Source organism: Elgaria multicarinata, chromosome 2 (genome assembly GCF_023053635.1).
Source record: "Elgaria multicarinata webbii isolate HBS135686 ecotype San Diego chromosome 2, rElgMul1.1.pri, whole genome shotgun sequence".
NCBI classification, from domain to species: Eukaryota; Metazoa; Chordata; class Lepidosauria; order Squamata; family Anguidae; genus Elgaria; species Elgaria multicarinata.
Window position 1 is genome coordinate 157,795,645 of NC_086172.1, and position 268,176 is coordinate 158,063,820.

The 268,176-nt window shown below is 42.6% G+C and overlaps 5 protein-coding genes across 10 annotated transcripts; 3 read left to right on the top strand and 2 right to left on the bottom strand.

The window, feature by feature from the left end:
- Window positions 1-10,909: 10,909 nt before the first annotated feature.
- On the top strand, window positions 10,910-39,527 carry CHGA (chromogranin A). Of its 2 annotated transcripts, XM_063117980.1 has the most exons (9): window positions 10,910-11,272; window positions 12,423-12,469; window positions 24,510-24,603; window positions 25,111-25,179; window positions 26,102-26,200; window positions 27,796-28,344; window positions 29,268-29,719; window positions 35,148-35,258; window positions 38,879-39,527. In XM_063117980.1, exons 1-9 carry the CDS (start codon window positions 11,224-11,226, stop codon window positions 38,960-38,962), a joined length of 1,554 nt encoding a protein of 517 aa, XP_062974050.1. In that variant the 5' UTR covers window positions 10,910-11,223; the 3' UTR covers window positions 38,963-39,527. The 2 variants fall into 2 exon arrangements, with proteins under 2 accessions (XP_062974050.1, XP_062974051.1); XM_063117981.1 differs by lacking the exon at window positions 35,148-35,258 and having other exon boundaries at window positions 10,911-11,272.
- Window positions 39,528-44,782: 5,255 nt separating this feature from the next.
- Window positions 44,783-199,882, bottom strand: ITPK1 (inositol-tetrakisphosphate 1-kinase). 2 transcript variants are annotated; one of them, XM_063117982.1, is made up of 10 exons: window positions 198,941-199,879; window positions 160,061-160,085; window positions 115,805-115,930; window positions 99,298-99,415; window positions 69,878-69,976; window positions 66,917-66,957; window positions 66,475-66,640; window positions 62,144-62,211; window positions 58,586-58,748; window positions 44,783-51,698 (listed from the first exon to the last, which is right to left on the bottom strand). In XM_063117982.1, the coding sequence occupies exons 1-10, from the start codon at window positions 199,033-199,035 to the stop codon at window positions 51,379-51,381; spliced, it is 1,221 nt and encodes a 406-aa protein (XP_062974052.1). In that variant the 5' UTR covers window positions 199,036-199,879; the 3' UTR covers window positions 44,783-51,378. The 2 variants fall into 2 exon arrangements, with proteins under 2 accessions (XP_062974052.1, XP_062974053.1); XM_063117983.1 differs by lacking the exon at window positions 115,805-115,930 and having other exon boundaries at window positions 198,941-199,882.
- A 30,670-nt stretch (window positions 199,883-230,552) lies between these two features.
- On the top strand, window positions 230,553-240,503 carry LYSET (lysosomal enzyme trafficking factor). Of its 2 annotated transcripts, none has more exons than XM_063147639.1 (2): window positions 230,553-230,695; window positions 239,622-240,503. In XM_063147639.1, the coding sequence occupies exon 2, from the start codon at window positions 239,632-239,634 to the stop codon at window positions 240,025-240,027; it is 396 nt and encodes a 131-aa protein (XP_063003709.1). In that variant the 5' UTR covers window positions 230,553-230,695; window positions 239,622-239,631; the 3' UTR covers window positions 240,028-240,503. The 2 variants fall into 2 exon arrangements, with proteins under 2 accessions (XP_063003709.1, XP_063003708.1); XM_063147638.1 differs by having other exon boundaries at window positions 230,566-230,695; window positions 239,616-240,503.
- Window positions 240,504-244,057: 3,554 nt separating this feature from the next.
- Window positions 244,058-246,240, bottom strand: GON7 (GON7 subunit of KEOPS complex). The gene is made up of 2 exons (XM_063147640.1): window positions 245,942-246,240; window positions 244,058-244,372 (listed from the first exon to the last, which is right to left on the bottom strand). The coding sequence occupies exons 1-2, from the start codon at window positions 246,126-246,128 to the stop codon at window positions 244,266-244,268; spliced, it is 294 nt and encodes a 97-aa protein (XP_063003710.1). The 5' UTR covers window positions 246,129-246,240; the 3' UTR covers window positions 244,058-244,265.
- Window positions 246,241-246,488: 248 nt separating this feature from the next.
- On the top strand, window positions 246,489-265,810 carry UBR7 (ubiquitin protein ligase E3 component n-recognin 7). Of its 3 annotated transcripts, none has more exons than XM_063117987.1 (11): window positions 246,489-246,818; window positions 250,482-250,615; window positions 251,689-251,749; window positions 252,644-252,739; window positions 253,865-253,918; window positions 256,910-257,015; window positions 257,623-257,795; window positions 259,423-259,551; window positions 260,253-260,415; window positions 262,555-262,620; window positions 264,361-264,445. In XM_063117987.1, exons 1-11 carry the CDS (start codon window positions 246,597-246,599, stop codon window positions 264,366-264,368), a joined length of 1,212 nt encoding a protein of 403 aa, XP_062974057.1. In that variant the 5' UTR covers window positions 246,489-246,596; the 3' UTR covers window positions 264,369-264,445. The 3 variants fall into 3 exon arrangements, with proteins under 3 accessions (XP_062974057.1, XP_062974054.1, XP_062974056.1); XM_063117984.1 differs by having other exon boundaries at window positions 246,492-246,818; window positions 262,555-262,616; window positions 264,361-265,810; XM_063117986.1 differs by having other exon boundaries at window positions 246,492-246,818; window positions 257,653-257,795; window positions 262,555-262,616; window positions 264,361-265,810.
- Window positions 265,811-268,176: the final 2,366 nt, after the last annotated feature.

Here is a 268,176-nt window from a genome sequence, read left to right on the forward strand (position 1 = left end):
AGTTGTTTTCTTGAAGCATTATTACAGATTGTCCAGTTGAGAGAATTAATAAATCACAGACTTTTGAGCTTTGTCTAACCCTGTGTGTGTGTGTGTGTGTGTGCACAGTTGGGGCGGGGGAGATGACATATTTTGGCTAACTGGGAAACCAGTGCCAGGTCTCTTGATTCCAATGTATGTGCTCATGCTACATCCATAAGCACTTGCAAGCATGTGCTAGAACTTCAAGTCATGCAATGAAATTGCATCAAAGGCTATCAATGGCTACTTGTCCTGATGGCTATATGCTACCTCCAGTATCAGAGGCAGTATGCCAATGTACACCAGTTGCTGGGGAACATGGGCGAGAGGATGCTGTTGCGCTCATGTCCTATTTGTGGGCTTCCCACAAGCAGCTGGTTGGCCCCTGTGTGAACAGAGTGCTGGATCAGATGGACCCTTGGTCTGATCCAGCCTGGCTCTTCTTATGCTGTTACATTCTGGACAATCAAAATGAAGTACCTGTTCACACAGTACATAAGGAATGAGTGGAAATCACTGCTCCAGGATTGGGTGATGGCCACTGGCATAGACAACTTTAAAAGAGGGGTAGACAAATTAATGGAGGATATCAATGGGTGCTTATGAACTATAAGGGCCTTACGAAACTGAGTGAAGCAGTCACCTCAGGCATGAGATGTTGGGAATCAGCAGGAAGGTGTTGGAGGAGAAAGCTGTATGCCCTGAGGCCTTCTCTGTATCTCCTAAGTTAGCCTGCTGCCTTCAGGGGCAGTGGAGAATACTGTCCCATCAACTTGGAAAAAAGGAGGGTAAGGGGGAAATGATAGAGGTGTACAGAATCATGCATGATGTGGATAGGGAGACATTTCTGTCCCTCTCCCATAATGCTAGAACCCAACGGGGTCATCCCATGAAGCTGACTAGTGGGAGATTCAGGACAGATAAAAGGAAGTACTTCTTCATAAATTCGCTATCACAAGATATAGCGATGGCCACTAATTTGGATGGCTTTAAAAGGGGGTTGGATAAGTTCCTGGAGGAGAAGGCTATCCATGGGTACTAGTCCTGATGGCTATGTGCTAACTCCGGTGTCAAAGGCAGTAAGCCTATATACACCAGTTGCTGGGGAACATGGGCGGGCAGGGGCTGTTGCACCCATGTCCTGCTTGTGGTTGACAGCTGGTTGGCCACTGTGTGAACAGAGTGCTGGACTAGATGGACCGTTGGGCTGATTCAGCAGAACTCTTCTTATGTTCTTATATTTTTACCATCAGTGTTGAAGACAGATTCATGTGCCCGTGTAGTTGGCTTCTGTACATGAAATGGTGGAGCACCAGGCAGCAAATGTCTTGTGCCACTCCTGGTTCAGAGGCACTCTGCTGCTGAAGACCAATTGCCAATGGGCAACAGAGGGAGAGAGCTATTGCCTTCATGCCCTGTTTGTAAGCTTCCCAGGGAGACACTGTGCAGGACACCATGCTGGACTAGATGGATCTTTGGTCCGATCCAGTAAGGTTCTTCTTAGTTTCATTCATTCATTTATTTATTTCATTGATATAACACTCAACCAGAGATCCCCTTATGGCAGTTTTCAATATAAAAACCAACCAAACAAAAGAATAATAGCTATAAAAACAACAATTACAATGTCAACGTATTACAATGTGAAAACATTAACAACAACTTTAAAGAGGGGGGGGGCTTTTCTGTTGTGTCCCCACACTTCTGGAATAAGTTGCCATTGGGGGTCCTTCAGGCCCCGCCATTGCAGGCTTTAAGTAAGGCCTTGAAAACCAACTTCTTTACTCTGGCCTACCCTGATTATGTTTTATTGGACTGACTAGATACGTTATGTTTCCATGTTGATGTTGTTTTTTGGGGATGTTTGCCTCTGTTGCTGTTTGTACTGTTTTCATTATTGCATCTTTTTTAAAATATATATATATATATCTGTGAGTTTGATTGTTGGATGCCACCTTGGAAGGACTCCTGCCCTGAAAGGCAGCCAAGAAATATTTTAAATCATAAAATAATTAAAGATTAGATGCCTGATGGAAGAGGCATCCAAATGTATACAGTGAAGGTGCCGGGTAGGTTTCCCTGGGAAGGACATTCTACAGATTGGAAGGGCGCACTATGGTGAAGGCCTTTTCCCTGCTAGCCAGCCATCATACCCTAGGTGGCCATCATACCACCTAGCAGTGGCTTCCAGGAAAAGACCTCTGAAGATGTTCTTAGCAGTCTGGCAGGAACTTATGGGAGAAGGCCCTCCTTCACTTGTCCTAATCTGGAGGGCAATAGGATAGTTTGGATTCCTGGATCCAAGGCTGGAGACAGGGCACTGACCCTGGACTCAGGAGTCCAGACTCCCAATCCCATCCCTATCCCCCTCGCAGCCAGCATGGAGGGAATTGTGCTGGTTGTCTCTCCGAGGTTGCAAAAACAAGCTCTGAAAGGGGGCATTCTGTGGCCAGGGAGGAGAAGGGACCGGAGAGGCCAGGTTACAACTTATTTCCTCCTGCTGTGCAGTGACCCCACCTAGATGGGCGAAAAAGCCCACCTAGCCAAAATGCAGAGTGGGAGGAGCAGAGTGGGAGGAGCTCTGCATAGGATGCCTGTCAACAGGGCTGGGCGGGGGGGGCAGAGGGGCCAGTTGGCATGGGCCTACGATTTTGAGGGGACCTTCTCTGAGTCCCCCTGGGCAAAGTTGCTTGATTTTTCTGTTGTTGATGATGAATTTGCCCAAAGAAAAGCACGTAAAGCAATTCTGAACGTGAAGAAGTGATGTCTTATCTTGAATAAAACTTGAATAAGGGATAGATTCCTTACAGCTATTCCCTCTTCTGGTTCCTACCCCAACCGGATAGTTCCTGGTGGCCATATCAGCTTGCTCTCGGGTCTGGTGGTGCTGCTGCTGAACGCCAGGTCAGTCCAGAATAAAATCTCCCTCATCCATGATTTGATTGTGGATGAGGGGGCTGACCTGGTATGCATCACTGAGACCTGGGTGGGTGAACTGGGTGGGGTTGCTCTCACCCAGCTCTGCCCTCCTGGGTACTCGGTGCAGCACCAGCACAGACTCGAGGGCCGGGGAGGGGGGGTTGCCGTGGTCTATAGGAATACAATCTCCCTCTCTAGGCTTCCTGTTCAGTCGAGTGCTGGTCTGGAGTGTTTGTACTGTGTGTTGGGTACTCGAGACAGATTAGGGATTCTGCTGGTGTACCGTCCACCCCGCTGCCCAACAGTCTCCCTGCCTGAGCTGACGGAGGTTGTCTCGGACCTGGTGTTGAGGACCCCCAGGATGGTGGTTCTGGGGGATCTCAACTTCCATGCCGAGGCTGCTGTATCCGGAGCGGCTCAGGACTTCATGGCTGCCATGACAACCATGGGGCTGTCTCAACATGTCATCGGCCCAACACATGCAAAGGGACACACACTTGATCTGGTTTTCTCGACTGGACAGGAGGATGGTGATCTGGAAGTGGGGGAACTAACATCTACCCCCTTGTCATGGTCGGATCACTTCCTACTGAGGTTTAGACTCTCGGCGGCCTTTCCCCTCTGCAAGGGTGGGGGGCCTATTAAAATGGTCCGCCCCCGGAGGCTAATGGACTCCGATGGATTCCAGAGGGCTCTGGGGGATTTTCCTGCTGATATGGCCGGTGCTCCTGTCGAAGCCCAGGTCGCTCTGTGGAATGCAGAGATGACTCGGGCGGTTGACACGATCGCGCCCAAGCGTCCTCTCCCTCTGAGCAGAGCCCGGTCAGCTCCTTGGTATACATCTGAGCTGAGGGCGATGAAGCAAGAGGGGAGACGGCTAGAACGCAGGTGGAGGAAAACTCGTGCTGGGTCTGATCGAACACGGGCTAGAGCTCACTATCGAGCCTACTCTGTGGCGGTGAGGGTGGCAAAGAGGCAGTTCTTTTCCACCAGCATTGCGTCTTCTCGGTGTCGTCCGGCGGAGCTTTTCCGAGTGGTTCGTGGCCTGTTACACTCTGGGCCAGGGCGTGAGATAGTTGAACCCTCGGTAGCACGCTGTGACGAGTTTGCACGGCACTTTGAAGATAAAGTCGCTCAGATTCGTCATGAATTGGACACCACACTTAATGCAGCACCACTAGTAGAGGCGTTCAGAGCGCCGTCCGGCTCAGTTTTATTGGATGAGTTTCAGTTATTGAGGCCCGAGGATGTGGACAAGGTGCTTGGCCAAGTCCGGTCGACCACCTGTGTGCTTGACCCTTGCCCCTCGTGGCTCATTACATCAAATAAGGAGGGGATCACCGGCTGGGTCCAGGAGGTTGTAAATGCCTCCTTGAGAGAGGGAGTGGTGCCGGCCTCTTTAAAAGAGGCGGTAATTAGACCACTCCTGAAGAAGCCTAATCTGGACCCGGAAGATGTTAACAACTACAGGCCGGTGGCTAATATCCCTTTCCTGGGCAAGGTGCTTGAGCGGGTGGTTGCAGGACAACTCCAGGCACTCTTGAATGAAACGGATTATCTAGATCCATTTCAATCGGGTTTCAGGCCTGGTTTTGGAACAGAAACTGCCTTGGTCGCCCTGTGGGATGACCTCTGTCGGGAGAGAGACAGGGGGAGTGCGACCCTGTTGGTTCTCCTAGACCTCTCAGCGGCCTTCGATACCATCGACCATGGTATCCTTCTGGATAGGTTGTCTGAGCTGGGAGTTGGAGGTACTGCGTTGCAGTGGTTCCGCTCCTACTTGGATGGCCGATTCCAGAAGGTGGTGCTGGGGGATTATTGCTCTGTGCCGTGGCTCCTAAGCCATGGGGTTCCGCAGGGCTCTATTTTATCCCCTATGCTGTTTAACATATACATGAAGCCGCTGGGGGAGGTTATCCGGAGATGTGGACTGAGGTGTCATCAATATGCGGATGACACCCAGCTCTACCTTTCCTTTTCATCAAACCCAGGTGAGGCAGTGACTGTTCTGAACCAGTGCCTGGGCACGGTAATGGACTGGATGAGGGCTAACAAACTGAGACTCAATCCAGACAAGACGGAGGTACTGTTAGCGGGTGGTTCATTTGTCCGGCGAGGTGATGTTTGCCCTGTCCTGGACGGGGTTGCACTCTCCCTAAAGGATCGGGTCCGTAGTTTGGGGGTGCTCTTCGATCCAGAACTGTCACTTGAGGCACAGGTGAACTCAGTGGCAAAGAGCACCTTTTATCAGCTTAGGCTGATATACCAACTGCGCCCTTATCTGGACAGTGATAGCCTAGCTACAGTTATCCATGCTCTGATAACCTCTCGTTTGGATTACTGCAATGCGTTATACGTGGGGCTGCCTTTGAAAACGGTCCGGAAGCTTCAGCTGGTACAAAACAGGGCAGCCCGTTTACTAACAGGGACTGGCTGGCGAGATCACATTACGCCAGTCCTTTTACAACTTCATTGGCTGCCAGTCCAGGTCCGGGCCCGATTCAAAGTGCTGGTATTGACATTTAAAGCCCTAAACGGTTTGGGGCCAGGTTATTTGAAGGAACGCCTCCTCCCATATGTACCTACCCGGACCTTAAGATCATCTACAGGGGCCCTTCTCCGTGAGCCCCTGCCAAAGGAAGTGAGGCAGGTGGCTACTAGGAGGAGGGCTTTCTCCACTGTGGCACCCCGGTTGTGGAATGAGCTCCCCAGAGAGGTCCGCCTGGCGCCTACACTGTACTCCTTTCGTCGCCAGCTGAAGACCTTTTTATTCACTCAGTATTTTAACACTTAATTTTAACTTAAATTTAAATTATACTGTTTTAACTCTGTATTTTAACCTTATATCAATTTTGCTGCGTGGTTTTATCCTGGTTGTGCTTTTTATATTGTATTTTGTATTTGTATTTTTAACTTGTTGGTTGTTTTATGATGATTTTAATTTTTGTGAACCGCCCAGAGAGCTTCGGCTATTGGGCGGTATAAAAATGTAATAAATAAATAAATAAATAAAATAATAAAACTGATTGTGATTACCTTTTTTATAAATCGTTCTAGTTCATATGTATTTAAAACTGATTAAAAATACTTAATGAGCGGTTTGAAATAGGGCTTACATTTCCTATCTGGCCCGGGCCTATTACCAGCTTTGCCCGGCCCTTCCTGTCAGCATCCGAGTTTGGAGGCTGAGAGGCATCCCAATATGGCTGCGCCCTAAAGAACCAACCCTTTGTCTTGGGCCCAGAAACTGACTGGCAACCAGTCCGGCTGTCACAGCCCTGGAGTGATATGTTCAAAATGGCCCGCCCCAGTAAGCAGCTTCACTGCTCTATTTTGCCCCAATTGGAGTTTCCGGACCTTCTTCAGAGGTGGCCCGACGCATAACGCATTGCAATAATCCAGGCAGCAGATGAGCTGCGCATGAATAACTGTAGATCTCTCTGTTCTCAAACTTGTCCCCATGTTTACCGATTTTACATCCCACGAAACTGAACTCAAGGATTTGTTCGGTTGGGCGAACGCCATGGGAATGAGACTAAAGGACTAGTCTAGAAACGACTGGGCAGAAACGAATCCTGCCTGTTGTCTCTCCACCTCAACATTTCTGGCAGAGTGGAAGCGAGACGCCCGGCAATTCGTGCAATTAATTTCAGGCTGCTGTAAATGCAGCCGAGGCAAAGGAAATCAAAGGGATTCAGCATCGCTTTGCTGCTGACCTAAAAATGACAACCAGAGATGAATACCCTTTATCAATGCAGATGGGTGACAGCCTGGTCTTTGAAGCTGTTATGTTTTAGAGAAGATATTATTGTGTTTTGACATTTGAGAGTCACTTTGCTTGCACTGTGAAAGCCGCCCTATTCAGGGGGAAGGGTGAGGCTTGAGAAATATGGGCACATTAACCGTTCCACTTTCTTGAAGCAGCAGTGCCAGAGCTTATGGGAAAGGAGGGGCCATAGGTCATTGGGAGAGCCCCTAACTTGTATGCAGTTAAACTTTGCAGTTAAATTTACGTCTGCAGTTCAAGTCAGCGGAGACTGGTGGCTCCTATATCAGTGGGGTTTCAGTTAGAAACAGTCAGAACACTAAAGCAAGGTTTAAAGCAGAGTTCTGACTGGCTGTGATGAAAACCTGGAGCGGATTCACTGCCCCATGACATTGAAGCCACCAGCCTCCACTGAGTAAGGTATCTCTGATAGCAGAATTGGGGCAGAAGAGACTTTAGAGTAGGTGATCTGGACATAAGATGGACCTACGGTCTGTCTTAACATAAGAAGAGCTCTGCATGTTTCCATAAGTGACTCCCTCAGGTTGGAAACTGTTATGAAACATCATGTGAGATAGATAACCAGGTCTGTAATGAACACAGGCTAGATAAATGCACACCATGCACACATTGCAAAAATCCAAGAAACCTGAGCCTCACCAGCAGGAATCACGGAGGGCAGAGTGAAGCCAGGGAAGACGAAGCCAGCAAAGGGGGGGAGTGTTTGAAGTGTTTAAAAGAAGGCTTGTCTTGCAAGGTACTGCAACGCAAAGGTCTGCTAAGGACAGGAGCGCGAGTGCAAAGTGCTTTCTTTAGAGCAAGGGTAGGTCACCTTTTAGGTCCATGGGCACATCTGGCAATTGGAGAAATTGCCCTGGACACCACCACAAAATGGCCACCATGGGAGGCGTGGCAAAGGACAAGGAACCTGCCCCAAAGGCTGCATACAAGACACAGGTGGGTTATCGGCTCCGACATACTAGGGGGGCATCTATATGTCGTCTTTGCCCTGGGTCGGCTCCGAATCTGCACATTGATGGTTATATGACTCAGGTGCCCAATCAGAGCTACCCCAGGGCAAACAGTCAAAGATCCGCAGCTGAAAAGTCAGGGACTTACCTTGAATTCCCCTGCCCCGCGAGGTCAACGTGGCTCTTCCACCGTCTGTTCACTCCGGCACTGTGCTGGGGGCTTTCCAGGCTGGAAGGTGACCTCCCATTCACTGGAAAGCCCACGCTACCTCCCCCAGTGGGGTTTATTCACCACCACCCTATAGCAACAATACCGCAGGCAGCCTCCAAGCCACTCCTCTGAACCCGCAGTTTTCAGCTCCAACAGAAGCCTATTCCACAGCTGCTGGTAAGAAAATGTGGTGTTGATGTTGTTGTTGTTGTTGTTGTTGTTTTTAAGTGGGAGGGGGAGAGCACTTTGGTGGTGCTAAGGAAAATGTTATGGGGCCCCACGTGTGACTCAGGGCACTGCGTTGCCTACCCCTGCTTTAGAGCAAGGATGTACAGTCTTTTCAGCTCTAAAGGGAGCATCAGCTATCGGCTGGGATGCCAGGGGTCACACGTACACACACACATGTATACTGGTGCACATGTATACACATAAATGTGCACACACACACATACACATTCCCATTAGAGCATCAGCATGTCATGGGTTGGCATGCTTTGGGCTGCAAATCAAATCTCTTTCCATAACTTTGACCTCTTGTAACTAGAACTCACCACCACCACTGAGGTCCGCATTCGTTTGGGGAGTATTCCTGCATTGCTTGCTCACCCCTATGATGAAATCTCCCCTCTGCTATGATCATCTTGGGCTGCTCAGCTGATCCACAGGAAGTTGCTGAGAATGGGGCGAATGGGGCAGTGAAAGAGGCGGGGCTCAAGGAGAGGCTGGCGGGCTGTATGGGGTAGCTTGGGAGGCCACATTTGGCTTGCGGGCCAGTGGTTCCTCACTCCTGTTATACCAAAACCACTTGACTTGGTTAAGCGTGGCTTTCTGGTATGCCTAAGCTCACTGTTTGCTTCTCTAAGTATGCTTGACCTATGCAGCAATCCCTTTAAAACTTCCAATCACTGAAATATTCTGGCCATCCACCACTTGTCTTCTGATGAACTAGTAAGCTGCCCATAGAGAATCGTAGAATTGCCAAAATAATTCCAGAGGCACGAGCTTGACAGATGCCACTTCTGTGCACGTCGTTCCTTTCTCTTCTCTTCAACACCTCCTGATCAGTTCAGGAGATACTTGCCTCTTGCACTGCAAACAGTTGTGTGGCACATGACACATTCCTGGTCTGCGCAAGGCATTTGATTTCTTCCAGAGTTACGCTCTGAAAACAGTGATTCCCATGCGGCGGGCAAGGCAAGGCAAGGCAGCAGCTGATCGAAAGAGTCTCGAGGATGTTCCTGCCAACTGTGGATGATGGTGACACAGCCCAGGGGACTAGATGGGAATGAAATCTGTGCTTGTGAATTAAAAGTAACAGATGGTTCCCCAACAAACCCTCAAGGTGATGTTTGCCCCTGCATAAATAGCTGTGTTATTAATAATAATAATAAGTGGTACAGGTACATGTATACACATACATGTGCACAACAAAAGCCCTTAGGAATCGCATCTTCAAGAGGGAGATCAGAAGTGGAGACACCATGGCAGAAGGGAACGGTAGTGCCATTCCCTACCCACTGCGTCTCTGCTCCAAATTGTGACCCCTCCAAAGCAGCCTCTACTCTAGTGCTCCAAACTCTGTGCTTCGAGGTTGGTTTGTCTTGGGGAAAGCAGCCATCAGGTGAATAATACACAGTATACTAAATTTTGGCAGGACAATGGCGGCCCTTGGAGTGGATTGTGTTGTTCATCCCTTCAAGGGCTGCCTTTTCAGGTTTGAGGGGGAGACCTTTGAGCGGGAGCAAGGTTCGCTGCAAGTTTCAAAGGCCTGTTTGAAGATAGGCTCAAGATGAAATTGCCAGAAAACAGTGTCTTGGATTCCTAAGGGCATTTCTTATGCACAGTTTTTACATTGTTTGATGTCCCCTAATTAACCAGAGATCAGTGGGGGCAGCTAGGTAATTTTAGACTCCGGAATGAATGGCCATGCAGACTACCCTCACCCCTTCTTTAGATCAAGGACAGGCAACCTGATGCCCTCTAGTTGTTTTGCACTACAGCTCCCATCATCCCCAGCCAGCACGGCCAATGATTGAAGATTATGGGAGTTTTTATCCAAAACACCCTGTACCATCAAAAGCAGGCATAGACAAGCAGCTTGTCTATGGGGGCAACTCAGCTGGGCTGCATTTGGTGAGGGGGGGTTCCTGGTCACTCTGCTGCTGAGTGGGGCCCTGGACACCTACCCAGAAGGCCTTCCATGAAGTGCGCACATTTTCAGTGGAGGTTGGTGGCTCTGATTTTGGTGGAGCTTTGAATTCACTCTGGGCTTCAGTCAGAACCAGCTAGAAGACTAAAGGAGTTCTGAATCCTAGCTCCCCAAAATAGTTTCAGTACCTCGAATAGCTCCTTTAGAGCTCTGACTGAAACCTGGAGTGGATTCGCAACCCCCACCGAAGTCGGTGCCACCAGCCTCCACTGCCTCTGCTACAGTACGCCTGAAAAACAGATTTAAGTAGGCCTCCTGCATTTGTGTAGCCCGCCCGCCCCCGCCCCCACAACCCCAGTATAACCTTCCCATCTCTCTTGGCCTTCTGAGCTCAGTGGCTTGACCTGTGGGCTTTCAGTCTGGACCCTGCCCTGCGCCAGAGGTTATCTGCAGGCAGGCAGGATTCTGAGCTCTGCGCGACCCGAGATTGCTGCTGCTGCTGCTGTCCTACAAGGAACGTGCCAGCCTTGATGGAGCAGAGCTGGGGCATCCGCCTGGCGCCAGCTAAGCAGGGCAGCCTTGCAGGAGAGTCAGCTCGCCCCCACCCCCCGGCCTGGCTCTGCGCAGTGGAAGCTGGTGGCTCCGGTGTCAGTGGGGCAGTGACTAGCTCTGGATTTCATTCAGAACACCTCCGATAGATCCTCCAGAGTCCTGACTGAAACCCAGAGCGGATGCACAGCCCCGCCGACATCGGCGCCACAAGCCTCCGCTGGCTCTGCCATGCCCGGCCAAGGAGAGGTTGGCTGTAGCCTTCCTGGGAATGGAGTGGGGGGTGGGGAGCCGGCTTCCTCCTGACGCCGCTTCCGGAGGGGAGGGGGGAGCGAGGGGAGGGGAGGGGAGGGGGAATATATAAATGAGGTGGTTGCTGCAGTGCCCGGTCGGGGACCGTCAGCAAAGGCATTAGTGGATCTAGCGAAGGGCACCGGCTGATTAATCCGCCTCCCGGCTCAGCTCTCGCCCAGGGTCAGCCGCCCGGAGCATCTCTCCAGCCAAGTTCCCTCCGACAGCTGCTCCCTCTAAAGCTCGGCCGGCAGCGATAAAGCCAAGGCGGATCTTCACTTCCCCGCACCCCCTCCGGCCATCCTTCAGCCTGCAGTGTCTCCACCACCACCACCACTCCGGCATCATGATCCACGCTGGATTTGGGGCTCTCCTCCTCCTCCTCGCAGTACAAGGTAAACCTCAGAGCGAGGGAGGGACCGAGCAAGGTGGGGTGCGGGTGGGGGAACTACAGACCTTTTGCTGTCTGTAGTTCCTCTCTGGCATAGGGAACTTGCCCGGGACTGGCTTGTCCGCATCAGCTGCCAATTTCAGCACCAAGGACAGCACCGTGGCGGGTTGGGTTCGCCTGGGGCCATGGCCCCGTCCAGCAAAACTGTTGACCGGAGCTGTGCAGGTCAAAACTGGGCCAGGCGAAGAAAACGAGGGTGTGTGTCTTCTTCTTCTTCTTCTTCTTCTTCTTCTTCTTCTTCTTCTTCTTCTTCTTCTTCTTCTTCTTCTTCTTCTTCTTCTTCTTCTTCTTCTTCTTCTTCTTCTGTTGTTTTCTGGAAGGGGGTGAGATGGGGGATGGGGATATGAACACACTCCTGTGGGTGAAGAGGCTGAAGTAGACTTCATGCCAGAAAGCTTCAGCAGATCTCCAGGGATCCGCAAGGTCATTTGTACCCCTAGCAAACTTCTGAAAGCCCCATCTATCTTTCTGCAAAGCAAGTCCCTTCCGGATAGTTTTTCTTAAATCACAAACACACACACACACACACACACCATAATTCTTTTCTGCAATTTCTTTGTCTTTCTAACCAAATCCCTGTCCCTCTCATCTATCTGCCTATCCACCCATCTGTATTCCCTGTTACCTAGTTTTATGCTCATTTGAAATCAACATATATAGTGCAGTCATGAACAGCGAATCAATCCAGCAACCTGGTTAATCAAACTCCAGATGCTGTGAAAAAGAGCCTGCAACCTATCTTGGAGTGATTGATTGCAGAGCCCCTTCCTTTATGAAATAATGACTCCAGTCTACAAGCTTCCACTTTGGTTGCCTGTTTCAGCAATTGTAGACAGAAATGCAATACCCCACCCCCACCCCCCACCATTTTAAAAGTCCAGAATATGAGCAAATTTATTGTGCTGGATTTCAAACACTGTTTTATGGCTTATAAACCCACCAGTGCATCTTTATGCCAACACCTCCCCCCTAAATGTTATTCATTGGCTGAGTTTTGTATGCTTTGGGCCAGCTAGATGGACTGGAATGGTTCCTGAGCATATGCAGTATATGCATTTAAAGGTAAAAAAACCCTCTCTCTCTCTCTTTTGCAGTAATTTCACTTCCAGTAACGAATCCAACACCTAAAGATGACACCAAGGTGAGTCGCAAAAACAAAATGGTTGAACATAGAAATATTGCTATATGTTACTATTCATTAAACAAATCTATTGGGCCTTGTTCTATCCTAAGACATGCTTTGATATACTAATTAAAGTACTGGGGCATTTCACACATTGCATTTTTTCTTTGGTGTACACTTATATATAAATCAAATGTTTACCTAAAAAGAATGGATGCAACAGACACATATTTGAAAAGACATGGATCATACTAGCGCTCCTAGGAAGTAAGGATTGGTGGCACATCTGCTCCGTATCAAATTCTGGTTTGTTGCTGTGCAGTGTGTGAAGTGACCCTTTGGAGAAATGTTTTACCTGCACTAGTTTCTGCACCTCTCTCCATCTTCTGTAACCAAAGTAAACAATGAGGACATGTGTGTAATTTCAACAATGTTCAATAGCAGCTGTAGTTGAATACTGGAAAGGTTAGTGAATTAGCCTTCCAATTATATCCTGTATAAGCCCATTGTGGGCTAAACTTAACCCCCTGCTGTTAAGGGGCTTAAATGTTACTGGGAACATACTTGAAAATTGTCACTAAGACTGATATACTGGCTAAAGTGAAGCAAAAACACAACGAAACAACACAAAACAGGCATTATACAAATGTATTGTTATCCCAGTGATTTAAAGGACAGATCATTAGTGTGCATACTGCTCATAGGGTGACAATGAAATATGATTTTAAAGGAGATATTGCAATTTCACATTTGAACTGATGGTTGGATGAAGGCATTGCTACATGCAGACAAACAAAAATGTTGAAGATTCTTCTGAATTCCAACCAGTACTGTATGATAACAGGACTATTGGAAAACAGACATAAGGGGAATTTATTAATACCATCTGTCAATCTATCCCTAAAAATAGAGGTTTCCTTTCCCCCCCCTCTATGTACTTTTCCATTAGACATATCAAAATCTTACCACTTTTATATTTGATTGGGAGCATGTCAAATTAAATAAACAGATCACCTTACTGAGTATCATCAGAAGCTATTCACTTGTACCTTCTGTGGTGCCACCTGCCCTCTGCTTGTGTTCTATTGTGGTCTGGGAAGTATATACTGAATTACAGTATATACTGTTAAAACACAAAGGGGTTGTGAAGCGCTCTAAAGGGATCTCTCCAAGCTGGGAGAGTGGGCATCCAAAGGGCAGATGTGGTTCAATGTAAGCAAATGTAAGGTGATGCACGTTGGGGGGGGGGAACACCCAACTTCAAGTATAACCTGATGAGATCTGAGCTGGTGGTGACTGAACAAGAAAGAGATCTTGGGATTGTGGTGGACAGCTTGATGAAAAAATCAAGCCAGTGTGCGGCCGCTGTAAAGAAGGCAAACTCCATGTTAGGCATTATAAGAAAAGGAATTGAGAATAAAACCGCCAGTATCATACTGCCCTTATACAAATCTATGGTGCAACCACACTTAGAATACTGTGTACAGTTCTGGTCACCACACCTAAAAAAGGGATGGTATAGAGCTGGAAAAAGTGCAGAAAAAGGCAACTAAAATGATTAAGGGGCTGGAGCATCTCCCCTATGAGGGAAGGTTACATCAACTGGGATTGTTTAGCTTGGAGAGAAGGAGGCTAAGGGGAGACATGATAGAGGTGTACAAAATGATGCATGGTATGGAGAATGTGGACAGGGAGACATTTTTCTCCCTCTCTCAAAATACTAGAACCCGGGGTCATCCCATGAAACTGATTGGTGGGAGATCCAGGACAAATAAAAGGGTACTTCTTCACAGAGCATATAGTTAAATTATGGAACTCACTGCCATAGGATGTGGTGATGGCCACCAATCTGGATCGCTTCAAAAGGAGGTTGGATAAATTCCTGGAGGCAAAGGCTATCAATGTCTACTAGCCCTGATGGTTGTGTGCTATCTCCAGTATTCGAGGCAGTAAGCCTGTGAGCACCAGTTGCTGGGGAACACGGGTGGGAGGGTGCTGTTGCACCATGTCCTGCATGTTCACCCCTGGCCAATGGCTGCTTGGCCACTATGTGAACACAGTGCTGGTCTAGATGGACCCTTGGTCTGATCCAGCAGCGCACTTCTTATGTTCTTACGGTGGGAGGGTGAGTAGACATTTTTTGTAGCTTGTGGATGGACTAGATGTCCCTTTCATACCGTTGAAACAGTAACACTTAAGCCCTTTAACAGCAGGGGGTTAAGATATAGTCACCTACATGCACGTATTGCGTGTAAACAACTAGAGGCCCAAGAAGATGTGGCGAATGCACATTCACACCCACATTGATGGGAGCTTCCTTCTCCAGGCACACCTGAGAGTGCAGATGGGGAAAGCATTGGGCATTTCACACCCTGATGGGTATCATAATGTCAACATGTAGCCCAGATGCACTTCCAAATCCCAGCTGCATATGGGGTTCCAGCCCAGTAAATAAATCCATGCGTGAAGGTCTTATTTCCAGGCATAGATCTTCTGTGTTGGGTCATAAGGTTTGTCTATTTTGCACAGCCTTGCAGATAAATCCGAAGCATTGACAAAACCCACCCCCAGCATACTTTGTTCTAGAGGTAGCTAAACACAAGCCCGAATTGGGACACCTTAGGACAGGGATGGGCAGAAGGCAGGTCATCAGATGTTTTGGACATCAACTTGCGGAAGGCCCTACCAGCATGGCCAATGATCAGAAATGTTGGGAGGTGACGTCCAAAACTTCTAGAGAGATACTTTCTCTGCCCCTACCCTTGGCTTAGGACAAACACAGCAGTCATTGTTGCATCTGCTGCCTAGTCTCTGTATGTTAGTGTGTGCATTTGTGTGTGTGTGTGTGCGTGCATACAAGCTGAAAATTTGCAGTCAAATTTCTAATGTTTTCTAATGCTATGTTCAAAATTGCTGCCCTCTTTCAACTTACCTAAATAGACTTCCCCACTAAGTGCTAATAGAATCGGACTTCCAGACCTCCATCTGTGCCCCCTATCTTTCATTGAAATCTGCTACAAAAGACCTCTCCATTTTTTCCCTTAATGGAAAAAAGCTTTTGCCAGCCTAATTATCTATAATCTCTTTAAAAAACACCCTTCTTTCCAGCCCTGGCACTCTAAGAACTGCCGCGCAGTCCGTCTTCTCACCCTCTGCCAGTCTAGAACCTGAAGGGTGGTTTTGTATGGAAATCCCAGCATGCCTGGCAGCAGGTCTGGAGGCTTTGGCAGGTCTTAGGGCATTGGCTGTGATTTCACTCTTGTTTGTGAGAGCCCCCGTGCTGCTGGCTCAAATTACTGTAATTGTGCGGCATTTTCCTGCAGAAGGTATTGCACCCTACAGACTGCCCAGCAGCAGTCATTTGAGAGAAGAACCCTAATAAATGTAACCCACAAATCCCCTCCTTCCACCACAACCATCCACATAAACTTTAATATGCAGTTAGTGGCTGGAAACCAGAGTGCCACATTGTCAAACCCAGTGCAACTTCATGGAACTCAGTAACAGCCCAGACAATAGCTTGAAACAGGGTTGGAGATGTGGCCCTCCGGATGTTGTCAGAGTATGGCTGCCGTCCTCCTTGACCATTCGCCATGCTGGCTGGGGCTCATGGGAGTTGGAATCTAACAACATCCAGAGGACCAGAAGTTCCCCACCTCTGGGCCCAACCTATATGGCTGATTTGATTTGGAGCGAGAGCACGTCAGGGTCGTTCGTGACAGATGATACATACCGTCACCAATCCACAGCAATCTTGCAGCTTCCCTCTGGAAAAGGCACATTTTCAGAAAGTCATTTTAGTGCGCCGTTTTCTTTAAACATGGCTCCTGCATGGTTCAATTGCAGTGTGCACTTGAACCATGCATTACGTCCTGGGAGTGACCTGGCTGTGACTTTCTCAAGTGTTGCGGCCGTCCCTCCCTCCATTCCCTGTTTTTCCCCATTAGCAGTAGGCCACTTTTGGACACAGACTTCCTTTCCCACTTAGCACTATGTTGCAGTAGTGGTGTTTCAACCTTTCACTATATTTAATTATATTTATTTATTTATTTATTTATTTGTTATTGCATTTATATGAAGCTCTCTGGGCAGCTTATCACAGTAGCACTATTTTAACCATTCCATTCACAATATCGAAATAGCCCTCTTTTGACATTCCGTTTATTTAAACTATTCACTATGTCACAGTAGCGCTGTTTGAGAATGGAGGCCTATAGGAAGAGGCGTGGGATACCCAATTGTATTACTTAGTAACTCATTCTCCACCAGTACAAAAGGCTGAGGGGAACAGGCATTTAATAGCTTATCTTTCAGTAGCTTGTTTTTCCCATTCACAACATCCCAGGATTGTTGCTTCAATCATTCACTATATCACAACAGCAGTAGTTCAGTCTGCTGTTCAGGGCTTAACCAGTGGAGGCTGGTGGTTCTGATGTCAGTGGGGCTGTGAATCCAATCTGGGTTTCAGTTGGAACTCTACGGGAGCTATGCAAGGTGCTGAACCCATCCCCCTAAAATAGGTTTGGCACCTTGGATAGATCCTTTAGAGTGCTGACTGAATCCCAGAGTGGATTCACAGCCCCACTGGCATCGGAGCCAACAGCCCCCACTAACTGTTGATGGGCAACTGTTGATGGGCGACAAGTTCTTATGGTTCATTATCGTTAATCCAGAATGGAACAGGACAGCCCTTCGAAAAGAGGATGCCTTCATGAACTGAAGTCATTAAAGGCTGCAACGCTATGCCTGTTTACCTGGGACGAAGTCCCTTTGCGCTTCACAGGACTTCCCCCTGAGTAGACATGCCTAGGATTGTGCCGGTCAGACTCCTAAAGCATTCTGCACGTCCGACGTGCTATAAATGAATTACTTGTAGTACGGCTGTTCATTAAGTGCTCCTGGAGCAGTCCATTCCCTTGTGCAAAGCACTCAGCTGCCATCCCAACTTGGCCCCCTGCCGCAGCATCTCCTGCTGACTTTGACCATCCGGTGCATCTGCTGACAATGCGCAACGGTCGGTGCTGCGAGTTATGGATCCATCCCTACTTCCGTAGCAAAAACCACCAGCACCGAACACATTGATGGTATCATTCACCAATCGTATCATTCACCAATCTGCAGTGCTGGGCACACCGCAAAGTAACATGAGTCAGCTGCTTTGGGTAGCAGATTCCAGAGGCAACGGCTGTTATGCTCGGTCCATCCTTATCCTGCATGCGCCCTTTGAACACAACAAGAAGCGAGGCAGGGAAGGGTGCACGCTCAGCATATCCTGGTTAAAGTGCATCTCTAGTTGATTGCTGCCGGAGACATTTGGAAAGGCTTGATTAGTTGTTTTGAATCTCCAAAGGGCCTCATTCTTTTCTCTCTCTCTCTCTCCCCTTCCTCCTACGTTTGGACTACAGACCTGGCTCTGATGAATGTAAGGGAATTATGCTAATTAGAGGGTTGCTAGAGACAAATTCCCGACTTGATCTCCTTCTGATTGCCTTTGCTGTTTTTTTCTGTGATTGCACAGGGTCCTCCTTGTCTGCCTCCTTTCCCGAAACTAACAAAAGCCTCCTCAGCTCACCCTAACAGCGGTTGGAGGATTAATTATTTTCTAAAAAGAAATCCCCTTGAGTTCAGGCTTGTCCAGAAAGGAGATCTTTCAGCCTGGAACCCTCAGACCCTAACCTCAGTTGTGTGTGCATCAGCTGGCTTTGCTGAATGGTATATGTACAGGTATTCTATTACCTGCTTTCAGAAAGACATGTAAGAATCATGTATGGGATAAAAAGAGAAGGCTATCAATATTTTCTAGCTATGCGAACTATTCAGCCTCCAGAACTGGAGGAAGAATGACTCTGAATACCAGCATTTGGGGAACATGAGCAGGAAGGTCTTCGATGCCCAGGTCCTGCTTGGCAGCTTCCCAGGTGGACCTCTGTGGAAAACTGGGTGCTAGAAAAAGGCCTTTGGTCTAATCCGGCATGGCTCCTCTTCTTATGTTCTAAGGTGCACTGCTCATCCTCAGACGCGTCATTGTATGGCTTTATGGGTATCAAGGTTAAACTCTGACACTCAAAACCAGTTTCTTGGCTGAGCCTCATGACACAAAGGATATACTCAATGGCGGTGGGTGGCTCGCATATCAGCAGGACAGTGAATCCACTCCAGGTTTCAATCAGAACTCTAAAGGAGCTAATTCAAGGTGTAACTTCTGATTGAAACCTGGAGTGGATTTACTGCCCCACTGACATCAGTGCCACCAGCCTCCACTGGATAAACCTGAAGCACATTTTCACTAAATCCCGATACCAGTATAGTATTGATCCTGCATTGAGCATGAACTGGACTATCTTACCTCTAACATATCTTTCAGCTCTTATAATTTTTGTGAACCGCCCAGAGAGCTTCGGCTATTGGGCGGAATAAAAATGTAATCAATCAATCAATCAATCAATCAATCTATGATGTCAGGCTGAGTAAAGAAAACATAGCCACATTTTGGATTAATTCAGTGTTGCTTCTTGTCTTGGCTACTGGATCTAACCATTAATTTATCCAAACACCCTTTACTGTAACCACTGGGCTCAATTCAATGTGGGAGTTCTTACCTATACAGGCCTAACAGGGTTTAAGCACAGTGTATTTGCTCTAAGGTCTGCTCCATATCCCAGAAGCCAATTTCCAATTCCTGTCTGATATTAGGTTGGGTGGCATTTGGTACAGGCCTTTCTTAGTGGTGGCCCTTCACCTGAGAAATAACCTTCCCATTGAGGTCTGCTAGTTGCCAGCTGGGTTTTCATTTAGGCAATAGGACAAAACCTTTATGTTTTCTAATGCTTTTAATAGTTAACACAGCTGGGTTTTTGATACTTTTGGTTTGCTTATGTTTTTAATTATTAATGCTGCTGGGTGTTTTTGTTATTTTAACGTTTTAAATAAGTCCTGTTGTTGTTTGGTTCCACATAACTGTAGAAGCTTAAAGAAATGCAAGTGATATTTTATTATTTATTATCAGATTTATATCCCACCATTTCCCCCCTCTTTCAAGGAACCCAAGGCAACTCACAAGCTCCTCCTCTCCATTTTATCCTCACAACAACCCTGTGAGGTAGGCTAGGCTGAGAGAGGGTGACTGGCCCAAAGACACCCAGTGAGCTTTATGGCTCAGTGGGGACTAGAACCCAGTTCTCCAAATCCCAATCCAGTACTCTAAGCACTACACAACACTGGCAGTTGTATGTGAATAAATAAACTAGTGCTATGAAGACACACCCTTCAAACACCCACTTCTTCAGGCACAGACACGTATTGTTTAACCATACAATATCCTGCCCTTCCCAAACGATGATCAAAAACATGGTTGCCAAGTGTCCTGTTTCAAAGGACAGTCCTCTATTTAAAGGTGTCCTCCGTTTGAAAGACTGTGTTCAGTCCAAATCATAAGAAACCAGAAGGAGGGAGAGAGCAGAGGCTTTGAAGTTGCCCATCAACACTTGGCCATGATGCTCATTGGGTGACTTTGGGCCAATCACTATCTCTCAGCTTAACCTACCTCACAGGGTTGTTGTGGGGATGATATGGAGAGGAGCAGAACCATGTAAGCAATCTTGCATTCCTTGCAAGAGGAAAAATGCAATATATAAATGTAAAAACAACAGTAATAACAATAAATTTGCATCTATGCATATAAATTAGCATATGCCATTTTTCAGCAACCCTGGCTCCTTTTTTTCACAATGTGTAACTGGCCACCCTAGTGTACATGTGTACAAATGCGCCCCCATTTTATAGTATTTTTGTATTCAATATTGTTCCCTGCCTCAATCCCATTTCTTATCCAATGGGTAAGAAATTATGAGGATGAGGATGAGGATGATGGTGATGATGTGCAGTTCTTCTGTGCAGTTCTAAAGCATTATTAGCAATGAAAGTCTTGCCAGTTTCAAAACTGGAAGTCAGTTCTGAAGCCAGTGATGTAGTGCAGGCGCTGAACTTGACAGCCCCCATAGCTATGCCTCCCCCCAGGAGAGTCCAAAAAGGCAGGCAGCTGTGCTGGTCCATAGCAACAAACCAGTTCTAGAAGTTTTCATCTGCACCAGGAGCAGGCCTTGGGAGGTTCAGAACAGACACAAAGAAGGACTTTATCACACATATAGTTAAACTATGGAATTCACTACCACAAGATGTAGTGATGGCCACCAATTTGGATGGCTTAAAAGGGGGTTGGATAAATTCCTCGAGGGGCAGGCTATCAATGGCTACTAGTCCTGATAGTTATGTGCTACCTCCAGTGTCAGAGGAAGTAATCCTATATACACCATTTGCTGGGGAACGTGGGTGGGAGGATGCTGTTGCACCGTTTCCTGCTTTGTTGGTCTCTGATCGACAGCCAGTTGGCCACTGTGTGAACAGAGTGCTGAACTAGATGGACCCTTGGTCTGATCCAGCAGGGCTCTTCTTATGTTCTTATGTGTAGCAGTTTCTCCAAATTGGAATATCTTCCATTGGGCAACTTGTTTGAGTCCTTGGCACCTTGTTTGCTCCTGCTCAGAGGTTATTACACTCTTTAACCTGAAGGATGTGGGTTAATCGTGCTGTCCATGAAATATGCTGCTCATAAAAGCTTATGCTACGAGCCTTTGGCAGCCTATTTGTTGCTTATGTTGTGTGCATGGGGTGGAAGGGTTTAAAACTAAACCACTGATCTTACCAGGTGAACTATTGGGATTATATGAAATGCAGCAGTGCCATAAGAATCAAGAGCACATCAGTTACGGGCATTTTTTTTCCTTTTCTTTTATACTGAGATTGGGAGAAAGGCACACAGCTAAACTTCTCCGAACGACGGAGCGGTTCTTGTTGCTCTTAAAGCTTTTCTTTTTGGGGGGAAAACAAGTCTTTATCAAGAGCAATTACTGCCCAGTGTCCAACCCTCTATTTTTGAGCAAAGTGCTGGAGCCAGGGACTGCTTCTCAAATCAATGTAATTTGGAGGGGGGGAAATGGATTATTTGGATTCGTTCCAATTTGGTTTCAGCCAGCCCACTTTTGGGATGAAAACAGATTTGAGTCATCCTGGTAGAGGACTTATATCAGGAAATGGTTGGGCGAGTGTAACTGTATTCATTCCACTGGATCTCTTAGCGGCCTCATTGGTCATGGTATCCTTCTTTGGTACTGGGCTGGGTAAGGCTTGGGGGGTACAGTATTGCAGTGGCCCCAACACTTCCTGGAGGGATGGTCACAGAAGGTGGTGCTGGGGGACTTCTGTCCCACCACATAGCCTCTGGCATGCTACAGCCAGAGTTGCACAATCTGCTCCACTATGGTAAGATCTATTGTATTTCTATTTAAATTATAGAAACTTTTTCAAAATTTGCATGCATACATATACCTTAACATATGCAAATATCCTTTTTCTCCCCCCATCCCCCGATGGTGGCCAGCCTATCACTTTTTTTTTATGTATAGGTTGTTTTTAAAAGAGAGTGGTTTGTTAACCACCCCAACCCTCGCCAAGTTCAGATGTCGCAACAAGCCACACCAGTAGGAGTAATTATGTAAATCCGGCTGGCACACAACAGGCGCATGCAGGGTGCTTAACAAGCCACCGTGGCTTATTAACTACCCTTTGATTGTGTGAACCAGGTCTCTGAAAAGCTTGAACACTTACCACAACAGCAGCACAATGATTTCTTAACATATCATAGAATAGTAGAGCTGGAAGGGGCCTATAAGGCCATCGAGACCAACCCCCTGCTCAATGCAGGAATCCACCCTAAAGCATCCCTGACAGATGGTTGTCCAGCTGCCTCTTGAAGGCCTCTAGTGTGGGTGAGCCCACAATCTCCCTAAGTAACTGGTTCCATTGTTGTACTGCTCTAACAGTCAGGAAGTTTTTCCTGATGTCCAGCTGAAATCTGGCTTCCTTTAACTTGAGCCCGTTATTCCGTGTCCTGCACTCTGGGAGGATCGAGAAGAGATCCTGGCCCTCCTCTGTGTGACAACCTTTTAAGTATTTGAAGAGTGCTATCATGTCTCCCCTCAATCTTTTTTTCTCCAGGCTAAACATGCCCAGTTCTTTCAGTCTCTCTTCATAGGGCTTTGTTTCCAGAGCCCTGATAATCCTGGTTGCCCTCCTCTGAACATGCTCCAGCTTGTCTGCATCCTTCTTGAAGTGTGGTGCCCAGAACTGGATGCAATACTCTAGATGAGGTGTAACCAGGGCCAAATAGAGAGGAACCAGTACCTCACGTGATTTGGAAGCTATACTTCTATTAATGCAGCCCAAAATAGCATTTGCTCTTTTTGCAGCCACATGACACTGTTGGCTCATATTCAGCTTGTGATCTACAACAATTCCAAGATCCTTCTCATTTGTAGTATTGCTGAGCCAAGTATCCCCCATCTTGTAACTGTTCATTTGGTTTCTTTTTCCTAGATGTAGAATTTGGCATTTATCCCTATTTAATTTCATTCTGTTGGTTTCAACCCAGCACTCCAGCCTATCTAGATCACTTTGAAGTTTGTTTCTGTCTTCCTGGGTATTAGCTATCCCACCCCATTTTGTGTCATCTGCAAGTTTGGTTATCATTCCAAATTCTCTTTAATCTGAAATGTCAATATGGTGAAAGTAATTTTCTACGGGGATGAAAAGGATTTATCACTTACAAATGACAAACATTTGGAGAGGAACATTATTTGGAATATCAGCAACTCATTTTAATTTAAAGAGCAGCTATGATTGTCTAGTTTTGTTTCAGAGTGGTCCTAGTTAGATTTAAATTTTAAATCCCTGCTGTTGATGTGTGTGTTTTTAAAGTAGCGTTTCATTTGTAGAAAGGAACGGCATTTAATAATAACAAAAAGAAAGTCCTCCCCTCCACCTCAACCCATTGTGCTCGTTTCATTGATATGGGAGCCGTGTACATTACTGACTGCTTGATAAATATGATTAATTTGGGAAATGCTGCTCCTCATAGACTTCAAAAGCAGGTTGGAAAAATAGCAGAACTCATTGCAGTGTTATTAATCCTTTATGATTGATAAATTGAGACATGAATGCATAATTTCAGCTTTGGTTTAGAAATCATGATTTTGTGGTTGTTTTTAACAAGAAAAAGCTAAAGCATTTGCGGTTTTTTAGTTTAGACAAACAAAAGATTTTGCTGTGTGTGTGTGTGTGTGTGTGTGTGTGTGTGTGTGTGTATTGGGAGGATGTGATAGAGCTTTGAATCTTTTGCATCCAAGGATGAAGTTCATTTGAAATGTTGTTGTTCCTCTATGATCTTATAAATTATTCCAGCAGTAGCTTAAGTTATCAAGTGTCTCCCAAGCCAAAGAGGTCGGGGTGGGGTGAGTGGGGGTGAGAGAGACCAGTCACATCCACATCACAAATTGTGTACCTATTGCTCTAAGAGCAGTTTTGAGCAACCTGATGCCCTCCAGTTTTAGACTCCAACTTTCATAATCCCTGACCATTGGCCACGTTGGCTGGGGTTGATGGTAGTTGAAGTCCAAAACACTGATCACTTACCTAAGTGATCCATCTGAGACAGTGAAAAAAGCCTGAGAACAGAGAGGGTGTTCATAGAATCATAGAATAACAGAGTTGGAAGGGGCCTACAAGGCCATCTAGTCCAACCCCCTGCTCAATGCAGGAATCCACCCTAAAGCATCCCTGACAGATGGTTGTCCAGCTGCCTCTTGAATGCCTCTAGTGTGGGAGAGCCCACATTGATTAAATGGGTAACCATACAAGTTTCATCTTCTCATTTGCCTGCATAGTGCAGCCATCCCAAAGGGCCAGATTCTACATTCCTGGTGTAATTGTTTGTTAGCATTGGAGTAGGGCTGGGGAGACCCAGGTTCAAATTCCCACTCAGCCATAAAGCTCTCTGGTTTACCCTGGGCCAGTCACTATCTCTCAGCCTAACTACATCACAGGCCCGTTGTGAGGATAAACTGGAGTGAGGTGGGAGGGGAACCATGTGTGTTGATCTGAGTTCCTTGGAAGAAGAGTCAGACATAAAGAAACATGCTATACAAATACATTTGTGTTTTTCCAGGTGATGAAGTGCATTGCTGAGGTGATTTCTGATACCGTATCAAAGCCAAATCCACTCCCAATCAGCCAGGAATGTCTAGAAATTCTCCAAGGAGGTACAGCATCCGTTTTCACCATAATTTTCTATTGGGGGAATTGAGAAAAGATCTTGTTCTAATTCATCAATCTCTGATGTTAAATATTTGTTTTAAAAAAATGGGCTGAAATTTTGGTTTAAATAAATAAATAAATAAATAATCCTCAACCAGCTGATCTGCTAATGGAGCCATAATGTGCAATATTCTCTCAGTATTTTAACACTTAATTTTAACTTACATTTAAATTTTAATGTTTTAACTCTGTATTTTAATCTTATATCAATTTTGCTGCGTGGTTTTATCCTGGTTGTGCTTTTTATACTGTATTTTGTAATTGTGCTTTTAACCTGTTGGTTGTTTTATTGTGGTTTTAACTTTTGTGAACCGCCCAGAGAGCTTCGGCTATTGGGCGGTATAAAAATGTAATAAATAAATAAATAAAAATAAATAAATAAAAAACTTTGCATGCCAACTGTCTTTACCACTGGAAGGCTTCCGTGACAGCTTTTTTTTTTTTTTTTGCAGATGAAAGAATCCGTTCCATCCTTCGCCACCAAAACTTGCTAAAAGAACTTCAAGACATTGCAATCCAAGGTGCAATTCAGCTGTGTGTGTGTGTGTGTGTGTGTCACTCGGAGTGAGAGACAGAAAGACAGACAAATCTTTTTCTTGTTAACAAGCCTTGCAGCTGGCAGGACTCTCTAGAGCAGTGGTTCTCAACCTTCCTAATGCCGCGACCCTTTAATACAGTTCCTCATGTTGTGGTGACCCCCAACCATAAAATTATTTTCGTTCTTCTCTACACGATCCATTGTCATGGGATGGTTTGCTAATGAAATAATACATAACAATAGCTTTAATAATACAAAAGATGATACATGACATAGTTCAGTCAATACAGTTTCCAAAGACCATCGGAAATATGTTTTCCAAGGTCTTAGGCGACCCCTGTGAAAGGGTCATTCGACCCCCAAAGGGGTCCCGACCCACAGGTTGAGAACCGCTGCTCTAGAGCAACCTGCTGGGTGCACCTCTGTTCCTCCCTACTGAAGGCATGGTGGCTTCTAGATGCTGAGCTCTCGCGAGAGCTTGGCTGACTTCTCGTGAGAGTTTGATCAGCCTCTTATAGGAGCCTCTTATAAGGGGCTCAAGACAGGAGTGATCAGGTGGACAAGAGTGAACGAATGGACGGGTGGGGTGGTGAACGGTGGTGGCGGCAGTTGGGGGGCGGCGGCAGCGAGATATGCTGGGCCACACCTGTCTCTCTTCCACTAACTTGCTGCCGCCTCCCACTATCTACTACCTAAGGCAGCTGCCTCCCTTTGCCTAATGGTTGGGCCAGACTCTTAGCATGTCTTTTAATCCTTTAAAAATGCTTTTAAAAACTGTAAAAGGGATTTACTGTGCATTTATTGTTATGAGAATAAAAGGTGCTAAAATTGGCTATATTTTAAAAGGGGAGAGCTGTCAAATGTTTTCCCCCCCCCCTCCTCCCGCCCTTCCATATTTGAAATAGGAGCGAACGAAAGAACAGAACAGCAGAAGAAAAACAGCGGATTTGAAGATGAGCTTTCTGAAGTCCTTGAAAGCCAAAGCAACAAGAACGCAGAAAGAGGTTGGTGTCAGCATAACCCCCACAAAAGCCAGGCAGAGCAACGTAAACGTGGATGTTATTTCAAATGGCCTTGGTGCGCACACCTGCTCCCCACTGGAGGTCATTTTTCTGCTGCGATGTAAACATGTGACCTCTGTGTTGCTTCCCCATTGGTTCACAGTAGCTGAAAGCTTTGACGGCGGAGTCATCGCTAACTAACAGCATTCTAAAAAAGGAAATACTAAAAAGCAAAAACATCTGGAGGGCACCAGGTGGAGGAAGGCTGTTTTAGAGAATACCTACTTACTACAAGCGTGTATCAGTTTCATACCGTTTTAATTCCTATGGCATCCCACAAGAAATCCTGAGACCTATGGTTTTCATGAGGTGCTGAAAATTCTGTTTATCTATCTATCTATCTATCTATCTATCTATCTTTCATCGCAAAGGTGGGCAATGTGTGCCTTCCAACATGGCTTACAACATGACATTTTGGCCTGACAAGAATCCTCCGAGGCAGCATACAACATAAACCCAGTTAAAATATACTGAAGTTAAAAACAGTGACATTATCCATTAGAGCAACAATAAAACTAAGATGGTAACAGTAAAAGATGTATGTGCAGACCAGTTAGGCAAAGGCTTTCTGGAATTAAGAGAATCTTTCCTGACGGAACGCCTCTCACAACCTAAATATACCTGGGCACTACGATCAACCTCTGAGGGAGGCGTGGAGCGTGAAGACAAAAGAGAGGGCCTTCTCTGTGGTGGCCCCCTCTGACTATGAAATGAGCTCCCTGCTCAGGCCCACCTGGTGCCGACACTGTAATCTTTTTGGTGCCAGTTAAGACTGCCCTCTACTCCCAGGCATTTAATGGCATTTAGTGGCATATGATGGGGGCATTTATGCCAGTCATCTAAACAGGTTTACTATTTGTCTGAAACTGTTTTTAGCTGTCTAAATTCTTCTAAATTTCGTATATGTATTTTTCTGCTTTATTTTCTGCTGTGTTTTTATATAGTATTTTATTAGTTTTTGAATTGTTGTAAACTGCCTCCAGAGCTTCAGCCATTGGGTGGTATAGAAATGAAAATAATAATAATAATAATAATAATAATAATAATAATAATAATAATAATAATTCTTATCTCCCCAACAACCCAGATTTCCAGGTTCATGTATCACATAAACAACCCAGGCATGGGACATCCCTGGACAGTTTATTTCAGCCAAAGTGGGTGGATGAATGGAAACCAGCACGCATGTTCCCATTATACTTTTAACAACTCACTGTTGGTTAACTATGGGTTGTTAGATATGTGCGAACCAGTTCAATGTGTTCATGCTTTCCAGATCATCACGTATTAAATTTATGGATGAATGCAAGCTGCCTTGAGATTTGGGGAATGTGGGGTAGAAATGAATAAAAATACATTCTCAGGGGCAGTAGAGGCTGGTGGCTCTGATGTCAGTGGGGCAGCGAACAGTGGGTTATTGAAAATGCAATGGAAGCATGTAACTGTTTTATTTGTTTGGTTTTGGGGTGGGTGTGCTTTTCTAGCATCCCTTTAGACCCCCAGCATTTTCTGCTTACTGTTATTATTTTGACTCTCAGATCTAGAGGGGATTCCCGATGAAGAGCCCACTGCCTCCTTCGCCGAGCTAGAGGCAGAGAAGAATCAGAAGGACAACGAAAGGGATGTTCCCAAAGAGGAGGAGAGAAACGGCCTGGAAGAGAGGGAGCCAAGGGCTCAAGACCTCGACCCCGAAGCCGAGAAGGAAAATGCGGCAGGATTTGAGAGCAACGAGGTCGGCGAGGCCGAAGAATTGCCCTGGGACGACGCTGTCGACAATCACATCCACGCTGACACCCGAGAGGAAGGGGTTCCTGCGCAGAGACACCAGGAGGAGGAAGACGCCGTGGAGTCAGAGGAGTTTGAGGATGAGAAGGAGCACGTTTCCAAACACAGCCAAGAGGAAAGCAACGAGGAGGGAGAAGACAGTGTCAGAGAACAGGCTGAGGAAGAGGAGGAGGAAGAGGAGGAGGAGGAGGAGGGGGTAAAGGATGAGGAAGAAGAGGAGGAAGATGAAGAGAAAGAGAGAAGCACCTCTGAAGAGGAACATCCTACCAGTTCTGAGGGTGTGGAGGATGAAAGGCAAGATGGTAGGTCTATCAGGTTACGCTGAAGAATTTCACTTGCGATACGATTAGCAATCTGCTGTCCAACCTCTAATTCATGGGTCATCAATTTTATTTTAGTGTTCATGTTTCTCAAGGAGCCTTCATTTCTGGTCTGCTAGGGCACCCCCTCTCTCCCCACCAAATGGGGGACACAGCCAATCCTGGCTCCTTGAGGGTCAAACCTGGTTATCACTCAGGGGTTGTCCTTTTTGTGGTTAAGGTAGCCAGTTTAAAGAAAACAGAAAAGGAAAAAATGTCTGCTTAGAAAACAGAAAAGGAAAAATGTGAGCCATATAACGGCATTGAAATCATGTGGGGCCTCAATGGGATCATAAAACCTCATTTTATCAAAAAGTATATGTATTTTTTTTTTAAAAAAATAAATATTTTATTACTATAGTCTTAGACTTTTAAAAAGTTAGTTTCATGTTTTAAACTTCATGTATTTATTGATTGTTTTTAATATGTGCTTATTGTGTTTGAAATGGTTGGAAGACTTATTCAATAAAAAATTGATTGATTGATTGATTAAGTGCAATGTGTTTGCCACAATCACATGTTTCTTAATTAGCTGTACCTTTGAAATAACTTAGGTGCATCCCTAAAAATGTCATTTTTTATGTGGCACTTTAAAAATAGCTCTTGGATAATAATAATAATAATAATAATAATAATAATAATAATAATAATAATTCTTACCTGCCTCTCCCTTTGGATCAAGGCGGATACATGAGGGTAAAGGGAAGGAAGGAAGGACAGACAGCCTGGGTTTGATTTCATAGAATCATAGAATAGTAGAGTTAGAAGAGGCCTATAAGGCCATCGAGTCCAACCCCCTGCTCAATTCAGGAATTTAACCATAAACAAACGATGATCCATGTTCATTTGGTTCCATTTCTTTTCAGGTAACCAAGAAGCAAAGGGCTTTGAACGGGATGAGAAGCCTTCAGAAGCAAAAGAGAAATATCACAGTGTGACGGGAGAAAGACATCACTCTCTAGATGAAACAAGGCAGGATGAAGGTACCTCCCATGCCAGGGATGTTGAGAGTGAAGAAGCGGAAGAGGAACCCTCCAGAGATGTAGAGGATGCCAAGAGATGGAACAAAATGGATGAGCTGGCCAAGCAACTGACTACTACGAAGCGTGTGGAGGAAAACGAAAGCAACGAAGACCCAGATCGGTCCATGAAGCTGGCGCTCAGATCCCACAAGTATGACTTCCACAACCCTGAAGAAGACGCAAGGACGCCACAGAAGCATCATTCAAAGGAGGAGAGCAGCGAAGGCAGCTTTCCACTTGTTCCCATGCCAGGGGAAAAGAAGGACGAAGAAGGAAGTGCTAACAGAAGGACAGAGGTAGGTCTCCCCGCTTTTATAATCCGGTTTTTAATCCGGTAAATTGTTTTTTACAAACGATTTGTCGAGTCCCCGATGATTTGTCGAGTCCCTCTCATTGAGCAAGAGCTTCAACGTCATGCGATGTACTCCTCACTTCCCCAAGCGGCTAAGAAATTCCAGGGGGCAGAAGTGCTACCTGGGTTTGGGTTTCCTTGAGAGGAGACAACACCAGAGATTTACAGCAGTTTTGCAGGGTTTGTTGTCCTGGCTAAGCGTGGGCCTTGTGGGAGGCGGGCGCTTGAAGAGGCTCTGGTTGAAAGAAGCTACAAGCAAGGGCCATGATGGGTTGGCAGTTATGCCCAGGAAACAAGGGCACAGCAAGGCAGAGACTATGAGCTAGGGATGTGCTCCGCTTCTAATCGGACCGGCGAATTAGAAGCGGAGCGGGGGGGCTTCGCCTGCCCTTAAGGCGGAGGCGAAGAGGTTTGGGGGCCCGGCGGAGCGTGGCGAAGAGGATTGAGGTGAAGGCGGATCCTTCGCCTCGATCCGGAGCTCCGCCGGAAAGGTAAGTGGGGTTTACCGGGCCCTGCCGCTGTCGCTGTCGCCCATGTGGCGACAGTGGCAGGGCCCGGTAAACCCCCCCTCCTCTCCCTTACCTGCGTCCATCCGCGGTCTGTCAGCTTCTTCAATTGAGCCCGCGGTTCAACCAGGAAGTCTAGGCTGCACTTGCGGCCCAGACTTCCTGGTTGAACCGCGGGCTCAATTGAAGAAGCCGACGGACCGCGGACGGAGGCAGGTAAGGCCCCCCTCCCCCTCGGCCCGGTAAACCCCCGCCCTCCTCTCCCAGCCTTACCTGGCGCCACTCCCCTCCACTGCGGAGCTCCGATTCGGAGCCGGAGCTCCGCAGCGAAGAGGAGCGGACTATGGGTGGAGCGGCACGGGGCGGAGCAGGGGGTCCATGCACAGCTCTACTATGAGCACCTTGGCCAGGGCTCTGCAGGCACTGCTAGGCTGAGGTACTTCCTCAGGAAAGAAGCTGTTGCCACCGAGGTCAGTGGGGCAGTGAATCTGCTTTGGGTTTCAGTCAGAACTCCAAAAGAGCTCTCCGAGGTGCTTTGCAAGTTATCCAAGGTGCTGGCTGTTGCTCCGGGAAGGGACCGGCAGCAATGGAGGCCTTAAAAAGGCTGGTCCGTTCAGATCTCTCAAAATCATCACTTCTCACAGGGTACTGACAAACTTCTTTAAAGGCCCCATGCATGAGCAGATGCTTCCAGTCATGCAGTGAGATTTCCTCTTGCTTTCCTCTCCCCTGTGTGCCCCCAAATCTCCACCAGAGGGTCGCCCAATTTTCCAGAGCAGATTTGTTGGGGGGAAAGGGGGGAATGAAGTGGGGAGGGGAAATCCGTTCTGCCAGCCGTTTCCGTTGTGCCAGTGAATGACCCAAATTGGATTGAGCCCAATATTATGAAAACACAGGTTACAATATGATCTAATTTGGCTCCCAAATACAGAATGTGTACATTCCCCCACCCATATCCCCCTTGTAAACGAAAAAAAAACCCACACCCATCCAAACCAACCCCTCTCACCAAATATTTAAATAGATTAGAAGGTAGGGGTGTTCAGAGCGGGTCTGCTCCTCCATGAAATTCAGGACAGAGCTCCATTGAACGGATGTCCCACTGCGATTTTTGGGGCAGTTCTATCTCCCCGCACTGTTGGATTACCCAGTGGAAAACCTCTCCATTTTTGGAGAACTGCTCTAGTAGCGTCAATGGGAATTAATGAACAAAAATGCTTATATCTCCGTCATCTTTAAATATAAAGAGATGAAACCTGGCATCCTGTTAGCTCTTAAGTAGGGCTTTAGCCATGGCAAGTTGGATGCAGATCCCTTCATGCCTTGATGTTTAGGATTATTTTTAAACTCCCCCCCCTCCTACCATTCTCCACCCCATACACACACACACACAGAGAGAGAGAGAGAGAGAGAGAGAGAGAGAGAGAGAGAGAGAGAGAGAGAGAGAGAGACATTTCAGATGCACTTCATCATCTCACAAGAGAGCTTGCAGAACTTTCAGAAACTAGAAACCTCCTACAAAAATCAAAGTCCCCTATCTCCATGTGTGGAACAATAACACACACACACACACACACACACACACACACAGACGGGGTGGAAGCAAATAAAAGCAGACAGACACACACAGAGAAAAGAAAACCCAACAAAGAAAGTTGGCTCTGGCCATGTTAGGAGAGGGAGAGGTATTTCTTCTAATTCCCCCCCCCCCCCGCCTAAAATTAGGTGCACCCTTTTCTCTACTGCTGCTGGTCCTTCTGAAGCGCAGAAGAAGAAGTTGGGTGTGGGTGATTTTGAGGCTCCATCCACACCCTGACCTGCAAAACCAAGTGTAGCGCCTGGGATCATTTTTGTTTGGTGGCGGAGCATCGCAAGTATGCTAGAACTTAAGATGCTGCACCCCCTTCAAGCCAGTGGTCAGTCTCAGGCTGGCAGCAGCAACACCGGCCGCGCTGTGGGCAAGGCTCCCCCCACCCATATGGCCCCCAGAAAGGAAAGTGCTAAGGAAAGCTGATGGAATTTTCCCATTCCCGTGACGTCCAGTCGGCCTCAGCCACAATGTGAAAGAGCGGTATGGGCTCTTTCAGTTTATATAATTTGCAATCCCTCCCCCTAAGCAATGTGATTGGAGGGGAGACAGGGAAGAGACTGTGGCTATTGGTTAGCCACAGATGTCAATCTCAAAACTACCCCTCTCTCACCCCTCAGCGTCTTCCTAATATGGAAGTATTCAGTTAGTTGTCCATCATCAACATGAAACGCGCCCTCATGTCACCTAAAAAACCTTTGGATACGGATCTCCTCGGGGCTCTGAACAATCTTCTAACTGCATCGTGGGTTTCCATTGGTTTTTGAACCACCCCTAACCACACTGCAAGTTTGGAGGTCTTTTGGAGATCCATTGGAGGTGGACCTCCAAATCATTGAACCCTCCCCCCCCCGATTTTCGGTGCAGAGTGCACACCTCTATTAGAGAGAGAGAGAGAGAGAGAGAGAGAGAGAGAGAGAGAGAGAGAGAATTTCCTGTCAAACATACTACATCTGTAGATTCATTCTCCAAAATATAATCAGAGAAGGATTTCCAACTGAATGCTGGGTTATTTTGTGTATTCTATGTAATTCTTCATTGACAGAGTCTAAAAGCGATTAACCCATTGATCCACAGTTTTTATAACCGATCAGCAAACCTGGCATACGTTGGAACAGTAATGTTCTAAAATACTGAGCCCAATATACCATTACTGAAGCTGAGTGGGTGTTGTGGGCCTCTCATCCAAGAATACACATTCTTGGATGAGAGGCCCACAATGGGTGCATATTATTTTTATTATTATTTATTACATATTTATACAGCCCAACAGTCTAAGCTCTCTGGGCAGTTTACAACTAAAACCATAAAATCCTGTTTAAAACTTTAAAATTACATAAAACCAGAATAAATTACAGTCCAGGGAAAGCTTGTAAAATATATGTTTTTAGGAGGTGTTTAAAAGTTATTACATTTTCTGCCTCCTGAACCGCAAGAGGGAGGGTTTTCCAGAGGGTGGGGGCCGCTACAAAGAAGGCCCGCCATTGAGGTTCTCCATGGCGACATTCTCTTCGTGTTAGGGTGACAAGCAGGGCCTATAAGCACCCTGAGGTGGTATATAGATATAATTAAAAGAATTCTGAATCTTGGTTGCATCAGAGGAAAACAGAAGCTCCACTACTCGTTTGCTCTATTTAGCAAACCTTGGTTGCCGCTCACAGCAGTTCTCAGACAACCGACCCAACAACCCTACAGACTGTGGAACTTTGCTCCTCATTCTGTTTCCTTAGCAGATGTCTGTAGCAGCCCTTTCGTTATTAATAGGGTAGTATTTGTCAGCAACAAGCAAGCATCACAACCACAAGGGTGCCATCTTTGGAGGATGGGAATCGCCACAGGGTGGAGGATTGCACTGTCCTTGGGTGGCCACGTGCCCTATTTTATAGAGGACAGTCCTCTGTTTGAAGGCATCATCTGTTTGAAGGGCTGTCTGGTCCAAGTCCATTTTAAAGATGAAGAACCATATTAAGAAGGCCGTGCAGGGAGCTTGAAGTTGTCCATCAATCTGGGCAGCAGATTGAGCAGACACACAGGTCCCAACCTTCTTCACTGCGGTGAGATGTATTGTATTTCTATTTAAATTATAGTCATTATTTCTAAAGGGCATATTCTTAACTATATATTAGAATACACAAATGTTATGCAAATCACTGCCCTCTTTTGGGGAGTTCTGTAAGGGCCACTCTAAACTGACCCTCTCCCCGCATCTGCTGCCTGAGGCAGCTGCTTCATTTTGTCAAATGGTAGGGCTGGCTCTGTTCTCCACATTTATTTATTTATTTATTTATTTATTACATTTTTATACCGCCCAATAGCCGAAGCTCTCTGGGCGGTTCACAAAAATTAAAACCATCATAAAACAACCAACAAGTTAAAAATACAAATACAAAATACAATATAAAAAGCACAACCAGGATAAAACCACGCAGCAAAATTGATATAAGGTTAAAATACAGAGTTAAAACAGTATAATTTAAATTTAAGTTAAAATTAAGTTTTAAAATACTGAGTGAATAAAAAGGTCTTCAGCTGGCGACGAAAGGAGTACAGTGTAGGAGCCAGGCGGACCTCTCTGGGGAGCTCATTCCACAACCGGGGTGCCACAGCGGAGAAAGCCCTCCTCCTAGTAGCCACCTGCCTCACTTCCTTTGGAGAAGGGCTCCTGTGGATGATCTTAAGGTCCGGGTAGGTACATATGGGAGGAGGCGTTCCATCAAATAACCTGGCCCCAAACCGTTTATTTTATTTATTTATTTATTTATTTATTTATTACATTTTTATACCGCCCAATAGCCGAAGCTCTCTGGGCGGTTCATTTAGGGCTTTAAATGTCAATACCAGCACTCTGAATCGGGCCCGGACCTGGACTGGCAGCCAATGAAGTTGTAAAAGGACTGGCGTAATGTGATCTCGCCAGCCAGTCCCTGTTAGTAAACGGGCTGCCCTGTTTTGTACCAGCTGAAGCTTCCGGACCGTTTTCAAAGGCAGCCCCACGTATAACGCATTGCAGTAATCCAAACGAGAGGTTATCAGAGCATGGATAACTGTAGCTAGGCTATCACTGTCCAGATAAGGGCGCATCTATTCTAAGATAGGAGAGCCCCGTCTACCTTTGTATCTGGTAAATGTACTCCCTAGTAGCCAACAATGAGAGGCCTAGCTAATTGGCTACAAAACAAAGAGGTTCCCCCCACCTTTTCCCAACTACAGTGAGCCTGCCTTCTTGCTCAAGATTCACCTTGTGCCTTTCTAGCACGCAACGATCACTGTGTTTTCAGGGAATTGCCAAGACACTGACAAGACACCAGGGAGGCAACCAGAAAACCTTGACAACAGTCGCTCAGGTGCCGGTAGCAGAACAAAAACCCTCGCCGTCAGCTCAGCAAAAAGTAAGAGGAAGGCAAAGAGCATGTCTCCCTAGTCCATATTCATTCAGGAGTCCCCAGAGGAAGAAATTTGACAGCGATGGGACTGTTCAAACACACACAGAAACACATACATTGACCTGCCAAGGAGCAGGGCGAATGAATAACAAATCCCTGCTCCCAATCCATCCCGAAACGCCTTACAACCATGAATTCTCTGCTTACAGAGCAAGGCCTTTCCCATTTTGCACTGCTGAGACACCACCGCTCTTTCTTCTTTGCTACTGCTGACCAGGGGAGGCTGATGTCTCCGATGTCCAAGGGGTGGTGAATCTGGTCGAGATTTTAATCAGAACCAATCAGAATTCCAAAGGAGCTCTCCAAGCTGCATCTGTTGGTTTAGTCATGGGTTTAAACAAGTGTGCTAAACCCAGCCATGTTTCTTTTGGAGCGGAAGGAAGGTTGCAGGACCACACTCCAAACTGGGGGCCCAAATCCAACATGGCTCCCAGCAGTGCAGTTAGGTAACGTTACATACTGGACTTAAAATCATAGAATAGTAGAGTTGGAAGGGGCTTATAAGGCCATCGGGTACAACCCTCCGCTCAATGCAGGAATCCACATTACAGCATTCCTGACAGATGGCCATCCAGCTGCCTCTTGAAGGCCTCTAGTGTGGGAGAGCCCACAACCTCCCTAGGTAACTGATTCCATTGTTGTACTGCTCTAACAGTCAGGAAGTTTTTCCTAATGTCCAGCCGGAATCTGACTTCTTGTAACTTGAGCCCATTATTCCATGTCCTGCACTCTGGGAGGATCGAGAAGAGATCCTGGCCCTCCTCTGTGTGACAACCTTTCAAGTATTTGAAGAGTGCTATCATGTCTCCCCTCAGTCTTCTCTTCTTCAGGCTAAACACGCCCAGTTCTTTCAACCTCTCCTCATAGGGCTTTGATTCCAGACCCCTGGAATAGTCTTGCAGAAGAGGAGATTCTTTAGATGGTAATGTTTATTACTTCAAATGGTGGCATAGCCAGCCCTAGTGCATTTGGAGGCTCTTCTGCCTGTTCTATGGAGTTGGAGCCTTGACCTCTGCCCTAGTCTGACCTGGAAAGTTCGACCTATGAGCCTTATGCCTCTTTTCTGCTTAACATCGCCCCCTTCTGGCTACTATTGCAGTTAACTGCATTTTGGGAGGCCAAAAAGCAACCAGGAGAAAGAGGTTTTCTGCAGAGGGTGGCATGCAGTCACTGGGCCACGGGTTGCCTGCCCCTGCTTTAGTTGTTTCTCTTTCTTAAATGACAATATTGCTGGAATCAGAGATATACACTTTTTTGTAATTTAAATGTGAATATGTCAAAAAGCCGGCCTTTAAGTCTTGCTGAGAATCCTGCCTCATCATTCGTATTATTATTTAAGATACTTAAATCCCTCTTTTTAAATTAAGAAGCTTTACAAAGCAGCTTATAAAATCACACCAGGCAATATAAAAACAGTTAAAACATCCCAATAAGCGAATCATAGAATAATAGAGTTGGAAGTGAATGAAATCCAAGAGTCTAGCATAAAACAAAGGCATTCTTTTGCGAAAAAAGCCCCCTGAATTAAAGTCTTCAGAGCCATTGTAAAAATGGCAAATCTCTCTAGGGAGTCCATATCACAACAGTGAGGTCACTGCTGAAAAAGTGCCACCTCTTCCCTTCGCCCTACACCTGCGCCATTTGAAATGGCACTTCTGTGAGACTGTACCCCCTGCCAGAGGTGCAGCTAGGTAACTTTAGACCCTGGACTTCATGACCTTAGCACAGCCTTCCTCAACCTGGGGCGCTCCAGATGTGTTGGACTGCATCTCCCAGAATGCCCCAGCCAGCGGCTGGGGCATTCTGGGAGTTGTAGTCCAACACATCTGGAGCGCCCCAGGTTGAGGAAGGCTGCCCCCTTAGCAGGAGCAGGGGAAGAAAGGGAGGTGCTTATATGGCATACAACTATTTATTTATTTATTTATTTCTATTTCTATACTGTACAATAGCCGAAGCTCTCTGGGTGGTTTCACAAAAATTAAAACTATAGAATACAACTTGAAGTATAAAATATGGATACTTAAAACCACAATATGAAAGTACAACCAGAATAAAACCGTGCAGCCATGCAGAGGTTTTACAGCTTTAAAATTCAGATTTAAAACAGCAGAGTTATTTATTTATTTATTTATTTATTTATTTATTTAATTTATATACCGCCCCATAGCCAAAGCTCTCTGGGCGGTTTACAAAAGTTAAAAACAGTGAACGTGAAAAAGTATACAAAATTTAAAACCATCAAAAATATAAAAACAATAGTATCCATTTTATCCTAGAGTTAAAAGACTAGGATGATGAAATGCTAAAATACTGGGGAAATAAAAAGGTCTTCAAGGGCCCCCGGAAAGAGTACAACATAAATGCCAGGCAAACCTCTCTACGGTTCCACAGCTGAGGTGCCACAGCGGGAAAGGCCCTTTCTTTAACATTTCTTTTCTCCCTCCATGATTTAAGAACGTAAGATGTGCCATGCTGGATCAGACCAAGAGTCCATCTAGTCCAGCATTCTGTTCACACAGTGGCCAACCAGCTGTCAACCAGGAACCCACAAGCAGGACGTGGTGCAATAGCACCCTTCCACCCATGTTCCCCAGCAACCGGTACACACAGGCTTACTGCCTCGAATACTGGAGGTAGCACACATTCCTAATATGTTTGAAAAACAACATTATCTGCTAACCCTGGTTAAAAAAAACCCAAAACAGTTCTGAGCCTGTGCAGTTCTGCAATTTAAACTCACTTCAGTCGTAGCAAGATCATGTCAGCAGGAAGGAAAAGGAGCAGTTGTGGCTCCAACGTCAGTGGGTTGGTGTACCTTGGAGAGCTCCTTCAAAGTTCTGGCTGAAACCCGGAGCAGATTCACCACCCCACTGTTATTAGAACCACCAGCCTCTACTTAAAAGGTGTTTGCTTCTGCTGTGATCACCTGGCACTCTCTGGGTGATTAATAGGGGTGGGGGCTGAGGTAGTGGGGGCCCTGGTCATTAGCCGCAAGATCCAGCCATAGGTTGGATAGGTTGGATAGATTTTCAGGGCTACATATTGCGCCTTGCACTCCTCTGTTCTTAGGCATTAACCTGAGTTGCGGAATGGCAGAAGCGAAATATTTTTCAATACTTAACATCCCTAAATATCGGTGTGCATTAACTCTGGCAAGATTTAATGTCCTGCCATCTGCTCTGTTACAGGGGAGGTTTCAGAAAATCAGTTCTCCGGATCGCTTATGCCCATGTGGAAGCAATGGTATTGAATCAGTTATCCACGTTCTACTCTGTTGCTCTTTTTATAGAGAGATTAGAGAGAAATTGTTGCTTGACAGCAGATTAGAAATTAATGCACTTCTTTGTTGCTTCAGGGCCACAGAGGACAGAGAGACAATTGAGGCTTTGGTAAAATTCTTTTTGAATGCTATGAGAATTAGGTCTCTCCAGAATTGATTCTGCTGCACACTTCTCAAATTTGCACGTAACGTTGCCCTACTCTTTTATATGTGTAAAGACTGGTCTGTGACCGTAATCAACAATCATTGTTGTTGATGATATTGCGCCTTTCCTCTCTTCTTTTAGGACCAAGAGCTGGAAAGCCTGGCAGCCATAGAAGCGGAGCTGGAGAAAGTTGCCCATAAGCTGCATGCCCTGAGAAGGGGCTGATGACTTAACAACCTGTGACGTGAGCAAAAAGCCAGAAGTTTTAATTCACCGTTTTAAACACTGCAATTTAAAAATGTTTTTAAAGGAGGAAGTAATGACGGAGCTGGTGCATTTTGCCTAGGACGCCAGTATCACTAGAAAAACGGCCATCTCTCTCTCTCCCTCTCCCTCTCTCTCTCTGTGGTAATACTGATCTTCATCATCTTCATTAGCTTGTTGTTTGCTTTCATGCTCGCTATACTGGCTATCGATTTTCTCTTTTAACTTTTGGATTACAGAATCACAAGCAGTGTGACTGAACTCATGTCATTTCTGTTGAGAAAAAGGAATCGGTTTGTCCTTTTCTCCCCTTCTTTTCTTTTTGACTCTCTCTCTCTCTCTCTCTCTTTCTCTTTTTTTTTTAAAAAAAGCCACGACTGCTTTCTAGAATGTTTTACTCCTACCATTAGGTTTACCAGATAAAATAACTCGCAATAACTTGTTATTCTTTTGATTAAAAGATGAGTGCTCTGACTGTAATATATTCTATATAAAAATTAAGGACAAAAGTAAACATGCAACTTTGGGCTCCTTTCTTTGCCTCTCTCAGCTGCAATCTGATGAAAATCAAAAGCTTCCTAAGGGAAGGCAGACATCAGGGTTGTGGGATATACTTTGTTCTCCACCAGAACCGTGAGATCCACCAATCCCAAGGTCCACTGCCAGATGCCAAATAGTGGTTTAGGGGGCAAAGTCAATTTCCTAGTGATTTCCCATGTGTCCTACAACTGGATGACCTGCCTCAGGGCCAGTATCAAGGGTAGGCATGGTCAGGCACATGCTGAGGGCCCACACCCCAGCAGGGGCCCATTGACAAGAACCTCCTGGGGTTGCTCCTCCTTTTCGCCATTGGGACCTGCTTGTTCATCTGCCTCCCATTCTGGCCCAGACAGTGGCGGTAGTGAGAAGGTGGAGCTGTTGAGGCCACTGCCTACTTGCTCTCTGCCTGTCAAGCAAGAAAGTGGTGACATTGATGAGAAAGAGGAGGAGCAATAGCTGCTGGTGATGAGGGTGGGGAAAAGGAGGCCCATTAACAGCCGTCAAAAACCTGGAGCTGGCACTGGGGGTGGAGTGGGCGAAAGGAAGGAATGACTGGGTTGTATTTTATCGGCACTGACCTGCATGCACAAATATAAATCTACATCTAAGGGCATGTCTAGACCTAGGGACCAGAGGGGGAGGATCTCGTGATATGGTGATCGTGAGATCCTCCCCCTCAGTTTACACGCGGCGTGCGACGTCTCAGGAGAAAGATGACATCGCGCCCGCCATTTTGGTGTTTTTTTAAAAAGATGAGCGCTCAAGTGCTCCCAAGGAGCTCCGTGCCCAGTTCCTAGCTCCTTGCAGTTACTTGCAAGGGGCTGGGATGAAACCAGGATGATGGCTCACACCTCCCACAGTCTTGGGATCAACCTGAGACCGCGGGAAAAGTCGGGATAAAAGTGGTGCCCGTTATCGCAGGGAAATGTGAACGCACAGGGATGATTCCGGGGCGATCCCTGGGATACAGCACCATGTACATTGATGGTGCTATATAAATAAATAAATAATAATAATATTGCCCTATCTAGCCATGCCCTAAGTTGTTACAGACCAAGGATGGACAGGTTGCATACCTGTAACTGTGGTTCTCTGAGTGATCCTCTGTGAACTCACACATATGGGTTATATGACTGTGCAGAACAGCCATTCGGAACATTCTAGGCCTGGAAAGAGTTTTAGGCGGGAGTCCCACCCACCTCCCCTGTGCACGCTCCGCGAGCGGCTCCCACCTGCCTCTCCATTCCAAGATGGCTGCAGCAGAGGAATAAAGAAGCCAAGGCATCGAAATAGGGAGGAGGGTGGGTTGTGCGAGTTCAAAAAGGACCTCTTGATGAACCGGTTACTGGTAAGCAACCTGCTCCTTTTCAGGGCCTCTGTAACTTACACATATGGGTGACTGAAAAGCAAGAGACTTACCAGAGGAGGGAGACGTCATGCCAAGGCTGAAGAAAGAACGTTTCTGACAAAAGCTGCATCAATGTGAGCTCTGAGGCCAGGTCGCTGCGCTACAGTTGCAGAAGCGAAATACGTCTGGCAATTGGTAGTATGATATCCTGCATTAAATGGAACTGTGAGACAGCGTTTGGAAGAAAGGAGCAATCCGGGCATGGCACGAGTTTGTTCCTATGAAAAGTTAGGAAGGGTTGGTCATCCCTTAGAGCACACAGTTTGCTCGCTGTCTGTGCCAAAGGAATAGCAGTGAGGAAAACCACTTTGGTTGTGAGGAGCCTGAGGTCCATTGTGGCCATGGGCTCAAAGTTGCACTCGCCGTTAACTGAGCCAATGCCACAGAGAGTCTCCAGGCTGGGCCTGGGGGAGGCTGGTGGATAGAGGGGTTGTTGTTTTTGCTGTTATTTTTGTCCTAACCCACCACTGAAATGTTTAATTTGGCTCTCTTGCTGAAAGAGGTTCAGCTAGAGAGCCAAGCATCTTCATGTCAAGAGACCATGTTTACATTGAAAGCTTAAGGGATGACAAAACAACACATTACATCTGTGCTCATGACCACATGTGCAATATTAGCCCAAGGGTTGTCTCACATGTAGCTGCTATCAGAAATTTGTTATAGGCAGCCTTCTGCCTGGCACTCTGATAATCCACGCAAACACAACCCCACCGTATCATTACAAATATGGGAAACCCTCATATACAACTTCCCAATGTTTCTGCCCAAAACCTATTAGGGATTTATGTTTTTCTACTCAGTTTTGGGAGGGTTCAGACAACCCCAACATGTGTGAGGAGCCTGTAGAGGCTAGTCATGCATTTGTGAGATGGGAACATGTACACATGTACAGCTCCTCCATGTGAGGGGGGAGGGATCTGGAGCAAATCAGGAACATCCCTCAATTGGAGGGGCTCCATGTATATACCTCAGTATTCACAAAGGGCCCCTTCTCACACTGGTGGCACATCAATCAGGAGCAGGGTGATAAGGAAACAAGCCAAGCTGGTTCAGATTATGGTTTGGATTACTGCAATGCGTTATACGTGGGGCTGCCTTTGAAAACGGTCCGGAAACTTCAACTGGTGCAAAACAGGGCAGCAAGGTTATTAACAGGGACTGGCCGGCGAGATCACATTACGCCAGTCCTTTTACAACTTCATTGGCTGCCAGTCCAGGTCCGGGCCCGATTCAAAGTGCTGGTATTGACATTTAAAGCCCTAAACGGTTTGGGGCCAGGTTATCTGAAGGAACGCCTCCTCCCATATGTACCTACCTGGACCTTAAGATCATCTACAGGGGCCCTTCTCCGTGAGCCCCTGCCAAAGGAAGTGAGGCAGGTGGCTACTAGGAGGAGGGCTTTCTCCGCTGTGGCACCCCGGTTGTGGAACGAGCTCCCCAGAGAGGTCCGCCTGGCGCCTACACTGTACTGCTTTCGTCGCCAGCTGAAGACCTTTTTATTCTCAGTATTTTAACACTTAATTTTAACTTAAATTTAAATTTTACTGTTTTAACTCTGTATTTTAATCTTATATCAACTTTGCTGTGTGGTTTTATCCTGGTTGCGCTTTTTATATTGTATTTCGTAATTGTGTTTTAACCTGTTGGGTGTTTTACTGTGGTTTTAATTTTTGTGAACCGCCCAGAGAGCTTCGGCTATTGGGCGGTATAAAAATGTAATAAATAAATAAATAATAAATAAATAAATAGATCAAGAGCCCATCTAATCCAGCCAACCAGCTGCCTGTGGACACCCACAAGTAGGACACGAGTGCCACAGTACCCTCTTGCTCATGTTTCCCTAGTCTACATAGGCATTGTGCTTCTCATACTGGAGGGACCGTACAGCTATCAGACCAGGAGCTACTGATGGACTTCTCCATGAATTTGTCTATCCGCCTTTGAAAGCCATCCAAATTGGTGGACAGCACTACAGCCTGTCCTAGTAAATTCCATACTTTATGCACTGTGTAAAGATCTGTGTGATCTGTCCTGAATCTCCCACTTCATCTGATGATCTGGTATTGAGACACACAGAAAAATGTCTCCCTATCCATGTTTTCCACACCATGCTTAATTTCGTTCCACTCTATCATGTTTCCCCTTACTTGCCTTTTTTAACACTAAACTGTTCCAGATACTGTAACCTGTTCTCCAGCAATTGATATACATGAGCATGATCCTGCTTCCCCTCTCAATGGGTGAATATTGTTCATGTTAACATGCCTATTAGTGATTTTGTAGATATCCTGAATATGTAATATGTGGGGGGGGGAGCAGGGTTCACACATAATAGTAATCAATGGTATGGTTATTGAATTCTGAGTTGTCTGGATGTATGAATGCAGCCACACTAACAAACTATTTTGTTAACTATGAACAATCCAGAAAGAGGACCCATGGCTTGTTGGTGAATTGTGAACTCTGGGTTGTTGAAAGCAGGGGTTGTCATTACATGCAAATGCAGAACCGTGGCTTGATTCGCCAGGCTACAGAGATGGCAAAAGGGCAAGAGAGGTAAAATAAAATACATGCTGCTCTACATGCCAGTAAACAGCACCGAAAAGCTTTTGGGATACAAGTAGGGAGTGGGTGAAAGAGAAGGGAAATGAACAACTTAGGGTCTGGGAAAACAAAACATGGTTTGTTTCATCATCTGCCAGACAAACTCTGGGTAAGCCAACAAACCATGGGTTAGCATTATGTGCAAACCAGCCCCTCCCCCCAGTTGTGAACATGCATATGCATAAAAAAGAAAAATATTTATGGACATACATCTGTCCTGCTCTAAGTGATCATTCCATTTCTAGAAGTCAGTATATAGGAAAACGCATCAACCCTAATGGTCACTGTTGAGGCCATCAGAGAGAAAGGAAGCAGCAGCCAGGCACCTCTCCATCATGCCTAGGTCCAGCTCCAACTGAGAGCCCCCTCCATCCTGCTACCAGCTGTCGCTGCTGAGGCCATCAAAGGGAAAGGAAGAAACAGTCAGGCACCTCTCCATCATGCCAGGATCTGTATGAGGCTATTAGAAGGAGAGGTAAAGTTAGGGTGACCATATGAAAAGGAGGACAGGGCTCCTGAATCTTGAACAGTTGCATAGAAAAAGGAATTTCAGCAGGTGTCATTTGTATGCATTTCACACCTGGTGAAATTTCCTCTTCATCACAACAGTTAAAGCTGCAGGAGCTATACTGCAGCTATACTGTGACCAGATTTAAAAGAGGGCAGGGCACCTGCAGCTTTAACTGTTGTGATGAAGAGGAAATTTCACCAGGTTCTCCATATATACAAATGACACCTGCTGAAATTCTCTTTTCAATACAACTGTTAAAGATACAGGAGCCATATGGTCACCCTAGGAAAGGAAGCAGCTGCTGAACTTGCAACTAAGAATCTAGTGCCTGAATTTGCTTCTTCCTTCCCCACCCTCCTCCCTCCCAAATCCCCTTTCCTTTTGTGTCATTTTTTTTTAGATTGTAAGCCTGTGGGCAGGGACTGGCTTAAGAAATATTTTTGTAAACCGCCTTGAGAGCCTTTTTGGCTAAAGGGCGGGATAAAAGTGCTATAGTAAATAAATAAAATAAATAAATAGTCCTTCAAATTAGAAAACCCATTTGATATAGGACCACTCTCTTGAAGTCTAAGCAGCACTGGGATTGCAATGCACGAATGTGAGGAAATGACATAACAATTCTTTCTTTTCTTTTCTTTTCTGACAACCAGCCCTGAGGAATAAACTCTCCCCCAACCCAGCTCTCTCCAATCACGAATGAGAATGCAGGATAAGGAGTTGTAATAAGGCATTTATTTCAATCAGGGGTTTGGAAAAAGAACAGTTTTGTCTCCAAAGCAAACACAGAAACAACAACAGATGATACTTAAGTGCATTTTAACTCTACTGTTAAAAAGAAAAAAAGGAAAACTGTCTGTCACAGGTGTTTGGCAAATAAAGACAAAATGAGATAAACGACTATTGAAAAATCAATGATTTTAGCAAGAGAAGAAAAGCACCATATTATTATTAAGAAGGATGTTGTGTCATGCAGTACAAGTAAAAAGCAGTATTTTTGGTTTTTATATAAGCCCACATTTTTTATTTTACATATATATATATATTTATATATATATATATACACAAAACCATTTAGTTTTTCATCAAAGTAGTTTTATGAACAGGGCCAAAGCAAATCACAACACTCAGGCTTGCTAACACTATATAAAGTGGCAAAGGGTAATGAATGAACATTAATGACCTGATGCAAACTTGGCATAAGCAAGAAAATGGTCCCGTATAGACTGAGCACTGAACTGGGAACAATAAATGCTAAGCATGCCTTAAAAAGAACAAAACCCAAAACACCAAACACAATTCCTGATTCGTCAGGTAAAAGATGTATGATCCTGAACTATGCGTAAAGTCCAGTTTAATGCGATGTTAACTGGCATCTCACTGGGAAGAAGCATATGAGCAATGTATAAACACCAAAGAAGGGGTGGGATCAAAAGAAATAAATATTATTATTATTAATTGGAAAAAATAGATCTCATACTTTTTTCTCTCTTTTTTTTAACAGCACTGACTTTTTTCTTTCCTTTACAAAAGAAATAAAAGACCTTTCTATTATTCTTACAGGCTGCACCCAGTCTGAAATATAGAATTCACAATTTTTTAATACTTACATATTTGCAAACGTTTAAATACTACATGCATCTCATCACACATTGAAATGTTATATTAGGAAGTTACTGTGCAAACAGTGGAAAATAAAAACATAACATGGCCTGGGTTACTTGCAAAAAGGAAGACGTGAGTCCCACCCGCACCTGAATTTCACTAGTTTTACTAATTCGAAATTATAAAATGAGTATTGTAGCATCTTCCATTTTTAAGGACAGTAATTAAATCAAACTGCACATCCAGAACTTATTTTTCAAGTTACCGGAAGGAGTGAGATGTTAGATTATGTTATTTTAGGCCGTCTAAACAGAACAGCAGATCATGAGGAAAATGGATATACCTGATAAAGCAGGTTCTGCTCTAAGGAAACTAATTTCACTACATATTTCTTAGGTCTTAGAGGTGCCACATAATGATGTTGATCTTGTGCATGGACTGTACCTATTCAGACTGAAGGCAAAGTTTTACTTGATTGAATGTTTCACCATATTACAAAACAGAAACAAAAAAACTCCCTGTAATGGGAGATGTATGTTAGGGAATAGGTTTCTTCCTAATATTCTACCTTTCTATCTATAAGGCTTTTCACTGGGATAGGAAAAGAAGGAAAGGTTCTATGTATGTTATGAAAAAGGGGATTGTGTGAGACAGACTTGTACATTTTAAGAAAAGAAGAAAATGTTTGGTAATGAGACTCAAGATGTTTTGAAATAGCAACACTTAGTTTCTACCATGGATTGTGCATTATGTATAAATTCAGCCCTTGGGAGGGGGTGTCCTGATGAAAACAGAGTTTTAAAATTAGAGCTGCAAGGTTTATTCGATTATTTAATAGCTCAACTAAATATTTTGACAAACTCAAAAGGTGGCAATTAAATTGGGTAACAGATTTTTACTTTTTTTAAAAAATGACTATTTTAAAACACACAACAAAAAACAGCAGATTGCAAGCAGCGACTTAAAAGCGGAATTACTTCTCTAAAGAAAGCAGAATGCCTCTTTTAAGGTAAGGCCCAATACATAGACACATGGATCACTGAAAAACAAAGTACACTTTTTTCTTTAGAGCTATTGGGCTTCCCCCAGCCCCTCATTTACGAATCAACTCAGATTTCATTTAAAATCAATCAACTAAAACTCATACAATTAAATCAACATAGTTTTCTTTAACTGAGTAAAAGTGTTAGCTGTATTTGATTAAATTTTTTACATCTATAAACTTGTGAGAACATTTTCAAACCACATAAAAAGCTAACTGAATCCTGTGACAAAGTCACAGTTTTCATTTCATGGGTACAAAGAGACCACAGGGTTGTAGGGAGAGGAAGAGGGTTAGACCCTTCTAATTTTTTTAAGTCCGTGAAAATGATGGTACATTCTTAAACTTACTTCCACATAATTGTTGTTGTTTTATAAAGTAGAGCTCAGTGTCTTGGATAATTTACATAAACAGGCTACAACAACATTAGAACAGATTCTGAGAAAGCGTGAAGAATGTCTGCTCATTTTGTACACCATGGGAAGACTAGAGCTGGGTCAATGCATTACATTCATACTGAAGGTGCTAGGGGGATTATCCTTTCTTTCCTAGGAAAATGAGCTTTCAGGACAGAGGTTGAAGATAACAGTGCTTCCGTCCAGCACTTCTGAATGGGATGTGGATTTATGCCCAATTGTGCTATGAAACGTCTCAGTCCACATGTGCCCATGACATCATACACATATGTCTCTCACCTCTTCCTGAAAGCCCACAATAATGGAGCCACCATGGACCATGCTAACGGTAGAGCTGGACATGTTACAAGTGTATGGAGCAAAGACCTTGCAGGTTGCTTGCCTCACGTCTGACCTTTCGATTTAGCACACTTACATCAGAAGCAGGAAGAGTCCTAAGGCTGCCATTGATTCAGAAGAAGCCTAATTTGTTTTAACTTGTAATAAACAGCACAACACATACTTGGCCAAAGAGCTGAGAAGTTTGCATTAGGGTACTAAAACCCCCAAGCCTTCCCCAAACTTGTGCCCGCCAGATGTTTTGGAAACCGACAGTTTAGTGATGCCAAAGTTATGCATCAGCCCTCAAGTCTTCCTCCACAGTAGCAAAAGTGCTCTAAGGGGCTCAGCCAGTAGACAGTCATCACACCTGACCTTTCCTTTTTTAAACTGAGCTATACCAAAACAAAAAAAAAACAAACCAAAAAATCCTGAAGGATTAGACTGTGTGTGTATTTTTTTCCTCCAGAAAAGAAAAAAGTAGAACCATCTTCACCCTATGTGTGAGGGACTACCATGTACGTTCACACCTGGGAACATGTAATGCATGTAAAGTTCACATAGAATGCTGCCTTTGAAGATTGAAATAAGGAAACATCTTTAGAATCAAGTATGGGATCAAGAGCTTGGGTTCAATCATAGCCCAAATACTAAAAAGTCAATTTTAGACTGATGCAATTTTTTTTCAGGCGTGGGTAGGGGTAGGGGGGAGTTACACTTGCTCATTGCTCTGTAATTCGCAATAGCAAATCCTTGGTCTCCCTGGAACCTGCAAGAATTAGCAGGACTGCAGTTATTATATGTATGATTTTACTCAATATATTCTGATAGGACAGGAAATCACCAAGGTGTTTGTCAGTCAAGCCAATTATAATGCCATCTTGTTACAGAATATTTGCAGGATATGAAAAAGTGACATCGGCGCCATTCTTAAATAAGTATCAGTTATACTCACGGTGGGCAAAAAGCGAGCAACCCACTTCGCTAGAGAATTAAAGTTAGGTTCTAGTTACAGTCAAGATTTGGATTGCATTTTTATAAGACATACTTTGTACTAAGACTTCAGAGAACTTACAAAATATACTTAATCATCTGTAAACACATATAAAATGCACAATTATATTTCAGTAGTTTATTTTGAAGAAATAAAGCAGTGCAAAATAGGCCAACCAAAATTTAGAAGGCAGCCACAAAAAGAAAATCTTACTCATTATTAAAACCAGGAAACAACACAAAGACACTTGCAATTGGATCCAATACTCAGATTCATGTAAACATAGTTTTGAAATGTCTTGTTACTAAACCAGATGGAACATTCTCTTTTTTTCTAGCTTGCTTAGTCCTTAACCCAAATTGAATATCCCCACTTCAATGAAGGATGTAGCCAGTGATGCCACAGTACCACCATATATCCTAGCCAATTTTCTGGCAAGAACTAGACTCATGACTCTTCCTCCTGCTCTCCTGGCATGTTTTGCAGGGTTTCTTGACCCAGGCAAGCAGTAGCTAATGAGGTGGCACAGGGGTGGAAGAACTCAACCTGATGACAATAATGAGTCTTGCCTTACTAAATATAACGGGAGAGGAAGAGGAGGAGGAGAAGGAGATTCAGCTGCTTTCAGAGGTGACACTCTTTGGGGCAATTTGAAGTCCAGACTTGTGTTACACACACACACACACACACACACACACACACACACACACACACACCATCAAGATTAAAAGATTTTTTTTAAAAAAAAGATTTTGCTCGCAATTGTTTTTCTTTAACATCACGAACTGACAAGAGGCTTGCCATATTGCAAAGAGGTTTACAAAATCATGTTTGAACTACTTTTCACTCCCACTGAATGCATGCAAAATATGCATAGAAAAGTCCCTACAATATTGTGATATCTCAGCGACAGTTGGTATGGAGGAGGGTAATTACGTTTGATCACCATGACCCAAATTTGATATAAAAATCCAAAACAAATGGATTTTTGACTGGGTTTTTCATGGCAAGATCTAAAGACAGCCTCCTTCTTCCCTGGTGGTGGTGGCTGTTGTTGAAAAAGCTAATTGTGTTTATTACCAACTGCAGAGTTCTACTGGAGGAATTTAAAAACAAAAGAAAAACCAATAGCAAAATTAGCATCCCCCCCTTCCCCAGTGCTCATAGGCTTTCCTCCAAATGCATCCATACGGGTGGAGCAAACACTCACTGTCTTTGAACTCTCTCTCTTCATTTCTCTTTTCTTTTCCCTACCACAAAATTTCATCAAATGTTTCCATCTTCTCTTTCCCTACTACAGATCCAAAAAGACTTGGCATCAGTGAGGAATAATATGTTAAGGCCAGTTCATTTATTTATTTATCTATTTATTTATTTCATTTTTATACCGCCCAATAGCCGAAGCTCTCCGGGCAGTTTCCAAAAATGGTCCTTTCTACACCTAAGGATTATCCCAGGCAAATGGAGGGATTGTCCCTGCCTGCTCCCGGGATCCCCTGTGTGTCATTTGGATGCACAGGGATGATCCTGGGACGATCCCGGGGGAAAAGGCAGGTGTAGAAACGGCCAATAAGTCATCTTTACGGGTACTGATGAAATTTGAGCATTCATGTTAACTCTACAAAGTAACACGCACACATGATCAACATGGCCCTTCCCCCCTCACCCAAAAAAATGGTGGGGGAAGAAGGTCATGTGTACAACCTGCATCACACCTCTATTGTACGCATTCACACTCCCTCACCATTCACACAGACAGCTCATTCTAATAAATGTGTGAACCAGTCCATACACCCCAAACTCATGTAAATGTTCCATTGCTTTATCGATATCTAAACACAAGAATGAAATTTAAACAGCATTTCCCAAACAGGAGGAAGCCTGCAAATTCACTAAAAAAAACCTTCTCAAAGTCCTGAGCAGTTCAAAGCTGTAAAGGTGATGTTGTGTTGAAAAGAAATAGAGTTAAGGTGCACTTTTGTTTTGATATCAGCTCTTACGGTTAGACAAGACTGTGAAAGAAGTTACGGGTTAATATACATTATTACCCTTGTGAAATTATCCCAGAAAATCAGCCCCAAAGTGTGATGGAGGGAGTAGTGTAAATAATAATAATAATTATAATAATAATAATTGATAAACATTTACTCTTTTGTACAAATTTCTGCCCACAGCTGAGCAAAATGAATTGCGGGGAGTAGTGGTCACAAATACACTTGACCTCCTGCAGTCTCAGGATCAGCTAAGCAGCAGAAAATAGGCTAGATGAAAGGAAACACACACACACCCCCGGCAAAAGACAAGATAAATGGCAGTGCAGCATCAACCTAACTCCAATTAAGAAATTTAACCAGGTAATGGACTCTAATTTTCACAGTGGCAAAAGAGTAGCCAAGTAATACTTTTCTTTTAGGAGAAGGGAATCTGTTTGAAGCTGGCTCTAACATTAGCGCCCACTCAGTCAAAGTAAAGAACGCCAATCCTGGACATGCAGGTTTTGCCTTAGTATAGAACCTTTCAATTGCACAATAAACGGATGTGTGATTTCTACTGTGGGCACTCTTGTTTTACCCTTTGGAGCGGGAAGGGCTGTTGAATTCCAGTGTGCAAATTTTCAACACGTTCCTTGAAATTCTGGTCTTTAACGATTACAAAGAGGAAGAGAGGGAGAGAGGGAAAAAGGGGGAAACACACAAAACCCATCCTCCCACATTGTCTAGTGTTTAAGACACATGCACACAGACACACACACATGTGTAAACTCACTATAGATCTACAATAGGAATCTGATGAAGTGGACCCAGATCACTAATTTTGTTTTCTTTTTCAAAATCACGTTGAACCAATGGAGATTTTACTTTATTTGTTTACCAACCAGCCTGCTCTGATCATGGGGACTACAATGTCGTTGTTGATTTTCTCAGTCCATGGCACTGATTGGGTTATTGAGAGGAAGCTTTTGTTGCCAATGTGGCAACACAGTGTTGCTGAAAGCTAGGAGACACTGCGGAGTTACAGCCTAGTCTCTGGTGCTGAAGCTTCACGGAGCTGTTGGTCTCACTGTCCACAATCCAGGGGTCTTTGGCCACCATGCTCCGGCAGCCCGTGTTCGCACAGCATGTCCGCTCCGCCACCAGGCTGCTGGTCTGCTCCACCAGGTGCTTGTTATGGTTTAGCTGGGACACTTCTGGAGCTTGTCCCTGCAGGACGGTGGCTATGTGGTTCAAGAGGTCTGCGAAGAACTCTGAGACACCCTCATAACCTGAGAAAGTAATGAGGAGGGGGGAGAAAGAGAAAGAGAGAGATCGAGAAATCAGGCATGGCCATCTTCCTATTAGACTAGCGTTTCCATTAAACTCCCTCATCTCTCTTTTCAATACACAGAGGACAACAGCTAAAGAAAGGATCACTCAAGACCAGAGTCAAGGGTAGGCATGGTTGGGCATCTGCCCTGGGCCCACTAAAAAGCGCTCCCTGGAGTTGCTCCTCCCCTTCAGCACTGCAACGTGCTTGCTCACCTTCCTCTTGCTCTGGCCCAGATGATGGTGGCAGAGATAAGGAGGAGCATTACATGTTACTGCCAGCTTGTTCCCTGGTTTCCTGCCTGTCAGTCAGTCAAGCAAACAAGTGAAAGCAATGATGAGAAAGAGGATGAGGAGCCAAAACAGCTGGTGACCATGACAAGGAGAAGTTAGACTCACTGAGGGAGGGGGCCTATTGGGGGTGTCTTGCCCAAGGGCCCTCAAAAACCCTGGAGCTGGCAATGGAATAACTTCCTGTGGGCACACAACTAAGGGAGGTATTAACAGTTAAGCTTTGTGCGAAAACACACCAAGAACATCACTTTCGACACTCACAAATGGTCTTGTTCTCAAAATATCTAATCCACAAACCAGTATTGTTGCAACTGCTCTACAATCCTAAAGCTACTGTGCCTCCGTTCACTCCGCCCCGTCTCACTCAGTGCCAGCCAACTGTGTGACAGGTGGGCAAACGGAGAACCTTGCATGTGTGAATCCTGCTGCTTCACACAAGGTTCCACAGTAGGTCATTGCAAGGGGATATTTAGGATCGCTTTGGCAGAATTGCTCCCTCCCCTCTCCTTGTTCTCTCACCCATCATTCCTACTATCTCTTGACTGGCCCGTCCAGCTGTGGACTGCAAACATGTAAGCCCAATACTTCATACTCAACCATTGATGGAACCCACTTTCAAAAAGTTCAAAAGGTGCCTGCTATGCAAGTCCCTCTGAGAAAAGGAAGGCCTCAGGTACCCTTGCTCCTTCTCTGCTGAGGGTCTGATGCCACCCACATTATCTTGTGCATGATTGGCGTAGAGACTGGCATAGGACTGAGTGAGCCTCAGGGTGAAAGGACACACTTATGTTCACTGCATATGGGATGGCGGGGGCCTGATGGCCAGCAGAAGGCTGATCGTGTTACTTGCTCAGAGATTCTGGAGGTTGAGAAAAAGGCTGAAGAGAAGGCTCTGAGAAGCTAGTAGGAAGAGGAGGAGGAGGAGGTCACAGGGCTGGCCAATTGGTGTTGCCGTTGATCTGAAGGGCAGGAACACCGAGGCTTGTGGGGTGGGCCTGGTGGTGGCCTGGTTCAGACAACACTCTGGGCTTTGTGGTTAGCTTAACCATGGTATAGTGGCTAATGTGTTGGACTGGGAGTCAGGAGATCCGGGTTCTAGTCCCCACTTGGCCATGGAAACCCACTGGGTAACTTTGGGCCAGTCACAGACTCTCAGCCCAACCTACCTCACAGGGTTGTTGTTGTGAGGATAAAATGGAGAGGAGGAGGATTATGTACACTGCTTTAGGTTCCTTGGAGGAAAAAAGGCAGGATATAAATGCAATTTAAAAAAAAAACATATGCAGAATGTCTGCAAATGACACTTCAGTTTCCCTTAACAACAAAAGGGTTAAAAGTGGTTAGTGGACCACCTGATTCCTCCAAGTGAACCACCCTGTATCCCAGCAGCCCTAGTGCTAGGAGCCCTGGCAATTATGGCCATCATTTTAGTGCAGGCACCAATGAAATCAGCAAATACATACTTGCATTGCCCCATTTAGTGAGAGGTTCCTTTGCTTTCTGCATCGCCATGCCTGCTATACCTCTACAGTCATCACAGGGGAGGTGGAAGCCTTCCAGGATGGCTGCATTAGCTGCATCATCAGGCAGAGCTGCCACAGTAATCAGAACCTGAGGGGTGCAATGGCGCTTCAACAAGGTAGGAGAAATGGATGCTTTGTATGGGGAAATTGCAAGCGGAGATTTTAAAAGCTCTCCTGTAAGCACCTTCCGCTAAGACCAAAAATTGCTCCAAAAACTAATGCGAAACATGAAATGGCAGCCATATTAATCAGCAGTCCAGAGCAGCCACAGAGCCTGCTGGCTAGAGCACCCCGCCTAGTTAGGCAACTCTGTACTAGAAGCTCTATGCCTTAACCCCTTAACCATGGCCCCTTAACCACAGACACGTGTCAGACGACACTTTTAGCCATGGTTAGTTCCGCTAACCATGTTGCACACTAACCATGTTAGTTAGCCTAACCACAATGTGGTTAACGCGGGAGATGGTTATTTATTTATTTATTTAAAACATTTGTATCCCGCCCTATATCATTAGGATCTTACGGCGGCAAAGAAAAATGTGTGTCAGACAACACCGTTAACCACAGTTAAGCATCTAGTTAACCATTTTTGGTTAAGCAGCATGGTTTAGTGTGTCGTCTGAACGGGGTCGGTGTCTTTCAACTTCTTCTGCCAGCATAGGCACATTTTTCTAAAGTGAAGTAGTTTGCTAATAAAATAATTCTCTGTGTATAACCAATTATCTTATGATATGACAGGAGAGGGTGGGGAATTAAAAACTAAAACAGTTGAGCTGGAACTACTCCTGAGTGTCTGATCTTGGAAGGAAGGGGATAAAAATACCTTTCCTCTCAAAAGTGCTGCAAAAGAACGCAAACCCACCATATCTCTTGCAATAATTTGAAGGAATGTTCTTTTCCTGAGAAATGATAAATCCTCATGACAGAACAAAATAAACATAGGATAAGGCAGGGAAACCTGGACATTTTTAGGCACTATAGCAAGAAACGTTAATCTAAACACAGGAGACATCCTGAAATTGAATTAAATGTTCTTTGCTTTGGTTAAGCATTTTAATTTGGAGAACTAATTTCTCATTCCTAGTCAAACGCGAGTTTCTGTTTTACTCCCATTCACATTATTCCATTCTCAGTCACCAGCTAAGAGCAGCTTCATACATTATGATTGCTGCAGGAAACACCAGGTTTACACTAGTTTTTTCTGCAGAATCTTGTCACGCATGGACATTACGTAAATGTGCCTGGGAAACCTCACAGGTTCACACTTTCTGGACTTTTTTATATCTAAACATGCGTGAGATCCAAAAGGGGCAGCCATGTTAGTCTGCGGCAGCAAACAAGAAGAGTCTATGGCACCTTAAAGACTAAAGCACCTCTCTTTATATATGCCTGCCCGAGACTTGAGATCTGTTGGAGGAGCCCTTCTCCGCATCCCACCAGCACAACACATTCGCTATGATGGGACAAGGGAGAGGGCTTTCTCTGTTGTGGCACCCCGACTGTGGAATGCCCTCCCCTTGGAGGCCCGACTGGCACCAACGCTGATTTTATTCCGGCGCCAAGTGAAAACATGGCTTTTTAACAAAGCTTTTAATGGTTGAATTCACTAAGCTGGCATGTTCTTTTAACTGTTTTAATAGTTTTACTGCTTTAAATTATATATTGTTTTATATTTACTATTTTATATTATATGCTTTTATCTGTACACCGCCCTGAGATCTTATTGATATAGGGTGGGATATAAATGTTTTAAATAAATAAATAAAATCAGTGGGGAAAAGCAGAAGCTTTGAAACTCTAATGTCCCCAGATATGTCTACATTTGAAACTTTTCCCCACCTCTTTTTAAAAGAGAGGAAACCAATAGCAGTAGCCTTTAATGACGCTCTGTGATGTGCAGAAATACTCCCATCTCCTTTCTTGTGAAGAGGTACATCATTGTCTCATGGGGATTATCATATTGGTCCTGTCCAGGCGGCAAAGCAGCCAGGAATTCCTAATGGCCAACAAAAATATGGCAGAAGCAGCTGTGAAGTCTCAAAGCATAAGAACACAGAGAGCTGCTTTATATGGAGTCAGCCCCTTGGTCCATCAAGCCCAGTATTGTTGGCACTGACTGGCAGTAGCTCTCCAGGGTTTCAGGCAGGATTCTTTCCTAACCGTACCAGGGATTCAACTTGGGACCTGAGCTACAATCGCTGCCACTGACAGCTTAGAGATAAATATCACAGGAAACTATAGCATCTAAGCCTTAGACTTTAAGGAAATGTTGCATATACCTTGCAACTTGTACCTATCTCAAGCATCCTCTTGAAACTACCTTCTTGGCTAAACCTGGATATAGATCAAGAACATACAAAGGCTCTTTCTCCAGTCTTTTACATGGATAGCATGACAGAGGTCCATGGGAAAGGCACCAGAATTTCAGTGGGCACTTTAGTTTTACTTTTTTTAAAAAATCTGAAATCTCTACTGCCTATAGTTTTCATTTAGTATGATTGTTATCATCATGGTTTATTTGTAGAGCACTCTGTGTGGGCCCATTCAGACAATACTGAGGGCTCTGTGGTTAACCATGCTTCTCTGTGGTTAGCACTAACCACAAGCCGTTTGCTCACACACAACACTGTTAAACCTGTCCGGTCTCTGGTTTCCTTAACCACACGCCTGAGTCCTCCAAATGCTCCAACCCATATCCCATCAGCCCTTTCACTTGGCAATTGCACGATTTAGGCTATTTAGGCTGCTCTGTACTGCTAGTTCTATGACTTTGGCCCCTTAACCACAGCTGCATCTCATAAGACACCTTAAGCCAAAGCAGGGTGGATGTGATTTCAATCAATTTGATTTCAATCACGATTTAAATCACTACTCAGAAAGACTCGATTTAATCATGTGACACTCCCCCCCCCCCAAAAGTGCACTCTGTTCATTGAATTTTTTGAAAATTAGCACTTAAGAGGTAAGGGGTTGGTTCTGTGTACATAGATTTGCAAAGGAACTATGGGATTGTGCTCTCTGCAGACACAAATTCACAGTTTTGAGACCTGTAAAAACAAGTAACTGTGATAATATCTTCTAGATAGAAAAAACTGCCCAATAATCTTACAGAAACCTCTGGAAGAGCATGACATTGTGAATGGATTAATGGAATTCATTTTACCCAAAAATTTAAACATTGCATGAATATATAGCCTCATGCTACATAATTAAAAACTAATCTTTATTTCATGATGAATAACCTTTGGATTATAATGTATCTTAAATAGAAAACTATCTTTAGATAGATTTTTCCTCAAAAAGCATTTTATTAATAAAAAATCTGATTTAAATAAAAAAAATCCAATTTAAATTCAAAAAATCAATTTAATTTTTTTTTAAAAAAAACATTGATTCTTATCCACTCTGAGCCAAAGTTAGTGCCATTAACCCTGTTGCAGAACAGGGTTAGTGAACCCGACCACAATGTGGTTGCCAGAGGCACCTGCTTAAGGAAAACGCATGTCAGAAGACACCGTTAACCCTGCTGCTTAACCCAAAACCTTTAACCGGCGCACTTAATGGTGTCATCCGAACGGGGCCTGAAAGTCTTAAGAAGGATGATGGCCGGTTTTGGACTGATGGGAGGTATCTGTCTAAGGACACAATCCTATGCATACAATAAGACCTTGTGGTACCTTAAAGGCTAACAGCGTTTTATTTCTAATGCAAGACCTTTTGGGCGCTAAACCCACTTCGTCAGATGCAAGAATGTACGTGCGTGTTTCTAACCATTCCTGCATCTGACAAAGTGGGTTTAGCCCATGCAAGCTCATGCAATAGTAATAAAACTCTGTTAGTCTTTAAGGTGCCGCAGACTTTTATTGTTTTCGTACCACACGGCTGCCCCCTTTGAATCTCATGCACGTTTAGACATAAATAATGCTCACAGGAATACTGCTAGCCTGGGGTGATTCAGAAAATGCAACTGGGTCTCACAGGAGGCGGTAGCAGGTAGATAACACGAGAGGCAGGCAAAAATGAAGCGAAAGGAACAGACCGCAGAGAGGCTGCTGTAAATTAGATTGCTAATGAGATCAGCCTTGGGGCAGAACACGGCAATGGGAGTGAGGGTGGGTGCTAGGAAGATGAATCTAAATGAACCCCAGCCCCTTTATGCATCAGTTTACAGCCCCATTTGGAAGCACCCACCGTGTGTTCAGGGAACATGTGGTGGGGGAGAGGGTGCCTGCTAGCCTTATCCTAAACATTGTGTCTGCCAGCTCAACCCTATGACCTCCATGTGTTGGTGAAAGGTCCAAATGGGGAGTCTGCGTGCATACAGCTATACGTGCTTCAGTTCCTCCATAGGATGATCTGGTGGATGATCCGGTGGAGAATGTGGATAGGGATACATTTTTCTCCCTCTCGCAAAGTACTAGAACTCAATCAGGTCATCTCATGAAGCTGATTGGGGGGAGATTCAGGGCAAATAAAAGGAGGCGCTTCTTCACACATAGTTAAATGATGGAATTCACTACCACAAGATGTAGTGATGCCTACCAATTTAGATGGCTTTAAAAGGGGGTTGGATAAATTTCTGGAGGAGAAGGCTATCAATGGCTACTAGCCCTGATGGTTGTGTGCTACCTCCAGTATTCAAGGCAGTAAGCCTGTGTGCACCAGTTGCTGGGGAACATGGTGGGAAGGTGCTGTTGAACCATGTCCTGCTTTGTTGGTCCTTGGTTGACAGCTGGTTGGCCTATATGGACCCTTGGTCTGATCCAGCATGGTACTTCTTATGTTCTTATGGGATTAGGGGTTCTGCCTGACTGGGGCCTCTCAAATGCATTGTGGAATTTACTCCTGCAGGTTCCCTGTTCAGATCTTCTGTTGAGCCTTTGGAAGCAGATATAGCGGGTGCAGCCCTCTTGCCCCTTTCCCACATTCCCTGAACTTGCAGAGGGTACTTCTGAGAGGGGCTTAAGATGAATGCTGAATTAGGTGCGCGGTAAATATTGTGTGCCTGCTACAAAGCAGCCTGCTCTTACCTGGGAATGCATTGATGTCGATAACAGCGTGCTGCCCGGTTTGATTGTTGATGATGATGTCAATCCCAAACAGAGAAACTCCCAGGGCCTGCCTCAAAGTCTTCGAGATGGCACGGATGACATCATCATTGGGCCTCTCAAACACGCCTTCTATTTTATCAAGCTACCAAAGAGAGAGAGAAAAAACAGTTTAAGAAATTGGGAAGGCGTTAAGACAATCTTTGTGTTGTTCTGGTCATTGTAGCTAAATTAGAATTCAGTAGTGTTGGAAAAAATGCAAAAAAAAAGGGCAACTAAAGTGATTGAGGGGCTGGAGCGTGGAGCAAATCTGGGGGAAGGTTACAGCATCTGGGACTGTTTAGCTTAGAGAAAAGGCAAGAGAAGAGAGATGTGATAGAGGTGTACAAAATTATGCAACACGAACCTCCCCCAACTTAGGCCAGATCTACACCAAGCAGGATGTAACACTATGAAAGCAGTTTGAGAACGGTATACGGAATGTGTCCTGGGCCCCAGCAGTTGCCAGTGCACTTCAACATCATTATAAAGCTGTAGTGTAGATCCTGTCTTCGTGTCCTCCAGCTGTGACGGATTACAACTCCACCGCGCCCAGCCAGCATAATCATGTTGGCTAGGGGTGATAGGAGTTGTAGTCCAGCACATCTGGAGGCTCTTATTTTGGGAAAGGTTTTATATTCCATGTGAAAGCACATACTCCCCACACCCCACACAAGATCAGAAGCTGAGCCTGTGAGTACAGAATGTTACACTGAATCAAGCCTGGTGTCTATACTCCACCATAGCCACTGTATAAAAGGGGAAACGAATGCTCAGTATTTTAAATGACCTCTAAATGTTAGAATGCAAATAAAAATTGTATTTACAATTTGCAATTGCAGTTGTATTAAAAACAAACCTGTTTACATTATGGTAACAAGATCAATACTAACAGATGTCCTTAATAGAAAGGTTCTCTCTTTGAACAACAACAACAACAACAACAAATATCAACAACAAACATAAAACAGAACAAGCCTATACTGGGTTATGCCTAAAACCTAGGGTATGATCCACCCAAAGAAATAACACTTCAGTTGCATTCATCTTAATGGGAGAGTAAGCACAAGTTTAAATATATCCTGTTACATTTTATCTAAATGAAATTGTTAATGATATCTAAACGTGTCTAGCTTTGACTACATTGTGTACTCCTGTACAGGGGTATTTGCAATTGACCTTGTAAAATATCCTTTGCATTTTACTAACACTGCGAAGGGGAGACATATACAGGTCTTATATTTCCTAAGAAAACGACTGTTCAGTAGATGTTTAGGATTGTGGGATGAACTACACATTTACTCCCTTTTCCCTTTTCTATTATGTGGCCAGTATTCCACATTTAGTATCTGGTACATCAGAGTGACTAATCTGTGCAATGAATAAATTTGTGTTTTTAAATTGTTGGTTGTTTTATTATGCTCTTCATGGTTTTAATTTTTGTGAACCACCCAGAGAGCTTCGGCTACTGGGGGGGTATAGAAATGAAATAAATAAAATAAATAAATAAATAAATAAATAAATAAATAAATAAATAAAATAAATAATACAACAATCAAGCAGATTCTATAGACTAGGAGGAAATGTATGCACACGCACATGCACACACACACACACACACACACACACACACCATGAGGGTGACTGCAGATGGCGTGACATGCTAAACTTCCCAGAGCAGGGGGAGGGGGACACACAACTCAAATTGCTCAGAGTCTCTGTTCCCTTTTTATTAATTCAAGAGGGCTGCATCATTACATTAATTGCACAGAAGCATTTTGTTACATTCTAACACATTACCCATTAACCCCTTTTCCTCTCTGTTCTCTGGAGCAGGCTTTTGCTTCAGCCAGCCAGGCACAGGCCTCTCTGAAATCTCACCCATTATCTATCCCTTCTTTTCTATCTCCAAACCAAAGCAGCATATTCTCATTCTCCACCTCTTCTTTTTCTGTTTCCCAACCAGACGTCTCTCTGCACACACACCTCCTCCTTGGACTTAGCAGAAAACAGCACACAAGGCTTTCAGCAATTCACACACGGCTCTGTCACGTGTGCATGGCTTGTTGCAGCAGGCTGGAAAAAAACCTGGCACCAGCTCCATCAAATCACTCTGAATGGGGTGAGGGGAGGGGGAGAAGAAAATGTGCAGACATACTGCAAACATTCCCCCATCTTTGCCTGTCACTGGTGTTGGGTCTCCTGCATGTTGCCGATCAATGATTATTTGGAATTCCTTGGGAGGGGTGCAAATAGGGAGGGGGCTTCAATTGATTCACACGCCTGATGTTACGCAGGCCGGTCCAAGAGATTGTTAGTTAGAGACTTAATACAATCATGTACTTGGTGGCACAAAGAGGATGCGGCTGGTGTGAGCTAGAGTATTAAGGAGGGGAAGGTTACAACAGCTGGGATTATTTAGCTTGGAAAAAAGGAGGCTACGAGGAGACATGATAGAAGTGTACAAAATTATGCATGGTGTGGAGAATGTGGAGAGGGAAACGTCTCTCTCTCTCTCTCTCTCTCTCTCTCTCTCTCATATTACTAGAACCAGGAATCATCCCATGGAGCTGGCTGGTGTGAGATTCTGTACATATAAAAGGAAATACTTCTTCACACAGTGCATAGTTTTTAACTTTTGTAAACCGCCCAGAGAGCTTCGGCTATGGGGCGGTATATAAATGTAATAAAATAAATAGTTAAAACTATGGAATTCGCTACCATAAGATGTAGTGATGGCCACTAATTTCAATTGCTTTAAAAGGGGGTTGGATAAATTACTGGAGGAGAAGGCTATCAATAACTACTAGTCATGATGGCTTTGTGCCCTCTCCAGTGTCAGAGCAGTATGCCTCTGTACACTAGATGCTGGTGGACCTGGGTGGGAGGGTGCTGTTGCACTTCTGTCTGGCTTGCTGGCTTGCAGGTTTTCCATGGACAGCTGGTTGCCCACTGTGTGAACAGAACGGTGACTAGATGGACCCTTGGTCTGATCCAGCATGGCTCTCCTTCAGCTCTTATACTGTCAATATAGTTATCATCTGTGGTCCAATTTATGAATAAACCCCTCCAATTTTCCAGGGGTGTTATGGGAATGATTGAGATTATGGGAATGATTGAGGTTTCAACACCCTTGCAGGGTAGACCTCAGCTCAATGGTAGAGCACATGCTTTGCATGCAGACAGCCTTGGGTTCAATCCCGGCATTTCCAGTTTAAGAAGAAGAAAAAAGTTCAGTTGATGGGAATGACCTCTGCCTGAGGTCCTGGACAGTGGCTGCCAGTTAGACAACAGTCTGACCTGGTATACGGCAGCTTCATGTCTTCCTATAAAATAAAAGGCACTACAAAACTTTTTCAGAGACTTAGGCTGCACAAACAATAGCAACTCCTACAATAAACCTGGAAAGAAGAGATTCAAACTGAGAGATCCTTATTGAAATTGACATTCACTCAGCAAGCAGTTAACTTGTATTTTATGGAAGAGGCCTGTAATACTTACTGCTGTTAGGATGCAAGAGGATTCTGGCTTTGATACGTTGTGGCTGTTGAAAAATATTGATTCTCTATCTGCAAGTAGAAAAGTTTAAAAAAACGTAAATGTAATAAACAGAATTCTGGAGGTGGGGAAGTATAGGTGACATAAGGGTAACACAGAACGCTCTCTTTTTATATCCAAATACTCATCTTGGGCCCTAAAAGGATTTGAATGGACCAACACTAGGGGGCAGTGCAACACAACAACTCTATGGGCCGTTACAACTTACATAAAAGCCTTGGCTTGTGTATCATCTCTGCACTTACATTAGCCCCAATCCAGCACTCGTAATGCAATATTCCATCCCCTCTCAATGGAAGGAGAAGGGCTGCAAAAGGGAAGAAAAAGCTGGCTGAAAGGCAGGGCGCTGAGGGATAGCTAAGAGCTCTTGCTCCAGAGTAGCGCTGCCTTTAAATTAGTTTAAAAGATGAAAAGAAATTTTGCAGCCATGTAGTAGGGAAAGAGTTGTGTTGAACATCACTAGTGATGTCCCTGGTATGACCAAACAGGTGCCTGAGACAGTCATATAGCCACATTCCACATATGTTACCCTGGGGAAAGAATCGCATTTCCCACGGTGGGAAAATACTGCCGGAAGAATGTGATGCATCTCTATCCCTTCTTTTTAAGAGATGACATCTCAATCCCATAGAATGAGTGGGAAGTTGCTGAGCATCTACTGCGCAAAGTGTCCCTATCAGCGGAATACTATTTTAAGCCATTCTCGAGAAGGCAGGTTCTTCCAGAACATTTGCGAACTACAAGTTCAATCGCAGTTTTTAAAGCTCAGCTAAAAACTTTTCTTTTTTCTAAAGCTTTTAAAACTTGATTTTGATCTGACTTTTATACTGTTAGTTTTATTCTACCCTGTGCCTGTTTGGTGCATTCTCTTCCCCTTCTTATTGTTTTATTATGATTCTATTAGAATGTAAGCCTATGCGGCAGGGTTTTGCTATTTTATTGTTTTACTCTGTACAGCACCATGTACACTGATGGTGCTATATAAATAAATAATAATAACAATCGTAGTTGTAATGTTCCCCAAACAACACCCTGCATTCACAAATCAACTAAACCATGGCTTAGGTGATCAGGAACAGACCACAGTGAGCCTTGGGCTTGTCTGCTCCCCCTTCCCTATGACTGAAAACGTTATCTTTTACTTTAAAATAAACTGTGGTTTGTTTTTAATGCTTTGGTTAGAACAAACCATAGTTCCCTAAGTTCATACGTAACATGGAACTGTGGCTTGTTCTAAGGTGAAAGTTGAAGCTTTTACTCTAGTCCTCTTGCACATGGAGAAGGGGAGGGGAACGCATGAGCCAATGGTGTCTTGTGACTCACTCCCAATTATATAAAACTACAGTTACAACAACAGTCATCAGGCAAAGAATCAATTCCCTCAGAGAGTTTCTTAAATTATTTACAAATATCAAGACGACCAACATAATAGATGGAATTTTGTTTTAAAAGCAGATGTGCCTAGCTTATATGAATCTTTCTATGCTGAGCTGGCAGCACCGTTTATCATGCCGACATGGGTTGGCCATAGCCCAAATATTTGTGGCCACTGGAGAATCTCTCTTACATCTGCATGGTCTGGGCTGTCTGGAAAGTATCTGAGCTCTTTGCGGTTTCAGCTAGTCATGAGCTGGGCTAGGCATCCTGGTGCCCTCCAGACGTTTTGGACTATAGCTATGATAAGCCCCAGCCAACATGGCCAATGGCCAGGAGTTGCAAGGTGTAGTTCAAAACACCTGGAGGCTACTGGTTTGCCTTCCCCTGGATTATTATTATTATTATTATTATTTATTTATATAGCACCATCAATGTACATGGTGCTGTACAGAGTAAAACAGTAAATAGCAAGACCCTGCCACATAGGCTTACATTCTAATAAAATCATAATAAAATCATTAATCTTTGCAGAGGTCCCTCTCTGCTCTCCCCTTGTCCATTTATTTGCCTTCAACTTTATCTGGCACAGCCCTCTTTTCCTTCTAACCTCTTTACACAAGTTTTAAAATCTCTTCACTGGCTGCCAATTAGTTTCCAGGCGAAGTATAAAGCATTGGTTATCACCTTTAAAGCCCTACATGGTTTGGGTCCAGGCTACCTGCGGGATCGCCTTCTCCCGTACAATCCACCCCGCACACTCAGGTCTTCTGGGAAGAATTTCCTTCAGCCAGCCAAAACTAGGGTGACAGGTATTACCCAGATATTCTCTTCTGCTGCTCTCAGACTGTGGAATGGCCTGCTGGAGGAGATTCATCAACTTACAAGTCTTTTAGCATTTAAGAAAGCTATAAAGACTGATCTCTTCTGGCAGGCCTATGCAAGGGAATTTTAGGATGCTTTTAGGATGTTTTAACAATGTATACTATGTTTTTAATCAGTATTTTATGTATTTTTTTTCTTACTGCTGTTCCCCACCTTGATCAAAACGGAGAGACGGGTAAGAATTATTATTATTATTAGTATTATTAGTATTATTATACCCATCACTCTCTCGATCTGAGCTTGACTCTTTTGGTCTCTAAATGACAACTCTTGACTGTTATCCTTTTGAAACATTAATGCAGAGCTGCTGCAGCAAGCAGTTTACCTACGTCTATAACCACTCAATACAAATATAACTAGTTCATTTAGATTAATCAGCTAAAGCTTTAGCTGGAAATACTATGGTGACTATTTTAAGTGCTAAACCCATTTTTATTTTTGTTGTTGTCATGACTTGTATTCTTGATTTGTATTTATTTTGCAAATCTGTGATTTCAGAAAATACTTTTTTTTAATTCCTCCTGCTGTTATCTGCTAAGGCTCTGGCCCATAGTTTAGAAAGTCATAAAACATCCACGCACAGTAAATGCACAGTGTGTTCAGTGGAGATGCAAGATGAAAAAGGGTTGCATCAAGTAATAGGCAGACAGAGGAAGCGCTATGATAGTCTCCAAGAATTTCTTGCTTGAAGGGAAGGAGGGAGGGAAGAAAACGTAAAAGAACCCAATGAAAGTTTTTAGCTAAGTGCCTTTTTTTTTTTGGCTACAACACCATAAATCACAGTTATGAAAAGTAAAGATGAGGATTTGTTAATAGACTGTGTTTAATATAAGAATTCCATTCATGTGCATTTCAGAACAGACGGCATCCCTCTTTGTATGAGGAAGAAATCCAAGCTGCAAGGAACAGATTTTTCCATTTCAATGGGCTATTTAAAACAGTGGTTCTTAAACTGTGGGTCAGGTCCCTTGAAGGGGGAGAGCTTTGCATGACCCTTGGAAGGGGACATGGATGTGCCGGGGTGGGAGAGAAGAAAGGATCCCACAGAAACCACAGCCATTTTCCTCCCAGCAACAGAGGTTTAGTGTTGTAGCCTTTATGGGCGCTGTAGAGGATCATACAAGAGCTTTTGGTGAGAGCAGCAGCTCTTCCACCTGTCCTGGATGGTTGGTTTTAGGAGAAAGGCTTGGAAGGCTTGTTCTATCTCTCTTCTTACGATCGTATGAGATTAGTGCTCCAATTCACAGAGCCATACTGTCAGGATCAAGGCCATTTTCCTTAGTGTTGGGGAGTGGGTTTCAGGGACTGAATTGGACTCAGAACCAGTATAGGAGCCAAGACAGGAAGCAGGGGAGGATATTCTCCAAGACTCCTCAGGAGACAAGGATGAATCTTCCCAGGAGCTTATCAGACAGGATGCTCAGGCTCAGAGATCATCCTTCCCCCACTTCCCTGGGAACTCCCTCTCTGTTGGAGGGGTAGGGTACATCAGAGTTGACAGATCCCAGAATCCGCTGCTGAGTTAAGTGGCCGGAGGTGAAAGGCGGTCCACTAGGGTACCCACTTGTCAGAGGTTTCAACTCAACGACCCTCCCTGAAGGAGGGATTCAGTAAAAGCCTGTTTGCACTGCAGGGTAACCGTCCATTTAGTCAATAGGCAACTGCTTGGCTTTGTTAGGCTAATTAAGCTTAGAGAATAGCTCCTAGTATTCACACTCTCTTCAGGTGTGAAGAGATGTCTATTTACTGAATAAAGCTTTGTAGACTGTATGGCAGACCTCTTTATTGTCTCACATCTCGGTGGGAGGGTTTGGAAATACCTGCCTGCTGAAGAAATGGCTGATGGAGGGTTCAGAATGCAATAACATCTTCAAAGGGTCTCCCTTCCAGCCCCTCCCCACATTCAACAAGTTTGAGAAACACCAATTTTCAGCTGTCTTTCCCCTTCTGGCTAGTTACTGGCAAGATTCTTGCCTATTCCCACTTGCACTGAACGGCTGCTCTCAAAGCATTACCTGAAACGCCTGCTGAGAAGTTCTTTACAGACGGTCTTTTCACTACGGTGTATGACTCTCCAACCACAAAGACTTTGTAAAGAACGGCATTGTGGTTGATGAAGCTCTGAATCACACATGGGGGCTGGATGGCTTTCAGGCCTTCTTGGTTGAATATGATAGCCATCTGAAACATTAAATAAACAAACACACGTACTTGCAATTAAAGGTGAAACACATTACAGGGCAAACATGATTGTTTCATGTACGCTGGTGTTACATTGGTTGTTTCTGTGGCAGTATGCACAACAAGGGTGCGACATAAAAGGAAAGAACCCGTCTTCCTACTTCCTTCAGACCAGTGAAGGGAACTGCAAACATGAGCCGTTTTTTCCTGCTCTGACTCACAAACAAGGCATTTCTGAAAACCAGGCAGTAAACTGAGTCCTATCTAGATACTCACCTCATGAGAGTTGGTCCCGTGGGCCACTCTTGTCTTACAAACTATATGAATTAGAAGAAGAAACAAGTTGTAAGCAAATGGAACAGAGCATACACAAAACATTTCACTGCTGATCTTAATGACCTGTTTCTAATGTAGTTCATTAAACACCTGGTTAATCTCATTAACGTCACTGATCCACTCGGGTGAATGGTGCTCAGTCTGTTCTAGATGGGGGTCACACTCCCGACTAAAACAGGATGGAGAAACCTTTTTTGGCATGAGGGCCAGGTTGCATTTTAGAGAAACCCTCAGGGGTCACTACCCAGCGGTGGATGGGACCACAGGGAAAACTGGGCAGGGCTGAAAAATCTCTCCCCCATCTTCCATTCAATTCCATTGTTGCTCATTTATAGTAGGAGGACATGAACAACATGGACATGGCTAGATGGGGCAATATCCCGGGGATCACTCTGGGATCATCCCACATGATGCACAGGGGACCCTGGGGTGGGGTGTGTGGGCAGGGGCAGGGAGGGATGATCCCTCCCTTGCCCCGGGATATGGCCCTACACTTTAATCCCGGTTTTTCCCACGGGACCCGGGCATGGTGGGTTTTTTAATAAAACTACCTTTTGCGCAGGAGCACTCCTGCGATCATTTTGAAGGAAAAAACCCCAAATGATGGCGCAACGTCCTCTTACTCCCAGGACGCCGCATGTAGACTGAGGAGAAGGATTTCGTGATCAGCATATCGCGAGATCTTCCCCCTCCGAACCCTAGGTGTAGACATGCCCCATGTCTACTTATAAATAAGCCGGGCAAGTTTCTGGATGTCTACTCAGAAGTAAGAAGGACAACTCTCTGCAAAACAAGTTTCAGAAGGAAGGAGGACTGGATCACCCCTTCTGTGCCACAGGGAAAAATTATTATATCTGATCAGCAGCTGATTGGAGATAAGTGCTTTACCCTGCTAAGCAATGAGAAAGGGAGCCTTTTTCAGTGCTAAGCAGGGGGAAGCACTCATCTCCAAGAGATAGGAGCTTTTTCTCCGTGGCCAGAGGAGAAGCTGCCAGGCTGGTGGAGAACTCCTGGCTCTTCATTAGGCCCGGTGCTGAAGGATCCCCATCCCTGCCCTAAAGGATCAGGGTTTTTTATGGGAGTGTTTATTGATTCAGCACTGCTGCGGAAGCTCAAGTTATTATTATTATTATTATTATTTATTTATATAGCACCATCAATGTACATGGTGCTGTACAGATAACACAGTAAATAGCAAGACCCTGCCGCATAGGCTTACAATCTAATAAGTTGTAGTAAACAATAAAGAGGGAAGGAGAATGCAAACAGGCACAGGGAAGTGTAAACAGGCACAGGGTAGGGCAAAACCAACAGTGTAAAGTCAGAACAAACTCAATATTTGAAGGCTATAGGGAAAAGAAAAGTTTTGAGCTGAGTCTTAAAAGCAGTGATTGAGTTGGTAGTTCTCAAGTGTTCTGGAAGGTAGTTGGTAGTTCTCAAGCAAAGCACCTTTTATCAGCTTCGGTTTGTATGCCAGCTGCAACCTTATTTTGAATGGAAATAGCTAGCTTTATATTATCATTTTATTTTAATGTTAGATCTGTTTTGTGAGCCTCCCAGGCAATTTGTGTTATGGGGTGACTACATAAATATAGTAAATAAATTAAACACACCAGGCTGCGACTAGTGGCCAATGTGCCAGAAATCATCATTTCTGCCATTTAGTTCTTGGTGGGTGTAAATCATAGGGTTGTGAGCTTTCCACCATATGCCTGGGAATTAAATCCACACAATTCGTATCAGAGTGACTCTGCAGCAGAAGATAGAAGAACATATAGTGCACCACACTGTGATGCACAGAGAGGGCCAGGGCCAGCATCAAGGGTAGGCATGATAAGGCACCTGCCAAGGGCTCATACCCTAGCAGGGGTCCAGTGGCAAAAGCCCTCTGGAGATGTTTCTCCCTTTCACCATTGTAGCCTGTTTGTTCACCTGCCTCTTGCTAAGTCCTAGACAACAGTGATAACGAGAAGGAGGAGTTGTAAATGCCGCTGCCTATTCTCATTGCCTTTCTGCCTGTCAAGCGAGCAAACAGTAGCAGTGATAAGAAAGAGGAGGAGGAGGAGCAATAGCAGCGAGTGACAAAGGTGGTGAGGAGGGAAGGAATTCATTGAGGGTGTCTTGCTGAAGTGCCCACAAAAAACTCGAGTTGGACCTGCACAGTCCAGATCACTATCCAATCTGATCTTTTAAAGGAGATTAAACAAATTCATGGCATACAGGGTTTACCAGCGGCTATTAGTCATGACAGCTATGTAGAACACACATGTTCAGAGGGAGCATGCCGCTAAATTCCAGTTGCTAAGACGGCTATGGCCTTCATGCCCTGTTTGTGGGCTTCCTAGAGGCATCTGATTGGCCTCTGGACTAGGTGAGCCTTTGGTCTGACCCACCTAGGCTGCTCTTATAATCTAGATACTCCAACTTCTGCTATCATTACAATAAAAGATGTATTTTCGGTGTTGCAACAACATGACATTTTAGTGATACAAAGGGGTTATAACACACACATACACCAAACATTCAGTAAAACCCAGAACTGAAGTGGAGGAACTCAAACATTTTACACAGTGATTTTTGAATTTGTTCTATCGTGCTCTGAATTATTCACAAGTCCAGCATATGAAACCAGCCATATACAACCTGGTGTGCAACCCCTCTTCCTCTGCAATGCAGGGCCCTCACTAACCAACCTTAATTATTTTGAACAATCACAATAAATTGCCACACTACATTATGGATGCTTTTAAAACGAGAGAGAGAGAGAGAGAGAGAGAGAGAGAGAGAGAGAGAGAGAGAAGTACGGGTTTTCAGTCTTCTTTTCTTTTTCTAAAATAGAAGTATTTTAGGGGGAAATTCTCCAAGTTCCTATTAGATGAAATGTGAAGTCTCTTGACATACTGAATGGGAATGCTATTCCATTCTTCTCTATCTGCTGCAAGGTATCTCCTCCACATGCACTTGTCAGCTCCATAAATGGTGGTGAACAGATCCTCTCATCTGAAAGACAAGAAAAGAGAGAGTGGATTCAAGTAGTATGTATGTGTTTTTCAGCTTGGGCAAATATTGGCTTTCTGCATAACCCACATTTCTATTTGACCACACAGTTTCTCTCTCCTTTCCTCTACATCAATGTATATATATAAACCTGCCAATTGAAGAAAGGCTTTCATGCATCAAGTCCACAAAAGGTTATATCATAATAAATGTTTTGGTCTTCAAGGTGCTATAGGATGCTTTTTCATTTTTGCTGCAATGGACTAACAATGGAAGCTACTCTTCTAGTTATTCGATGGTGGACTCCTATTGGCTTTATTTTTGAAAGATGGGTGGTTGTTCTTGAGAGTCACAAAATACACAAAAATGTGAAAAGTAAATGATGGCAGACTCAACGAGCTGAAAGAGATGACCTGCAAGAGGTGAAGTTACTTCTGCAATCTTGCCATTCAAAGCACTTATCTATAAACCAAAATACACATATCAGCATTCCCACATTGCAGGACAAACAGACATGGGACTCACACTCGGGTCTTGCACCAGGTCTTCAGAATTGTAAGAAAGAAAGTGCAATTCTAAGTGGTGAAGACGGCAAAGCAGTACTTCTCGCTATGGGTTCCTGGTACCCTGCCCTCTTATTCATCTCTTAACTCTTCAACTGTCCCTTCTTCTTAACATACCTACATACCCGAATACCATAGCTCCACCAACATATAGAGGAACATCTTAACTACAGAGACACAAATCAACTTCAAATCATGGTTTCTAATCCTGACTTGTTTCTCTAAACCACAGGTAAGATTAACCAGTTTGGGGTTTGAGCATAATACTAAACCAGAGTTAATTGCAAACTGAAGTAGACACTTCCAATCTCTTTGCAGGTACTCCAGAAGAAAGCGGGGGGAGGCGGAGGAGGAAGATGAAGAGGAGGGAGCAAGCAAGCTCATGCACATAATACTGAACCATAGTTTAGAATTACATCCAAACCAGATCACAGTGTTGGCCAACAGAAATTAAAATTGGCCCAGTATGTGAAAAAGGGTGGTAGAGTTAGGTGGAGGTGCAGCTCTTGAGTTTGGAACCTTAGGCCATTCTTTTATTATTATGCACTTTATGAGAGACACACAGACAAGTAACTTGTTAAACCAGAGGCTGACAGACAAATTGATGCTTTGAGGCTGACTTGGATCTAAAAAAATCCCCCTAACATTAAAGTTTCCCAGGCATCAAAGCTTTCTTCACACTGTCATGATAAAACAGGCACCAGTACTTGAAAGTGATGGCACTGCAATATTTACAAGCTTTTGCAAGAAGGAAGTTCCTTAACTTGGATTAATTTGAGGAGGTGTATTTGATTTAACTAAGATACATAAGATGGTATGCTGCCAGACATGTAAATTCAGAGAGATGTCTCGTGGTTTTACCTTGGTTCCCTCCATTGGTCTCTCATGCAATTACAATGGGGGGACGGGACCTGAAAGGGTTGTTATCTATGTATTATTCCATCCCACATTTTCAGCATGCACATTGTGCCACTGCCACTTGACCCAATGGATGCACGAGGTGCTCTTGCCATTCTCCATTGATCTCAAGCACAGGTACAATTCGGGGCAGGGAGACCTTTCCTTTCTATATACTTTAGAAAATGCTATAAAAATTGGGTCAGTAATCAATGTTGTTTGCTTATGCATGTGTGAATGTAGCCCCAGTGTCTGCAGCTCACACAATGCTGTTCCAGTCAGTGTATTCCAGCAACTACATTTTGTTTTGCACAATATTTCTGAAAGCCCCATTCAGTGGTAACAGGACAGTATCCTATTTGCACACAGTGGGTGGGGGTGAAGCAGAAAGAAGGGAGTAGAAAAGCTCCAAAACCTTGAAGCTGAAATGAAATATGACCAGAACCTAGCATAATGACTTAAGAAGAAGAGCAATGTGATCATAGGCACAGGAGGAGGGGGGGGAGAGAGAGAGAGAGAGAGGAGAGAGAGAGGGGAGAGAGAGAGAGAGAAGACCGTTAAGGGAAAGGTATTACAAATTTCCCAACATTTCTACATTTTCAAACTATGGTTAAAACCTAAGAGCATTAGAAGAACCATGCTGAATCAGACCAAAAGCCTATCTAGTCCAGCTTTAGTGGCCAACCAGCAGCTGGTGGGAATCCCACAAGGCGGACATGAGTGCATTGGCCTTCTCCCACTTGTGTTAGCCAACAAATGGTATATAGAGGCATAATGCCTGTGATACTGGAAGTAGCATATAGCCATCATGACTAGTAGCTACTGATAGCTTAAGGGCTGAAGCCTATGCATGTTTAGACAGAAGAAAGTCCTACAAAAGCCCTATGCTGGATGGGGATGCTGAGAGTTGTATGGTTTTTTCTTCTTCTGTCTAAACATACATAGGAAGTATGTACCCTCCATGGATTTTTCTAATCCCCTTTTAACACTACCCAAATTCTTGGCCCTCACTACATCTTATGGTAGTGAATTCCATAGTTTAACTATGTGTTGCGTGAAGTTGTACTTCCTTTTACCTGTCCTGAATCTCCCACTGTTTATCTCAATAGTATTAGAACAATCAGTGGTTGGGGGGAAAGCGGGTGGCCATCTGGGAAACCCTAGAGGGCCAGACAAGGACCCCAGGTGGGCCAGATTTGGCCAGCAGGCCTGAGGTTCCCCACTTCTGCTGTACACAATACAGAGAGACTCATGAACATATGCAGAGCACATTTCCCTTCAAACTGAGTCACACTCCAAAATGAGCCACACAAGCCACAGTCTCTCACACGTCTGAGATGAGAGGGCAATATTTCAGGCAATACAGAGAAGATTCTAGCCAGGCCTAATGCCAGCATTTTAAAAAAGAAAAAAGGGGGGAAAAGAGTTTAGCCACAGACCGTATGATGGTATTCCTCACCCCACTGTGACTCCTTGTCAGATTTAAATGAAATATGCTGCAAATTTTGAGATGCCGTTAGCCAACTTAAAAGCAGAAACAAGCTTGCCTGAATTTACCCGTAACCATCACCTTCCTCTGCAGCTTACTGATGAGAAGAATCCTACTTCCCCTGTCCTTAGGCCCATAGCCAGCCTAAAAGTTCAGGATGCGGTATGCCAAAAAAGCAGTCGGGGTGGGGGGGAGTTCATCTGGTTTGCAGTCCTTTTAAAGACAAAATTGTAAACTTTTTTTTTTAATTATTTGTTTGTAAAATAATTTAGAGGCGGCAGAGAAAATTTAGGGGGGGCAGCCCCTCCACCCCAGCTACAGGCCCGCCTATCTGTGCCCTGTAGATTCAAAGGAAAAGCCACCAGCTTTGGAAAATAAGAGGGGAAGTATAGAAAATGAAGCTTTTGCCAGCAGATTTCAGTGTTCTATATCATCACCCTTGAAACAAACAGAGTGAGACCCAGTTATGTCATACTAATCCAAGGCTTTGAGTAAACAACCATCTATCCAACTCCCGAACGCAACAAGGCTGTATTGAGAAATTTCAGCTGCATGCTAGTACTATGTAAATGCCATTGTTTCTCAGTAAAGCAATGATTTTCCCCAACAGAAGAATAAAGGCAGTCAACACATGAGAATTGGAGGATCAGATTATTCTATTTTCTGGTTTTATTCTTTTCAATTTCCTGGTTTTGTCACAGGTTTTGGTGGCATATATGCACAACAGAAACAACTTTCCCTTGTGATTAGTGTGGCATTGGCTCTGATACAACCTTAGCAGTATGATAATTGTTTGACTTGAAATGGAGACGGGAAGAAAAAAAATGGTTTCCTCTATGATTTTATTATTAAGAAAAAATAATCATGTTTAGCACTACTTTAATAAACAAGTCCTTTGGCAGGCATAAGGTAATTTAGGGCACACATTTATTTATTTATTTATTTATTTGTATTCCGCCCTAAATCATTGGGATCTTAAGGCAGCGTACAGATAAAATCAATTCAAACAGTATAAAACAATAATGTACACAGCTAAAAACATATTAAACTATTTACAAGCTAAAACTAGTAGAAAAATTTAAAGCAATAAAAACTATTAAACTATGTGCAGCTTTACGCACATTTAGCCCTCATTGATAAAAAGCCACATTTTAATTTCGCACCAAAACAAAGCAAAGCCAGTTGGGCGTCCAAGGGGAGACATTCCGCAACTGGGGTGCAACAATGGGGAAAGCCCTCTCCCATGTCCCACCATAATCTATGTCTCACGTTGGTGAGATGCAGAGTAGGGCTCTGCTTAAACGTATGTTTAAATGTATGTTTAAACAGAAATACGTCCTACAACACCCAGCATTCCCCACTCAGCCATGCTGGTTGGGAAATGCTTGGAATTGTAGGATCCCCCCTCCCCGTTGTCTAATTATACATAGGATTGTGCTATTAATCATTTTGCATTTATGACATAAATGCAAAAAAGTCTATATATCCAAGGACTCATAGAGTGCTTAGAGAATCTTTATTAATAGCTACAAGAAAAATAAAATATAGAAGTAATTCCACAAGAAAGGATTGATCAGAATAGTTAGGGAGAGAGAAAAAAAGATCTACCAAGAATAATGAGAAAAGCACTAAAACCTAAGAACATAAGCAGAGCATTTCTGATTTGCGATAAAGGGGAGGGAGTAGGGTTGGTGGGTGAATGGGAAGGAAAGATGACTTCTGAAAAGGAGGCTAAGGGGAGACCTGATAGAGGCATACAAAATTATGCCTCTCTCAAAATTCTAGAACCCGGGGTCATCCCATGAAGCTGAGTGGTGGGAGATTCAGGGCAGATAAAAGGAAGTATTTCTTCACATAGTACATAGTTAAATTATGGAATTCAACTACCATAAGATGTAGTGATGGCCACCAATTTGGATGGCTTTAAAAGGGGGTTTGATAAATTCCTGGAGGAGAAGGCTATCAATGGCTACTACTCATGATGGCTATGTGCTACCTCCAGTATTCGAGACAGGAAGCCTGTGTGCACCAGTTGTTGGGGAACATGGGTGAGAGGGTGCTGTTGCACCATATCCTGCTTTGTTGGTCCCTGGTTGACAGCTGGTTGGCCACTGTGTGAACAGAGTGCTGGACTATTTGGACCCTCAGTCTGATCCAGCATGACACTTCTTATGTTCTTAATTGGTTTTTTAAAAATAAGCCAATGTTATTTTCCAAGCCAATCAGATGTGAGCTGATGGAAAGTCACCCTTTTCAAGCAGCAATCTGTAAATTAGTTATGTGTTAAATAAAGTGCCACCTTTTGGGGTGTCTGTTTTAAACTTACTGCTAGTCAATCTTTACTATGCCCTTTAATTAGGAAAGGAATACATTCTGTTTATATTCAGTCTCTGCAGACATGGTGTTTAATCCTATATAAACCAGGGAACATGGGCAGGAGCATGCTGCTGCACTCATGTCCTACTTTTGGGTTTCCTGTAGACAGTTGCTTGGCCACTGTGTGAACAGTATCCTGGACTAGATAGACCTTTGGTCTGATCCAGTACAGCTTTTCTTACGTTCTTTTGTTCTTACTTGCATGACATTTGGGCTGCAGCCCTATGCATACTTGCAACAGGCTGGTCCAGTTAATTGGCTGCGTTTGGATGTCACGATAAACTCCGTGATGGAGACGAGCCCTGTACTTTCACACTTCCCCCACCTTCCTTTAGCGCAGCTGCAAGGAGGAGTTCGCTTATCATTTTGACTGAACACAACAAACTGAAATTAATCTTAAACATGGTTTGTTGGGGAGGAAAGCTCACTTCAAACCATGGGATATGAAGCTGGCATGTTACAAATAAACATAGTTCAGATTAACCATTATTATTTTTATTTATTTATTTATTTATTTATTTATTTAGCACCAACAATGTACTTGGTGCTGTACAAAATGTACAAGTAAAACAGCGATACCCTGCCTAGAGGCTTACAACCTAAAATCACATTAAAACATATGAAGGGGGAAAGGGGTTCACAAAACAGAAATAAGAGAATAATCATAGTAATAAGAACAGTTCAGGATTTGGATGTAATGCTAAACTGTGGAGAAAACTTCTGATCTCCTTCTTGGAGCTGGATGGAAGGGTGGAGGGGGCAGGTGTGTAAAGCCAAGGCTTGTGTAGGCTTGGTCCCATCATGACATACCATCACTGTGAAATCCAAATGCAGTCATGATGGACTTTCATCTCTCTACTGTGTGCAAACAGAAAAAAGGCACCAAACCTTTCTATAGTGTGTGATTCCTGAGATACTTTAATAATATAAGCTATTCGGGGAAAATCAGTGAAACATAGTAAGTTTATCTGTTCTGAAAGCAATATATGTTAGTGCTATCTTCTGCACAGGAAATGCTGTAGAACATAGCTTATTGTCATCATCTGAAAAGATTAGGGAAGTCAACATGGCAACAAAAATTATCTCTCAGGTTGTGGTGGTAGAGACATTTTTAAATAGCTTCTTCTGGAAGAATGAAAGAAAAACACACAGGTTTTCATTACTTTACAGTGGTTTTAACCAAATGACCTAGCTTAATTCATTTTTACAAGCATAAAGTGATAATTAACCGTCTGAAATTCTTGGAGTTAACTGTAGCTGGGTATTGTTAAACTTACATGTATGAACCATTGGGACTTCATTACTGGCAAAGCAGTTCTTGCATCAAATTAATAAACTGGCCATAGAAAGCTTTAACTGAAATCTTAAGCTGCCAAAATTATTCCCCTGGGAAGGTTCTGAACCTCTAATAAAGATGCACAGAATCATACTGTTTACCTACAGTATCCATTTGTCAAAAGAAATCTAGCATTAAGTAGCTTATTTTTAGATCTGTTTGTAGGCAGTTGGGTGGAGGTGGCAAGTTGCAGCAGAATCTTTTTTTGCTGGATTTTATTTTGTTTCGTTTGATAACTAAAAACAAACAAAACAAAAACCCTCAGAGGTGTTCGCCGTAAGACAGAACAGAAACATTTAGGCCTGTTCTGACTACTAACAATCTGTATGGAAGCGTCCTGAGGGCGTGCAAGGACTGGTGGGCTCATAGTGTCAGAGATTTTGCAATATGAATCTAGCCTAGTGGGTTTACCTGGGATTGAGAGTGTGCTCAGGCCTCAGAGCAATTCCTCAAATGAGAAGAACTGGGAAGAGGGCATAGTTCAGAGGAAGATTACAAGCTATTGTGAGGCTTGGGGGCAGGGGGGGTTGGAGAGAGAGAGGGGGGGCTTGGAGGGAGGGGGTTGGAGAGAGAGAGAGAGAGAGAGAGAGAGAGAGAGAGAGATGCTGTGTGTCTCTGTGTGTGCTCCCACCCCCCAAAAAATCTGGACTACAACAGGATTGGGAGAGAAAAGAAAAGGGGGAGGGAGAGAGAACTGCAATTCCCCAGGTCCTTCCTGGCTAAAGAAGATTCAGCAGCACCTTTTTCCAGAATGCTTGCTGAAACAATTCCTGTCTGCCCTTGCTTATTTCAGGGTGTCCAACCCCCTTTTTCCAAGCGTTCTTTAGGTAAACATGGTACGTGTGCATCTTGTGTCACCATAAAAACAGAGCTGCAACACAATCCTAAGTATGTCTACTCAGAAGTAAGCCCCACTGAGATCAATAGAACTTACTCTGAGGTAATGTACATAGGATTCAGCCTGAAAATGAAGAGAGGGTGAAGAAAAGACAGGAGAAAATGAATTGTAGAAATAGAATAGCAAGGTAACTGTGGGATATTTAACTATATTTAAAGACAATAAGTACAGTGAAATTAGTGCCCCTCTACTTCAGTCCCAGCCAGATTTTCCATAGGAAAACTCTGTACCAGGTGGCAGATAATTATTTTAATTTGTGTAATTTGCCTTTTGAAGAGCCGACGAAGAGACGTCTTTCCTGCCGCCGCCGCCGCCACCCAACTCCCTCCTCGCCGGCTGGGACGGAGAGCTCAGGGGAGGAAGGCGGGGTGGAGAGCTTCTTCCGCTCTCAACCCCGCCTTCTTCAGCCGAGCTCTCCTCGCTGGTCGGCGAGGAGGTCTGTGGGTGGCGGGGGCGGCAGGAAGGACGTCTCTTCGTCAACTCTTCAAAAGGCAAGTTACACGATCGCTTTCACGCCGCACTGGGGTCGCTTAGAAGCGATCTCGGTACGACATGCGGATTCCCCCCTGTATTCATGCTAGTGTGACATGATAAGTTAAAGGCACAATTTTATGCATGTTTAGACAGAAAAACGTCCTTCAACTCCTAGAATCCCCTCTAAATGGGAAGCACCCGCCCCAGGCTTGCCAAAGGGGGGAAGAAAAGAGAGCGAACGTCTGTTTGCAGCCAGCTTGGCGGTGCACACCAATTGGATTTTGAATAAAGTATTCAATTAATTGTTACTGTTTTGAATTTTATTGTTATTATCTTCCTTGGTGGGTCGTTGAAAACCACTATTCTGAATAATGATTTTTATAGTGTAGGGTAGGGGGTTGCTGGGCATGAGTTTGTGGAACCAAGGGGGCGGTGACCTGAAAAAGTTTGGGAACCACTAGTTTAAGGTGTCTTCTGAACAGGCCCTATGAAGTCTCTGGAATATCCAGGCATGGTATAAATGCTCAGAGCTGGTTTTCTTTTCTTGTATGGTGGACAGAACAGGACCCCCCTCTTCACTTCAGGCTCTACATCCTCCATTGGCAACAAATGAATCTATCCAAGGTGCTCAGAGCGGCATGCATAGTTCTCCATGCATCCATGTAATCCTCATAATAACTCTGAAAGAGGTTATGGTGAGAGGGACTGGCTCAAGGTAATTCAGAGAGCTTCACTGCTAAGTGAGGATTTGAACCTGGGCCTCCGTCATCCTGGTCTAACCACTTACACCACACGAGCTCTTATTTTACATTAAGGATACAATCCCATACAGGTCTAGGCAGAAAAATGTCCTACAACTCATGTGACTTCTTTCTGTGTGGGCATAGGATTGTGCTTCAAGGCTAACAAGACAGGGATTGCAGGAATAGTTGGGGGATGATGAATGAATGCAGTAACAATCAAGTAGCTGTGGAGGTACAGGCAAGATGGGTGTCATGTCTAGCTCTGTTTTGGGAGAAGGTGTTTTAGGTAATCAATCAGAATCAGACTCTGAAGTAGAGGAGTCGGCACCAGAGACAGGCTAGCCTGTACCAGAGGGGGAGAAAGCTCTCACGCTTTCTTCTCCAGCTGGGAGTGAACCTTCTCTAGAGCTTATCTCCTCAAGGGCAAATCCTACACACTCAGTGGGAAGCGATCATTCTTCTGGAGGAGAGAGCGCCCCGACATGCTGACTGATGCTAGGGTGTGCTGCAGGCTAAAACACACGGAGTGAAAGGAAGGCGTGAGAAAGTGGCCCAGCTCGCGTTGGGCCAAAACCCACCTCCGAACCAGCCTCTCTGAAGTAACGGGTTTTGGGAAAAGGCTTTCTGTTCTCCTTGATAGGACAATTGTCTTGCTTAGTTTGCATAGTTTTACCTAGGGGGAAGTTTCCAAGAGGTTAGACTCTCTTCAGGTGGGAAGAGATGTTTATTGCTCAATAAAAGCTTTGTAGATTACTTAGCAGGCCTCGTCATTTGTCTCCCATCAAAAGCAGGAGTTTCCTGAGAAACACGACAATGAGGCTAATACAATTTAGGAATGGTTGTGCTAAGAAATAGGCCTGTGGGGTGGGAGCATGGCCTGCCACTCATAAGAACATAAGAAGTGTCCTGATGCTGGATCAGACCAAGGGTCCATCTAGTCCAGCACTCTGTTCACACAGTGGCCAACCAGCCATCGGCCAGGGATGAACAAGCAGGACACTCTAGACAGGAAGAGGGGATTCCAAGCACAGTTGTTATTTATATTGTGAAAACTGCTATGTGAGTTAATTAAAAAAAAAACTAGGCAAATGGTTCATTACTAAAAACAAAAACAAAAACATGGCATAGCATCAATAACGACAATAAGTATTTTCTTGGCAGGTCAGTCATATTCTGCAGCTAGCGTGGATGTTAATATCAATTTAAAAACCAAAACAAAAAATCAAAAGTTGCACAGCAATACCTCCATCAGTTCAGTAGGTAACTTCTACCTGGGACAGACTGGAACGATTTGAGCTACACTCAAGCTAACATTAATTCCCTTAAGCCAATTCCTTTTCGGACTGGCTGGTGACAATTACAACTGTGCTCATTGGGGGAGAGAGCAGTTTTTATATCTGTTTTGCACACACATCTTGCCTTTGGAGACCAGCATTTCCCATCACAGCAGCACAGTGGGAAAAGGTCAGGCTGGAAGAGCATCAGTTTGAATCCCGCCGAAGGGAAACAAGCAAGCCCTTTCATGAGAGGATGTTAACAAGAAGGCCCTTTCAGCTGGCACCTCGGTCTGACAATGGAGTCAAGGGACTGCACAATACCTGTTACAAGCTGAGAGGTTTCCTTTGAAGGCACACAACATGCAAAGCCCTAGCATTATTCACAGCAGCAAGAGACAAAGGCTGTTGCTACCACCACCAGTATGGCGTAATCAGCAGTGCCAGTTTGTGCTCGAAAACTTTCACAGGAGACAAATAAAGGAGAGCTTTTCGAGTAACTGTAATCCTTGGTCTGTTAGGAGGAGTGTATCAAGTAAGGGTCTTGTGCATCACTAAATTCCTGATCCTGTTTTAAGTGGCAATGCCAGGGATTGAAGTTGCGGCCTTCTCCATACAAAGCAGGATTTTTGATGGTTTTAAATTTTGTATACTTTTTAACGTTCACTGTTTTTAGCTTTTGTAAACTGCCCAGAGAGCTTCGGCTATGGGGCGGCATATAAATTTAATAAATAAATAAATAAATAAATAAAATAAAGATGGTGTGGGGTAGTGACTACAGTGTTGGACTGGGAGTTGGGAGATCTGGGTTCTAGTCCCCACTCGGCCAAGGAAGCTCACTGGGAGACTTTGGGCCAGTCACAGACTCTCAGCCCAACCTACCTCACAGGGTTGTTGTGAGGATAAAATGAGAGGAAAAAAGGTGGGATATAAATGTAATAATAAATAATAAACATAAAAATTAAGTAAATAGATAACATTTTGGTCTCACAAATGAATATATTTAAAGTGTGCTACACATATACATCCTGGGAAGCCTTGGCACCAAATCTTTAGGGGCCTTTGGACACTTAATGCATAAATGAATGTTTTAAGCACCTGTGCTATCACCAGCAATTGCCCAATTATACCAACCGCTGGCAGCAGCCGTGAGTGTATGAATTTGCAGTCTTTGATGTAAAAGATAGGCATGGAGAAAAGTAATAGGGACTAACTTTATACCATAAAAGCCAGTCCATTGCATGGTTATGAGGAGCCCTATGTATGGAATTTTAGTTTGATACATTTAGAAGCCACCTAAGGGCTTAAACAAAAACTCACTGTGTAGTAACAGTTAACATGGAATTTGCTTCATGACAGTTTAATTCATCTGGATTTATGCTGGCCTAGCAAGCGACTCTGAACTGCAATATAAGGTAAATCAAAGAGAGAGAGAGAGAGCTGACATTCTGGCTGCTTTTCAGAGAAGGAACACAGCTAAATTCAACAATCTAGACACTTCTCACCAAGGCCCAGCATGGCTTGTATAAAATAAGATTTGATTTATTAGACAATCTATTTCCTTTCTTTCAGAGTTATTTAATATACTTCTCTAGACTTCAGCTTATTTGTCTTTTCAACACTTTACAGACTCATATTTTTAGCTTTAAAAAAATTCAGCTGAAAACATCTCAATATTACCAAAATGGGGGCCTTGCTTATATTTCGAGGCACTTTAGCATAACTCCTTGTATATTATTCTTTCCCATAAGAACACCAAAACCAATAGGAATGCATACGGTGTAGTGTAGGGGAATCCAAGTTATATCTTTAGCATCGTATATCGAGCAGTTTCCACCAGCCCTGCTGAAAATCTCTCCCCACCATTTCCCCTCCTTTTCCTTCCCCATCCCCTTTATCTTGTGTGTCATGTCTTTTTAGATTGTAAGCCTGCAGGCAGGGATTGTCTTTTACTGATTGATTGTAAGCCACACAGGTAGTCTTTTGGGGTGTGTGAGAGAAGTGGCATAAAAATACTTATATAAATAAATCTAATAGATCCGTAGACGCCATGCTTTAACACAGCACTGAAACTGAGGAAAGCATTTTTTTTCACGTTGTGAATTATATTATAGAAGTTTGGCATTGAGGGCTGGGTTAACCTTTACACTGCTGTGTTAATTTTGCAGAACAAGAAACACTGTAAATGAGGTGATACCCCTAAGGGCCTAATTCTTGCTGAGGTAGTATATTTATGACTGGGCTGTTCCACTTCAGACTGCAGATGAAGATTCATATGACTGAACGTCATAAAATTGTCAACATAGCTAGCCAGGTAAAGAGGTGAAGCTGGAACCCTTCTCCCAGAGTTTTCTATCCTTCACACCAGAGCTGGACCAGGCCTATACCCTGGGACCGTCCTGGGATCATCCCTGTGCATCTAAATGACACACAGGGGATCCGGGGAACAGGCAGGGACGACCCCTCCATTTGCTTGGGATAATCCTTAGGTCTAGCTAAGGCCTCAAAGAGCCTCAAGTGAGCCCCCACAGGTTATCTGAAGAGAAAAGGCCTGTCAGGAATTGGCTGGAATCTGTGTGTGGCTGTTTTCTGTGACGGACCACTGAAGTGCAAGTGGCAGTCTTCTCAGGGCCACGGTGCACGTTGCCTTTTCTCTGTAGTTCTGACCTTTAAAGCAATTTTTGGTTTGTTACTTTTACAAATTGCTAGCATGACCCTTCCCAATCCAGATTGAGATGGAGATCCACCAGCAATTTCCACGGCAAGAAAAGGATTGCACCGGGGGCGGGGAGGGGGAAAGTTAAAGCCCCCTCCAACTTGGAGTCCTGAGCTGGATCAGCCCCACACACTGACCGCCACATCATCAATCCCTTTTCTACTAGAGGAATGTAAGCCTATGCGGCAGGGTCTTGCTATTTACTGTTTTACTCTGTACAGCACCATGTACATTGATGGTGCTATAAAATAATAATAATAATAATAATAATAATAATAATAATAATAATAGTAGTAGTAGAGGAAAAAACTAATGTGGCAGCACGGCTGATAGCAGTTTATTTCACGAAAACACTTATTTATTTATTTATTTATTTATTTATTATTGCATTTATATCCTCCTCTCCACTTTATCCTCACAACAACAACCCTGTGAGGTGGGTTGGGCTGAGAGTCTGTGACTGGCCCATAGTCACCCAGTGGGTTTCCATGGCCAAGTAGGGACTAGAACCCGGATCTCCCGACTCCCAGTCCGACACTCTAGCCACTACACCACTGACCTGGATACTAGTCAAAACAGCCAATTCCACACATGCTTACATATTATTGACTTAAGAGCCAAACACAGTACAAAATTAAAATTGCAATTAGGGGAAGTTATATTTTTAAAACCTCACCCATGAACACTCACTATCCACAGAAACCTGACCATTCTGGTGTGTTAGCTTTCTATGTGTAGGCAGCATTCAAACATCTAATGACCCATTTGCAATCTGAAGCATGACAGTTCAGGAAGGGTTGTACCATGTGATACTTCTGAACATGTAAGGAAGAAATCTGGGTAGCTTTGGGTACGATGGCCTCTAGTCATGACAAGAGAAAGAGCCTATTGGCCAGAGAAATAGCAGCTGCAGGGAGCTTGCCTCTCCCGACTGCCAATGTTCCTGGGACTGCAGAAAAATGGGAGGGTGCAGTTGTAGCTAGCAGACATGTCTTTTTATATATTTTTTTTACTCTAGAGCAGGGGTGGGCAACACACAGCCCTTGCCAGGCCCTGGTGTTGCCCCCACCATGTAAAAAAGAAAAAGAAAGAAAGAAGGAGCAAGAACAGCAAAAAAGAATATAAGAAGAGCCATGCTGGATCAGACCAAGGCTCCATCTATTCCAGCACACTGTTCACACAGTGGCCAACCAGCTGTTGATCAGGGACCCACAATCAGGTCATGGTGCAACAACACCCTCTCACCCATGTTTCCCAGCAAATAGTGTATACAGGAGAGGCTATGGGTACTAAGTTGGTAAAATTTAGCTTGTTTTGAAGCCAGATTTGAGCAATATACCACTCTGTAGCGATCTTTCAAGTAATGTGTGCTTTGGGGTCATACTCTCCTACCAGCAGGAGGAAAAATGCCATTTACAAAACTTCCATCCGAGTAACACCACCAGCAAAGGAAAGTCAGTCTGCCCCTAATTGCCTTGCAATTCCCCACTTCATTCTGGCATTGTAAAATAGGTCTCCATAATCTACCTTTTTCCTCCACTCCCTGTCCCTTGTTCACTTTGTCTTGTTAATTTGTAAGCCTCTTATTTAATTTAAATTGATGTAAGCTACTTTGAGAGACAAAATGATCATCTGAAAAGTGGGATGAAAATACAATAAAATAAATAACACACACACACACACACACACACACACACACATATACACATCACCCTCTGTAAAATAACTAATGTAAATATAGATTTTTTATATTCATAAAGGATGCTATGAGGATTAAAGAGATAGAGACTGCAAAATGCATTAGTATTACATTATAATTGCTACAGGAATTACCACTGTTGCTATCACTGAGTTTAGAAAGCAACTGATTCAGGAGTGCATATGAGAAAGTGACGGCATCTTTTAAGACGCCACTTTTTCTATTGCATGAATGTAATTCACATAATATCCGTCCAACATCACAAAACTGATCGGGCTACAACATTGACTTGATCAACTGGTTAGATTAAATCAATCCAATGACTTTCAGTCAATTAGAAGAATGCCCTTGATTAATAAGGCAGATTTTTTTAAAAAAAGATTAACTCCTGTTAATATAAGTACTTATAAAGAAAAAACTGCAGAGGGGAGGCATATTAAAAGAAAAAGCATTCTTCCTTTGAAATACATAGGGATGGCTGCTGCTGCTGCTGCAACATGGAATATAGGAAGCTGTCGAATATCAAGTTATATTATTTGTCCATTTAGTCCAATATTGTCTGCTATGACTCGCAGCAGCTCTCTAAGGTCTTGTTTTTCTTTCCCATCATCCACTGCTTGACCTGGAGATGCAAGGGACTGAAGCTGGGGCCTTCTGAATACAGCGCATGCACTCGGCCCCAGAGCTGCAGCCCCTCCCCATGTGCAGGCTCTCTCAAGACAAAAAATGTGATGCTTTTTACCTTCACAATTGTTTTTCATATGCAAATGTATGCAGATTCAACCGAGTAAAGAAATTTTAGCTCATTTAGTATGTGTGGGTTTTAATCAGGTGACAAGCCTAATCCATATGCTTTGGGAACATAAAAGAGTAATCCATTCTCCGCTCTTTGCTGCTCCCAATCCTATGTAATAGGATGCATTTATTCCCAAACAATTGTTTTGTTGATGCTGAAAGAACATCCTGTTCCCAGCACCTGTTTCTTCAGTCTCCATGAATAATGAATTCACTGCAAATGTGCCTGTCAGCTGGTCAACATGCTTCTTCTTTTTTTTTTTTAATGTCTCAAAGCAATTCCAGTTTGAAAAGATCTCTCTTTCTTGTTCCTCCTCTGCTTGGGCTATGCATTTCTGCTGAACAAGAATATAAATAAGAGTTTCGACTTTCTGTACAGAAAATCAGAGGAACCAATTGGAGAAGTTGGGGGGGGGGGCGAATCCGTTGAATGAGTAGCTGCTTTTCACTTTTTACATCCCCCAAAATCTAGGCTCAAAGGACTTTATTTTTCTCTACAATGTGGTTGTTTATCCCACTGAACATGCAAATCTGCCAAGATTTCTTAGAACCTTTTCATGGGCAAGCTTTTTCAACAGGAGTCCCTTTAAATGTGACAAGAACGTCTTCTTGGTTTTATTTTAAGTTATCTTGATTCAACCACCAGTGTTTCTTTGAATTTAAAACAAAGAAGAAACCTAGTTTTGAGCTACTCATCCCCAGAACAAGTTTCAATGCCAGATCACAGCTTCAGAACATGTGAAACGGATAATAATATATCATGCTTTAGGGGTGGGGAACCGTATTACTTTCGGGGTGGGTGGGGTTAGACTGCTCTAATGCCCGTCCCCTCTAGCCACGTGATGTCAGGGATGGGGCCCCACCAGTGACATCAGGGGTAAAGCCCAGTCCTGACTCATCAGGTCTCTAGCCAAAGCACTGGCTGGACCTTATTTATTTATTTATTTCATTTATATACTGCCCCACAGCCGAAGCTCTCTGGGCAGTTCACAAAAGCTAAAAACAGTAAACATTAAAAGTATACAAAATTTAATTAAAAAAAAAAAACCATCAGAGACACAAAAACAACAGTATTATAACAGCAGTTCTCACTGCCACCCAGTTGCTTTCATCATTAGATTTTTTTTATTAAAAAAATTATCAGAATCTAGGTAGCTGTAACTTATACCCATTATTTCGGGTCCTAATTTCTGTGGCCATGGAAAATAGTTTTCGACCATGTTCCCTGTGGCATCCTTTTATGTACCTGAACACTGCTAACACATCTGCCCCTCAGTCTTCTTTTCTCCAGACTGAATATCCCAAGTTCCTTCATCCTGTCTTTATAGGGCTGTATGAAGTCCTTGTATCATCTTTGTGGTCCTCCCCTGAAGTTGTTCTAACCTGTCGATGTCCTTCTGGAAATGTGGTGCCCAGAATCATGCACAATACACCAAGTGTGGTCTCATAACTGCCAAGTACAGAAGAATAAGGACTTCACGCATCTTTGATGCTTCTTCTAATGCAGCCCAGAACTGCGTTAGCCCTTATAGCAGCTATCTTGCACTGCTGACGCATGTTCAGATTGCTGGCAACGACCACACCCAAATCCTTCTCTGACGTAGTGCTTCCAAGCTATGAATCCCCCCATCTTGTACGTGTACCCTATTGCTAATATTTGTAAAGCATGCACCGATGCTAAATTTGGGGCAAAGCTTTTCTACAGGTTACATTCTTCTATGACCAAAGTTCTCAAAAGTGTATGGCAACTGAAATATGAGTATTTGCTTGGAAAGCATGGGTTAAATCCAACGTCATGCTAGTGGATATTCTACTAGCCAGCACAATGGACTTTCTCCCTCTCTCTTCCCTCTTGCAGCACACCACATCATCTAAACATTTCTTCAGGAGGATTTTCCAGCCCTCCAGAGCAGATTTCAAAGGCATGTGGGGGAATTTCACCCCTTTCACTTCTGCTGATGGAACTGGTTCTGTCAGTGAAATGGCAATGTTAGGGGCAACCCCTTGCCTGGGCCTAAAACGTTTCCTTTTCCTCTCAAGCAGGATTACACAGATCCACCTGGTGTCAACTTTGTCCATATTTTGGGCATCAAGTTAATACTTTTCTCCATTCCTAGGCATTTGACAGCATGTAAGTTTTTTAACGGGTACGGGGATTTTTATTGTTGATTATAAAAAACTGTTTTATTGTATGTTAATGTTTTTAATCATTGTAAACTGCCCCGAGAGCTTTGGCTATTGAGTGATATAGACATGTAATAAATGAATGAATGAATAATACAAGTAGCTAAGTGCGTCTCTCAGCTTATATTGAACAATAGTATTTGGAGCCCTACGTTTTGGAATGATTTTTGTTATTGTTGTTTATTTCTGTAACTCCTTTTTTAAAGCACACCACCAGCCGGTGGGGATCTGTTGCTGCCTTTTCCTCCTCCATTTGTCTGCCAGGCACGATGCACATAAGTAGAGCTGATTTGTCTTTGCTAAATTTGGATAGGCTGAAAACATTTATTTCTTGCTTCAAACTGAGCCACAGCTGGGTCCTTTGAAAAGCCAGTGCACGAGCTCCTAGCTTCATGCAAAATCAAAGAGAAACAGTGAATCAAAATTGGTTCGAAGTAGCTCAGATATTGGTGGTGATAGGTGGTCTGTCATTTTTTATCTTGGAAAGGAATTGAAAAATAGAGCATGCCATTCTACAAAGCCTGCACAGCCACTAAAAGGTAATAAATATAACTGTAACATAACAAAATGGCCCCCAAATTGACAATTTAAGAAATCAAAACATTTATCAGCAGCCTACCCTTACATCAACTCCTATTTTCCATTTCCCATGTGTTATTTCTGGATCACATGAAACACCCTAGTGAAAAAAAACGATGGTAAAAGAAGTGCTTTTTGGTTCTGTGCTACAAATAGCCATGGGGAGAACCCGGGGAGGACAGAAAAGGAGAAAGGGGTAGAAGTAAAAAGGCATAAATTTACAGAAAACAACTGCCTTGACATTATCTAGTTAGCCATCTACTAGAGTTGTGCCTATGGAAACTTTTGGAGTCGGTAAATAAATCAAAATAAGTAGCAAATCTAAAAACAAACCAGTTTTGCTTTGGAAACAGACATGACCTTTCTTGGTCACTCGAGCCAGTAAAGATTTAGTCCCATAAAGCTCGTAAAAAGATGAGGGGATTCTCAATTTAGAAACATTAATAAATCATGTTACCTGCCTCACAGTAAACTCCCCCAGTTTCAGAATTTGCTTCAAGAAGTGTTGGAGATGCATAATTCCTTTGCAGCAATATAGTTACAATTAAAGAAAAAGAGGAGAATGCTAATATAATACCATATCCCAAAGTGAGACTTGGCAGGGTCAGCTTTACTATGAAGCAATATAGACAGCGGCTGCGTTCGGAAAACACGATAGTCAACGGTGGGGTAATAATCAACTTGACAGTTGTTTATCTAGGGGTCCTCCCCACACAACATGGTAATAATCAACCGTGGCATGGATTAGAATCAGCGTTGAGGGGAATATTAGTTCATGCTGAGTTGACTCCCTCATCCACCCGCCCTCCCCCCTTCCTTTAGTCCTCCTGCTAGCATCCCATCAGCCATTGCTGCTGAAAACCACTGGCTGGACTACAGTAGCAGCCACCGTTTTGACCGCTCTTGCCTTGTGACACTGTGGCTGACGAAATAACCCATGATGGCCGAGGAAATAACCAACAGTGCCCTCCACACATGATAATCAATGGTGGGTTAAATAACTAACTCTACACAGTGTTGGTTATTTGCATTGGTTATTGCAGCCAAAGAACCAACCATTGGTTAAAAAACTCCCTCCAGATAACATGATGATCCATGGTGAGTTAAATAACCACCCGTTGACTATTTAAACCACCATTGGTTATTGTGTTGTCTGAACCCAGTCAGCAGATCCACAGGGGTGCCATTTTCCTGCTTCTCTTTTAACCCCTTCAAAAATACATCATAAAAAGGAAGCTTCACAAGATCAAAGAGCAACGAGACCATTCTGCAAGCCCTTGAATCTATGTGTTAGGTGTAAGCATTTGCAGGGGGAAAGACTGCACACGTAGATAACTATGCATATCCAGCTCCCAGGAAAACCCAAGCGTAAAACCCAAGCTCATCCACACCTAACATGAACATCAGGGGCAGGGGAAGCAGTTGACCTTGAGGGCAGAGCCAGCATCACAACAATCCCGCTATGCCTTGATCACAAGCAGCCCCTCTTGCATATAACATGTTGAGGGGCTTGTGTGTCATTAAAAAGAGAGGGAAAAACATCCTTTGCATGCAGAAGGTCCCAGGTTCAATCCCTGGCTTCTCCAGGTAGGGTGAGGAAAAGAATCCAGCCTGAAACCCCAGAGAGCTGCTGCCAGTCAGTGTTGACAATACTAGGCTAGATGGACCAATGGTCTGGCTCAGAAAAAGGCAGCTTCCTATGTTCTAGTCTAGAACATGGGAGCTTCATTGTTGCCTTTTCAATCCGGGGTGGGTGGGTGGAGCTTAAGGTATAGAGAGTAGGAACTCTCAAGAGCTTCTAGTGAACATCAGGGTTCCCAACACCTTTCCTGGAAGAACCTTCTATGCAGGGGTTAGCCTTTTTGGCTGGCTTTCCTAGCCAAGCTAAAATTTGCAATCATCAGCCCTCCGCCCCACCCCAGTGTTTTCTGAGGGAAAGAGCTGTTGAGTTCTGCTGCCCAAAAGTACATGCACCCCTTCGGGCAACAGTGCCCAGCGCTTCCCCTTCAGTCTTTCATCAGGGAAGGGCCAGAGAGGGAGTGTGCAGAGTTGGGTGCCACGGTCCAAATGTACACATCGCACCGTCAGGCAAATTGTTTTTCCTGCTCTGGAGAAGATGGGGAGGGGGTTGCCAGTTTGGCCCTGCATGACCAATGCCCCTCAGGAATACTGGGCACATACTTGCCAAACTTACAACTCCTAGCCTTCTTCCTAGGTGTCGGAAACTGTTGTACAACTGCTTAAACCAGAGGAGGGCTGAAGGCAAATCTCCAGATGTCTTGAACTTCAATTCCCAGAAACCCCTGCCAGTGTAATCAGTGGTCAGGAATGCTGGTGCTGAAGTCCAAAACAACTGGAGATCTACTTTCTGCCCACCCCTGGGTTAGACAATCCCAGCCATCTCTGCATTCCAAAGTTGAGAGGAAGGTTGGCCATTTATCTCGCTTGCCATGGCAAATGTATTTGTTGAAGCCTGCTCCTATGGCTTGAGCAGCATGCATGCTCAGAAAGAATTCAACAACTGTCCTTTTTCCTGCCACGGTGATGGGAAAAGCTGCTCTTGGCAAATCTCTCCATTTTGTACAGCTATTAATGGCACAGGGTTCTCTTCTGGAAAGAAAATACATATATGTGCCACTGCTTAAAATGCATTGTTTGGCATACTTGCTGGAGAAGGGTAATATAGGCAGGCAACAACATTTTGTTATGATGTCAGAAATTAGAACAGACATGCGCGTTTCAACAAAATGCCACTAATATTTGGCAAAATTCATGCAATGTTAGCACCCAGAGATAACAGCTCCTTTCTTTTTGACAGGTATGCACCTAAGGTCTGATAAGACTACTCAACTTTGAAGGAATTGAGAGTGACATACATACTGAGACATCTCATTTTGACACACACAACAGACTTGTGAGGAGAAGAGTAACTTTTCCAGAACCACCCAGTGAGCTTCAAGATGGAGGAAATAGATGTTTGGGGAGGGGAACAACAGCTCAGCAGCAGAGCACATGCCTTGCATGTAGAAGGTCCCAGATTCAATCTGTGGCATCTCCACCAGGAAAGAGGATCTTGGGTAGCAGAGTTAGGAAAGGCCTTTGTCTGTCTGAGACCCTGGAGAAGCTGCTGTCAGTCTGAGATGACTGGACTCAGCTGGATAGGTGCACACACTGACCCAGTATAACTGGCACTCTGATCTGAACCATGCCGAGATCTATAGGCACATGCTAACTTGCTCCACATGTACATCAGGCCATTATCTGTTCCTCCAGTATACAGTAGCTCCCCAAAAAGCTATTGGGGGACCCTCCAAAGTGGCTTTCAATATGGTCAGGAGCTACAGTAAGAAGAATGCTCCATGTGGGGAACTGGATCCTGGGCACAGTTAACCATTAGTCCCATTATTTTGACAAAATCCTATTTCAACCTTTTCATTTTTAAGAGGTCACTGCTCAAATTATTAGGAATAAAAGATTCAACCATTTCAATTAGCTGAAAAAACTGATTGAAGTGATAAGACCAGGAGGGGATGAACTTCAAAATGAAACATTCAGAGAGCTAACTTAACTGGACGTGCAGTAAAATCAGTAATGTGTTAATCTTTGCAGAAAGAACAATGGCACCAAAATTTCTTTCTAGATATTTCTCTGGAAGCAGAGAAATGTGTGGTGTGTTTTTTTTAAAGTTTGATCCTATCATCCTAGAGCCTTGTGTGACGCAGAGTGGTAAGCGCCAGTTACTGCAGCTGAAACTCTCCCCACGGCCTGAGTTCGATCCCAGCGGCCGGCTCAGGTCAACTCAGCCTTCCATCCTTCCGAGGTCGGTAAAATCAGTACCCAGCTAGCTGGGGGAAAGGTAGCCACGACTGGGGAAGGCAATGGCAAACCACCCCACTACAAAGTCTGCCAAGAAAACGTCAGCGAAAGCAGGCGTCCCTCTATGAGTCAGTAATGACTCAAGTGCTTGCACGAGAGGTTCCTTTCCTTCCTATCATCATGCTTTCACCAATTCCCAAGGTGATGAGCGGTTAAGGAAAATATGCAAGAGGAAACAAGGGGTCAATCCAGGAGGTAAGAATCCTTTAATATAGTATTCCTGATCATCATGAGGCAGCAATTTCTTCTTCGATACAGCCCACAAATGTTGCTTTGGATTTAAGCAAGTGGGTGAAAACAGCTACAGGTAAAATGCAGTACTCTGGGTAATTCCATTCATCTTTCCTTTACTTTTCACAATCCCTAGCACCAGAGCAGGAGCTAATGACTGCCTAAAGCAGTGGTTGGATTATCTAAGAATGTATTCAATTCATAATCATGATCAAGCAAGCAATTCTCTGGGTAAGAGGGCATGACCGAATGCAGACCCCATGATCCTCTTACACCGGACAGTGCAATAAATCAAATAGAAATATACGGCAGTTTGCTCTAATTAAGAGTTTGCGAGCAAGTGCAGTGGTTTACAGCTTCTAAGGAATGATAAAGTTCCATGGACATTTACTGAAGGTTCTTCAAAACAGCAAGTCCACCATTACCTATCTTTGCCGGTAATGTGCCGTCATGGACTGTTTATCAAGAGCCCTGTGTGACCAGAGAGCAAGCTCAAGAATGTGCCTCACTATCTTCTCTCCACAGTCCTCTCCTGCCTTCTTAGTAGTTCATTGTGGAAGGGTAGGACATGGGAAAACCACTGAACGTTGAAATTTAAATACTGGTCCTGAACAGTGAGCCACAATTAGATCATAGATAGATGCACAAGTGGAAGTGCCTTTTTTTTTTTTTTAAGTGAGTGGGAGTTCTATGTTGCAGGTTGGGGTTAAAAGTCAGTCCTTGGTCTGCAAAGGCTGAACTCTAGTCAACTAGAGGATTAAGATTCCACACATTGATTCCACACATTCTAGTTTTTGGAACCCAAATTCCACAGAAAACTGCATCATGCAAATGGAAGGACGCCATTATTTTGTCCCAGTTGCTAACAGAGTAGGAAGAAAAAAGAAGCGTGGGAAGAAGAGTAGTATTGGGGATAGTATTGGGGCCATGTGCAGTGCTGCCCATAGATTATTTTAAGAAACAAATTTGAAATAGATTTAAACAACAACAACAACAACAATAACTGGGGGGGTGGGGGGGGTAACAAGTTGTTTTAAAATTTGGTGGTCTCTGGAAATTTGGAACTGGCACCTGAACACTGAAATAGCTCCCTAGCCTTGCAATTTTTAGGTAGAAAAATCCTATATTTGGAAACATTGAAAACACTAACTCTAGATTACATAAGTGGAACAGCCACTCTCCTCACCCTAAGAAAACCATGTCTCATCTTTTTGCTCGGGCTTTTCCTATAGGATCTTCTTCTGCTCTTCCGTTTCCTGGTTCCTTTTCCTTGGATGTCATTATCTTTTCTTGGCATGTAAGCTAGTCCCCTCCAACCTGGGCCCCCCATTTGTTGTGGTCTACAGCACCCATTATCCCCGACAACTGGCTATGCTGGCTGTGGCTGATGGGAGTTGTAGTTCAGATCAGGAATGGATGGCACCAGGTTGAGGAAGGCTGATGTAAGCCTATGGGTAGGGACTGTGTATTTCAAATCCCCTTATTGATTATACACTATATATTTACACTATATATACATATACAATTATTCATTCCCACTTCTATCAGTTTGGGTAGCTGGATTGAAGACTCTTTTAATGCTTCTGATTAGTCTAGGTATTATAAGCACAAATTCCTCAACAATAACAACAACACTGTGAACAGCTGTCATACCACAAAAATTAGCAGTGTGAAAAGGCTTAAGCATCCTAATGTTAATTTCACATACACCTGTTACAAATCAATTACCTTTTGGTGTATATATTTAATCACTGCTTGGCAAGGGGTGTGTGTGAGAGTGTGTATTTTACAGACAGCAGACAGGAATGTTAAACTGTACCAGAGACTATTATGTGAAAGAACTGAGTAATACCCTGGAGTTAGAGGCTTTAGCTCTTTAATCAGGCAGTACAATTCTTTAGATCATGTTTTGGCAAGTGAGAAAGAATTCTTGTGGTAGCATGTCTCTACGGTAGCTACATTCCAAAGCTTAAATATAATCTCCCACATAATCAAAAGTATTTTGACTGTAGCATGAACCTGACCATACCCCACTTTTGCAGAACCACTACACACAATTGTTTACTTTTAAAGGAGGTTCCCCACCACACCCACCCACACACACCAGTTTTCTGTGAAATTAAAAAAATAAGGATGCAGGAGAAGATGAATGGGGACTATAACTTTGATGTAGCAAACACATTTTAAAGGCACCTAACATGAACTTCTGATGTTTAGCTTTTCAAAACCTCCTTTGCAAAACTGCAAGAACATGTAACAAAAAAAACCCATCAGATTTTCTGAACCCATCAAACATAAATCCATTTTACCTTTACTGCTTTTCATAGAACAAGATGGTAAATGCAAGTAGTCAATGATGGGGAAGAACAACATGGATTTAGGAGCTGGCCATTTATGTCTAACACATTTCCAAAGCTATGAAATTTAGTAATGGGAGATGATTTTATACAGTTTGAGGAAATCGATCTACCGGGTCCTATGAAAAAAGGGCATACAGCATGATAATAAACTCTAAACCACCGGAACAAAGGAGGGTAGGTTTTCTTCAACCTAATGGGATCTGAGCTGGCGATGACTAAACAAGAAAGAGATCTTGGGATTGTGGTGGACAGCTTGATGGAAAAGTCAACCCAGTGTGCGGCCGCTGTAAAGAAGGCAAATTCCATCTTAGGCATTATAAGAAAGAGAACTGAGAATAAAACTGCTAGTATCCTACTGCCTTTATACAAATCTATGGTGCGACCACACTTAGCATACTGTGTACAGTTCTAGTCACCACACCTAAAAAAGGATATCACAGAGCTGGAAAAAGTGCAGAAAAGGGCAAATAAAATGATTAAGGGGCTGGAACATCTCCCCAATGAGGGAAGGTTACATCAACTGGGGTTGTTTAGCTTGGAAAAAAGGAGGGGAGACATGATAGAGGTGTACAAAATTATGCATGGTATGGAAAGTGTGGATAGGAAGACATTTTTGTGAACCACCCAGAGAGCTTCAGCTATTAGGCGGTATAAAAATGTAATAAATAAATAAATAAATATTTTTTCTCCCTCTCTCAAAATACTAGAACCCGGGGTCATACCATGAAGCTGATTGGTGGAAGATTCAGGACAAATAAAGGGAAGTACTTATTCACACAGTGCTTAGTTAAATTATGAACCTCACTACCACAAGATGTAGTGATGGCCACCCATTTGGATGGCTTTAAAAGGGGGTTGGTTAAATTCCTGGAGGCAAAGGCTGTCAACAGCTACTAGCCCTTATAGTTGCGTGCTCTCTCCAGTATTCGAGGCAGTAAGCCTGTGTGCACCAGTTGCTGGGGAACATGAGTGGGAGAGTGCTGTTGCACGATGTCCTGCCTTTTTGGTCCCTGGCTGACAGCTGGTTGGCCGCTGTGTGAACAGAGTGCTGGACTAGATGGACCCTTTGTCTGATCCAACATGGCACTTCCTATGTTCTTAGTTTCTTTATGTCAAAAACTTCAGAATTCAGTACACTGGCCTAAACGTAAATATATGACCGGTCATATAGGTTTGCTGGAAAAATCTGAATTGGATTAGGGGTGGGGGGAGAATCCAACGCAACTTAGATTTAATTTGCAAAGGGTCATTTGCACAAGAACATTTTCAGTTTATATCAGAAAACGTTCTGATGCTCTAGAGCAGGGGAGGGCAACTTGGGGCCTTCCAGATATTTTGGCCTACAACTCCCCTCACCATTGGCTAAGCTGGCTAAGGCTGTTGAAGGCCAAACATCTGGAGAGCCCCAAATCACCTACTCCTGCCCTGGAGAGATCTAATTTAGAATTTTATTTAGATCATGAGTCTGGGTGTGTGTACTGTATATTGTGTGAGTATCCAATGTTAATATTTTGTCCCAAGACACAAGTATTTGTCACAAATATGTGAGGGGGGGGTGAATTTAAAGCACATATAATGTGATCTAAAATATATATTTTGTAGAAAGTTTCAAACAATTATTTGTTTGCATGTGGATTCTATATATAATTCCTGATTTTTTTGACTTTTTTATGTAATTCTGAGCTGGCTAAAAAGTAATAATTGATAGTCTACGTCTGACATGAAGATCGCTTCAAGTGGAGTATAGCCTTATGTATATGTGTTTTTATTAGATGTACTGTATGTGATGTTATGTATTTTGTATTGTTTTCCCTTTTCCCTCTTCCTCATGTGCTTTGCTTTTGTAGAAAATAATAGAAATATTGAAATCAGAAAGTTTCATTGGAATACTGTTAAAAATGTAAAGACAATAACACGTTCTTTCCTTACGTTGTTTAAATTTGGCAGGGGGAGTACTGAAAATTGTCGACACACTAATTAATCTTAGCAACTATTTCAACAGAGTTCAATTATTTTCCACTAAGGTTGTTGGGGCACCTTCAGTTTTGCTGTCACTATTTATTTCAGGGGTCCCCAGTGCTTGGGTGGCCTTCCAATGCCACCCACAAAGGGGTCTGCAATGTGGCACCTGTGGGCACCTGCAAAGCTTAAAAAAACCAACCCTGCAGTATATATGCTATTTCTCTCCACCCAATCCCTGTCCTTGCTATTTCTCTCAGTTGGTTTCTTCTTTCTCTCTCTTCCTAGCCCCTAGCCTTGCTCTTTCTCTCTCACTCACCCATTTACTAAGCTTTTTCTCTCGACTAACAGCCTTCAGCTATTCCTTTCCCGCCCACCTCTTTACCTTGCTGTTTAGCCCCCCTCCTAGCTTCTAGCATCGCCCTTTCTCATCCCTCTACCCCTTTGCTATGCTATTCTTCCCTCCCAGCCTCAAGCTATTTCTCTCTCCTGACCACTTTTGACTAGTCAGGCCTTAATGGCAGCCATTACATGACTAGCCAAATCTTTCATGAAATCCATTTCATAGTGGTGCCCAGAGCAGTTTCTCAAATTTCCAAGAGCGCCCCACTGGTCCAAAAAGGTTGGAGACGTCTGATTTATTAGTTCCATTTCACTATGAGGAATATATGCATTTCAATGACATATATATATATATATATATATATATATATATATATATATATTCTCACATACGTGCCAGGGAAAAACATTAACTTAAACTTTGAAACTGCCACGCTTGCCTAAGATTGTATTTGCAATTGGCATGCACTCATTTTTATTAATGAATTTATGAAATGGCAAACATTTCCACAGAAAAATGACACACTGGAAAATTTTGCACTGCACATGAGTGCATATGACCTGCAGTTCAGTTCTACACTGTTTTGAGATAACAGTCTTTAGGAATGAACTAGATATACCGCAGAGCCACTGAACTTGGTAAGTAAGCAGGTGTATTGGCTTCATGTCAGATCCAGATACTCCTGTGATTGTGTTACTGGGTACTTTTATCTGTCTGGTGGCAACCCCCACAATTAGGTGCTAGTGTGAAAACTGGCTAACTATTGTTACTGTACTGGAGGTGTATCAGCTCCCAAATCAATTAACAGATTCAGCTGATGGGAACGGATTGAGTGGTTGGGTGGCAGAAGAAGAAAAGTCAAGACAAATGAAGGAATAGTGAGACTCTAGTTTTCAAAAGTCTTTGATTTTAAGTTCATGCCTAATTCTGGGTTTGTTTTAATTAAGCTTTATGAAAGTCACATAAAATTTCAGTTAAAAAAGTGTTAAATGTGGTTAAGATTACTTGCAGGAGTAACACAGAAATCTGTGTGTGTGTGTGTGTGTGTGTGTGTGTGTGTAAGGAAATCCTGCATGGCAGAATACTTTGGAAGAGACTCAAAATTACAAACAATCCACTGAACACACAAAAAAGTTCAAACTCCTACTAGACTAGTTAGAAGCTCCAAAGTAGACACTGGCTCATCCTGCTGCTTCGCCTTGACATCTTCAAGACAAATAATTAAAAACATTTCATCTCAAGCATCACTGGTCTTAGCAACGAACTTTCAAAATCATCAGTATACACTTCGTTCAACTTTTAATATCTCAATCTGCCCAGAAAACCTCTTTTATAACTCTTATCTCAAAAAGGGGGGGAATCCAAATAATAGACACTAACAGCATACTTTTAGAACGACCAGAGTAAACTTGGATCCATCCTCCCCATACTTTTGTAAACTTCACCCCCACAAATGGAAAAAGTGCCTCCTCCCTTTTTAAAATCAAGCGTAAAAGCATGTGTGGTGTGTGTATATAATGGGACAATAGCCCTTGAAAATTCAATGCTTTTCCAGCACTGAATAAATGAGCAACCCCATAAAGAAAGAAAAGATGCTTCTGCAATAGTATCCTATTTATTTGCTATCAGTTTCCTTTCTTCTGGCCCAACCTCTCTCTGTATAATAGGGGTAGGCAACTTATGGTCCTCCAGATGTTTTGGTCTACAACTCCCATCAGCCCTACCCAACATGAGCAATGGTGAGGGATGATAAGAGTTATAGGCCAAAGTATCTGGAGGGTCCACAGGCTGCCCACCTTTACTCTTCAGGCTGGATTCACCCTGAAGCTGAGTGAACTGATGGCAGAGATCTACCATCACCAGCAGCATTTCCCTCAGACTTGCTCCGAACAGCTTCCATCAGGATGGAGCACACTGGTGTCACTTCATATCAACGGTGGTAGTGACAGCAGCTTTCTGGGGCCACTCGGAAACATAGATGCGTTGCCTGTATTGACATAGATCCAGCTCTGATACTATTCATTATGCAGAAAACTGACAGAAATAAGTGAACAACATGCCCTCTTTTTTATTATTGGTAGTGTGAAGAAGACAGATTAACCAGAACATAATATATCTCAAGTTGTAAAAAGAAAAGAGGAATGCAAGGTGTCAGGATATGTCCAAAGTATGTGAAAGAGAAATGGTCTTAAGGAAAGGCCTATTTTATCCTTTTAAAAATCACCGTGCTTATATATTCGGAAAATATGGATTATACTTGGATGGGGGTAGGCAATATATAGCCCACCAGATGTTTTGGCCTAGAAATCCCATTAGTCCTAGCCAGAATAGCTAATACTGAAGGATCATGGGAGCTGTTGGTCAAAATATTTTGAGGGCCACAAGTTATTCAACCCTGTACTAGGACTTGCTTGGGCAGGATTGTACTTAGCAGCCACACAGAAATGGAGACTAATTTTCCCACCAGATATTAAACTTTCCCCCACTGATACTCAAATACCAGTGGCACAGTAAAAAATGCTAGAGGCTTACCTTTCATGTAGGTCTCTATTTGTCTAATAAGCTCATAAGACTTTGATCGGTCCAGCAGTGTCCTAATAGCAGGAAGGGGGTCCAGAATGATGGTTTCAGGATGAGCATCAATATACTCCTAAGGAATGAAGAGATGTGGCACAAAATGTTACTGGTCAAAGAAGATTTGCTGGAAACTAGATACTTAATGGGAAGAACCAAATGCAGGCTACTGACAATGCCTGAATTTCAAGTTTCCTGGCAACTTACAAAATTTACTTTGCTATCTTGAGAGAAGGAATAATATAAATAAACGGTGTTATGATTGCCAGCCATATCTCAAAATTGGAGGGCCAAGGTCTATGGAATTTCTTACTCCCGCTACTTTGTGTACTCAAATACACATTAAAAGTAAACCATATGCATAAAAGTCTTCCTTGAGTCCTTGGCCAAACTATTTATTTATGTATTTATTACATTTCTATACCGCCCAATAGCCGGAGCTCTCTGGGCGGTTCACAAAAATTAAACTATGCAATGTACTGAACACTGACATAGAAGCAGGATCAGAAATGCCTACATTACCTCCAGGCATTAGTCGGACCTTCAAGGCATTGTGAATACTGCTAAGCATTTAAGCAGTTTAGAAGTCAGTCAATGGCTACTAGTCATGATAGTTATAGGGAACATCTCTAGGTTCAGAGGCAGTATACCACTGGATAGCAGTTGCTGTGTCAACATGAGATGTCTATTGCTTTTATGCTCCAATTGTAGGCTTCCCAGAAGCATTTGATTGGACATGGACGGAAATGGAGTGGTGGACTAAATAGAACTTTGGTCTGCTTCAACAGTATTCTTCTTAGGTCAACCTCATTTCTATAGCAGAATGGCTATGGTGTCTTGAGGATCATGACTGTTGGTCAGCACTGGTTTAAAATGCTTAACCATCTTGTGAGGACCCATGCCTCATCTGCTGAAATGAGTCTCATATGTCATGACTGAACTCAAAGGCCCATAGTTTTGCTAAACATATACTGAAAACTGAAATGGTACAGAAAGTGTGGTCAATCATGCGACATCTTGGGCTTGGTAGCATAGCCAGTATGTTACAACATATGATAATGGTTACTCTGGACCTATATTTTTAAGCAAATCCACAATCCACTAAAAATAACAGATAAAACTCACTGTTTTCCTATCTACACTAAGGATGCAAACAAATATAGCCATTCAAATGCTTAAATACACTGAGGTCCCCCAGGCTTGGGATGTGCACTTTCAGAGTGTACAACCTTATTGCCCACTAATGGTATCTTGACCCCAAAATTAAGTGAGCTCTAAAACCTCCAACCCTACTTCTATCTCTTTCTGCTTTACCCACCCCTTTCACCTCCTCATCTGCCCAGTTTATTGAGTATACCCATCAGATTTATCTGCACTTTCATATCAAACTTTGGGGTTATGATCAGCCTGAACCAGATATTATATGTATGCCACTTCATCTTAATCTTTGAACACCACACAAGCCACCCTTTGGGCAAATAGCCCTTTGTTACAATTTTGAGGCAGGCATTTATTATCATATATTAGCAAGTCTGTTGGCTCACAGAAAGCTAACAAGGAATTCTGGTCTTAAAAGAGTTTATGGTGTCAGCTCCTATTTGGCAAGACTGCCCCCCTTCTGCTCCCCACACAAGTGCTAACAATTCTACACACTTTATAAACAAAACAAAACAAAACAAATACAACTTCTGGGTGGATTATGTGGTTTTGTGCCACATTAGCAATGTCTGTCACTGCTAGTTATATTGTACATAAACATGCAATTGACTTTAACCACATTAGCCAATGTTACTGGAAGTAACGGAGGGCGGCAAAGAGTCAATGATTGGAGATTTCAGGGAAGCTAGACGTTAGAAGAAACTCCCTAACAGTTCGGGCTGTTTGTGAGTGGAACAGACTGCCTGAGGAAGTGGTAGGTTCTCATTTGCTGAAAGTATTTAAGGAGAGGTGGAATAGCCATCTGTTATTTATTTATTTATTTATTATTTTGTTTATTTATTACATTTCTATACCGCCCAATAGCCGGAGCTCTCTGGGCGGTTCACAAAAATTAAAAACATTCAAAGTATAAAACAACAGTATAAAACCATAATATAAAATACAATATAAAAGTTATATTTTTATATAAAATATAAAAATACAATATAATTAGGGTCACTATAACTGCATCCTGCATTACAAAGACTGCATGCAACAGGGGGTTGAGCTAGAATCTATATCTCATTCAATCTACATAACATAGATTCATAGATTTAGAAGGGACCTTGGAAATAATTAAATTACTAGATGATCTCCAAGGTCCTTTCAACACTATGATACCATGTGATGGAAGAACAACCACAGAAGAAGCAGTGACCATACAGCTCCAAGCAACATGGAAACAGGACCTTCACAGAGAAGTCTCCGGCTATATTGGAGCTCCAAAGAGATGTTCCCTTTCAGAACTTTCTCCATTTTATCCATACTTAGGGTGACCATATTTTGGAAACCAAAAAGGAGGACAACACGGCTGCCCCCAAGGTGGCATGCCCACCAACATGGCCTTGGTCACATGTCTGACTTCACAGCACACAATTAAGACATAACATCTTAATGTTAAAATAACTGGAATAAAGAACAAGTGAGACATTCAATATATCTGAAATTAACTTCACCCATTCCTGCTTTTGTAGCTTTTGCTATACTTTGAAGCTTCTGCTATACTCTGTGTGATACAGTCCCCTTCCCTCAAATATATTTTCTGACTGCAAATCCTTCAATGGATGACCATAGTCTAAACTTTCCTAACATTTAACATTCTTTCCCCATCACCTTTCTCATATCCATACAGATTCAGCATACTGCTACCACTGAACAAATGAAGCAGCTGACAATCTGTGGGCTCTCCCACACTGAGGCAGCTGGAGAACCATCTGTCAGGTATGCTTTAAGGTGGATTCCTGCATTGAGCAGGGGGTTGGACTCAATGGCCTTATAGGCCCCTTCCAACTCTACTATTCTATGATTCTTAACAAGGGTAAGTACTCCAGAAGGAATTTAAGTCTGGAAAACAGAAGGTGAAGAAAACCCTAGATGGAGCTCACACACCAGGATCATAAAAAGTGAGGGGAAACCAACTGCTCCTGGCAAAAACAGTATACAAGAATGAAACAAAAGGATGACACTCTTACCATTATCCTTCCCCCAAAGCAGTAGACTTATAGCGCTCAGTTGTAAATAATAAGCTAATGAATCTAGCTTTTCACATGGATAATGCAAAGGAAACTAGCAGCCAAAGTGGTCAGCATCCACAAAATTTTATGCCAAAATAAATTTGTTAGTCTTTAAGGAGCCACAAGGCTATGTTGTTTTTGCTGCAACAGACTAACCCGGCTATCCCTCTGGAAAGAGCAGCCAAAGATAACTCCACAAAAACAGTTACGAAGCTGCAGGGTTTCTTTGCAGCCACTGAGCCATCTTATTTAATACGACAGATTACAAAGACAATTCCAAAGAATACTGTGATACTAGTCCTGCTTTAGCTATAAAACATGTTAAGCAGCTATTGTGCTACTAAGAAGCAGCTTGCTTTAGCCTTCTACATGGATGCAGGGGATGGGGGAGAGCCTAGATATACTGCCTTGCCATGATTATGCAATTTTGCTATAAATGTAGAGTTGTGTGACTATGTCACTGAGAGAAATATGCAACTTTAAAAAAAAATTGCAAGCAAGGAAAATGCCCTTTTGAGCAACAGCAAACTAAAATGGCTATATTAAGGCATTATTTATTTTTAGCTTGACCTTGGATTCCTCCAACTCTGTATTCTCTCCTTCAATTAGGCCCAGGAAGCAAGGCTGGTCAGGAATACCTACTACCTTATGCAGTTAGCTAAAGGCTATGTATGTCTCTGGGGAGGCTTGCTTGACTATTTTCACATGGGGCACAAAGATTACAGAGCAATGGTAATCCTACTGCCAACAGGGCTTCGTTTTAGGGCCAACTCAGGGAATATTTCTGCTCATTTTACAGGAAAGGCTCCACAGCTCTCCACACTGTGAAATCCCATTTGGTGAGTAACAGTAAAACGAGTGCCATTTTCTAATACACAAATAGCCAGGATGAATGGAAGGAAAATATATGCCTGGATCCAGAATTCCCACGAATAGAATATCGCTCACAGGATGCTCCAGCTGGAGGAAGGGGTGGTGGAGGTGACTGTTTTCCCCTGTATTCCCCTGAAAAGGTTGGGGGACGTTCTGGAACAGTGTGGTTGGTGACATAAGAGGAAGTTGTTGAAAACTGCCTCTTTTCCTTTCCTCCAATGGGAGGCCCCACTGGATCTTAGCCAATGGTGTGAATGGAAGTAGCCCTTCTGTTTGTGGAAGAGATGCTCCAGATCCAAACCAAATAACACAAAGCATCAAAATAGGAATTCCTGTTTAAGTCTACTCTTGTCTATCAGGGCACCTGTTCCTAAACCGTTTTTCTTAGGTGGTCTCACAAGACAATTTTCTCTTTATCCAGAAGCCAATGACCAGTCCTCACTACCCAATCCCTTCATGAGCCATGCATTCCCTGCTGGTGCTCTGGCCTCAAGTTAACAAGAGGGGCTGTCGAGAGAATCTGTTACCAAAAGATGGGGTATTCTGTATTCAGATCAACATTTGGTTATTTCTACTTTTAAGGGATGGATCCTATGTTGAAGTGAGTGGAGTAGGGAGGGAAATCAACTACACTTGGAACAGCATGGGCACTTTATTCACTTCCTGTTCCATCTTGGGTGAGGGATCACAGAAGCCAGTATTTTAAGCTTCTTCATGGAACCCTTTCCATATAGGAACACGAGAAAGCCAGGCAGGATGAGAACAAAGGCCTATCTACAAGTCCTGTCAGACAAATTTGATCTTATTTTTTGATAAGGTAACCTCCCTTGTGGACCGTGGAAACGCTGTGGACGTCATATATCTTGACTTCAGCAAAGCTTTTGACAAAGTACCACATGACATTCTGATTAACAAACTAGCTAAAAGTGGGCTAGATGGAACAACTATTCAGTGGATCCACAGTTGGCTACAAAATCGAGCTCAGAGTACTTATCAATGGAACCTTCTCAAACTGGGGAGAGGCAACGAGTGGGGTACCGCAGGGCTCAGTCCTGGGCCCAGTGCTCTTCAACATTTTTATTAATGATTTGGTGCAGGGAACGCTGATCAAATTTGCAGATGACACAAAATTGGGTGGGATAGCTAATACCCTGGAAGATAGAAACAAACTTCAAAGTGATCTTGATAGGCTGGAGTGCTGGGCTGAAAACAACAGGATGAAATTTAATAGGGATAAATGCCAAGTTCTACATTTAGGAAATAGAAACCAAAGGCACTGTTACAAGATGGGGGATACTTGGCTCAGCAATACTACAAACGAGAAGGATCTTGGAATTGTTGTAGATCACAAGCTGAATATGAGCCAACAGTGCGATATGGCTGCAAGAAAGGCAAATGCTATTTTGGGCTGCATTAATAGAAGTATAGCTTCCAAATCACGTGAGGTACTGGTTCCTCTCTATTCGGCCCTGGTTAGGCCTCATCTAGAGTATTGCGTCCAGTTCTGGGCTCCACAATTCAAGAAGGACGCAGACAAGCTGGAGCGTGTTCAGAGAAGGGCAACCAGGATGATCAGGGGTCTGGAAACAAAGCCCTATGAAGAGAGACTGAAAGAACTGGGCATGTTTAGCCTGGAGAAGAGAAGATTGAGGGGAGACTTGATAGCACTCTTCAAATACTTAAAAGGTTGTCACACAGAGGAAGGCCAGGATCTCTTTTCGATCCTCCCAGAGTGCAGGACACGGAATAATGGACTCAAGTTAAAGGAAGCCAGATTCCAGCTGGACATCAGGAAAAACTTCCTGACTGTTAGAGCAGTGCGACAATGGAATCAGTTACCTAGGGAGGTTGTGGGCTCTCCCACACTAGAGGCCTTCAAGAGGCAGCTGGACAAGCATCTGTCGGGGATGCTTTAGGTTGGATTCCTGCATTGAGCAGGGGGTTGGACTCGATGGCCTTGTAGGCCCCTTCCAACTCTGCTATTCTATGATTCCATCTAGCACTCTGGTTGCACCATGGCCTACTGAATGCCTGCTCATGTCCCCCATCCCCTGGCATACAGAAGCAAACTGCTTCTGATATTGGATATTCATTTTCCCACCAAGCAACCTCTGCATGTTTGAAAGGATTCTGGAGAGTGTTCTAGGTCACATGCTCAATCTGGGAGGTGGGGCTACTGACTAGTCAATGTGGGCCTCATCATAGTTCTGCATGACCTGAGAGCCTATCCAAGAACAAGCCCAGAACTTTCCTGCAGCTCTGCGTTACGGGTGAAGATTGGTAGCTGTGGGTAAGACGCCTTCTGCAAAAGTTTTGTCTGCCAATACTGATTGACTCCTTGAGGAGCACCAGGGTTCCTTGGAACATAATTTGATAACCTCTAAAATAAACCATTGCAGTTTTTTTATCTTTATAGAAGAGTTAAAATTTATTCATTTGTTTTGCTTGGATACCGAACACCCCAGTTTGATAATCTGAGAAGCTGCAAGAACCATCCACCTTGGCCCTGAAGACATCAAATTGGTAAGAAGCCTGTGTTCTGTTTCTACAACTAGATTCCAGGCTACTTCAGACAGTTTCATCCCTTACATGAAGAAAAGTTTCCATCTGGAGGAAGATGTATAAACTTTGATGTATGAAAACCAACACAAATTGTTTAAGTATTATAGATTGGGAAGTTGAACTGCACTTTACACAGTACCGAACAGGTGACGTCCTAGAAGAAATTATATCTGCAAAGCATAAGCCCTGCTGAATCAGACTGAAAGTCCATCATCTTGCTTCCTACCATGCTCAACCAGATGCTTCTGGGAAGCCCACAAACAGAACATGAAGGGAAAAGGTCCTCTTCTATTGTTTCTCCCTAGAAGCGATACTGGAAGAAGCGATACTGGTATTTGGAAGCGATACTGTTGCAATAATAGCAAAACACTATTAACATTCTCCCACCCTGGTACCTTCCAAAGGTGTTTGACTACAACACCAATCATCCCCAACCAGCATTGCCAACACATCTGGAAGGCACCAGAGTAGGGGAGGCTGATGTGCAGAATTAATAGCTGGAAAAGCAGAGGAGTATCAACATTTCTTTTGAACATATATTGCTCACAGGAACATGGGAATCTGCCTTTATATTAGCTTGGTTCACAAGTAACAGCAACCTAGAGTATAGGTTGAGTATGGTTTGACTATGAGTAGGCATTGAATTGTGAGTTGTTGTTACATGCGAATCCTGCACTATGATTTAACTATAGGTTATAGTAACAAACCCGGAAGAGAACCATGATTAGTTGTTAGTCCATGAACTCTGGCTTGTTTGTGATTAACAACTCAGTTAAACACTAGTGTAAGGTTCGCACACAGCTCATGATTCAACAGCAACTCATATTCAACCTATACTCTGGATTGTTTTTACGTGCAAAGCAGGTCACTGAGTCAGACCACTGGTCCATCTAGCACAGTATTGTCGATAGTGACTGGCAGCAGCTCTCCAGGATGTCAGGGAGGATTCTTCCCTAGTCCTATCTAGGGATTAAAACTGGGACCTTCTACATGCAGAGCAGGTGCCCTTCCATTGAACTACGGTCCCTCCCTCAAATGCTGGATCAATTTAGATTAGTCTTTGTTCATCTTTCTTTTTCTTCCTCCTCCTCCTCCTTCCTTGTCGTCGTCGTCCTCCTCCTCCTCGTTTAAACAGACTAGCTGTATTATTTGTCCCTCAAGATTAACTCCCTGTAAATGTTGATTCTGAACGAATTGGTGAATTCAATTTCTCACTCAATTTCAATTCAACACTCAATTTCTTTTCTTCGGGAGAGCAATCCAATGGCTCCTAGGCAGCATATTTTGGATTCCTGGATCAGAGGTCAGAAACAGGGTTCTGACTTCGGGCCCAGAAATCCATGAAAGTGACCTTGGAGAGCAGGTAAAGGTGTGTTCCTGTGGGCGGGGAGAGGAGGAAGCTGAAGAGGCTGGCTTATACTAGGCCTCTCCAACTTCCTTCCCTCCCTCTCCAGGACACCCCAGCTAGACAGGTAAAAAAGCATGTCTATCTAAAATGCAGAGCAGGAAGGATGGCAGGGGTGGCAATTACCTCCACTGCACCTCCTGTTCTGCACCAGATGCTCATAAGCCTCTAAATTTGGAGCCTTATAAGAGTCAAGGGTAGATTTCACAGGATCATGCATTAAATCGACTAAAAACATTTCCCCTCTCTACTCTGCAATGGCACTACTTCCTCTGGCTAGTAAAGGCTGTTTTGCCTTTTGAGGGTAGGGGTCTCAGAGACTGGGAGAGTTTATCATTATTTTTTAAAAAACTTTTATTCTAGGTGTGTGCAAGCTTCTGAATTACACAAAAATCACCAGGCAGAACACGTGTAATTCCATATTGGCAGAAGTTAATCCACTAAAAGCTTTAATCTATTTTTCTGTGAGAGCAGTGCTATATCAACATTTTGTAGCAGCAGCAGAAGCAGTGGAAAAAAAGGAACTGTTACATTGGAAATACACCCTGCTGGCTTAAATCACCAGGTGGGCTGTAAGAGGCTCAAGGTAAGTTCAGCTCTTCTCTGAGAAATGGGTCACAGACTTTGAAATGAAACCACCAGAGAGTTTGATTTTAAATTCGCAAATAAAATCCCATTATTTTAACCACTGGGGTTCTTTGGGGTCACGTTTCTTGTGCAAACTGGGATTAAGACCAAATTCATATAAAATCTATTGCCCCTTCAATGCTGCCTATTATTAAGTACTGCTCATCTGCATGGTTCTTTACGCAGTAGTAACATTAGTACAGCACCATGTAAACTGATTGTGCTATATAAATAAATAAATAATAATAATAATAGTAATAGTAGAAGACAGATCCACAAAGAGTTTACAATCTAAATTTAGTTCAAAAGAGGCATTGTGGGTAAAGAAAGAAAATACACAGCTAAACAAATACAGCTGCACAAATACTTAAGTCTCCACTCCCTGCTAAAATGAAGCTTAATTGGTTAAGCTAAAGCCGTGGTCTTCAACTAGTGGGTCGTGACCAAAAAGTGGATCACAATATCAGTCCAGATGGGTTGCGGCAAAGCTGCTGACATCCTGTTGGGCATGGAGAAAATTGTGAAAGTGGATCAAGTTGCAGATTGGGAATCTGAGGTGGGTCTCGGGTCTGGACTAGTTGAAGACCACTGAGCTAAAGGCATCGTATAGAAGAGGAGGGTTTTGAGCTGCACTGTAGAAGGAGAAAGAAAGTGTCTTGCAGGTGTTCCGAGAGAGAGTTCCAGGCATCAGAAAAAGAGAATGGGCAAAATCATTTTATCAGCATTTCTCTTTTGTATATTGCTGTTCAATAAAATGCAGCAATGCTTTCATGCTACACTAATGCAACATGGATTGTTTCTGGGTAGCAGAAAGTCTGCGCAAGATTAAAGCCTAAATACAGTATATATCAATTTGTCCTCACCTGCTGCTAACTGAGGGAGAGCTCACATATGCCAGATGAAGATGGTTCAATGGCACTGAATAGCACGAGAGCAATTCATCACCTTTTAACCTTCACACTAAGAACACAATGTGTGCGCCATGCTACGTTATGCACAAAGCCCCAGACTACCCTGCATGTAACAAGCAGTTTCTGAATTCTTCTCCAAGGAATAACCCACGTGTCTTTTGTATATATGTACTCTCTTCTGCAATCTTGCTTGCAAAGTCTTTCTAATTAAAAAAACAAAAACACAAAAACACAATCTAATCCTAAAACATACAGAACACCCAGCATGTTTGCTGCACAAAGTAAGCCAACCTACAAAGTTATAAGTATCCACAGCAAAAATGCTACAGTGAAGGGAGAAAAAGGGAAGCAAGAAAAACAGATGATGACGACGACGATGACGAATAAGACTATCCACTTTTGCCTACTAAACTTTAGGGGGAAGTTTACGGGCTGGTTTTGTGAGGCAAGTGCCAAAACCCTGATGGCACTGTCCCAAACTTCTGCCTCCACCAGAAGAAGGACTCAGATCCTTCTATGCCAGGGTTGTAGAACCTCAGCCCCAGGGTCCCAATCCAGTCCTCTGGGATTCACCCTTTTCTTCCGGGTTTTTTGGTGGCTTCCTGTGTTCCGTACAGCTTTCCCCCCATTCTGAACAGTTGAATGCACCTCATAAGGCTTAGCTACTGGCAGTACAAGCTTTTAGCTAAAATATGCTGATATTTTTGTTGCTTGGCCAACCTGACTCCTTCCAAGGGAGCTCCACCAACCTGACTCCTTCCAGAAACAAGCATTTCTGCTCGGGTTTAATTGCCCTGGAAGCACTACATCACCACTGTACAAGTGGTGGAGGCCACTTGCACAATGGAATGGAAGGAGATAAGAGAATCAGGGGCGGTGGGGGGGAGCGTTAGTACTGCATTGGATTCTCCCCTATAGTTGCAAGTGGCTGGGCCACAGCCACAGGGAAGGCTTCCTTAAAGAGGTAGGAACTAAGTAGGTGCTTGAAAGTCAAAACTGTAGGTGCCTGTCTGATGCTAATAGGGAGTGCATTCCAGAGGGCGCATGCTGCAACACCTGGCCTCCTGAGGATTGCAAAGACCAGGCAGGGACTTAAGGGATGAAGCATCCCTAATACTACCTGGTCTCACGATGTGAAGGCCTTTATTTGTTAATGACAAAACACACTGTTTACAGATCCTTAAGAAAGGAGAGCAATTCATTATGCTCAACACATACACATTTTTTTCTTACATAACACAAAGTTGATTGCTACTTACAGCTATAAGTAAAATATCATTGTCATCATCATCATTATCCATCCATAGCTTTTAATCATCTTAAACTTAAATGCAAGGCAATTATGGCTGAGCCTCTGATGGAAGTGGCATGGAGCACAGTAGTAGGACACAACTAGCAAGTAAATTGATCGAGCTGAATCTCTAGGCCATGTGCATTGTAAGGAATGACAAAAATCAATAATGCCCAAAGAACTGGCCATGGAGCTAAAAGCGTTTTTTTGTAATGCTGGCACATGCAGAGCGTATTCGAAAGAACACCCAAGAGCATCATCAGAGTTGCAGAGTTGCTGCAAACAGTTTGGCTGCCACACAAGCGTGCGATCGTTTCTGAAATGGAATACAGCATCCTCAGAATCTGATTTTAAAACAACAAATGCCAAGTCCTCATGTAGAGAAAAGCAATTTTGAGAAGAACGTGGCTATAATGTCTGCACTGGTGGATTTTTGGCCTTTCTTTTTCTGAATAAAAGCATCTCAGGAAATTCGCAAACCGCTTTGCCAGCATTTTAAAACTACTGGACTGTGGCCAGCAAGCTAAAGAAATAAGAGAAAAGCCTTCAACAAGTGCAAAGACACAGCACCTGCAGCCCACATGTTTCAGGTAGGAAAACATCTATTTGAACAGACACTCCATAGCAGAGTCTGTAAACAAACAAACAAACAAACAAATGACAGTCTGCATCTCTACTTTTCTTCTTCCAATCTTCATCTTCATACCTCTGATTTCCCAGTTCTGAATAATGCTTTTATTCTTTTTTCTCCCTCCCACCCTGAGTCCTCCAACGCCTCTCTTCTTTCATTCAAGCCACTGCAAAAACTTGCTAGTTACAAATTGAAATATCACTAACATTCTTTTGGGGGTGGGGGGTGTCTTCCTTTACCTCTGAAAGTGGTTTCTTCTCTTATTCTCTCTTGCTTTCGCTCCTGTAATTCTTCTTTCTGGATTACATCTCTCTCATCATCACCCCCATTCTTAACTCTGCTGATTGCTTTAATTTTTTCCTGTTATCTCGTTTTCTTCACAGTGTTTTTTTAAGGCTCCATCAGCTATCCTTTGAATGTGGAGCAGTATACAAATATTGTAAATAAATAAATAATAAGTTTCATTTCCTTTATTGGATCCAGTTCAAGTTAACTTCTTCACTTATTCTTATCTTCTTTGTATATATAATTATTTCTATCTTTGCCCTCTTGTTCTCTTCTCTCTATGAATACTTTGCTCTTGGTTAAATCTCAGGTTATTTCCTCTATTTTATTCTTATATGCCTTCTCTTGTCCTGCTCCTATTCTCTGGAACTCTATCCTACCAACTTTCACTGTGTAAATGTTTTAACTAGGGTGACCATATGAAAAGGAGGACAGGGCTCCTGTATCTTTAACAGTTGTATTGAAAAGGAAATTTCAGCAGGTGTCATTTGTATATATGGGGGACCTGGTAAAATTCCCTCTTCATCGCAACAGTTAAAGCTGCAGGTGCCCTGCCCTCTTTTAAATCTGGTCACTCTAGTATAGCTCCTGCAGCTTTAACTGTTGTGATGAAGAGGGAATTTCACCAGGTTCTCTCTCTCTATATACACAAATGACACCTGCTGAAATTCCCTTTTCTATGCAACTGTTAAAGATACAGGAGCCCTGTCCTCCTTTTCATATGGTCACCCTATTTTAACAGAATTTGAAAACCTTTCATAAGCTATTCACCTTTAATCTCTGCTTCTCCGCCCCCTTTTTAGAGCCTTTTTTGCCATTTCAAAAATGGTACCCCTGTGGGCAGGGCTTGTTCTTTTTAATGTAAACACTGCATAGCACCTAGTAATTGTAAAGTGCTTTATGACTAAACATTATCACTTGGGTACTGTTATTGGGTGAAATCCAACAGTGTCTGTCCATCAGCGGAATGACCTCCCTCTCCTGCTTCAGTCCCCCCAAATCAATTGCGAGGGTGTGTGTGTTAAGGGGCCTTCCAAAGCAGATTTGGGGGCCACCTGAAGGTGCAGGTGGGAAGACAGGGAGGGGAAATCTGCTTGGGCAACATTGGATGTCACCCATTAAGTGCATTTCTTAAAAGTTAAACACCCTTTAAAATTGATTAAACCGGCAATGAGGCGAACAATATTGATTATTTGATATTTCTACTTCATTTCCCAAAGGGAGCAAATCTCAAACACCCTCAGAGAGAACAGACAGAACATATGCTAGAAACTAGGAGGAAAACTGAAAACTCTCTTATGTCCTCAGTTGAGGATTCACAATCAGTATGATAAAAGTCTTTGCCCCCCACCCCCAAGATCAACTATCCTCATCCTCCACTATCCATGTCTTCTCTTTCCTTCCTTCCATTGGTTGCTAAGTCTTCATAAACTTGGCTGAAGGAATTAGAATTATGCAGATGTTACAAGTTCATACACATTGGCTTTCATCACATTATTTGTTTTTATCAAATGGATCTGGGAATCTGCTGAGTACATGATTTTAATCAAACCTGCCATTATGATGGGGGAAGTGTGTGTACAATAGAAGTATTTAAAAACATAAACACATTAAGCATAAGCTAAAAGCAGCAAGATCCGAAACCTAGGAAGTAGCATCACAAGAACATTAGTGAGGGGCAGCCCATTGCAGAGGTCTTTAGTTCATCACAGGAGTTAATGGCAGTCATTCACTTCTATGGAAGAAAAGCTTCATGCAGGGATTCTGCTGGGGTAGGAATTAAACCTGCTCCCTGCCCCTGGTGCCCATTGACCATGACTGGGTTCAGACAATACAATAACCAATGGTGGTTTAAATAGACAGCTGGTTATTTAACCCACTGTGAGTTATTGTGTTGTGTGGAGAGAGTTTTTTAACCAACAGTTGGGTATTTGGCTGAAATAATCGACACAAATAACCAATGCTGCACAGAGTTGGTTATGTGAACCACCATTGGTTATTGTGTTGTGTGGAGGGCACCGCTGGTTATTTCTTTGGCTACTGTTGGTTATTTTGCCAGCTACAGAGTCGCAAGGCAAGAGTGGTTAAAGTGGCGATGGTGGATCTAGTCCACTTGGCAGGGCAGATTTTTGGCAGCAATGGCTGATGGGATACTAGTAGGAGGACCTGGTGGGGGAAGGATGGGGGATGAATGAGTCAACTCAGCGTGGACTAATAGTCAATTCAAAGCTCATCCTAATCCACACCATGGTTGATTATGATCATATTGTGTTGTGAGTATTCCCTAGATAAACAACTGCCGAGTTTATTATTACCCCACAGTTGACTATTGTATTGTCTGAATGCAGCCAGCTCCTAAATTCATGGCTGCATCCTGAGCTTTTTCCCTTGTCACACTTCGTTTACGTATAAGTTCTTACGAGTTTAAAAATGTGCCATTGCTGCAATTACACTTCACAGGGTAGAACCCCCTCATGACCCTGTTGGTGCTGAGCTTTGCAAAGCAGGAGGGGGAAATGTTTTATTAACTATTAATTAGAACACAGTTTAACATATTATCAAGTAATGAGCCTAGGGGGCATCCAAAGATGTCAAGTAATTCCAACGCCAGATTAATGTTTATAAATCCACAGACATTGCTGAGCATCTATTGCTGCGACTCGTTATCACAGAAAATGTACAGCCCTTGGAAGAGGATTTCCATCATAAAGCACAACAGGAATAAGGTATTATTAGTTAGTGCTGCATGCTGTGGAGTCAACTTCTTCCACACTAAATGTTCCAACAGGAAGTCTGTACAGCAGACTAGGCAGACGTCAGACGTGCAAAAATGTTCCCCAGCTGGTAGCTAACATGGAGGGAGGGGGACTAGCTCAAATGAACAAGGGACACAAGTCTATAGGGATAGGCCAAGTACAGCTCCACAGTTCATTCACAAGCACCTTTATCTTGGGCTATGGAGAATGGAAATACCTACACCTTTGTACTTGGCTTAAGTAGGTTTCTTAAACCATATATAGATTAAAGATTATTTACTGAGAAATCCACTTTAAAAATACAGAGTAGAATAATCTCTGCAAACAATAATTCCCTTGCTTTGTTTATTTGAAATTTGGCAACTGGTCGCAACAATCATGTAAAGGTCCTACTGTATTTTGTTTAAGTGGCGCCCTCCTCTCAACACCCAACAACGAGAGCTTGTTTCCAACTGAGCTATTTAATACACTGAGCTCACACACAGCCAAGAGCAAGCATTTTAAAGCTGCAAGAGCATCAGTTCAAAATTTCTGCTTCAAATGTCAAGATTGCCCAATTACGGGTATTAACTGGAACTGTTCCTCTTTCACCTTGACATTTGTCCCCAAGGTACAGTCTTGAAAAAATAAAGATCTCAGCATTATAGAATGCTGTGTTTAGGCCTTGCAAAATCAGTAATTCTCAATATCCAGGTCAAGTGTTTATTTGTTTGTTTGTTTTTAAACCACCTGGACCTCAAAAAAGAAATACAAGGAAAAGACAAGAGAACAAGTCACGCATGTTGTACTTTTAAAGGTAACAAAAGCTCTTTTAAAGGTAACATGTTCTTAGCTGCCTATGCTCACGCAACTTTGGTTTTACTGTAGTCACTACAGCAGCTTATAAATATTACTGCTAGGCTTAATGGCAAATACATAGACAATATATATTTATTTTATGTATTCAATATATTTATAAATCACTTTTAGGGCCAAGCCCCCACAAACTAAAGTACAGATGAAGAATGATACAAGAAGTGGACTATAGCCTTTAAGGTGTCGCAATACTTTCCATTGTTTAAGAAAATGAGGTATATAAGACAAGTGTACAGTCACTATGGGGCAGAGGGTGAAGCATCTATGAATTATACAGAGAATTTACACTCTTAAGGAAGGGAAGCAGTGAAGGGAGAGGTTTTCAAAGCCTTCTTAAAGACTTCTATTGAAGGGGCTGAGCGGACCTGGCTTTCGTCACCTCTGCACTAGCTACCTCCAAGCTGGACCGCAGTAAATTTTTATACGTGGGGTAGCCTTTGAAGATAGTTCAGTCAGATGCAGCTGACCAGATGTTAATAGGGGCCAGAAAGTCTGAACATGTAACACTATTTTTGTATCAGCTGCATTGGGTACCAATACATGTCCAAGCCAAATCCAAAGTGCTTGTCTAAGCCTTCAAAGCCTTAAACCCTTTGGGACTGGGTTACCTTAAGGACCACCTTCATATGCCCATATGTTAAGACCTGCAGAGGCCCTGCTCGTATGCCTGTTGGTAAATTAGTTAGACAGGTGAATATGAGAGACGAGGCATTCTTGATAATGGCCCCACATTTACGGAACTTGCTGCTGGCTGAGTCCATATGCTAAGATTTTCGTTAGAGGTCCTGCTCCTGTGCCTGTAGGCAAAATCAGGTTGGGCAAGGCTAGCATAAATGGAAGAGCAAGAACAGGTTGAAGCATACATTTTAATGTTGTTCTTTAACACAGGCTAACAGCGTTATTTGCAGAAGGTCACATGACTGAATAGATAAGGCAAGCTGAAAGTGGAGGTAATTTTTCAAACTATGGGCACAAGTTTTAAATGAACACAAATTTCCAACTTCTTGCTTTTTGCTTCTGCCATTGATCACAAGAAGTTAACACAAACATAACTAACCTGGAACCTGTGAACCAACTCCAGCGACTGGCTGTCATTTTGGTCAGCTTCAATGATGACGTCTGTCAGTTTATGTATGATGACATCTAATGGGCCCTGATCTTCTATTGGTTTGGTAAGGTCAAGCTGGAAAAAAAAGATAGATAGAAAATAGGTTTATTCTGTGAAATATCAAATATGTGATTCCCGATAATGGTCACTAAGAATATTCAGCTCCAGATATAAAGCTATGGAGAACATTTTTCAGGGATTGGTTGCTCAAGGGGGCATAGTTGAACATATGAACTTGACCTTTTGAGTGAGGCCATTTGTTCACCTTGCTCAATGGCATCTGTTCCAACTGGTAGGGCTTTCTAAGGGGCGTTCAATTACAAGCCAAGAGCTGCCATTTCCCAAAACCAATGGAGTCAACATATGAAGTTGTTTTATATAGATTCAGGTCCGAAACAACCGATATGCAGGTGATGTATATCAGTACTCCAAAACAGAAAAAATGACCACCAGTAGCACATCCAATTTATAAATTTTTAATTTTTAATTTATAGATTTAAACATGTGTGTGAGCGTGTGTGTGTATATGTATATGTATATATATATATATATATATATGTATATGAAACAGTTCGGTATAAAATAGCAGCATCAGTCACAAGTAAGAGTATGCTACAATACAATACAATACAATACAGTAGCCAGAACCAATCAGGAACAGGCCAAACTGCAGCAATGAAGTTATTGGGTTAATATAGACCAGTACTGTTTACTCTAGTAGTTCCCAAGTGGGGAAGAGTTTGAGAAGAGAATAAGCAGAAGCTGCCTGCATGTGTCCCAACAGCGCAGAGATCTGAAATCTATAGTAAGTGTATTACTCAGCAAATGATTAAAACACAGGGCCATGGTGAGGCATTGCCAGCTACCCCAAAATGGCTATCAAATTTAGCATGCGCAACGGGGAATTCCATGGTGTCTTTGAATGCACTCACATCAGGTAAGCGAAGTTGTCTTTAGGCAAGTTATTTACAGCATTTAAAATGGAAAATGCAACAATCCAATGTGTTTATTGTAGCTTTAAGTCAACTTTCCACACTTTCCAAGTTCTTTGGCAGACAGGCTAGTCATTAAATGGAACGATTAACTTTTCATTTCTTTTGCATGCAAAAGCACTTCTACAACATCTAGGAGGAAAAATGATGTACGAGGGCTCCAACCATCACCATCCATGCATACTGAAGGAGCTCAACTCAGCACAAGGCAATACTTGGAAATGAAGAGCAAAAGAAGGGAGGGAGGGGAAAAGTAGCTCTGTATTGGTTGAGTAGCCAATTGAGTAGCTTCATGGTGCAATCCTATGCATACTCGTAGTGCAATGCTATGTATTACTTAGAAGTAAGTCCCACTGTGTTCAATGAGGCTTAATTCCAGTAAACATGTATAGGATTGCAGCCTTAATCTGCTGTTAAGAAGGAACTTGGGAGTTAAGAGCTCTCTGTTTCCTACCAGGTGCAGCAAGCAAGATTACAGTTCTACTTCACAGCAGGGAGGTGAGAGAGGAACAGGAGAATGAAACCCAGGTATACAACTGTAGGATGAATATAGACAGCCAATGTACTATGTGGTAAGGTTTAATAGCCTGTGATTGCTTCGTCTCTATTAATGCAAACATGATAATTTTTTTTCCTGCCATACATTGTAACGGGGGTAAAAGGTGGGGACCATGAAATGGTAAGTATTCCCCTTGTTTACCACTTGGTAACTGGTCAACTGGATTAGTAATCTATAGCAAGAAACGTTGAGCTGTAGACTAGATTAATCTTTTATGGGAAGTGCTTGACTTCCCTGTTCAGATTTCTATTCCCAGTGCTGTTTATGGTTTTTTCAAATACAGAAGTATTTACAGTTATCATAAGATGTTTTTAATATTAAATCCTGGGTGTGCGTGAAGGTAACTGTTTTTAGTGAGAAGCCATAAAAACAACCCAGTTAGTCGTAAAAATAAAACAGAAGAAAACTAACCACAGCACATAAATAAATACATAATATAAAAAGAGCAACAGCAAAACTTTAACACAGAAGCACTAAAAATGAGGATATTAAAATGACCCCCAATGGACCTTAAAATGCTTGGGAAGATAAAACGGTACAAAAATGACCAGAACGTGGTCTCCAGCAAGGAATGGTATTCCTCAGTCAGGATGCCACCACTGGAAAAGCCCTTTCTCCAGTACCCATTCAGCGGGATTTGAACTCAGTCTTCTTCCACTTCTGTCTGCCCAGACATTTCATTGCTCTACACTCCTCAGAAAACCAAGAGTGCTTGAGAGGGTGCTTAGGGGCAATGATGTCAACTGCTGGGGTTAAGTCCCCATTCCAAAGACCAACCAGGACTTCACCAGCCCTACCAGCTGGAAGATCCCTGAGACCATTCAAGAATATTTCTGGATCCAGTAACCGCTGAGAAGACTATTTCAACAGGTCCCCCACCCCTGCAGAGGTTATATGTGTCCCAGCAAATCTAAACCCTACTAGGTAACTATCTGTCCATGACAACGGAGTCCTTTTGAGTTTCCCTACCCAACGATCACTTTCATCCTGACCAAAAGATGCCAGGTTGAGAGTCTAGGGCCAGGTATCAATTGAGACAGGCTCATGATTGCCATAGAAGCCACAAAATCCTGAGCTGCTCCATATGAAGCTGCTGGAGCAGGTCAGGCATGAATGACGAAATCAATACAATCAAGTTTAGGGGAATCAGCACCTCCAAGAACACCTCTCTTAGTTCTTCGCAGCCCCTTCATACTTTCATTAGCCGTCTGCATTGCTGTACGACCACATTAAAGAAATGAGCAAACTCCCCAGCATTTCCCATGTGATACAACGGTAATCTGTATTTACTCATCTCCTGCCCCAGTGCTGCCATTTCCTTCCTGCTTGTGCGCTTCCAGAAAATGCCAATATGGCTGGCCATCATTAAAAAATATGTGATGGGATAGAGATGGACCTTTGGTCTGATCTGGTAAGGCTCTCCTTTCATTGTTATGAGAAAGGACAGGGCAACAGGTGGGAAAGGGTGACAGAGCAATACTACTTTCCAGAATAGCTTCAGGAAAGGGTGTAGCTCTTTCAATGATCATCCTCCATGAGAAAAGCCAGAAGTGGCAAACAGTGAGATCATAGAACATGACTCAGACTATACCACCAACTCCCACACCCAAAAAAGTAAAATGAAATATATCACACACAGAGAGAACTGTTGATCTAGAGAGAACTGTTGATACCTTTGTCATCTATTTTTCCTCCTCAGTTAAAAAGGATGAAGGAGAATATATTACCAAGACTCATGTAATCCTCCAACCAATCCTTACAAGAACACCACATTTAAAGTACATTGGCATGCATTCTTGAAGTAGAACAGGAACATTCTCTCCACCAGGCCTCAGAAAAACAAGTTGTGTGAAAAACGTTTAAGAACACATTGTTGAAATATAATCACCACATGGATTTTGCAGTCCAATAATTTCCATGAGACTTCCTGAGTACTCCTTCATGATGGAAAATATGTAAAATGGGAATCAGCCCTGTGTAATTTGGCCATCATAATTTTAAAATTGCCATATTATCCTGTTTGCTGGAAGGTTTATTCCATTCAGAAATCCATACTCTAAGGGTATGAGGGTCAAGTGTGCCAGAGAGCTTCGGCTATGGGGCGGTATATAAACATCATAATCATCATCATCATCATCATCATCATGATGCCCATACTTCTCCACATACAAATGTGCAATGCGAGGTTTTAATTTTCCTTGCATGAGGAAAAGTTCCTGCCCAAACTGCTCAAGTAAGGAAAAGTGCTGCTCCCGGTGATGTAAGCTGATTTCTAAATGCGAAACAGGTTCTCTATATCATGACCTCTAACAGCAAGAACCAACAGTGTCAACCAATTATTAGACAAATCAAGCTGTTTGCTAGAAAGTTCTCCATGTTCTGAGAACAATTCATAGCCATAGAAAAAGTAAACATTTCTAAACTCAAAGAGTCTGGAGCATTTCCACCTTTCCTTTGTATACTGGCATAAAAAGTCCTTAACAAAAATTAAATAAATAAACTGAGGCTTTTTCAAGAGAAATATCAGCTCCTGTCACAAGTCTGACAAAGTCTAGTGCATTCCTGATGGCCCTTGCTAAGCAAAACAACAAGCCAGTGTTTCTCTTTGGCTGGAATTCCAGCCCTCCTGCTTCTTGCTTTTAGCAGAATCTCTCTTCAAGAATTTCTCACATATTCACCCTCAAAGGTTTTTTTTTTAGGGAATTAAGTGCATAGTTCTCAGACTCTGGAGGCAAAAGCTATCAAAAAGAAAGGAAGAGTCCAGGATGAAGACACCCACCCTCTGGAAAACCCTCCCTCGTGCAGTTCAGAAGGCGGAAAATATAACATCCTTTAAACGTCTCCTGAAAACTTACTTTTCCATACAGGCTTTCCCTGGACTGTAACTTATCTGATTTTATATTGCATTTTTAAACTTTTAACATTTAAAATTTATTGGATACTTATTGTATTTAATGGTTTTAATTGTGCACTGCCCAGACAGCCTTGGCTATTGGGCAGTATAAAAATGTAATAAATAAATAAATTAAACAAATGAGGGATGCAATGACGGAGCCATAACACTGGAAGAGGAAATGGCTGTTGATCCATAACAACGTAAAAATCTTAGAGGAGAGAAAGCAGGGTCGATGTCAAGGGTAGACACAGTTGGACACCTGGTCAAGGGCCTACACCACAGCAGAGGCCCACTGACATGAGTCCATGGACTTGCTCCTTCTCTTCTCCATGGCAACCTGCTTGTTCATCTGCCTCTGGGCGAGACATCGGTGGTAGTGAGAAGGAGAGGATGCCACTGCCTACTTGCCCACCAGTTCTCTGCCTGTCAAGTACAAAAGTGGTAGCAATTATGAGAAAGAGGATGAGGAGCAATACAGCTGGTGACAATATTGGTGAGCAAGTAGGCTCACTGAGGGATGGGCCCATTCAGGGTTTCTTGCCCAAGGGCCTTCAAAAATCTGGAGCTGGCACTGAGAGAGCCTTTGGCAGAAGCTGCACGCAATTGGCCACCTCATGCATCAATATCCCAGCTGCCATAACTGTACAACATTGTTTAATTAACTCCTTCCCCATTCAGCACTTTTCTCCTGCAACCACCCCAGTCACTTTTCTGTCCGTGGGGGGGTTTATAAATAGGACATTTTATAAATAAAATATTCCCTACCCTTGTATGCTTGGAATCGCTTTCCGCTTTTATGTGCTTCTATTGCGTCGCATGTACCCCACTTTTTTTTAATTCAATGATAATACTGATCTATATTAGCCCACTTATAGAGATAACTAAGATAATTTATATGAAGCATTCTATAAAGTGCTATATAAACACAAATTGTTGTTGTTGTTGTTGTTGTTGTTGTTATTTGCTTTGATAGCTATTCCATGGAGTGCAACACAGAATTTTAGACATAACAGTTAAACAAAAAAAAATTGTGATTTCTAAATCTGAAGTGCTTAACTTCTAATTTGGATTGTGCTATTTGGAATTAAAGTTTAAGATTTTGTAGTTTCAGAATTTGGAGTTCATGACCATACCTTGTGCTAAACACCTACTAAGGCAAAAGCATTTGTGTGTTCTGTATACTACACTCCAGCATTAGATTCATGGCACTCTAACAGGTTTCCATAAATTGTACAATTCAAGACTTTGCTGCTAATTTCAGTGTTTGCTGGCACTGGATGCTTCTTTTTCTGAACAAAATGTACAGCACTTGCCTGTATTGACCCTGTTCAAAGTCTGTATATGGTATTCCTAAAGTAGCTGTAATGTGTATGCCTATTCACTTGGCATTACTAAGCCAGAAAAGTTTTCTCTTGGTTTATTTCAGGATTAAGATTTCAGCTTATCAAAGTCCACCAAAACCAAGGTTTAGCAATATAGCTTCCAGGGCAATTAGCAAAAAACTCCAATCCATTTCTGCCATACATTCTCTTATCAATATATTTATTGCTTATTTTTATTATTACATTTCCCCCCACCCATCCTCCAAGGAGTTCAGGGCTCAATGTACACGGTTCTACTCCAGCCCTTTTATCCTAACATCAATCCTGTGAAGTAGGTTGGGCCGAAAGAGAATGACAGGGCCAAGGTCACCAGATGAGCTTCATGGGTGTGTGGCAATTTGAACTCTTCTAGCTTCCCAGCTGGAGATGCCAGGAACTGAACCTCATAGAATAGTAGAGTTGAAAGGAGCCTATAAGGCCATCGAGTCCAACTCCCTGCTCAATGCATACAAAGCATTTGCTCTACGAAGGAGCTACAGTAATTATAAACTAAAAAGTGGGAACTGCAACAAAATGTTGCAGCAGACAGCACCTGTTCAGTGTTTCAGCCAGCCAGGGAGCCAGGATTTCTTTCATGATAACTGTTTCCATTCCACTCACTCTGCATACACATAACCAACACTCAGCTTTCTTTGGCCACTGAGTCTGCTTAGGCCCTTTCTACACCTAAGGGTTATCCCAGGAAAATGGAGGGATCATCCCTGCTTGCTCCCAGGATCCCCTGTGTGTCATTTGGATCCCGGAACGATCCGGGATATAGGGCTGGTGTAGACATGCCCTCAGTTCTCATCGGGCTGTTTTTCTGGGAGGGGGTACTGCCTCCTTTGATTCCTCAAAGCATACCAAGATGTCTCTTTTGTTTCTCAGCAGCCCCGTTTCGGCTATACAGCTGTCATAACTGAGCACCTGAGTTCGCTATTAGTACAGATAACGATGACGATGATAATGATTCAGTGTTGATCTCTCACCTATGCCAATAAGACAGAGATATCTTGGATCTTAATCCGTATCTAAATATCTGTGGGGGAGACAACCTGGATAGTCGTTGTTCGGCACAGGTGCAAGAACCCTAAAGCCAGGCTTTAGAAATGTTGCATTAGACATGAGCCAATAGAGAAGCAAAGTACCACTCATAAAACCTAGAAATATTCTTCACTGGATGAAAGGCTTACTGTTGGAAGCAAGAAACGACTGTCCTGCTACACTGCATGTAAAAACATCAATGATGTTACTGTGATTTTAGATTGTAAGCCATATGGCAGATTGTCTTGTTTTGTTTTATTCTGTACAGCGCCATGAACATTGATGGTGCTTTATAAATTATTATTATTATTATTATTATTATTATTATTATTAATAATAATAATAATAATAATAATAATAATAATAATAATAATAATTTGACTGGCAAAGAAAATTCAGGAAAGGTTGGAGAGGGGCAACCATGTTTGCATTTTCCCCCATGAAATTTTAGTCTATTCTGAAATAAAAACCTAAAAAATAGAGGCAATATAAAAGCAGAACACACAGTAATACAGCACGATCACTAAAGAAGTAAAGATTAGAATCCTTAGTATAGCATGGATATCCTGCAGGGACAGATAGGATGCTTTACTCTAAGGAGAAGTTCACTAAAAATGAAAGACTGAGTATGCAAATTATATAGCAGCCTTCTCCAATCTGGTACCCCTCCAGATGTGTTGCATACATCCTGGCAGGAAATGATGGGATTTGTAGTCCAACATATCTGGAGGGCACCAGGTTGGGGAAAGCTGCTATATAGCATACATGGGGATGGGAGCACATATAAGCAAATATATAAGCATCTATACTCAATCAGAATTTGATCTAAAGTCTTAAGAGCTTCCAAATAGTTATTTTCTTCAGCCTTTGAATTCCTTCTGTATCCCAAATGCTAAGTAATGAAGAAGCCTCCAAGAAGTGAGATTAATGGTCCATATGGGCTTCTATGGGCCCATAACAAATCCTCAGCTATCTCAGGCTGACCATCCTTTAAGTGGAGGTGTCTTGTATTGAACTTGAGGCTTGAAGCTTGTGCATCTTGATGGCTGCATGACAAGCTAAATTTTTGAATGTTGGCCTGACACACAGTTGTTAAAACGACGCCCAAGACCAGCTGAAAAAAGATATACAAAGTTATACAACAGCTAGGCTATCTGACAAACCTTGAATCATGATGTGCATGCTATTTAAGTTATTTAATTAACTTCAATGTGTTTCCTTATCATCCCTACCCACGCGGTAAGTTTCTCTCCCCACCCCCAACCCCCAATACCAGAACAAGTTCAGCTATTTAACACTTGCTGCAGCTGATAATGGAGCCAAAGGGCAGCGAGGGAGAAACGGTGGCATATAAACCTCCCTTTGTGACAGAAGAGCTACCCTGATCCCGTTGCAAAGGGCAAACTCAAACCAGACCATCGCAGACCGTAACGGAAGAGTGAAAAGTTCAACAAATGGGATTTCCATTTATCCCTCCCATCTTCCACTTATCCCTCCCTCTGCACAGTTAGATCATTTAATTATCCATTCAAAGTGTTGCAGAAGCAGCAAAAGGGCTTGCGATGAAATCCACTTCACTATGGAAGCATCCCAATCTTCTTTCTCCCTTCAGTGCCTGACTGGGCAAATATTTCCGCACTGAAGGTCACCAGAAAGAGAATCCAACTCCCACTGTGAATGATAAATGTCAACAAACTCATTTCCTACTCTTCACAGAACTGGAAACATTCAAGATAAAGTGAATAATCCATGGAAGGCACAATCCTATGCATATTTAGAGGGAGCAAAGTCCTACAACTCCCAGCATACTCCAGCTATGCCAGCTGGGGATGCTAGGAGCTGCAATACTTTTTTTTCTCTAAACATGGATAGGATTGCACCTTCAGTCCCCCAAACAGTATAGTTTGTCTATAAGTATCTGGATGTTAAAATAACTTCTTGTTGCTATTTTTACTTAAGTCTGCATCCAAAGGTCAACAGTGTCAGTTACTTTTGTGGGTTTTTTCATGGGAAAGAGTGCTACTTTTCTACTATTCTCAACAAAAAGCATTTGTGTGAACAGTCGAAAAGAACAGACCCCTCTTTTTTCCCTTTTCACAAAAAGGAGCATTTTAAACTAAAGTTAAAAAAAGGTATCTGAAATTCAACTCAACTCCGATTTTCCACCTGCCCACCCCATTCCAAAAAGAGACATTCTTCCTTATGGTGAAAAGAGAGGCAACCTCAGAGGGGATGAATATATATAAATATGGATATGAAATCTGAGATCCAAAGCCAGCCCTAGAGATGAAAAATTTCCAGAACTTTTGAATCCGACGGGGACGGGGGACGGGGACGGACTGGGTTTTTTTGGCGGGGACCTAAAATGTTGGGGGAAAGTGAAAAAGTGCAATAGCTCTTTCTTTCTTTCTTTCTTTCTTTCTTTCTTTCTTTCTTTCTTTTTTTCTGCATACTTTACAGATCTAAAGTCACTTTCTTCCTTTATGGAACAAATTCCAAACTGTCAAGAATGCACATTTACCTCCATAATATGATAGTGTGATTATTCACCTGTTGGGAAACTGAGCATGACTTGGAGCATCCTATAATATCTATCTGTAAAAGATGCATTGGATCAATAATTTTAATAAGAAATAGAAGAAATAACTTTGCTGAGAATCTTACAGATAGGATTAAAAAAAACATTTTCCCCATGGCTTCATTATTTCCAGCCATTTTACATCTGTAGTCTTTCTATAAAAGTCTTTTTACATAGTTTTAGAAATCACTGGAGGTGGGGGAGTAAAAGCTTGGTAACAATATATAAACACTTTGTCTTAAAATCTAGAAGAAAATATCTCATAATCCAAAACTGTTCAATTTTTCCAAAATAAAAATAGTCCTTGAAAAAAAGGGGGGGAAGATATTTGATTCTTCACTTTCTTTCTCCTCACATATCGAGGCTGTAGCCAAGTCCAGCCGTTTTTTCCTATATAACATTGCTAGGATCCATCCGTTCTTATCTGAATCTTCTGCTAGGACCCTTGTACATGCTTTGGTTATCTCCCGTTTGGACTTTTGTAATCTTCTTTTGACTGGTCTTCCTTATGCTCATCTCTCCTCTTTGGTCTCTCTTCACCATTCTGCAGCCAAGGTTATGTTCTTGGCTCGTCATTTTGACCATGTTTCTCCTTTGTTGAAATCTCTTCATTGGCTTCTGATCCCATATAGGATTCAGTATAAGCTTCTTTTGCTGACATTCAAAGCGTGTCATGGTCTTTCACCTTCTTATCTTTCCTCTCTCATTTCACTCTACCATCCCCCTCGTACCCTCCGTTCTTCAAATGTTATGTTGCTCTCCTGACCAAGAGTTTCTATCTCTCTTGCCCGGCTTCGCCCATTCTCTCTGGCTGCCCCGTTTGCTTGGAATGCTCTTCCCGAGCAACTACGTACCACGAGTTCCATTGTAGATTTTAAAACGCGTTTGAAAACTCATTTGTTTTAAATAGCTTTTTCTATTTTAGCTTGATTTACTGTTCTTATTACTATGATTATTCTCTTATTTCTGTTTTGTGAACCCTTTCCCCCGTCATATGTTTTAATGTGATTTTAGATTGTAAGCCTCTAGGCAGGGTATCGCTGCTTTATTTGAATATTTTGTACATCACCAAGTACATTGTTGTTGCTATATAAATAAATAAATAAATAAATAAATAAATAATAACAACAACTGGTGTGTCCATCTGTCCCCATTTTGGGGGTTTTCCCCAGGCCTTCACATTTCTAGCTAGATGAAGACATTTTGTTACCTAAGGCAGAGCAGGAAAATACTGTCCCTTCTCCGAAGTCATGATACATATACACCAAGGGCCTTGCTAGACCTGCCGGGATAAGCCGGCAGGGAGGCGGGGTGACGGCGCGCTAACTTTAGCGTGCACCGCCCAGCCTCCTAGACGGCCGACGCGCAGGGACTACGGAAGCCCTGCAGTGTCGGCCATTTTTTTTTGTTTTAAAGGGGCCACGTGCGCCCTGAAGACTGCGGACAAGATAAGTTTTTTAAAAAAAATTAAGCCCCCTGCCCCCTCTTTCCCTGCCCTCCCTCCCCCTCTCCCGTGTCGCTGTGTGCCAGCCCTCCCTCTCCCATGTCGCCGTGTGCCAGCCCTCCCTCCCCCTCTCCCATGTCGGCCCCCGGGATCCCCAGAACATCTCTAGACGTTCCGCAGCCCCAGGCCGGAGCTGCGGAAAAGGCGCGCCATAAGCGACTTTGCTTATGGCGCGTTAGAGGAGGCTTCAGTGCGGCCTGGGGCCGGATTCCCCTGTGCGTCATGTGGACGCACAGCAAGGAAACCGGCTCTCAAGGCACGCTAAGGCCTCGTCTAGCAAGGCCCCAAGGCTGGTCAAGTTGCTTTCGTACCTGACGCAGAAAACACACACAAGTGCCTTTCACCCGTCCTAGCACTATTTAATATAATATATATAAACATTTGCTATCCTTTCATGATACCCAAAATCATTTTCTGAGCAATTTGTCCCTGCCTGCTTCCGGGATCCCCTGTGTGTCATTTACATGCACAGGGATGATCCTGAGACAATCCCTGGAAAAAAGGCAGGTGTAAAAACGGCCTCTGTCTAATGGTAGAGCTGGCCCTGCCTGAGATCCTTCAAAGGTGGTTTCAGGGGTTGAACATGGAACCTTCTACATCATGCAAAGTATGTGCTCCCAACACAGGGCTATGGTCCTTTCTGGGGTTAAATGCATTTATTCCATTTCAAGACATCTCATCAGTATGTTCACTGGAAAAGGTATACTCCACGCTTCTCATTTGTAAAATAACACTGGCAGCAGTAAGAACACCCCCTCCATATATACTACCTTTTTTCTAGCCTTACTTCCCCCATCAACATTTTAGATTTTTGGTTTTGGATCAAAATAGAGCATTATATTGCAAAGTTACACCTTGACTCAACCCTTATTTCATCTTCCTCCAGAAGGACCACATTAAGCCACAGGGGCTAATTACACTGTATTGCTCTATGTTTATGTACTCAAATTCTTACAATAACCATTCAGCATAGAACGACCTGTGCCACACAAGGGACAAACTGGTGATTATTCGAAGATGTGTAGAGCAAAGAAAAGTTTAATTGAAGCAAGAGAACAGAATAAGGCCTGCCGGGATTGAAAGTACTTTGATTTCTTTTTGTTACAAGAGTAGCTGACAGGAATCCTACATTAAAAATAAAAACTGATTCTGAGTTTTGAAGGAATATAGTGCAACTGGCGATCTAACTGGGGAATGATTATGCAAACTATTTCTTTGGAAGAGCGCTGGAAGTTGGCAAGGTGGGTTGATTTAAATCACAAGAGAAAACGCTGATTTAAATCGAGTTTGCCACTTATAGTTCTTCATCTATTTCTTAAACCTTGGTGCAAATCTGATCGCTAAAACGTGTTAATTTACAACTCAATGCAGCACTTTACAACACCAAGGAGGCTCTATTCCCAGAAGCCATGACATTATTTCTGTGGCAGAAGTGTAATATAGGAACTGGAAGCTGTGTCTGTCCTATAATGTCTAATCCTTCCCAATCCACTCCACTGTCCCTTTTTGCTCTGCCTCCAACCATCCTTTGTCCTAACTCACTCCTCTGTCTTGCTTGGCCCAGCTCCACCGCCACATAGGCACAGGACAACAATCCTATCCAACCCGTGTCTTTGCACCTGTGAAGTCAGGGAAACATAGAAAGCTGCCTTACAGTGAATTGGTCCATCTAGCCCAGCACTGCCAACATTGACTGGCAGTGGCTCTCCAGAGTTTCAGGCAGGATCATTTCTAGCCCTACCAAGAGATGCCAGGGTTGAACCTGGGATCTTCTGCATGCAAAGCAGGTGCTCTATCACACTGAGTGATGGCAAAGCTCAGAACTTTCAAATAGCAACAGCTGGTAGAGCTTTCATTTGTATGAGAGGAAAAGGTGAAATGAAGGGCCATGTTTGATTGGTAGTGAGCTCAATGGGCCGGTTCACACATCATGATAAGCCACCCTGAGAATAAGCTACAGTGGGTTGTTTGTTTGCTCATTAACCCACACTACCCCCAACAGACAATCAGGCATTCTGCGGTTTGCTGTGGCTTTAGTCCTCCCACTTGCTCAAAGCACATATCCCATGGACCTTTCTGGCATAAGCTCCACAGCCTACTCATTACCAGAATAGGGGTTTTTTTTGTTGATCCACACACACACACACTTACATGGAGATTTGAGCAAATGTAATTTTATTTATTTTACTTTTTTGCATTCAGGAAGATTTGCCTGAACATAAAAAATACATATTATCCACATTAGCTACTGCAAATTTGCACAAATCTCCCCAAAAGTTAAAGAAAGTTATTTATTTATTTTTGCAAATCTCCCCAAAGGTGAAAAACACACATTAAAGATGTGCAAATCTCTCTGAAGTTGAGGGGGGGGAGGTGTCGCTGTTTAAGGAGGTGACAAAGTGGAGGAGTAAATTGACTAGTGTCATTTCAAAATGTAATAGAGAGGAGTGTATCACTAATGAGATCAGAAGGAGAAACCAATTTTTTTGCTGCTCTGTAGTCCTTTTCAACAAGTCATGCACAAACCATCATGCCAGGTTCGCACATCACACTCCTACTTTCCGTACTCAGGCCCAGTCAATTGGCTGAGAAGGTAAAAGGGGGCTGAGGTGGGGCTGCGGTTTTTGATGGCAGGCACACTCTACGATAATGTGAAGTTTCCACCATAAATGTGGGAAAGAAGGGCCGTTGGCAGCTGACAAGAACCAGAAGAGAATCCTACAATGTCTATCTGGTCACCATCTTGCAATGCAAGATGAAGTTTAGACATAAATCCTCAAGAGAGTTTGTTGAATGATCTGGAGTAGTTTTGATGCCATGAAAGATACTATCACAGATGGAAACTTGGGCGTCATCTCACCCCAGCCTTCATTGTTATCTCAGTGCCAAGGACATGAATTAACTATTTTTCAACTGTTCTCAGGATCTCAATTGTTTCTCTCCAAGGAAGGTGACCCAGCTCAGCTAAAAAGTTGTTATCTTAAAAGTTGTTAATACAAACAGAAAATGGGAAAATAACAACACCTAGCAAGTTCCCTGGGGGTATCACCTGACAATGATATCATGCAATAACATTTCCCAACACTTCTCCTCCAGTCCTTTTATTTATGAAAGCCACTGAAACAAAAAAACAGGGGGATATTGACCTACTGGAAATGTAATGATGACTTCCTTCATATCACATAATACAATGTGCAAATTTCTCCCTTGTTTCCTTTATTTGCTTAACAATGGTTTAGCATTAGATCTGCGATGATGTGACTATGAGCCAGCTCCCAACAAGAATTGGAAGCAGGTTTAAACAAATCCTGATTGAGAGGATTTGTAACCAATGTAATGCTCAAACATGGTTACAGCCAACATGGAATGGAAAGAGGATTTGCACCAGAGAGGGGAATGAACATAGATTTGCAGAGAGTCTGCACTGGACCACTGACCTAATGCACCCCAGGAGGAAGAGAAAACAAAAATGACGTAAAAGGTGTGTAAGCAGCAGGCTTACACACCTTTTACAGCTATTGGAGAAAGTGATATTTAATTCATAGCAATCCTCATCCCATGTAATAAGCTGTGACATGATCTCTACTACTGTCTGTCCTAAGTCTCAGCAATCTTGGAACATCTCTGCTCCAATTTCAGACCCATTAGAGAAGAGCATTTCAGCCAACCTTTATGTGCATTCTCTATGTGCAGAACCTCGACTAAGCATTCTAGTAGATTTAAACTACATTTTTTAAACACCATTTTATTCCCCCATTTTATCCTTACAACAATCCTGTGAGGTTGGCTAGACAGAGAGACCCATGCCTGGGTAACTCACCATAAAGTCTGAGCTCAGAATGCTGGGTTGTTAAGAGAAAAACAACTGAGAGTTTTACCCAACAACAAACTATGGGTTAAAATTCTAGGTTATTTCTCTCTCAACAACCCAGAGTTCCAGGTTCAGACATCAAATAAATCAGAAATAGTTCTTTCTGGGTTGTTCAGCAAAGCAGAAGTGCGAGGAGCCAGCCCGCTCACCCACTCCTACAAACTCATAAACAACACATGGTTTGTTAACCATGGACAGTTTGATTGTGCAAACTAGGTAACTATATTGTAACTATACCACATTGGTCATCTAGGATGGATATTTCTCATGATATTACTTGAACTCTCATCAACTCTGCCTCTTTGACTGTCAACTTTACACACAGAAAATTTTACTTGAAAAGGGAGCTTGTTTCACAACAAAACTCCATTCAGTCAGCTCACTAATTGGCTGCCTATATTTGCCACTAGCCAAAGATTTGGGAACAAAAATCTACTGAAACTTTTTGTGCCCAAGGACCATCAAAAATGCTTCAAGACAGATTCCAATTTGAAATTTCTTCCCTTCCCCTTCCAAATATAAAGCTCTTTTCTGATAAACATCAAAAGAGATTAAGCTGCTTCCACTTTAAATTCATTACAGGATCTTACAAGGCTGAGCCTGTTACCATAAAAAGATTGTCAGAACTAATGAGAATTTTTAATGAAGGGGATATAAGTTAGGGCTTTGGTACAAGCCTGAGACAAATCAATACTTGTTTAAATTTGTAAGTGCAGAATTGTCATGGAGTTGGTTGAACCTTTTTATATTCAGGCCCAACCCTGGGATGAGTTAATACCTAAGCAGCTGCCTAGCTTTCACACTGGCTTTTCAGAGAGGTTCTTATTATTTTATTACATATTTTATCCAAGTCGGGGGGAAAGTCCTTGTTAACACAAACTGAAGTGTTATGGAGTCTATATAACTCCCTCTCTGATTTAGGCTTAGAGGGCTTTTCAATCTCATGACCCAACCACTTGGAGGTCATTATCCAATTTCCATATAAATCAAGTGTGATTGAATCAGTTTCTGAATTCCTAAGGCAAATCCACAGGACGATTCTCAAGACAGGAAAAACATCCATCCATAAATATGACAAAATAAAATGCATTCACATTAACAAAGGGGCAACAATATTGGTGTAATGTCATTAACGCTTGCTAGAGCAAAGGGAACAAACTGCAATTTGCCAACAAAATTCGGCACCTCTGCCAAATTTCAGCAGCAAATCAACACCTTTGATTTATGTTAGCGTAATGTCATTAGCACTAGTGCTGAGCCACCATTGGAAATTTACCCAATCCCAAATTACAACAAATTTCTTTAATGATCTTATACATACAGAAAAACACGTATTTATTTATTTATTTAAAATATTTATAGGCTGCCTTTCAGGGCAGGATTCCCCCAAGTTGGAGTACAACATTAAAATGCATATAATAAAAATTATGCAAAAATTATAATAAACACACACAGATCAGCAGTGGGCAAATGTTAAGCTTGTGAGAGGTATTTTGTTTTTTCCTATGAGGATGAGGTCTACCAACCAGAACCAGACACAAAATGGTGGCATGAGGGAAGGGGACAGGGGGAGTCCATTATCTACTGCAACCCATGAACCAGAAGATATATACAAATCTACATGTGAGTTACCATAGATCACGGATTCTACCACATCATTCTAAACTGGCAGCATAGCTGAACAAAAACCCAATCAAAAACAATGAATTAGTACTCCTATTTTACAGATGAGGTACAGTGAAGCTAAGAGATAAACAATTAGACCAAGGCCAGAAAATCTTGAAGTTCTACTGCAAACCACCCAGAGATCTACCAGTACATAGAATCATAGAATCATAGAATAGCAGAGTTGGAAGGGGCCTACAAGGCCATCAAGTCCAACCCCCTGCTCAATGCAGGAATCCACCCTAAAGCATCCCTGACAGATGCTTGTCCAGCTGCCTCTTGAAGGCCTCTAGTGTGGGAGAGCCCACAACCTCTCTAGGTAACTGATTCCACCGTCGCACTGCTCTAACAGTTAGGAAGTTTTTCCTGATGTCCAGCCGGAATCTGGCTTCCTTTAACTTGAGCCCGTTATTCCATGTCCTGAACTCTGGGAGGATCGAGAAGAGATCCTGGCCCTCCTCTGTGTGACAACCTTTTAAGTATTTGAAGAGTGCTATCATGTCTCCCCTCAATCTTCTCTTCTCCAGGCTAAACATGCCCAGTTCTTTCAGTCTCTCTTCATAGGGCTTTGTTTCTAGACCTCTGATCATCCTGGTTGCCCTCTTCTGAACACGCTCCAGCTTGTCTGCGTCCTTCTTGAATTGTGGAGCCCAGAACTGGACACAATACTCTAGATGAGGCCTAACCAGTGCTGAATAGAGAGGAACCAGTACCTCACGTGATTTGGAAGCTATACATCTCGATCTACTTTCTGCCCACCCCTTCTTTAGCTAACAAACAAGAACACAGTCACTTGTGCTAACAGCACAGCCTGCACTGGTCTTTGACAGCTGAATAAACCACCTGGGCAAGTGAAGAAATGCTGGGACAGTTCATGTGCGGTGCAATCTTATGCATGCTACTCAGAAGTGTCCTGTATAGTTCAATGGGACTGACTCCTAGGGAGGCATGTATAGCAGTGCAGCCGTAGCCTTCAAAATTGAAGCCATCTGCACATGGTATCAATTTTAAGTCCGTCTTCCTGACCACTGAACAATGTTTGCAGAGGTAAACAATGGAGAGCTGCAACCTTGTCCTCCCCTCTCTGATTCAAGATAATGTTATCAGAGCTCTGATTATTCCTGTTTATACATGTTTTTATAAGATAAGAATCCACTTATCTGAGCTGGTTTAGGGAAGTTAGACTTATTTTTGTTAGTAATAAATGCAAGCCGGAAAAATCCTTTTAACAGAAATTGGGGATTATGCTATTTTACAAGGCTACCAAATCAGATGCCTCCTGATACACGGCAAGTTACAGAACAGGTATAGAAGGAACGAAACTGAGAAATTAGGTTCATAAATTCTCAGTATACGCAGCAGTCTGACACTAAGATGCAGCTCTCAAAACACAGCAGGGGTCAACACGCATACAAGTCCCAGAATGTTGCAGTGAAAATTCAGTAATATAAAAACAGGAAACATTAAAGCTACAGAGAAACCAAGGTGGGGATTTTTTTTTTCTGCAAAACATACTAAACCACCAATTCCTATATGCAAATCTCAGTAATCGCCAGCCCTGGTCAGCAGCTAGTTTTACTGGACGTTAGTGAAAGAAGTCCCACGTGAACAACCAGTGATTTCTCAATGATTTCTGAACTGGCAACTGAAAACCAATGGCAATCCTCAGGTGGCCAAATTTGGCCATCAGTTACCGACCACTAGGCTAGAGTATTACTAGGGTGACCATATGGAAAAGAGGACAGGGTTCCTGTATCTTTAACAGTTGTATAGGAAAGGGAATTTCAGCAGGTGTCATTTTGTGTCTTCATTACAAAAGTTAAAGCTGCAGGAGCCCTGCCCTCTTTTGTATCTGATCAAGAGGGCAGAGTTCCTGCAGCTTTAACTGTTGTGACGAAGAGGGAATTTCACCAGGCGCTGCATGCATCCAAATGAGACCTGCTGAAATTCCCTTTTCTATACAACTGTTAAAGATACAGGAGCCCAGTCCTCCTTTCCATATGGGCACCCTAGTATTGCCAAGTATTAGGCACTGCTAATGCAGAAATGCTGCATGCTCTCTGCCCTATTCCTCCCTCGCACCTTGCCTGCCAGTCTCTGCATGCCCTATTCCCCCCTCTCCATGCCACCAATCCTCAGCACCTGTCTTTTATGATTATGTTATAACCACAACATCAACTGTCACTGAAGTACATCCAGGCCCATTCTGCTCTATTTCCCCCACAATTTTTTGTTTGTTTGTTTTTTGGGGTACAGGTTGCATGAAGTAAACCCAACAAGCCTTGACTGCACATTTCAGAAAGTATCAAGCGTTTTGCAGATGGTGCATTTTTATAATGAAAAAAGGGACAAAGTGCAATGCATGAAGGAAACACCTTGTGCAAATGTGATTGATTTTATTTGCTGCCTGATAAGATATTTGAGGAGCCAATCAAGACACTCTATTAACGAAGCAGTTCAGAAAGTGGAAGTTGCACCAGTACAGTACTTTATGACCCAGTTGCCTCAGCACTTTTTCAGTCTATCTACAATGAACCAGAATGACAAACTGGGGTTATTGGCAGAGCAGTCCGTGGTACACCCAAGACATGGCTCCCATTTGCAAATAGTCTGTCTTAAAGGTCAAGATCATGGTAGTCATATTGGTCCTGCAAACACACAGGACTGGAGCAAATATAAAGCTGCCTAACTTCATGACGACAACTGAGAGATTGGGAGTGCCCCATGAGGCTGTTTGCCACTCCCACGTCTCCTCTCAGGCTCCTTTCTTCGCCCTTCTTACGTTCATAGCTCTTCCACTCCCTTTCATTTCCTGCATCAGCACGGTTGCCATTATTAACTCAAACTGTAGTTTGCAAACCCACTCGCAATCGGCTGTCAAGTATGATTTGGAGTTAGCAGTGGTTAGCAAAGACACCAATGGAAATATAACATGACTTCACAATTACCTCCAAAAATTAAAAGGAACGGAGAATTCATGTGTGAAGAGGGAGGACTGCACGAGTCTGTGGGATCCTCCCAATCTTCTGACCCCATTAACATTACAGAAGGTATTGAGGCAATTCCTTATGCTTCAATCTTCAGAACGTTACATGTATTCAGAGCAAAAAATAGAATATAGAATAAAGGAACGAACAAGTGGTCATATAAGCATATCAAGAATAGATATATGTGATCCACTCTTCCCTTCTTTTGTTATCTCTCTGATGTCTAAGGGCTCATCTACACCAAGCGGGATATTCCACTATGAAAGTGATATGAAAGCGATATATAAAAGGCAGGAGCCACACAACTGCTTTAGAGCGGTATTGAAGTGCACTGTAGGATCTACACTACTGCTTCATAGCGGTACTGAAGTGCCCTGGCAACTGTTGGGGTCCATTGACACATCTACACCAAGCAGGATATAACACTATGAAAATGGTATGAAAGCGGTATATGGACCCCAACAGTTGTCACTGCACTTCAATACCGCTATAAAGCAGTAGTGTGGCTCCTGCCTTTTATATACCGTTTTCATACTGCTTTCATAGTGGAATATCCTGCTTGGTGTAGATGAGCCCTAAATTAGAGCATAAGATCCTTGGACAGGAACCTCTCCTTTTTGTTTGGTAACATTACTCAAAGAGCACCAAGTACATCAATGTTAGTATGCAAACAAACATAACATGGTCTATACCAAATAGATGTTGAATCAACAGCCATTCCATGTGGCCTTGTCCAAAGAAAGTCCTTGGATTCAAATTTCAAGCCTTTCAGAATTAGCAGCAAGCTAATGTACAAAAAGGAAATGCATCTGAATAAGCAATTCTTGTTAGGCAAGCATCTATTTATTTTCTATGCCTTTGGGAAGTTTATTTAATTTAAGGGTCACTGCAGATGTTCAATTCAGCTCCACATTATTGGGAGGACTATTGTGAGATATGCAAGAGTGGCATACAATTCCTACCTGAACTTGAAAGACATGCTTCTCATTCTTTTGAACATGAACAAAGGAACGCGAACAAAGGAGAGAGCAGCTGCCGCCTTTACCAGATGAAGCATATACCCACCTAGAAGTTACCCATGTAGAATATCTGTGACATCCCATTTGCTGCACCAGCTGCTTCTTGGCTAGGTGCTAAAGCCCAGGCAATGAAAAGCCAAAACTCCCTTTGTTTTCCCCACTGTGCAATGATACTACATTTTTCGAAGGGCCTCCTCCACTAAGAGAGTCTTAGTGGAGGAGGCCCTTCATCACACTCTTAATAGGAATAGGTAACTAGCAGCCAGCCAACAAATTACACTGCTTCCCAACTACTGGTTTTAATGTGATGAAGTTCCACCTGAATATTACAGATGGGAGAAACCCCTTAAGAAAATTCCACTGAATCAGCGACACTATCAAAATTTTGGTGTGAAATTCCATGGAAAATTGGGATGGAGAGCATCACAGCAGCAGATTCCAGTCAAAATGCTTTTACTGTAGACATGAAGAAGCTGTGGTTGAGCTTTAGTGTTTTTTTAGTTTTAAATAGTCACTGTGATTTTTCTAATTTAAACTTTTATTTAGTGTATTTTTTCATATTATATTTGTATATTTTTGTGAGCCATGGACAGAAACTGTAACCCAAACTAAGAGTTGCAATGATCATTTTCAAAGGCTCTTGTCTGACTGCCAACCCAACTGGGGAATGCCCTTCTCGGGGAGATCCGTCTGGCATCTTCATTGTATACATTTAGACACCAGGTTAAGACTTTCCTCTTTCAGCAGACATTTAATCTTTAATCTGTTTATTAATTTCACTGCTGGCTCTTTAATGTTTAATATATTATCATTTTGATAAAAAAAAATTCTTTCTTATTTTGTTGTTTGGATTTTTATGATTGTAACTGTCTCAAAGGCGTCAGTTATCACTGCTTGAGGACTGAAAAACCACTGTCACATGCAGGTAGGGCATGGCCCTTCACCATATCTGCACAATCTTTGGGGCCTGATCTGCACTGTATGTGACCTAGAAATATCTTGGTAGGTCACACTCACAACATAAGAAGAATATAAGAAGAGCCATGCTGGATCAGACTACAAGTCCATCTATTTCAGCACTCTGTTCACACAGTGGGCAAAGCTGTTGACCAGGGACCCACAAGCAGGACACAGTGCATCAGCACTCTCCCACCCATGTTCTCTAGGAACTGGTGTATATTGAGTTACTGCCTCTGCACAACAGAGGCTTAAGCCAGATCCATACAGTATTATGTACCAGATTCTGTCCTTCCATAACACCAAATCTCTTGCCAAATTCCAAGTGTTTGCAGTATTTGTCCGCAACTCTACTTGACTTTAGGAAACATCCAATATCCAACTTCATCAACACACTATGTTTGAAGGACACCTTCAACCATAGATGGTTTGGCAATTACAGTTAGTTTCTTCTTTTCACATTTGTCTCAGGTACAGTCCATAGTCCAGCTGGTTGCAACTGGCCTATTGCAAAGTTTAGCAACATGACACATCAAAGCAGAAACCTTTGCATAGGCAACACCACTCATCATTTTGATGCTTTGATAGAACTGGAGGTGACTTGAGTTTGCCAGAGATTCTGTAAATTGCACACAAGCACATTTTCCCCAACCAATGTTTGTGTGGAAGCTCACATCAGGTGATGTGAACAGTTGGCTAACTGTTCAGAACCTGCTGTAAGCAAGTCGGTATAGACTATGCAGGATGTTGGAGGAAAGCTGCAGAGTTGGATCACAATACAACTCTATTATCATCACAGCACTGCACTCAGGTCTGTTACCTGTTACTTATTATCCCAGACCTGCATCTTACCACATGTTGGTGTGGGGGGAGAGTGATTAAAAGATTCCTTAGAATGTAGCAAGCTTTCTGATACTGATTCAGACCACTGACCCATATAGGCCAGTATTATTGACATAGATTGGCAGCGGCTCTCCAGGGTTTCAGGAAGGATTCTTTCCTAGCCCTACCTCAAGAAGCCAGGGATTAACCTGGGATCTTCTGCTTCAAAAGCATGCACTACACCAGTGAACTATGGGCCATCCCCATACTTGCAAATGGGCCAATGCTTATTAATTCAACTTCCAGACATGCACTATTCCAAGTTATATTTCCCATGTCTTCAGGTTCCTCCCTGGTATGAGTTTTGGGTACAGGTTTCAGATAAGCACATTTATGCAAACAAACCCACAACAACTACAAAACAATGTAGCAACTAGTCTGCCTGCATATGTCAATTGTTCATGGCGTATAAACAGCATGCAAGAAAATAATTTCTACACATTTCATTTTACAAAGCCATTCCTGATGTGGGGCAGAATCTTTTCCTCCAAAATAGAACATTTTCTAGTGCTTAATTTTTCAGCAGAAATTTTCCAAATTATATGTTCATTAGTAACAATTAATGGATGCCAACAGCAAATACAATATTAGGCAGGGTTAGCAATTTCAAAGTTGTAATTAATGCTTTCAGGTGATTAGCAATTATGTGAGAGAAATACATATATGTCTCAGGGCTCATCTACACCAAGCAGGATATTCCACTATGAAAGCAGAATGAAAATGGTATATAAAAGGCAGGAGCCACACTACTGCTTTATAGCAGTATTGAAGTGCACTGCAGGATTTACACTACTGCTTTATAACGGTATTGAAGTGCACTGACAACTGTTGGGGCCCATGACACATCTACACCAAGCAGGATATAACACTATGAAAGTGGTATGAAAGTGGTATATGGTATGTGTCATGGGCCCCAACAGTTGTCAGTGCACTTCAATACCGCTATAAAGCAGTAGTGTGCTCATGACAACAGGGGTGCCATGACTGACAAAATCAAACACCCTACTTTGCTTTATACCTGAATGGGCAAGAGATGTGAACAAATGTGGTTATGCCCCATCACATCCAGTTTGTTTCTCCATCTATGCCAGCCTTACTCAATCTGTCAATCTCCAGATATGTTTGACTACAATGTCTATCATCCTACAGACATAAGGATATCAATGGTTCACCTAGTCTAGCACTCTGTTCACACAGTGGCCAACAAGCTGTCAACCAAGAACCCACAAGCAAGACACAGGTGCAACAGCACCCTCCCACCCATGTTCCCCAGCAATTGGTGTATTTAGGCTAACTGCCAATGGGAGTTAGGAGTCCAATACATCTGGTGTGTGTTGTAGTCCAACACACCTGACAGGCACCAGGTTGGGAAAAGTTTGTTCTATGTAATCATTGCTCTCTTTTTAATTATTTTAGTTGGCCATCTCCTAGCAGGTTATTCAGAGACAGTGAACCAAGCTGACCTCTTTTCACATCCCCAAAAAAAGAAAAACAGGATCTGGGGAAACAGTCTTGCATAACATCACAAGTGCTAGCTAGAGGAAGTTACAGCCTTTGTCAATTTATTTTCCCAACAGCATCTCCTCTAACTCAAAAGGCATGTAAGCCATTGAACAAGTTTATTTCCATCCCATGCTTTGGTTTGGTTTGGAAAATGAATAAATGAGAGCTTTTAACAGCAATTCTTACAATGTTTGTCCTAACTTTCTCCTATTAACTTGAACAATATTAATGAAACGTGGGCAGAGAATATACACATGGGATGATAGATAAAGGTATGTTACTATCAGGGGTTTCTCTGGTAAAAAGGTACACTGATTATTTAGCTAGGGAATGGAGAAGGTTTTTTTAAATGTCTCTCAGAAGTATGAAAAACATGGCAGGATTGGCATGGTTTTTTCTAGGGTGGTTATTTTACTGCCCTGAAAGAAAGAGGTAGTTTCTCTCATTGTGGCAAATACTAGTTTATCCTAGATCAAGACATAGGGTAGTATTCTATGTTAGGCTAGTGGAAAAGATGCATGAGGTGTTCCATTAGCACAAGCAACACCTAAAATCCTAATGAGTTGTGGGATGGCTTGCACAAGCAAAATTGAAGTATTGGATCTGACACTTGTACAACAATGAAAACAAGGGTTTTTTTGCAAGTGCTAGCAGAATGACACTTTTGCATACAATCTATTAACATCTTCTTCATCTTCTGCTTCCATGATTGTTTCACTACATCTGGTGGCAAGTCAAGTGGCTTTCAAATTTTTTATCTGAGAAAGAACATTTCTGTTTGAGAAATGTGGATATCATTTGACAATAAGCCTACCATTTGTTTTGCCACCTTTTCATTATACTCAATCAACTCTTTCCCACTGTGATCTACTCCAACTGTAAGCAGTATTCCAATTATGGGCAAAGATATTTCCCAGCATTGCTACTTAGGGTAATTTAACTGGAGAATAAATTTGGGGTCTTATACAATGATGTAGGTAATGTTTTGCTGCTGAGCCCTGTGAAGAAGAAGAAGAAGAAGAAGAAGAAGAAGAAGAAGAAGAAGAAGAAGAAGAAGAAGAAGAAGAAGAAGAAGAAGAAGAAGAAGAAGAAGAAGAAGAAGTCAACTAACTAAGGGACAGGGCCTGCCCATCTATTTACAGCTTTTTAATTTTAAGCTTACTCTAAAACTTTTATTGCATATGAACTGCTCCTCAATGTTCTCTAGTTCAGTCCTCATCAAATCAATTTTAAAAACATGACCTTTGCCCTGTCCCCCCTGAATTGTGTAAACTGGGCACAATGATAAAGGCCAGAGCAAAAAAACCTAATGTAGTAAACAAAGGGCTAAGAAGTTAGAATTCACTCATCATCTGAGGAAGGGGCAAAAATGAAGCAAGACAGACAAGTACTCTGGAATAATCTTGTTATCTGGTGACAATCCAAAGAGAAAGAAGTGGCAACAAAACTTTAACAAGAACTTCATGCACTACTGATTAAAAACAGAGATAAACAGATAAAATGGCAGCATTACAACCCTAGATCAAGGCAACTATTTCAATAAGGCTTTCGGACACAATGTTCTTTTAGACATAATTTGGGCACAATTATATTGTAGGCTTATTTTATTAAAACCAAAGAAGGCTTGCAATCCGAGAAAAATGAATGATACCATTTTTCTCGCTCCAAAGAACTGAAGGAAAAGCCACACAATTTCTATAAGGCCAGAAGACCCACCGTCAGATGTAAATCCCAGCTGTTGCTTACCTCCATAAATTTGATCATCTGGAAACTGTAACCACTATGAGATTAGAACCAGATAACAAAGAGAGGTATTTTCAGATCTTTCACACTCACTCAGAACCACTTGATGCATGGTGTTTTTTCTACTCAGAGAATATTTCAGTGTAAAAGGTGGAGTAGATGACTTGTACTTCCATGGACACCACATGGGAGACAGAGCAAGTATTTAACCATTATTACACGGGAGTGTTCCCCTGTGTTATAGGTGATCAGTGAAAAGAGCATTCCACCATGTTAAGGCCGAAATTGGGGGTGGGTCATTCTGACGTTAATAAAATGGAAAATGTTTCACCAATCTTTCTGAAACGGAGACCTGCCAGAAAGAAATGCTGGTTTTACATACCCTGCGCATTTCAAGAAGATTTGTGAAATATTGAGGGCAGGATGGCAGTTCAAAGTACCAAAATAGGGAAAACCTCTCTGGCTCAAAATGGCTTTCTATTTCCGGGTGGCGATGATTTTTTTGCTCACTAAAAGCTCCGAATTCGGACCCTTACCCTTCAAACCAGCAGTGGGATCTTGTCCCCCTGTCCTTCTAGTTAGTGGAATGGCTTTTCTTTTTTCAAAATTCGCTTCCATTGTTTTTTAATGAACATTTCTTTGCCCCATTAAAGTGAGTACAGACTCATAACTCCTAAATGGAGCATGCTCAGTAGTGTAACTCTCCCCCCTCCCTCCTGGTTCAAACAGATTGGAATGCTGGAAATAAGATGGCTGCCTGGCTGAAATAAGATGGCCGCCTGGCTCATTAAGGAGCCATTTCCTTCTGCAGATAAGCCAAGGCCCTGTCTGGGTCCTCTCCTTCCCCACAGTGCTGTGGAGGCCAGGGAGAGAGAGAGAAACTATCTGCCTTGCTTGGAGGGAGGCCCTTCCCTGGCCTCCAAGGAAAAAGAAAACCTGGCTAGCTCAGGTAGGGGTTTGATTGACTTTGTTGTGTGTCTGTGATTGTGAAGAGGGAGGGTAGTGTGGGTGGGTGTGTTGGACAATTAGTTATCTCCTGAAAGCCTCTCTAAGGTAGATACAGCTTGGCAACAGTTATCCATGGCCTGATAACCTCTGGGTTAAGACATCTGTAACATGCTGTACATGGGGTTGCCTATGAAGACTGTATGGAAGCTTCAGGTAAAATTCAGCTACAAGGTTTTTAAACAAGATCAAGATTGAAGGTATTTCACCATTTCTCAAACGCCATTGAATACCAATCCATCACCAACAATTCAGGTTGCTAGTGCTTACGATTAAAAGACTACATGAATACGGACAAGGGTAGCTGAATACTACTACTACTACCACTACTAAATTTCTTTCTTACCCGCCTCTCCATTTTGATGGAGGCGGGGAACAACAGTAAGGGAGAGGGCCTTTTCAGTGGTGGCCCCCCAATTAAGGAATGATCTCCCCGATGAGGCTCGCCTGGCGCCAACATTGTTATCTTTTCGGCGCCAGGTCAAGACTTTTCTCTTCTCCCATGCATTTAACAGCATTTAACAACGCTAAGTTTGTTTGTTTTTAACGGACCCCAGAACTGTTGTTTTTAAATGGATACCGTTGTTTTTATATTGTTGTTTTTATGTTTTTGATGGTTTTAAATTTTGTATACTTTTTATTGTTCACTATTTTTAACTTTTGTAAACTGCCCAGAGAGCTTTGGCTATGGGGCGGTATATAAATGTAATAATAAATAAAAGTATAAAATACATAAAATACTGATTAAAAACATAGTATACATTGTTAAAACATCCTAAAAGCATCCTAAAAGGAATGCCTGCTTCCACATCCCCTTGCCTATTCACTATAATTATTATCCAAGACCCTCCTCTAGGTATCCCTGTCATCAGAAAAGTGAGGCAGGTAGTTCTCCAGGGCTGGTCTTACTATGAGGAAGAGTGAGGCAGTCACCTCAAGCATCGCATTTTGGGTGTTATAAAAGGGCAGCAAATTGTTACTTACTTTGTTTTTTTGTAATTTACTTTGTTACTTTGTTAATCAGTATTTTATGTATTTTATACTTACTGTTGGTCCCTGCCTCGATCAAAATGGAGAGGCTGGTAAAAAATAATCTTCTTCTTCTTCTCCTTCTCCTTCTCCTCCTCCTTCTTCTTCTTCTTCTTTCTACCGCCAGGCATGGGGAGAGGTGTTTACAGGATTTTCTGCCTCATGTACCAAAATAATGTGGCTGGCTTTGGATACTAGGCACTTGACTTGTGTGTGCTTGTGAAAGATTTCCTGCTCTGCCTGAGGCAGTACAATGTCTAGGGCCAGCCCTGGCCTTCTCGATGATGGTGCCTCATTTATGAAAGTCTCTTCTCAGGGCAGCTTGCCTGGCACTTACTTTGCTATCTTTTCAGCCCCAGGCACAGTCCTTTTACTTTCCTACATTAAATATCACTGTTTAACTTTACTGCTGCAGGTTTTTAGCTGCTGTTTTATACTTTGTTTTTTGTTCGTTATATGTGTTTCAATTGTGTAAGCTGCCCTGAGAATATTTATACTGAAGGCCTGCGTGGAACATTTCTATTAAATAAAAATAAGTTAAAACCCCAGTTCAAACATCAGCTTAGCCATGAACTCACTAGGAGACCTTGCAAAGCCACGTTCTCCCAGATTCCTGCAACCTGTAATATGGGTATAATACTGATTTGTCTTACAGAACTGTTGTATGTGTTACTGAAATAATACATGAATCACTTAGAGATAGTAGTGTATAACTATGATTGATGTATTGTCTCACTGGGCAACATCTTGGAAATGTTCACTAAGAATTGACATTCATAGGGTTGGATTCAGACTTGCCCCTCTGCGAATGGAAGGGCTCCTTCTGTTTGCAAAGGGAACTGGGATCCAGTAGAGGCACCTTCTCCTTTCTGGAAGAAAGGGATTGGGTGGTGATTTTCTTGTTTTGCCTTCAGTCCGTAGCCTTCTTTGCTGTTCTGGAGAGCAAGTCTGGATCCAACCCATAATGTTTCCAATTAAAAAAGCAATAGAATAAAGAAAGTTCAGTGTGTGTGTGTGTGTGTGTGTGTGTGTTAGTTTAAGGTGCCAAAGCTGTGATTAAGCTAGTGCTGTCTACCTAAGGCTTAGCTCAAACCCAGTGTATCAGCAACTCTTCTTTTTATCTTAAAACTTCCATTCATTGTGACTCCGATTAAAACATGTTACTCCTCTGTGAAAAAAGTGTAAACTTACACCCTCAACAACAGGGATCAATGTGAAGTGGTAGAGCACTTACTAGGTTCAATTCGTTGCAACTCCAGTTAATTTATTTAAAACTGTTGCATCTTGCTTCTCTAAAGCGGCTTACAGTAATTAAATACAGATAACAAACAAACAAAAATAAAACAGCATATCAGTTAAAACCATCTCAAAACCCTACAACAGGAGTAGCACAGAATCCAAACAACCACTAAAGGGATCCTGGGTTGCAGGCTGGGAAATGATGTGGGGACGTGGAGAACTCCTATCGGTCAGCAGTCAGTCAATGAATCCATGGTACAACATCACATTTTTAAGGCCACAATAGCCATAAATTATCCATGCCTGTGAGGCAAATTTTCCAACCTCCAGTAAGCAAAGCAAATGGGTTTATTTATTAAGATTTATGCCCTGCCCTTCAATCAAATTGGCAGGGTGGCTGGTTAAGTATACTCTCAGCTTACAACTGCCACACTCTTTTCTCACAGCTAGACACCCCCCCCTCCTCTCCACAAGTGACTTAAATAAGCCGAAATTTCAGGATAGGCACATTCCAGGACTGAGTTGCGGCAGCTTCCTCTTCCCACACTCCCTTACGCTTGACTTGACTTACTTCATCTCATCAATTCGCTGCTGAGGCTGTCAGAAAGACAGAAAACAGCAGTCAGGCATTTACCCTCGCCCTCTGCCCTGCCCATCATGCTAGAATACAGCTCCAGTTGAGAACCTCCATCCTTCCTGCTACCAACTGTTGATGCTGAAGCCATCAGCGGAAGAGGAAGCATGGTGCCGGTGATCTAAAAACCTTGCAAATAGGACTCTAGTACCTGAATTGCTCCCTGCTTCCTTCCTCCTCCCTCCCTATCCCCTTTCCTTTTGAATCATGTCTTTTAGATTGTAAACCTGTGGGCAGGGATTATCTTATTTATCTTTGTCAACTGCCTTGAGAGGCTTTTTAGCTGAAGGGTGGGATAAAAATGCAATGCAGTGCAATCAATCAATCAATCAATTCATTACATTGCAAGCTTTTTATTGCCCCATTATTCCTATCGTGCAGCTACCAGTGTGACTGATTTACATCAAACTGTTATCCCAGCTTTCCCCTCATGGATGTGCTCAAAGCAGTTTACAAAACCCAATGAATGAATTAAAACAACAGTAATTTATATCATTAAAATCATAAAACAAGTAGCACGATAATAAAAGAAAAATAGCAAGACTTAGGGTTTTACCACACAAGGCTAAAATCCTGCATCCTTACCAAGGCTTCTGCTTTCGGCTTCTTTGTGGGATCCTTGACATAGGCAGACACATGCTTTGCATCAAGGACTTCCTTTCTTGGAAAGTTCTATATGTTTCATTATACAGCCACTAGATGGCACTGCCAATCAGATTAACATTCCTTATTGTGTTATCTCTGATCTTTTTAAAAGTGGAATAACGTTCAGAAAGTATGGGAGAAACCCTGGAGGTGGCTGAAGTTGTGGAAAGAACCCACAAATTTCTGTAAGTGACCAATCACGTTTGTGCAATGAAAACCTCATGTACATCAATAGCAATCATTCCAAGCTTAATGGAAGAGAAACTTCTTCAAATTCTAATGAAACACCAGTAAAGATGACTATAAACTAAGTTCTTGTGGCATGGAGTTTCACATGCAGGGGACTATCACAGAAAAGGCCCTCTCATGGTACCAAATGTACCTCAAAAGGCCTTGGTACCCACCAACAACTTCTGGGGCAGCTTCTTAGATATCTAATGCTATAAATCAGTGATGGGAAACATGTGGCCCTCCAAATGTTGGCCTGAAACTCCCATCATCTCACACCATTGACTATGCTGGTTAGAACTAATGGGAGCTGTAGTCCAGCAACATCTTGAGGGCCAGGAGTTCTCCACTCCTGCTATAAGCAATGCTCTTAGAACTGTCAAGCCTACATTTAGCTTGGCTCAATTCTGAGTAATCTAGACCTATTTCTCTGCAAAACTGGCCTTCTCCTTGCTTGTCTTTAGTTTTTGCCAATCAATCTGTGTTGTTTGGGGAGAAGTTGTCTGCCCTTTTGGTTAAGGGACAACACTCCAGGGCCATTTGGCCTCTTTTGAACTCTGTTACTGAATAATTGTGAAATTTTCATTTCATTCAGTCTCTCTGCTGCAACTTTTACAAAGAGAAACATAAAAACTGGATTTTTTCAGTCCCCTTATTTAAAATCTGTATATGTTGCTTTTCTGCCTGACAACAGAACTTCAGGGCAACCAACAATGAGAAAATTAAACCACAAACAGTGAAAAGGAAAAAAAAAGGTAGATGAGTGATGATTTGGGGGCATTTATAGAGATACTGGTCTGAAATGGTCAATCCCCAGTTTAGATGTCAAAACTGCTGTTCTTTGAAGTTGCCACAGCAGAGAATGAAAAAAAAAATACCTCCCCAACTCTTTGCTTGAACTGTGTAACCTAGCAACAAGGGGCAGGTAGCACCTGATGTTTTCATCCCTAGGCACAAGTTTCTCTTCAACCAGGAAAAAAGCCAAGGTTTCTGGCTCTTTTAGGGGGCAATGTTGACCACTGAGAGGGTTTTCTGGGGGGTGGGGGGAGAATGATGTTTGCTCCCTGGTCTTTAGATGTGTCTTTGCTGCATCCTTATTCCCTGCAAAACCCTCACTCTACAAGCACTTTTGTTGTTTTATGGCTGTATCTTGTTTCACCCAATCGCCATACCTGTCATGCATCTGATTAAAATCATATTGGTAAAATTCTAGTTATATGGATTACTTCAGAACTGGACATTATTTTCTTCATCCCCGCAATTATCTCCTATACAGGGGTCTACGTAGGTTATCCTCTTCTTCCACTATCTCCCTTCTCTGACGAAAATTAGTCCAATTGGGGCTTTCCATTATAGTTGCTATAGTTATATGAACATGGAGATTAGGATAAAATATTATAGTGAAATAATATCATGGAAAATGCCTGAAACTACAACCAAGACTACTAACAGTTTCATGTAAGTTGTACAATACAAGAACTTGGCAAGACACACAAATATAGGGTGGGACTCATCTAAACTTTGAAAGCAAGTTACATGCTGCTCTCCCTGAATTCATCTACTTGAGTATGACGAATTGAGTATCATTGCAATATCGAGAGTATGCTATCTTGCTAAACTTATAATTCTATGGCTCTAGTAAAAACACAGCAATGAATATGCAGGAAGGGGAATAATCTGATGAACTGAGATAGCACTCATGTCAAACCACTTATTTGCATAGCTCAAAATATGAACCTGCACAATTCAAGCTGGGAAGACATTCAGTCCTTATTTCACTGTTTGCTGGCCTGCGTTCATCTGCCTGAAGCAATTCCATTAACACAAAATGCTATCTTCATTAATCTAGCAAAATTACACTTTAGTAGCCACTCTTCTTAAAATTCCTTAGATATCAGATTATAAACCCACACTCCTCTAGGGTTTAGGATTTTTGACGTCTTTAAACCTAATTAGCGTCATTATATTAAGTGAAATCTGGAAAGTCCCCCAAAAAGAATCAGATAAGGGTTTTCACTAAAACCCGCTCTCAGAATAGGGCGAATCCTGATACGTAGGAGGGAAAACATATTCTGCAAATGAGTGCCAGCCTCACTTTTGGGTTCATGGGAGCCATGAAATGCTAGAGCCAGTAGCTGACAGATTTCAGCCATGACAGCTCCAGCAATCATGCATCATAGAAATTTTGCTACAGTTGACATCTGTACAATACAGGCTTGTATAGAACCTTGCAGTTGCCAAGGCAGACAATGGACGGCACCCACATTAGTAATCCCTTGGTGAAAGCAAGGGTTAGTAGAAGTACACGGTGAGTGGAATAGGTAGGAAGGATCTACCTAAACATCAGAAGAGCCTGATGGATCAGACCAAAGACTTATCTAGTCCAGCATTCTGTTCCTACAGTAGCCAACCAGATGCCCATGTGAAGCCGACAAGCAGGACATAAACACATTAGCACCATCCTGCTCATGTTCCCTAGCAACTGATATTTAGAAGCATACATCATGACTAGTAGCTGTTGATAGCCTTATCCTCCAGGAATTTGTCTAATCCCCCTTTAAAACCATCCAAGTTGGTGGCCATCACTACACGGAACCAGTCTGGAAGGAAGGAAGGAGACCATAAAGTAGTATTGGAGGGGTACAGTCTAGGGAAGGAGGGAACATTAAGTGGGAAAAGGACACATGCCTTTATCCTTAGCCTTATCCTGAGGTCATCCCAATTAGGGGATGCAGGATTTAATCACAGTGGACCTCATACTGGATTGATAAAGTACCAAGTAAGTGTCAGGGAAATATCTTTCCTCCAATCTCATTCGCAGCCTCCGATCTCATTTGAATCCTTGAAATCTAGCTTAGGATGTTACCAGTCCAGTATAAGAGTTTTACAGAGGTGGTGGTGGTGTACTTACTGGTCCCAACCACAAACATAAGCATATAAAAACATCTGAGAGAGAGATATACATGGGTTTTCCCAGCTTCAGTAGTTCAGGCATTTTCAAAGGATGAAAAGCTACAGACAGACTGCAAATATTAAATAGCTTGTTAGAAAAAGGATGAGAAGACATTGTTTTTGCACACCATAGTTATATAACATTAAATATGTTACTATGATTTCCATCAATTAACACTTTTGAATAAAATGTTCAACTATTAGGACACAAAATAGGAATACATATAACGATGGCTGCAAAAATCCAGGCTCCTTTAAAATGATCTAAAAGGGTTAATAAAAACAAGAAAACCTTCTCAAAACTCATCTTTGATTGGAAAGTGGTAGCCAGAGCCCACAAATGACTATCATAGACAGACAACCAAGATTAAGTTCAAGAGGCTCTGTTCACAATAAATCTATTACCGTGTTCTCTTCGGGAAAACGTATTTACACTGGAGAAAAGGGAATTTCTGGATTAGTAGTATACCCTTTTAGACTTTTATTAATTATAAACAAAAAAACTTTGGAACAATGAAGCCAAAGCTAAACACTTTTAAATGCTATTTATTTCAATGGGAAAGAGACTTCAGCAACTGCTTAGAACTCCCCTTGAAATCCATGGGAGTCAAAAGTGTCAATGAAGTGGTAGAAAGAGAGATGGTGACTGGCGCGGAGTCTTAAAAGACGTCCTTTACCAAAACGTATTGGGCATTTTACTATTTTATAAAAATCATATTTTTTCAGTCCTGTTTCGAGGCTTTGTCCCCTCTTTTTTTGCTCATAATTGTGGCACTGCTCCCTTTTCCCCTATGTTAGGATGCGCACATGAATCGCGATGGCTGAACTTTTATTCATGAATATTTGCCTGCACTGAATGTGTAAATGGACGAGTCCAAAATCAAGGAACAGAACGAAGAAGCTGCTCTCTTTGCAACTGCCTTTGCTACTTAATACTGCCCATTCTCAACATTGAAGAACCATGGCCCGAAATTTGTAACAAGCTTCTCTGACCTACACAGACACTTGCCTGACAGTCTGGCCTTCAATTGACCAAATGAATCCTATACATCCTTACTCAGAATAAGTCACATTAACGGATTGCAGCCTTAGTAACAAAAGGAAAATCTCTCTCTCTCTCTCTCTCTCTCTCTCTCTCTCTCTCTCTCTCTCTCTCTCTCTCTCTCTCTCTGTGTGTGTGTGTGTGTGTGTGTGTGTGTGTGTGTGTGTGTAAGTTTAAAGACACTGATATAGAAAAGAAATCATTGACCCCTGGTGGTTTTTAATAAAACCTGGATTGGTAAATGATCTGGTTTGGCTCAATTTCAACCTATCATGTCAAGCTGGATTTAGTTAAAGTCCTGATGGTCAAAGCAGGCTCTCTGTGAAGCTTTATACAACACCAGCTACTATTATCCAATGTTAAGTAGTGCCATGCTGGATCAGAACAAGGGTCTATCTAGCCCAGCACTCTGTTCACATAGTGGCCAACCAGATGTTGACCAGGGACCAACAAAGCAGGACATGGAGCAACAGTACCTTCCCACCCATGTTCCCCAGCAACTGTTGCACACAGGCTTCTGTCTTGAATACTGGAGATAGCACACAACCATCAGAGCTAGTACCCATTGATAGCCTTCTCTTCCAGATGCTGCAAGTACTGATTAGGAAAATAAGGTAGTTGTGTGTCCTACTTTGCAGGGAACCGTCCACAATTTGAAGATCGTTTCTGTTTGAAAGACTGCCCAGTGTAAGTCAGATTGAAAGATAAAGAACAATAAAGCAAAAAGAGCAAGAGCCTTGAAGTTGTCCATCAACAGATAACACCTGGACAGCAAGACTGACCAGGCACACAGGTCATCTGGAAATCATAAATCTATAGAGTTTATTTATTTATTTGTTACATTTATATTGCGCCTTTTCCTCCAAGGAGCCCCAGGCGGAGTACATGATCTTCCTCCTCGGCATTTTATCCTGACAACAACCCCGTGAGGTAGGTTAGGCTGAGAGACTTACTGACCAAAAGTCATCCATTGAGCTTCACTGCCAAATGGGGACTTGAACCTGGATCTCCCCAATCCCAGTCCAGCACTCTTAACTACTGCAGCACACACGCTGTATTTCTAAATTTCCATCTCTATGCATATAAATTAGCATATGAAAGCCTATGTCCTCTTTTGTCCTCTTTTTTTGATGTTGCATAAGTGGCCAGCCTAAAAAATACTGATGAGCAAAGGAACAAATAAGTTATGTTTTAATGACAACATCTGAGGAATACCAAATGCACACGTTTTAAAACCCAATTAAGTAATATTTTATTTTGGTGGGGTTTAACTTCCATTACCTAACTGGAAATATTTTTATGAAGTTTCATGCCTTATCATCCACGCTTGTTCTTGTCATGCTTGACCATTACTGAAACATACTTCGTTGCTATGTCACCACTTGAAAACACACACACACACACACAAATTTGTGAGAGATTCAACAAAGAAAGATTTTAATCCTCAATCAGCAGGGAGTCAAAGAAAATTACCATTCACAAGTAACTATGTTCAGTATTTGTTGCAATCAAAATGAAAAACTTTATTTAGTTCACCCCTCATATATGACACTCAAATTTATGGTCTTTGACTTTGCAAAGATGACAATTTAGAACGAAAGCAGAATTTACCGAAGTCAGAAGGGTTCATGAAGCTTTCGGGCATAGGTTATATAATAGTAACACTGCCATTCTTTATACGGAGCAAACCAAGAGTGCACTACTTGCTCAATTTACTTAAATTATAAACAGGTTTTAACTTCTTAGGCCCTGGCATCAAATGTATAGGTGCCCGGGCATCAGGATTTCTCCAAGAAGGATAGCATTTGACTTGGTAGTCAAGTTTGCAAGAGTTTCTACCTTAAGGGGGGAAAAAGAAGAGAAAAAAGTTGCATCTCCACCAAAATAGCAGGAGTGCTGAACACCCAAACCTTGTCCAATATTCTCTGGATAACTGTCGTTAGTAGTAAAGAATAGTAAATTAAGCAGCAAGAAATTAGCTCCCCCTTGCAAGGCAACCCGTAAAAGACCTAAGACTGGAAATGTTAGGCTTTCCTATAAAATGACTTTATTAGAACAAACTATTTCTGAATGCATCTAGACCATAAGGTTCGGCTCTTTAGTCAACAAGACTTAAAAGTTTTCCTTTATTTGCAAAACCACCCAACGTTCTTCTTTTGTTTTCCTTACAATTTGATCCCATACAGTACTAGCTCAATCCCAATGATGTCTTTTCTATCCGTTCTTCAGCAGATTCTCTCAAAACAGTGTAAATAAGTAGCTGCTATTTGGCAAGACAGCATCAGGCAAGGGGGGAAATTGGAGTCTCTACTAACTATTGAAATAATGACTTTTTGGCATAAGGTTAGAATGGCCTTTCTGGTATGGGTTAAGTAAACCATGTTTGAACTGAAAATTTTCCTAGCGCTATGAAACTTGCACTTCACAGAATTTTATTGTATTGACAAGGGATTGGACTCAATGGCCTCTGACGTCCCATCCAACTCTGTGATTTTCGGAAGAAGAGAGCATGCGGAATTTGTCTAGGTTCTATCCTGGTTTGTCCCATTCTATTTGCAGCGCACATACAAACTAATAAATTACATGAAAGTATTGATCGCCGCCATCTGGCACCACCCTCAATTTTTCATAGTACAGAGAAAATCCCTATTGTGTGGCCATAACATATTCCTTTTTTAATTATGGTTTCTCCTGCTTGCTGTTAGGTCCCTTTAGAGCTGTCAACAAGTCATAGAGAACAGGACACCAATTCATTTTTAAGCCTATCCTAAGGTCAGCAACATAGTGTCTATGGGCACTATTGAACCCCCTGACACCCCTGCACGTCCACTTGTCTCCTCCAATTTTTAAAACTAAATTTTGTGACTTTTTATTTTTAAACCTTGGGCACTTTAAAAATAAATCAGCCTCTAGTAGTCTTACTATTTTCCTTACCTTTCTTATCCCTCCCCCAGAATGTCTCTGGGCCCAGCCCATTCTTTGGAGAAGAAGGGAAAGGGCAGCTGTCCTTTGAGGCAGCTGGATGCTATATTTCTGCTGACACCCAGCATGCCAGCCAGCTAAAAAAAGGAGAGAAAAGAGACTCTCCTGTCAACAGGTAAACTTGGGGGAGGAGCCAATGAAGGTGTTCTGGCTAAGGGCTGCATTTGTGTGTTTATGTGTGTTTTGCCTGGGATTTGGGGGGAGAATTGTTTTGCCTGTGTGACAGTAGCTCATTCTGGGGTGGGTGGGTGTAGTTTCACCTGTACGGTGGTGATCTTTTCGGATAGGTTTGTGTGAGTGGATAGTTTTGCCTGTGTGGTAATCTATTTTGGTGGGGGCTGAGCATTCTCCTTCTGTGAAATGGGTATTTTGCTGTGCTTGGAAGAGGCAAATACACAACAAACCTCTGCCTTGTACTCAGCTTCTTGGGGAAGTGACATTTTTTATGACTAGGCAGGGCACCATGGCAGCTATTCAGTGATGGTGATCAAGATCATTTCTCAGATTTTCAAATGTGTCCATGGGCCCAAAAAGGTTAGAGCCCTTTGAGTTAATCCAGTTAGAACACTGATAACTTTCTCAAGGATAAAGTCTTCAGTTTATCTACCTGCATGTTCCTCCTCTACTGTAGACCAGAAGTTCCATGATGCACTCAGGCAATCTATTCTGCACCAAGAAAAGCTGGATTCTGCAACCTGCAGACATTTGTATATTTTTCATACTTCATCTTTAGGAGATGCATGGATGGAGCACACACAAGTGCATGAGAAACAGTTGGAGCATTTTTACATAAAAGGTATGAAGCTTATTCATTTGTTAAAATCAAATTTTGGGGAGGCACATATATCATTTTTACCCCAAAAGGAATTGAGGTCAAAGTTGCAATTTCCAAGCAAAATGAGCCCTTTTATTGATCTGCTGGCTTGCAAAGAAATACACAAAGAACACTCTCCTCTGTATTCTAGGGACCCAGCTTTGCAACATCATTCAAATCTTGCTTGGCTTGGAGGACTTCCAATAGAGTCTATGTATATGTTATTGGATGTGTATTTTATAAGCTCCCTTTCATTGGATATATTCTGCTCTTCACCAAGTCCACTAATGTTTCACACAAAAATAAACCCCTCAACATTTCACAAAAACAGGCGTTGCCTGGCAACAATGAGTGCAAACTGTTTTTAGGAGTATTCTAGTTTGACTGAAGACAAACTCACTTCTTTGAAGCTTTTTGACGAATCCTGCTTTAAAAGGAAGAGGATTTCCCCTGTTCCTTTTATTAAAGTAGTAATTTAAGAACATGACAAAATTCGTATTTTTCTTTAATGAGCATCAACATACTACACTATAACAACTGACTTTTGCACAATTTCTTTTGATTAAAAAAACAAATTAAACATTTCCCAGTTTCTGTTGCTATTTCACTATCAAACTATATATTAGTTACATAAGCTTATCTGAGAACTTTGCTTCAGTAAGACCCTGTTTTGGGTTCCATCCTCCGCTCAAAAAATGGCAAGTGGACACCCAGGACTGGAACTTTTCAGCTATAACACCCAAGATATAGAACTAGCCTTTGTAGAAAGATCTGCCCAACCCCATCACTGCTCATTTCTGTATGGACAGCAGCCCATTTTATTCCTGCAAGCTTCTGCTACTTCCTTTGTAGCTGTTTTCAGTCTCTTTTATTGGATAATTGTAATTTGCTACTGGTATTTATTATTGTTTTGTTCTCTTGCACTGTAAGACATCGTGAATGTTTTATAAGAAAGTAGGATAATGATAATCATCATCATCATCATCATTTTAGGTCGTATCCAATGTTAGTCCTATATAGAATAAATCCATTGAAATTAATGGGACAAGTTAATTGTGACTAACTTAAATGTCGTTTATTTCAATGGGTCTACTCTACATAGGACTAACATTTGATACCCCCCATTGAGAATAAATACAGTCTCAAAATACTTGTCCAACTGAGGTAAGTCAGGTGGATGCTAGAAGAAGGGCCTTTTCAGTGGTGGTGCTCCAATTATGGAATGCCCTTTTCATAGAGACTTGCTTGGTCTTTGTGGTGCCACATCAAGACTTTTTCTTCTCTCAGGCTTTTAGATCCTTGTACTGCTATTGTCCTCTGCTGTTGGTTTGACGATGGTTTTATTCTGCACTGTTTTGCTCTTGTTTAGATTGCACATTTTATTTTATGTATTTTATCGTTTTTAACCTGTATTTCGTGAATGGCCCAAAAGCCTTTGACTACTGGGCAGCACTGAAATGCAGCAAGTTCTTCATAGCTTCTGAACAGAAGACATGTTTTGGGGGCCAAGGAAGAATCTAAAAGTTAATAGGAGCCCAATCTGTTAGGGTGAAAGGAAGATCTGTGAATACCTCTCACATTTTACTCTGTACAGCACTATGTACACTGATGGTGCTATATAAATAAATAGTAATAATAATAAAAAATCCACATCTTATTTCCCTATCCCACCACTGCCTCTCTACCAGAAGAAAAAATTATTGGGCTCAGAGCATAAGCAACTTGCAAGCAGTACTATTTCCAGGTTTCTGAGGGCCATTGGGCAAGAACCCTTCAATGGGCACCTTCGCTCAGGGAGTCTACTTTCTCACCTCCGCCCATCACTAGGAGCTATTTCTGCTCCTCTTTCTTGTCATTGCTATAACTGCTTGCTTGAAACGCACAGAGCCATAACAACATAAGAAATGCCATGCTGGATCAGACCAAGGGTCCATCTAGTCCAGCACTCTGTTCACACAGTGGCCAACCAGCCATCGGCCAGGGACCAACAAGGCAGGACTTGGTGCAACACCATTGATCAATATGACCGTGGCATCTATTGCTCCTCATTTTCACCGCCACCGTTAACACAGCCAGAGTGAAAGACAGATGAACAAGCAGGTTGCAATGGTGAAGAGGAGGAGCAATTCCAGGGCAGCTCTTACCAAACTTACCTTTGACACCCACCATGCTTGCAAGATACTGGGAATCAGGGATTGCTAGGGCTATGAGAGATGATTGCGCATATGAGGGCAGCAGCATGGAGGAAAAACAAGTCTGCATTGAGCTTTATTGTAATCTTTTGTACAAGGGTGCTGTACTACTGGTCCAAATGGATCATGCCTTCCCGCTGCTTTGTTTTACTGTGTGTGTGTTTTAATTAACTCTGAGATCCTCTAAATTCTGCAAACTCAGGGATGAACAGGCTACACAGAATACTGCGAGAAGAGAGAAATGTGGATAGACTATAGATATAACTGTATTTTATGTTACAGGTCGTTGGTTGTCACCAGCAATACGAGCAAGTTTCTACTAAACCTAGCTCAGGAGGATACAATCCAGGATCCTGAACCAATAATCAAAAGCAGCTTATGCTTAACACAAATATACCTCCTACCAGTTCATTAAGTCTCCAACCTATTGCAATTCAGAGCCATCTACCTTTAGCACAAGAGAAACCAATGTAGTACATAAACTACAGTTAGCCATGGAGCTGGCCTTTTTCAGAAGTAACTGGGGTGAAGAGTTCCAATTAAATCCTTTAAAGTGTGTAGATTCCAGCTTCAGCATTTTTCCCCCCACGGCATGCTGAATGGTTCAGCTGCAGAGAAATGACATCTTCAAGTGCTACCAGCGATTTTGTGTCATACGTTTAGTAAAGATTTATGGGACTATAAGGTTATGCCATGAGAAGAAATCTTTAGCAAAAGCAAGCAGGCAAATGTACAACACTGCAGTGGCCAATTATTTTCCTATTCCAGGACTGAACTACGTAATCTTCAGCTTTTAAGATCAGATAGATCTTAATTGGTCAAAGCTACATGCAAAATTGGGGGGGGGGGGCTGTACACAAAGGAGAATGTTGGAATTTACTAATAAAAGCAAGATATTATTCTAATATGAAAAGGAAAGGAAAATTGTAGCAAAAGGTATGAGCAGCTTAATGACAAAGCAATGCAATTATTTTGGTATAATACTAATCCAGGGCATTTTAAAAATAAATTTATTACATTTCTATATCACCCAAAAGATGGAGCTCTCTGGGCGGTTCACAAAACAAAATGTAAAAATCATAGTACAACATAATCACATAACATTCATACATCAGCTTTGCTAACTGAATTTTTATAGGACGGGAGAAGGGATCCAGTGCAACACTATAGCCAACCCTATGATGTCTTGGAGTAAAATGTGCCCCAAGAAATTGGCATGAAATAGAAGGCCCAGCCTGCAGGGTTGGAAGGATGTTCTTCTTCTATGACAGCCTTCCTCAAACATGTGCTCTCCAGACGTATTAGACCACAGCTTCCATCATTCCCAACCAGCCTGGACCTTTGCAATCCAACACATCTGGAAGACACCTGTTTGAGTAAGGCTGTTCTGTGACAACACGCTATTCTGAACATAATAAATCTAGTCCCTGTGAGTCACCAGTGAGAAAAGGATCCTAAACCAAGTCTTATGGTTATTTTCTGAGAGAAAGACAGACCACAATTTCCAGTGGAATCCCTGTTATTAACTACAGCAGTAGGAGAGTGAGGAGGGGCATGAGGACAGAAACAGGTCCCTGTGCAGACGCATTTTTGTACATACAAACCCCACTTTGGAAAACAAAGATAAAAAGAGTGTTTTGTATCATTACAGGACATATGGCTTCTTGAATTTACCAAAATAGGATATTGCTACTGTGTAATAAAACGTTTTGCATTTCTAATTTAGAGCTAGTTGAAGTCAAATAGACCTTTTCGAATGGATCTTCCTTTCTAATAGCCATTTCAGACTCAACAAATGCACCTGTTTGTGACTATGGCCATGGCTAGATCAGGCCTATATCCCAGGATCGTCCTGGGATCATCCCTGTACATCCAAATGACACACAGGGGATACCGGGAGCAGGCAGGGACGACCCCTCCATTTGCCTGGGATTATCCTTAGGTCTAGCTAAGGCCTATATTTCATTCTACTCGAAGGACAGGTTTTCATATAAAATACTTCTATACATATCAATGAAATGCTTATTCGTGTTTTTTATAAGCAGTCCAAATAATTTCTTTCAAGTGTGCCTTTTCACCTTAGTTTCACAGACACAATGATTTTTAATTAGCCCCTACAGATGACTTCCCAACTGTGATACTCCAATTTAAAGCAAGACAGTGGCGATCAGGTTCCTAGATTTTTGCAGCAGTAGTTCCACGCATTAATATCATGAATATTATCAGCTTAGGCTGATATACCAACTGCGCCCTTATCTGGACAGTGATAGCCTAGCTACAGTTATCCATGCTCTGATAACCTCTCGTTTGGATTACTGCAATGCGTTATACGTGGGGCTGCCTTTGAAAACGGTCCGGAAGCTTCAGCTGGTACAAAACAGGGCAGCCCGTTTACTAACAGGGACTGGCTGGCGAGATCACATTACGCCAGTCCTTTTACAACTTCATTGGCTGCCAGTCCAGGTCCGGGCCCGATTCAAAGTGCTGGTATTGACATTTAAAGCCCTAAACGGTTTGGGGCCAGGTTATTTGAAGGAACGCCTCCTCCCATATGTACCTACCCGGACCTTAAGATCATCTACAGGGGCCCTTCTCCGTGAGCCCCTGCCAAAGGAAGTGAGGCAGGTGGCTACTAGGAGGAGGGCTTTCTCCGCTGTGGCACCCCGGTTGTGGAATGAGCTCCCCAGAGAGGTCCGCCTGGCGCCTACACTGTACTCCTTTCGTCGCCAGCTGAAGACCTTTTTATTCACTCAGTATTTTAACACTTAATTTTAACTTAAATTTAAATTATACTGTTTTAACTCTGTATTTTAACCTTATATCAATTTTGCTGCATGGTTTTATCCTGGTTGTGCTTTTTATATTGTATTTTGTATTTGTATTTTTAACTTGGTTGTTTTATGATGATTTTAATTTTTGTGAACCGCCCAGAGAGCTTCGGCTATTGGGCGGTATAAAAATGTAATAAATAAATAAATAAATAAAATAAATATATTTTATATCGTATTATGAAGGGACCAACTAATAAAAACATCCAGTGGCCTACCTCTATCTAGAATTATCAGAAGGGTAGGAGTGGAACTCTGGTAAGTCATGCTAGCCTAAAAACTGAAATTGCCTTCTAGACAACGTAACTGCCTTCCAACATCCCACAATGCTTGTCGCCTTTCAGTCCTGCAGTTCCTTCTAAACCAACGTAAGTTTTTCCTATATTATATGTTTATTAGTTTTTTTCTTTTTGTATTTCAAATGTGGCTTTAAGCAGTGTTACAGGCATCCATGCCATCAGGACAACTAATAAATTTCAAAAGACGAGAGAACCCCTTATGCTCCTGCTCATCAGAGTTTTGGCACTGCATTATTGAAGTGGCCAAAAAAGCAAAGATAACCATGCTGGTCCATGAGAAAAACATATACAAAATCCACACTTGAACAATACCCTTATTAGTATGCATTAGTAAGGGGGCAGCAGAGGAGGGCTGCCCCCTTCCCTTTAGCAATAATCCCATTAGCCTCTGTTTTTTAAAGGCTACAGCAAGGGGAGGATTTGGCTAAAAACTGGAAGGAACTGGAAGTCGTCATTAAGGCCCACCTAGCTTTACTCTCACAACTGGCACATGAACAGTGCTGTTGTGTTCTGTGGAAACCATGTGTTTTCGGTAAGGCCGGTTTCCACCCCTATCATACCACATTGCAATAATATGGGTTTGTGATAGTTATCGTTAAACAGCATTAGCAATCTAAATCAAGCATCACAAAGCAAGGGAAATGCAAAATGCAGTGATGTTACAGCTATTCAGCCTTTACACTAGTGTGTGTGTGTGTGTGTGTGTGTGAGAGAGAGAGAGAGAGAGAGAGAGCAAATGAATCAATTGTACTCACCTGTATGACTTCTATCCCTCTTTTCCTGAGGAAAGAAAAGGGAAAGAAATAAAAATTATTTTTTAGGAAAATGCAAGACTAGTTATTGCATCAAGATTAGTAAAATGTTTCACTTCCTAGAAGAAAATTCTATGATAATGTAAAGCTCATGAGGCTACAATCCTGGAAGTCGGTTCTATTAAACACAATGGGAGTTACTTTTGAGTAGATGAGCATAGGGTGGCCTTGTAAATGTTCAAGCTAAAGGCTATGCTACTGTTACGTACATAGCAGGAACATAGAAATCTAGCCCATTAAACCAGGGATGGGCAGAAAGTAGAACTCCAGATGTTTTGGACTTCTTGACCATTGGCCATGCTGGCAGGGGCTTCTGGGACTTGCAAAACATCTGTAAATCTACCTTCTGCCCACCCCTGCATTAAACAACGTCCTTGACTTTCTGTTTTTCAAAGAAAAGATAATAAATGCAATATAACTGTAGAACCTTGGAATACATCTCACCTCATATAGAAAAACAGTTTCAGCTGCAGAATTAGGAAGTCTGATAGTCAAGGACACCTTCACCAAAGAATCCATGCCATCCAACCACCCCCAACTGAGGCCACATACTTTGGAAAAAGGGGTTGATAAGAGTGAATAAAATGAAATTATTTTTTAAAAAATACAACCCACTAAATCACATCATTTCAATACAGACAACAGGAACAAATAGCACATTCTATATCACCAAGTTATTACCAATTAACTAGAATGCATTTTTTGAAATAGAAGTTATTTCCATATACAATTATCTCAAGCATCTCAGGCTATTTGATGCATAAAATAAATCAAACTGGCAACAAGACGAAGGCAAAAATATCCAGGCATGAAATCATCACCAGAGGTTCACATACATTTTCCCTCTCCACAGTACAGTTTTTATTATGCTTTCAAAAGGCACAAATGGCAACAAACTGGTGGCCAAACACACTCATTGTCTATCCAAATGTTCTTTATAGCGCCAATAAAAATGGTCTTTGCTGGACAGATGATTTACTAGGACCAATTCAGCTATGGAAATATCAAAGTTCAAATGAAAAAGACACACATATCCTTGGCTATTTACGTCATCTAGTTCACAGCAGTAAGACGATTAGAAGTGTTCCTTAAATGAGGGAGCGGGTGGGGTGAAGGGACAATTGACAGCGAAACTACTTTGATTCGGCATATAGGTCCGTAAGAGCTGCTTCATAATTCTAATTAACCTTCCACCTAGTCGAAATGCACTATGTTTCACCCTTTAAAACAGCAGACAAGGGAACTAAATCAGCCATCTTGCATTACCTTTGCAATAGAAAAATCTGCTGCTGAAGGGAAATAAATTACAGACCCAGCATGGGTGGATGGATCTATGGCCTCTCTCACAACCATGATCTCCCTTTCTTTCCCTCATTCAAATCCCCTTCCTTTTATATTTTTAGAGTTAACCGTGGTTAGCATTATATATGCACCTATGATCGATAACTCACACTGGTTCCAAAACGCACTTCAAATCATGGGGAGGGAATAGAGAGGAGCGCTAGAACCAACAGGGCCCTCCATAAGTGAGGTTGGATCAGCCAATGGTATATCAGTGCTTGGTTACCAACAAAGTTTCTTTCTTCAATATTACTCGCTAAAGTATAGAAAACTGGTTCTTGATATCATCCCTGTAGATAAACCTTCCTGATCCACTGATAGTAAAATGCAATTCCTAAGAAAATGCAACATGCAGTTCTGCCCTTATTCTTTTCCTGTTCAGACTAGAAGTAATTAGTCCATGACAAATTCCTTGAACACATTTTTCCTAAATTGTCTTTCCATCAAACGGTTCCCCAAGTGGCTTACAAACTCCACCAAATCCAATTTTAAAAATCCATTTTTTAAAAAACTAACTGAAGATCAAACATTAAAAAACACATCTCACAGCAACATCATCGCAACACAAGAACACACAACAGATCAATAGTCTAAAAGCTAACAGCCTTGGCCTGTTAAAAACTTTAAAAGTGTGCTGCCAACAGGCCTCCCTGGGAAAGGTTTTCCAAAGTTGTGATGCCAGTAGAGAGAAGGCCCAGCTCTGAACAAAACCTACAGGATCTGGAGCAGAACCTTATTCAAAAATCTCAATGGCCTGGGAAGGGGCATGATATGGCCAAATTGTATGGCCGCAGAATGCAATGCTTCTAAGTTCCAAACCGTTTGAAAGGGCAGATCTGCATAGAGCTCACTGCGCTAAAACCAATTTGAGAAATCACCAGAGAATGGATGACTGGATCACGGGACACAGCAAGTAAGATGTAACTGATACAAAGGCAGTCCTGACCGCACTGGCATTAAGAAACAAGGCCAGATCCAGTATTACATCCAGATGATTAACTCATGCATGACGGTGAACATTACTCTTGGCTATAACCAGAAACCCCCCCTCCCAACTGTACAAGTCATCCTTCATCATCTCCTCCATCTCAACTGACTTTAGTTTGTTGCTTGTATATAAATTAGGTAACAGCACTCTTCTGACATTGACAACCTGTAACTGCTGTTTCTGAATCTGTTGTTAAAGGAACACAATAAACCCCAACAACCCTAAGACTCTACCATATTAATGACATTACACGCTATACTCCCAATCTCTCTCTCTCTCTCTCTCTGCCAGAAACTTCATATTCGAGGCAGAACAGGACCTTGCAGAATTCTATGAGGAAATTCCCAAAGAGTGGGTGGAGATAACTGCCGAGTCTCCCAACTCTGTGTAGATAATTTCTTAACATTTAAACATTTATGGAACTCTAAAGTAAAAACCTACAACCACCACATTTAGGTCAATCCGAGAACACATATTGGGATCTTCAAAATAATAAAAATAAAAATTATTTATATAGTACTTTCTAACAAAGTGCTGTACATGAAATAAAATAGGTCAGGGAGTTTACATTAATGGAATAAATACAATAATTCTAATAAAAGACCTAACTGAAATTAAAAGAATATAACAATAATACCTTAAAAACCCATATACAATGTGTTGTGGCCACCACAAAAACCATCAGCATGTTTTATCTCAGAAACAGCCAGTCAAACCCCTCTATTCAAAAAGAAAGGTTTTCAAACCTTTCTTTCTTTTTTTTATTACATTTATATCCCGCCTTTTTTCCTCCAAGGAACCCAAGGCGGCGTACATAATCTTCTTCCCCTCCGTGTTATCCTTGTTATTCTTGAACACCTCCAAACTCTCAGTCAGCCACAGTGGCAGGGGGAGTGAATGAATTCCACAGCTGAGGGACAAGGTCCTGGAATGCACAATTCCAGGACACCGCAATCCATGAGGTAGAACGGGTCAGGAGGGACTGACCCATGGATTTGGTGGCCCAGCCTGGAACATACCAGGACAAAAGGGAGGATAGGTAATCTGTGTGGTTCAGTCGAAGGGCCTTAAAGTCCAGGAGTAAGATCTTATATAGGATCGCTCTCAAAATGTCTTAAAGAGCAATCCTATAGTCCCTGGGAGAGTGCCTAAGGGACCATGTTGCTCCTCCTCTCCTACTGGGCATCTGCCAGCACAGCATAGGATGTTCTGGTTAGGGTTAACCTCCTTGGACGGGCATAGGAGTGCTCTGTTAATTTATTTTCTCTATTTATTTTTTGGACAAGCACAACCACCTCTTCAAAAAAGAAAAGAAAATGTCTCCACCATTAACAATTGAGCTTATATTGTGCAGGATCTTCCTTCACTAGAACAAAAACTGTCGCAAATCTATGAAAAACCTATAGGTAATACGGATTACTACTAATTATCCTTCTTTAAAAACACACATACAGCCACCAACTTTTACTCTAAATATAAGGAAGTGTGGAATACTGGGTACCCTTCCTATTTCATTTACATAAGTTGGGGTGAGCAACACACAGCCTGTGGACTCCACAGAGCCCCCTGTCACACTGTTGAATTCTGTGGTGGGTATTTTGTAGAAGAAATGGCACCAAAAGGGTTAAACTTAGCTTGCAAACAAGCTAAATGTAACTCTTCTAGTTCCGTGGATCGATTTGAGGGATTTCAGCAGCAAACCACATTTTAAAAAAATAAATTGGAGCACCCCATGTATTGTGGGGTGCCCTGCAGACGGTGGCCCACAGAGGAGAGCCCAGGGCCACAAATGACCCCTGGACCTCCTACAGTTGCCCACCCTTGACATAAACAATCTATAATGGACTAAATTAAGACCATATTTCTAGGGAGTTTCCCTCAGCATTTGCCTATTTCTAGCCACGAGGTCAGGCAAGCCCCAGCTGGCAAAACAACTAGACAACTTTTTGCACAAATATGTCATTACTCAAGAGGTAAAATAATGGAATGCTATGACACTACAATCTTAGGAAGTGCACAGCGTTCTTATATCCTGGCATTGCCCCAGCTGTTACACAGGAACACAGAAAGCTGTTTCTTGGTCCAATTAACTCATTTGTCGACACAGCCTGGAAATGGATCTCCAACGGTTTGTCTATCTCTATCTGGAGATGCCGGGCATTGAGCCTGGGTCCTTCTACATGCAAACTATGTTTTTAAGATACTGTGATTGTTATTTTAATATTGTATTGGTTTTATATGCTCTTTTAACTAATTTTATATATTATGTTTTATTTAGTGTTGTTCCCTGCCTCAATCCAGAGGCAGATAATAAATAAATAAATAAATAAATAAATAAATAAATAAATAAATAAAGTGCTCTGGCACCAAGCTACGGCCCCTCTCCAACCAGGCAGGTCAAAAATAATAACTGTAGGGTAACAACATCTTCCTCAAGATTTGTGCCATGACAGAATAAATGTGGTTCAGAATACTGCATGTTAGGGAGTACCAATTGACTCAGCAGCAGTAGCAAGTATGACCAATGATGCCATCATGGGATTTGGAAAGGAATCCAAGCTATTTCAAGCCTACAGGCATATTCTGACTTTACTTGTTTGTTCTTGTGAACGCATACCTAAGAATGTTGGAGCCAGCTAGATCAGACCAAGGATCCATCTCATCCAGCATTCTATTCACACAGTTGCCAAGCAGTTGCCTGAGGGAAACCCACAAGTAGGTCATGTCTACAACAGCAACCTCCTAGTCGGATTCCCCTGAAATTGATGTATATTTGCCTATATCCAGTATCAGAGGCAGTACTGAAGTAGCATATAGCCTTCAGGACTAGTAGCCATTGATAGCGGTCTCCACCTAACCCTCTTTTGAAACCATCCAAATCGGTGGCCATCACCACATGTTGTGGTAGCAAAATCCATAGTTTAACTATGCACTGTGTGAAGAAGTGCTTCCTTTTATCTGTCTTGAATCTCCCACTATTCAGCTTCATGGGATGACCTCGTTAGATTCCAGTATTTTGACAGAGAGAGAAAAATGTCTCCCAATCTATTTGTACACCTGTATCATGGACATGAACTGCTTCAAGGACACCCGTGTGTAGAATCATGGCTTCGTTTTTTAATGCTGTTTCCAGTCAGAAAAGGTCCAAGCCACCGCTTTGGGGAAGGGCCATGGCTCAGTGGTACACCACTCATCTTGCATGCAGAAGGTCCCAGGCTTAACCCTCAGCATCTCCAGTTAAAAATGGATCAGGGAGCAAGTGATAGTAATGGCCTCTCCCTGAGACCCCAAAGAAGTTGAGGTTGGTGAGAGTAAACAATCCTGGCCTAGAAAAACAAGCAGTCTCATTCAATATATTGCAGCTGCATATGCTTCCCATGATGGTCTTTTTCTAGAAGTATTTATCACCAAGTCTTAACAAATCTTATGAGATAATAAAATTTCTCATAAGAAACATGCTAGATACTTTTCAATAAAGTGTTCATTTTACATTCACAAACATCAAACAGAGTGCTGTTTTTAATAGACACATGCATATCATAATAGGAGAATAATCCCCAAGAATGTGCTTCCAAGCATATGCCTAAACAGATCCTGTTAGATAAATGGTCTGGCCCTGACTGGGTCAGGATTTTCTAAGCCACAATAGAGCATTTGGCCTTTCACGTACAGAGGCATTATAATCCTTTTCCTCTTGAACTTGTGTTACTTGCAGCCTTCCTGTTTTGGATTAGATTAGAGGGCTTTGGCAGCATACAGTCAGCAGTGCATGCACTGCCCCCATTAAAGAGTTTGCATAGTCCTTGTGAAGAGCACACACACACACACACACACACACACACATACAAGAAACTTCAATTTTAAAGGCTTCCAACATGCATGAAGGTGGCTAGAATAAAAGGGGCAGAGTCAGAAACACAAAAGTAGACTCTGTCATGCTTTCAAACCTCATAAAGGGAAGAGCTGAATCATGATCTTCAACACTAAGGGATTAGCTTTATAAGAACTCTTGGCTGCTACCGCAGCAGGCTAGAAGACTCAGCTGTTTAGAAAGGGCTTATCACCCTTCCTTACATACCAGAGATTGTTCCCTGAAAATGAAATGCCACAAAAGAGCCAAACTTGTGATAGATGAGTCATGCTGAGAAAGAAACTCTCTAAATGACTATCCATATTTTTTTTAGAACTGGAATTTTTTGGATATAGAAAAAGGATGAAAAATGTTGGCTTGCCCAATCATCTCATTGTTGTTATGACTGTCATTATCAGACCTGTAGACCACTGTATTGCCATCTCCAAATACCCCCTAACAGTTAAGACCACACATACACACATCCAAGGTTCAACACACGATGGAGACAGTATTCTTACTTCTGGTGATGCATTGCAAAGACTCAGTGGTCTTCTAAGTCTAATGATCAGCAGTCTTTTCAAAGAAAGCGTATTACAGAAATACAACCCACAAAATGTTAACTGCCTAAACACTGGGCATACTTCCCACAAGAGTTTAATTTTCTTAGTCTAGAAGAAAGACAGGCTGGTCTTCAATAAGAAGTAGTGATATTTGAGTAGTGCTTAACTGGGGATTTCTTTATCAGTTTTACATTTACCTAACTCGTATAGAAGTCTCTCTTAAAGCAGATAAAAAGCATGTACTATAACATACATTGTAGTGCAATAAATCTACAGTTCCTTAAACGAATAGCTTGCTTTTTTATTTCCTGGGTGGCAATGATACGTCTTCCTTTTGTGTTCACACTGCACAAGTAGTCAACTGTCTACACCAGAGTCTTGATTTTCAATCAGGATGTGGTGGCATGTCTTTTAAAACAACTTTCTGGCTGTGCTGTTTTACACATCCCTATATTATGCTGTGATTTTAGATTGTTTTTACCGATTATGTGTTTTTTAAATTCCTTTTGAGTTTTGTGAGCTGCCTTATTATCCCAAAAGGTACACTATACAATAAATACTGCAATCAGTTTCTAATGGTGCTTCCAGATGTAGGGCTCCTGGCAGTACCAATCAATAATCTTTCTGTAGCTGTTGCATTTTTTTCCTCCTCAACAAAAAAATTGTGGAAAGGGAAAAAAAGATGTAAGAAGCAATGGGAAAACACAGGAGGCAGGAGGCAGGATGATTGCACAAGCCTCATCTGGAAGCACCATAAGAGATCAGCTTTTGTACAGTAGAAGGAGCTGCTGCATACTGCTGCTCAATGTAGCTATTTGGAAAAAGCTAAGACAAAGAATTCAATTAAGCATTACTGCTTTAACTTCATTCTAACTCATGTCATTTCCCTTGCATTCTCATGAACTACAGCTGATGGGTCAACTATATATAAAATTCCATACTCCTAAATTCAAGCAACCTTTTGGAGGAGGAGGGTAATGGTTAGATTTTGACTATTTATCCCCTGGCACAGCAGCTGTTTTTAAATCAAAACATTGGCATCATAGAAGTGTCCATCATGCCCACTAACTGCTACACACGGTCTGCTGAAATCATGCAAATCATAAGCAAATTGCTTTGTATGAACACCACATGCAAGCTAAAAGGGGTCCTCTGCATAGAGCAAATGACTCACCACTGCAATGAGATTTTTTCAGCTCTATTAGAAGAGCAGCCTTTCCTACGTGGTGATTGCAGGAGTATAAATAAATTAAGAAATTAGTTTTCAGCTGTAGCTATTCTAATTTTTGTCATATGCGTACTAAAGATTACATGGAAAAAAACACCGATTATTCTGGGGACCTTGAAGACTAAGGACACAATCCTATGCTTGATCAGACAAAAAAAAAAGTCCTACAACTCCCAGCGTTCCCCAGCCAGCTAACTCTAACAGAACCCTAACTGAATTAGGCTTACAATGCTATGCACAGTTACCTTTAAGACCAGCAAAAGAGGCCCTTCTCATCTGCCTACCTATGAGAGCTGTTAGCTGGGTGATCACACAACAGAGGGCCTTTTCCACAATTGCCCCTCAACTCTGGAATAAGTCATCATCAAAGGTCCACCAGGCCCCATCACTGCAGGCCTTTCAGAAAGCCCTGAAAACATATTATTTTACTTTGGCCTTCCCTTGTATGCTCACTGTTTTTGCTGTTTTTATTGCCATTTTTATTGATTTTCAAGACCGTATTGGCTTCTATTATGTGTTTTATTATTGTAAACTGGCTTCTACCTTGAAAGTCAGCCAAGAAATATTTTAAATTAATAAAATAAAATGCCTGGGAGTAAGCCCCATTTAACTCAGGAGGGCTTACTTTTGAATAGATCTGTATACAATTGTGCTGCAAGTATAGTACGGCTAGTCTTGCAAACCGGGAATTTCACAAAATGTGGTTCTCTTTTTTTTTTTTTTTGGCTAACAGTTGGGCTAAACTGTTCACACTCCATGACAGATATTTTAAGTGGCAAAACAAATGGTCTGAATAAGGAAAGTGTCAGAATCCTAACAGCTACTTTACATCCTGGAGGAGCCCCTAACAAAACTTCAGAAACAAACTTCAGAAACAAACTTCAAAGTGTTCTTGATAGGCTGGAGTGCTGGCCTGAAAACAACAGAATGAAATTTAATAGGGATAAATGCCAAGTTCTACATTTAGGGAATAGAAACCAAATGCACAGTTACACGATGGGGGATACTTGGCTCAGCAATACTACAAACGAGAAGAATCTTGGAATTGTTGTAGATCGCAAGCTGAATATGAGCCAACAGTGCGATATGGCTGCAAGAAAGGCAAATGCTATTTTGGGCTGCATTAATAGAAGTATAGCTTCCAAATCACGTGAGGTACTGGTTCCTCTCTATTCAGCCCTGGTTAGGCCTCATCTAGAGTATTGCATCCAGTTCTGGGCTCCACAATTCAAGAAGGACGCAGACAAGCTGGAACGTGTTCAGAGGAGGGCAACCAGGATGATCAGGGGTCTGTAAACAAAGCCCTCTGAAGAGAGACTGAAAGAACTGGGCATTTTTAACCTGGAGAAGAGAAGATTGAGGGGAGACATGATAGCACTCTTCAAATACTTAAAAAGTTGTCACACAGAGGAGGGCCAGGATCTCTTCTCGATCCTCCCAGAGTGTAGGACACAGAATAACGGGCTCAAGTTAAAGGAAGCCAGATTCCAGCTGGACATCAGGAAAAACTTCCTGTTAGAGCAGTACGACAATGGAATCAGTTACCTAAGGAGGTTGTGGGCTCTCCCACACTACAGGCATTCAAGAGGCAGCTGGACAACTATCTGTCAGGGATGCTTTAGGGTGGATTCCTGCATTGAGCAGGGGATTGGACTCGATGGCCTTGTAGGCCCCTTCCAACTCTGCTATTCTATGATTCTATGAAAATCCCCTCTATACATTTCTTTGTAAATACGTGAACTTGAGAACTATCCTAAGCCTCTTCCACAGGGGAGCACAACAAGCAAAATACTTTGAATCAAGAGGATCTTGACAAGATGGATATGAGGCAGATTTCTAAACTTATTTATTTATTTTAATTAAAGCGTTTTTTTAACGCCAACTCACCATTTCTGGTATCGTGGCACTTTACAATCACATATAAAACAATTCAATTAAAAACCCTCAACCCACATTAAGACAATTCCATTAAAAACCCTCATCCTCAATTCATTAATTTACATCTCTCATCTCAACCCACCAATGAGAAATCTTTCAAAGATCTTGCAATGAACATTTAATTTACTTAAGCTCCAATCCTATGCATGTTTACTGCCCAGAGAACTTCAGCTATTGGGTGATAAGTCAAAGGTTTGTCAGCACATAAGGACGTGGTCGGGTGTTGGAAAGGAGACCACCCAAGCGTACTCTTGGGAAACTCCGCCACACTTTCCACCGTTCCAATGCAAGGGTATAAAAATGTAATAAATAAATAAAAATAAATAAATAACTGTTTAGACAGGAAAAAGTAAGCCTATATGCACCAGTTGCTGGGGAACACGGGCAGGAGGGTGCTGTTGCACCCATGTCCTGCTTGTGGGTTCATGGTAGATAGCTAGTTGGCCACTGTGTGAATGGAATGCTGGACTAGATGGACCCTAGATCTGATCCAGCATGGCTCTTATGTTCTTTTTTCTTTTCTTTTTAAGTCCTACAATACCCAGCATTCCCCAGCCAGCATGGCTGGCAAAGGAATACTGGGAGTTGTAGAACTTTTTTCTGTCTAAACATGCATAGGATTAATTAATTAATTACATTTCTATACCGCCCAATAGCCGGAGCTCTCTGGGCGGTTCACAAAAATGAAAACTATTCAAAGTATAAAGCAACAGTTCCCTTGGCCATATCTGGATGTCCAAAGCTTTTTAGCTTGCTAAGAACCAATAGGCGATTGCTACATTAAACTAAGCTCACTTTAGTCCAGCACGTCCCCATTTAGATTTGGGGCCACAACAGGAAATACACGACTGGTCTTCTATTTTTTTTTTTATTATTATTATTATTATTATTATTATTATTATTATTATTATTTATTACATTTATATACTTCCCCATAGCCGAAGCTCTCTGGGTCTGGACCCACAATTGGGTTGCAGTCTTCCCTGTGTTGTGTTCCATAAAGAAAAAAGGTGGGAAGTAGTAGAAAGACAGGTTAGAGGGAGGAAAGAAGAAAAAGAGAAGGCATATCTATTCTACAAATTTATACTGCTATTGCTTCTCCCCAAATTCCTAGATACAGTACGCTTGGGCAGGTATTAATATTTTTAAGCCCTGACACACAGAGAGAACTAGGGCTTCCTGAGGTGAAGGAACAACTTTAGCCCATCTTGTTTGCAGTCTGTCGGTGTATCCGTTCACCCCCAATCTCTCTCTCCCACATACATAACAAATAAAAAATAAACTATGTTCCATGTTGCAAATCAGGGTTAAAAGGTAAGCACTACGACTGGGGGGGGGGGGAAACTCTGAAGACCACACATAAAAATAAATGAATTTCCTTCATGGGAAATTAAGAGTGCTTCCTCATACTATTTTAAAACAAAAACAAACTTTCTAGTACTGCTGGTGGGTTTGTGAGTTTCCGGAGACTCAACGTAGACTTGTTGTAGGGCAAGAAGTTAAAACAAACTGAACTTGTCTGCAAGAAAGTTACTATTGGAAGGCATCAACCAGAAAATTAATCCACCAAGCATCAATGAATGGTAGATCTTGCTCAAACAATTGTGTAAAGAACCAAATTCTTGACATCCGCACATTTTTAGTGCCAATTAACTTGACCAGAGCTAGAACTGTAGCACTATAGCCCAAAATGAGCCAAACCAAGCAAATGTAGTACAGAGAAAACCCCACTGTGTTTTAGGGCTTTTTCATATGTATATTTTCTAATGGTGTGAACCAGGCAACGCCCCCCCCCAGTGTTCTAAACCACCGCTTGCAATCACGTAGTAGAGTTTAGTGTTTATAAAAAGAGCAGATTGAACGCTCTACGTTGTGTCTCTTGCCATCTGCCAGCATGTTCTCTTCCTCTTTCCCCTGCTGTACCGTGATCCCCAAGCAAGAGCCAGTAAAAGCGGAAGCAATAAAAGAGGAAGAGAAAGTGAGGATTTAAGTTTCCTTGCATTTGCCCCCTGTACCAACTTGGGCAGGACTAAGAGGGGCGAAGGTTCCCTGAGGAGCTGATTCTATGTGATCCTTCTGTGAGGAAATACACAGAGACAAAGGGCTTCTCTAAACAAGTGATATTTAGCACGGTCGTGACTGGCCACTCAGGGAAGTTTGCGGGGTTTTTTAAACAACGTTGTGAACAACCAGGACATCTCCTTTAGCAACCGCTGCAAATTCCACCATAAAAAAACCTTCTTTTGAAAGGGTAGCATCCTTAAAAAAGAGGGTTCTTCTGCCACTAGGTGGGGCTGTCTCAATGGAACTGAACAAAAGGGAAGTATTCAATTCAAACCACATGGTTGCCCTTCTCCAACTGGGTAATTCAGCCCATAACAATCGCTCCAAAAAGCAGGAAGCACAAACGCCCCGGGTAATCAACACAATTTCCCCTTAACGTAAAGACAACCCTAATTTGCACATAATGTTATGGTTTATCCAATCCCTGGTTTGTTGCCCTATCCAAGGTTTCTCTGGCAGACGACTGAGCAAACTGTGGCTTGTTTTCTGAATCACTCGTTTGTTTATTCTCCTCCTTCTTTGACAACTCCCTCCCTGAATCCTAAATGTCTTTGTGCCGCTGAAGTACTGACATGTAGAGCAGCTGCTGTTGTTGTTTTCACCACTCTTGCCTGATGTTTTTGTTTTTTGTTTTTACCACTTCTGTACCACTTTTGTTTTTACCACTACCTGCTTCTGTAGTCTGGCAAAACAACCCAGGAACAACCCCACAGTACTAGATTCACATTTAACAAAAACGTTTAAACAACCCAGAATTCACAACCCAACAACAACCCATGACATGGTTCACACCTAACAACCCATGAGTTCAACAACCCATGAGTCATCATCCATAAGCAAAGTGCATCCATCACTTCTACTTCTACTGTAGGTTGTGGAACATGACATGCAAACCTGCACAGCTAAACATCCCAGTGGTTAACCCAACAACAAACCATGGGTTAACTGCTGGGTTGTTTAGCCCCTAAACAACCCAGCAGTCTGGCTCCAAACATCACATCACACTCCACATCCCACGAAGGAGCTAATCATGGGTTGTGGACTTAAAATGGAAGAGGTGTGTGCACTGCAAGCAGTACACCCGCTCAACCCCACTCGTGCACAACCAACCATTAGTTGTTTAATCAATGGGTTGTTGTTATGTAGCACCAGCCCCCATGGGTTCTCTTTCTGGGTTGATTAACATGCCATGGTTTGTTAATGTGGCTGGGTTTACACATCACGACAACCCAGAATTCAACAACCCATGGATTAAAGAAATCATGGGTTAGTGTTATGTGAAAACCAAATCAGAGATTGACTAGCTGTGCTGAAGAGGCCAAGCACCTTGGGGAGGAAATTATTTGGAGATCTTTAAGGGTCAACACATTTGCTCATGATAGCAACTACACCTCTGCTCCAGTTGGAGTTTCTGCCTTTATCTCCAACCATGCTCAAAACCTTGCAAAATCAAAGAATAACCCTACTGATCTTGTGATGTAGAATGACTCTTCACATAATGAAGAAATCAACTTAGGTGATTTGATTCTGTGAAAATTCATCCCACATCACAAGATAATCAGAAGATACATTTTAAGCAAGTCTGTTTTTATGAAGTTCACATAAACGTTGATACAGAGGTCAACTGTAACCACTTTAGCAATGTTAAGTAAGAGTTCCAGGTTGTTTTTAAGAACGGAACTACAAAATGTCAAGTCTCACAACTACACATGCCTTTGAGAGACTTCAGCACTGACCAAAACCAAAAATGAAACCAAGTTGTTCCGTCCTAAGCTAAATAACTTAAAATACAGCCTAAACTTGGTGAATCAAATCTAATTCTACCAACAATACTACCTACGAAGTTGAGCAGGAGTAGTTATTAATTTGATCATGTTTGATTAAATGTTCTTGTGCATAATAGTTTATAACGAGCCTTTCCCAACCTGGTTCTTTGCAGCTGTGTTGGACCACTATGTGCTGGGGATAATAGGAATTGTATTCGAACACACCTGGATGGCACTGGGTTTGACTGTAATCTTTGATATTCATCCTCACAAAACCCAGTGATATTTGCATCAAGATTGCTTCTATTTGATATATGAAGACACAAGGCTGAGAAGTAGTGGTTGTCCAGGGCAACAAGGCACAAACCATGCCAAGACTTGAATCCAGGTATAAAAACAGTCTGTAGTATAAAGTCTTTTTTAAGTCTCCATAGCAGTCTGCTGCCAAATTCGGTGGCCAGTTGTTTTTTTGCCTTCAATGACACAGAAGAAGCAGAAGATTGAACAGGAAGCAGAGGTCAAACGCGACCCATGCAAAGCAATGAAGTTGGAAGAGAAAGTGGTCTATACCATTTGGTCTACACACTAAATCATGCAGGTTCTCTATCCAGTTTGTGGCTAACCTTCCCACTCAGTTACAAAGGACAAAGGTGGATGATTCATTGTACTACAAACACCACATAGACATGTACTAATAGGTCAAATGACGATTGTTCTAAAGATTTCAGAAGAGAAGTGGCACAGGCTATGGGCACAGCTGCAAAGAAGATACACTGCCTCAGTGGAAATTTTCCATTAATTATAAGGAGCTATACTTGCAACTAATGTAATATGAATAATATGAATCAAGGTGCCCTATGAGACAGCCAAAAAGTGTGAAGTGTGATAAATGAGGATCTTTTGCACAACATGACTTTGTGCACAACATTCTATACAAGTTGCAAACATCCTTTTTTGCTTCAACAAAAATACTTATTAAAATGTGCTAATCCCTTCTTATGTGTTGTAAAGTTCGTTGTATCAAAATTACACTATTGTTTTGGTAAGTGTGACTGCCAAATCAAATTGACAAAAATAAGTGGTGCACAATGGTGTTCTGACCCTAAGCAAATAAATGGAATCACTAATTGGGATACATTTTGAGCAGTCAGACCCATAAAGCCTTTGTTATGTTAAATACTGCAAAGAGTCTTGTGGCACTGTGAAGACTGACACATTTATTCTTGCATAAGTTTTTGTGGATACTGTCCACTTCATCAGATGTATGAAATATTGACCTCAAATAGGCAGGTCTGGGGGTGGGGTGGGAAAAGAGGTAAACTGTGTTGTCAAAGGGAACTGAAATTCAAAGAAGTAAAGAACTGACAATTTAATAAAAATAAATTTATTTCTTACCCGCCTCTCCATTTTGATCGAGGCGGGGAACAACAGTAAATATAAATACATAAAATTGAATTAAAACAAAATATACATTATTAAAACATCCTAAAATCATTTTTAAATGATTATCTTAACAGATTCTATTTACTTAAGCATTGTTGGCTGATAACACAGATAGGCGGTTTGCATGTCACCATGCCAGTTTCTGGGTTATTTAACCCAGGAATTGTGGGGATGAGTAGAGTGCATGAAACACACACTTGTCACTTCTGCTTTTAATTAATAATCCAAGAATGCTCAATTCCTGGGTTGCTTTCTGGTGTGCAAACCCAGAAACTCTGGGTTGTTTCTGAGTTAAACAACCCAGAGTTAACTCAATAATTGCACAATTTGTTGTAGAGTTACCCCTGAGTTGTTTAACCCACAAACAATCCAGAGTTTCCTGATCTGAAACTGGAAATAACTGAAATCAGAAATGGCTCGCACATGATTTGTATGCTCTAATTCTCTCCAGCAATTCCCGGGAATTGACGCCATAACAAGGAAACCAGCACTCTGTATTATCACCCAACAATGTTTTATGAATGGCAACTGTTAAGAACATCACTCTTGTATTATTATTATTTTTATTATTATTTTGCATTTCAATTCCCTCTGACAACAGTGCTTACATCTCCCTCCATGTGTATCTACATTTGTACACAAAACCTTACGCCAGAGTAAAATGTGTTAGTCTTTAAAGTGCTACAAAACTCTTTGTTGTTTTTGCCACAACAGACTAAAATGGCTACCCCTTTGGAGATTGTTATTGTGCTTTATCTGACTATCAAGACAAAGCAATGTGTTAAACCAGCAGCTTGGTCTCCCTCTTTTTTCTTGAGCTGGCCAATTCAAGGTCAGCTTCTGGAGGTACATGGCATGAGACTGACAAACAGGGCTGATGTGATAGTGTTGAGGAACGGGGTGGAGGAGATTGTAGAAATGGGAAAGGAGACCATATTTGAACATGACTTTTAATATCTTGAATGCTTTTGGTCAAAGAAACCTCCCACAGATTCTTAGGTAATTCTGTAAACTCACCCCAGTTAGTAGCTGATTCAGATAAATGCTTTTGTTTCTGTTCCCGGAAGAGCATCAAGCTGCAAATAATTCAGCTGTACTTCTCTTTTTTCAATTGCTGATGAAGAGCTGTCTCTATGTATAGACAGTGTCCCCTTTTAGCCCAAATGTAGTTCAAAGCATGAAAATAAAGAAAACCTGATGAATAATTTAGCTCACCAGGTGAGATGTTTACTTTGTGGAATGTAGCATAAACAAAAAGTCAATGAGGCTTCTGTTTAAAGAGGATCCTTAAAAAGGATCAAGGTTATTTAGGCACAGCTTATTTATCTAAGACAGTCTTACCCATAGCTTCCTCACTACATTTCTTAACAAGCCTAAGCAGGTATTGCAAGTAGCCTAACCCTGAGAGCTTTACAAATGTGATATGGAAGCAAAAATACATTTTATCTGAACAGTTGTTCAATTGGCCCCTTTTAAATGCACACACAGAGCTATCTGACAACACAATATTGTTAACTCACCTCAAACGCCTTCACTTCTACTTCCATACAGGAATTTCCACCTTTCGTATTTACAGCTGGCTAGATAAGTCAAGAAAGGTTTTGTAGTTTTATGTTACCAAAAAATGGCTACAGGTCACTTATATAAGCATAGAAGAAAGGATTGCAAGAATCAGCTTTAGCAGCTACTGAAAGACATACATAGCCAGCAGACTCATTAATTTCTAACTCTGATACAAGAGCTTTAACAACCCCCCTGAGTTGTTCCTGCAGTGAAAGCTACACATTTAGATCGCCTCTTTCTGACAGGACTTAGCACACTTGGGAATGTTTTTGCCTTTGCATTGCTGAGGCACCACTGAGTCACCATGCTAGAGCTTACGCCAGAGGAAATCGTTGTTATTACTCATATTGCTTTTGAGTCGTTAAAAGCATCTTAGGGCCTCAGCTATGGGTAAAGACACTCATCCATTCATTTCATAATCCCAAATTGTGGTTAACTTGCAGTGACAAAACCTTCACAAAGATTGTAACAGTCAAGATCAAAATCTGTCACACCATCTGGACCTTAAAGCTCATGTGATTGAAGACACACCATTTTTTTATGGATAGGGATACTCAAGGAAGCAAGTTGGTAGGCCATACTGGCTGGGAATACTGGAGTTGCAGTCCAACACGTCTGGAGAGTGCCTAGTTGGAAAAGGCTCGTTGACTGCAAGTCAACAGCTTAAATGAGGGCAGGCAAAATGGTCCTAGTGGCCTCTAATGCACCTAGACATCTTTCTTGGCATCCGCCAAGGTGTCCTATCTTCCCACTTTTTCTTTTAATTAATGTATTTTCTTATCGGCAGCTGGGATTGCTGTGAAATAGTTTTCTGTTGATCCTTTGCCACGCTTCCCATAGAAGCCATTTTGTGTTGGTGCCCAGGTCAGATTCTCAAATTGCTAAATGTGCCCACAACCCCAAAAGGCTGACTACCCCTGGCTTAAGCTCATGCAATTAGAGGGGTCTTAGCTACCACAAAATCATGGCACCTTCTTGCATCTTTCTACCTAGTTTCCTTCTTCCTGCATGTTAGAGACGGACTGACTAAGCTTCTTTTCATTTGAGACACTGCCATTCATTTAAGACACCACTGAGTCGCATTCTTCAACCTTATCAAAATCATCAGTCAAAGACATCCTAGAAGGTAACAGCGAGGCTGACGCTTTACAGTGCTGACAGGTAACCAAATGAAAAAGTTATTGTGAATCATTTAATGCTTAAAATACAGCTAAGAGCAGCCTTCCCCAACCAGAACCCTCAGGGTGTATTTGACTACAATTCCCATCATTTCCAGCCAGCATGGCCAAAATGATGGAAGCTTAGTCCTACACATCTGGAGGGTGCCCGGTTGGGGTAGGGTGTCTAAGAGGCAACTTGTAGAAGACTGTAAGGAAAAACATCGGCCCCAGAAATGCAAGTTGAGAACAGAAGAGTGACAGAATTCAATCACATGCTCCAAAGTGTCCATGCTTACGTCTGTTGGAGGAACGGGGGTTCCTCCAACTGACGTAAGCATGGACACTTCGGCACTGCTCTTATCCAAGTTAGTTTTGCTTTCAACTAGGCCTGTGGAGGAATTCACATAGGCAAGGAGAAAAAGCACAAGATTCTGAAACCCAATCCCAAATCCTTAAACATTGCCAAGTCTAAGCCCTAACAGCCGGGAATGGTCACACAGCCCCAATCATTCTACACAATAGCTTGTAAAACAAGGGTTTGGGTTAGCAAAGCTTGTGAGATGGCCACTGTTTTTGCTTATCCGAACTAGATGGCCACTGAGATTTAAAAGGATTGCAGGGACAATTCTAGTAGGAGCAACTTGAGCCTCCTCTCAAGTCTCAGGATACAGACCTTACTTGGTGATACCAAGCACAGTAACAAAGGAAGTCCTAGGAGTTGCATCCTAGGACAGCCAAACCCCCAAATTTTCAGGAAGCAAAGAAAGCAGTGAGCGCCTTATCAGGCATAGCTAAGAGCAAATAAAGACATGGAGATTTTAGCAATTGTGAACTCAGGCACATAGGAGGAAGTGAATGCAGAGATGTAGTCAAGACCATAGAAAAGCTCATGAAAAACTGAGTACAACCCTATTGCCAACAACTGTAACTTAAGGCAATCCAGCGGGAGGGGAGAATTTCACCCCCTGCATCCCCTCCTGCAGGCCACTCCACACACACAGGTGCTGATAACAGGGGAAACTCCTCCCGAAAACCAAAATGGAATCCAGAGCTGCAATGGAGTACCAAAAGAGTCAAAATTGGTTGGCAAACAAGCTATTTTAACCCTTTTAGAACTCCGTAATGGCTCAAGACACTTTTTATTTCATTTTTATTTTTGGCAAAACACCCTACTCTTTTTTTTTTTTTTTTTAAACTTTTTAAAAGATTTTATTTGGGTCCCTCCCAAATTGAGGAAGGGGGCAAACTGGCACGCAGCATGCAGATTGTATGTGGCCCACCCCTGCATTATGGAGACACATTATAGAGTTTGAAAACAAGCTAGATTTGGCACTTTTGAGTTTGCTCCCGCTGTGACCGCCATCCCCCAATTTTGGCACCGTGGAGACCCCAGTCAACGCCACCAGGATCACGTTGCCTACACCTGAAAAAATATTGGCAGCAAATCAGTTCCCCCCCCCCCCATTGCTCAAAGCAAGTGCTAGTTACATTGCGCAAGCATTGGTTTATGCTAGCGCAACATCATTAGCACCCACAATCACACACTGTTAACCTCAATGTAGTTGGTTTTTGAAGTTTAACATAGTTACCAGACGTAATTAATTTGACTCACTAAAGAAACAGGTTTGCTTAGGAAAAGGAGAGTTGGGGGAAAAGAAATGAAAAGAAATGAAAAGCCATGGCCTAGGCTAATGTAACACAATCCCATAATCACTGCTTTATCATTAAAAGCTCAAATAATTATCTCCTGCAGCATACTACTGTCATCCTGGCTCTAGAGACACCCACACAGAGGCATCACTTGAGATTCTTAAGGAATGAATAACATGTAGTTAGCTGAAAATATCCTCACAGGAATCCATCTCCCACTGCAATGCATTAGTACCATTCTTTGGCTGTTCTGAACAAAATGAAGTAGCCCTCCCCCAGTGTAAGTGTAACTTAATAGTTCTTACAAGTTCTCTAAATGCACTGGTTGCGTTCCTATGAGTGTGTTAGGAGCCTCTAAACTCAAGGGAACATATTTGTATGAAATCATAGCACCACCTTAGTACAAAGATGTAGAAAGAACAGAGGGAAGAAAGTGCAAATGCCAGTCTTCGCAAACCAAATATTTGAAGCGACTACACCCAATACTTCCATGTGCTAAATTTATTTATTTATTTATTTATTTATTTTATTACATTTTTATACCACCCAATAGCCGAAGCTCTCTGGGCGGTAAACTGAACTAGAATGTCATACAGCAACTTTCTCTAATTTAGGGAAGCCCCAAAATAAGCATATTCTACAGCATATAGCTTCTGTAAGATGAATGCAGTTATTGTACAGCCTCTTTTTCATTTGTTTTCGTGCATCAGGGGTGGGAGTGAGGGGTGGGAGAAGATTAAAGTGTTTCGTTCTAAGGATTTATATACTACAGATGAAATGGTCTAACAGCCCTGGGAGGGAAACCAGACTTTAATTCAGACTTTAATCCTAACCGGATGTTAGAAGGGAACTCAAATAAACGCATAGCTCTCAACAGGTCTTTGCTTGCATAGCTGCCCTGGAGCGAACCGACCTTTGACTATTTGCTGCTGGGCACAGTATTTACAGGAACAACTAGTATAATAGGTTCTCATATCACCTTCCTTCCGTTTTTGCTTCACCTGATCTCTGTTACAATCAAGGCTCCATAAGCTTCTGGATGGCCAGCTAGACTTTCACCAAGAGCAACCAAGAAATCCACGCAGGACTAAGTGAAGCAACAAACAAGAAACTGGAGGTGAGAAAGAAGTGAAAAAATGAAGTAACTCTAGAGCAATGTATCATATTGACACAGCTAGCTAGTAGCTTCATAACTACTTGCTTTGACTGTGTTTTGTTTTGTTTTGCTTTGCAGAATAAGGAAACGCAAGGAATATCTCTTTCTCTGGCCCCCAAAAGCTGGAAACTAGCAGCTTGTTACTGAACAGTTGTTTCTCTATTCATAAGGTAGTTATAAAGAAGGATCAAATGATTATGCAGCAAAATCCCATTCAAACAGACTCTCTGTACTGCTGCATTGAAAATGGAAACGGTTTGCACAGTCTTACAATGGCAACACTCAAGCAATTTTCAAGTTCAAAGGCTTGGAAAATTGCAACCTGTATTGACTGTATCAATTAGCACATAGGCCTTGTGAAGCAATTTCTGCCCCTATTTCACTTAAGAGGAACTAGACTTGAAAATGAGGACATCCTTGGAAGAGAGCAATAAATGGACTGACAGCTTAGAGGTAGGCTAACTTCACATGCCTACCTGCCTGCTTGTCTTGTGCACTCCCCATTTAAATGAAATGCTGCCTCTCTCCCCTAGCCAAACAGTAAGATTAAATACTCTGGATGCTGCTAAATATACCAACCAGAGCTGACAAAATGAATATCATAGGGAGAATTACCCCCCAAAATAAAAATAAAAATAATGTGGGGCTATTTTGACTGTTTTTAACTTCAAGGCACAAAAGAAAAATATATATTACAGGAGGAGGATTCTGTGCCAGCTCTCCCAATAAACAATGCCCATTGTGCAAATGTGTACATGCATGGTGATAGGCTAATCAGAGAACAATGGCAGAAGAAGCAAAAGAAGCCGCAGCAATGAATAAATGGGTGCATTTTCATTACATTCTGCTGTTCCACAGCTTCCCGCAGTGGCAATGCTTGGAGGTTTGCATAGAGAAATTAGAATACTTGGTTCCTCCTTGCCTAACGGCAAGTGGAGAGGCATTACTTAAGAACGTAAGAAGAGCCATGCTGAATCAGACCAAAGGCCTATGTAGTCCTGCATTCTGTTCACAGACTGCCTATGGGAAGCCCACAAGCAGGACATGAGTGCAATAGCACCCTCCTGCTCATTACCGATCCCTGTGGGACCCCACTATTTACTTTCCTCCATCGGGAGAATTGACCTTTTATTCCTACTCTCTGTTTTCTGTTCTCTAACCAGTTACTGATCCATAAGAGGACCTCTCCTCTTATTCCATGACTACTAAGTTTGTTCAGGAGTCTTTGGTGGGGGGCTTTATCAAAAGGCTTTTGGAAGTCCAAGTAAACAATGTCCCCGGATCACCTTACGGCACCTATGACCATACCTAGGTTCTGTCGTGGGGGGGGGGGGAGAATAAGGAAGCAGGGAGTTATATAGGACACCATTAGCAATATCAAGATTTTCTGATAGCATTTGCATTACCGAGTATTACAAGCAATAGGTATTAAAGGGAAGGGAAGGAACCTCTCGTGCAAGCACTGAGTCATTACTGACTCTTGGGGGGGGGATCTACACTACTGCTTTAAAGCGCTTTAAAGCGCTTTATAACAGTTTTGACAACTGTTTAGGCCCAGGACACACTGCATATACAGGTTTCAAAACGTTTTCAAAGTGCTTTAAAGCGCTTTAAAAGCAGTAGTGTAGATCCCCCCCTTGGAAGGAAGCCAGCTTTCACTGACGTTTTTCTTGGCAGGCCTTATAGCGGGGTGGTTTGCTGTTGCCTTTCCCGGCCATTATTACCTTTCCCCCAGCTAACTGGGTACTCATTTTACCAACCTCGGGAGGATGGAAGGCTGAGTTGACCTGAGCCGGCTGCCTGAAACCAGCTTCTGCTGAGATCGAACTCAGTCCATGGGGAGAGTTTCAGCTGCAGAAACTGCTGCTTTACCGCTCTGCGCCACACGAGGCTGCAATAAGTATTAAGGTACATGGAAAAATAATAATTTTATGGCTGGAGGGCATGGTCTAAAGGCACACGAGGCAGTCATTTTGCTGAAGTTAAGAGGTCTGGGTATGGTCAGTACACAGATGTGAAACCACCAGGAAATCCTACATGCATCACCTTGAATATCATAATAGAAAAAGGTGGGACATAAATTATTAAATAATATAATTAGTATTGGAAGATACTCAGGGGCAGGCATTATCATTACTGGGTATAGATTGTGTTGAGTACTCCAATCCCAGGAAAATGCCCTTACCGCCACTAATTTTTTTTTAGGTGAGTATTTTCTCCAAGAAATAGTAGGATGTAATCCCTAAGTAAAAACGATCTATACAAAACTAAGGATTCCCCCCTCCCCTAACCATTTAAAATTTTACAACTGTGTTAGGATTTCTGAATTTGTGCACTGTGAAGATTACTACTACTTGCCTCTTTCTACCTTGTGGCACAGGGAATCATGGATTACTTTGAGGAGATGGGTTCTAACAAACCACATAAATAATTTTAGGGGTGGTTTAATGAATCAGCTGGTGCATTTTATCGATGTACTGAATGGGTAAGGAGCATTATAAATGAGTATTTTATAACATCCTTCCTCTTGCCCATAACATTAATCATAGGCCACATCACTTATTCAATTAACAGTTAACCAGCAATGCCAGCATGATGATAATGTTGAGATTACACAGGACACAGTCAAATCAGATACTATTCAAGATCAAGAATTAGATCAACTCTGATGAACTACACTGAACTTCAGAAAAACTAAAAGCAGTGCTGCCTTTTGTACTTCAGCAGTGAATAAGATATTTAACCACACATAAGGGAGAGATTAGCATCTTTAAACAAATAAGGACCAGCTACTCAGATATTTTAAAGCGAATTCCTGCAACTACTTTATCTTAATGCAGAAGGACCAGCTACCATTTATTATTTCCCCCACATATTATATTAATGAAGAACTAAATCCAATTATTTCAGAACCTTAAGCGTTCAGCCATTTTAAGCCTTAAATATGATGAATGATCTCAGCATATGTGTGGCAGTACAGCTCTAGAAGTGGCTAAAATATTACAGAAGCCTTCCTCATCCTGGTGCCCTCCAGATGTTTGGGCTATGACCCCCAGCATCCCTAGCCATCCATGCTGGCTGGGGATAATGGGAGCTGTAGTTCAAAACTGTAGTTCAAAACTGTAGTTCAAAACAGCACCATGTACACTGATGGTGCTATATAAATAAATAATAATAACATCTGGAGGGTAGTCAGTTGGGGAAGGCTGGATTACAGGATCACCTAAATGGTTCTGCTCCTTCTTAGCAGAGAACCCCCAGAAGGCAGCTGCTGACCATGTCCATGGAGACTTCTCTGCACTCTGACCTTGCAAAGATGCAAAGGCCTCAAGGCGACACAGCATTTATTTATTTATTTAAAACATTTATATCCTGCCCTATATCAATAAGATCTCAGGGTGGCGTACAGATAAAAGCATACAGTATAAAACAGTAAATATACACAGCTAAAAACAAATTAAACCATTAACCAAGTTAAAACAATATATAAAGCAGTAAAACTATTAAAACAGTTAAAACAATGTGCCAACTTAGTGAATTCAGCCATTAAAAGCTTTGTTAAAAAGCCATGCTTTCACTTGGCACCGGAATAAAATCAGCGTTGATGCCAGTCGAGCCTCCAAGGGGAGGGCATTCCACAGTCGGGGTGCCACAACAGAGAAAGCCCTCTCTCTTGTCCCATCATAGCGAATGTGTTGTGCTGGTGGGATTTCTCAATTCCTTAACCATGCTTAAGAGATCAAGCCTGCAGAAATTTCTTCCTTCTTTCCAGTTACACTAATTACCTATGGTGCAGCACTACATTCATACCAAAATGAAGACAATTGTTACCCTAAGAAAGGATTTGCAAAACAGATTAACCAAAGGTTTTTAATTCTCATTAAGGCTAACCATGGTTAATGTTGACTTTGGTGCAGATGTAATACTACATCATGTTTATACTGGAAAAGAGTGAGTGAGGGGGAATAAAAGAATTCAAGCAGGGGAGAGAAAGGAGCATGTGAGCACACAAATATGTACAGTGCCAGAAAGTGCTATTCCTGTGTTTTCTTTCCCCTGGATAATAGACAAAATTCATCTTTTAGCTGCAGTGCAATGTCTCTTTATTATTTTTCACATAGCAGGTGGCCTAGATTTCAATAGCTAACACTATTTCACACACTCATCTTACACCAATCACCTAGAATAAGGTTCCAGTGATTTCAACTTATTCTTATTTAGCATGCTTCAGACATCAGTGACAGAACTTGCCTATTCAAAGTAGATTCAGATGGGCTAGCATTTCTAGATCCTTCTACACTAGATTCTATTAGTTCATGTTACAAATCCAGCTCTTTGAGACAACCAAGTTTAATCTCTAGGTTCTCCACAAGGACATTAGTCATGACCCATTACTAGAAGACAACTAAATTCAACATTTTGAAATATATATATATTATGCAATACAACTGAGCTAACTACATCGTATCTTGCCATCTAATTCAATGGGCTAGCATATGCTGTTAGCTTTCTGACTCATCCTGTGTCATAGAATTTTTGGAATGTCTTATTTAATAGCCCACACTCAGTTCTTGGCATTGCATAATGCCAACAGCTCACTGTCTGCTGCAAAGTTGTTGCCTTCTGCATCCTCTGTTAGAAGCCAAATGAAAGAGCTACAAAACATTACATATTAATAGCATATGAAAGTCTGTGGACTTTTATTGACAGGAAAGGGTGAATCTAAAATGTTCCGACCCATTTCTTCATCTTTACAGACTAATCTGTTCCGTGGCTGAGCAAGCCATTTATTGATAAAATGTTTTTAAACAATAGGATAGTTCGCCACATGAGAAGGAACACAGGAATCTGCCTTAAACAAAGGCCATGATGGCTGGAAATGATGGGAGTTGTAGTCCAAAACATCTAAAAGACACAGGCTGGCCAAGGCTGGTGTACATTGAGTAGAAGCAACACCCCAGGATTTAGGAAGCTGCCTAAGACCAAGTCACAAGATAGGTCCATCTAGTTCAGTATTGTCTGATTAGTAGCAGCTCTCTACTGTTTCAGACAGGAGTCTTTCCCAGACCTACTTGGAGATGACAGTGATCGAATCTGGCACCTTTTGCATGCAAAGTGTGTGCTCTACCGCTAAGCTGTGGCATTATGGTGATGCTGGTGCAGCAATCAGCAACTGAGGGCCTCCATGCCAAATCTGTCCAGCTGACCAACTTGTCACTAATGCTCTTCTAATGACTAAAACAGCCTTCTCCAACCTGGTGCCCATTGGACTACAACTCCCAGCATTCCTGATCATTGGCCATGTTGACTGGGGCTGATGAGAGCTGAAGTCCAAAACATCTAGAGGGCACCAGGTTGGGGAAGGAGGCTGGTGTAGAATAAAACTTTTAGACCTAGCCAAGCACAGAGCCACTGGTACTGGGATAGAAGCATGCAGGCTGTACTGCACAGGTGTTGCTTGCAGTTTCCCTCCCACCCTCAGCACAACTAAATTTCACATCCGGTCTGGGAATTTCACACTCATCTACCTGCAAGCATGCTAACCAAGGCCTTTGCTAGACCTACCAGTAAATCTGCGCCGGACGAGGGGAGACCCAGCGATGCAAGTATCACGGGATGTTGCCCTAGTCTACACAACAGGTGTGAAGAGCTCAAGGAGAGACCGGTTGCGTCCGCTTTTTTTTTTTTTTTTAAGGAACGAAGCACACAAACGTTCGTGTGCCAAGGTAAGGTTTTTTTTTTTTTTTTTTTTTTAAAGGGTTTCCCCGCTGCCCCCACCCTGCCCCCGATGGGTGCAGTGCTCCTGGCTCCATGGCTTTTGTCACATGGAACCGGGAAATGGGCCACACACTCACGGTCTCAGCCCGAGGCCGCGGGAAAAAGCAGGCCAGGCAGGGTTGATCCCTGCCTGAGCTCAGGATCCCCTGTGCGTCATCTGGACGCACAGGGACGATCCCGGGTATCACCCTGGGATATAGCCTGGTCTAGCAAAAGCCCAAGGCAAGAGACCAAAGATAGAAAGGAAGGGAACAACGCCCTGCATTGGACTGCTCTTCTATCCAGGCCAGAAACCAACCGCTGCTATAAAGTTGTCATTTAGCCAAAAAGCAATTGCATGTTGTCTTCCATCTGGCACTAAAGAGGAAAACCCATGATCCAGCAGTAGCCAGTCCATCATGCTACTGCTGTCCCTCCCTACCTTCAGGATTACCCAGAAAATGTACAGTTTGTCAACAGTTGGCTCTGGAAAATATTGCACACTCAATGTGCACCAACCCAAGCAGACATTGAAAACTTTTGGTTTGCCCACTTGAAAGCTGTTCTTAGAGAAAGTTTAAAAAGCTGTCTCTCACTTAAGCCTATTGTACTTCAGCTCCCTAATTAGACTGTCACATAACAGGTTTTAAGCGGTCATCATCTCTGCCACAGTTATCTTGCTTTGTCACAATTCAAAAGAACTCCGTATGGCCCTAAATTAATCCCCGCTTGAAATAGTTCCTTGCCATGCTGCTCCTCACAACAATTCTCTACCCTCAGTTTGTTCTTTTTAATTCAAAAGTTACATCTTTGAAATGCGGGGCATTGCCTCCAGAGGGTTTTTTGGGTTTCCTGGCACCAGGCCAGGCATATTCAATGCCTTACAACCAACCTGGTAGCAATGCACAGCTCATACTAATTCCCTGGTAGACAAAATAGGAGACAAGACCTATATAGGGGAAGGGAGGAGAATAAATACCCTCCAAAGTACATTCCTATTTCTTAACCTCACCTTTCCACCCAGAAGCTCAAAATGCCATACCCTCATTTTATCCCCACAACAACCCTGTGGAGGTCGGTTAGCCTAAGAGATAGCAACTGGCCCCAGACCACCCAGTGAGAAAAATGGCTGGGTGCAGATTCCAACCAAGGTCTCTCTAGTACTAGCTTTCTCCAACCTGGTACCATCCATGTGTACTGCACAACAATTCCCTGCATGGCCATGGGATTGATGGAAGATGTAATGCAACACATCTGGAGAGCCCCAGGTTGGAGAAGGCTTCTCTGAACAATATACCACACTGGTTCCTTTTTAAAGCACTCTTTGCCATGCTGCCAGTTTTGTAGTAAGGCAACAAGAACGTGTACAGGAAGCTCCTGGGAGGGGAGAAACTGGTGCTTAAAAGTCAAAGGACCTTTGAAAAGCTCATTTTAACCCATATTTACAGCAGACAAATTGTATGCCCTGCACAAACACGATTATCTTTGTTACGAAGATGCACTGAGCTTTTCCATGGTTATCAAGCAAATCCAAAAAAATATGCATTTGAACAGACTGAACACAGTTGTGTCCCACCTCTCCTCCTCAACAAAACACCCCAAAGCACCCTACTCCTACATCCACCCTGATATTACACAACTACCTCCCTATTATTATTATTATTTATTTATATAGCACCATCAATGTACATTGATCACTGGTCACCTAGGGGTGACCACATTACACCAGTTTTAAAATCTCTTCACTGGGCGAAGTATAAAGTGTTGGTTATCACCTTTAAAGCCCTACATGGTTTGGGTCCAGGCTAACTGCGGGATCGCTTTTCCTGTTCAATCCGTCCCACACACTCATGTCCTCTAGGAAGAATTTACTCCAGCCAACAAAAACAAGGCTGACAACAATTACCCAGAGGACCTTTTCTTCCGCCGCTCCCAGTTTGTGGAATGGCTGGCCGGGAGAGATTCGTCAACTTAACAGTCTTCTGGAATTTAAGAAAGCCACCAAGACTGATCTCTTCCGGTAGGCCTACCCAGTTAGATTTTAAGATGCCTTTTAATAATGTGCTGCTTTTAATAATGTATTCGTTTTAAATGTTTTAATTAGTTATATGTATTTTATGGTGTTTGCATTTGTGTTGGACCCCGCCTCGATCCAGAGGGAGAGGCGGGTAACAAAATTATTATTATTATTATTATTATTATTATTATTATTATTATTACCTAGCTACTGATTGAAGTGTCTTGGCTTCTTTCCCTATGGCATTAGTCCAAATGGGTTCTCACTCACCCCAACAAAACATTTTTCCTTGCACGCCCAGAGCCCAAATGCAATCTAAGGATAAGCTTGCTTAGAAGAGTAATTTTGTGCAGAGCAGGAGCAGGCTGGGTGGAGGGGTGTGCCCAAATGGGGACCAAATTCAGGAAGACAGTGAAAGACTCCAGCATACCCTTCCTGTACACCGGTTTTTTGCTTAAAACTGCTACCTCACATCCCAACCCACTTTATACCTGTTGCCACAATCGGCATTAGCACAATCAGCATTCAAACAGGTTGTGTCACTATCATATCTAGTTAGTGTTTGACCTTATGGGTAGGAAACATATAGAGTACAAACAGACTGAACAAATTAAGATATAGAACTGGAACTCTGGGGACCAATCCACAGGAACAAAGATTCAACTTCTCCCCTAATTATGACTTGTATCCAGTTCTACTTAAGGGGAGACCCACTGAAATGAATGGGAAAAGTTAGGATACAATCATACATTTTATCCATTTAAGTACAAAGATCTCAGTCCGACAAGAAATGTGTGTAAAGTCACTAGGTTATTGTGTGTTGAGAGGAGTTGAGAGAAAGTAAATACTTAATGCAGAGTTATTCCTGAATCATGAAACATAAGATATTCAAGAGCTTTCTAGAACTCCCATCAGCTAATATTGAGTCAAATGGCATCAGAATGTCAACTTAAGGAGACCATTTAGTTTGGGGTCACCTTATTGACGCAAGTCCCATTGATTTCAGCCAAGCTCATTTCGTAGTATGGATGCTCAAAGATTTTGTTCAGCCTGCAATTTTAAGCAAACCAAAATGATTCACACTTCCAGAACTACTCCACAATTGCAGAACTACTATGCAAATTGGAATTTGCATAGTAGTTCTGGAATTACCCTTAGGCTTCTAAACTTCTCCAAATTTTGCAATATAATACTCAGCTCAAAAATATAGTGAAATATGTACAAAATGCATAATGTGAATTTTTGTGCGAAAGCTGGACGGAATGGACTTATGAACACATGCAAAACTGACACAGACCAGAAAGAGACCAATTCGTCTATACCGGCTTCCAAGTAAGAGGATTAGGGGCTGAGGTAAAAAACCTCACTATTTCAAATGTTTGTAGTTGTCAGATTTATTTATTTATTTATTTATTTATTTATTACATTTCTATACCGCCCAACAGCCGGAGTTCTCTGGGCAGTTCACAAAAATTAAAAACATTCAAAGTATAAAACAACAGTATAAAACCATAATATAAAATACAATATAAAAGCTCAACCAGATAAAAACAGCAGCAAGAATACAAGAATAGCAAAAATACAAGAAACAAGTTCTTTATTCCACTCTCTATCATCTAATGGAGTGTCTGTATGCACACGTACATGGGTGTAGAAGAGAAGAGACAGAATGGCTCTGTTTTATAGCCTTAAGCTCCAGGAAATGAAGATTAAGAAAGAACCTGGTTGGCTCTTTCAAGAATGAGCATGTTCTACTTTTCTTGTTTGCTGTTGGAAACACTTGTATGCATGTGTGAAGACACAGCAGATGAACCCAGCTCTCCAAGCAAGATCCAGTTCTAATTCTCAATACACTAGCTCTCCTTTCCAGAATTCTCTCAGCTCACAAGGCACAAACACTTAAGAATTATACTCTTACTACAATTATACTCCTGGTGCTATCAACAAGATTTGGCTCCCCAGGATACCAAAACATTTAGTAGCAGTATTCCAGCTGTCCCCTTAAACATTTGCACAAATCAAATTAACAGCTAGCAGAAGACACCTTACAGCTCTTAAAAGCTGGTTAAGGCAAAGATGTTTATCCTATCTACAGCTCATACTTGAATATTACAAAGCAGCCTAGGTAACAAGAGACATTCTTAAGCATGCTTAGTTTTAACTTTGGAATCTAAAGTAAACTCTTAACTGGCACAAGACAAGCATATGACAAAAGACCATTTAGTCTTTGCCAGCACGGCCGAAGCACCGGGTGTGTGTGGGGGAGTTAATGAGAATTCCTGGGAGGATATGCAATATACTTCATGACCTTTTTTTTTAAAGGCCAATTAATGCCTTACATTAGAATTATTCTATACCTCTTATCATGTCTCAGTGTTTGGCTTCTCGTATCTAATGTATTGTACACAATGGGCAAGTGTTTAACCCAGGATTCCAATTAATTTATTGGAAGTGCAGTTTCTTATACACAGCTGCCAATAAAAATGAGAATCTCCACTCTGACCCATATACAAGGAAAAATTCTCACCCTAGGTAGGAGGAAGAACTTTTCAGCCACCACTCCTACTTGCAGTGAAAAGAACAGGAGGCAAAAAGCCCTATGACTACCCTGCCTCCAAGTCTAGAAGTGTGGCATGAGTAATGAAGCACACATTGAAAGATACTGAGTACATGCGTCAGAAAGCTTATTACAGTTCTGTTTTTACGTCCAAGAGTGTAGCTGCAACTAAACTAGAACTGGAAGCCGCAATCACCAGATGGCAAAAATAAAAATATATATTTTTAAAAAGCCTAACATTTCCCCTTCTCCAGAGGTGAGAGGTCCACTTCACATGACTATCCTGCACATGGTTGGCTGCTCCCATTCACTGGATTTCACTTCCCACATGATTCAGGTTCCTCTAAATTGTTTGTCATTAATGCAAGTCATGCTTTTTGCATATCAAAGACAGTGTAAGTTTGTACTTTCAGGGTGGATTTGTAACCAGGAATAAGACTGATACAAGTATTGATAAAGGAAGGATGTAAAATATTTGGGGAACGGGGTTGTGCTTGTATGTAATTTTAGCAAGGTATATTCAGAAGTTAGATATGATCTACCACAAAATAGTTGTAATCAATAAAAAATGCAGTGTTATAATGTGGATATTACACTTTGGGATAAATTTGAAGAGAAGTGGGGAGGTACTTGGTATAAAAACTTTATTGGAATTTATCACTAAACCGTGTAATTTTTAAAGGAGGTACTCACATTCTTGGGTAACTTTTCTACAGTATCTTTTTTTAAAAAAAAACTAGTGAGGTTGCTCTCATACCTCAATGTTGAACAATCTTCCTTGCCCCAAAATTCTGGTCTGTGTATTACTAGTGCTGCCTTTCGTAGTTGCCATTACTGGTATTATTTGCATAGTACTTTCTGGTATTGAGCACTTTATGATTCTTATCTCCAATCTTCCCAACAACATAGAGATTAAGTTAGTCTGGAACATGTGGCCTGCATGTTCCTGTGAGTTTCATGACGTGACGTATGGAGAACCAGCCTGAAATTCCCACTACAATACATGCAATAAAGCGCATTCAGTTTTAAAGCAGCCCTCTATCATTTATTTATTTTAAATAATTGTATACTGCTTTTGGAGGAAAAGCCTCTTCAAGGCAGTTTACAAGGAACATGATAAAAACAGTAAGATATAGAATAATAACTAAAGTAGCAACATAAAACATTTAAAACAGCAAAGTAAAAACACTAATTTATAAAAATCATACATTTAAAAACAGACTAGAACATTCGGTCTTTTAAGACCCGTTCACACATGTGCATGAAATAGTACAAGCAAGGCTCAAAATCACTTGTAGCATCACATCAACAATGCCTTAAAGATGTGGATTTGTACACTCTACTCCTGGAGTAGACAATCTGGTGCCTTCCCAGTGTTTTGGACTACAACTCCCATAATCCCCAACCACTGCTGGCTGAAGGGCACCAGGACACGTGGAGGGCCCTCTTTCCCCCCACACACTGGACCCAAAAGGTGTCTGGGAAGAAAAGTGGTGGTGGCAGCAGCAACATGAGGTAAGAGAAATTAGGGCAGAGGAAGGAAAAGAGAAGCAATGGAGTCATAACGTAACTGGAGACACACTTAAGAGATAGCTGATGATGAAACTTCATAGCTCAGATGCAGGATTGTGTGTACTCTATATATTTTTTAAAAACTGAGCATACATGTAATCCAAATTCTGCAGCCTTAATAAAATGTGCAAGCCTGCATAACTGCTCTTGTATTTCATAATTTATTCTGGTTTAGCTAGTGATGGGGAATGAGAATTGCAACTTTCAGGAAGGGGAGCTCTGTGTGCAATGTCACATTTGTGCTTTTTCCGCCCCTGCACTTCACATGGCATCACATAAACACCCACTTACAGCCCTATAAAAAATATATCACACAGTTTTCAAATCATGGTTTTGGAACCATCGTTTGAGACAGGTTTGCAAACAGTGGTTTTGGGCAATCCTGGTTAGCCTTAACCATACTTAGCTGTGATACAGATATTAACACTAATTTATCATTACAGCAAACTATGGAAGGCAGAGAGAAATTCATTCGCAAGGGGTGAGAGAGGGGTGGGGAGGGATCCCAGGATCCCATAACACATTCCTGAATTGCCAAACCACAGCTTGGAGATTAGGGAGTGTGATGCCTGAACTGAGCCTAAAAAGAGGCAAGTACCAGCATTCTCATCATCCGTTAAGTGAAAACCACTCAGAGATTTGAGAAAAACTCTATCTGCAGCCCAATGAGATTAAATGTTACGACTGAGAAAATAAATTATGAAGCGTTATTTACACACATGGAGGAATTGCACAAATTCCAATAAATGGGTGAAGTCAAGTCGTGAAAGATTTGCATGTAACCGGTAGAAAAACTGGCACGAATTCAGGAAGCCACAATGTCCACTTTGTTCCAAATCCACCTCAATACGTTATTTTCTCAAGAGCAAAGTGTACATACACAGCATATTTTATGTAAGTGAAGAATTCCAATTGCTTTGGTACAAGGTCTAAAGTCCACTCTCTTATTCCCTCGTGATCACGCCAAACCCTGGCTACAGTTTATTAGATAAAACTAGGGATGGGATGGAGTCATAGTTCCAGATTAATTGGTTTACTATCTTATGAGTGGCCCACACAGCAGGAGTTTGTGGTATGTCCTAAAATGAGGCCTACTCTTCTGCATGTTCCTCATCATTATCTACACAATTGCCTCAAGGCACAGGGGAATCCATTCTCTCTCTCTCTCTCTCTCTCTGCAGGACACATTAGTGCAGCCTTCCTCAGCCTGACATGTTAGGACTACAACCCCCATTATTCCCAGCCAGCATGACCACCATATCTGAAGGACACCAAGTTGGGGAAAGATGCACTAGACGATCACTATCTGGACAACTTCTTGTGCCACACTGGCTAATAAGTCTTGTTACTACCGGTTTAGGTACTATTATTGGTATTTGTTTCAAAGAGATCACTCACTTGGTTAAGGCATGATGAATTGGGAAGGTGAGTTACACTTAAATCCTAAATCTGGGGTGGGCAACTTGTGGCTATCCAGACAGTTTGGCCTACAACTCCACAAGTTCCCCACCTCTGTCCTAAAGACTAGATACCAATCACACCAAGAAAACTTTGGTAGTGTTATTGGAAATAAGATTTTCGCAGTGCAGAATGCTTTTTAAAGATTTTGTCTAGAGCTGCAACATTTAATCAATCTGCAAACTAACCAATTAAGAAGTGCTGGGCTGGATCCAGATATCCGCACGTGGAATTCTGACTTCCCTCTCCCTGCCAGTCCATGGAGGCCCCTTAAAATGCTCCTGTGTGTTGGGGGATCCTACTAAGTGAGGTGGGCTTGCTGTGGGGCTGAGGTGGAAGGTGGGATTTGCAGAAAATAGGGGTAGGGATGGAGAGGCACCTTCTGCCCCACTATGATTTTCTGCAAACTCTCCTTTCAGGCTGTTGTGCTACAGACCACCCACTCAGCAGGGCCTCCCAACACTTTGGGGAGCATTTTCAGGAGGTTCTGGGAGATGGCAGAGAGAGAAGGGGGTGGGGAAGTCAGGTTCCACACAACCTATTTTGGACTGGCTAAAAAGCTGCCACAAATTAATTTAAAAAAGTACAAGTAATTTTTTAAAAATGCAGATAACAATCAGGATCTCAAAAAGGCATTTCCTACTGCAGCCTTCCCCAACCTAGTGTGCTCCAAATGTGTTGGACTACAACTCCCATCATCCCCAACCAGCATGGCCAGGGTCTGGGAAGACTGCTCTACTGTATTAGAGAATAGGGAATGCCTCTTCTAAGATGGCAGCTGCATCAGCTATTCCTTTTCCAGATACAAACATATGTAGATTTAATCTATGAATTTATACTTTCACTGTGTGACAGCCCTAACTTTGGCACGTAAGAGCCTTTACAAGCATGGGAAGTGTAATATGAGGTATGAAAAAATGTTAAGGTGACAATCTTAGCCTCCAGCCTAAACACCATCACCTGTTAAACATGCTTAAGCCACAGTATCAGTCATTCAATAGCTGTTCCCAAAACATTAGAGAGTTGTAGAAGGTGGATTATTATTTTTTGTCCCGAGGGTCTGGAACAAGATGAAGTTTTACAAAAGCATCTTGGAGCACAATATATAGTTGCACCTCTGTAACTTTGAGACCTAGTATGAATTCTTATCAACAAAGCAGCATTAGGAGGAGCAATTCGCATGGGATAATCAGACTGGATGCTTAACCCTCCCAACGCTCTACCCTACAGCATGTTTGCCTTTCAGGAGTTGAGGACATAAGAAGAGCCATGCTGGATGAGACCAAAGTTCCATATTGTTCAGCATTCTGCTCACACAGTGGCCAGCCAGCTGCCTGTGAGAAGCTCACATGCAGAACCTGAGTGCAATAGCACCCTCCCGTTCATGTTCCCTAGCAACTGGTATGCATAGACATCCTACTTGATACTGGAGATAGCATACAGCCATCAGGATTAGAAGCCACTGATAGCCTTTTCCTCCATGGATTTGCCCAGTCCCCTTTTAAAGCCATCCAAGTTGGTGGCCATCACTACAGCTTATACTAGTGCATAGTTTAACTAGGTGCTGATTGAAGAAGTACTTCCTTTGATCTGTCCTGAATCTCCCACAAAGCAGCTTCATGGGAGGATCCCATGTTCTAACATTATGAGTGAGCAAGAAAAATCTGCCCCTATCCAATTTCTCCAGACCATGCATAATTTTGTACACCTCTAGCAAGTGTCCCCTCACTCACCTTTTCTCTAATTTAAACAGTCCCACAACTTTCTTAATCAGTCACACCAACTCAGATCCCATCAGCGTATATGTGAAGTTGAGGGGTTTTTACCCCAACGTGTCTCACATTACACTTTCTTACTTCAAAACACATTTGCCTTTCTTATGCCCATTTACCCAGTTTGGAGATATACTTTTGGAGCTCTTTGCAATCCCTCTTTGTTTTAACTACCCTAAATAATTTGATGTCATCAGCAAACTTGGCCATTTCACTAATCACTCCTAATTCCACTTCATTTATGAACAAGTTGAAAAGCATTGGTCCCAATACAGATCCCTGTGGGACCCCACTGTTTACATCCCTCTATTGGGAGAATTTACCATTTATTCCTATTCTGTGTTTTCTGATCTTTAACCAATTACTGATCCACAACAGGACCTCTCCTCTTATTCCATGACTGCTAAGTTTGCTCAGGACTCTGGTGAGGGACTTTTGTCCAAGGCCGTTTTGGAAGTCCAAATAACCAATGTTTACCAGATCACCCCTGTCCACATGTCCAGTTCCAGGCAGTGATGTTCCACCCACATACAAAATGACCTGGGAAGAAGAGTTCCAGCCTTTAAAGGTTGAAAAATCCCATAGTCATTATTTCAGCAAACTACCTAAATAAATCCCTAGGATGTCGAGGGACACATTTTTAAGAAGGGACCAGTTAAGTATCCATTAATGATATACATGAATTGAATGTCAAGTCAGAGGGTAAAATAATGAGACTGCACCCCTCTTATATGTTTTTTTTAATGGAAAGTATAATAAAGATGGTCACTCATCCCAGCCTGGATGATTACCACTTGTGGTCTATGGATACTATTAAAAAAGATACACACAGTTCAGAATAATGCTGAAAATGGCAGACCTAAACATCTCCAACCCCTTTTTGGTGCTGGTCATGACAGCTCAGTTGATCAGTGTGATGTTAATAACACCAAGGCTATGGAGACCCACAAGTTTGAGCTGGGAATGGGAGAAGGTCAGATAGGAGCCTATGAGGTCTCTTGTCTTGCCCTTATTTCAGTGGTAGCAGAAGGTCCCAGGTTCAAACTCTGTCAATACCAGGTAGGGTTGGGGGGGGGGGGGACTTTGTCCAAAATCTTGGACAGGCATTGCCAGTAGACAGTACAGGTGGCATAATGGTGTGACTTGGTCAAAGGCTGCTTCCTATCTTTCAATACAGTCTTAAGAAGTTTCCTTCTACTTAGAGGAGATAACGTTCCACTGGCAGCCAAGATCTGCTCAGATTCTCAAGTCTTCACATCTAGTTTATTGACTACCTTCTTGTCCATAAACTTCCAAGCCAGGTTTGCAGGCCATCAGTGCCAATTACCCCATACCTTTCACCATCCCTCACAAAAAAGCACTCAGTTTGACTGCTGCATTTTGAGACAAAAAGCCTGAAATACACTAGTTGGACATTACAGGCAAACAGAGATGAAATACTGTTTAAAAGAGCAAAGGATATTGTCTCAGAAAGGATATTGTCTCAGAATAGCAACATAGTCAAAATGTTGACTGGATTTTTAACAATGGATCCTCAATTATTTTCACTAGACTTTTAAATAGAAATATTATATGGAATACATGATTTGAGGGTTTCAGCTAGTCAAGAAATAAGCAACACAGACTGTTACAGAATGGAGTTGCAGCCACCAATAACGGAAGCCATGGAAAATTACCACCTTTGTTTAAAAAAATGCCTAACATCTCATAGCTGGAGAAGATTTCTGTTGTTTAACCATTCAGAAGTCTCCCAAATACCATATGAAACCACCACTATCTCTAGCAGGACTACTATATAGTAACACTCAATGGCTTGTGTTATGTACCAAGACAATCAGCTCATTCATCTATTTAGTAGCTGGAACCATTATGTTACCATTTTAGTTCCCAACCCAAAGCAAAAGTCTTTCTTGTTTGGGCCATTAATAAGCACTGTAAGCTTTTCAATGGAGCATGCAAACATACATTTAATCGAACCCCAAATAGTAAAGCAAAGAAGGAGATCAGAAAAGGCCTTTCTTGGGTTTTTGCAAGAGACTGCTAACGTTTAGGCCCATCTTATCTTACTTAAGGCATATAGTTTTTACTGCTGCACCTTAAGGAAGAGTACTGTCATCACAAAAAAGATGCTGCTTCCAGAAAAGCAAAATTGACCAAGGCAGGGTATTAGTTATACACACACAATTGTACAGGATCGAATAAATACACACTGCTTTCTCCCCTCAAAAGACAATACTAGTGGAGAGCTTTTTTTAGCATTCTACTATGTTTACTATTTTCCCAACATGTAATACCTGCCTTCAAAGACCAGTTGACTGCCATAGGATTTAAGGCATAAGAAAGTTCATAAGCGGTAACAAGTGTGGCTAAAAACTTCCCTCAGTATGTTATTTAAAAACCTGCATATGTCTGTATAATCCCTCAAACCTCACATTATATTCTGTCTGTTATTGCTGTATCACAAGAAAGGGAGGTAGAACCAGAAGGTAGCAAAAGAAGCCAAGCAAATTATACCCTTTTCACATCGTCATTGAGTCATGCACGTTTCTTTCACTTGATCAGGGTGTTGTTAGTAATTTGTAAAGACTTTATTCCCCAAGTGGCAATTACCAAGGGTCTTACGCCAAGCTGTATTGTAAGTGCACATTAATATGATAAACCAGGAGATCACAGCTAAGGAAATCATGGTTAAGAAACAAAGCAGCCCATCCTATGAATATTTTTAAGACAAGGGGATGCCAATTGTCAAGTTATAGCAGCCTTCCCCAGATATGTTGGATTACAACTCCCATCATCTCCCAGCTGGCTGGAGATGCTAGGAGTTGTAGTCTAACACGTGGGGGGGGGGAGAGAAACCAGGTTGGGGAATGGGAGGAGAGAAATCAGGTTGGGGAATGGTGACTTATGGAGTCCCAGAGAAAAGGGAATGGATTCTTTCTTACGTGAAGACACACATACACCATCCTCAAGACTTTCTTACCTGCAAAGCTCTGCAAAGGCTTGGAAATTCAGCTTCTTGATTTTCTTCTCGCTCAGCCAATAACCAACCCTTTTCCCTTTCAAAAAGGTCTGCATCTCGTCTTCCACTTGTTCTTTGAAGAAGGGAAGAAACAGGAAGGAAACGACCCCCCTCAGTACGCAAAAGATGATTCCGGCACCTACTTGGAAATGATGTGTGTGAGAGTGAGAGACTGTGAGAGTGTGTGTGTGTGTGTGAGTGAGTGTGTGAGAGAGAGATCTAGAAGACACTCATTCAGTCTTTAGGATGCCTGGAACTCCGAAGACAGCGAGGTCTTTAGTATTTCACATATATTTGGGGTTGTTGTTGTTGTTGTTGTTGTTATTATTATTATTATTATTATTATTATTATTATTTGTTTTCAAGCAGCAGAAACCTCGGAGAGGGAAGTGGCGGGGATGGACAGCAAAAGAAATCTCTTAGTAACCATCTGGAAACTTCCCCACGCCAAAGGCTTGCATGGCTCGGGCGGGCTCCGGGTCCAGGCGATCAGCAGCAACAGCAAGTTGGGTGCAACCCTTTTCCGCAGGCCCTCCGAGAGGCAAAGCGAAGCCAGAAAGGTTCCGAGACAACGGGAAAGGGTGCCTCCAGCCGTGAGGGAGCTGCTTCTCCTTCTCCTCCTCCTTCCTCTGCACGTTTAATGGAGCAGACAAGCGGCGGCGGCGGCGGCGGCTATTGCTGCCCTTCACGGAAGCCCAGCCTGAGGCGACGGCGACTCGGAGTTCGCCCAGGAGGAAAAGGGCCGTCTCGGGTGAGCCGCGGGCGCTGGGGACGGGCGAGGGGCGTCTGGAGCCGCACGCTCGCCTCCTTCCCTCTGGGGCTGGTGCAGCTTCTCAGGTCTCCATTTGCCCGCTATTCAACGCCGCCTCCACTTCCTCCTCCTCCTCCTCCTCCCGCCGCCGCCGCCGCCGCTCTCCTCCTCTCTCCACCCACGACACCGAGTGGGTGGGGGCTCCAGGACACACCCTCGTCGCTGCAGCAGCATTCAGAAGAACTCGGGCCGCTTCCTTCTCCCCCGCAATAGCAGCGAGACGCCTCGTACCGGGCCCGAGGTGGGTGCCAAAGCAACCACCAACACAACAGCAGCAACCACACCACCACCACCACCACACACACAGACGCACCAAAACCGGGCCCGCCGCGGCCCAAAGTGCCTGCAGGGGGCAGCACTACGCGAGGAGGAGCCCCCTAGGCATGGGTGGCTTACTCGTAAGCGGCCCCCGCTGACTGCCATGGGGACTTACTCCCGTGTAAATTGAATTTGCAGCCGTAAAGACGGCACAGCGCCTTCCCCAGGCATCCATATTAGTGTAAGACCGAGTGGAGGCTGGTGGCTTTGATTTCGGTGGGGCTGTGATTCCATTCTGGGTTTTAATCAGAACCCAATCAGAACTCTAAAGGTGCTGTCCAAGGTGCTGAGCCCTATCCCCAAATTGGGCTCAGCACCTTGGATAGCTTCATTAAAGTTATAGCTGGTTCTGACTGAAACCCAGAATGGAATCATAGCCCCAGAGAAACTGGAGCCACCAGCCTCCATGGTAAGCCGTTTCATTGGGTATTTATTAGGCCAGCCTAAAGGTCACAAAGATGTGCGCCTGGGAGCAGTAAAGGGGAAGGGAAAGAGGCCTAGTTCAATGGTAGAGCAGGCAGGGGGTTCTAATGTCTATCTCCAAGTAGGGCTAGAAAGGAATCCTGCCTGAGACTCTGGAGGAATGTTGACAACACTGGGCGAGATGAACTAATAAGTTGACTCAGTATAAGGCAGTTTCCTATGTTATCTGTGGAGTGTGGCTTCTTCTTGTGCTACTTAGGTACTGTCAGAAACTCAATGCCACATGGGAAGAGTCCACTATGTGTCTTTTACCCACTTGCTATAAGTCCCAAATAGGGAAATTAAAACAACAAAAGGCTGGTGTTGCATCCTTCTTTTCTGGAAATGGCACATGGCCAAGAGAACGGAAACGTCCTTCCTGGTGGGCAGTTGGCTACTGTAAAGCCTCCATGCAAATGGATTTGCTCAGGTATTGGGTTGCAAAGGAGGCTGCTCATCAAGGCTTACAGGGATATGAGATGTTTTTCATCATGTCTAGCAACATAATGTAAAATAAGGAAGAAGAAGAAGAAAAAATTCCTTTACTACCCCCCCCACTTGGTCAGCGCAAGCAGCCCCCCCCCCCCCATATTTAACTACTTCCTGGTTAGAATTGAACTGGGGACTTTGTGGGGCCATATTTGGAGAGCTGGGAAGAGGACACTGCATCAGATACTCAAAAGGGAGCTACTGTTAAGGCATGTGGATTCCTGCATTGAGCAGGGGGTTGGACTCGATAGCCTTGTAGGCCCCTTCCAACTCTGCTATTCTATGATTCTATGTGATAATCAATGGTACCTTTCTATACGTTTTTATTTGTTTTGAAAATATATGCTTGAGCAAGACCAAAAGACCAAAATGCACACATTACTTGATAAAGATAATTATATTAGAGTCTATGGGACTTCCCCAAGCCACAGCTGATGTGGTATAATGGTTGGCATGTTGGGCCTAGACTGGGGAGATTTGATTTCAAAATCTCTGCTAGGCCACAAAACACACCGACAGTGCAATCCTATATATGCCTACTCACACATAAATCCTACTGGGTTCAATGGGACTTGTTCCCAGATAAGTGGGCATAGGATTGCAATCTGGGTGGCTTTGGCCTAGTCACACGCTCTTAACTAAACCTATTTGAGCATTGTATCCTTGGGGAAGGGTAGAGTAAAAATATAACATGATAGATAGGTAGATAGATAGATATAGACAGACAGACAGAGTAAAAACATAACATAGATTGATAGATACACATGCTTTTGAAGATAAGCACAGATCCTCAAACCACATGCTTGGCAAATGCTCCAGGGACTCTTGCTCAATGGTAGAGGACATACTTTGCATGGAGAAGGTCCCAGATTCAATCCTTGACATCTCCATTTAGAAGGAACTGATAGCAGGTGATGGGGGGAAAGTTCCACTTTTTGCACTTGTGTCCACTTGTGAGTTTCCCACAACCAGCTGGCTGGCCACTGGCTGAACAGAATGCTGGACCATCAAGCAAGCAAAGGCATGTCTACACAAAGGGTTTGCCCTGGGGTGGCTTCACACCACCGGCATGTCATCTACATGATGCAACCGCTATTGCGAAGCCATCCGGGGGCAAACCCCAGAAACTGCTGGAAAAAAGTCGGGCGCTTACCCAGACTTTTTTGTCAGCAGAGACTTGTTACAGCCCATGGCTCCTCCTGATTGGTTGCCATGGGCTGAACAGGGAAGAGGGCAGAGCTCAGCAGAGCTCTGTGCCCCGTGTAAAATATAATAATAATAATAATAATAATAATAATAATAATAATAATAATAATAATAATTTTAAAAAATGGGGGAGGAGAGGAATGGGGCCGTTCCACCCCCCTTTTTATTTTTATTATCTCTATCTGTGCAGATAATAAAAATTAAAAAAGGGGGGAGGAGGAATGGGCAGCCAGAGGGAGGAGAGGTGGTTCTGGCACCCAGCGTCCCTCTCCTCATTCTCCTGGCTGCTTCATTCCTGCCCCCTTGTTCCTTTCCTCCTCAGCACCACGGGGAAAGTTCGCTCTTGCATTCCTTCCCGTGCAGGTGCCCGAAAGGAACGCAAGTGCGGGAGCCAGGCACCTCACAGTGCCAGAGCGCCGTCATCAAGACGGGCGCCAAGAGAGAAGGCTGAATGTTTACACGCTGCCTGTTCATCATGTAGCTGCAGGATCCTTCTGGTAACCTATCCTGACAGAGCAGGAAATAGAACTTTCGATCTTCAAAGATGCTGAGTACATGCTGCTGACTCACTAGACTGGGTGTGACTTGTTAACTGTACTGAGCTGTTTATAATTATTTTTTCGAAGAAGTGGCAGAAGTTTGGCTCCGTTTATAGGGGGAACTTAAGAGCATGAACAGGAAAAGTTGGCTGGGGTTGATGGCGGAATGTTGTAATGCACATCATGTGTGTACAGTAAGTGCGGGTGTTGCTATTGTTTGCATTAACCGGAAAGGCAAACCCCAGGGGCTACTTTGTTTGTATGCAGGACAGGGCTGTTTGGCAACAGCGGTTTTGGTAACTGCAAGAGTGGCAACAACAAACAGATTCCCAAAGTGGGAGTGTAAAAACAAAAAGGCATTGTGACTGATCCAGATGACACTTGTAGGCAAGGAAGCAAGAAACAGAACAACCTGGATCCAGGAGTTTGTCCTTGCAGTTTATTCCAATTGAATTAACAGGCTAGATCTGGCCTGCAAACAAAATGACTGGCTGAAACCACTGGACTGGAATATGGGAGTCGAGAACTTGGAGAGGCATTAGAAAACACCACTAGACTGGCGATACTCTCCTGAGGGAACACAATAGTCGCCTTACATAGGTCCAAAACATCTGAATGCCGGAGATGTAAAATTCAAATGGCCTTTCTCCCTTGCCCGCATATATATATATATATATATATATATATATATATATAAAATAACAGAGCAATCCTATTGTTTATTTGGAGCACACCAAGGTCAGAGTGTTCTGACACAGAAAGGCACAGCAGAAAGGAGGGAAGAGCAGCAAACGTTCCTTTCTTCCCAGTTTCTCTAAGAAAAACATCTCTATCATTGCCAGTGTAGTGACTAGTGTGTTGGACTGGGACATGGGGGACCCGGCTTCTAGTCCCCACTCGGGTGTGGAAGCTCATTGGGTGACTTTGGGCCAGTCAATGTTTCTCAGCCTAAGCTGCCTCACAGGGTGGTTGTGAGGATAATGTGGAGAGGACAAGGGCCATGTAAGCCGCCTTGGGTTCCTTGCAAGAGGAGAAGAGGTGGGCTATAAATTAAATAAATAAATACCCAGCAATGGGCGGGAAACATTTAAACTAGCTCTTGGGCTGGTCTAAATTTCTCCCGTTACAGGTTGGCTAGGAAGGGCTTTGGATACTGCGTATCCAGAACCACCTCAGCAATGCCCATGCAACACCCCTGGTTCACCCATTCTCCATGCTCTGATGTGAGAGAGGGGAGGGCTGTGGAAAGATCCGCAGGGCCAGAGGGGGAACTCGAGATCAGATCTCTTCCTCCATCCTGGAAGGGGAGAGCTCTGTTTCCAACCTTGGAAGGGGAGATTTGATCTCTCCTATGGACCCTGAGACATCCCAGGGGGTGCATAGGACTGCTGCCTGAATGGTGGACAATTTGCTGCTTTTAATGGCATCAGCCACTTTGGTATAAGATGGCCAGTGCCTCATGGTAGAAGACTTTCACTCTACCTTGACTGTCTCACCTATAAATTTCCCCCTTTCACACGGATCAGTTCTATGTGAACAAGACTGTCTTGTTCAATTATTTGCCTATGGGAGCTTCTTTTTTCCCCTATCTCTCATTTCTGTGTGTAAGAGAGAGGGAGGGAGGGAGATGTGGAGGGGAGTTTTGGGATGAATCACAGCTGGTGAGAGAAGAATTAAACCACTACTCCTGGTGCCCTGCAGTCCTGATCGGATGAGTTGTGCTTCCTTTTGAAAGAAGCACAGATGTAGCTGCACATTATGTATTTAAAAAAACATGTAGTTTGACAGCGGGGCCATGGCTCAGTGGTAGGGCTCCAGGTAGGGCTGGAAAAACTACTGCCTGAAGCTCTGGAGAGTTGCTGCCAATCTGGGCTAAATGGACTAATGGTCTGACCTGGTATAAGGCAGCTTCTTCCTATGTTGATCCACAGTGTTCTCCAAAACTGGAGATTTTGATGGTAACCCAGCTTACTTCCACCAGGTCCTGTCCTCTAGCCCCTTATATATATATGTGTGTGTAGATCATTCCATAGTGTAAAGTGTTTACTTCATCGTAGCCATCAGGAGGTGGGGAGGGTGAAAATAAACATATAATCTGGGGAACCAGGGGATTTGCTGAGGGCCTGGTCCACACAGTGATATACTGTTTTCCCTCCCTAAATGTTCAGTTTTTTATTTTAAAATAAGTAAATCCTGATTCATTTTTCTTATGGAAGTGTAAGGAAAATATGCCACATGGGGCCAATTTCTGCTTTATGCGGAATTGTAGTTCCCACATTCAGATCATCAGCTATAGATCTTTTTTAGTCAATATGTTGAATACTTTAGGACCTCAGAGCTTTGAATCATTTGATAATCTTCTGTTTACTTATAGACTGATAACTGCCTCCTCTGGTTTTATAAGAACGCTGGCTTGAGTCTTAAGATATGTTAAGGAAGTTCACAGAAGAATAGTTTCCCGTCACCTCCTTCCCACAGTTACTTATGACCCCTGAAAACCCCACATGGTTCAGGATTCCTCCTGGAACAGGTGGGGTGAGGGATGCAGCTGCCAGGGAGAGGAGGGAAACATTCCTCTGGTGAACTTCCTTAAGTCAATATATCTTAGGATCCAGGCCCAATTTTGGGCCAATACCCTACAGCAGCTCTTCACACCCTATCCCACATTGTTCAAGTATCCTCCCCTCCCAAAACCACCGGAGGAGCTTGGGGCGGGATCTCAGGTAACTGCAAGGAGGAAGGGTCAGGAAACTCTCCTTCCATGAGCCTGCTTAAGGTAGCTTATCTTAGGACACAAGTGGTGTCTTCTTCTTCTTCTTCTTCTTCCTCTTCTTCTTCTTCTTCTTCTTCTTCTTCTTCTTCTTCTTCTTCTTCTTCTTCTCAACACACACACACACACACACACACACACACACACACACATATATATATATATATATATATATATATATATATCATTTGAAACAATTCCTGAAGCAGTTTACAAAGGAATAAAAAGCAAGCAAAACAGACCACACACACACACTAGTCCCAAGAGGCTGGTACAAACATAGCTCATGGTTTGAGGGGGAAGCCAAAGCAAACATTGAAAGCAAGCCAGCATTGAATCCTGTCATACTAAAGAGGGGAGTTAATTCCACCGGATGGATGCCACTGCAGAAAAGGCCCATCTCTGTGTCTTTGCCAAACAGAAATCCATAGGCCTTAGCAAGGACCAGAGTGCCTCTGAAAATCGTAATGGCCTGGGAGCTTGGTACAGGGGGTAGATTTTCGTTGAGATCAATGTGCCTGATTGCATGTATGCAGCATGCTGCTGTGGGGGGATGAGCAGGAGGCAGGGGACAGGACATGTGGAGCAGCCAAATTTTAGAATCCAGACTTCGTTTTTGCAAAGAGACAAAAATAGGAACATATTAAATCTAGAAGTAGAACGGTGCTAATTCAGATTTGATCTGGTTTTTTAAAAATATATTATTAAAAGAGGGACTGATGAAAGAGCAGAACAGCAGTGGCCATGCTGGCTGGGGATGATGGGAATTGTAGTCTGACACATTTGAAGGGCACCAGGTTGAGGATGAACCACACTAATTCAGCCTATACCAATACCATTTTATACCTTAATGACATGCATGCACAAAAACAGGACAGGGGACTCGAGCAAAGAGCATTCACTTGAGCATGAACTGTGCCCAGTGGTGCCGTCAGTACAGGACTTTGGGGCAGAATTCTAGGGCCCATCTTAGAAGTATGAGCAGGAGGACCCCCAATGGCAGCAGGGCTGGCTTACCACATTTTGAAGTCAGCAAAGTAATACACATAGGACCCCTGCCCCCAATACCTCCAAAGTTTTGATTTATTGAATTGTAGCACTATCTTGGGCTCCTTCATCACATGAATGTTGCAACAAGAGCTGTTCATACAACACTAACCCACACTCAGTGGTTGAGTGTGGGTTGTTGTTGAATCATGGGTTGTTGAACTGTCAGTTATCATGTTGTCAGAACCCAGCCATTTTTCCTCGAACCTTGAGAACTCATGGTTTGTTGTTGGGTTGTTCAGGATAATTAACATGCCTCCCTGTGGAAAACACACTGGGTCATACAACACGATAACTCCACAGTTCAACAACAATCCATGGTTCAACCATTGATTGTGGGTTATTGTACTGTGCAAACCCAGTCTATATAAAACCCCACTTGTTCTTTCTAGGATACTCAAAAGGAGGTGTTTTTTTTTTGTCTGAATGGAATGAACGAATGTGCCTCAGGGAAGGACTTTTGACAACTAAGTTTCCTCACGGCATTTTTACAGAGCTTTCGCAACTCTCAGAAATGATGATGAAATTGGGGTTTTCTGAAGAAAACACACTCACAGGAAATTGCCTGGAATCTCAAGAGCTCCTGTAAGGCAGTCAAAGGGCTCATGCTCACCAGCCCCCTGGAGGGTTTTGACTCCCCACCCCACCCCACCCCACCCACAACACCCTTTGAGACTTCCATGGCATATGGCAACTACTGTAATATGGTGAGCTCTCCACATGAGCAAGAGCACTGGAAAATCATGTTCTGCCTTATGTGGACAGTCACCTTCCACAAGTAGATTGGTAGACTGGACCACCATTTCACAGAAGAATTGAAGGGAGATGAATCGGTAGATGGGAATGATCGCCATTTTGGGTACCAAGGTGTGCGCATCCTGCAAGTATTTACCTGCACAGATGCAAAGGATCGTGAGACTATGGTGAGGATTTGGCCATCGGGGGCATACCTTCCTCAACATTATGGGCAGAACGTTGACATCACCATTTCATTTTATCTTCCTTAGTTCTTTAATATAAGTAAATCTCAGTATGTAGATTTTAAATTATATGTTTAGCCATCCAGGCATGCAGACGTCTGTACCCTTGTATGTGCATATATGCAGAGGTGCGCATAAAGAATGATACTTTGTAAAAAAAAAAAAAAAAACGGTTCCCACCCACGTGGAACAACCTCACTCTGCAAGGGCTCATATGATAGGATTCCCCCCCTTAAATTGAAAGAATAACATGCTGTAGCTGCTGCAGTACGATGATGTGGGAGGAGAATCGAATCACAGAAAATGCAGGTTAAAAAATTATGACCACAGAAAGTGGATTCCTAATCTGTCAGCTGTGACAATGGTTGAACTCCCTCTTCAGAGAGAGAAAAACTCTTTCCTCCTCTTGTTTCCTCCCTCCCCCTCCCCCCTCCCCAGCTCCCCCTTTTAAAAACCAACTTCCTCTCAACCTTCCACCCCCATAGCAACTGTTGGCATGACTGTATTTTTTTTCCTTTGTCAGAATTCGATGCTATTTGCAGACATGGAAGTCCCTGCAGAGAGGATTATGCCTGCCAAATGTAAATAAATAAATAAGTGAGGGTTTTTTTTGCGTCATGAGTTGATGATGATGATAGGTAGATAGATGGAACTGCCGGTAACTTTTTTATTCCTTGGCAGAATTAAATGAAATATAGAAGGATAGTGGCCCCCTTTGAGGAAATCAAGATTGACAGGTTTCCGATGAATGGGGTGTGTGTGTTTGTACAAGAACAGACTTGGCATTTTGAGGGTATCCCAAAGAGGATGTTGTCACCCTCCTATGTTCTTTGTGGACCATTGTTTTGAAAATGTCAGACAACCTAGAGCAGCCTTTCTCAACCTGGGGCGCTCCAGATGTGTTGGACTACAACTCCCAGAATGCCCCAGCCAGCTCTGCTGGCTGGGGCATTCTGGGAGATGCAGTCCAACACATCTGGAGCGCCCCAGGTTAAGAACCACTGACCTAGAGGGAAGAAACCTGCAATGTTTCAGAAGAATAAGAGCAGCAGTTCATATGGGAGGGGAGTCCTCAAACTTGGGTGTGTGTGATTTTATTCCCCTTCCATTCCCTCTGGCTTTGGGGTAATTAGTATGAAAATGCAAGGCATCACAGAGATGTTCCCAGGAAAGACACCTGCAAATTAAAGAAGGATAGGTGCAGGGGCTAGGGAGTTATGATGGATAGATCAAGGCTTTTCTCATAGTGAATCTTTCCCTCCCTCAAAACACAGTGAGGAGCTCTTGAGAAAATGGTTCCCCCCCTTTTTTTTATTGTGAATATCAACCAAACAGAACAGAAAATACATTGTGAAAATGAAAGAACCCCCCATACATTGCATATATAGGATTGTCATCATTTCCATTTCCATCATATGTACCGTCCCCCCCAAAAAAAGTGGCGGGGGAGAGTTACAAAGGTTTCAAGAAAAACAGACCAGATATCCAGCCCTTGATAAAATGTGCCCTAGGATTAGAAGGGGGACCTGTCAGTCACTCAAACACAATCCCTCCCCCCCTCTCATCGGTGTTTTAGAGAAACAAAACCAAAAGATGCTATTTGGAGAGGAGACAGAAAGTCTGTTTCCATGCCTAGACTCCCCACTCCACCCCCGTCCCTGTGTGAAAGGTTGTGCCTAATGAAAGACAGGGAGAGAGGAAGGTGAAAAAGACCACAGGGCCTGTCCCAGCTGGACCCCCTCATCCTGCCCTGCAGAAGGCCATCTACCATCAATTGCCCTATGGGAAGAATTCCAGGAAAGGGAGGTAGATGAGGATAACACAAGATACATGCTCCTGTCTCAGCTGAATTCTCCCCTATCCCAGGGCTGTCTTTCACCATCTATTCTGTGGGAAGAATCCTGCTGATTAGATAGATAGATAGATAGATAGATAGATAGATAGATAGATAGATAGATTTTTAAATTTGTGAACATTGTTCACCGTGGGTTTTTTAAAATTTATTTCTATGCTAGTTGTAAGCCACTTTGGTAAGATTTGCATCCTGAAAGATAGCCTGTAAATAATCAATATCAATCAATCTTGCTTTTTGTCTGGGCAGCTGACTCGTTCCACTTCTCCATACCATTCTCTCACCCTTCTTTCTCCATTATTGGAGCTGTCTTTTTACCGTGCTTGTGCCACCGTATTCATATGGCCATTCACCCCATCCCCTTTTCAGCCCCCACCCATTCACTTTTTCCAGAAGCTAAACCTGGCTACTTTGTAATCCCTTCTCAAAGGTGAATTGCAGCAGCTATGGACTTGCACATGAAAGTGGGTAACAAATTCCCACACTGCATAAGGGAAATTAGTTAACAGGCTTGCAATTCTAAGGTGGATCCAGAAAGATCAGTGCCAGGACATTGAAAGATAAGGCTGCAATGAAATACAAGGCTGACAGTTTGGGCACACCCTAACTGTCCTAGTGAATTATTAGCAGCTTCCTGCGTTAAAACCTGTTGTTTGAATTAGCCTGACGGTAAACAGTGTGGATAAAAAAATGTCACACACATAGCCGATAAGAAAGGAACAAGATGCAACACTAAGGATGCATTAATTGCTCCTGGCCTTACAGAGACTCCGGCCATAGCTAGACAGGGCGAAATCCCGGGGTGATCCCGAGATGTCCCTGTGCATTTACATGACACAGGGGATCCCAGGATCAGGGAGGGATTATCCCTCCCTTGCCCTGGGATCTCGCCCTACCCTTTAGGACTGTTTTTTCCCTGACGAGGCCCACCCGGCGCTGACATTGTCATCTTTTCAGCGCCAGGTCAAGACTTTTCTCTTCTCCCAGGCATTTAGCAATATGTAATGAGACTCTGGGTCTGGTTTTTTGGCTCATCATTTCCAAAGTTGATATAGTGGTTTTAAATGTATGTGAATTTTGCATGTTTTTGTGGTTTTTAATTTTTCCATATTGTTTTTAAATGTTTGATCTTATGTGAACTGCCCAGAGAGCTTTGGCTATGGGGCGGTTTATAAATGCAATAATAATAATAATAATAATAATAATAATAATAATAATAATAATAATAATAATAATGAGCAAACCCTCGCACTTTTCTACTTTGGGGTGGTGGTGGCTAATCCCAACACAGCAGCAAAAGTACGGGGTTTCCACTCAGCAGTGGGCCTGCCCTCTGCCCTCCGCCTGGGAGGGCAGTGACCATCCGCCCAACCATGCCTCTGCTGCAATTCCGGAGTGAGGATAGATGGCAGATGTGCCATACCCACCTGGCTCCAGAGGAAAAAGTTGGGGTAAGTCCAACTTACCCCAACTATTTTTCTTCGCAGCTTCATGGGAAAGCCCTGCAATGGCTGCAAGGTGGCTGCTGCTTCGTATAACTGGTATATTTATTTATTTTTATTTATTTATTTATTACATTTTTATACCGCCCAATAGCCGAAGCTCTCTGGGCGGTTCACAAAAATTAAAACCACAGTAAAACACCCAACAGGTTAAAACACAATTACGAGATACAGTATAAAAAGCGCAACCAGGATAAAACCACACAGCAAGTTGATATAAGATTAAGATACAGAGTTAAAACAGTAAAATTTAAATTTAAGTTAAAATTAAGTGTTAAAATACTGAGTGAATAAAAAGGTCTTCAGCTGGCGACGAAAGCAGTACAGTGTAGGCGCCAGGCAGACCTCTCTGGGGAGCTCGTGCCACAACCGGGGTGCCACAGCGGAGAAGGCCCCTCCTAGTAGCCACCTGCCTCACTTCCTTTGGCAGGGGCTCACGGAGAAGGGCCCCTGTAGATGATCTTAAGGTCCGGGTAGGTACATATGGGAGGAGGTGTTCCTTCAGATAACCTGGCCCCAAACCGTTTAGGGCTTTAAATGTCAATACCAGCACTTTGAATTGGGCCCGGACCTGGACTGGCAGCCAATGAAGCTGGAAAAGGACTGGCGTAATGTGATCTCGCCAGCCAGTCCCTGTTAATAACCTTGCTGCCCTATTTTTAGCGGCGTCACCACGTATACACCCCGGGGCTTTCCTTGCATACATACAGCCCCCGGGAGTCCCAAGCTAGTCCTTCGGTGTTCTCCAGATGGCCACACTCACTTCAGGCTGGATTAAGACATGCTGAGGTCCTAAGCTGTCTCAAGATTCAGAGGCCCCCATACCATTAAAAAAAATAGATTTTTTTTTATTACAATATAATAGAAAGGGCAATGGGGAAAAAAGGTAAACCATTATATTTGCATATATACTTAGGCAGAAATGCAACGAAAAACAACAAAATAAAACATACTTCTTGCAAAATGCTTTATTATGATTCCCTAATTAGGATAGGATTCCTTAATTAGCATTTATGAAACTGAAGGCTTAATTTATAGAAGCACAAGAACAAGGAGAACTTAGTTAATGGAAGTAGGAATATACAACAATCTACAACACTCCCCTATATTTTTGTGACACCCCTCCCCCCCCAAATACTGAGGTTGGCTACACTCCTGTGTGGTGGTATATGGAGGGTTGGGGTTGGAAAAGTGGTGAGGAGGGCATTAGTAGAGATAACGCCTGGTGTGGAACGGGAATTTTTTGGTAGGCTGGGTCCCGTGGTCTTCTCTTGAGGTCTGAGGTGAGGCTGGGCAACCTGTGGATAATAGAAGTAGATAATAACAGGATAATAGAAACAACTCCATCTGCTTCCAGAGACTAAGGGATGATAGAGAATATCCTGTAGCTTGATCAGTTCCTGTTTCCTCCTCTTCCTTCTTCTTCCTCTGCCTCTGCAGCAAGTGCCATGCAGACTCTCCAGAGAGGAAGCAAGTAACCGATATCTCATGCCTTTGCTACTTACACTCACATGCCCAGGGTTAGGGTGTGCTACCTAACAGTGTTAGTCTTCTCTGAAGATGTGTATAAAAGCATTAATAAAGGAAGTTGATTTGAACTTCTTTTAAACTGGCTGTAGTTTGTGTTTATTGCTTCCAATACTAAATGGTGCATTGCCACACTTTCTCTATAAAAGGCAATTCTGCTGTAAGTCACACCAGACTTCCTAACATATTTAAACCAATGCAATTTCAATTATAATCCATTTTAGTTATCCAAAATATTTAGAGGCCCCTCTTAATTTGAGGCCCTAAACTATGGCTTGTTCCTAAATACGGCACCGCTCCTACTTCCTCTGGCCCCACTCCTTTTCTCCAACCTCAATTGTTTGAGATGTTTCCTGGATTTTGTGCAGGCTTTCCCCCCATACGAAAAGGTTGAAATGTGTGTCCTAAGGCTTAGTTACTGTCTATGCACGCTTTAAGCTCAAATATGCTGGTATTTTGGCCCCACTTCTTTCTCCTTTAGACCAACCCACCATGGGAATGTGGCCCTTGACAGCTTCTCTGAAATGGAATTTGGCCCTTAGGCTGAAAGAGTTTCAAAGCCCTTGCCTTAATGGCTCAATGTTTATTTATCGACCAGTAATTGTTAAAAAATAAAGGGTCAGATACAGAAAGTCACTTCTTCAAATGGAAGGGACTGCGATCCAGCAAAGGCTCCTGTTGGAGGAAGTGGGGAGACATTATTCATCTATTCCCCGTCTCTCTGCAGTTCTCTGTACCGCCTCACATATTGTTCCAGAGGTCCCCCAGCCCTCCAAAACAGCGAGGTGGAGTCTGCAGGAAGAAGGAGGGATCAGCAAAAATGGCCTCCTCTCCATCTTTCCTCCAGCGGGAGCATCCCATCACTGAAATTCAGGATCCAAGCCAATATGGCCACTGGTCCATGCCAATGACAATAAGCCTCAACTATTCCAGTCTTTTCTCATATATATATATATATATATATATATATATATATATATGCTTTAAGGTAAGTTCCTGCATTGAGCAGGGGGTTGGACTTGATGGCCTTATAGGCCCCTTCCAACTCTACTATTCTTATTTCCCCTGCCAAAGGAAGTAAGGCAGGTGGCTACCAGGAGTAGGGCCTTTTCTGCTGTGGCACCCCAGCTGTGGAATGAGCTCCCTAAGGAGGTTCGCTTGGCACCTACATTATATTCTTTTAGACACCAGGTGAAGACCTTTTTATTCTCCCAATATTTTAACAGTCTATAAATTAATTTTCTTTGCTGTTTTAAATTTGTATTTTAAATTTGTATTTCTGCATTGCTGCTGTTTTTATCTTGGTTGTGCTTTTATATTGTGGTTTTATATTATGGTTTTATACTATTGTTTTGTTTTGAATTGTCTTAAATTTGTAAACCGCCCAGAGAGCTTCAGCTATTGGGCGGTATAGAAATGCAATAAATAAATAAATAATGTGTGTGTGTGTGTGTGTGTGTGTGTGTGTGTGTGTGTACAATGTCATCTTTGAAAGGACTGGAACAATTGAGGCTTATTGTCATTGGCTTGGATTGATGACTATATTGGCTCAGATCCTGAGTTCCACTTATATGTACACATATAGTATTTAGGAAATAGTGTAGAAGTTATGGGAAAAAATACTCAAGTAGCAACACAACATTGATGAGAATAATAATTTCAAAATAGAAAATCTGTAAAAGCAAAACACACACACCCCAACCTGTTTAGGTAGGCCTAGAGCAACTGGAAGCTAAAGGTTAAATTTTACTGAGTAGACTCATTGAAATATATGGGACTAATGTTAGCCCATTCATTTCAATGGATCTATTGAGTAGAGTAAACTCTATGTAGGCCCTATGTTGGATTTTACTCTAAGGGCCTTGCTAGATGAGGCCTTAGCGCGCCTTGAGAGCCGGTTTCCCTGCTGTGTGTCCACATGACGCACAGGGGAATCTGGCCCCAGGCCGCACTGAAGCCTCTTCTAACGCGCCATAAGCGAAGTCGCTTATGGCGCGCCTTTTCTGCAGCTCCCGCCTGAAGCCGGGGCTGCAGAACGTCTAGAGACTTCCGTGGCTTTTTGCGGCTACTCGCTTACTGTGCCCATCGGCCGGGGGGGGGGGACACACGGAGGGAGAAGGGAGCACAGACGACACGGGACACACGGAGGGAGAAGGGAGCACAGACGACACGGGACACACGGAGGGAGAAGGGAGCACAGACGACACGGGACACACGGAGGGAGAAGGGAGCACAGACGACACGGGACACACGGAGGGAGAAGGCATGGGAAGGGATCAGGACCGGATGGGGGTGTTTAAGTAAAAAAAAAGGCTTACCTTCTCCGGAGTCTTCGGTCCGCACGTAGCCCCTTTAAACTTAAAAAAAAAAAAAAATGGCGGACGCTGCAGGGATCCCAACGTCCCTGCGCGTCCCCCGTGTGGAAGCTAGGGCGGCGCGCGCTAACGTCAGCGCGCCATCGCCTCGCCTCCCTGCCGGCTTATCCCGGCAGGTCTAGCAACGCCCTAAGACTCCACCTTTTTAATCGCATAACTTGTATATATATTTGTAGATGTACACACACACACATAATTTTTGCAGCCATTATGTATACGTTTGAGATCAAGGGTACTTCCAGACAATGCTTTCATCACACCATTGCCCTGCCTCATTCATGGAAATTTTAAAGGGATGGCTAGACAACATCTTCTGCTCATAAACCTCCCACGGTTTCCCACTACTTCTTCTTTTTTCTTAGTGCAGACAACCTATTACAGAAAACAAGGCCTTGTGATTAGCACTAGGAGGGAACTGAGGGTCAGTTCACAAAAGCATAAAAACAGCCCTCTGGCCCCAAAGGTAAATTGCATGTGAATTAATTCTGGCCGTGCTGATAAACAGGGGTCTGTAAATCAGTGCACATCCCGATTCATTTTTCGCATACAATAAGGTGAGTATTTTCCCCGCACACCTTATTACAGGTTTAAAATCGATCTAGTTGCACAATGGACCAGACAAATGATTGGCTACACAACTATTTAGAAATTGCATGGAGATAGCCATGTCGCCAAGGTCAAATTCTCATAATGTGAGTCAGTCGTAAAGATAATATTCAGTAGAAAGTTCTATTGCCGGTCAAAAAAAGTTCACCTACACCACACACACACACACACACACAAAATCAAGATTCATGACTAACTAGGAAGACAGCTTGAAGGCTGATACAGCCATGATTCTAACCATTGGTGACATTTAAACATCAAGTAGGTCAAAACTTAACTTCAACTCTGTTTCACTTTACAGAGCGCTTGTGCCACTTGGGAATTAAATATTACCTTAAAAGGCCAGGATTGAAACTTTCTATTAATGAAATTTATCTTCATATATAGTTACTTAGAATTTTATAGGTCAAATCCAGCATCCCAGAATATTCTTAGAAGACCATAGGAACATGCATTAAATAAAACATATTTTAATAAACATACTGGGCAGTATCCAATACTGTCGCTGGACTTCTGTTCATTCTTGGACCCACCATTAGTACAATGAGTTAACACCGCGTAAAGCAACCCTGGAAATGAGTGGAAATATTCCTTTCTGGATTGGGGCACATCAGCACAGCAACTTTCGTGAGCTCCACTGACCTGCCCCATTCTAGAAACCAGCATTTCCATTTTCCAGTTACTTTTAAGAAAAGGGAATTTCAGCAGGTGTCTTTTGTATGCATGCAGCACCTGGTGAAATTCCCTCTTCACCACAACAGTTAAAGCTGTACTAGCTATACTAGAGTAACCAGATACAAAAGAGGGCAGGGCTCCTGCAGCTTTAACTGCATGCATACAAATGACACCAGCTGAAATTCCCTTTTCTCTGCAACTGTTAAAGATACAGGATCCCTGTCCTCCTTTTCAAATGGTCACCCGACTATTGTCACCAGCCGCTGTTCCTCCTCCTCCTCCCCCCTCTAATCCTCTAATCATTCCCTTGTTTGCTTCACAGGCAGAGAGCCCATGGCTGGGTTTGGACGACATGCTAATCAACGGGGTGGGGTGGGTAATAGGAACAGAATGGGAAGCAACCTTTGATTAGCGTGTTGTCCGAACCCAGCCAGTGAGTGAGTAGACAGTGGCATCTACTGTTCCTCGTTCTCACTGCCACCATTGTCTGGGCCAGAGCAAGAGGCAGGTGAACAAGCAGGTTGCAATTGTGAGGAGGAGGAGCCTAGGGTGTTCTTGTCAGTGTGGGCCCCTAGCTGGGGTGTGGGCTCTTGGCAGGTGCCCAACTTTGCCTACCCTTGATGTTGGCTCTGTTGCTCATGTATGAGGAAACCATGGTTTCATATTATGTCTGAGTAGCCTACTGTGTCTTTTTGAAGGGCATTCCGTGAATTCCATGGCTGAGCAGAGACATTACAAAAGATAATCTTTATTCCCAAAGACTGAGGGAAGAGGAATGGTTAACACCTGACTTCCCACTCAGCCTTCAAGTGCGCTTTAAGTAACAAAACAAAACAAAAGGTCAAAGCAAATTTCTGTGGGTTGCTTTTTCTTTCTTTTTTAACTGCTCAAGTGTAACTGATGTGGTATAAGGATCCTGGATGTAGCTGAAGAAATGCAGTGTAATTTTCCATTTTGGAGAATGGAAATACGGAGAGGCGGATTAGATAGCGGCAGGCTGGTTTCTATTGTGTAATGCTTGAGAAGCTACCAAGAAATCATTCAACCAAATCTCTTTCTCTCTCCCCCCCCCCCGCCAGAAAGGAGATTGTGCAGTTTAATAACTACAGATTAATTTTGAGATACAATCATTGGCACAGCATCAGGACTAAACAAGGGGAAACAAGCCCCAAATAGAAAACAAAATCCTTCTGTGATGTGTACGGATAAGAAAAAGAGAAAAACAGAAGAAGGAATCACAGAAGGAAGGTGACCACCTGCTACCCCTGCAGTTGAGGGTTCTACATTCCTCTCCCTACAACCATTTTTTAAAAAACACACACAAAAAAACAACCCTTGTCAGGTGAAGCTGTGAAATTATAAAATGGAGGACCCTGTTGATGATGTAGAACAGTGGTTCTCAACCTTCCTAATGCCGCGACCCTTTAATACAGTTCCTCATGTTGTGGTGACCCCTGTAAAGGATGCACGCCCCAGCAAAGCTGGTTTTTCCACTGGATTTTGCACAGATCCCCAGAACATACGCACACAGCTCACAATTTGGAGGTTTAAGACCAATTTTTATTTCAGGATAAGTGGTAGGTTACATGGGATTAGCATACTAAAAACTCTAAAACATGCATATGTATAAGAACCCAGAAGAAGCAAACTAAAAACTAAGTTACAACTCATACATCACCCAACCTTGAAGTCAGCCAGCTCAGACCAACCCCCCTCCCCAAGAATAGCCTTTATAGTTTCTTTTCCTCGCTCCTTCCCCCCTCCTCTTGGCTTTCCATATGAAGATCTTTTCACACCTCCCCACAGAGATGTTAATTTTCTCTCAAGGCTGGCCGGCCTTGCCCCAAGCGGTTCCTGGATGTGCCAGTATGCCCCCATGCAGCTGGCCGCTTATTGCCCAGTTCCTAGGAACCATAATAATAAATTTAACATATTAAAAGATGAACCATTCCCAGTAACATTAACCCCTTCCTTACAACCCCCAACCATAAAATTATTTTCGTTGCTACTTCATAACTGTAATTTTGCTACTGTTATGAATCGTAATGTAAATATCTGATATGCAGGATGTATTTTCAATGTTACAAATTGAAATATGTGTTTTCCGATGGTCTTAGGCGACCCCTGTGAAAGGGTCGTTCGACCCCCAAAGGGGTCGCGACCCACAGGTTGAGAACCGCTGATGTAGAATATTGCTTTGGAGTTATTGTTATTTATTTTTTTAGAATAAAGGAGAACACCCCTGTCTTGTGTCTCTTACTAAAATCCAAGTTCCTGAAAGGGGATTGAGAAGAGTACAAAATACTTAAATAGTTGTTTATCCTACACACTTACCTCTAGAGCATCTAAAATAGGGTGACCATATGAAAAGGAGGACAGGGCTCCTGTATCTTTAATAGTTGCATAGAAAAGGGAATTTCAGCAGGTGTCACTTGTATATATGGAGAACCTGGTAAAATTCCCTCTTCATCACAGCAGTTAAAGCTGCAGGAGCTATACTAGAGTGACCAGATTTAAAAGAGGGCAGGGCACCTGCAGCTTTAACTGGTGTGATGAAGAGGGAATTTCAGCAGGTGTCACTTGTATATATGGAGAACCTGGTAAAATTCCCTCTTCATCACAGCAGTTAAAGCTGCAGGAGCTATACTAGAGTGACCAGATTTAAAAGAGGGCAGGGCACCTGCAGCTTTAACTGGTGTGATGAAGAGGGAATTTCAGCAGGTTCTCCAAATATACAAATGAAACCTGCTGAAATTTCCTTTTCAATACAACTGTTGAAGATACAGGAGCCCTGTCCTCCTTTTCATATGGTCACCCTAATCTAAAACATAAACAAAATGGCACAGGTACAGTGGGAGAAAAGCAAATTGTTAACCCCCAGGAATACAATGGGATAGCCGGCTGAGGAGGGTGACACAAATATTTGCTATTTGTCTATATTTGATGATGATGAGGAGGAGGAGGAGGAGGAGTGTGTTTTAGAATATCTGTGCTCAAGCCTCTTCACAATCCTTGATCTCATAAGGAAGCAACTTTACATTTTAGCGACAAACTTGCAGAATATGTTTTTGACGGCGATGTCAGTACAGACATTGTAGGAGTGACTGCAAAGTTAGTACTTTCTTGACATGAGGTACTGACTCCCCTGCAAGAAAATCTGGAAGAGGCACCCTACTCACTGACTCCAGCTGAGGGCAGGGCAGACTTTAACAGAAAATGCCTAATTATTCTTATGTGTAACTGTGCTGGGGAGTTAGCATAGCCCTGTAATGTTTTTGAATACATACTACAGACTAGGGATAGACAACTTTGGGAGGTCTGGGGGGCATTTTTGTACCCTGGGCCTTCCCCATGGTACATACACAACAATATTTATGCATGTGTGTGTATTTAAATGACCTTCAGAGCAGCTATGGCACGCCAAAAGGGTCAAAGCCAGTGTGTGTCGGAAGGTCCAGGTCTGGATGTGACCATATGAAAAGGAGGTCAGGGCTCCTGTATCTTTAACAGTGGTATTGAAAGCATGTGTCAATAGTATACATGCAGCACCTAGTCAAATTCCCTCTTCATTACAACAGTTAAAGCTGCAGGAACCCTGCTCTCTTTTGTATCTGGTCACTCTAGTATAGCTCCTGCAGCTTTAATTGTTGTGATGAAGAGGGAATTTCACCAGGTGCTGCATGCATACAAATGGCACATGCTGAAATTCCCTTTTGAATATAAATGTTTAAAGATACTGGAGCCCTGTCCTCCTTTCCATATGGTCACCCTACCATGGAAGCTCACTGGGTGACTGTGTCAGTCACAGATTTTCATCCTAACCTACTTCACAGGGTTGTTGTTGTGTGGATAAAATGGAGAGGATGATGATTATGTATTCCGCCTTGGGTTCCTTGGAAGGAAAAAGGTGGGATATAAATGTAATAAATAAATAAAATTAGTTTGTTTCATAGTAGCTATGGAGCACCAAAAGGATAAAAAAATGGTTTCAAAATGGCTGCTTCGGACACATTTAGTTAAAAACAACAACACCTTACACTTTTGGGAGGCAGCCGGAGCTGCAGTGAGGGGGCAGTGGGCTACATATTGCCCACCCCTGGTATAGATGATACAAATGAGGGGGGAAAGAGTTTAAACAGTAGAAAGATTCTACAGTTCTCATGCAGCAGGCTCAACCCTTGCTTTGCACTAGTAGCCACTTGTGATTTTTGTGAGGGTGTATCTATAATATTAGTGCCTTAGAATGAAATATCTCTAAAGTATAAACCTTTTCACTGCAAGGCCCAGGTTTTGCCTACAGTTTTAAGACCTATATGTTAAATGTATTTTGTCTTTGTGTGTACTGTCTGTTTTATGTTTTTAAATGTTGCATATCATTTTTAATGTTTAAATCTTTTGTAAACCGCCCAGAGAGCTTTGGCTATGGGGTGGTATAGAAATGTAGATGATGATGATGATGATGATAGGCCTGCCTCCCTTGAAAAACCACCAAACACATGTTAAGAAACAGTGAACTCTTTTATTACAGAAGGACACAACACAACCACCCCACAAGAGTCCATAGACCAGAGTCCTTAGTGAGCCCAAGTCCAAATAAAGTCAGATAGTCCACACAGGAGCAAGAATCAGGGTCTGAAAGTCCAGCAGTATATTCCAAGACAGGGTACGAAGGCATGGGAATTCAAGACATGCAATAGTTCAGGGTTCATGAGTATTTCTAGCAAAGGTGTGTCCGGCACCAACAACATTGCATCCACAAAACTCCTTTGCCTTGGCCCTACTTTTATGCAGGGGCGGGGAGACTAGAATTCCTTGACAGGGTAATTTAAGCTGGAGTGAGAACTTCTCACTGGGAAATTTCTCTCTTGCCTTTTAACTGTCAAGATTGCTTAGTAGACAGCCTTGGGCTTGCCTCTTCCTCAGTCAAGTCTGTCTCTTGAATACTTACCGTGGAATGTTCCTCAGGCTGCAGTTGCAAAGGAGTTGCTGCCTCCCCCTGATCACACTCCTCTGTGAAACTAGGCAGAGATGAATTCCCAGCATCCTGACATTCCACACCTTGACCAGGCTGCAAAACAGATCCTTCTATCCCTAAATTAGACTCTTCCTCTGAGATCATGGCATCAGGGGAAGGCATGACAGTTAGATGCAGGTCGCCATCAAATTCCTATAAAATAGGGCAAGGGATAAGGTAGTGATTTAAAGTGGGGGACAAATCCTGAACCCTTTTCTCACGCATGCCTCCCAGTGAAACTGCTTCCCTGTCACGTACCCAGTACCCAGCCTTTTGTGATCGATTGGAAAAGTCAAAGTGCAAAACAATTGCTTTTGTTATGCAAACTACAGTCAGATCAGTAGTGCCTCAAGTTACAGTAGGATCCACAAACAGCAGCCGAAGTACTTAATCTCTAGAAAGCTTTGCATAATACAGGACCACTTGGGCTACAAGTAATTCCCTGTTAGAAAGTTGCAATGAAAACTGGCACCGGCTATCTCTTCGGCAAGCTGAGTGGCTGGTTAAGCTCCTGCCTTGGGGAAGGTCTTTCCACAGGAACCTTTCCTGCACAGCCAGCCTTTTGGAACAACTCATGGGTTGACGTTGCTCCTCTAGCCTAGCCTGACATCTCCCCCTGCAATCTGATATTTCTAACTCCTTCTCCTCCAGCTCTAGCATTCCCATGGGTAAAGAGGGACCTGACTGGCTACTTTCCAACTGATTAGTTGTCACCTGGACAACTTCATCTCTGGGCCTGTTAGTCACCTGCAAACCTCTCTGCCTCCTCCTCCTTGGACTCCTAATCAGTTCCCACATCTTTGGGGGGAATGTAGCCCAATCCCTACATTCTCCTCCCCACCTCTTTTTCTCCTGGTAGGGATTCAAGGCTGGAAATAACCTGTGCCAGGAGAAAAACAGCTATGGGGAGAGAATCCCTGACTATTGGCCACGCAGGCTGGGCCTTATGGGAATTGTAGTCCATAACATCTGGAGGGCACCAAGTTGCCTACCTCTGCCTTACAGCCTAAACCTGCAGGCGTTCTTCCTCTTTCTCCGTATGTGGGACAGGTTGAAATAAAATGTATAATCATACTGTAGGCTTTTGGTAGGTTCCATTTATTGTACTGCTGACTTTGACAGGATGCAGTTCACCAAGGTTTTCAGCAAGATTCTTTCCTAGCCCTACCTGGAGATGCCAGGATTAGGATTTTCTGCATGCAAATCATATGCTCTACCACTGAGCTATGGAATCAGAGAGAATTTCTGATGTCTGATCCAGCATGACCCTTCTTATGTTCAATCATTTCCTATTAAAATTCAAACAAGGTATCTATGGCTCCAGTGAAAGGCAACATCTTTATCTTGGCTATGCTGATTAGGGCTGTCCCCACCCTCTGTATTAACTAGCCAAGCCAAAAGCAACATGTGGCAGTTTTATCACAAAACACAGAAGTCCCAATCAGAATATAATTTATGGCACAGTAGTTGGTAGGATCAGACTGAAGGCAACCAATGCAACATGATGCTAGCAAGACCAACTAGCACCAAATGTCTATCAAAAGTGCAAATTTGGGATTTCCACTGGAAGTTCATTCCGTTTTGCCATTTGGAACGTGATTCCACTAAGCCTAGAGAAAAACCTAGATCACAAATCTCCACCTTAAAGTTTATCACAAATATTTTTTAAAAAATGCCACAGCACTTCAGTCATTCATAGGAATGGGAGAGCCAGCAGTTTTCATGCTCACCCAAATCCCCCCAAACCACTTCAAAGCTGTTTTTGGCTTGCTCACTTTTGCATTTTTGACCCGTGTGTGTGTGTGTGTGTGTGTGTTCAAAGGGGTTGTTCAAAGGGGACAAGTCTATATTTTGAATGGGAAAGTGTGGACCTCTGTGTGCATTTTTGAGAAAGTGTGCACATTCCCCTCCCCCCACTAAAGCACAAAAATGTGTATGCTTTGGAAAATGCACATTACAAAGTGTGTGTGTGTGTGTGTGTGTGTGCATTTTTCGAACATGTTCGCAAATGCTGGAATCTGAAAATATTTCTCAGGGAAAAGTGTTTCTCCTTGCATTTGGGACTGCAAATAGGACATGCCTGCATTATTTGCGAATGGTAACAAAATTCTTGTGCCTGTTCATGAAACTAACTCTCCTTAAGGCTTTGTCCGCCACCTAGTGGGCATTCAAAGAATTCTGTGCACAGTGTGTGTGTGTGGGGGGGGGAACACACACACACTCTTTTGGTGCATTCAGGCTAATGGTACTACAGTTCGAGGACAGCACCTCCGTTGCCCCTAGCTCCCCTTCCAGAGGCAGGGTTAGGGCTCCTCTTTTGCCCCCTTGGAAGAAGCTCCCTTGCCTTTCCTTCCACCCCAATTGGGGCCCTTCTGGATCCAATGCTTGTCTGCGGGCAGCATTGTTCGCTGCCTCAGAATTCAGTTTGTTGTTGTTGTTTATTCATTCAGTCGCTTCCGACTCTTCGTGACTTCATGGACCAGCCCACGCCAGAGCTTTCTGTTGGCCGTTGCCACCCCTAGCTCCCCCAAGGTCAAGTCTGTCACCTCCAGAATATCATCCATCCATCTTGCCCTTGGTCGGCCCCTCTTCCTTTTGCCTTCCACTTTCCCTAGCATCAGCCTCTTCTCCAGGGTATCCTGTCTTCTCATTATGTGGCCAAAATACTTCAGTTTTGCCTTTAATACCATTCCCTCAAGTGAGCAGTCTGGCTTTATTTCCTGGAGTATGGACTGGTTTGATCTTCTTGCAGTCCAAGGCACTCTCAGAATTTTCCTCCAACACCACAGTTCAAAAGCATCTATCTTCCTTCGCTCAGCTTTCCTTATGGTCCAGCTCTCGCAGCCATAGGTTACTACGGGGAATACCATTGCTTTAACTATGCGGACCTTTGTTGTCAGTGTGGTGTCTCTGCTATGAAAATGTTTAATTTTTTCCTTTTCCAACAGCTTTCCCACAAAGCCCATGTTTTAAAATGGGCGCCCGCAGGGGAGTCAGCAGTGGCCAGGCAAGGAGCTGCCCCTGGGCAGGAGCAAGCTGACCTGGACTGTCGCTGAGGCAAGCTAGCAGACTGCAAGCAGCTGTCCTGACACAATGTGCAAAACACACCACACCAAAGCCGCAGCAGAGAGGCGCCGGGGTCCAGTCCTTGGTTTCAACCACTGCCCTCACTTCCTTATTGGCCCAGAAAGGCAAGAAGGGATGGGCGCTGCTTAAGTGGCAGCGAAGGAAGGAGCTGGAGTAGGTTTTGGCTTTGTGTATTGTGCAGCCATCAGTTTGTTTTAGGAAAGCAGATCCCACTCTTTGTGGGGCTGTAGGGTGGATGAAACAACAGCTCATCTCTGAGATTGTCTCCTTTATATAATAAAGAATGGGACTTTCTTTGAATAGAGTTGGGCATTGAAAGCTTTTCTTTGGAGTCTATTCTCTAAATTAAGAAAGCAAAAAGAGTTAGTTGTGGGGCATTTGCACAAATGGAAGATAATTTTATTTATTACATTTATATCCCACCCAAGGTGGCATACATAATCCTCCTCCTCTCCATGTTATCCTCACAACAACAACCCTGTGAGGTAGGTTGGGCTGAGAGTCTGTGACGGGCCCAAAGTCACCCAGTGGGTTTCCATGGCCAAGTAAGGACTAGAACCCGGACCTCCCAACTCCCAGTCCAACACCTTAGCCACTACACCACACTGGCTCTTGTAGAAACACCACACTAATTCTTGTAGAACATAATCCGATTCTGTCAATCAGTGGATGATGGAATGAAAGACACCTGACAAACATAGACAGAAAGGATCTAACAAATTCTGTTCACCACTACTTGTATTGGATTACTTGCAAGGAGATGTGGAATATAATTAAATGGTAGGCAGGAACCATGAAGATCCATTAGATCTTGTGCCTCAAAGATAGGTTTTAATATCATTATGATTACATGTTGAGGCTTGTGTGCAAGAGTCATGAAGACCCTGCTGCTGATCAAAGCTTGCACAACATGGTGTGGCACAATATGCTGGATCCATACTGTTATTTTTGGAGCATCCTTGATAAGGGTGTAAAGTGTGACTTAACACTTGATTTTAGGTGTTCCATGCAAAAACTATTAAGATGATTCATGAGCATCCATTCGTCATATACAGTTGGAACACTTTGCTCCAATGGATACATGCTTTTAAGAGGCAAGTAAGTATAGAAGGATGAGAGCCGATTTGATTATGGATTTGGAGATAGAGACCTGGTTAACTATAACACAACAATCCTGGCTTGTGAGTGCTGGCAGTGTGCTGGCATTTCTGCTCTGAGTGGGAGTACCGAAACAACCCAGGGATTTTCTGGCCCCTTGCTAGTTTGTTGTGACATGAAAACAGGAACTATGGTTTGTCTATTCCTGATCAATCCAGAGAAATAAGCCATGGATTGGTTTGGGGTTATTTCTCTGGCTTGTTCATGAAGAGACAAACCAGAGTTCTTTGTTTGCACACCATTTATTTATTCATTTATTGCATTTTTATACCGCCCAATAACCGAAGCTCCCTGGGCGGTTCACAAAAATTAAAACCATTCAAAGTATAAAACAAACAGTATAAAAACATGATATACAATATAAAAGCAACCTGACGAACATCCCAAGGATGAAACACGCCTAGATCATTTAGCTGCTCTCACTCACAGCAGGAAAAATCAGGCAGCTTGCACTAGGATGCTCACTCATTGTAAAAACGCAAGGTTTAGAAGTGACTACAAGACCCATGATTTTTAAGATTTAGTTTTCAGAATACATGCCTCAAATCAATGCTTTTGTACTGTATTGGAAAGTCAAATACAGGGTCAGTTATTTGGTTCAGTACATGGGCATCCATATGATCTATGATTTGACCATGGTTTTATGTGGATCCCATATAAAATTCAGATTTTTGTGTGTGCTGTGGTTATTATTATTATTATTATTATTATTTATTTATTTATTTATATAGCGCCATCAATGTACATGGTGCTGTACAGAGTAAAACAATAAAATAGCAAAACCCTGCCGTATAGGCTTACATTCTAATAAAGTCATAATAAAACAATAGGAAGGGGAAGAGAATACACAAAACAGGCACAGGGTAGAGTAAAACTAACAGTATAAAAGTCAGAACAAAATCAAGTTTTAAAAGCTTTAGGAAAAAGAAAAGTTTTTAGCTGAGCTTCAAAAGCTGCGATTGAACTTGTAGTTCTCAAATGTTCTGGAAGAGCGTTCCAGGCGTAAGGGGCAGCAGAAGAAAATGGACGAAGCCGAGCAAGGGAAGTAGAGACCCTTGGGCAGGTGAGAAACATGGCATTAGAGGAGCGAAGAGCACGAGCGGGGCAATAGTGTGAGATGAGAGAGGAAAGATAGGAAGGAGCTAGACAGTGAAAAGCTTTGTAGGTCAACAGGAGAAGTTTATATTGGATTCTGAAGTGAATTGGAAGCCAATGAAGAGATTTCAGAAGTGGAGTAACATGGTCAGAGTGGCGAGCCAAGAAGATGATCTTAGAAGCAGAGTGGTGAACAGAAACCAATGGACTGATGTGAGAAGAAGGAAGGCCAGTGAGAAGAAGGTTGCAGTAGTCCAACCGAGAAATAACCAGTGCATGAACAAGAGTCTTGGCAGAAGAGACAGACAAAAATGATCGAATCCTGGCAATATTATACAGGAAGAAACGACAGGATTTAGCTACTGCCTCAATATGAGGAATAAAGGAGAGCGAGGAATCAAATATAAAGCCAAGACTACGAGCTTCCTTGACTGGAGTAAGTGTAACATCATTGACAGTAAGAGAGAATGAGAGATGAGGAGAAGGTTTAGGAGGAAAAACAAGCAATTCAGTCTTTGCCATATTAAGTTTCAAACGATGATGAAGCAACCAAGCTGAGATATCTGAAAGACATGCCGAGATACGATCGTGAACATCAGGAGAAAGATCCGGAGATGAAAGATATAATTGTGTATCATCGGCATACAGATGATATTGGAGGCCATGAGATTGAATAAGATTACCCAAAGGCAACATGTATAAAGAAAACAACAACGGGCCAAGCACCGAGCCTTGCGGAACCCCTACTGAAAGGGGAAAAGAAGAAGACGAGCTGCTATTAGCCAACACATTGAAAGAGCGACCCGCTAGATAGGAGGCAAACCAGTTATATACGGAGCCACAAAATCCGAGGTCATGAAGGGAATCCAAAAGAAGATCGTGATCAACCGTGTCAAAGGCTGCAGTTAGATCAAGGAGAATAAGAATGGAATAAAGGCCTTTAGACTTGGCAATAAGAAGATCATTGGTAATCTTAGTAAGGGCTGTTTCAGTGGAATGCAAAGGACGGAATCCAGATTGAAAAGGATCCAGAGCAGAGTTACTAGAAAGAAAATCAAGACAACGAGAGTAGACCACAAGCTCCAGGATCTTTGAAACAAAAGGCAACAAAGAGACAGGTCGGTAGTTAGACAGAGAAAGCACATCAAGAGTAGATTTCTTGAGAATAGGAGAGACTGTAGCATGTTTAAAAGCAGAAGGAAATGAACCAGAGGACAAAGAAAAATTAATAATGTGAAGCAAGGAAGGGAGGATAGCAGGGATAAGATTAATAAAGACCCGAGAAGGAATCGGATCACGATAACAAGTGGAAGGCTTCGAAGAGCGCAGTATTGTAGACAGTTCATCAGCTGAGACCAAAGGGAACGCAGAGAAATTTGCAGGAGGAACTGACAGATGAGGAACAGGAACTGGAAGAGGAGCAGAGCTGGCCAGATCAGAGCGAATAGTTTGGATTTTAGCATTGAAAAAAGAGGCAAAGTTATTAGCAGACAGTGAGGCGGGGAGAGATGGAGGATTAGGCTTCAGAAGAGAATTGAAGGACGCAAAGAGCCGCTGAGGATGCGTAGCATTTGACTGGATCAACGTTGAGTAATACTGCTGTTTGCCCAATGAAATAGCAGAAGAGAAAGAGGAGAGAACAAATTTGTAATGGACAAAGTCCGCCCAGTCCCTGGTCCTACGCCAAAGGCGTTCAGCTGCCCAGGAACAAGAACGAAGGTAGCGGATGAAAGAGGTGAGCCACGGTTGGGGTTGAGAAGGACGAACTATCCGAGTTGTAGATGGAGCAAGATTATCAAGAGTTGAAGATAAGGAGGAATTAAAGAAGGAGACAGCTGAGTCCAAGGAGACAGCAGAAAAGACAGAAGGAAGAGAGGAGGCTAGAGACTGAGAAAAAGCCTCATAATTGATAGATTACAAGTCGCGACAAGAGCGAGAAGCAGGACGTGAAGGAGGAGGATTATGAGTAATCATGAAAGAAACTAGATGATGATCTGACAAAGGAAAGTCAGCAGTAGAAAAGTCCAAAACAGAGCAATTCCGAGTGAGAACAAGATCCAAACAGTGTCCAAGGGAATGTGTGGGTGCATCAGACCAAAGCTTTAGATCATAAGAGGAAGATAATGAGTGAAATCGTAGAGCTGCAGCGTCTTGAAGGTCATCCACATGAATATTGAAATCACCCAAGATAAGAGTAGAACAGTTATCAGAGAGGAAAAAGGACAGCCATGAATCAAAATCAGAGATAAATTTTGAGGACGAGCCTGGGGGGCGATACAGAACTGCAATCCGCAGTCGCAATGGAGCAAAAAGCCTCACCACATGTACCTCAAAGGAGGAAAAACAATGTGATGGTGGAATGGAAAGAGGCTGGAACTGGCACAAACTAGATAATAAAAGACCCACACCACCACCACGATCCTCTGGGCGACTAGTGTGAGAGAAAGGCCACAGCTAGACCTAAGTTTTATCCTGGGATCATCCAGGGTTCGCCCCTGCCTGAGCACTGGATCCCCTGTGTGTCACCTAGGTGAACAGGTTTGACCCCTGGAAGATCCAGGGATAAACCTTAGGTCTAGCTATGGCCATAGAGAGTCCTCCAAGAGAGAGGGCAGCAGAGATGGCGGTATCATGGGCAGGAAGCCAGGTTGTGCCCATGAGTGTTGTTTCCATGATTTTTCTGGTTCAGTCCATGGAGGCAGATGTGTTCTGTGATCAGATTTTGGTTTGGGGGATTTGCTCTGTTGAAATAATATGAAATCAAGGAGATCCCTGTCTCGGATCCACGTTTTTGCACCATAGCTGCACCCACGAATGGCAGTCTTGTGATTTTTGTGGTTTAATTTGTGGAGGCAGGGGTACTCTGTGATATGCTGATGTTTGGGGGGTATTTTTTCTTATAAAAATCATGAGGACCCCTGAGAATCCCTGCCTTGGATCCAGGTTTTGTGCCATAGTGGCACCCATGAGGGGTGGATTCATGTTTTTTTCTGCTTCAGTTTGTAGAGGCAGATGTGTTCTGTGATTGGTTGGTTTTGTGGGTGTCCCCTTTAAAAATCATATGAAATCATAAGGATCTCTTTTTGATTTCATGGATTATTATACCCAGTCCCGTTGTAACCCGTTCTCAGTGTTAATGCACCCCTTTCCCCCACAATGTGAAAATAAAACACTGTACTATTCCCATCGCACAAAATGGGCATAAATTATCTTAGGCTGTACTCACACTCCCCACTCCTTTCTTTAATATGGGGAAAGTTATACTGGGCATCATATTTCTCTCCTCCAAACAAAAGCCGGATTCTTGGAACAACGTTAATATTGATATAAACTGACGGAGGGGGAATAACAGTGCAAACTTATGCATTTCTACTCAGAAGTAAAATCCATTGCACTCAATGACACTTACTCCCAGGTAAGTGTGTAGAGGAGTACAACTGAAATTACATTTTCATGACTGAGTTTGAAAGAACCTGAACTTCTGAATTTGCTTCTGGAGTTGTTGTGTAAGGAGCTGGCGGAGGGGTGCGGGGGCGAACCACGACGCTTCCAAACCATTGCAGCAGAGTCAAAGCCCTGAATTGCTCCATCGCTTCCTAGGCGCAGCTGTCATGTTCATCCAGTGGAAGCTGGTGGCTCCGATGTTAATGGGGCTGTGAATCCACTCTAGGTTTCAATCAGAACCAGCCAGAACCCTAAAGCATCCAAGATGCTGAACGCAACCCTCAAAATAAGTTCTGCACCTTGGATAGTTCCTTTAGAGTCCTAGCTGAAGCCCAGAGCGGGTTTACAGCTCCACTGACATCGGAGCCACCAGCCTCCACTGCTCTTGCCCCTCTAACAGGAAGAATGACCCCCCCACACACACACACACAAACAAAATGGCGTCAAAATAACCTGGAAATCCGCTCTGCAGACAAAGGAACGTCACGTCTCTATGGTGGCGTAAAGCGAGATTTCGCCCTCCGCTTGGGATTGCAGCGCCGCCCGGATGCAGTGCTTGGAGCGGGCGGGGCTTCGCCTGGCGACGGAAGGGATGGCCACGGCCCGGCGCTGGAGGCGCCCGGAGAGCGGCTGGAGACACCAGGCGCCCGCTCCGCCCTCCCCGCGGCGAGCGGCATTCGGGTGATGTGACTGAGCCGCCCCCGCCCGCCTTTCGCTCCTCTCCCCGTTGTATGTGCCCGTGTTTCCCGGCGGAGGAAGGTAAGAGCTTGCCTGGGAAGCAGCAGCTTCACTGGCTCCGGGTTCAAGGGGAGAGATGAGCCAGCTGGCCGGCCGGCCTCCTCGTGGGAGGTTAATGGGGGAGCCCGTCTGTGAGGGAAGGCGGGGCTGGATTTCTAGAAAAGAAGGGGCCGGGGCTCAAGTTTGCCTGGAAATATTTTCGCCCCCTCCCTTAAAAAAAATTGTAGCAACTTAGAGGTGTACAATCTAGAGGTGTATAAAATTATGGGTGTTGCGTAATTATGCAGTTATTGTGCAATTATTAGAGGTGCAAAAGTTATGCATGGTGGGGAGAAAGTGGATAGAGAGACATTTTTCTCCCTCTCTCTTAATACTAGAAACGGGGTCGTACCATGAAGCCGAATGGTGGGATATTCAGGACAGATAAAAGGGAAGGACGTCTTCACACAAAACATACTTAAACTGTGGAATTCGCTACCACAAGATGTGGTAATGGCCAACAAGTTGGATGGCTTTAAAAGGAGGTTGGATAGTGTCCCAGGCAGTATGCCTATGTACACCAGTTGCTGTGGAGCATGGGCAGGAGGGTGCTGTTGCACTCATGCCGTTCTTATGGGTTTCCCGCAGACAACTGGTTGGCCACTCTGTGAACGGGCTAGATGGACCCTTGCTCTGATCCAGCCTGGTTTTTCCGATGTTCTTAACTTTACCACCATCACTACTGCCACAATCTTTGACATGTGGGGGCTCTAGGTGGTGAGGAAAACACACACTGCATCAGCTGAGGAGTATGCTCACCTGTTTTCCCTGTGCTCTAAAACAGAGCCCTGGTGTTCTGAGAACAGATGCTGGAGCCCAGCCCTGGCACATTGCACCTCAGAGGGAAGGGAAGGAGGGTGGTAGAGGTTCTGCTAGTGCTGGGTGAGAAGTGTCTGCGCTTCTCACATCTGCTTCCAAGTTTCCACTCCTGACGGTTGATTCTCCCATTGCAAACCGATCAGTGACAGCTGCCTGCCTTTTCTCTTTGAGGAAATCCTAATACTACTACTATTAAATATCCTAAAATTCCCTTGGATAGGCCTGCCGGAAGTGATCAGTCTTTATAGCTTTCTTAAATGCTAAAAGACTGTTAAGTTGACAAATCTCCTCCGGCAGGCCATTCCACAGTCTGGGAGCAGCAGAAAAGAAGGTCCTCTGAGTAATACCTGTTAGCCTAGTTTTGGCTGGCTGAAGGATGCACTCTTCTTTATTTCCCATATGCCCCTGCAGAACTCTGGATTAGATTTAAGTTCTGAGTGCTGGGGAAATCATAGAAGATACAGAGGAAGTGTTTGAGAGAGAAGTGATACTGAGTCTTGTGGGCTGGGGGAAGGGGTAGAAAGAAGCAGATTGTCATCTTGATTTTTGGGTTGGATTTCTTATTCCATTGTTGCCAGCCCTTAAAGTGCTTTGTTCATTTGTTTATTTTGAACACCACATTGCTAGTAGCAGCTGTATACCCCTTTGTAGTTCTGGTGTCTCATGAGCTGCATGTAGGGAAAAATGGGCTTGGTCTTTAAATAATTTTAAGCAGCTGGTCTAGATTTTGAGACAGGATTGCACTGAGGAAAACGAATTTAACTGGAAAAAACCATTTGGCAGATAAGAAACAAATGATAAGCACCTTTACACCCAATATAGATGACTCCAGTTCTTCATATGCTTCTTAGTCCCTTCCACTTCAGTAGGAGCTCCCATGGGAAGGCTGCTTCAAAATAGGTAGGCTGAAGAGTATTTAACTCACTTTTATTTAAGATTATTTTTACACTGCCTTTAAGGGTGGAATCTGTCCCAGACAGCAGACATAACGAAACAGATAATACAGGACACTAAAAATCCATACAAACAGCAATTACAAATAAAACCCAAAGAGGAAATGTTGGAGCTGCTATGTCACTCCTATAGATTGTCATTGTTGGCTGCAGGTATTCGGGTGGGTGGGGGCATATCAGTAGGTAAGATATCACTAGAGGCATTTAAGAGGCAGCTGGTCAAGCATCTGTCAGGGATGCTTTAAGGTGGATTCCTGCATTGAGCAGGGGGTTGGACTCGATGGCCTTGTAGGCCCCTTCCAACTCTGCTATTCTATGATTCTATGTTTGTTGCACTCGCCCCTAAGTGAGGTGAAAATCATGCAGTGAAACTTTCTATCATTGACTGCTTAGTATCCCCTATTCACATTACATGAGGTTTTAACCTTTAGATGAAGGATGGGATACAAAAGTAATAGAGGATCGCCAACACCCCTTGGTTATATCAGCTCTACCAAGACCCTCCCTTACTGTATTATGAATAAAAAAGATGGGTTAAGTTAGGGTTTGTCAGTAGAGGAGCAAGGAAAGTAAATCCAGGATAATTCAGAATGTTATCAAATGGAGAGGATTATGTATGCTGCCTTAGGTTCCTTGGAGATTTGATTTATTACATTTATATACCGCCACATAGCTGAAGCTCTCTGGGCAGTTTACAAAAGTTAAAAACAGTGAACATTAAAAAGTATACAAAATTTAAAAACACCAAAAACATAAAAGGTATAAAAACAACGGAAGGACTATTTGATTTATTAGGAAAAAAGGCAGGTTATAAGTAATAAATAAATAGTCTTTATTTTATATATTCAAAGCCTTCCTTTTAACTCCTTATGTTTATAACACTGGTATTATAAACATTTGTTGAACAATATTCCCACTAGCATATTTTTAGAGGCAAAATTATCTCTAAAGCAAACCCAGTTGGGGCAAGAGGATGGTTAAAGTGTGAGCATCACAATGAGAGTTTGTTCTGGGACAAACTGCTCTAATGATAGATGCCCCAAATACATGTGTGCTGTAAAACTGGAATGAAGTCCCCATTGTGCTGGCCTACTATGTTTGCTTTGTGTTGTGCTGATGAAACGGTCAGTGAGCTGCCTCCTAAGCATTTGCTTGTCGATGGAGACCAGGAAACAGTTTACTTTTGAGATACATTTAGTTATTTCTTTATAGCAATTAGTCAAAAAGGATTTCAGAGTCTCTTTACAAAGATAAAATGTAAGACTACCTGCAGGCTTACAACCTAAAAGACATGACATGAAAGGAAAGGGGATGGGAGGGAGGAAAAATAGCACATTCAGGCACTAGATTCTTAGTTGCAGGTCATACTGTAGGCCAGTATTGTAATCCACATATTGCTGATGGAAGCTAAGACTGACACCACCTTAGTGCAGTGGTTAGCAGACGTAGTGGAGGCAGGTGGCTCCGATGTCTATGGGGCTAGCTCCTTTAGAGTTCTGACTAAAACCTGGAGTAGATTCACTCCCTCATTGACACTGGAGCTGCCAGCCTCCACTGAGCAGAAAGTAGATTGAGTTCCACTAGTGGATGACTGACTAGTTTTCAATTGAATGTGCCATGCCTGCTGGTAGGATTCTTGGACTGATCCAATATTTTTAAGGATGAGTGCATACTTAGGATCACTTAATCTGGATAAATTATGCTTTAACTGATCAGAGTTTTTGTATAGTTATGCCTTAACTGTACAGAATTACATTTCTTCTGCAAATTTGGAATACCTAAGTGGACCAGAGGGATTCTAGTAAAAAACAAAGGTAGACTATGCAAGTCTGAAATCTGTCCTCTGCTTTAGTGAGTGTGGCTCTGGTAAGTTTTGAAGTTGGGGCTTTCTGACTCAGTGGAACTGTTCACACAACATGCTAACCCACACTCAACCATTGACTGTGGGTTAGCATGTTGTGTGAACAGTCCCACTGAGTCAGAAAGTTGTTTTGAATCACGGATTGTTTGTTGAAATATAGATTAGTGTGTTGTCTGGTTTTCTACAGGGTGGGTTATGTTAACTGAATGCAGCAAGGGTGAATACAACCATACAGTGTGGCGTTTTAACCACTCTGGACAACCTGCCCATACTGCATGGTTAACAAGCCACCCTTGGCTGCATTCAGATAACACAATAACCCACGATTCAACAAAACAACCTACAGTTCAACCACTGAGTATGGGTGAATGTGTTGTGTGAACAGCCCCAATGACTTTGTTTGTATGTAACGACAACCCAGAGTCCTGGTTCACATGTTATGACAACCCAGAACATGTGTTGAGTACAAATTGAGAATGGGTTGTTGTTGAATTGTGAGATGTCATTATGTGTATCACCCACACTATGGTATAAGTTTAGATTGTTAGGGTGCAATCCTTAGTTGCTATAGCATGCTAGTTCAATAATGTAACCATAAACTTGTGCTAGTATGTTAATTTGATACAATAACTTCTCTGAAGTGTTGTCTTTTTATGGGTGTTTATCACTTTTACTACACCTTGCATCAAAAAGAAGTTAGTCTAGAATTACAGTGTAGATCAGACTGACCTGACCTACACTGCAGTTTGTCAATGTGCCTGAGGCTCCAACGTGTACTTTAATTGATTGTGCTTTGGATTATTCCTTGAAACAACATTTTAAAAGAACTGAAAGTAGCCTTTACAGCTACATAAGCGTAGTCAAATAAACCTCATCAATTGTTTTTTTGGATGTCTTATATCCTGCTTGGTAAAAATAGTCAATATAAACATGTAACCATGAGAACATAAGAATTGCCTTATTGAGACCAACTAAGATCCATCTAGTCCAGTATTTGTTTTCCAGAAGTGGCCAATCACATGCTCTGGGAGCTCAAAAGAAAGGCATGATAGAGTCATGGTTTTCCTCTCTTCTTTTTCCCCACCTAGCATTCAGAGGTATACTGTTTCTGTACATGGAGGCTTCACAGCTGTTGTTGCTAATATCCATTGATCTAACCTCAAAAAACTGTAGAAATAGTTAAATTAAAACTTATCCATCAGAATGCTACCAGAACTCCTCTGATTAAAGATAAAGGCATATGCAGTTATTGATATAGCATCCCTGACTTTCTTTAAATAGCAAGAGTTTGAAAAAAATACTCAAGTTTGCTGTCTAATTATCTCATGTATCCATATTTCTCTTCCAACTTCAGTTGTGGTCATGGTTTGACAACAAGGCTGCACAAATCCTTTTTGATTTGGCAATTAACTAAAGTCGAACAGAGAGTTCTTAAATGTGAGTTGTGCTATACATACTGCAAGCCAAGAGGAACTTTGAGTTTGTCAATAACTGCTAGATCCTGCTGCTTATTGCTAATTCCAGGCTGTCTGTACTTAGCTAAAGATTTTGGGATGACTAATGTTTGGGCAGAAGTTGGTTCTATACTGTATTTGTCTGACTGACATGTGCCTGTAAATCTCATGGTCATACTGGAGTGAGTGATACAGACAGCCACATGATTCTTAGTTGGCAGTAGAATGTGCTTTTTCTGTGTGGGTAATAGATAGTGTAGATTATAGTTAAAAGCAAGTTCTACAAGTTTTACTGCTGTTAAATCATAAGTAAACTTGCAGTGAAGAATGTTCAAGTACAATACAGTATTGTTAAGTGTTCTCCACTTACTTGAATGGTCAAAAAACTATAGCTATGCCCCTGGACTTCAGAGGAAAAAAGAGCACCGTATGTCTATAGCAGTCTTCTCCACCTGGTGCCCTCCAGATGTTTTGGACTTCAACTCCCATCAGCCCTAGCCAGTGGTCAGGAATGATGGGGATTGTAGTCCAAAAACAACTGGAGGGCACCAGGTTGGGGAAGGCTGATCTATAGCGTCTGTGTTTGTTCGCAAATATGCAATGGGCAATACAGCTGCTAATTCTGCTTCAGCAGCTGCACTCCAGACATGCCTCAAAGTTGTTGCTGATTCCAGCAGAATGTGTCTGCTCTGTCCATTCAAATTCAGACTTCCTGCAACTTATTTTCCTGCTCCTCACATTAGCTGAAAAGTGTGTCGACCTTGTCTCCCACCCCCAAATGAAGGAAGGAAGAGACTTCTATTCATCAAAGAACATCCTTAAGCTCCGATTAGTTGCCAGGTGATGAGCCCATTCACAGTAATCAAGACAACCAGACATAACAGTAATTCTTTTATTCTGGGTATGCATGGAAAGAGAGGCTATATATATCTTTTATAAGATCGCAGCCATACAATTCAGTCCTATAAGTCTATAGTAGTTGTGTTTGTTCATCACTTTGTTGTGTTATGTTAGATAAGCATCGTTCTGTGACAGGCAGGTGGGGTGGAAGAAGTAGATATTATGCAGTATAACAGCTGACTCCTGTGTTACAAATGGGTATCTGCATCTCTTGAGTATTCTTGTCTAAAGTAGACTTCAATTCCTTGTGTCTTGGAAAGAAGATGAAACTAAATGAAGTAGCCTTGCATCAGGGTAATCTTGTAGCCACAATACATTCTGCATTCTCAGGGACCACCCAATTCCCCCCCCCCCCCCCCCGGCTGCTTGGCGCCTTTCTAGGTCAGAGTTGAAATAAGGAAAAATAGTTTGAAGCTTTCAACTTTGGACCAGTGGTTTGTTCTCCTTCGGGAAGATATCATTGGCTAAGTCAGTGCTTATCGCAGACATTGAACTCTCTTAAGTATTTCAATTTTGGAGGAAGATTGGCTAAACTCACAAGGACATCTAGCGTGGTAATAGGACTGACTTTTGAAGGCAAGAGGAAGGTGCAGCAAACTGCAATCTGGAGAGTTGTTTGTAGTCTGGGCCTCACAGACTTTTTTCCTAGATTTCTGTCTAATCAATTCTAATAGTACCTAATTGAGTCAGGAGAAGAGACCTTTTGCGTAATCGCTGGCCTGACTCAAAAGGCTGGACCGTGTAGCCATTATCTCCAACATGTGAGATTTTGTGATTTGACATTCACATAGACATCTGAAGGACCAGGAAAAAAATCAGGATGGGGGAGGTTTTTTTCCCAGTCTTTCACATCTCTGTACTTAATGTAGGGAAACCTCAGTAAGAATTGGGCTATACAAAGTTTCATTTGCAGCAATTTGTGATTGCAATGGCTGGTTAAAGAGGACTCCATGGACTGCTTTGTCAGGTAGGAATAAGTGTTGCCATGGTATAGATTATGGCTGTATCCATGCATTGATGTTCTCCGTGCAACCGCAGGCACTGTTGGCTGCTTGTGTTTACTAAAAGCTATGTAAATCAGTTCTAAATCTTAGTTGGAACTTGAAGACTCATAAGATTATGGAATACAAGTGCTGTATGCTTCCTTTTGAAGATTGTCCTGGACACATTTTCAGATTTTGCACATCTGATAGGTAGCCTTATCTACTCCCACCAAATCAGTGCAGCATGAACAGCTTTAGGCCCATTTTACAGGTCCCACTTTTGTACAGGCTTTTGCTTCACTTTTTTTCTTCCAAAAGGGGTGTTAGACCAATTCTTCCTTTTTTCTCTGCACTTGTTTATAACTTGAGAAAATGTCTAATTTGTCTCTAGTATACTTGACAGTGACCTAAGCAATTGTTGTGCCTTTAGAAGGCACGGTAACATAGGTTGATAAGTTGCAATCTACTGTGGAGAAAGCATGATGAGTCTAAAGCAGGGGTGCAGGATCTGAGACCCTGGGGGCCAAATCTGCTTGGGGGTCCCAATCCAGTTCTCTGGTGTTCTCCAGATGGTCCTGCCCCTTTCCCCCAACCACTGATTGTTCACCGTTTCCTGGCTTTTGTGCAGTTATTTCCCCATTCTGAAAGGTTGAAATGCCTTTCTTAAGGCTTAATTAGTGGTAGTAAGAGCTTTAAGCTAAAATATGCTGGTATTTTGCTCCCACCCTCTTTTTCCTTTGGCCCTGTTCACCACTGGAACATGGCCTCCGGGAGCTTCTCTAAAATGGAATTCGGCCCTTGAGCTGAAAGGGGTTTCAACACCTCTGCCTTAGAGGATCTATCCTTTCTATATTTTTTATATCCAAGAACAGTCCAACAACAGTACAAATCTGACAAAAAACATTGGGTGGTGTTACAGTTCTTCTGTTTAGTTCCGAACTTTATCCTGATTGACACAACAATCGATAAGCAAAATGTTTGTGTCAGACTTGGACTGGAGAAACCTAGGGCATGTCTACACCTAAGGTGGAGGATCACAGACTTACCTGTTTCCGCAATCCTCTCCCAGTGTCCAAATGGCAGTGCAACGTACCAGAAGTAAGGAGGGATGCTGCAGCTGCCATTCCCCCCCCCCCCCCCCCCGTGGAATGGAGATGGGAGTGTAATTGCGCTCCACTGCAAAGTAAGATTTAAATAAAACTCTTCAAACTGCTCCCCACCCTTGATGGGCATGGACTGCCCCTGCACAGCTCCATGCTGTTTCCAGAACCCCGCCACTTGTGGGGAAGAAGGGATGACCCGGGAGCGGCAGCCCACGCTCCTTGGGATGGTACCAGGACCACAGACATAACAGGAAATCCTCTGTCCCAGATATCCCAGGGAAAGTCCCTGGTCATTCCCTTTGCATCATATGGACGCACAAGGATGACCTAGAGACGACCCTGGGATACCTGGCAGGTGTAGACATGCCCCTAGATTTAAATCCTTGAATAGCCTTGAAGCTTACTCGGGTCAACAACTGTCTTTCATCCTAATCTACTTCACAGGGCTATTATAAGGATGAAACCACTGTGATGTGGTGGGGAAGAATAATGTATGTCATGCTGGCAGGACAAAAATCTACTGCAGTAAAATTAAACTGGATTTATTCCAAAATAAGTATTTTGAAGATTGTAAATTTACCTCTATTTGGGATAACAGTCTTCTGCGAACCATTTCATCCCTGCTGAAAATGAAATACCCTGTCCTTAGCATGTTACAGTTCAATATATGTCCTATTGATATGGATAGGGAGACTTCAAACAAAAAAAGAAGCAGCAGAAATGGCTTTTGCCTAGCAGCGCTTTAGCTATGCTAAGCAAATCTTAGCCTACAACATGTTGAAGCTTCTTTTTTTCACACTGCTTAATAATGGTTTTTGTTTTTTTTAAGGTGCAGAGCATGGAGAATGATGAACTTCCGTCAGAGGATGGGATGGATTGGCGTGGGATTGTATCTAATAGCAAGCGCAGCAGCATTTTACTATGTCTTTGAGATCAATGAGACTTACAACAGACTAGCCCTGGAGCATATTCAGCAACCCCCTGAGAAACTCAGAGAAGAAGCCACTTGGATGCACTCCTTAAAAACACGACTGCTGTCTGTACCCTTTTGGCTGTGGGCCATTATCTTTTTAATTCCTTATTTCCAAATGTTCTTGTTCCTGTATTCCTGTACAAGAGCTGATCCCAAAACAGTGGGCTATTGCATCATTCCTATTTGCTTGGCTGTTGTTTGCAACCGTCACCAAACATTTGTGAAGGCCTCCAATCAAATCAGCAGACTGCAACTGATTGACACTTAAATCATTCTGCATTTTCCCATGAGCGATTTTAGATAATATGAAGATGCTTGGCTATGTCAACTGAAGATATGAATGGAACTTGAAATTCTTTTTGTCAATGTTAACTACTGAATAGAGCATCTACTTTCTATTTTTTTAAACAACTTGATTTTAAGTATGGGTGCATTCTGTTTGGTGGAAAAATAGCCTTCTTTGAGACTAGAGGGCGACTTCCTTCATATTTGCCTTATGATGCAGAATTTTTACACTCCACTGGAAGTTCTTGTGGGGAAATGTATTTGAAACCTTGCTTCACTGTGCACTCTCTCTCCCCTCCCCACAAATCTACAACCTTCCCCTAAGAGGAGAATTGGTGAAAATTGACTTTTCTTTTGTTATAATGTGTAAAGTTTGGAATGATCATAGAAGTGGCATTTAAGATATTGTGCTTTCTCTTTTAATAATGTTGCACTCAATAAAACAGGGCTCCATTCAAACACATGGCTAAAAGAAAATGATCCCTTTGCTTTTTTTCTACTTCTAGTTCAGTATTAACTCATAAGGGCCAGTTCTTACATTATTTTTCATACAGCATGTGCTGTACTTCAAATATGAAGGCTGCAGACATATTTTAGCAATGCAGTTATTTTTAAAAAATGCCTGTAAGCAGGAAACTAATTACTGCTCATGTTCTAGAAAATTATTTTGCACTTACTAGCTTCATTTTCTGCCCAGTGGCATTCAGATTGGTGCACAGCAATTAAAACATTCATATAAAACTTTTAAAACATGTAACGTTCTATCCAGTAACATTCTAACCAGGAAAACAACCATCAAATATTACAGCCAAACAGCAAAAATAAAAGACAGCAACACAATTGGCTGACTAGAGGATGATAATTGTCTATTACAGAAAGTTATAAGATAATGTAATTTGCAGGGATGCTAAATAGTTTAAAGCCAGGGTGAGGGACTTCTGCCCCTACAGATGTTGGACTTCAACTCCCATCATCCCTATTTGCCATGCTGGGCCTGATAAGGAATTGGAGTCCAACTTCTGGAATTGCAGGTTTTCCACTCCTGTTTGAAATATTTGCCCCATGCAAATATCTATATTTACATTATCTAAGGGTGCAATCCTATGGAATGGGCACTGGGTACTTGTAAGTCTCTGAACTTGGAGGCTAGGTAACTAGTTCTATTGTTGTACTACTCTAATAGTCAGGAAGTTTTTCCTGATGTCCAGGCTGAATCTGGCTTCCTGTAACTTGAGCCTATTATTCTGTGTCCTGCACTCTGGGATGATTGAGAAGAGGTCCTGGCCCTCTTCTGTGTGACCTTTCAAGTATTTGAAGAGTGCTATCATGTCTAGCCTCTGTCTTGTCTAGCAAGCACCGTTTCTGAACACTCCTATGTCCCTTCCCTCCAGACACTGTCTAGGGGACATAGGATTTACCTTCTCCATAAAATAGTGAGGTGCTAGTTGACCTCTCAATTTCATGGTACCTGAAGTTTGTAACAAACTGCTTAGAGTATTTTGTACATACGCAGGATATAAATTCAGTTAGTAGGAATATTAATATATCTGCATTCTTCGTTGTCTATATTTTCTAAAAAATTTAGAACATAAATTTCTAGTCACTGCACTTGGTAGGAATGTGGACGTAAAACTAGCAATAAGTCCACAAAATAATGGCTTACAAAGTCTGGGGCGCGTTACTTGCTAGACTGATCTAATGAGCATTCTGCTGGTTTCATAGCTTTTAGAGCTGGCATGCTCCTGCTTCACTATTTTTAGTGGCTTACTCTAAGCAGCTTTTTTAGTTCAGTTGTTTCACGTAAGTTGGAACTAGGAACCTGCCTGTTTACCCACTCCTATGTGTATTGTAGCTTGTGTGGTGAAATCTGGGAAGATGGATGACTGGGAATAATTGCTTGCCTTGGGACGAGAGAACTGATAAAGGACTAAAACAGAAGATTGCTCAATTCATAAAAAAAATAACGACCCAAAACTTTCTTTTAGTTGTCCACAGTTTTCTATAGACTTACTTTTCAAGGGGCCTGTAGCAGTCGAATAAGACTTTTTTATGTATGCCATTTTGGCATCTTGGGTGGCATTGCAAGTAGCAGATAGCAATGAACACATGCATGAAAAATTACAAAAAGTTACGTAACATTCGAAGCAAAAACAAACACGTATACTAGAAAAGTATACATTCTGGAAAATCCAGCTGATGTAATACATTTCAAACCCCAGAACTGGTTTTTTGCTAATTTGTCTTACATGTATTGGTCTTGGAAATATTGCAAAGCTGAAGTTTATTATGGGATAGCCTTTAAGAAAACAATTATCAAAAGAATTTTAATGGAGCAGGGTTTTTTTTTAACTGCTTTTAAAAAGGAAGTAAGCAGTATAACATGTACCATCAGAAATGTAATGTATTTCAGTTTTGCTGGGCAGCACATACTGATTTATTTCATTTTAGTTACATTTTAGTTTTGTAAATGAGTAATTTTACCTTTATTAGGGATGAGGGAATGAAAAAAAAATTCTAAATTTTACCTTTGAGGATTTAATGTGAACATTGTTTATTCATAGCTATAACAATGTTTCCATTCTATGGATTTTACAGTACAATATTGCTTCCATCAATACTATTCACATCAGTTGAGTTCTTCTGAATAGTAGAGCAATTGGGAAAATGAACCCTGCAGTCACCAGATCAGTGCGTTTGCAGAACTCTTGTTCTCTTCAGTGCCTCCCATATACAGCATTGCTGAAAAGTCCTTACCCATTTGATGCTCCAGGAGCACGTGTATTTTAAAGGTTGTCATCAATCTTCTTGCAGTACCTGTGTGCCAGCAACTTGCCACCCAAGAATAAAGACTTTTTCAGATCAGTGTTCCTTTGTCATGTGGGCCAGCTAAGTTCAGACACAAAGCTGAACTATGGTTTACCTTTCAGTGGACAAGCCTTGGGTCTGTGTGCCCAACCCCCCCCCCCCCCCCGGCCTGGTTGCAAGATCAAAAGATTTTGCTTCCATTTTCAGTTAACCACAGCTTAATGCTATGTACAAACTGTAAACTGTGTTTAATCTTAATTATGGCGATTGAACCACATTTTAAAATTGCTTAAATATATCATAGTTAAGATTAACCATGTTTAAATCTAACATAGTTAAGATTAACCGTGTTTGCCTGGGTTCAAATGTTATGCTAAACTGCAGGGAAGGAAGGAGCTGAAGAGCCTGACACTTGTTCACATAATGCGGCTAAGCCATTGTTAATGTTGCATCTGAACAAGGGGTGTCTTTATTATGTAGAAAGTAAATCCTGCTTAGTTGATGTACAAAGTCATAATTTTCACAATACATAATCTATTGTCATTGCCATTTTTTCCCTCTCTGCTGCTGGCAGGGAGTGGCGTGTGGCCTTTCCACCTAGCTTAAAACAATGTGATGTCACTGTACTGTACATTGCGCCATCCTGACCTCACATCATGAGCTGTTGATGGTGGGCCAACACAAAGCCTGACGACATAATATCTGAAATGACGGGTGCTATAAAAATGTTTTAAATAAAAAAAGTTAAGTTATATTACGTTTTGTGTTGAACTAAAAGTTATGAGGAAGTTATGGGGCAGCTGTAGATCAGTGTCTCTCATAACATCTAGTTTTGTCTGAAGAGGGAATACTGTAGTCTCCAACACCCATCACCCTTAAAACTAGCCTTTCCTTTGGGAAAGGAGCAGGCTTCGTTGGGCATCCGTGCCCAACACTTCCTTACCTTGCCTGGTTTTTCCTGAGGGAAATGCTGAGCAGACTGAGCATGTCTCTTCATCTTCCTTCACCTGTCTTTCTTGCTCTGGAGCATGAAAGATCAGCAGCATGTGGGTGGCCCTGTTGGTTCCTACATGACTGAGGCAATTTGTCTTGGGCACACAGGTGCCAAACAATCCCACACATCCTGATTATTATGCTTGCCACAATGAACAGAGTTATTGAAGGCCGTGCATTGAAAATGGTTTCAAAAATTTTCAGAAGCAAGAAAGTGTCTCAAAATAGCACACACATGCCGTTTTATTTTAGAATTTCAAATGATGTCTACAGATGAATAACAAACTTCTCTTTTATTATTAGTAATAGAAAACAAACGGCCAATGTGTTTCTATTTAACAGAATAGCCCAGCGTTTTTCCTGGGGGAAAAGTGTCTATAGATAAAATTCAAATGCCATAGAAAAAGAGGTTTTCAGTTTTCATCAGGAGTGTGTTTTTGTCCGTTTTAATGGCGGTCCGTCAGGACACGCTTTGGCATTAAAATGATTTTCTTCCTCTTCATCCTGTTCATCTTCCTCCTCTTCGTCACCTTTTTAAAAAGTTAATTGAATCACATTAGTTGATTTTATACAAGAATAACTGTAACATGAAGGCTACCAAATTTTCATTCTGCTTGGCAAGTTTATTCACAATTTCCCAAAATGTAGGGTTTTCATTTTATACTTTTGCTGTAATCAAATGCTTCATTACAAATACTTACGTGTGCAATCCTATGTATGTTTAGACAGAAAAAGTCTAACAACTTCCTGCATTCCCCAGCCAGCCATGTTATAGGACTTTTTCTGTCTAAACATGCATAGGATTACACCCTTACTTTTGGTGTTGTCCAGACTTTCCCAACCTGGTGTCCTCCAGATGCTTTGGACTTCAGCTCCTACCATCATGGCCAATGGTCAGGAATGCTGGGATTCATAGTCCAAAACATCTGGAGAGCACCAGGCTGGGGAAGGCTGATGTATTCACTAACCCCCAGCACACTCTGTGGTTTGATTAGAATAAAGGTATTCAGGGTCAGAGGATGACAAGACAGAGGTAGAAAAGTGGACTTTGGCAAGAAGCACATGAGTTAAGAAGGTATATACAAAGTGCTCTCATAGTTTTTACTTACTTTTAGACTAAAGATAAGCGCACTGCATTTGATAGTGCTATATCCTCACAACCAATGTTTATTCATGAATATGCAGCAACAAGGAGCCAAAGGTATGTGCAACAAATGAATAAAATATTAACTGAAACTGCTGACCATGATGTACTAGTTACCAAGGGAATGCTACATACATAGTGTTATATCAGTGTAATGCAATAACCATAGCTTCTAATTAATATTATGAAATGTTGACTGCTCCACTGATTTTTTTTAAAAAACACCCTCCTTGCAAGCAGAAAACTAGCGGAGCAAGAATTAGGTTGGGACTGAAACATTCTCTGTGATGCAGTTTTTTTTGGTTTAAACTATTTGCAGGGAATTCTTTTACATAAAGGAGCACCAAAAAATGGAATCCTCCATTTGCAGCCTGAAGTGGAGCAAGCCACTCTACCACACCTGGATTTTCACACTTCTTTCTTAGCCTTGAGATAAATTTGAAAGAGGGCTGGGCAAGTTCATGGATTAGACTCTCTACCCAGTCGAGGCTGGCGGCTCCGATTTTCACGGGGCTGTGGATCCTTTCTGGGTTTCAGTCAGTCAGCCAGCTAGAACTCTTAAAAAACTACCCAGTGTGCTGAGCCTATTTTGGGGATGGGGGTAAACTCCTTGGGTGGCTCCTCTAGACTTCTGGCTGGTTCTGACTGAAACCCAGAAAGGATCCACGGCCCCGCCGAAATCGGAGCCACCAGCCTCCACTTGCGACTGCCGGTGGATACGACAGCTGTCTGCGGAGCTCCAGGTACAGAGGCAGGATACTTCTGACGACCAGATGTCGGGGAGACAAAGAAGGGAGGCAGGCCGTGGCCCGCGTGCCTGGCTTGTAAGTCTCTCCACAGGCATCTGGCTGGTCAGGATGCCGGACTCTGGTTCCGGCCCAGGAGGCCGCTTCGTCTGTCCTCGCGTGTGCGTGTGCGGATCCATTCCTCGGCCGGGGCCTGCAGGGCCTCTCACCTCCCCCACCAGCTCGATCGCCAGCGCCACTCTCTTGCTCCACCAGCGGGCCCAGCAGCGCGGACACTCGTTCCCGCAGGTGAGCCAGGCCGCTGAGCAGGCCCCGCAAATCTCCTTGAGGCTCGCAGCGGACCCGCAGCGGCCGCTTCAGCCCATCCCGGCCAGTCAGTTCCGCCCGCAGTTCCATGGCTCCCTTCCCGCTGGAAACAGGCAGCCAATCAGCTCTCCGGCAAAACCGGAAGCGCCGGGCAGCAACCGCCTCCGCCCGCTTAGGCTTGCGAGCCTTCACCTCAGGCAACCCCTCCCCCTGGATTGTGTGGTTTTGGTAACGCGCTGCTCAGCGTCCATCCGTATCGAATCGCGCATTGTCTCCGCCTCTTTCTCCTTCTGATTGGCTCCGCGGGGCTCACGCGCTCCTCATTAGCATCACGTGCCCGCGGCCTCGTTATTGTTTTATGTCGGCTCGTCCTGCTCTTCCGACGTCGGCGTCGCTGCCGCGGCGCGCTGTCTTGAGTTCCGCTTCCGGCGCGTGAGGGGCGCTCCCTGGTGGCGGTTTAGCGTTTTCCCGCCTTTTCCTCCTCCTCCTCCTCCCACTTCCTCCGCTCGGTCGGTGTCGTCGTTACGGCGGGCTGAGGGGACGGGCTGCGTTAGTGAGATGGAGAAGGAGGCGGCCGCTGGTGCTTCTAGTGCCGGCCGGCGTCGCAGCGGCAGCGACGACGATGACCACCACAACACCGCTGGCGGCGAAGAAGGGGAGAGGAGCGCCGAGGAGCCTGTGGTGTCGCTAGCCGAGGTCCTGGCCGAGAACGAGGAGCTCGAGAAGGAGGCGCGCGCCGTACTGGGCGGCAGCGACCACGAGCGCTGCAGCTACTCTCAGGTGAAGACGGGCGTGCGGGAAGATGGGCGTGGCGGTGGCGGCGGCGGCGGCGGCCTCATCCTGCGAGAGAGACGCCCGCCACAGCAGCCTTCCCCACCCTGATACCCTCCAGATGTTTCGACTACACCTCCCAGCATCCCTCCCCTCCACATTGGCTGTGCTAGCTGGGGCTCATGGGAATTGAACTCCAAAATAGCTGGAGGGCACCTCCAGCTGTTTTGCACTTCATCACTCCTTATCATTGGATATGTTAGGCTGGGGCAGATGGGAACTGTAGTCAAAAACATCTGGAGGGCGCCGGGTTGGGGAAGGCTGAGTTACAGAGGTTCTAGGGAGTTGGTAGGAAGAGGAGGCTTGGGAAGGCAGGGATGAATGTTTAGAAAAGGTGGGCAGTCCTACTTGTCTTGTTACTTGTTTTTAGCTTGCATGCTGAACTCCTGGTTCTATTGCTTTATTTTTTTATCTGCTTCAAGCAACACAAATGTGTTGGAAAGGTGGGATATAATTTTTTAAATAAATAAAACATGCCAGTTTCCCTAAATGCCCTCTGCAACAAGTTTCTTAATTTCTCTATTCAGAACAGGGCAACCTTTGTTTGCACTTTCTCTGGTCCTTAGTGCGTTTCTTGTCATCCTATCACGATCAGCCACATATTAGTGAGAATAGCCTGCTTTAGACCATCAAATCCCCAGTGAGGCATTAAACAAGTGTCCTGGAATGGCTGCTAAAATGCATCCAGACTTCATCGTGCTTGGAGAAGACTCATTAAGAACATAAGAAGTGTCATGCAGGATCAGACTCAGGATCCATCTAGTCCAGCACTCTGTTCACACAGTGGCCAAACAACTGTCGGCCAAGAACCAACAAAGTAGGACATGGTGCAAGAGCTCCCTCCCACCCATGTTCCCCAGCAGCTGGTGCATATACAGTCGTGTGAAAAAGAAAGTACACCCTCTTGGAATTGTATGATTTTACATATCGGGACATAATAACAACCATCTGTTCCTTAGCAGGTCTAAAAATTGAGTCGACCATGAACTCTTCTGTATACCAAAGTATTCTAGAGTCAAGAAATACTTTTGTAAGCCGCCGTGAGAGCCTTTTTTGGCTGAATGGCGGCATAAAAATCCTTAAATAATTAGGTAAATACAACCTCAGATGAACAACATATGACATATTACACCGTGTCATGATTTATTTAACAGAAATAAAGCCAAAATGGAGAAGCCATGTGTGAAAAAGTAAGTACACCCTTACTGCTTCCATAGGAATTAAGATGCTAAGTAGCAGACAGGTGCTGCTAATCAAATGTCCTTGATTAATTGATCATCAGCAAGTATGGCCACCTCTATAAAAGCCGAAGTTTTTTCAGTTTGCTGGTCTGGAGCATCCAGGTGTGTGTTAACACAAGGCCAAGGAGGAAAGACATCAGCAAAGAGAAGCAATTGCTGCTGCCCATCAATCTGGGAAGGGTTATAAGGCCATTTCCAAACAATTTAAAGTCCATCATTCTACAGTGAGATAGATGATTCAAAAGTGGAAAACATTCAAGACTGTTGCCAATCTTCCCAGGAGAGGACGTCCCAGCAAAATCACCCCAAGGACAGACCGTGCAATGCTCAGAGAAATTACAAAAACCCCAAGAGTTACATCTCAGACTCTACAGGCCTCAGTGAGCATGTTAAATGTTAACGTTCATGACAGTACAATTAGAAAAAGACTGAACAAGCATGGTTTGTTTGGAAGGGTTGCCAGGAGAAAGCTTCTTCTCTCTAAAAAGAACGTGGCAGCATGGCTTAGGTTTGCAAAGTTGCCTCTGAACAAACCACAAGACTTCTGGAACAATGTCCTTTGGACAGACGAGACCAAAGTGGAGATGTTTGGCCATAATGCACAGCGCCACGTTTGGCGAAAACCAAACACAGCATTTCAGCACAAACACCTCATACCAACTGTCAAGCACGGTGGTGGAGGGGAGATGATTTGGGCTTGTTTTGCAGCCACAGGACCTGGGAACCTTGCAGTCATTGAGTCGACCATGAACTCCTCTGTATACCAAAGTATTCTAGAGTCAAATGTGAGGCCATCTGTCCGACAGCTAAAGCTTGGACGAAATTGGGTCATGCAACAGGACAATGATCCCAAGCACACCAGCAAATCTACAACAGAATAGCTGAAAAAGAAAATAATCAAGGTGTTGCAATGGCCCAGTCAAAGTCCAGACCTCAACCCGATTGAAATGCTGTGGCGGGACCTTAAGAGAGCTGTGCATAAACAAATGCCCTCAAACCTCAATGACCTGAAGCAACTTGTAAAGAAGAATGTGCCAAAATTCCTCCACAACGATGTGAGAGACTGATAAAGTCATACAGAAAACAATTACTTCAAGTTATTGCTGCTAAAGGTGGTTCTACAAGCTATTGAATCATAAGGTGTACTTACTTATGATATTCTGGAGGTGACAGACTTGACCTTGGGGGAGCTAGGGGTGGCAATGGCCAACAGAAAGCTCTGGCGTGGGCTGGTCCATGAAGTCACGAAGAGTCAGAAGCGACTGAACGAATAAACAACAAACTTTTTCACACATGGCTTCTCCATTTTGGCTTTATTTCTGTTAAATAAATCATGACGATGTGTAATATGTCATGTGCTGTTGTTCATCTGAGGTTGTATTTACCTAATTTTTAGACATGCTAAGGAACATATGATTGTTATTATGTCCTGATATGTAAAGTCATACAATTCCAAGAGGGTGTACTTTCTTTTTCACATGACTGTAGGTTTCTTGCCTCAGATACTCATTGGAATCAATAGGACAAGATAGTCATGACTTACAAGTCCCATTGATTTCTGCAGGTCTCCTCTGTGTCTGAATCCAGTCCATTGATTTTCTGAATAGCTAGTACCTCCCATTGCTAGTCGTCTCCTCCACTGATCCAGGAGCATATTCTAGCCAGTGCTTATCTTTTGGGATGTTTTTTGCTTGTATGCTTCCAATTGGCTTTATCTACCCCATCTGTATGCTTTGTCTGATATTGGTGTGGTTCTATAGACAACTCGGTCCTGACTAGTTGCTATCCTACAAGGCGTTCTGTAATGACAGATTGAAGGAGGAGTGTGTCGGTGTGTGTAATTGTAACTGGTATAGGTTTAGACTAAAGTTTCTCATACATGTAATGGGAACAGAAACACATTGAGGCAGGATTCTTTGTGCATAATACTTCATATTCAGTAGAAAAAGACACCCCAAAAGAGCAGTGGGTGACCGTTGCCTCCTTTATTTTCTCTCTTGTTATTTAGGCAAATTGTATTCATTTGTTGCACATATGTTTGGCTCCTTGTTGCTGCTTTTTTAGGAATAAACATTGGCTGTGAATATATAGCACTATCAAACTGCAGTTTATTTATCTTTACTATGGAGCTGCCTATGCAAGTGAAAACTACGCTGTGGCTGCTTCCTCCTAATTGAATGAGGTATAAGATAAATGCTTTGGCTTATGTTTTAGGGTATAGCTACTTATTTTTGGCACATGTTTTTAAGATTGAAAGCTGGATCTGGTTTCTGTGCTCATTTTGCTGTTTTTGCTATTTTGCTGTAATGGTGAATTCCTAATATGACTTTTTTTTTAGTATTTCTGTTTTTATGATTCTGCAATCTTCCAGGGTGCTGTAAAGAGGCAAGCCTTGTATGCCTGCAGTACATGTACGCCACCAGGAGAAGAACCAGCAGGGATCTGTTTAGCATGCAGTTATGAATGTCATGGCACCCACAAATTGTTTGAGTTATACACAAAAAGGTAAAATTGGAGAAAAAGAACTGTTTACTATTTTAAAGTCAATTTATTGCCATGCTGTAAAACATTAAAGGCAGCTAAGAATATTTTAAATAAATAAATGAAAATATTAAAGCAGATAAACTGAATTGAGTTGCCATTTAATCTTTTTTTACACAAGGAAATGTCTGATGAGTACTTTGAAACTCTCAAGATTGTAGCTGAGATAAAAATTTTACATAAAAACCTATAGCGTATATGAGTTTTAAAAGAGAAATCTTTGATTAGATAATGGTACTTTGCAAGTTCCTTTTTCTAAATAGAGAAGAGCATGAAGTTCACGTGATTCCAGGCAGACTCCACCATTGATTGATCGCAACTGTATTTACGGTGTGCGAGCCTTGAACAGGCACAACCCCAATAAGTAGTACTATGAGCTAGGGAAAAATTAAGTCATATCTTGTTCAAGGTAGTATAATGATCATTAAGACTGTAAGGGTGCATTCCTATGGGGTGGTCCGTAAGCCTCAAAACCTGGAGGCTTACAGCAATCCAAAGCAGAATGGGAGGCACACACCGCAGAGGTGATCTTCACCTCCGTGCTCCTCCTGCTCTGTAATTTTGTTAGATGGATGTTTCCCTGCATCTAGCTGAAGAATTGGGGAGGGAGAGGAAAAGAGGCCTGCGAATACGTCATAAGCCCTCCCTGCCCACCTGCACGTCCCCTTTGCCTTCCCTCCTTGCGTGATTCTCTTGGTGCTGACGGGGAGGGGCGAGAAGCTCAAACTCCTGGGTCCGAGTACTATCTCTCTCCTTGGGTCCAGGAATCAGAACTATCCCATAGCCTCCAAGACTGTGTCTAGGGGCCATAGGATTGATTTCTAAATCAGATAAGTTACATCTATGCTTTGATATAAACCATTTCAGTAGAATTGAATAGAATCAGATTTATTGGAAGTGTAAATTCCATTATAGTTATTTGTAAAGGGTTTCCATCAAGATATATGAATAGAGTTTATGGCCAGTATTTCTGGAATGTAGCAGAAACTAGCAAAGGTAAAATCACTACTCAGAACTCTGTCTTTTTTTCCTTTCAGAAACTTCCGCTGTGATTGTGGAAACAGCAAATTCAAAAATTTGCAATGCAAACTACTTCCTGTAAGTGTAAAAATACTGTTTACTGTTTTAGAGAGGATTGTTAACCATACTTTTGTTTATGTAGTATAAGCTTTTACTTGCAACTTATTTTCTCATAAATAGGTATGTATATAACCATTTCTAAAGTAGCATTAAAACAAACTTGTTGAAATTTGTGATACTTCCTCTGATCAGCTCTCGATGCACCTAGTAACTAGTGTCCCCAGTTGATACACAAGTTTGCACTGCACTGGAAGATCTGGAACTAGATCCAGATGCATATTCACATCTGGATTGGCTCTGCATGGAGATCTTTAGCGTGCAAATTTATCTTGAAGGATTGGGGTGATGTTTACAGATAATGCGGTCTGTAAACATTATATTAACATCCTTTTGATGTAGGTATTAAACTCAAGTAGTCTGGGGGAATAAAAATATTTCGTAATCTCGCACAGTTGCTTTATGTTAGCCTCCCCCATTGATTTGGGATGATGGGAGTTGTGCTCCTTACACATCTGGAGGACAGCTGGTTAGGGAAAACTGCTTTATGTAATGAAGGCAAGTGCCCTAATCCAGAGATCGAACAAATGGGCACATTGAATCCCCATTAGCTTCAACTGCAGAGACTAATTTTTGTCATTGTTATTTTTGAAGCTGCCTTCTGTGTAAGAGCAATCCTTCCTCTTTCTTCTGCTTAGCCAGTATTTCTTTTGCTTTGGGAATCTCAAATTATTTCATATCTCAAAGCTTTGGGGCCTGAAGGGACACTTGATGTACTTATAACATGGCAGGATATCTTATCAATTTTATGCTTTCCACTCTAGTTAAAACAATGGAATTTAAGATGCTTTTCTCTTTAGATTATTCATTTCCTTCCTATGTTCTGTTTAAGACTCACTTTTAACTTCTTTCTAGGAAAAGGCAATGGTGAATCCAGCAAATAAATATAATGACAACTTCTATGGATTATATTGTGTTTGTAAAAGACCTTATCCAGATCCTGATGATGAGGTACAGCATTGATGTCTCATAGCATTGTACATAAGAAAATGCAAACACTGCTTATATGGATGCAGTTCTTAAAGTTTATTAATTCTACTATGTTTTGTTACCTATTTCAAAATCAGGAGAAAGGAGTCTTATGTATGCAGCTGGAAAAAATGAAGACCACTCTGCAATATGGAAATGCTACTGTTTGTGTTGCACGAGATTAGAAATAGCACAAGCTTATGAAATTAACTTTCATGCAGTGTATTTCATCATGTTATGTAGGCTAACTTATTCATAAAAATAGAACAGTTGCTATTCTAGTACTATATTGCCAGTGACAACAATATAGTACTATTTCCTGAAAAACATCATTACTATGGTTCAGACACTCAACTAGTGCTTTGAATGTATTACCTGTATTTGACCACAGGCATGTTGAATAACTTGCAGGTAATATTTCAAAAGACAGGAAAGTTTCTTTCTAGTGGAAAAATTTATTTTATTTTAGAACATTATATAACACTTTTCAAACAAGTTCAAAACAATGTACAATACAATTTTAAAAAAACAATATTCTAGACAGCCCATACCAATAGTCAACATTTATATATTGAGAAAAGCCAAACAAAGTCACCAATTGAATTTAAAAAAGGCCTTTAAAAGAACAGTGTGGTTGGGGAACATACGCATTCCAGAGAATCAGCTGTGACGGAGATTTATTTATTTATTTATTATATTTCTGTACCGCCCAATAGCTGGAGCTCTCTGGGCGGTTAAATTAGCTTTAACAAAAGATTGATTCTGTTGTGGGGCTTCATTAGTAGATCTTAAATGCCAGAGAGGTTTATTTGAGAGCTACCAATGAAGCCCACTACAAAAACAATTCAAAGTGCTGATATGGGAGGAGATGTTTTCTGAGATACTCGGGATCCATTTAAAAGTCAAAATCAGAACTTTGAATTGGGTGTGGAAATGAACTGGCAGCCAATTTAAAAATAGGTGCTTTATGAGACTGCTAGCTTAAGCCAATCAATAAGCAAGCAGCAGCATTTTGCACTCACTGAAATTTCTGAACTATCTTTAATAGCAGTCCTACAAAGAGTTGAAAGATTTGTATTTTTTGTAATGCTGTGGTTCCACTTTTAGATTCCAGATGAAATGATCCAGTGCATAGTTTGTGAAGACTGGTTTCATGGAAGGGTAAGCACATTGAATAAAATCACTTTATTAAATTGAAAGAGTTGGAAATAGAAGTCATGAATGTAATTTGTCAGACTAGATTTTTCTGATTTATGCAGTGCTTGCAGTCCTGAGCCTCCTTAATTCAAAGTAGTTTTATAGATCATGCAAGCCTTGCCTTTGAATTATTAAGTTCTGGTTTCAAACTCCACACAGTTAATGCTGTTTACAGTTAGCTAGTTACATCTATATATTTAGTAGTTTTATTTAAACTACTTAACACTGCTTGATATCATAAGATCTTTAAGTGGTTTATGTAAAAATTACATAAATACAATATGAAAACCAAAGTAAAAAATACATTAAAAATGTTACAAAAACAGTAAAACAGAGCAGTGCAATTATAGTCAGGGAAAGCCAGAGTAAACAGGAGCGTTTTCAAGAGGCATCTAAAGTTTGCCAGTTTTGCCTCTCGGAGCATATGTGGTAGAGCATTCCAGAGGTGGATACCACTATGAAGACCAGCTTACATGCCATTTGATAATGGCATGCTGTTGGTCATGGGATGATCAATAAGGCCTATTTAGAAGACCGTAAGGATCAATTTGGGGTATATAGTGGAAGATAGTTGGCTAGGTATCCTAGTCCCAAGTTGTTTGGGGCTTTGAATGTCAGCAGCAAAACCTTGAACACAGCACAGTAGCTAATAGGCAGCCAGTGCAGTTCTTTTAATACAGGTGTAATGTGTGTATAGCTAGGTGCTCCACTGAACATCCTAACTGCTGCATTCTGCACTAGCTGCAGCTTCCGAATCAGGTATGAGAGTAGCTCCACATAGAGTGCATTATAGTAGTCTAATCATGAGATCAGTGCATGAATCACCATGACTGGACTATCCCTAACCCAGGAACGGGCATAGTGGTTGCACCAACTAAAGTTGGTAATGGAAGCTCTGGACCACTGAGGTCACTTGGGCATTTAGTGACAAGGATGGATCCAGGAGCACCCCCAGTCTACCTACCTGTTCCTTCAGGGGAGTGCAACCCCATCCAAACAGCTCAATTTCCAGACCTCGGAACCACTTACCCATATGTTCTCTGCCTTATCAAGATTCACTTTTAGTTTATTAGCCCTCATTCAAACTTTATCCAGGCAGCGGTTCAGAATGTGTTGGGCCTCTTCTGATTCAGATATCACAAAGAAATAGAGTTGGATGTCATCAGCATAATTGTGACATCTTGCGCCAAATCTCATGACTGCTCTCAGTAGTTTCATATAGATATTATGACTTGAGTGCTGCTTATAGTACAGTATCTGGTGAGGCATCCAGTGCACCACTTGGTTCAGTTACATGGGATCAGTTTCATTTTTCCCCCAGCTGGAGGATGCAAGACAAGATGCTTGTAGCTGTGTGGCCTACAATCTCCTCTCCTGATTTTTGCCCATCCTGGCTTATTCAAACTTGCCAAACGGGGTTCGTTGAGGGGATCTAGAGAGTGGTGAGTGAGTCGTGTGATGGTCTGGTGCCCACCGCCTTGAAGGAGGCGGTGGCGAGTCCACTGAAAAAGCCCTGCCTGCATCCAGAGGTTTATGGCAGCTATTATTCCATCACTAGTATCCCTTTTCTGGGCAAGGTGCTTGTGAAGGTGATAGCTAGGTAATTGCAGATGTTCTTGGAGGATGCTGATTATCTCAGTCCATTTCAGTCTGGGTTCAGGCATGGTTTTGGGACAGAATCAGCTTTGTTCACTCTGATGGCTGACCTCTTGAGGGGGATACGTAGAAGGAGTGTGACTCTGTTGACCCTACTTGATCTTAAACAGCTTTTGATACCATTGACTATGGTGTTCTTTTGGATTGTCTACATGAGTTGGAAATTTAAGGCTCTGTGCTACATAGGTTCTGCTTCTACTTATGGCAACAGATCCAGAAAGTAGTATTGAGGGACTGTGCCTTGGCTCCCTGGCAATTATGCTGTGGGGTGCCACAGGGTACCATCTTGTCACCCACGCTATAGGAAGCCATTGAGGGTGGTCATTAAAAGATTTGGAGTTCTATTTCTCTAACTGAATTAAGAGAGGCAGTGTATGATCTGAACCAATGCCTGGATGCAGAAATGGGTTGAATTAAAGCCTATAAATAGACTGAATTCTGACAAGGTGGAGAGTTTTTGGGTGGGTGATTCTCAGGTATCGGAAGCTATCAATGGCTACTAGCCCTGATGGTTGTGTGCTAACTCCAGTATTTGAGGCAATAAGCCTGTGTGTGCACCAGTTGCTGGGGAACATGGGTAGGAGGGTGCTGTTGCACCATGTCCTGCTTGTTCATCCCTGGCTGATGTGTGAACAGAGTGCTGGACTAGATGGACCCTTGGTCTGATCCAGCAGGACACTTCTTATGTTCTTCTGCCGAGAGATCAAGAATAAGCGACAGAGTCACACTTCCCCTCCCCCAAAGAAGGTCATCTATTAGGGCGGCCGAGGCCAGTTCCATCCCAAAACGTCCTGAACCCAGACTGGATCAGATCCAGAAAATCAGTGTCATTCAAGAGTGCTTGCAGCAGAGACACTACCACTCTCACAAGCGTCTTACCCAGGAAGGGAGTATTTGTGACCAGAATAGAGTAAGCGTGGATCTCTGGGTCCAGAGGCAGTTTTTCAGGAGTGGTTGCACCACTGTCTTCTTCAAGGTAGCAGGGACCACATCACGTCTCGTTGCTCCCCTGTTCCATCTGGTCAGTCTACAGCAGCTAGCTCTTCATGATTTCTTTGAGCAGTAGGCACTGTTGGGATAACTTGAGTTTAGAATTCCAGCCTCTACTTGGGATGGAGGTTTGTGAAATAAAGTATGGGGACCTGGTTCATTCTATATACGCTGGGCAAATGTTAGAGTATGGAACGTAGATGGTTACTATGCTTGGCTGTTGAGTTTCATTGTTCTCTAATGTTGTTGAACCCACTCATTTCTAACTGATAAATTGTTACTTCTATGTTTTCGTTTTAATTTCCGCAGCATCTTGGTGCAGTCCCTCCAGAGAGTGGTGATTTTCATGAAATGGTGTGTCAGGCTTGCATGGATCGCTGCCCTTTCCTATGGGCATATGCCTCCCAGTTAGCAGGTGAGGAGAACAAGGAATGCTATTTGGATAATATTTTTATCCAGCTCAACCTCGTTAAATGAAAGCATTTCGATGAGTTACTTATTTTCATTGAAGTGATTAGTGTTCCTTCAGGTTGCAGTAGTGCATTTAAAGGGTGGTATATAAATTTCTATATAAATTAAATAAAAATCTGAATATACTGTATGCTGTGAAATCTTCATTCAGGACGTGTTTTTCCTTCCTCAGTTTGTAATAGTTAAGTTTTTTCTTTTCTTTTGATGAAAGCACAGGAAGCATGGTTTATTTTCCTATTAAGGACAAGGCACAGGAGGCTGAGAATGCTGGCTTGCATTTTAATAAAAAGTATGTCATTGTAATTTGTTAAGTGATTGGAATATATAAACTAAACCAGCTGCACCACTTGGAAATGGAGTACAAAGAAGTTACAGAGTTCAGTAGCAAAGAAGTTACAGTGATAAGTAGTAAAGGACCATGACCGTTTAACAAAAGTTGGACTTAGTATATATACTGACCCTTTGCTGTAGAGAGGAACTTTGTTCCTCCTTGAGGCAGAAATAATGTTACAGTCATACTAATGCTAGGTGTGTGTGTGTGTGTCTCATAGTTCCCACTGTGACCAAAGTTACTCCTGCAGCTGAAGATGGAGTTTTGCTGAATGTTGAAGAAACTGAAGAAATCAAAAAAGGAAATGGTGCAGATCATCAAATAAAGACTGAAGAAGAGAAAATAGCACAAAATAATGAACCATCCACCAGTTCTGGCTCTGAATGTTCTGAGGTAAGCCCTGTAATTCTTCCCTTGCAGGTTGTCATTGTGTTTGAGCTCTGAGAAAGAGGGCAAGGGTTTAAATTATATCTGAGTTTAATGGCATTTCCATCCAATTTCTACGAGCCGTAAGTGTTATTAGTACAGCAATTACTCTCATGCAATTCCTGGCTGCCCCACTTGCAAGGAGTGATTGAGGAGGTGTACTAGGACAGAATCATGCAGTGCTGGCATACAGGCTTCTAGCAGTCCGGTTTGCAGAGATGCTTGCCACTAGAAGGCACACGGTGGCTGTGCATGCACTAAGCAACCTAGGTCTATTTTCCCTCCTACTCAGCTGCTGTTCTTTGGCAGCAATCTTGGGCTGACTCTGAAACCACCCTGGTAGCATAGTTACCTCTAGGATCTCAAAACTGCATAGTGTGTAGCTGTGCACACCTGTGACTCAGGCAATTGTCAACATGCCAGACAATCACTCAGTATTGTGTATGTGTGTGTTCTCTAGTGTAGTAGAAATCCCCCAAACCTTGCAAGCACAACGTTACACGCAGCTGCTCCTGCAGTTCAGCAACAGCTAGATTCCTCCCCCTGCCCTCGCCTTTTCTGACGTGTTACGTCTTCTTTAGATTGTAAGGATGGTTTTATAGCACTCATTGATTGGAAGCTCCAGGATCCCCCCCCCTTTTTTTTTTTTTGGCTGAAGAGTGGGATCAAAATACTTTAAATAAATAATTAAGAAATAAATGACTACAGAATCAAAATAATGACTAAATGTACACTAGTAGTACAATGTATACATCTTCACAGCTTGTGACTGAAATGGAACAGAATGCTTCTCAAAGGTGCGTATAGTGTCAGAAATAATCGAAGCATTTGAGGGGGATTTATTTCATGCGATAAAGTATATTTGGGGGGGATTTATTTCATGCGATAAAGTATATTTGAGGGGGATTTATTTCATGTGATAAAGTATTCTGACTGAGAAGGTAGCTTTGAGGTCTCCTTCTTAGTAAGATTTGTGCAAGTGAGGGTTGGTGAGGTGTTTGCTACCCTATTCCTTTTCCTGGTATCCTGACCCTCAATCTAATTTGTGCTCCATGTGTTGGATCCTGGAATGGATCCTGGATATGTTTCCATGGATTTACTAATTGCTGAGGAGCTGGAGGAATCAGAAGACTCAGCAGAAAACTTAAAGGTCAACGTTGCACCTGGACATTGATGTCATAATTGAATAATTGGTGACTTGATTGTTTCAATTAAGGGATTGCAAGCAGTTGCATCATTGTACAGTTAGCCTATAAAAAGGATTGTATTCCCATGTACATGTATCAGAAATGATCACTCTATGAGAGCTGTATTGACTGACCGTATGTAAGTATTTGTATTTGTGATTGCCATAACTAAATTATATTTTTATATGCCAGTAAAGGTTTCTTTAAACCTACTGAAAGTCTCAGTCTTAATCTGTGTCTGTGCTGATTTGCTGGAAACCGCTGCAAAACTCTGTTATAAGGTTATTGGCCAGAAGCCCAGTCTGGCAATAACTAAAATAAGGTTGTAAATATTAGACCAACATATTCCAATGCTTAACCCCTTTATGAAATTGAAGGAGCAAACTGACTTTTACATTTTAATGCAGAAACTTAAGAATGAAGCATCCTTCTGCAAGCTGCAAGACCTGCAAGCAAAGCAGCACCTGAAGGAAAGCACAGCCACCTTCTGGCCACACAACTGGCGGAGCAAACTGTGTACCTGCAAAGAATGTGTGGTATATATATATATATATATTTACATCTTCAATCTTCATGTTTCCTGTAGGCTTATCTACAATACAGTTTCTTTGTAAAACTGTGATTGAATAGAAATGGAAACACATGAGAGAGCATTAATATGTAGTAGGTGGATTTACTGGTGTTGAATATTATAGGACAACTTGCAAAAAAACCACCCTCAAGTGTTGCTTGCTTGTAATGTTCATATTCCGTTTGAAAATATTGATTCCTGTTCTAATGTTGTTCCCCGCCTCAATCTAAAAGGAGAGGCGGGTAAGAAATACATTTATTATTATTATTATTATTATTATTATTATTATTATTATTATTATTATTAAAATCTGATTATCCACTCATCGGAGTCTGTCCTTCCTGATCACCAGGCTCACATTTCAAAGTTCTCTGCATGGGTGGCGGAAGGAGAGGAAAGCGGTACAACTTGATAGGAGGCTTTCCACTTTTCTTTTGCCACCTCTGCTTTTCCTCGTTTGGCTCCCATTTCTCCCTGGGGGGGTCATCTCCATCCTTACTTGGCTTGGGTTGAAACTTTAAGGCTCCGTCACTGCTTCCTTCTTTGCATTTGAAAATATTTAGGCTGTGTTTTGGGAGTTTGGGCTTTGAAATGTATTACGTTTTGGAGAAAGAAGTGCCATGCCGTTCAATCAGTTTGTCCAATGACAATAAACTTATTTTTCAGAAAATGTATTCTGATCTGGAAGTGCCATTCCTAACAGATGAATGTGATACAGTCCTGGCCTATGAGAATAAAGGGACAAGTGACCAGGAAGCAGACAGAAGAGACCCTCTAATGGACACGCTGAGTAGCATGAATAGAGTCCAGCAGGTCGAGCTCATCTGTGGTAAGTAACTGCAATTCATAGTTGAATTTCAGAATAAAATACGTAATGTTATGATGCAAGTAATTTCACACGAGCATATTTTAACTTGCATATTTATTTGATAGGCTTGTTGCATGAGCTGTAAATGTGAACTGTGGGAAGATGGGTCAATTGACTTCCTAACTTAGTTTTTGTGTTGATTTTTTAACACCTGTAGCTAATTTCCCATAATCTCAGGTTACCTAAAAGGGCAACAGAAAATTAACACGACATCCTTGAGAACTGCCATATTGCTCAAATTAGGATCCAGAACTATCAGTACTGCATAGGTTATTTTGCCCTTCCCCCCACCCTCCAAAAGCTGTGGACAATTTTGCAGTAGAATCTGTTTTGGTATTTTTTAATATGCTTAATTAAGTTAACATTTTGCTGTCTGCATTCTTTTTTAAGCACTGAGAAAAGATCAAAATTCTGGAACTTTTTTATATTATGCAAATTCTTACTTATTTACATAAATTCTGTGTCTGCTAACTATACAGAGGCACAAGGCACTGTGACAGCACACTGAAGTCTTGACTGCTGTAAAGAATGTAGTTAGCAGCTCCCTACTTGTTTCCGAGATGTCCCTATGTGTTTCCCCCCCACATTTTCAAGCAGACCGTCATCATTCTCTGCTTCTATGCCCAAATAATTGTTTGCTGTTCCTGGTTTTACGAAATGGTGATATAATTTTTTTTTTTTACTGTTTGTTGATTTTACTAGTTCTGGTTTTCAGTACATTATGTATTCTATGAAATATTTATGTTGCAAGCCTTTTGAGTTTATAAGAAATAAACCCATAAGCCTAGAAAGCTGCAGATTACACATAGACTTGCTAATGTGAAGCATAGGCCGGGTTTGCACGTCACTTTAAGTCATGGTTGCTTATAAGCCCCTCCCACTGCTCCCTGTGCCTGGCGCCCTCACTTCCTTCGCAGAAACAGGGCTCAACATCTTTTTATTGTTTTCGTTCCGTTCTTGCACAAGAATGGAACGAAGACATAAAAAAATGGAAAGGGGGGCAGGGGGAGTGGATGCCCTGTGGTGTTGGGGGGCTTTGGGGTGTCCTGTCACCCCAGCGTGAATGGAGAACTGGCTAATTAGTGGGTATTTCAAGATGGGTGGCATGAAGCGCCCCTCTGTTTTGAAACTCCCGCTTCCCGGTGTGATCCCTGTTTGTGCTAGGATGCGGGGGCACTCCAAGGGCCTTCCCCCACTGGGGCACCCCCTCCCTCCGTCCCCTCCCTTCTTCCCTGCCTCCAAAGAAGTCCTTTCCCAGCAGCCAGGGGAAAGGTTTTCCCTTGTGGCTTGTTCTTTTAAAAAACCAACAAAAACAATGCCTTTTTCCCAACATGAGCATATGGGAAGCCCCATCTGCCCACATGGGAAAAATTATGGGGCATTGCAGGAGTCTTTCCCAGTTACATTTTTGTGCAAAATCGGGGCAAGGAATGTTTAAAAAGGGGGGGACCCAATCCCCTTTTGGCGATCAGAGTCAGGAAGGGGGGGCGGGGCAGTGGCTCGGTGATTGCTGGCCTAGAGCTGGAGGGGTTTCTGCCACTCTTGCCAAGTGGCTAGCTGACCCATACCCTTTACCCATGACAACACATTAACCCATCATGGGTTAACTCTTACAGCAGACCGTGGGTCCCTAGGGTGGCTTTTGGGAGGGGGTGTTAAGTAGGAGCTGTAGCGTATCCTTTCTGACATATCTTTACTTATTGGAAAAGCACTTCTGTATCCTAAGAGTCCTTTAGACCTGGCCAGAAAGAATCCATACAATACTGGTGTGAAATTTAGTTCAGTTAGTATACTATTTTATGTCAGACCTGCAATAGTTTTGTTTTAAGCAGGAAATGTATTTTAATGGATGTAGCCTGGAGAACCTCAGATTAGACATTTTCTGTAGAATTAATTCATTTACAATCCACATTAAACTAGGTTTGTTATAGGCAAAAAGGCAAGGAGGAGCAGGGAAGTAGAGGGATAGCATGGCTAAAGCGTTGCCTTTTTATGGGATTATCTTTGGTGCTAACTGGGCAGCCACATTGGACAAAAGAACATGTTTCCTGAAATAAATGTACAACTCCAGTAAAGCCATTTTTTAAAAATTCCATTCAGAATACAATGACCTGAAAACAGAATTAAAAGACTATTTGAGAAGATTTGCAGATGAAGGAACAGTAAGTATGTAATTTCATATTTGAGTGACTGTTAAGATGTTCTTGGATAACTGAAAAATGTAAAATTCCCACCAGTGGTAGCCACAGGTAATCATGAACATGAATTAAGAAATAAAATTCATTAGGAAAAATCTTTGCAAATTAGAAACAAAAGCTATAAAAGAGTCTTGTTGCACGGTAACAGACAACAACATGTTTTATTCTGACATAAGCTTTTGTGGACAAGAATGAACTTTTATCAGATGCATGAAGTATTATCCTCAGTTGGCCGATATATGATTGTAAAAGAAATTTCAGTTTGCTGTTTGAGCTGATAGTCATCTGTCCATGGGTGGGAAAGAATTAGGGCTTATTTGGGTTTTTTAAAAAAAATCTAGCAATTGATGTGAGTTTGCTACAGTAGCAAAACTTGCTTTGCTTAATCTTCCATATTTAATAGCCAATTCTTAATACTTCCCATCTACTGTCATATGAACGGCAAGAGCTTCGGCTATTGGGCGGTATAGAAATGCAATAAATAAATAAATATAACACATGTACTCCATCACTTTTCCTCTCCATCACCCCTTTGTTGAGGAAATAATGATTCTGTTGCCAGCATACACAAGGCTGTTCCAGCTCCATATTGTAAGGTAATGCAAGCCTTTATTCTGCTAACAAGCTACCCCAAGTATGTTTTTACCTGGGACGCAAAAGTCTTATAAAACTTAAAACCCACCAAAATTTTCCAGGAGCCAGATAGGAGTGTGTGATGGGGACCGAAACATGCTGTTAAGAAGCAGACTCCTCATTCTCAAACAGAGACTACAATGTGAAACTGAATTGCAAGTCGTTAAGAGGTTCAATTCTATCACCCTTGGCTGTTATTGTGAAGGGCCACTATGAACACTTATCACTGTCATCATTTCCTTCTGAACTCACCGCTTACAATTCCGCCCCCACCCCCGCATATGTATAAATAAATACCTGTCACTCACGACCACACTTCAGGACTCTGATGGACTGTAGTTCACAAATGTTGATGCCATAATGCAGCCTTCCCCCACTGTAGTGCCTGCTATATTTTTTTTGACCACAGCTCCCATCATCCCCAGCCAGCTTGTCTGGGGATGATGGCCAGCAATGATGGGAGTTATAGTTCAAAACCTCTGGAGGGGCTCTAGGTTAGGAATGGCTGCCCTAATAAATTTGTTCTTCAACAGGGCCGGGCCCTTTGTTAGGCATAGTGTGACAGTTTGATCAGGCAGTGGGTTGGGAAAAGGGGCAAACTGGAGGCTTGTTACTCCCTGCTTATGACTGAGAAAGATACCATCAGGCGCTAGCAGGGCACCATTGTTTTCTCCATCTGATCAGTGCGAAGCTGGGTGAGCAGAAGCGCCAGCGTGCGAGTGCCTGGGAAGCAGCAGCAGCACAGGCACAGCTGACCTCTTCCTATGGCGAGTGGAACCAGAAACGAGCCTGACATGCATGCTGGTCAGCTCTCCGGGGTCTCTTACTCTCACTCTAGTGTTACTGCACCAAAGCAGACTCTCAAAAAAAAAAAAAACCTGAAGTAATTTAAAACAGCAACCCCAGGAAATAAAACTTCTTCAGTTTTTGAAAGGAGGAGGGGAAATTGTGTTTTAAGTGGCTGCCTTGGGCTGGCCCCATTCTTCAAGGTGCTGCAGGGCTCCTTGTTCTTATATTTAATATTATTGCTGTGTAAGTTTCGTTATTTTCTTCCACTGACTTTGTTTCCCAACAGGTTGTTAAGAGAGAAGACATTCAGCAGTTCTTTGAAGAATTTCAGTCTCGAAAGAGGAGGAGGACAGATCGGATGCAGTATTACTGCAGCTAGACTGCCTTGGAAGTCCAAGGACAAGTTTTTTTCCCCCCTCTGCTAGCTTTTTATTCTTCCCTTCCAGTCTTGCCTTCTGTCTGCTTTGCAGCCTAAATTTGTGCTCTGATTTTATGGCAGCTGTGCTGAAAAGTAACAAGATCATGAATTCACAGAATGTCACTTATTTTGTGTTAAAGGGTGAGTTGTTAGTGTTTAAAGTCTATACTTACATGGGCATCAACAAGCCTAAGTTGCTGTAGGTGATGAAGAATTCTTCATGTGGTTAAAACTAAATACTAGATCAACGTACTTAACAGATCAGTGTTAAGGCTCAGGGTACCCCTTCCTCATAAAGATCTCAGTTTTTAGTACAAAAGTTCATACCGGCTCAATGTAAGTGTGTAACCCTTATCAATTTTTGGTACAAAGCATGTTCTGTTGCTTGTTAAAGGCCACATAGGATCACAATGTAAATTTCTGAACCTGTTGAAAGTACAACTTCTAGCTAAACTTAGAGGTGAATGACTATCCCTTTGAGACAAGAGTTAATATTTCAGACAATAGTTTCTTGAAGGAAAAGCTCGTTGTACAGTTGTTTTTAGTGAAATTACTGCCAGTGCGTTCATTTCTTGCCCACATATAATGTAAATAAATCTTTCCTGGGTGGTACTATTAGGTTACAACTTTTTTTAGACTGCAGAGAATCTCTGGAAGGGTACACAATATAACTGGTTTTTGGTTTGTAAATGTTTAGCGTGATAGCCCACAAAGCTATAACTGTAAAATATGAAGTTGTGACATTTTATAATCACTTTAGATAATAAACCTCAGCCAGCAATACTGCTGATAGTTTAAAACCAACTTCCAAATGCAGATCAGTTTGCTATTGCTTAACTTTATCATCAACTTCCTAACTATTCAAGCAAGTCTTCAATACGTATATTATTCACAGCACTCAAAAACGTTTCCTTCTGATACTATTTGGCACTAACATCACAATAAAACAGTTGGTTGCCATTAGTTACTGATTTTGGAATGATGTGGGCAAGATCAGAAATAGCCTAAATATGAATGTCAAAATCTCTGAGTTCTTCCGTTCATAAATGATTGATTTGTTCAGAGCGGCCCTGCTTCCCAACCTGAGGAAGGGTATTCCTTAACCTTTGATTAGGGCTCAAAGTTTTAGGGATGGAAGGTTCTAGTATAAAGTTCCTGTGAATTATGCTTTGGTACCCTATGGTAAGGATACAGTAACCATCAAATAACGGTTTGATCAGCAATTTCAAATTTATGTTTAAGAACTCTCAGATGGGTACCATCTGCGCCTGGTGAATTGTTTTAAATTTACAAATAAAGTTTAGAACTTCATATCATATCATTGTTGTCGGCCTGTTTCACAGACTCCTTGAAAATATCAATTCAGGCATGGGTATCTGTCCTAAGCAGACAAAAAAAATTCAGTCTCTCTAGTCTCCTTTAGTACTCATTCCACTCAATTGTCATCCAGCAATTAGTCTGATGTATTTTTTGTTTACTGTTGGTCTTAAATTTTGTTAGTGATATGCTCTTCAAAATCTTTTTGCTTCTCATTGTATTTCCTTTGTGCAAATTTGCGTTGCTTTTTGTTCTCATTTGGGCAATGTTTCAGTTTTTGGTAGGAAGCCTTTTCCCCTTATTAATAGCTTCCTTGACAGCACCTGTTAGCCATGCTGGTAACCTCTGATCTGTGGTTTACATCCTAGCTGAACTGTTTATTGTGGTTTAGAATAATCCCCAAACATTTTGGAGGGATTTAACCCTCTTGACTTTCTCTTTCAACTTCCTTTTGATTGTTTTAGAGATGTTTCCTATTTTGAAGTCAAATGTCACAATTGGGACATCCTTGGCAATTTTTCATTTACATATAATTTGAATTTGATAGCACTGTTTAAAGTCAGTTCAGCAACAATCAGATCTCATAATTGTTTTGCCCCTTTGGATAAATACATGTGCTGCTCATGACAGCCTATGTGAGGGTAATTGAACTCACCAACTACCTTTTCTCCTTTTGATGCCTTCCTGATTTGGGGGGGGGGGGTTTGCAGTTCCAGCCAGTATGGCTGATGGTAAAGGATTATGGGAACTGTAGTCCAAAATGGTGCCAGGTTACCTACCCCTCTTTGTAGGATTGTGGCCCTACCCACGACTGGAATGAACCCCTCCCTGAGAACTTCTCCGAAATGGAATTTGACCCTTGGTCTGAAAGAGGCTCCCCCCACCTGTCACCGGGGATGATTTAACCAAACTGGATGCCCCCTAGCTTCTATCCACTTTCCCCCGAGAATGTTTAAAAGCTGCTTGGCTAACTTTTTTGATGTTAAATGCCAGCAGTTTGGTATCCTTCTGGTTCACGTGCAGCCCATCTCTTTTGTATAGGCCTGGCTTGATCCAAAATGTTCCCCAGTGCTTAACAATTCAAAATCCACCCTCCCTACATCACCATTTTATCTGTGCACTGAGACCCTTCAGGTTCACCTGTGTGTGGAACAGGTAGAATTTAAATGAAAGCTATTTTGGAGGTCTTGGCTTTGAGTTTTATCTAGCAGCCTAAATTTGGCTGCCAGGAACTCACTACATTTCCCCACAATGCTAGTGTCAACATACACTACAACCACTGGCCATGCCAGCACTATCTGCCATGCTATTTAGAGACCGTGCATGATATCTACCACGTTTGCACAAAAGAGTCAGTGCACTGCCCTGGTTCTTACAGAATGCTGATCCATGGTTAATTTTCTCAATCCCTGGATTGTTTTACCCACTCCCTCCCATGAACAACCCAAAGTTCTGGGTTCACACATAATGACAGCCCATCGTTTAAACAACCGAGCAACAAGCCAAAGGTTCTCTTTCTGGGTTGTTTGTGGTTAACATCCATTGTTGGTTAGCACAGATGGGTTCACACATCATGTAAACCACAGGTTAGCATTATGTGCAAAACAAGCTCATTGTGGGGCTTACATATCTTATCACAAACCCAGCTATGTCACTAATTATTGAATCATCCAGTGCTGTGGAGGAATATCCTTGGCATGGAAAGATACGTTTGTCCTCCAAATAATGGAACCCTTCTAAGATATCATTTCCCTCTTGGAGTGATGGCTTCATTTCCCAAGACCTCCATTTTCTGCGACTGCAGAGGAGCTGTTACCCTGCGAGTGAGAAGCCACTTGCATGACCTTGAAGGTCCCAACCACAAATCTCTCAGCTTCTCCAGGTCACAACCTTAGCTACAAGGGAATAAATTTGTCCAGCAGACAGATGGGCATATATTTGACAGGCAGTGTAATAAATGGCAGCCATAATACCCATGCTGGCTTTCTACCTTCACTGCTGAATTATTATTGGTTTGTTTACCTGAAAAACTTAAGGTACTTACTAGGAGAACGGACTGCCCTGGCCTGCTAGACCGGTTCCTAAACCTACACAAGTGTTTAACTCACATGTGAGTTTAGCTTTTTTTAACTTGACACTTCGTTACTGAGGTTCCTCCTTGTGCTCACAGAGCTGGAAAGTGTTATGTGAACTTCATTGTAACCCAAAATCTATGTTGCACTTACCAGTCTTAAATCTGCATAACACCTCCTGCTCTTCCTCTTTAGACTTGTTAGAAACTGCAGACTTAAGGACTTTTCCACCATACCCAGCCTTTTCTGTTAACACCCCCCCCCCCCCGCTTTGAGCCTTAATACTTTGCAACAT

Bases quoted from the DNA above. Each gene is read 5' to 3' on its own strand.
- CHGA (XM_063117980.1), top strand. From the start codon at position 11,224: ATGATCCACGCTGGATTTGGGGCTCTCCTCCTCCTCCTCGCAGTACAA. The intron at 28,345-29,267 runs GTAGGTCTATCA...ATTTCTTTTCAG, and splicing joins GGAGGATGAAAGGCAAGATG to GTAACCAAGAAGCAAAGGGC. The intron at 35,259-38,878 runs GTAAGAGGAAGG...CTCTTCTTTTAG, and splicing joins CGCCGTCAGCTCAGCAAAAA to GACCAAGAGCTGGAAAGCCT.
- ITPK1 (XM_063117982.1), bottom strand. From the start codon at position 199,035: ATGCAGACCTTTTTGAAAGGGAAAAGGGTTGGTTATTGGCTGAGCGAG. The intron at 69,977-99,297 runs GTAAGCCTCTAG...CTTGTCTTTCAG, and splicing joins AATAGAGACCTACATGAAAG to ATGAGAGGATCTGTTCACCA. The intron at 66,641-66,916 runs GTGAGTATCTAG...TTAATGTTTCAG, and splicing joins ACGGGACCAACTCTCATGAG to ATGGCTATCATATTCAACCA.
- LYSET (XM_063147639.1), top strand. From the start codon at position 239,632: ATGATGAACTTCCGTCAGAGGATGGGATGGATTGGCGTGGGATTGTAT.
- GON7 (XM_063147640.1), bottom strand. From the start codon at position 246,128: ATGGAACTGCGGGCGGAACTGACTGGCCGGGATGGGCTGAAGCGGCCG. The intron at 244,373-245,941 runs GTGAGAGGCCCT...CTTTTTAAAAAG, and splicing joins CGATCGAGCTGGTGGGGGAG to GTGACGAAGAGGAGGAAGAT.
- UBR7 (XM_063117984.1), top strand. From the start codon at position 246,597: ATGGAGAAGGAGGCGGCCGCTGGTGCTTCTAGTGCCGGCCGGCGTCGC. The intron at 253,919-256,909 runs GTAAGCACATTG...TAATTTCCGCAG, and splicing joins AAGACTGGTTTCATGGAAGG to CATCTTGGTGCAGTCCCTCC. The intron at 257,796-259,422 runs GTAAGCCCTGTA...ATTTTAATGCAG, and splicing joins CTGGCTCTGAATGTTCTGAG to AAACTTAAGAATGAAGCATC.